This window comes from Amblyomma maculatum, chromosome 5 (assembly GCF_055883805.1).
Source record: "Amblyomma maculatum isolate TAMU_Amacu chromosome 5, ASM5588380v1, whole genome shotgun sequence".
Taxonomy (NCBI): domain Eukaryota; kingdom Metazoa; phylum Arthropoda; class Arachnida; order Ixodida; family Ixodidae; genus Amblyomma; species Amblyomma maculatum.
In genome coordinates this window covers 81257195-81545552 of record NC_139348.1, presented here as the reverse complement: position 1 = coordinate 81545552, position 288358 = coordinate 81257195, and the positions used below count along the sequence as shown (strand labels likewise).

Below are 288358 nucleotides of genomic sequence, written 5' to 3'. Positions count from 1 at the left end.
GGACGCCGACGATAAGAAATCCCACCCCAAGACCATGAGATGAACGCACGTGGGGAGCACCATAAATTCAATATGATGCCGCTGGTTATCTATGAGGACACGAGCTGAGCATTGGCCGGTGGGTTTCATAAGAGTTAAATTACCTCCAAGAAGTGGCGGACCGATGTATGGCGTTAGAACTTTGCGCAGATGAGAACACAGAGAGAAATTCATGACGGAATAAGCGGCGCCGGTGTCGATAAGGGCCTCAACGTACAATCCTTTAACAATCACTACTAACATATTCGACAGTCGCCCAGGAGGAATTGTAGATTTCGAACTCGAAGCAGCTTTCCCTCCAAAAACTGCTTTGGTTAGTTTTCCGTTATAGGTTGGAAGGGTTGCGAGGCAGGACGAAGCGGTGACGTGCGGCGAAAAGGCGAAGGGGATCGGCGTCGGGAAGGACGCGAGGGCCGTGAAACATCGGTGGAATTCGGACGAGAGGAAGAACGCCGGTAAACGTCTGAGTAGGGCAGTGTAAAATCATCAGGCTTGCGCACGCGGGCACGTTCAAAGGGAGCATAACCCCGTTGTTCGTCTTGCTGGCGGCGGCGACGGACACGGGCAATGTGGCCACGTATACCACAATAGTAGCACACAGGGCGGGAGGGGCGCCAGGCTGTAACAGGACGGTGCACTGTAGAATATGGTGCCATGGCAGCGACGTGACCGCACTCGGGTGCCGAACAAGTCGGGGAAGGCGGGGTGGGTTGACGTGAAGTAATCTCGGCATATGTTGGCAAGGGATGTTGGGAGGCGATGGGAGGCGGCGAGGGAGGTTGGGAGGGAATGGGAGGTGGGGCAGGTGCCACAGTGCAGTTGAAATTCGTCAGTTTATCTTTGATGATGCTGCGCAAATTCACCGTTGCTGGCGGAAGAGTTGGAGATACTGTAGAGGGGTTGGTGAGGCCGTAGAGCTCCTCTCGGATCATGGTGCGCATTAGGGACCGCAAATTTCCATCTATGAGGGAGCCACCATCGCTGGGGTCTTGCACGAGGCGGCACGACTGTAGCTGGTCCAGACGTTGGCATGTGGATGTGATGTCAGACACGGAAGACGGATTTTTAACCACGAAGGCATTGAAATCAGCAGTGTTGATGCCCTTAATTAAGTGGCGAACGCGCTCAGATTCAGGCATTAGCAGCGTCGACACTGCGACACAGGGCCAGAACGTCCTCGTTATACGATGTATAAGACTCGCCGGGCTGCTGGAGACGAGCTTCAAGTTTTTTCTTTGTCTGCTCTGAGCGACCAGTCGGAGTGCCGAAAATGTTCTTTATCTGGTCCGTGAATGTAGGCCAGTCAGCTATGTCATCCTCGTGATTGAGGAACCAGGTTTTAGCGACGTCAGCCAAGCAGAAGACGATGTTGAGCAGTTTATGAGCGTCATCCCAGCGGTTAAATGTACTGACCCTGTTGTAGTTGTCGAGCCAGTCGTCGACAACTTCACCGCCAGCAAAGATTTCGGGATCGCGCTGGCGGCTGGCGACAGTCCAGGCAGGGGCAGCAGCAGTAGGAGCAGGAGACGCCAGGGGTAAGCGAGCACCATTGCCCTCATCCATAGCACAGGGCCGTTGACGCAAGCGAAGGCCTGAAAACGGAGCTCCAGGGAGAACGGTAGGTGGGTCTAAAGCGAGAGGTGGGGAATACGAATCGCACCTCCGCCACTTGTGGGACAGCACTTGTACAAAACGTCTGTTCTATTCCAGAACCAGCTGGCACACAGCGCGCGACGCTCCGAGCAGCAGTCAGCAATGATGATGATGATGATGAATCTATACAGATGAAAGAGGTGAAAGTTCACGCGTAGCGCTCACAATATATATATGTGTATGTATATATATATATATATATATATATATATATATATATATATATATATATATATATATATATATATATATATATATATATATATATATATATAACAGATTACATTACTTAACAGATTACATTACTAATTTCTGTGATTATCCAAGTAAACATAAAAAAAAGACATGAATTACCATCCCCAACGCTTTCCTTGGCCTCGCCGACTGTTGGCTTCTTTCCTTCATGTATTATAACGAGCACCCTCATTTCCCCTTGATTGATCTGCTTGTAGCTTACAGGGGTCTCGGTTCTGGCAGTCTTGAAGCCATAGGTAGCGTAAGAGGGTTCTAGCACAGCTTTCGCCCTCGCTCTTGATCACGTTCTACGTGACGCAGGCGGTAACAAAGGACGTCCCACGTCCGCCGCTATGGCTGAGGGTGGCGCTGGTGAACACTCTCAAGGTTCGTATACAGACAACATAAATACCCAAGAAAGTAGCAGGGGGGACAGCGGCCGATGTAGCTCAGTTGGAAGAGCACCGGACGCGTTATTCGGAGGTCGTGGGTTCGGATCACACCATCGGCACGTTGTTTTTTCTTCTACTTTGTGTCTAATTATCTTCCCCTTAACAGATTACATTACTAATTTCTGTGATTATCCAAGTAAACATATAAAAAAGACATGAATTACCATCCCCAACGCTTTCCTTGGCCTCGCCGACTGTTGGCTTCTTTTCTTCATGTATTATAACGAGCACCCTCATTTCCCGTTGATTGATCTGCTTGTAGCTTACGGGGGTCTCGGTTCTGGCAGTCTTGAAGCCATAGGTAGCGTAAGAGGGTTCTAGCACGGCTTTCGCCCTCGCTCTTGATCACGTTCTACGTGACGCAGGCGGTAACAAAGGACGTCCCACGTCCGCCGCTATGGCTGAGGGTGGCGCTGGTGAACACTCTCAAGGTTCGTATACAGACAACATAAATACCCAAGAAAGTAGCAGGGGGGACAGCGGCCGATGTAGCTCAGTTGGAAGAGCACCGGACGCGTTATTCGGAGGTCGTGGGTTCGGATCCCACCATCGGCACGTTGTTTTTTCTTCTACTTTGTGTCTAATTATCTTCCCCTTAACAGATTACATTACTAATTTCTGTGATTATCCAAGTAAACATAAAAAAAAAGACATGAATTACCATCCCCAACGCTTTCCTTGGCCTCGCCGACTGTTGGCTTCTTTCCTTCATGTATTATAACGAGCACCCTCATTTCCCCTTGATTGATCTGCTTGTAGCTTACGGGGGTCTCGGTTCTGGCAGTCTTGAAGCCATAGGTAGCGTAAGAGGGTTCTAGCACAGCTTTCGCCCTCGCTCTTGATCACGTTCTACGTGACGCAGGCGGGAACAAAGGACGTCCCACGTCCGCCGCTATGGCTGAGGGTGGCGCTGGTGAACACTCTCAAGGTTCGTATGCAGACAACATAAATACCCAAGAAAGTAGCAGGGGGGACAGCGGCCGATGTAGCTCAGTTGGAAGAGCACCGGACGCGTTATTCGGAGATCGTGGGTTCGGATCCCACCATCGGCACGTTGTTTTTTTCTTCTACTTTTTTTTTTCTTCTACTTTGTGTCTAATTATCTTCCCCTTAACAGATTACATTACTAATTTCTGTGATTATCCAAGTAAACATAAAAAAAAGACATGAATTACCATCCCCAACGCTTTCCTTGGCCTCGCCGACTGTTGGCTTCTTTCCTTCATATATATATATATATATATATATATATATATATATATATATATATATATATATATATATATATATATATGTATGTTCAGTAGTGGTGGCAAGGCCGTTGCCACTAAAAGAAGACACAGGCTTGATGGTACTGAAATGAACTCTTTATTGGGCTGACTTGCGCCCGCAAAAGAACTAAGCAACTCTGCGGTGACGATAGCCACAAACGTGTTCGTCGATCGTAGAACAAAGAATGCCAGTCACACTCCTCAACGCTCAATTTAAAGACTACTCAGAACAATCTAGATAACATCGCAAACTGCTACTATCAAAATTGTAGGCACATAGGCAAGTGGTCGGAATCTTCGAGACAGATCTCGGCGCATCGTTCACGACAAAAAGATGTTAACGCGTCGTTTCGCGACAACGAGCATGAACAAACACGGGATACAGAATTGATACGCATGCCAGAATCACAGTGATAAGGCCGCATGCTGGCGGCTGTTAAAAAACAACAAGTAAAGTTTTGAAGTTTTCGCGGCATTACTCCCCCCTTAAAAACATCGCCTCGATGTTCCTAAATAAACAAAGTAACTTAAATAGAAGCATTAGAAAGTTTAAACACCACGGATTCTTTACCGCGCGTAATAAGGCTTCAGACGAACAACGTGGACGATTTCTCGGCGCACGCGTCGCCGTTGTGATGGTGTCGGACCGTCGGGAACGTCTTCATAGTCCAGTTATCCGATGCGGCGAAGGATTTTGTATGGCCCAAGGTATCGACGCAGCAGCTTTTCACTTCATCCACGGCGGCGAATTGCAGTCCAAACCCACACTTGGCCTCCTGGATTGTACTCTGTGTGGCGTCGTCGTAAGTTGTATCGTCGGGTGCCGGTGCGCTGTTGGTCTTTAATACGCAGCCGTACGAGTCGTCGGACTTCCTTTGCACGCTGCAGGTAGGCGGCGACGTCAAGGTTGTCCCCGTTGGTGACGTGTGGAAGCATTGCATCGAGCGTCGTCGTCGGTTCCCTGCCGTACACAAGCTTGAACGGGGTCGCTCTGGTCGTCGCCTGGACTGTCGTGTTATATGCGAAGATCACATACGGCAAGATGGCGTCCCAGGTCTTGCGTTCAGCGTCGACGTACATAGCGATCATGTACGCGATCGTTTTGTTCGGGTGCTCCGTAAGGCCATTTGTCTGGGGATGGTACGCAGTTGCTCGTCGATGGCTTGTATGACTGTATTCCAGGATGGCTTTCATCAACACTACCGTAAACGCCGTTCTCCTGTCCGTGATGAGCACTTCTGGGGCACCAAGCCGCACGAGATTTTGTTCGGCAAAAAATTTGGCAACTTCTGCCGCGGTACCATTGGGCAGTGCTTTTGCGTCGGCGTAACGGGTAAGGTAGACAGTGGCCACGATGATCTACTTGTTACCCATAGACAAAGCTAGAAAGGGGCCGAGCAGATCCATACCAATTTGTTGAAAGGGCAAGTCTGGGGGCGGAATCGGGTTTAGTAGTTCTGCTGGTCTGATAGGCGGCGTCTTGCGTTGTTGGCAGTCACGACATGTCTTCACGTAGTGGGCAACTTCAGCAGGCAGTCGCGGCCGGTAGTGCTTCTGAATTCGACGCAACGTGCGTGCAAATTCGAGATGGCCTGCTGTGGGCTCATCATGCAGCGCCTGCAGGATTTCCTGCCGGAGGGCTTTAGGCACTACACGAAGTTGCGCGGTCTTGTTGGGTAAGAAGTTCTTCACGAGGAGGCCATTGCTTAACGCGAACGATTATAAATGTCGCCTGTACACACCAGCAGGGGAAGCAGTCTTTCCTCCCAAGTAATCGGCTAGCGCTTTCAGCTCAGGGTCTGATAGCTGTTGTTCTGCGAAATTGCTGGCGCTTACCGGTCCCAAAAAGGCGTCGTCGTCATCGGCCTTCGGGGGAGCGTCGACGGGAGCGCGTGATAAGCAGTCTGCGTCGGAATGCTTCCGGCCACACTTAGAGACTACAGTCACATAAAATTCTTGAAGTCGTAGGCAAGGCGGCCGGAGGGATGTTTCAAATTAGCCAGCCAGCAGAGTGTGTGACCGTCGCCTACCACATTGAATGGTCGGCCGTATAGGTATGGACGAAACTTAAAAGTGGCCCAGATGGTCGCGAGGCACTCTTTTTCGGTCGTCGAGTAATTGACTTCGGCTTTTGAGAGGGACCTGCTGGCGTAGGCGATTACTTCCTCCTGGCCGCCAAATGTTGATGTACATGCTATCACAAGCTCTTAATTCCTCTGTTAACAAGTCCAGCTAATCTATACAACAGTATATGTCCTCAAATCAAAATATTGTTAACACATGCAGTTCTGTACCACCCAATATTAGTCCTATCCTCTAAATGTACTTTGTAATATATAAAGCCGTCGTTATGTTTATAATGGCTTTTTCTTGTTTTGTTGTGTTTTGTCCGCTGCTGTATTGCACTGTAAGCGGGGTGCTAGCCTTTGTCAAGCCGTCGCAGGCTTTTTGCTAGCACCCTGCAGCATCACGAGTACTGTATAATCAGTGTTGATGCTAAATAATATTATTTGTATTTGTATTTGTATTTGTCCGGCACTCTTCTGGACGAGAATGGCTCTTAGGCCCACACTGCTCGCGTCGGTGTGAATTTCGGTCTCGGCGTTTTCATCAAAGTGGTCATGAACGGGAGGGAAATTGCAGGTGGCGCTTGAGTTCGTCAAAGGCTTCTTCTTGCGGCGCTTCCGATTTAAAAGGTACGTCAGCCTTTGTAAGCTGCGTCAACGGTTCGGCGATGGCGAAAAGTTTCTGTCAGATCGTCGATAATAAGTGCTCGACCCAAGAAATCGGCGCACAGCTTTCTTGTCGACAGGCGGTGGGAATTGTGTGATTGTAGCTGTTTTGTCGGAGTCTGGGGGATCACCATCCTTACTAACGGTGTGACCTAGGGACCGCAGTTCTTCGTAGGTGAAGGGGCACTTCTCTGCTTTTAGCGTTTGTCCCGATGATTTGATGCCAGCACTGTCTGCAGTCGTTTTAGATGGTCTTCAAAGTTTAACGAGAAGACAACGTCGTCCACATATACCAAACAAATTTGCCACTTCAAGGCTGTCAGGGCTGGGTCGATTACTCGTTGAAACGTGGCTGGTGCGGAACAGAGGCCAAATGGCATCACCTTGAAATCAAAAAGGCCGTCCGCTGTGGTGAATGCGGTCCTTTCGCGATCTATTTCGTCGACCTCGATTTGCCAATATCCGCTCTTCAGGTCCATCGATGAGAAGCACCTTGCATTGCAGAGCCGATCGAGTGTCGTCGATGCGGGGAAGCGGGTATATGTTCTTAGTTATGCTATTCAAGTGGCGGTAATCAACGCACAAGCGAAGTGTGCCGTTATCTTCACCAAAACGACTAGTGCCCCCTAGGGGCTGTTCGGTGGCTGGATTACGCCATCACGCAGCATTTCCTAATCTTGATCGCGTATGGCCTGGCGTTCTCGCTGCGATACACGATAAGGGCTTTGGCGCAGAGGTCGGGCGTGTTCGTCCGTTATAATGCGGGGCTTCGTCAGTGGTGTTTGTCGTACCTTCTATGGTGACGACAAGCACTCCCTGTAGCTTCGAAGACTGAGAATCTGGACTTTCCTCCTTTGAGTCAATGCCGGGTTGATGTCAAATATGGGCTGGCGGAAACGGTCCGGTGCGTCTTTAAGTGGTTGGTCGTGGAGGGCGAATACATCTTTGAGGTCCGCTAATTCGTCCAGAAAAGCGATCGTCGTGCCCATGTTCAGATGCCGGTATTCTTCGGTGAAGTATGTTACCAGCACCTGAGCTTGTCCTCTCTGAAATTTCGCGATGCCTCTTGCGATGCCGACACCTCGTTCCAAGTGGAATTGGATATTTACTTCGACGATGCCTTCAGCGGTTTTGATATCTGCGCTACCTACGCTGAATGTGACGCTTGATCGGGGCAGTACGGTCAATTTTCCGTCGAGAACGTTCAGAGCGACGTGTTGCGTCGAAGTCGTCGTAGCCGGTATGGCTTTGTCTGCAGAGAGCTTGATGTAGCTTGGATCGAAGGTCGATGATAGCCCTATGTTCATTAAGGAAGTCCACGCCTAAAATCACGTTTCGGGAGCACTGCTGCAAGACCACAAAGCTGGTGGGGTAGGTACGCCCATTTACGGTTATTCTTGCAGTGCATCGTCCCGATGGGGTAATCAGGTTGCCACCTGCGGTGCGAATCAGCCGGCCATCCCAAGTGGTGGTAACTTTCCTGAGCTTAGAGGTGGTGGTGGTAAACTCATTTATTGCGCCCAAAAACAGGGGACCAGTCAAAGAACCGGTTGCGCTGACTTAGAGGAGGTCGGCAGGGATAACGGTCCACTGATGACTGAATAGTCAGCTCCGGTGTCTACTAGGGCAGTGACTCTGCGGCCATCATAACTTCAAGGTCTCTTATTCGCATCCACGTATTGCACGTGGCACGTAGATAGTCAAAGTAGCCGAGGAGTTCTATACAGATCTCTACAGTAGCCAAAGTATTCAGGACCGTAATGAGTTTGGCGGTAGGAAAAAACAGTCAGACGTTCCACCGGTGACGAAGGACGAGGTCAAGAAAGCACTAGAAACTATGAAAAGGGGGAACTCAGCTGGAGAGGATCAGATAACTACAGATTTGCTGAAGGACGGGGGGGGATATCGTGCTAGAAAAACTGGCCACCCTGTATACGCAGTGCCTGGTGTCATCGACGGTACCGGAACCATGGAAGAATGCAAACAATATCCTCATTCACAAGAAAGGGGACTCTAAGGACCTTAAAAATTACAGACCAATCAGCTTACTGTCTGTTACGTATAAAGTATTTACTAAGGTAATCGCTAATAGAATCAGTACAACCTTAGACTGCAATCAAGCAAAGGATCAAGCAGGGTTTCGGAAACGGTACTCTACTATCGATCATATCCATACCATCAATCAGGTGATAGAAAAATGCTCGGAATATAACCAGCCCTTATACATAGCATTCATTGATTACGAAAAAGCATTTGACTCAGTTGAAACCTCGGCGGTGATGCAGGTATTGCGAAATCAGGGGGTAGACGAGCCGTACGTGAAAGTGCTGGAAGATATATATAGTGGGTTGTGTTGGGTTGTGGGGTTTAACGTCCCAAAGCAACTCAGGCTATGAGAGACGCCGTAGTGGAGGACTCCGGAAATTTCGACCACCTGGGGTTCTTTAACGTGCACTGACATCGCACAGCAAACGGGCGCCTTGCTTTTCGCCTCCATCGAAAAGCTGCCGCCGATATATATAGTGGCTGCACAGCAACCAAGGTTCTGCATAAAGAAAGTAACAAAATTTCCATAAAGAAAGGTGTTAGGCAAGGAGACACAATCTCCCCAGTACTATTCACAGCTTGTTTAGAGGAAGTATTCAGAGACTTGCAGTGGGAGGAGTTAGGGATAAGGGTAGATGGAGAATACCTCAGTAATCTGCGCTTTGCTGATGACATTGCCTTGCTAAGCAACTCGGGAGATGAACTGCAAATAATGATTGATGACCTAGAGAGGAAAAGTAGAAAGGTAGGCTTGAAAATCAATATGCAGATGACTAAGGTAATGTTCAACAGCCTCGGGAAGGAACAGCAGTTTACATTGGGTAGCGAAATACTGGAAGTAGTAGGCGAATATGTCTACTTAGGACAGGTAGTAACCGCAGATTCGGACCACGAAAAGGAAATAACGAGAAGAATACGATTGGGATGGAGGGCATTTGGCAATAACTCGCAGATTATGACTAGCAGCTTACCGGTATCGCTTAAGAGGAAAGTATACAACAGTTGCATCTTGCCTGTACTCACCTATGGGGCTGAAACGTGGAGGCTAACCAAGAGAGTTCTACTTAAGTTGAGGACAACCCAGAGGGCTATGGAACGAAAAATGTTAGGTGTAACATTAAGAGATAGAAAGCGTGCAGAGTGGGTCAGAGAAATAACTCAAGTTACCGACATTCTAGTAGAAATTAAGAAGAAATGGACATGGGCAGGACATGTAGTGCGAAGAGAGGGTAACCGATGGTCGCTGAGGATAACAAACTGGATTCCAAGGGAAGGAAAGCGTAGCAGGGGGCGGCAGAAAGTTAGGTGGGCGGATGAGATTAACACGTTCGCAGGGGTCAAGTGGATGCAGCTAGCACAGAACCGGGTTAAGTGGAGAAATAAGGGAGAGGCCTTCGCCCTGCAGTGGGTATAATAAGGCTGCTGCTGCTGCTGCTGCTGCTGCTGATGATGATGATGATGATGATGATTGCACGTGGGCTTTAGTGTCCGATCTCGGCTCCGCCGTTTCTTCATGTCATGGCCGGGGCATACCATTGTTACTTCGCTAGGCGGAGGCATCGGCTTGCACTCTGGACGTGTTGGCGTCGATGTCATCATGTGGAGCGGCAATGAAATGGCTGCATCATCGTTAGTGGTCGTCGGCGGCGGAGCATCTTCGTCTTTTCGCCCTTGAGCAACCTGACCTCCAACGGTTGCTGCCTTTAGTTTCACCTAAGGGGCTAGGAGACCGTCCTTGCAAGTAACCGCGGCCCGGCGACGCAAATCGGGCGTTGTACGGCGATGGGGAGCGTGATAGACGCCTTTGCGACGAGTGCTCTCCGCGGCGCAGGAAGTCGTTGATTTCCTGTGGTCGCTCGCCAGGACGGGTTCGTGGGGCGTCGACAGCGAAACTGCGGAGGCCGCTTGAACGGGCAGTGACAGAGGATGTGTCCTGCCTCACCATAATGGAAGCAGCGCGGTCAGTTGTTAGATGTCCTCCAGGTGTCGCATTTTCTGGCGCTTGGAGATCGTTGGTAGTCTTGGCGGGCGGGGGCCAAGGGGCGGTTTTTGGGGGCAGGATGGTAGCGACGAGGGCTTGGGAGGTCGCGTCGGCTTAGGAGGTCGCGTCGGTTGCAGGACAACGTAATGCAGCAACATAGTTCATCGCTGCTGATTCATGCACTGGAGCCGTCGGAGTCGTCGCTTTAGGAGCGCCCAGTGCCTGCTGTACTTTTTGACGTACGACGTTGTGATGGGGTTGTTGTGATGATGGCAGCAATCGGCGGAGCTCCTCTCCCGCGATCTCCCGGATGAGGTCCCGAAGATTCTTCCCGCTTGCAGATGCGCTGGGGTAGTGGCTTAAGTAGTTCTGTTGAAGTGGTCGCTCTTAGTGGCGCATCCGGGTGTCAAACGTCTTCTCGCTGGTAGACGCCTCCGTTTCAAATTCCGCCACAGTTTTTGGCGGATTTCGAACAAGACCTGCAAAAAGTGATTCTTTAAAGCCTCGCATTAAAAATTGTACTCTCTCACCTTCGGTCTTGTTAGGGTCGGCGCGGCGAAAGAAGCGCTTCATCTCCTCAATGTACGCCAGGACCGGCTCGTTAGGAAGTTGAAGTCTTGACTGAAGGAGAGCCTGCGCTCTTTCCGTTCGGACGACGCTTGAAAATGCAGTCAAAAATGCTTCCTTGAAAATCTCCCAATCCTTTATAGCTGCCTCATGATTTTTGAACAAAACTCACGCATGTCCTTGAAGAACAAAGTAGACTTGCCTGAGTTTCGCGGCCTCGTTCCAGCCATTGAATTCTGCAACACAGTCGAAAAGGTCCATCTAAAGGTCTTCCGCATCTTCACTGGGCAGTCCTTGGAAGATGGGGGGCTCTCGGGGCTGCACGAAGACGACTGGCGCTGTTGGCTGGGCCATCTCGAAAGTTGGTGCCTTCTGGAGTCGAACGGGGTCAGGCAGCATTGTTCCGGTTGTAAGCCTTGGAGTCGGTGGCTGGCTCGGTTACCCGTGTTAGATTTGGGTCGCGGCCCCTCGGTAGCGTTAGCCTGGCGGCTCCGTGGACGGCGGACGGCATCAACTGTCCCAGCAAAGGCGAGGCATCTTGTAACGAAACAACCTTTGCTACAACATCATGAAGGAACGGGCAGAGAAGCTGACCCGGAGAGAATACAGACGCTCTCACACAGTTGGTGTCTAGCGTCGCGTCAACGGCGCGTCAAAGTAGTCCCTGTCTCAACGGAGTCTGCCGCTGCTTTTTATAGGCTTGCAAGTTCACAGGGAAAGGGAAAGCCCTCACAGGAAATAGAGAGCCAAACGCGTTTGGACATGACGGGATGACTCAATCGCAGGTGGTCCGACCGCATCTCCTCCACCTCCTGCAGACGGGCGAGGGCGACGCACTCACCCTTCAAGCTCCGGATTTGGCCGGTATTTGCACACACACGCACGCACACACATTTGGTGCTGTTACGACCAAGCATCCGCATTTGCGCGCTCTATTGTTCGCCTGTGGGCATGGAAAAGTTTTGTGAATATGTGGTGATGGTCCATTGGCTCTAAGTGAGCCTGTTTCCAGGAATCCTGCTTTGTAAGCATGTTTTGCTTTGTGGACAACCTGCAAATGCCAAATTGGCCCTGTCAAGAGAACGTCTGGAAAAACACAAAGAAACGTCCCCCTGCGGGAAATAGCAGGAAGTGCTTTCTTTTGTTCACCCTTCCAGTCGAGAAGTGCTATCCTCCAGTGATGAATGCCTCCTATCCAAAGGAGACGACAGAGTGACATGTCCGCTGACGTGCAGGACAAGAGAAGAGCATGACTCATACGGCCATTAAGTGATTTCCCGGGAATGCAGGAAAGATTTGCAATTGTCGAAAAGGGACCATGTTGGGAGCCCTATGCGGCGCCACGTGCACTCGGGTTTCTGAGAAGTAAAACCCCCAGAACCAGCCTGTGGTTTCTTTGCTGAAGAATAGAAATGTACCTCCTCTCCTCGCCGTTCCCAAGCTTTCCCGCCAACAAGTGATCACGCCCAACGAATGAATGCCGGACCAGTCAGTGCTTCAGACCATCAGTGCAGTGATGTGTTCGATTGGATGCCGATACCTGAGGGGCGTGCCCTGGATTTGGTTGGTCAGCATCTTCAGAGAGGGGCTGGACATAGGGGGTTTTTAAGGACGCTGCAGAGCACGAAATGTCGCTCTGGGCCCTGGGTAAACGGCTCATCCAGTCGCTTCTCGCTATGAACTCTTAACGCTTGCCATTTTGCTGATGTACCCTTCTTTTTCATGTAAATATTCTTGTAAATACGTTTTCTCAAAGTGCCAGTAAACCTGCTTGTACATATTTTACCAACTTCGAAGATTCAGTCCTTCTTCAACCCGGAGTCTCTGCACGCTACCAAGTGAAGGCCGGGTCGCCATAGCCCCAGCGTCACGACAACTGGTGGCAGCGGTGGGATAAAGCCCCAACACTGGTGACCAGCGGTGGGATCTGAATCTACAAGCCACAACATCTGGTGATTGGAGGTGGATCTGAAGCTACAAGCCACAACACCTTGTGATCGGAGGTGGCATCTCAAGCAACAAGCAGGAGCAACAATCGGCCAACAAGAGGGCAGCTCGGAACATCGATCGCATGTGTGGGTGAGTGCTTGGCTTTTCTTCTGATGTGGACCAGGTTCTAGAACAGGGTTAGATTTTAGAACTGGTAAAGAGAGTGTGGAAACGCCTTTAGGTTTGGTAGTTTGCACTGTTGTTTTGGAAGTAGCCGACACTCGGAGCGATCATGGACCTACAAAAGCTGCAGAAACCGGAACTGTTGCAATTGTGTGAGGAATTGGGAATTGATACAAGTGGTTTGGCACGAAAACCTTTGATTATAAAGGCAATCACAGATTTGGGAGCCGATGATGAGGAGCTCAGTGAAGCATGGAACCTCATCGGTCAAAAAAAGGAACAGCTCAGACAGCAGAAGGAGCGGGAAAAAGAGCAGAAAGAGCGGGAAAAAGAGGAAAAGAGGCGTGAGCGTGAACTTGAGAGGGAAAAAGAGGAAAGGGAGCGCGAACGTGAGTGGGAAAAAGAGGAAAAGAAGCGTGAAAGAGAAGCAAAAAAGCTGGACCAAGAAATTGAGCTCCGGAAATTAGAACTAGAGTTGAGCAAGAGGTCGGGCAATTGTCCCCAGCTAGCGGTACCTCTTCTCAACAAGGAGGCAGATTTCAAGATGTCAAAGTACATGCAGCCATATGTGATATCAGGGGATATCGGTCTGTATCTGGCTAACTTTGAGCGAACCTGCGAAAAACTGTCCTTCCAGCGAGACACTTGGTCTCAGAGATTATTGACGGTTCTGCCCTGCGAGGCAGCGGAGGTTGTCGCGCGGCTAAGCAAGGAGGACGCGGACAACTACGAGAAGGTCAAAGCTTGCCTTCTGAGAAAGTATAGGCTTAGCGCCGAGGCGTTCAGACAACGTTTTCGGAAAGCTACTAAGTCCAGGGACGAGAGTTACCCTGAATTCCTGTACAATTTAAGAGTTAATTTGGGCGAGTGGCTAAAGAGCACAGATTCCTACAGTGATAGGGACGCTGTAGTCGAGCAAATTCTTTTGGAGCAGTTTTATAACTGCCTCCCAGAAAAAGAAAGAAATTGGTTACAGGACCGAGGCGAAATTAAGTCGGCAACTGAAGCTGCCGAACTTATTGAGGAGTATGCTTCGCGCCGACAATTCAGCAACCCAGCAGTGGATAGGCCCCGCAATCCCAAGTTCAGTATGAAAAACCGTCAGGAAAGGCACTTTGCTAGAGTTGGAAACGAAGAAATGAAGGTTTCTTCAGGCAAATTCCCTAGAAAGGACGGCAGTGAGAAAAGTGGGGAAGTGACCAACGTGCAGAACACAAAGAATAAGCTTGAGGCTAGGAAGCCGCTCACATGCTTTAGGTGTAATGAGCCGGGTCACATTGCCGTCAACTGCCGGAAAGAAAAGATTGCTTTCTCGTATGTCAGGGACTGCGATGAAAATATGCAGCTTTTAGAACCCTACCTGCATGACCTAGTAGTCAACGGGAAGCCTTGCAGGGTACTGCGCGATTCGGCCGCAACGATGGATGTTGTCCATCCGGCGTATGTATCGCCTTCCGACTATACAGGACAGTGTGCATGGATCCGACAGGTAGTTGAGGAACAGAGTGTGTGCTTGCCGATCGCGAACGTGGTCATCGAGGGCCCTTTCGGCGAATTAACAACCGAGGCTGCCGTTTCAGGAAAGCTTCCTAAGTGCTATCCGTATTTGTTCTCCAACAAATCGGACATGCTGCTGCGAAAGAGGGGCATCCTTTTCGGAGACAGAGTTGTGCAAGCCTTAACACGTTCAAAGGCGCGAGAACTAGCTACACTGCTCATTCCAGAAAAATCCACAGCGGAGGAAACGGCAGTTAAAACAGTGGTAAATGCGGAAGATAGCAGGTCAGAAAACTTTGAGAGCGAGGCATCTCAGATATGTCAACTTGAAAGTGAGCTTGATGAGACGCGGAATGAGGACGTTCTTGAGAGTAACCTCTTGCCGCCAGTGTCTAGTAATCTCACGAGACTTTTAGGTGGAACTCGAGAGGACTTAGCTATGGAGCAAGCCAATGATCCCAAGATACAGGAGATAAGAGAGCGCCACCGCGCCACTAAGACAGCAAAGAACATTTCTTTTGAGATGAGAAAGGGAGTGCTGTATCGCTTATTCAAGGATAAGCGCGGAGTAGAGCGGGACCAATTAGTCGTTCCCCAAAAGTACCGCGGAGACTTACTGCGACTTTCCCATGGCAGCTCGTGGTCATGTCACCTTGGAATAAGGAAAACAAAGCAGAGGCTGTTGCAAGAATACTATTGGCCTGGATGTTTTAAGGACACGGAAAATTTTGTACGATCATGCGACACGTGCCAGCGGGTTGGAAAGGCGCAAGATAAGTGGAAAGCTCCGATGGTGTTAGTACCAATCATTACCGAGCCGTTTCACCGGTTAGTAATAGATGTAGTTGGGCCACTTCCTGTGACAGAGTCAGGGTACCGTTATATCCTCACTATGTTATGCCCAGCCACAAAGTTTCCAGAGGCTGTTCCGCTGCGCGAGGTGACGTCCGAGAGTGTAGTGGATTCGCTGCTGTCAGTGTTTGCACGAGTTGGATTCCCTTCCGAGGTCCAAAGTGATCAGGGTAGCGTTTTCACGAGTGTCCTCACCACCTCATTTCTCGAGCGATGCGGCATTAAGGTAGTGCATAGCTCGATCCATCATCCGCAGAGCAACAGCGTAGAAAGATGGCACTCTGTTCTCAAACGAGTCCTGAGGGGACTGTGCTATGAAAACAAGCGCGAATGGGATACCTGCCTGCCTGCAGCGCTTTTCGCTTTGCGGTCAGTGCCGCACGAATCCACTGGATTTAGCCCAGCCGAGTTGGTGTACGGAAGGTCACTGCGCTCACCTTTGCGAATGGTGCGCGAAGCCTGGGAGGGGCGCGGAGAAGACCCAACAGTAGTAGAATTCATTCTGAACCTCTTGAATCGCTTACATAACACTAAGGAACTCGTTGAGGCCAGCATGAAGTCAGCCCAGGCTCGTTCCAAGGTGTACTATGATAAGTCAGCCCGTCAAAGGACGTTTTGTATCGGGGACCAGGTGATGTTGCTGAGAAGTTCAAGGCAGAATAAGCTCGAAGTACAGTGGGAAGGACCGGCTGAAGTCGTTGCAAAGCTTTCTAACACTAACTACGCAGTGAAAATTCCCGGTAGGCGTAAAGAAGTGCGCATTTATCATTGCAATCTTATGAAGCCTTATGTGCAGAGGGAAGCCGTGGTAAATCTAACGTTAAACCTTCCCGAGGAGATGGGGGACAACTTGATTTGCCTCAGCGGAAAAGGAAGCAACGCTCAGGAGCTTCTCAAAAAGACGGAGCAGAGAGGAGAACTAAAGAAATCCCAGCTGTCCGATCTGGGCGAGATAATAACAGAGTTTGAGGCCTGCTTCGTGGACAGGCCAGGCAGAACTGATTTGACTGAGCACGATATTGAGCTGACTTCAGACGTGCCAGTGCGATCAAGGTGCTACCGATTTTCTCCAAGGCAAAGAGAAATTCTGGATAGGGAAGTAACTCGCATGCTGGAATTGGGAGTAATAAAACCCTCGGAAAGCGATTATGCTTCGCCTATGATCTTAGTAGAAGCTCCAGGTAAAGACCCTAGGCCTGTGGTAGACTACCGAAAGCTAAATTCTCTCACCAGGGATCAAGTGTATCCTATTCCGAATATTGAGGAGAGAGTAGAACAGGTCAGTAGAGCGGCATATGTGACTACGCTGGACCTTACTCGAGGATACTGGCAAGTACCGCTCACTGAACGCGCCAGCAGATACGCGGCTTTCGTCACTCCGACGGGCAGCTACCAGCCAACAATGATGAGTTTCGGGCTCAAAAATGCTCCATTTTGTTTTTCCCGACTCATGGATAGGGTTTTAAAGGGGTGTGAAACATTCGCGGTGCCTTATTTAGACGACATTGCGGTTTTTTCCGACTCATGGGCGGACCATATGGTACATCTAAGAGCTGTACTGAGCCTTTTGCGTCAAGCTGGACTAACCGTAAAGGCCGAGAAATGTTGCCTGGCAAGGGCGACCGTGGACTACTTGGGTCACAATGTAGGTCAAGGTTTCAGGAAACCCAGCGAGATTAAGATTTCTGCGGTAGCAGACTACCCGCGGCCGAGCACGAAGACGGAAATTCGAGCATTCCTGGGTCTGACTGGGTACTACAATCACTACATCCCTAACTATTCAGCTTTGGCTAGCCCTCTGACCGACGCTCTCCGCAAGACAGAACCGACAAATGTAGTCTGGGACGAACAAAAGGAAGCCTCCTTCGTAAACCTGAAGGCTGTGCTGATTAGCCGTCCGGTATTGCGAGCTCCAGACTATGACCGAGAATTCACGGTCCAGTGTGATGCCAGTGATCGAGGGTTAGGTGCTGTTCTCTGCCAGAGAGATGACGACGGTAATGAGCACCCCGTGCTCTACTTGAGCAGAAAACTGAGTTCTAGAGAGAGGGCTTATTGCGCGTCAGAGAAGGAATGCGCTTGCATTGTATGGGCCATTCAAAAATTGCAGTGCTATCTTGGAGGGGCCAAATTCACCGTAGAGACGGACCATTGTCCCCTGGCTTGGCTGCAAACTGCGACATCGAAGAACAGTCGCCTTCTTAGGTGGAGCTTGATTTTACAGCAGTACAATTTTGAAATAAGATACAAAAAGGGGAAGTTAAATGGGAATGCGGACGCGCTTAGCCGCTCTTTCTAAGCGGTCCGAGATGTTCCTCACCAGGTATCCAAATTGATAATCAGGTTTTTTTTTTTTTTTTTCGTGCGCTTGAATATAGATGACTATGTAAAGCAGCACGTTTGGTTTTCGAGGTTTACGTGGGTCCTGAACGTCTTGAGAGTGGGCTTTTCTCGAACAACAATGGCAGTTTTCTTTTGACCTGGTCTCTTCAGACGGGAGCCGAGTGCTTGCTTCGACATGTGGTTGAGTTTCAGATAGCTCAAGCAATTTGGCCTACAACAATCAAGACAACGCGACATGCAACAGCGAGCTTCAAGCGTTCACGTGCAGGCCATTAAGTCGTCTCTTCATGCAGCAGCTGCGGCTGCTGCCCTCCGAGTCTCTTCTGGCGGGGGAGGAGGCTGTTACGACCAAGCATCCGCATTTGCGCGCTCTATTGTTCGCCTGTGGGCATGGAAAAGTTTTGTGAATATGTGGTGATGGTCCATTGGCTCTAAGTGAGCCTGTTTCCAGGAATCCTGCTTTGTAAGCATGTTTTGCTTTGTGGACAACCTGCAAATGCCAAATTGGCCCTGTCAAGAGAACGTCTGGAAAAACACAAAGAAACGTCCCCCTGCGGGAAATAGCAGGAAGTGCTTTCTTTTGTTCACCCTTCCAGTCGAGAAGTGCTATCCTCCAGTGATGAATGCCTCCTATCCAAAGGAGACGACAGAGTGACATGTCCGCTGACGTGCAGGACAAGAGAAGAGCATGACTCATACGGCCATTAAGTGATTTCCCGGGAATGCAGGAAAGATTTGCAATTGTCGAAAAGGGACCATGTTGGGAGCCCTATGCGGCGCCACGTGCACTCGGGTTTCTGAGAAGTAAAACCCCCAGAACCAGCCTGTGGTTTCTTTGCTGAAGAATAGAAATGTACCTCCTCTCCTCGCCGTTCCCAAGCTTTCCCGCCAACAAGTGATCACGCCCAACGAATGAATGCCGGACCAGTCAGTGCTTCAGACCATCAGTGCAGTGATGTGTTCGATTGGATGCCGATACCTGAGGGGCGTGCCCTGGATTTGGTTGGTCAGCATCTTCAGAGAGGGGCTGGACATAGGGGGTTTTTAAGGACGCTGCAGAGCACGAAATGTCGCTCTGGGCCCTGGGTAAACGGCTCATCCAGTCGCTTCTCGCTATGAACTCTTAACGCTTGCCATTTTGCTGATGTACCCTTCTTTTTCATGTAAATATTCTTGTAAATACGTTTTCTCAAAGTGCCAGTAAACCTGCTTGTACATATTTTACCAACTTCGAAGATTCAGTCCTTCTTCAACCCGGAGTCTCTGCACGCTACCAAGTGAAGGCCGGGTCGCCATAGCCCCAGCGTCACGACAGTGCATGGCAGGATCACGTCGAGACTTGCCCGCGAGAGGAAGCGTTGGGCGGCCGATGAACAGCGCCGAAACGGCCGATCCGCTCGCGGTTCTGCCTGTTGCTATGCGGTGGCCGCGTCAGCTGTCACACTTGTCAGTGGAGAAACGTAAGAGACTGCCCCGCCGGGGAAGGGAGATACCGATCGGCAGGGGACTGCATTCGCTGTCCGGAGGGATCGGGATGTTGCTGCTAGCCGGGGTCGTTCGACTCTGCTTCTCTTGAGCCAGTCAGCCTGAAGAAGTCCTTGGCAAGTCCGAGTTTCCAAGGCACTCTGCAACTTGTCTTCAGGAGAGATTTCTGACAACCCACAACGTCACAACCACGCTAATAACTCAACCGTTCAGCCAGCAAGCGCGGCACAATCTTCACTAAGTTATGCCAGACTATTTCCCTCCTATGCCCCCGTCTATATTAAAGGGCAGCTCAGAAGCACTTGGAACGCGTCCACAAATTTGAAAATTGCGCTTTCAAAAACGCCACTTTCAAACAAAGATAATACAATACAATATGTTCAAAATCCTATGTCATGAATAAAAGCACCAACAAGTGAAAACTGAGGCTTCTTCTCACGTTATGGGTTCCGACTTAAGCCACCGGAGTTACCACAGAGATCACCCTTTTCACTGAAGCTTCGGCTGTCCGTTTCACGGAACAACCGTACCTTCCTGTTTCTGTGCAAAGAAACATCTGAGCATGAACCACTCACTTTTCGAAACAACCTATCCATCCCCTTACGCTTGGCGCACGAGTCATGCATTTTCTCGGCACGGGCGCATTTGTGCCTTTGGGATAGTCGCTTTCTTTTTCGCGATAGCTTCCACTTGCTCCATTCTTTCTCGCGCCTGCTTTTCCGCCTTTTTGTACTGCAGCAAGGGAACACAGGCTTTCTGCTTTCTTTTTGCAATCGTTTGAATTTGCTCTCCTTACGATGATAGCATTCTTTCTCCTGTCTGCCCTTCCGCGTTTTTCGGTGGCAGCACTTGAATACTAGCTTTCTACTTTTTTTCGGCGCGAGCTCTAGCAAGCGATCGGTAACCGGAGCTAGTAGGGCACCGGTGTCGGCAAAGTGGTCAAAGTGCGACGCCGCGTCTGCATCGCGGCCAGCAGCGCCGGACTCACTTTCAGTCAATTACGAACCACAACAACGGCTGACGTCAGTCGCGTCAGTCCCCCTTCGAGGCATTTGCCCTGGCGGCTAGCCACTCAGTGCGTCGCCTCGCTCAGAGCTAACCGGCGCACGATCAAGCTCTTTCGACAGCTGGGGCGCTTCGGATTGCGTGAGGGTCATGTGTGCCGCGTCCGCGTTCGCACTGGGGTTGCTTTCGCGAATACAACCTAGCGTGGTATTGGGGCACGAACGATTCTGACTCTGCTCTGGTCGCTCGCTGTCGCCTTCGCAAGTCTCGCTCTTTACAGCGTACGCGCACTCCTCGTCGGTCTGCCCTGGCTGATCACAACTCGCGGGCTGCGCCGTTTACCTGATTGGCAATTCACTTTTTTGCGTGCTCTGCTCTACGACACAGATGATTTCGGAAACCGAAATTTTGTCATTTCCTAGCTGGTTTCCATCTCCGCCACTCTCTACACCAGCTTCTGCTTCTGACTCGAGAGGCGGTTCAGTTACTACCAGTTCCCCACACTCATTTGATGGAACTGTATCTCCTACAGCTACTAGGGTCGGCATGCAGTTCACCTCGTTTAACGGCGTCACTTCGGACTTCTCGCCGATTAAGCCTGTGCTAACCGTCTCAGCTAGTGGCTCGACCAAGGTAACACGATGCTCTTCTGCTTGAGGCTCGCTACTGCGGTCACGTTGCTCGGCCGCTTCCCCAAGCTGTAGTTCACTCTCTGGTACCTTTGACTTTTCAGGCCCACTTATGTCTACAGCGTACGTGGTCTTAATCTCAGCGTGCTGCTCCTCACACTCCGGTGCAAGTTCGATTTGCTCCGGAACTTCTGCACTGTCTAGCCATTCGCCTACAGCGGCTTTCAACTGATACGCCAAATCAAAGTACGACTTGTAACAATTTTTCTCGCTCTCATATCCTTTCTGAAGATCATGAGGCGTTATCTGATATCGTATCAGCAACGACTCTTTTAGTTCATCGTAATTTTTTTCAAACGGTCGCCAACCAAGCACTTTTTTTCCTCCGACGCTTCACCGGAGGAAGAGCTACCAACTTCTGCGCCCAACTATCTCGCTCGAAGCGTTTACTTCTACAGACACTCTCGAAGTCTGTCAAATACACTGCCATATCCTCTGCAATGAGTACCGGTGGTGGACCGTCTCGCGGTATTGAACCGTTACAATGAATGGCATTAAAAGCTTTAATCTTTTCCACGCTCATTTCAGGTGCTGAAATCTCCAGCCGCATCAGTTTCCTTACGCGGGCGTCCTCTTTCTCGTGACGTTCCCTTCGTTCACGATCCTCTTTCTCGTGACGTTCACGTTCATCTTTCTCGTGATGTTTTCTACGTTCACGTTCCTCTTTCTCGTGACGTTCTCTACGTTCACGTTCCTCTTTCTCGTGACGTTCGTCAATGATCCCAAGGCATTCCAAAAGCTCGCTATCTTCAGCTTCCAACGCAAGAATAGCCTTTAACACTTCTGGTTTTCTGAGTTTGTCTGACAAATTCAGACCCAACTCCTCCGCAAGCTCCAGCAAATTCGGTTTGCGCAACGACTTAAAATCCAAATTCATGGCTGTTCCGAGTGCTGCCTTCTCTACTGCCCACTACTGCCTTGCTGCAATTAACCCAGCAACAACGACAACAAAATTACCAGCTCTGTTCTCTACTTAACAAAAGCCTGACGAAACTCAGTAGAAGAAAGTCCCGCACTTAACAAACCTCGCAGCCAAATATCCAACGCAATCGTTCCGCTGCAGGCAGCCAGTCATAACACAGAGCTCGTTGCACTGATTCCGGTTTTCCGCTGAGCTGCTTGTTTCACGGGTCACGCCTGGGACATCTCCGCTCTTCCCACCAGATGTTGCACCTCGGTCAGGCCTAGCTCGTTTCACCGACCACGGTCACGGCTTGGTCGTCCTCATCCCTCCGCTGTTCACCAGTTGTTGGACGACGGTATCGTCTGGCTCGTCCCTCCGACCACGGTTACGGCTTGGTCGTCCCACCGCTGCCTACCAGTTGTTAGGTTCTTTTTGCGCGCCCCTCGGTAGCGTTGGCCTGGCGGCTCCGTGGACGGCGGGCGGCATCAACGGTCCCAGCAAAGACGAGGCGTCTTCTACCGAAACGCCCTTTACTACAAAATCATGAAGGAACGGGCAGAGAAGCTGACCCGGAGATAATACAGATACTCTCACACAGCTGGTGTCTAGCGACGTGTCAACGGCGCGTCAAAGTAGTCTCTGTCGCAGCAGAGTCTGCCGCTGCTTTTTATAGGCTTGCCAGTTCACAGGGAAAGGGAAAGCCCTCACAGAAAATGGAGAGCCAAACACGTTTGGACACAATGGGATGACTCAATCGCAGGTGGTCCGACCGCATCTCCTCCACCTCTTGCTGACGGGCGAGGGCGACGCACTCTCCCTCAAGCTCCGGGCTTGGCCGGCGTTTGCACACACACGCACGCACACACATTTGGCGCGTGGCAGGATCACGTCGAGACTTGCTCGCGGGAGGAAGCGTTGGGCGGCTGATGAACGGCGCCGAAATGGACGATCCGCTCGCGGCTCTGCCTGTTGCTATGCGGTGGCCGCGTCAGCTGTCACACTTGTCGGTGGAGAAACGTAACACCCGTAGGCTGGTCCCCCAGGTTGACAAGAACAAGGCTGAGGTCTTCGCTTGAAAGATCAAGGGCAGCACCTCCACCAGATGTCACGTAGTCGTGACAAGGCCGTTGACACCAAAAGAAGACACAGGCTTGATGGTACTGAAATGAACTTTTTATTGAGCTGACTTGCGCCCGCAAAAGAACTAAGCAATTCGGCGGCGGCGATAGCAACAAAGTTGCTCGTCGATCGTCGAGCAAAGAATGCCCGTCACACTCGTCAACGCTAAATTTAAATGTTGCTCAGAACAACCTAGATAACATCGCAAACTGCTACTATCACAACCTGGAACATTGTAGAAACATACGCAAGTGTCGGAAACTTCGAGACAGATCTCGGCGCATCTTTCGCGACAAAGAAAGTGATAATGCGTAGTATCGCGACAACGAGCATTAACGACCAAGGGATACAGAATTGATACGCGTGCCAGAATCACAGTGCTAAGGCCGCATGCTGGCGGCTGTTAAAATACTGGCGGCACAGTATTCAAGTGGAAATTCTCTGTTGCCTGATGTGAAGAATGCAATGACGTTTCGCAGTTTCCAATCACTTGATACGTTACCTTTGTTATGAGATCGCACGCAAAGTAGTGAGAGGTATGTTGCGCAGAAGTGTCATGTATATAACAGCTTGGAAAATCATTTCTTCATTGCACGCTGAGGATTAGTGCTTAATGTGTTGGTAAACACAGACGATTCTATACACAGATAATGCGGTTGACAGCATTGGGGATATCGTATCAGTAGCTGCGACTGATATTGAGTGGCAGGTTCCTTAGGAAAACAGATTACACCGCAGTGCTTAATATACGGGCATATTCGACATCGCTGGAGTGTTATCCAAGTTCATCCGTGAGAGATAAAGTGCGTCATTCGAGAGTTTAGCACATGAAAAAACTTTAGTTGATTGTTGATTATTACATTTGGCAGGCGTGTTCCAAAAAAGCGCGTTTGATTGAAAATGCGTGTCTCAATCTCATAATACTTGTTCTATGCAATAGAAAAGTAGAATGTTGAGCCAGTTGGTCTCGAGACGTGACGAAGCACGCAGCTGATTAGGTGCCAAAGCACAGAAGACACACCCATACACACACGTATATATATATATATATATATATATATATATATATATATATATATACAGATCAATTAAGGGGAAATGAATGTGCTCGTTATAATACAGGAAGGAAAGAAGCCAACAGTCGCCTAAGCCGAGGAAAGCGTTGGGGATGGTACTTTATGCCATTTTTTTAATATTCTCTTGAATAATCACAGAAATGAGTAATGTAATCTGTTTAGGGGAAAGATAATTAAACACAAAGTAGAAGAAAAAACAACGTGCCGATGGTGGGAACCGAACCCACGACCTCCGAATAACGCGTCCGGTGCTCTACCAACTGAGCTACATCGGCCGCTGTCCCCCCTGCTACTTTCTTGGGTATTTATGTTGTCTGTATACGAACCTTGAGAGTGTTCACCAGCGCCACCCTCAGCCGTAGCGGCGGACGTGGAACGTCCTTTGTACCGCCAGCGTCACGTAGAACGTGATCAAGAGCGACGCCGAAAGCTGTGCTAGAACCCTCTTACGCTACCTATGGCTTCAAGACTGCCAGAACCGAGACCCCCGTAAGCTACAAGCAGATCAATTAAGGGGAAATGAGGGTGCTCGTTATAATACATGAAGGAAAGAAGCCAACAGTCGGCTAAGCCGAGGAAAGCGTTGGGGATGGTACTTTATGTCTTTTTTTTTTAAATATTCTCTTGAATAATCACAGAAATGAGTAATGTAATCTGTTTAGGGGAAAGATAATTAAACACAAAGTAAAAGAAATAACAACGTGCCGATGGTGGGAACCGAACCCACGACCTCCGAATAACGCGTCCGGTGCTCTACCAACTGAGCTACATCGGCCGCTGTCCCCCCTGCTACTTTCTTGGGTATTTATGTTGTCTGTATACGAACCTTGAGAGTGTTCTCCAGCGCCACCCTCAGCCGTAGCGGCGGACGTGGAACGTCCTTTATACCGCCAGCATCACGTAGAACGTGATCAAGAGCGACGGCGAAAGCTGTGCTAGAACCCTATTACGCTACCTATGGCTTCAAGACTGCCAGAACCGAGACCCCCGTAAGCTACAAGCAGATCAATTAAGGGGAAATGAGGGTGCTCGTTATAATACATGAAGGAAAGAAGTCAACAGTCGGCTAAGCCGAGGAAAGCGTTTGGGATGGTACTTTATGTCTTTTTTTTTAATATTCTCTTGAATAATCACAGAAATGAGTAATGTAATCTGTTTAGGGGAAAGATAATTAAACACAAAGTAGAAGAAAAAACAACGTGCCGATGGTGGGAACCGAACCCACGACCTCCGAATAACGCGTCCGGTGCTCTACCAACTGAGCTACATCGGCCGCTGTCCCCCCTGCTACTTTCTTGGGTATTTATGTTGTCTGTATACGAACCTTGAGAGTGTTCACCAGCGTCACCCTCAGCCGTAGCGACGGACGTGGAACGTCCTTTGTACCGCCAGCGTCACGTAGAACGTGGTCAAGAGCGACGGCGAAAGCTGTGCTAGAACCCTCTTACGCTACCTATGGCTTCAAGACTGCCAGAACCGAGACCCCCGTAAGCTACAAGCAGATCAATTAAGGGGAAATGAGGGTGCTCGTTATAATACATGAAGGAAAGAAGCCGACAGTCGGCTAAGCCGAGGAAAGCGTTGGGGATGGTACTTTATGTCTTTTTTTTTTAATATTCTCTTGAATAATCACAGAAATGAGTAATGTAATCTGTTTAGGGGAAAGATAATTAAACACAAAGTAGAAGAAAAAACAACGTGCCGATGATGGGAACCGAACCCACGACCTCCGAATAACGCGTCCGGTGCTCTACCAACTGAGCTACATCGGCCGCTGTCCCCCCTGCTACTTTCTTGGGTATTTATGTTGTCTGTATACGAACCTTGAGAGTGTTCACCAGCGCCACCCTCAGCCGTAGCGGCGGACGTGGAACGTCCTTTGTACCGCCAGCGTCACGTAGAACGTGATCAAGAGCGACGCCGAAAGCTGTGCTAGAACCCTCTTACGCTACCTATGGCTTCAAGACTGCCAGAACCGAGACCCCCGTAAGCTACAAGCAGATCAATTAAGGGGAAATGAGGGTGCTCGTTATAATACATGAAGGAAAGAAGCCAACAGCCGGCTAAGCCGAGGAAAGCGTTGGGGATGGTACTTTATGTCTTTTTTTTTAAATATTCTCTTGAATAATCACAGAAATGAGTAATGTAATCTGTTTAGGGGAAAGATAATTAAACACAAAGTAGAAGAAAAAACAACGTGCCGATGGTGGGAACCGAACCCACGACCTCCGAATAACGCGTCCGGTGCTCTACCAACTGAGCTACACCGGCCGCTGTCCCCCCTGCTACTTTCTTGGGTATTTATGTTGTCTGTATACGAACCTTGAGAGTGTTCACCAGCGCCACCCTCAGCCGTAGCGGCGGACGTGGAACGTCCTTTATACCGCCAGCATCACGTAGAACGTGATCAAGAGCGACGGCGAAAGCTGTGCTAGAACCCTCTTACGCTACCTATGGCTTCAAGACTGCCAGAACCGAGACCCCCGTAAGCTACAAGCAGATCAATTAAGGGGTAATGAGGGTGCTCGTTATAATACATGAAGGAAAGAAGCCAACAGTCGGCTAAGCCGAGGAAAGCGTTGGGGATGGTACTTTATGTCTTTTTTTTAAATATTCTCTTGAATAATCACAGAAATGAGTAATGTAATCTGTTTAGGGGAAAGATAATTAAACACAAAGTAGAAGAAAAAACAACGTGCCGATGGTGGGAACCGAACCCACGACCTCCGAATAACGCGTCCGGTGCTCTACCAACTGAGCTACATCGGCCGCTGTCCCCCCTGCTACTTTCTTGGGTATGTATGTTGTCTGTATACGAACCTTGAGAGTGTTCACCAGCGTAACCCTCAGCCGTAGCGGCGGACGTGGAACGTCCTTTGTACCGCCAGCGTATACACGTAGAACGTGATCAAGAGCGACGGCGAAAGCTGTGCTAGAACCCTCTTACGCTACCTATGGCTTCAAGACTGCCAGAACCGAGACCCCCGTAAGCTACAAGCAGATCAATTAAGGGGAAATGAGGGTGCTCGTTATAATACATGAAGGAAAGAAGCCAACAGTCGGCTAAGCCGAGGAAAGCGTTGGGGATGGGACTTTGTCTTTTTTTTTAAATATTCTCTTGAATAATCACAGAAATGAGTAATGTAATCTGTTTAGGGGAAAGATAATTAAACACAAAGTAGAAGAAAAAACAACGTGCCGATGGTGGGAACCGAACCCACGACCTCCGAATAACGCGTCCGGTGCTCTACCAACTGAGCTACATCGGCCGCGGTCCCCCCTGCTACTTTCTTGGGTATTTATGTTGTCTGTATACGAACCTTGAGAGTGTTTACCAGCGCCACCCTCAGCCGTAGCGGCGGACGTGGAACGTCCTTTGTACCGCCAGCGTCACGTAGAACGTGATCAAGAGCGACGGCGAAAGCTGTGCTAGAACCCTCTTACGCTACCTATGGCTTCAAGACTGCCAGAACCGAGACCCCCGTAAGCTACAAGCAGATCAATTAAGGGGAAATGAGGGTGCTCGTTATAATACATGAAGGAAAGAAGCCAACAGTCGGCTAAGCCGAGGAAAGCGTTGGGGATGGTACTTTATTTTTTTTTAAATATTCTCTTGAATAATCCCAGAAACGAGTAATGTAATCTGTTTAAGGGAAAGATAATTAAACACAAAGTAGAAGAAAAAACAACGTGCCGATGGTGGGAACCGAACCCACGACCTCCGAATAACGCGTCCGGTGCTCTACCAACTGAGCTACATCGGCCGCTGTCCCCCCTGCTACTTTCTTGGGTATTTATGTTGTCTGTATACGAACCTTGAGAGTGTTCACCAGCGCCACCCTCAGCCGTAGCGGCGGACGTGAAACGTCCTTTGTACCGCCAGCGTCACGTAGAACGTGATCAAGAGCGACGGCGAAAGCTGTGCTAGAACCCTCTTACGCTACCTATGGCTTCAAGACTGCCAGAACCGAGACCCCCGTAAGCTACAAGCAGATCAATTAAGGGGAAATGAGGGTGCTCTTTATAATATATGAAGGAAAGAAGCCAACAGTCGGCTAAGCCGAGGAAAGCGTTGGGGATGGTACTTTATTATTTTTTTTAATATTCTCTTGAATAATCACAGAAACGAGTAATGTAATCTGTTTAAGGGAAAGATAATTAAACACAAAGTAGAAGAGAAAACAACGTGCCGATGGTGGGAACCGAACCCACGACCTCCGAATAACGCGTCCGGTGCTCTACCAACTGAGCTACATCGGCCGCTGTCCCCCCTGCTACTTTCTTGGGTATTTATGTTGTCTGTATACGAACCTTGAGAGTGTTCACCAACGCCACCCTCAGCCGTAGCGGCGGACGTGGAACGTCCTTTGTACCGCCAGCGTCACGTAGAACGAAATCAAGAGCGACGGCGAAAGCTGTGCTAGAACCCTCTTACGCTACCTATGGCTTCAAGACTGCCAGAACCGAGACCCTCGTAAGCTACAAGCAGATCAATTAAGGGGAAATGAAGGTGCCCGTTATAATACATGAAGGAAAGAAGCCAACAGTCGGCTAAGCCGAGGAAAGCGTTGGGGATGGTACTTTATGTCTTTTTTTTTAAATATTCTCTTGAATAATCACAGAAATGAGTAATGTAATCTGTTTAGGGGAAAGATAATTAAACACAAAGTAGAAGAAAAAACAACGTGCCGATGGTGAGAACCGAACGCACGACCTCCGAATAACGCGTCCGGTGCTCTACCAACTGAGTTTTATTCGTATACAGACAACATAAATACCCAAGAAAGTAGCAGGGGGGACAGCGGCCGATGTAGCTCAGTTGGTAGAGCACCGGACGCGTTATTCGGAGGCCGTGGGTTCGGTTCCCACCATCGGCACGTTGTTTTTTCTTCTACTTTGTGTTTAATTATCTTTCCCCTAAACAGATTACATTACTCATTTCTGTGATTATTTAAGAGAATATTTAAAAAAAAAAGACATAAAGTACCATCCCCAACGCTTTCCTCGGCTTAGCCGACTGTTGGCTTCTTTCCTTCATATATATATATATACATACATACACGTAGAATAGACCGTAACGTGACGCGCACATCCTTCCTTTTGGTGATTCGAGAATCTTCGTACTTGTCTATGCTTGTGTATGCCTTATGTGCATTTGGTCTGTTCAGCTGCGCATTTCATCACGTGTGTTCTATGCGTATGCATTTGGCTTAGGCTTCGCTGGCCAGAGCAAGCATCTCTTTTATTTTCAAGCTTACTAATTACTTTAATAACCATATCTTTATTACGATCTACACGAAACATTCTAGTGGGATAAAATTCGGTTGCTACTTTTGCCAGTTTAGCTTTGAAATTCAGTTAGTTATCTTGAACAGACCGATCATGAAAGGCCTTTTAAGAAACTGAAAAAAGGCAATCAGATGGTTATTTACAGCTTCGTAATTACCTCCGTTTTACGAGCTTATAGTTTTCTAGTAGGGTTGGCTGAGCCCCGCGGCAAAGGTGAAAGATGTTGCAATGCATTATGGTCGCTAATTGTGTAGAGAAAGGTTAGGCATGAGAGACTTTCAGAATAATTAGCTTTTGTCAAGTCGATAATATTATACTATATTGACATGTGACGCATTGTGGTTCTGTTAATAACTGGGTCAGATTAAATTTAAACAAAAATCGATTAAGTCCTTTGTTTTGCTCTCAGTCGGCGCAATGTTTGTCTGATTAAATTCCGCCAATTTGAAATCTCCAAAGGGAAGGATGCGCACTTTAAGGTATTTAATATTAATTTGATTTAGTTAATCAATAAGGGCACATGCGAATTCCGATTGTGTTTAAAGATTGATTGCTTAATAATTGCTTATTAATGGTTATTATATGTGACAGTTGTGTTGTGAATATTTGAATAATTACTAATTAATGCCACGCACCCGGTAAAATCAGCCACACAACTGTAAACGTTGAACAACTGCGAAGATACAAGGACCGCGATCTCGTCGCTGCCAAGCACGATTCACAGAATAAATGCGCTGGCAGAATATGAGAGTAGTCGCTCACTTTACTCGTAGCATCATTCATCGCTACCCGCGCCACAGTCGCGTAGCAGAATGCAGCACTCAGGCTTTCACATTTCATCACTTTAGTCGGCAAACTGTCCTCGAATCTTTTCTTTTTTCTGCATGTCGTGCCCATGGCCACTTCTTGATTTCGACTAGAATGTCAGTAACTCGACTACTTTCTCTGACCGAATCAGCGCGCTTACTATCTCTTAACGTTACCACTACCATTTTTTATCCATAACCCACTGCGTTGTCCTCAACGTAAGTGTACAAACATAATATAAGATGTGCTTCAAATTCACTAATTAGCCTAATGTAAGATAGCGTGAAGAAGTATCATGACTACCCGTGCAACTAAATAAAGAAAGGTTACCTCCTACTGTGCTCAGAGGCTTAAGTTACGTAAAATATTTATGGCGTTTGCCCTACAGCTGTTTTGCTCCATTTTTGATGCTGCTTGAAGAAACGTCGAAACATTCCTTCGTAAGCATTCAACCAGATATGTGGAACATCATTCCCTAGCTGTTTTAAGCTGCGTTACCACATTATCGCGTTTCGCTGGCTGCCATCATGCATATTATGTCGTGAAGCTCTTCCCGATTCATTTTTGAGGGGCATCATACTAATAGATAAACAGCGGGCATGGCAAGTTCCTAAAGTGTGAGCATAAGCAATGCTTAACTTTTAATATCGGTTATGTGACAAGCTGCAGTCAGCCACGTTCAAGCTGTAGTCAAAACGCAGAGGACGGTAAAGCACCTGGGGTTGTTATAATGTACCATCACATAGCACGGCATCGGGGTGTTGTTGATACTCGCGTGAATTGGAACACGACTCTGGCAGCCAGAATTCAGACTCGCCAGCAAATCTTTCTCTTGACCGCAGATAAAATGATCTCGTTCACACGTTAAAAGCATATAATTTGGGTCTTGCAACGCATGCTAAAGATGTCTGCGTTTTCTGACACGCCACCGATCCTTGTGTTAGAAGTTGCGAGACTTAAAAAGCACAAACATTTTCTTTTACAGGACAATAATGTTTCTCAGGGAAAGAGCTTCTTTACAAGGCTATTTGTAAGAAGGCCAGCCATTGTTGCTGGTATCCTCCCCATTTCGCAGAGATGAGAACGAACGCTAAAGATCTGCGCTGCGGCTCTGACGCCAAACAATGTCAAAAACAGATTTATTTTGCCGCCTTTTCTGCGCACCCTGCAATGAATATCAGAAATAATATTTGGGGACAAGTTACTATGAGCTGAAGGGCTAATTTTTGAGTTTGTGAATGGGCGTGAATATAAAGGCCTGGGGAGGTCACACATAAAATGTATAAAATGTGGCTCACGTTTCATTCTTTCCGGTATACCCTTTTGAAGCTCCGACGGAATTCCGTAATGTTCAGATGGTGTCAGGTTTTTGGCAGTTTTATTCCACCGATCACAAACAAAGGAGTAAAAATTGTCACAAGGTTTAATGCTCCAGTCGAGAGATTCGTTGATAAGTTTTGCTGCAAACAAAAGTTAAAATATTGTAAAAAAAAACTCGCACTCTCTATTTGGGCCATGCACGGGGACGTGGAAACAATATTTTTACAATCAACCGATTGAAAAGCGTAAACGTTTTTTTTTTTTTCTGCTATGTGACAAAAATCCTTCAAGGAGCTTCTGTTCTCGGTCTGCTTGACGGTAGAACATCTTCTAAACTCTGCGCTGTTTCTGTGTTAATTACCCTGCGTCATGATAGAAATACTGCGCAGCTTCGTTATTAAACACCAGTAGTCAAAATAGAAAGACATTCTTGGTGTGGGCTAGTCGGTGGTTCATCTTAAGTAGAAACAGCGCAAAACAAAAAACAGGGACAGAAGAGGAACACACAGACGACTGGACTGGCTCTGACTAACTATTGACATCTTAGTGAAAATGGCCGAGATTGAAGTACAGACATGCCATCAGATGACCAAGTAAATAATGTATCGGCACTAGAATATTCAACCCACCCAAATCTTTATCAGGGAAGGCATAAACAAGCATACATCCCGATAATCACGGGAAGGCACGCGCAGCTACAAAAGAAATCCAAACGATTCGTTGAAAAGAAAAGCAAAAATTCATATGAAATCAAACGTTGACACAAGGAAAGAACACCTAACGAGGGAACAGAACTCCAGGACCAGCATCAACAGCATAGGAAGTTATTAAGTGTAGCAAAAGCAGAGTCAACCGAGCATAAGCGTAGCAAAAGCAGGGTCAAACGAGTAAAAACAAAACAACGAAATAACACCCGAGCAGAACCCTGCTACAACAGTAAAAGTTTAAACTTGGCAAGAGCAGTGTCCTTGAAGTAAAAAATGAAAGCAATCCAATCAGCGAGGAGAAACCTAAATGTACACAGGTAAACAGGTAAATGTAAACAGGGCTAGCCAATGCTACTGTCCAGAAACCTAATTTCGATGGTCTGCTTCCGCACCAGTCACCACCACTGGATAAGAGCTAGGCCTAGATAACTTCTCTGTTGCGTTGGTCCCTCACTCTGGCCCACTCGGACTCACCAAACAGAGGCTCGCACTTGAAGTCACAGTCCTATTCGCAGTCATTTGAGCAAAAACATTTCCTGTATTATGTAGGGGTCCCCCATATGCCCGCCCATGTTTCCAGTCCCACATCGTCCATGCTCCACTAAACGTTCAATTACGCATCTACAAGCTGCCCTTTGTAAGAACTAGCACATAGAAGCGGAATATGGTACACAACTCTCGTAGTACATTTGACGGATTGCATCGAATGTTTACGCAATCTTGACGCTATTTTTCCTTAGTCATTATGTTGCAGATGATATACAGCTTGCGCCACACAAAACACAATAGATTGATCTTGTACCTGCTGACTATATTCTTGAGGTTTTGAGAGACCTTGTTGTATTAGAGTGGGATGCATTACCCACTTCGTCATGTGATCCTGTCTGTTTTAAAGCTCTGCCATTTTCAATAAAATTTCAGTTGTTAGTCAGTGCCAGTCCTATCGTTTGCGTGTTCCTCTTCCTTCCCGTTTTATTTGGCGCTTCTTCTACTCTACTTACGTCAAAATACAAGTCGCGCGGTGCTTTTTGTTATATACCTTCAGTAAAACTACATATCATGCTCGTTTTTCTTGTATCTAAGAAGTGTTTTCGAGCAACCTAAAATATGCACTCTTATTGTTCGAGTAGGCTAAGAGAAGTTGCTTCATCAATAAATTTAAGATTCAAATTTACTGGGAAGAAAGCAAGTCCGAAATATAAAATTACATCATAATAGAGAATACGGATGGATAACTCTGTGCGGATAACATGTGACGACAGATATTATTAAAAAGCATTGTAACAATAAGTAATTGTCTTCTGTTATCACAAACGTCGCTATATGAACTTCACGAAGAGGTAGTCAAATATTCTCCGTCACGCCGTCAAGCACCACACTTTGCCCTACGAGACGGTCTTCTCTACCGCCGCAGTTATATGCCTGATGGTCGACGGTGGCTTCTCGCCATTCCCCGCCATTTACGACAAGAAATTTGCGCCTCTTTCCATGCCGACCCTCAGTGTGCCCATCCTGGTGTAGTCAAGACGTTTCAGAGAATTTCTCAACGCTACTATTGGCGCGGCATGTACGGCTATATTCGCAAATACGTCCGCTCCTGCATCGCCTGTCAGCGCCGCAAGTCACCCACACCTCGTGCTTCTGGCCCCTTACAACCACTTCCATGCCCGTCCCGCCCTTTTGACCGCGTTGGCGTTGACCTTTACGGGCCACTTCCCTGCACGGTCTCTGGGAACCGGTGGATTATCGTCGGCATCGACCACCTCACCCGGTATGCCGAGACCGCCGCTTTACCCGCCGCTACTGCCCGTGAAGTTGCCCTGTTCTTGCTACATTTTGTTCTTCGCCACGGCGCGCCGCGAGAGCTGCTGAGTGACCGAGGACGCGTCTTCCTTTCCAACGTCGTTGAAGCTCTACTGGCCGATTGTCGCATCATACATCGGACCACAACAGCCTACCACCCTCAAACTAACGGGCTGACTGAGCGCTTCAATCGTACTCTTGGAGATATGCTCACAATGTACGTTGCCACTGATCAGACCAACTGGGACGCTGTTCTTCCTTTCGTGACGTACGCATACAATACCGCCACGCAGTCAACCACTGGATTTAGCCCTTTCTTCCTGCTTTATGGGCATGAGGCATCGTCCACGATGGACACTATTTTACCATATCGTCCTGACTCCTCCGAGTGGACTCTCCTTTCAGACGTTGCCAAACATGCGGAAGAATGCTGCCAGTTAGCCCGGAGTTTAACATCGGAATCGCAAGGCCGCCAAAAGTATCGTCACGACAAAGGTCAGACGCCACACGTTTTTCCTACAGGATCCCTTGTTTGGCTCTGGGTTCCTGGCACCCCACCGGGATTGTCATCAAAATTTCGAACCGAGTACCACGGCCCCTACTGCATTGTCCGCCAAACCTCCCCTGTGAATTACATCGTGGAGCCACTCACTCCCTCTTCGGACATGCGTCATCGTGGCCGCGAAACTGTGCACGTGAGCCGCCTCAAAACATACTACGATCCGCTCCTCTTGCCCTCACCCTAAGTCGCCAGGATGGCTCCTCTTCGCTCAGGGGAAATTGTAGTGAACTCTGCGAATATATTATGAAGACGAGGATGAACTAGGCGAGGATATCACAAAGACGAGGAGAAGAACGACAAAGTGCCGCTGCGCTGCGCGAGCTCGCTTGTGGAAGGCCTAGACTGGCTGTGCTCTTGTGTGGTTCTTTGTGCAACTTGGAGAGGGCTATTATCCCTGTTAAAGGACAGTAAACACCCCCTTTCACTATGTACAAATTTAACCCTGCCATTTTAACAGATTTCACCATGTAACATTGTTCTTTCGCCCCTTGTACAACTGCCGTTTCTTACAATTCTTTTGTGCTATACAACTACCTTCGCTTGCTTCAATATTGTATTGCAAATAGTTCCCATGTCCATTTCTTCTTTTTGTCTTCCAACTATATAATACAAGGAGTTGATACCGCAGCACTGGTCACCCGTTTCTTGATTGACAGCTGCCTGGCAGCAGTGATAACTTCCACTGAGAATCGGTGAGATGAAAAAGGCGTTGCAATACGTTACTTTTAAAGAAAGTTTGTTCATTCATAAAAACAGGTATTACATAAATCCTACAGAAGGAGGTCCCAAAGCTCAACGCTGTATAGGGACCTCCTAGAGATGAATGTGTAAACGTATGAACAACATCTTTGGTACGACAAACGCAGTCGAAAGAGGCAAAACCGGAGAACACAATATAGTAAAGAAAAAACAGTAAGAATGAATACAAGTTCAATAATTTCATGTGCGGCTGGTATTAAATAAATCTTCCAACGAACATATGAAAACACTTATGAATGGAATATGAGCAAACTGGTATACAAAGTGAAAAACTTGTTTGGAAGTTGGGTTACACTATTGCGATAAAACAGATAACAGTTCTTGTTTAAGACAGGACAGAGATGGGAATTGCTTGACACGAGTTGGGAGGTTATTTCAAATTTGTAAAGAAGCAAAAAGAGTCTTGTGTTTGCCGTAGTTTGTTCGAACGGCTGGTAATAAAAAAATTATTGTCCTTAGCAAATCTTGTTTGATTATTATTGGTGAGGGCCTCACTGTTGATTACAATTGAGGGTATGGTGTTTTGACAGCTTTATAAAGTAGGATTGCGAGACTAGCGGTAATCACTGAAGCGGTCAGCAAAATGTTGTGATCGTGAAGAAGCAATAGCGCATTGCTGCTGTATGTTATTTACGTATGGCCTGATTGTGAAGATGTTGCAGTTAATATAAATGTGATGGGTAAGTGTTTTAATGACTATGAATGAATGCGTAGAGAAGAGCTATTAAAGTGTTACGTCTGAAAAAGGGACGGGCTTTTAGTAGTGTTGTGATGCCAAAACCACATTGTTGTTTCCAGTTGGAAATGTGATTATTGTTTTTAAGGTCAGCGTCCAGAGTAACGCCAAGAAAGGTCCAATGTTCTGAAAGTTCAATGAAATGGGAATTAAAAGAAAGTAATGGGATGAGTGCGGGAGCCTTGCGATTGGCGCTGAATATCATGTAGGCTCTCTTAGAAGGGTTGATGTGCAAGAAGTTACGATGACAAGAGGTTAATCTATTACTGAGATCAGCAGTGAGCTTAGGTTTACAGAGCATTGTTCAGGACAAAGTTGACTCGAGGGGGGAAGGCTACTAGCCATACGCAACTGTTCTCTCGCAGCGCCATCCGGGGAGGCTACGTCGCGTCCCCTCCTCATGAGCGGTATTGCACTCGACAGGCGATCGCGACGGTCTCTTTCTACAGTTGGGAGCGCTGCTGCTTATAGAGGCCAGGAAATCGATGCCACTAAATTATCAGATCTAGAGGCAGCACTCTGCTTGTCGACTGGTTCAAATTGAGAGCCCGCTGATCACACACTACAAATCGGCTGCGGCGCGAGGAGGTTCTTTCGCCAGGAGATCACCGCCAGGCTGCCTGGGAATGAGCTGGCATGCCTTAAAACGATGCTGGCCGATGCTTCCTTGAACGTGACACAGCGTCAAGGCGCAGGATCGAGAATTCTAAATGGACGTCACAGGAATAAGTTTTGGGTTCCCATTGAGCAACATTCTGGCGGTTCCTTCGGGCCCATTATTATGCTCCGAGAAGACAAATTGCCTCCAGGTGTCCCAAATGCTGGGACGTTGTCGTTAGCTTGGTTCTCCCAAGTTCATGTTCACTGTCCGGGCATAAAGTAAATTCACGTGTCTGGCGATCCCTTCGCCAGGACCGAACATCTGTTCACAGCTTTACCTCCAAGACACCTTAAACAGATCCACTAAGGTCGCTCCAATGCTCTTGCTTCTCCTTTAGACAGGGTTGGTCTTTGCGCAGCTTCCAAACCCACTGTCTACAGGTAAAAATCAACACGAGCAAGTACTATTGTCGCCTATGAGACACCAGACATTATAACTCAATTTAGCTTGACTAAATGAATGTCCCCTTTTTGTTCCTACTGGTTTAAAAGACATGTGAAGGGCAGAGTACATAAGGTTCAAATAACAATTGTCTAAATTAACAATAACAGGAACAATTAACAATCAACAATATTATTCAAATCAGTCCACTTGAAGTTACTTCGTAACAAACAAACTAAAAGCTAGATTTGCAAAGTGCATGCCCGTGCTATTCTTTTGCAGCCCTGGCTCTTTGTTTCTTTTTGTTGTTTTTGAAATTTCTCTGTGCGCCAGTACAGACAACCAGCACTTGCTGCTTTGCTAAGATACCTGTCCTTGCCTTCAGTATTTGCGCACAAGTCATGTTTTTCTGCATCCGGGAACACTTCTGCCATTGAGGCCGCCGCGTCTTTAACTTTCCCTATAATTTAAGCCTCATCTTATTTCGAGGACAGCATTTTTTCTATCTTTCAGGCAGCAATACTTTGTTGCTCGCTTCCTTCTTTTGACAGCTGGCGGAGCTGGTTTGCACTAGGCCAAAGACTCGATTTTCTCAAAGAATTGTTAGCATTTTCAATAGATGCACTTTAAGGATGCTTATTAAGCTTTGCCTGGTTGGCTCAAGTCTAAACTCTTCATCAATGCTCCAATCACACTTTCGTGCTTAAGTTTCTTGGCTGGAATTAAGTAGATAACGTTGCTGTCGTTTTTCTGATCTGCACACTGCCAACCAGCGGCTTGCATCCCACAAGCACTGTATTTTCGACTGATGTCAACCCTCTCATACAGTTCATCCAGCTCTCTAATTTCCTTTTCAACTTCGGCCAGCTCATGCCAGCTAGATAGAGGCAACCGAATCACACGTAGCGCTCGCGTCTCCCAAGTTAACCGGCACTTCAACCGTGGCCAAAATCTACTAGGTTCTCTACTTTATCTCTGTCGATGACAAACGTTCGCAGAATATCTCGCGGCCTCGAACCGCTACACTAAATATGCAGGGTTAAAACTTCAGACCTTTACAAACTCAAGACATTTACACTCTATCTATCTATCTATCTATCTATCTATCTATCTATCTATCTATCTATCTATCTATCTATCTATCTATCTATCTATCTATCTATCTATCTATCTATCTATCTATCTATCTATCTATCTATCTATCTATCTATCTATCTATCTATCTATCTATCTATCTATCTATCTATCTATCTATCTATCTATCTATCTATCTATCTATCTATCTATCTATCTATCTATCTATCTATCTATCTATCAATCTATCTATCTATCAATCTATCTATCTATCTATCTATCTATCTATCTATCTATCTATCTATCTATCTATCTATCTATCTATCTATCTATCTATCTATCTATCTATCTATCTATCTATCTATCTATCTATCTATCTATCTATCTATCTATCTATCTATCTATCTATTGCTGTCTGTCTGTCTGTCTGTCTGTCTGTCTGTCTGTCTGTCTGTCTGTCTGTCTGTCTGTCTGTCTGTCTGTCTGTCTGTCTGTCTGTCTGTCTGTCTGTCTGTCTATCTATCTATCTATCTATCTATCTATCTATCTATCTATCTATCTATCTATCTATCTATCTATCTATCTATCTATCTATCTATCTATCTATCTATCTATCTATCTATCTATCTATCTATCTATCTATCTATCTATCTATCTATCTATCTATATATCTATCTATCTATCTATCTATCTATCTATCTATCTATCTATCTATCTATCTATCTATCTCTATAAATATCTCTGTCTTTCTGTCTTTCACATCATCAGCACCATCAGCTGGACTATATCCACAGCAGGGCGAAGGCCTCTCCGTTTTCCCTCCAACTAACCCGGTGCTGTGCTCGCTGCATGCACTTGAACCCGACGAATTTCTTAATCTATCCACTAACCTATTTTTCTGCTGCCCCTTTGTAGGCACACCTTCCCTGCAAACCAATTGGTTACTCTATTCGAGAGACACATCCTGCCCGTGCACATTTCTCCTTAATTTCGACTAGAATGTCAGTACCTTGAGTTATTTTTCTGACCCACTTTGCACACTACCAATCCCTTATAGTTACACCTACTATTTTCTATTCCATGGCCCTCTACGTCGTGCTCATCTTGAGTAGAACCCTGTTCGTTAGCCCCTATGTTTTCAGCCCCATAGAGCAGTACCGGTAGGATGTAAATGTTAAACTTCGCTCTTGAGTAATACCGGTAAGCTCTTAGTCGCGATGTTTGAGTCCCTTTCAAATAGGCTTCATCCCAATCTTGTTCTCCTAGTTATTTCCATTTCCTGTTGCGGATCTTCGGTTACTACTCGCCCTAAGCAGACTCATTCGTCTACCACTTCCAATGCTTTGCTACTTATTTTAAACTGCAGTTACATTCCAATGCTGTTCATCTTTACCTTAGTCTTCTGCATATTATTCTTTAGGCCTACATTTGTGTTATCCTTTCTAGATGACTCATCATTAGTAGCAGTTGGTCCCCTGAGTGTCTCAACAATGCAGTGTCATCAAGGAATAGCAGATATTGAGATGTTCTCCATCGAACCTGATGCCTAACTACTCCCATGCCACGTCTTTATTTCACTCTCTACGCAAGCTGCACACAATACTGGGGAGATCGTGTTTCCTTGCCTAACACATCTGTTAATTGGACATTTATCACATTGTCTATGTTGAACTATGCTTGCTGCGCTGCCATGTAGATATCTTCTTTTCCTTTCACATATGGCTTACCTATACCCTGATCTCGCCATGCCTGCATCACCGCTGATGTTTCGACCGAGTCAAATGCTTTATTGTGGTCCCTGCATGCTATGTATAAGGGCTGGTTATATTGCGAGTACTTTTCTACCTGGTTTATAGTGTGTATATGATCAATGGTGGAGTACCCTTTCCGAAATACTGTTTGATCCTTTGGTAGGTTTAATTCTAAGGTTGTCTTGATTCTATTAGCGATTACCTTAGTAAATACCTCATCGTACCAGACAGTAAGCTGATTGGTCTGCAGTATTTGAGGTCCTTAGAGTCCCCTTTTTTATGAATGAGGATAATGTTTGCATTCTTCTATGGTTCCGGTACCGTCGATGACACCAGGCACTGCGTATAAAAGGTGGCCAGTTTTTCTAACACGATATCCCCCCCGTCCTTTTGCAAATCTGTAGTTATCTGATCCTGTCCAGCTGATTTCCCCCTTTTCATAGTTTCTAATGCTTTCTTGACTTAGTCCTTCTATGGAGCTTATCATAGGAGGTTGCGGCCAATTACTGCACCAGGGTGGCCAACTCCTGTTCTGGTGAGGGAGTGCGTAACGTACATTGTACGTAACGGATACTAATCTGACTGGTCAGGTAATTTTGAAGTCCTTAGCGTCCCCGGTTTTAGGAATTAAGATACTTATAGTGTGCTTCCATTATTCCGGTACTTTCGGTGTCATCTGGCATTGCAGAGGGTGGCCAGTTGTTGAAGCACGATATTCCATCCGCCGTAGACAAATCTGTTGTTACCTAATCCACCCAACCTGATTCTCCTTTTCATAGCTTTCAATGTTCTCTCAACGTCGCCCTTCGTTACTAGCGGAAAATCTGATGCAATTTCATTCTTGGTCTGACTTTTTAGAGGTCCGTATAGAACTCCTCGGCTGTCTTGATTATCTTGTTCATGACAGTAATGACATTGCCCGCCTTGTGCCTCAGTGCCCACATCTGATTTTTGCCTATGCCTAATGTCATCTTCAGCGCTTCCAGACTACGATCATTCTTCAGAGCATGCTAAACTTTCCTTATGTTATACCTCTTTATGTCAGCCACCTTGCGCCGATTGATAAGTTTTGATATCATCATCATAATCATCATCATCAGCCTGACTATACCCACTGCAGGGCGAAGGCCTCTCCCATATTTCTCCTCTTAACCCGGCCCTGTGCTAGCTGCATCCACTTGACCCCCGCGAACTTCTTAACCTCATCCGCCCCCCTAATTTTCTGCCGCCCCCTGCTACGCTTTCCTTCTCTTGGAATTCAGCTTGTTACCCTAAGCGACCATCGGTTATCCTCTCTTCGCACTGCATGTCCTGCCCATGCCTATTTCTTCTTAATTTCCACTAGAATGTCGGTAACTTGAGTTATTTCTCTGACCCACTCTGCACGCTTCCTATCTCTTAATGTTACCCCTACCATATTTCGTTCCATAGCCCTCTGGGTTGTTCTAGACTTAAGTAGAACTCTCTTAGTTAGCCTCCACGTTTCAGCCCCATAGATGAGTACAGGTAAGATGCAACTGCTGTATACTTTCCTCTTGAGCGATACCAGTAAGCTGCTAGTCATAATCTGCGAGTGCTTGCCAAATGCGCTCATCCCAATCTTATTTCATGGTTTCATGGTGCCAAATGCGCTCCATCCCATGCTATTTCCTTTTCATGGTCCGGATCTGCGGTTACTACCTGTCCTAAGTAGAGATAATCGCCTACTACTTCCAGTACTTCGCTACCTAATGTAAACTGCTGTTCCTTCCCGAGGCTGTTGAATAGTACCTTAGTCTTCTGAATATTGATTTTCAAGCCTACGTCTCTTTTTTTTCTGTCTAGGTCATAAATCAATATTTGCAGTTCATCCCCCGAGTTGCTTAGCAAGGCAATTTCATCAGCAATTCACAGATTACTGAGGTATTCTCCATCTACCCTTATCCCATTCCAAGTTTCTGAATACTGCGAGAAGGTTACGAACACCATTTCGCGGGGTAGACTGTTCGAAATGGGCGTTCATCAGCGATGTTTTGTGGGGCTATATGCCCAAAGCATTTGTTTCCTTTTCACAACGCTAGAACTGTGAAGGCTATTCCTAACAGCGGGCTACACATATGCAATTGCATTAGGATGGAATGGGAAAATGTTAACTGTCATAAACTAGCTTACCACCTAGTAGCCAACATGATTCGACAGTTCTCCCGTGTTCATCAGAGTTGCATATAAAATATTGGAGAGGCCGTTTTGATATCTCAAATGCGCTACATATAAAACGTTTTGTAGTCCACCTGCGGGTCTCTTATACGCCTGTCGAAAGTGAAGCATGTCGTTCATAAATGCCCGGCCGCGGTGACGGGGTGGTTAAGCTGCTGGACTACTGCACCTCTTTACCCGGTTTGGAACCCGACACTTGACGGCTGCCTTTCGATGGAGCTCAAATGAAGAGGCGGCGGTGTTCTGCGCGATGTGAGCGCGCGTTAAATATCTCCAAGTCACCTCCGCTACTATGGCTTATCTCTCTTTCCACTTGCACTCCCACTTTCCTCCTCTTCCGTGCGGCCCGGTTCAGGCGTCTACATAAAGAAGTATGGCAGACAGCGCATTTCTCTTCAACATTATGTACAGCGCGAAAAACGAAGACAGTGGAAAAAACACGCGCTGTACAAATGTTGACCGTTCATCAACACGCCCAGTTTTCGGTTCTGCATTTCTCTTCTTTTAAACTAAATATCATTGTTAATATTAATGCACCAAAACGAATACACTTCAATAATAAAACCACGGTCTTCACTAGTTTGTTAAGAGAAGTTTCGAATATATGAATAAAAAATAAGTACTTTACCTCGTTCTCGACACTTCTCACTGCTGCACACGAGATAGCTGCCGGAATCTTTGCTGTCGGTTGTGAGCATCAGTGTATCTAGGGCATAAGTGAATGAAACAAATAGCGAAACGTTGCTGAGATTATTTTATCAAGGCTTCATGGAGGAACTCATGTCTGCGGTAAAAAATGATAACTGCGTACACCTCTTTTGGCATTTTATTTATGCGTCAGTTTACATCTAATATTTAAAGAAACCATGAATATGGCCGCCAGTGCTATAACTTAATGATAGGTTTGTTTTCACCGAGCATACGACATATTTGACGCACGAAAGCAGAATTCTTTTCACTGCTTTCGCGCGTCTGGTATTTACCCATAATTATGCTTAGAGTTAACAGGGCTTCATTTTTCAGTATGGTTGTTTAACTCCAAAACACTATTGGTGTTCAAATTTATTAGCATTGGTCAAAGCACTCTTTGTTATAGACCATCCCAACGAAATGTTATATGCCTGGAGTTACACTATATTGAATACGGTTACAAAGGCCGCCGTTTCATCCCAAAAACTTCCAGAGCATAATTTATTGATACATTCCGACTAACGTCGCTGACAATCATGGTTGAAATACCTTGTTCATTGTTTGTAACTTCGCCTCTTGCCATGCAATGCAGTGACAATATCGCAAATGCAGCCAATATTTTCTTCATTTTGCTTGACTTGACCCAGCTGCAGCGGTTCTGTATATTTCCTGGAAAGAAAAACCATCAAAAATACAATCGAACCATAAATACCACTTCCATTTCAAAGAAGGTAAATCACTCAGCATATTAGGTTGCAAGAATGCTGACACGGGGATAAAATGATGTGATTTATTGCGGCTAAGAGTCCGCAAAATGACAAAATAAGATTATAGTCTTTATGACGGGAACAGAGAACAAAAGATCAAATTATTCTAACCAGCTTCAGTCTTCGAAGGTTACTACTACTTTTCTCGATAGCTCTGCTAGAAAACTAGCAAAGCATTCCAGGCGCAAGCCTTCAGTTAGATATAATTTCGAGGGAACCTAGAGGAGTATGGCACAAACACCCAGTGCCTAAAATATGCCCAGCCGAATTTCAGAACGAACCGCTTTAACACGTTGTTATACATAAGGACAGGCAGGAGTACAAATAAAGTGTTTGTTATTTTTACAACAGTACCCTAACACTTCACACCACAGATTATCAGTGGCACGCATACTTTGTGTCCAGTATTCGGCATTTCAGACCTACCTTTTCCGTTACTGTCCAAGATATTAATTATTCTTTGTAATTCGTCCCCTCAATAACTTACATAGGCTATGTTATTACGAATCGCAGAGCACTCAAGAATTATTCAAGCCTCATACCCAACTGCTCCAATTCCAAGTCTCTGACTACTTCCTCTAAGAGAGCAGTGAATATACTAGCGGGCTGATGCTTCCATGTGTAATGCCTTTCTTTAAGTGAATTTTATTACTTTCGTCATGGAAAACTACGGTATCTGCGCAGCTATTGTACATTTCTTCCAATACTGTAACATGTAGCTGATTTGCACCCTTATTTCGCAATGCCTGCCGGACTGCTGATGCTTGGTTGAGTTATTAGCATTCTTGCAATCCAACGAATTCATAATATAGTGCCTGGTTATATTCTAAGCCTTTTTCAGCTAACTGAATGTGAGTATGAAAATGATCAATGCTAGAAAACCCTTTACAAAAATTACAAGGGTTCAACGCTGCTGAACCAAATATTGAGTGAAAGCATTAGCTGCGAGCCACCGAGCGTTCTTCTTCTCTTTTTCTTCTTCAGCCCTCATATAAAGCCCCGTTTTAAACAACCCATATGAACGTGCCTTAGTGGACTATACGGGTAATATGAATGCCAGGGTCCTAGCAGATTGATTCTGACATAACCGTCCCATGAGAAACGAGAGACCCAAGTTTGCAGCTCCTGCCAGCCCGTATGTCACGTGGGGTGTGACATCACAGCGTCACGTGGGTAGGACGTAACTGCGGCCCGGTCACGCGAAGTCTTGAAAGTGCGAGTAGCATTGCTTCTGCAATAAAATCAGCTTGACCGTTTGCTTGATAGAAGTCTAAGGTTGCACTGATTCATACTGCAATTGTCGGAGCTCCGTAGAGGTTAGGACCGGCTCCGAGGGTGTTGAGGTTTGAACTGATACGTTCATAAAGGAAGGAAACAACTGAGGAGAGGCCGCGACGTCACTTTTCGAGACGCCGGCCCGCGACCGGAAAATGCTGTGCCACCACCTACACATGGGGCAGCTTTTCCCCTCGCACTCCTCTGTGGGCGCTTCCCTGTCTGAGCGCTTCTCTGGCTACTCCGCCCTATCGACTCGGACGCCGAAATCCATGCTGCCCCGTAGCAACGCGGACGCTGTTGCTATTTCCCCATATGTAGGCTAAAAAAAAGCGTGTGACCTCCTACATGTTTTTCGCAATGCATCTGGGATACATGGGGCTTCTCCTCAGTTGTTTTCTTTCCTCCATGGATGCGTTTTATTTGCGCTGCCGCGCCTTGTGGCGACTTCTTTATTGTCCGGCACCTGCCATGGCTTCCAACCGAGTTTGGGGCGAGGACCGCTGCACGATCATATTTGTAAATACCTCTAAATAACTATTAAAAGCTTATTGCTCTGTATATTTTGTTTTCATTACCGTCCCCTTTTTGTGGTTAAACAAATTTAGAAGTTTTCCCAAGATTCCTATGCTCTTGATGTAATGAGGTATTGCGTATGCAATATGGTTAGCTTTTCAAGCATGATATCCCCGCGTTTCATCTAGATATGTGGTTACTGATACTCTTCATGTTCAACAGGCTGGAAAAGGTACAGCAGTTTACAATAAGTACTGAGGCGCTGTAAGAGGTAGGTGAATATTTCCCTCTTGGATAAATAGTAACCGCTGATCAAGACCAAGAAGGGGAGCTAAGAGAATGGGACTGGGAATGGAGCGCATTTGAGTATTCTCAGATCATGACTAGCACCATACCGGTATCACTCCAGAGGAAAACATATAACAGTTGCATGTTACCGATACTCACATATGGGCAGAAAGGGGGGGGGGGGGGGGGATGGCTAACAAAATGGGATTTACTTAACGTGAGGACAACGCTGAGATTTTTTGAACAGAAAATGGTTGATGTATCGTGAAGAGATGTGAAGTGGGCTGAGTGGGTCAAAGAACGAATTCGAGTTCTTAACATTCTAGTGCAAAATGAAGAAGAAAAAATGGACATGGATGGTGCATGTAGTTCGAAGAGAGTTTAACTGATTATTACTAAGGGTAACAAGCCCGATCTTAAGGGAAGGAAGCCGTAGAAGGTGGAGGAAGAAAATTAATTAGGCATGCAGATGAGGTTAAAACTCTCCAAGATTCAAGGGTATGTTTCAAGCACAGGACCGGTTTAATGGGACGATTATCAAAGAGGCATTGGGCCTCCAGTGTGGCCAGTCCGGCTGATGGTGATGATGAAGGTGACATTCTCAGAGGTAAGACGTAGGCCTAATCTTAAGCAAAGTGGCTTGTTGGGCAAGTCGGTTTGAGATTGTGTTAAAACAGCGCTAGAAACACGGACAGATAGAAAGACAAACACACAATGCGCTGAACTGACAACTGATGTTCTATTCATTAAGCATGTCTTATATACTCAGAGAGTGACACAAAGTGGACAACCAGTTCCGTCGCGTGATAGAAAACGGCATATTTTTCCTTCCATAAAAGCCGTTTCCTTCGCATGCAGTATTAGGGAATCGCTGATTAAGCATGTTTTTTTACCGTCTGCTATGTTTACTGCTTCAACAATTTCTCTGCCTGTTTGGTCTAGGTTTCGGCCTATTACTTCCGTCGTTTGGAAGCATGGTTCTGACTTGCAGTCTTGGCAATTATGAACAAGATTCCAGTCCATTTTCCGCTCTAAATTGTTCTTGTAGTGTTTAACCCTACACGGTCCGCATTAACCTGCAACTATGAGCACTAATCCTTTATTCTAATAGACATTGTCAAAATCAAAACAGCTGAAGAATACCTTACCCAGAAGGGAAACCGCGCGATGTGCAAGGAACTCTACTCTAGTTTGCGCTAGCAGTGTATTCCATTATATATATTTCTCTCTGGCCAGGTTGACGTCGCGATAGCAATTTTCACTGCAACTTTCTAAGAAATCTCTGGAGTCTTTCTGCATGCAGCGGCAACAACAGGAAGGAGAAAAGCCCTATAAATGGCATCAATATGTCATTCTTAATTTGCAGATGCGGCGCCATGTCGCCTCTGTTGTCACGTGGTGTGGGCTTCTTGGGCTGTGGCCTTTGACACGGTATCAAAATGATGGGCAACCTCTGCACTTCGGAAGATGTTCTAACTACTTTAAAGCACTGCAAACAGACTCACTGTAGCACTGCGCCTTGCACAGTACTTTTGCAATATTAGGAAACAATTTCTGGGTGTGACTTCAAATACAATCCTGGTACAGTGCACGGTAATACATCATTTAATATGATGTTGATGGGTGCTTCTCCCAATAACGTATGAAAACGAAATGCTGCAAACGTGACAATCGCGCTCATGTTTCTTCTTTATAAAGGTCACATGCCTTTTTACACGGCTGCACAGTAAGGGCAATTGAAAAAAATAAAATTTCTTCTTTTAGCAGACTGAATAAGTAAGCTGGGATTTTTTTTTTAAACGCGAATGTGTTCATCTCTTCAATAAACTCCTAGAATGTCATTGGATTTGCTTTATTTGCAATGTGAGAGAAATGACGAAGTTGGTTCTTCTCTACAAGCTTAAAAATAAAAATTGTTTATTAACATTCCCTGTGTATCAGTCAGTACCATTCTAACCATTCTAATTAAACATATCATCCAATCTCCCCTGGTTATATTCTTGAATTGTAATGCTTTCGGCAGCATCCACCACTGATGCTGTATATTATTTTGGAGCAGAATTATAATCACAGTATTTGAGAAAACATGAGTCGCATGCTTCAGCACGGGTCTAGAAAAACTTGCGTATTTTCAGAGATTTCAAAGGCTTCCATAAAGTTAAAATGCTAATTTGCTTATCCTCGGAGTTCTTATCACAGACTCCACTTTACTTCCATGGCTACTGTTTCGTTAAAGAGAAAATGTTAACATGTGGCGTGCCGCCAAAGTCAATTCATAAGCCGCTTTTCTTTCAAATTATGTTTGTATGCCATGTCAACTTCAGAACTTCTATTACTATTCTGCTGAAGCCTATGCTAAACATTTCCGAAATAAATAAATATGAAATCCTAAAGGTACAGCTCGGCCCGGCCTATCATGTCATGACGCGATAGCGTTTCCTCGTGCATTTGCATATACTCGGCATTACATGAGAACTAGTTGCTTCTTATTCCCTCCCCCCCCCTACCCCCTCTTATGAGCAAAGCAATTTGGAAGCTCCTCCGAACATTTTCATATCATGTGGTCTCTTTAGATTACCGCAACGAAATAAGATCAGAGCTTGCCCAGGTAAAAATTAAACCGGCTACACCTTCCAGAGCCATGCCCGTAGTCTTTCGCTCACCAGGCCGCCGCCTCATTTTCTGCGTAACATTTCCATTGTCGCTATAGTGTTCAGCTGCATTCCTACAGTTCAACATTACCAAAATGTTGTATTTGTATAACGTGGGGAACATAATGCAGCATGTTAGCAAGTGCTACCACTTTGGCATTTTTGCCTCTACGTGGCGTATTAAAAGCACCTCTCTTAACTTCCACGTTACTTCAGTGTGAAAAAGAAAAGACGAGCACCAAGGAAGGGAAACAAACACGACCCAGACCATGGCTGTTTCCCTTCCTTGGTGCTCCTCTTTTTTTCGCGCTGCTTTGATGTGGAAGAAAAGTAACAGCTTCGAAAATACGCCGTCTCAATTATTCTGCATCACCCGTTATCATAGCACAAACCAAACGGCGATCAAGAGCGCGACTACATGCCGCGTTTTCCACTGTATTCACCGTTCAATACATGAGTGAGGCGTATTGTAGCAATGTACCCGTGCAAAAGAATGGCGAAAATGCTCAAGCTCAGCTCAAGCAGATGAGACCAGCGCGACTGGCGTGGCAATCCAAAGAACAACGGAGAAACGTCGACACAAGTCCCCAGTGCGTAAGATGTTTCGGGGGGATGCGTTTGAGCTCTACATCAACGAAAAGGGGTAAAACAAAACTTAGTTGTACGTTTTCCACGCTAGAAGAGGACTAGCATGTGTATCCAGACGTAGCAGCCGCGCTACAGCCATGTTGAATCTTGTTAAAGTTTGCAGTTAAGACTGCCTGTGCGCTGTCTTAAGCTGCATCTTAATTGTAGACGTGACCGCGGGCACACTGAACGTTATGTGCAAGCGTATTAAGCCGTAGAAAATCTAAGATAAGTACGTTGGCCAAAGGGACATCTGGAGCCAACTGAGGCAGACTAAATGTGCGCACAAAGTCTACGAACGAGCTGTGCACTGACGACGTTTTGCTGCAAGGTTTTGCTGCAAATTAGTTAGGTGCGATGTGGCAACGCCATATCTGCTTGGCTTGACTACCATAAACGCGTTTTTTTACCAGCGTGCCTTTCTTGTGTTTTTATCCCAGTCAACAATGTGCGCATCGGCGGCTTGATAAAATAACTTAAACTACACTAAGGTCGTCGTCATGTTATGGTATGGCGTCAAAGTAGAGATATGGTCACTCAGTGTGTTTTTTTGATCGGCGTGGTGTGCTTTTGTTCGGGTTCTCTCGTTCGTTGAATGCTTGTGGAGCCTTAGTAATGCCTGCTTCCCCTTGAAGATCTTTACCTAAATCTCGAACGTGTTTTCAGGGACAGGCCATATTCCTGCGAGTAGGAGCTGCAGGGGTGATCCTGTTAGGCTGGATCGGCATCTCTTAACCGAGCTGCTTCAAACCGACATTATCACCTGACTCATCGTAGTCATGCGTTAACCTCACATGCCAGGTGCTTCTGGCGTTGACATTATTTGCTACCGCTGACTTCCCCGTAAAGAAGGAGAGCCCGTCAGCGTGCACGAATCGACGGCAAGCCGGCAAGAAGTAGAAAGAAGTGCTTTGCTTGCCGTAAGAAGAGTTGCCCTGAAACTGAAACAGAACGCCGCAGCCCGGGTGTGGTAAGAGCCGTCGTCATCGTTTTTCCATTCAGTCTTTTGTGATCGTTCTTGAACAGCAGAGTCACGACAGGAAGAAATGGTAGAAGGGCTACTAAATCGTATCGTATCGTAGGGTTGGTACCTCATTTGGCGGTCGTTTGGATGCATAGGGCCCATAGCAGACGTTCGCGACAACGAAGCAACATATTGAGGAATGTTGATTTCTTCCGCTGCATACGGTCATAAGCGTTTAATGTCTTGATTGAACTCCAAGGTCAGGCGCACAGTACCAACTGCACACCTAGACGGGGTATGGATCACACGGGCTCTACGAAAACGCTTACTGCACTATAGCATCAGCGTGGAACTTAATCCCAGTTTTGCGCCGCCACATGATTGCCTGCTGCCCTGTGTGATTAATATGGGCACCAGAAGTGACATGCGCTTCCTTCCTGCTTTGCAGCTGGACATCACAGGATGAGATGCTGGGCTGCATGAGCGAGTTCTGTGCTGCTGGAGGGTTCCTGGGATTGTGGGCGCCATCGACGCCACTCACGTCAATTTCCTTGCCCCTGAGCTGTGCGAGTAGTGTACGTATCATTAGTCATTCCTACCACTCCAACTTTGTGCAGTTTTCGGGGGACAGCAAATGCGGAATGCTCGACGTGGTCGCAAAAATGGCTAGTTGACACGTACGACACGCGGGCGCTCACCAACAGCGATCTCGACAAGCGTTTAGATTCAGCCGCTTACACCGGCATCCTGCTCGGAGAGAGTGGCTATCCCGCGCCGACCGTGGGTCAAGATTGCGGACAAGCCCGTCAAAAGGCAATACAAAGCAGCTCCGGCACTTACAGAGCAGTGATTGGAAGGTTGGCGCACAAAACATTATAAATATAGGATTGCATAGAATCCCGGACACTGACCGGTTTCACGTGTCCTTGTAGTAGCTGCGTAGTACATTTGCAAGCTTTGCTGATCGAAAATGTATACTGAAAGAAGTTAACTTTGATGTCACATTTTTTTTTGCTAAATATTAATATTGCAGGCAAACAACATTGGCCAAAACAAACGGGGGAGCTTTTCTGCAAGCTAGTTATGAGATGTTGTCAAGTTACTTTTATTGAAGACTACACATATCAATATTTACTCAGTAATTAAACGTCTACAAAAAAATGAGATTGTTTCGACGGGGGTTTGACGTCGGAGCGCTGCACAGGTATAGATGGCAGAGAACTTAGCTGGTGAACGAATGCGGGTCCGGGCACGGGCACGAGAGTCTCCTCGTCTTTCTCAACTTCCTTTTTCATTTCTTCATCTGTGTTTTCCTCGTCTTCGGGATTGCTACATTTCCCCCCGGGACAGGCGTAGCCTCCCTGGGCGAGGGAGTTTGTCCTTCCTAAGGCATTGGCACGGCTTCATCCGGGCAACATGAGCGAGTTCCGTTGTTGCTGAGGGACGACCACTTACGGTCATGCATGCGATTTCGCAATTCAGGTCACTGACGCGGTCGAGGACAACGTAAGGGCCAGCGTAATGCGCCAACATTTTCTGGGCTAAACCACGTTTTCGTTCAGTTCAGTTCAGGCGTTCAGTCGTGTCCGACTCTTCGTGACCCTATGGACCATGTCACGCCACGCTTTCCGGTCTCTCACTATCTTCTTAACATCACATAGCTTCATCTGCAATGCCTCGAGAATGCCATCTAACCATCGCGTTCGCTGCCTACCCCTTCTCCGGCGACCCTCAACCTTTCCCAACATCAAATCTTTCTCCAGCGACTTCTCTCTTCTCATCAGATGACCAAAGTAGCTGAGCTTTAACTTTAGAATTTGACCCTCCAATGAGCAGTCAGGGTTTATGGTCGACAATATCGACTGATTTGATCTTCTGGCAGTCCAAGGAACTCTTAAGAGTCTTCGCCAGCACCACAATTCAAACGCGTCAATTCTTCGGCGGTCAGCCTTTTTCACAGTCCAACTCTCGCATCCATACATCACAACTGGAAAGACTATAGCACGGGTTATACGGATCTTGGTTGGCAGACTAATGTCTCTGCACTTTACTAGGCGGTCAAGGCTAACCATTGCTCTCTTTCCCAGAAGCAGGCGTCTCCTAATTTCATGGCTGCAGTCTCCTTCCGAGGTAATCTTGGCGCCCAAGAACAGAAAATCTGTCACAGCTTCCACTTCTTGTTCATTGATGCTCCAGGACTTGATAGGGCAAGACGCCATGATCTTCGTCTTTTTAATGCTCAGTTTAAGCCCAAACTTCTCACTCTCTTCTTGTACGCGCATCAGAAGTCTCTTGAGTTCCACTTCACTTTCTGCCATTAAAGTGGTATCATCCGCATATCTAAGGTTGTTGATACGTTTTCCAGCAATCTTCACTCCAGCTGAAGACTCGTCCAGACCGGCCTTCCTCATGATGCACTCTGCATATAGGTTAAATAGGCAGGGCGACAGTATGCAGCCTTGCCTCACCCCTTTCTCAATTGGAAACCAATCAGTAAGACCATGCCCAGTTCTGACTGTGGCCTCTTGCCCTTCATAAAGGTTCCTGAGGAGACAGATGAGGTGAATTGGAACTCCCATCTCTCGGAGAGCTTGCCACAATCTGCTGTGATCTACGCAGTCAAACGCTTTCGCATAATCAATAAAGCAGAAGTAAATGGGTTTCCGGAACTCTCTTGCTTTTTCCATGATCCAGCGTTTTCGTAGAGGTCGCCAAAGCCACACTAAGTCTCCAGGTGCGTAAGACACATGGCGATGCGGTCTGTCTGTCTTACCGAGCTTTGGAACGCTCTTGCGAAGGCAGAATCCGCAAACGGGCGAGACGGCAAACTTCTTCGGCCCGACAAAAAGTTTCGGTGATGCAAGGTTCATCATGGACGGAATAGGGAACACTCGTGTCGAGGGAACACCGAGGATCACGGGCATAAAGAAGAAAAAAAGGGGTGTAGCCGGTCGTCTCACGCTTTGGAGTGTTGAAGGCAGAAGTTATAAACGGCAGTATTGTATCCCAGTTCTTGTGGTCTGATGCAATGTACTACATAGAGAGCATGTTGACGAGTGTGCTGTTGGTGCGCTCCGTCAAACCGTTGGTTTGAGGGTGGTATGGTGTAGAGTGTCGAAAATGTGACGAGCATAAACGGAGAAGCTATTCCATGATATCTGCCGTAAACTGCCGACCTCGATCACTGATTATCATTCAGGGGAGGTTCATGGCGCAGGATGACGGAACGGAGTAAGAACATGGACACGTGGTGAGCGGTGGCTGAAGGAAGAGTGGCCGTTTCGCAGTAGCGGATGAGATAGTCGGCACAAACCACGATCCAACGATTTCCATCGGAAGATTTCAGGAAAGGACCCGTAAGGTCGATTCCCATTTTCTCAAAGGCACCATGTGGTGGAGTCACAGGATGCAGCAGGCCCTGTGGCATGGATGTAGGACATTTATTTCGTTGGCATTCAGTGCAGCTCACCACATATCGCTCAGTCGTCTGGCGCATCTTCGGCCAATAAAGCCGGTCACGGGCACGGTGGAGGGTTCGTGCAGAGCCCAGGTGACCGGAAGTGGGGTCGTCGTGCATTGCACGGAGGATGCACGAGTGGTAACTCTCGGGAACCACAAGTATCAATATTGTCACAGAAGCCAGTGAAACTAGTTCAGCAGGTTTACTTACAACTAAGTAAAAGTACCGCAAGATCAGGCACGGAACCGACTGGCGGGCGAGCACCGAGAGCGAAGAAGACGAGCGCGTGCCAGTCTCCCGAGCTCGCCACATGGCGGCGCCAGTAAGATAACATTGCGGCATTGCCCCTCCCGGTGGGAAAGGCATCGTCCCGATGCCGAGTGGCGAGGTTGAGGATAACCATGGTCGGCGAGGATGCGCGTTTACATCAAGTAGTTAAAGGAAGCAAAGAAAAAAAACACATGTAGCTTGACCTAGCGGGAGTAGAAGGGCTTCATCCTGGCGACATGTACGACTTCCGATTGCGCTTGTCGTCGGGATGAGTGAACAGTTCCTTGCGGGGTCACTTCGTAGCTGACGTTGCTGAGTTTGCGTTGTACTTCGTACGGGTCGAAGTAGCGGCGCAGAAGCTTCTCGGAGCGACCCCGCTGGCGAACAGGTGTCCACACCCAAACCTGATCGCCAGGGTTTTAAATTACCTCCCTGTGACGAAGGTTATACCGTCGAGCATCTTTAACTTGCTGTGTCCGGACTCTCAGTCTAGCCAGCTGGCGAGCGGCCTCGGCATGCTGGACGAATTGGTCGGCACCGGCAATCGATGGGTGGGCAACATGTGGCAGTAGCATTGCGTCCATCATGGTGACAGCTTCGCGACCGTACACCAAACGAAACGGTGTAAAGCGGGTCGTTTCCTGGACTGCGGTGTTACAAGCAAATGTTGCATACGGTAGTATCTGGTCCTAGTTCTTATGATCTTCGTCGACGTACATAGAAAGCATATCGGCGATGGTCTTATTGAGTCGCACAGTAAGGCCATTCGTCTGAGGGTGGTAATCTGTTGTTGTGCGATGACAAGTGCCACTGAGTCGCATCACTTCCTGTGTTAGAGCTGAAGTAAATGCCGTGCCTCTGTCAGTTAAAACGATCGCAGGGGCACCATGACGAAGGACTAGATTAAAGATGAAAAAGTTCGCAGTATCAGTAGACGTGCCGCTGGGAAGAGCTTTCGTCTCACAATAGTGAGTTTAGATAATCTGTGGCGACTATAATGTACCTGTTGCCCAATGATGACGTAGGAAATGGCCCGAGCAAGTCCATACCGACTTGGTGAAAAGGTACTCGCGGAGGAACAATAGGCTGCAGCAGGCCGGCCGGCTAGACAGGTGGAATCTTCCGACGTTGGCAATCACGGCACGTCCTAACATAGCGCTGAACCATAGCGGCAAGATTGGGCCAGTAGTACTTTTGTCGTACTCGTGCCAAGGTTCGCGAAAAACCGAGATGTCCGGCAGAAAGCTCGTCGTGGCTTGCCTGCAAGACGTCGGTACGGAGCGGCGTTGGGACAACCAGCAGATACTGAACGTCTGTGGAAGCGTAGTTTTTCTTGTAGAGGACGCCGTCACGCAAGCAGAACGGCGACAGGCCACGCGTGAAAAGGCGAGGCGGCGATGAGGCGATTCCTTCGAGGTAATCGATGAGGGGCCGCAGTTCGGTGTCGTCTCGCTGCTGTTGAGCGAGATCTGGCGTCGAGAGAGCGCCGAGAAAGACGGAGTCATCTGTTTCACTTGAAGAACACGGGATAGGGTCTCGGGATAGGCAGTCAGCGTCACTGTGCTTCTTGCCGGACTTGTACACAATAGTAACATCGATCTCCTGTAAGCGGAGACACCAGCGGGCTAACCTGCCTGAAGGATCTTTAAGATTCGCTAACCAACAGAGTGAGTGGTGGTCGCTGACCACTCTAAACGGCCGTCCATACAAATACGGCCGAAATTTTGTTACCGCCCACACAACTGCAAGGCACTAGAAGTAGAATAATTTGCTTCGGAACGAGACAGGGTGCGGCTGGCGTAAGCAATCACCCGCTCAACGCCTTCTTGCCACTGAACGAGAACTGCACCGAGGCCAACGTTACTGGCGTCGGTATGCAATTCTGTGTCGGCCTCCTCGTCGAAGTGGCCAAGTACGGGCGTTGTTTGAAGGCGCTTGCGAAGCTCCTCGAAGGCCCTTTGCTGCTCGTCGGCCCAGATGAAAGTCTGGTCGTCCTTTGTTAGACGAGTAAATGGCTCCGCTATTCTGGAGAAGTCGTGTACAAATCTCCTGTAATATGCACAGAGGCCCAAAAACCGACGTACGGAACTTTTATCAGTGGGGGTCGGGAAAGCAGCTACGGCAGCCGTCTTTTCTTGATCAGGGCTAATTCCCTCAGCACTCACGACGTGACCCAGGAGCTTGAGCTGTTGGAATGCAAAGTGGCATTTTTCTGGTTTTAATAAGAGTCCGGCCCCGCGGATGGCATTTAGCACGGCCGTCAATCGTTTGAGGTGCTCTTCGTAGGTCGCAGAGAAAATGACAACGTCGTCAAGGTAGACGAGGCACGTTTGCCATTTCAGGCCGGCTAGGACAGTGTCCATCATTCTTTGAAAGGTTGCGGGAGCGGAACACAAATCGAATGGAAGCACCTTAAATTCGTACAGTCCGTCAGGAGTAATGAATGCGGTCTTCTCTCGATCACGTTCGTCGACTTCGATCTGCCAGTACCCGCTGCGTACATCGAGCGATGAAAAGTATCGGGCGTGGCGAAGTCGGTCGAAGGAGTCATCAATTCGAGGCAATGGGTAGACGTCCTTTTGCGTAATTTTGTTAAGCCTGCTATAGTCGACGCAGAATCTGAGTGCTCCGTCCTTTTTAGCGACCAGCACAACTGGTGACGCCCATGGGCTTGTGGACGGCTGGATCACATCATCGCGGAGCATTTGATCAACTTGCACCCGAATAGCCTCTCGTTCTTTCGGCGATACTCGGTAGGGGTGTTGGCGGATAGGGCGCTCGGTGGGATCAACTATAATTCGATGTTTGGTTACTGACGTCTGTTTCACTTTGGAAGTGACGGAAAAGCAGTCACGGTAAGTGTCCAGAATTGCTTGAAGGTGGCGTTTCTGGGTAAGAGACAAAGCAGGATTCACGTCTGTTCGAACAGTATGTCCATTGCTCTCGGGAGGGTTTCGTTGGCCAGCGAAAGGGCGCAATGGGCGGATGGCGCACTGACTTCGTCAAAATAAGCGATAGCTGTACCTTGCGGTAAATGGCGGTATTCGGCACTAAAGTTTGTTAAAAGCAGTTCAGTTCGTTTACTTTTCAAGGCGAAGACCCCCCGAGCAACGCAGACTTGTAGGCTCAACAATAAATTCACGTTCGTTTCCGCGAGGCCTTGAAAGGCGGGGGGGTTGTCGCACTGCACTGTAACAAACATGCTTGTGCGTGGAGGTAGAGTGACATGGTCGTCGCACACTCGGAAAACTGGCCTGTCTGTGTAGTCATCGCTGTGCTGTCTGTACTTGTCGGAAATTGCTCGGTGAGTGGAAAACGTCACCATGAAGTCACGGAGGTTGATGATTGCGTCGTTTTCTCTAAGAAAATCAACGCCGAGAATCAGGTCCTTGGAGCACTCTGCTAGCACAACAAAGCAACACGAGAAAGTTACGTGGTGAATCTCGACGCGAGCGGTGCACACTCCGAGCGGCGTTACCACATGCCCTCCGGCTCTCCTTATCGGGGCTCCGTGCCAAGGAGTCAGGACTTTTCGCAGAATGGTAGCAAGGCCATGAATCATAACGCAAAAATCAGCGCCGGTATCTACAAGGGCAGTCGTGTTGTGGTTATCAACGACGATCGGTATCTTGGCGGAATGTAGCTCACCGTCGACAAAGTGCGGCGTGTCAGGGATGGTCGGGCTGACGGGTCGTTCGTTGCATCGAATTACGGTGTCGAAGGTAAGCTTCTGTGAACGTCGGGAGGTCGTCGGACTCGTTGGTCGTGCGGTGCGTCGATTGGGGGCGTCGGAGGAAAGCTTCGGCGATCGTCGAAAAGTGTTCAGACTGTTCGTCGGAGCGAAGGGTCGGAGGTCGGTCTGTGTGATCGAATCGGTGAGCGGAGGATGTTGGTCGTAGTGTGCATCGATGGCGGCCCTACCCCCGAGGGTCGCCGTCTTCAGTTTTCCCAGTGCGGGCTTGGGGACTGCCTGAGGAAAGAACGGCGGCTGGTGGAAAACTGTCTCGGCGGTGGTGACCTGGACTGGCGTCGCTGGAGGGACGCAGGTGGGACGTGGTCGCTGAGGTATTGGTCGATGTCCCGAGGTCGTTCGCCATAGCGCGGCCGAGGGGCATCCGGGGAAAATCCGCGCAAACCCATCCGACGGTACGGGCAGTGGCGCAGAACGTGACCGGCTTCGCCGCAGTGAAAGCACAAAGGCAGATTGTTCGGCGTGCGCCACGCGTTTGCTTTGCGAACGGGTGGTAGAGGTTCAGGCACACCAGTCGAAACTGGATATTGCGGCGGAGGACGTGCGGGAGGAGCAGGGTTGCAGGGTGCCAATTGTTCAGGCGCAGGGATACGCAACACGTCGCTGTACGTCATGATCTGTGGTGCAGGCGGCTGGGGTGGCGGTACTGATGGCACTGCTTGGCGAAGCTCTTAGCGCACCATTTCCGAGATGCCCCCAACACGAGGATGTTGTTTGAGAGAGGGCAGCTCTTGCAGCTCTTCGCGCACGATGCTTCGGATAAGTTCGCGAAGGGCTTCCCTGTCGTTTCCGGCCATTGGCAAGCGGAAGTCTATGGCAGCGATGTTTGCTGAGCGATAAAAATGTAGAAATCACTGATTCAAGGCACGCTTGATGCTTGTTGCTTCTTTCGTAAAATCAGCAACAGTGCGTGGAGGGTCACGTACAAGGCCAACGAACAACTGCTCATTGACGCCTTGCATAAGGTAGCGCACCTTCTTTACCTCCGACATGGAGGGATCCGCCCGGTTGAAAAGGCGATTCATTTCTTCCACAAACATGGCGACGCTTTCATTAGGCCGCTGTGCTCGGGACTGTAGAGCGAGTTCGGCCATCTCTTTTCTTGCATCGTTGCTGAATGTTGCGAGCAGCTGCCGCCGGAAATCCTGCCAGGTGAAAATTGTAGCCTCATGGTTTTCGATCCACATCTTGGCGGAGTCTTCTAGTGCGAAATAAACATTCTGCAATTTTCGCTCCTCGTCCCACGCATTAAATACAGCGACCCAGTCGTAGCTGGTCAGCCAGTCCTCAACGTCTTCGACCTTGTCGCCATGAAATGGTTTGGGCATACGTGGAGTATGGCAGATCAGCTGCTGGGCACTCACGGGAAGCTGAGTGGTCTGAATTGCCGCTGTAGTCATCGTGGTTCTTGGTGGGGAAACAAGAGGACCACACTCGGGTGCTAAGCCTCTCAAGCGACGGCTTGTCTTGTGCACAGGTGTCGTGTCCACGGTGTGTAGATGGGCGTAGGGGGCAGCCAGAGGCTCTTCGTACGTGGGATCTGCCCAGAAGCTCCACCAAAAATATCACAGAAGCCAGTGAAACTGGTTCAGCAGGTTTACTTACAACTAAGTAAAAGTACCCGCAAGATCAGGCACGGAACCGACTGGCGGGCGAGCACCGAGAGCGAAGAAGACGAGCGCGTGCCAGTCTCCCGAGCTCGCCACATGGCGGCGCCAGTAAGATAGCATTGCGGCAATATTGTGCCGGTGCTGTAATAAGTCTTTTTGTACAGAAGGCCATCACGGAGACAGAATGGGCTGGGAGCTGTGGAATCACGCGTAGCCGCAAGCAGTGGCTCGAGGCTTATGTCGGTCTCTTGCGCAGTCTGTAGAGCCGAGGCTACAGGAAACTCGGGAACAACGGAGGAGATGTAGTGATCGAAGTCAGCAGAGTCACATTCGGTTGTGGGAAGGGGGAGACGTGATAGGCAGTCTGCGTCGGCGTGTTTGCAACCACTCTTGTACGAGACAGTGAAGTCGTATTGCTGCAGACGAAGGGCCCAGCGTGCCAGACGACCAGATAGATCTCGAAGGTTGACAAGCCAACACAGGGCATGATGGTCCCTCACAACCGTGAAATGGCGTCCATATAGGTAGCGCCAAAACCGCTGAACACCGAAAACTACAGCGAGGCACTCTTGCTCAGTAACAGTGTAGTTACCCGCAGGTTTGCTGAGGGAACGGCTTGCATACGCAATTACATGCTCTCCGGTTGCCGAACGTTGCACAAGCACAGCATCAACATCAATCCCACTTGCATCAGTGTGCACTTCCGTCGGAGCGGAGGGGTTAAAGTGCCGTAGTATGGGATGTGACGTGAGCAGAAACTTTAGCTGGTGGAAAGACGCGTCACAATCTGAGGTCCAGTCGAAAGGGGCGTGCTTTTGTAAAAGGGACGTCAGAGGGTAGCGACGTCGGCAAACCTTGGGATGAATCGTCTAAAGTAGGAACACAGCCCCAGAAAATTGTGGAGCTCCTTTTGGTTCTGGGGTCTTTCAAATGCGGCAACTGTTCCAGCCTTCTGTGGATCTGGCCGAGCTCCATCGCGGTCGACGAGATGCCCGAGTACCAGCGCTTGACTTTCACCAAAACGGCACTTTTTGGAATTCAGGACAGGGCCAGCCTTCTGTAGACAATCTAAAACAACAGCGAGTCGCGTGTTATGTTCAGTAAAAGTCCGGCCAAAAATAACAACATCGTCTAAATAGCACATGCAGATTTCCAACTTGAGGCCACGAAGTATTATTTCCATAAATCTTTCAAAAGTGGCCGGCGCATTACATAGGCCGAAGGGCATCACATTGAATTCAAATAGGCCGTCCGGAGTAACAAATGCAGTTTTTTCCTTGTCAGCAGGGTCCATCGGAATCTGCCAATACCCCGATCGCAAATCAACTGAAGAGAAATAAGACGCGGAGAAAAGGCAATCTATGGCATCGTCGATGCGCGGGAGAGGATACATATCCTTTTTATTGACGGAGTTGAGGCGACGGTAGTCGATGCAGAACCTCCATGTTCCGTCCTTTTTTTTTTTACCAATATCACGGGAGCAGCCCAAGGACTGGAGGACTTCTGAATTACGCCCCTACTCAACATGTCTTTAACTTGCTCGGTGATCACCTTGTGCTCTGACGGCGACACGCGGTACGGCTTTTGGCGCATCGGATGGGCAGATCCTGTGTTAATCCTTTGGCGTGCGCGCGACAGCGGAAAACGTCGAGAGCCGTCGGATTGCGCGATATCAAAGACGGACATGTGCTGGGACAATACGTTCTTCAACATCTGTCGTTGTGAGGTGTTCGACGATGCGCTGATCATCGCAAGAAGCTTCAGCAGGTGAGTTAGTGGCGGGGTTATCAAAGGAAGAAGTAAGGAGAGTCACATTATTCGGGAGAGCTGCGCTACATGAAGCTAGTTTAGAGCCCGCTGGAAAAACAACCGGTTCCGGAGAGCAATTTATCGTCCACAGTCCGGTACGGCCCTCTTTCACGCAAACCAAACAATGCGGCACTAATACATTTTTCTTCACGCACTGTAAATAAAGAGGCGCCACAGTAACCTCAAAAGCGTCATTATTAGGGCGGGAGCAGGACACCTGAACGCACACTGCAGAATGTGGCGGTACGACGATTTCATCACAGACACACAAAACATCTTCATAACTTGATGTCTCTTCTAAAAGTTCACGAGGAAGAGAACCACTAACACTTAGCTCTCCAGTTCGACAATCAACTTTAGCGCCGCACATAAGCAAGACGTCAGTTCCCAAGATTACATCGTGAGTTGATCCGGGCATTACTGCAAATACAGCGGGAATTACTGTACCCCCAACGAAACTTGAACGCTGCATACCCCAACCGGAAACAATAACTCTCCACTTACTCCATAAAAATTAGCAGTTTTGTCCCAAACAAGCATAACTCTGTTCTTCAAAAGGTTCTTAAAATCTAAACTCATTACCGAGACAGTAGCACCAGTGTCTACAAACACCATCGTAGGTAAACCATCAAAAAGCACATTAACTTTTTCTTTAACAAGAACACAGACGGAGGAATATAAGGTAGTAGCGCACATCGTCCAGCGACCTCACCTTCATTGACCGCGCTGGCTAGTTTTCCTGCGTTGGTGGTGGAGATTGGTGCCGTTGTGACGGGGAACGGTGCACACGAAATGACGGAGGCGGTGTCACACTACGGTCAGATGCTGAAGAATGGCTGCGGAGTCCTTCGTTTTGAAAACGGCCCCTTCGGTATGGATGTTCGGGCCGATAGCTGGCGATATAGGGCTGGACGTAGTGCCGGTTCGATGCCGACAGAGGACTCCTGGACTGTGCGCGTCGATTGCAGTAGCGGGAAATGTGACCCGCGACACCACACTGGTAGCACACAGGCATAGGCCGACCAAACAGCTGCGCTTCAGTGGACTATTGCGAGGTAGGACGCGACGGATATTGAAATGTAGGTTCCGGGTCGACGTAGCTTTCCCGCGGTAGGCGCGGTGTACGGTTTCAGTAGGACCGAGTGTCTCTGCGCTGATGAGAGAATTGCCGGTAAATCTGGTTGGGCCTTAGTCGCGGGGTGTCCAGGTGTTCTCGGAAGGCGTAGTGGGTGTCATTGGCTGGTAGTTGTGGTGGGTGTCATTGGCTAGACGTTGGTGGGCACGTATGTGCATAGGCTTGGAAAAGCGTATACTCCATCGGTGAAGCCAGAGGGCGGCCGGGCAAGCAGCTCACGTCGGGAAATTTCATCCCTTACGATTTCACGAATGACGCACAGGAGACTTGGGGATGGAGATTCTTCGACGCTGGCCATGATAGTGACAATATTATTTTAATTTCGGACATGATACAGTTTCGCAAATTAAAGGTATTGAAAAATGTTTCCATTTATTTAGTGTACAATAGTATTTACTGCATTGTATTGCACTGGATCCGTTTACAGGTTTGTGATGGCGTGGAAGGACAAATGCTAACTGTATACATTTCATCTAGAGCAGATTCACGGGGCTGTCAATTCATAAACTGCAGGTTTACTTACAGCGGCCATGGCTTCATTCGAAATCCATAATATTGGCGTGGCAATTTATTTTCATTACTGTACGTTATATTAAGATTGACTGCAGTAACTTGCGTTGTGCGCGCCACTAGCTTTTTGTTGGACACTAGGGCAGCTGAAACACTGCTGAATTCCCTCCATGATCAGCATCACATGTCACTGGACCAAGCTTTGCTCAGCATTATCACGTGCTATAAACTCCACAACGCGGCCGAGGAGTACACGTGCAGTATAGGCAAGCACACGAAGAGGAAGACAAAGTGTCTGTACATCCCAGTTGAAAAAACTACTGAAACTTGTCAAAAATACGACAAACAATTGAGTAGTTCTGTCGTAAACGTCACATTTTTCTGTTGAAATTTACCTGTAGTACTTTTCTGTAGTTCTGTAGTTTTTCTTCAGTATATGTCTATTGTCTAGTTCTGTAGCACTTTTCTGTTGTGACTATATAAATTTCTGATGTTAATATAGAACACACTGTTGTCACAAGAGGTTCGCCATCAAAAACCGCACAAAAATTCTGCCATAACCACAGAAAATTTTCTGCAGTTTTTTCCGACTTGAATGCATATCCTCACCGGGGTTATATATTTACGGTGCGCAAACGTCTGGTGCATCATAATTTCTCCTGTTATATCTAAATATACGCGAACTAAATTATGCCAGTTCTCAGTTCAGTTAGTTCAGTCGTTCAGTTCTGTCCGACTCTTCGTGACCCTATGGACCAGGTCACGCCACGCTTTCCGGTCTTTCACTAACTTCCTAACATCACATAACTTCATCTGCAGCGCCTCGAGGATGCCATCTAACCATCGCGTTTGATGCCTACCACTTCTCCGGTGACTCTCCGCATTTCCCAACCTCAAACATTTCTCCAGCAACTCCTGTCTTCTCATGGGATGACCAAAGGAGCTCAACTTTAACTTTAGAATTTGACCCTCCAATGAGCAGCCAGGTTTTATGGTAGACAATATCGACTGATTTGATCTTCTGGCAGTCCAAGGAACTCTCAAGAGTCGCCGCCAGCACCGCAACTCAAACACGTCAATTCAAAAATAAATTGCGAGTACCTGCGCTAAGCATCACAAGTAAGTTGCCATCAACTTTCAGCGATAACGCCTGTATTATTAACAATGCTTCATTGCAAACACAGTTGCAACAAACGCAGAAAATACGTAGTACCAACCGAAAACTGTCTTATTATATGCAGGTGCAACATTGACCAGAATTTTGCTTAACCTTGTATCGGAATCCTTATAGCCTCTTCCTGCACTCCTCGCTCACCCTGATTCAAATCATGTGCATGTTTTGGAGTGTACAGTTTTTATGTCACCTAAGCTTTTCTGCACTGAACTCTTGCAAGTGATTCGAAATTATTCTTTGACCCGTTTCAGAACAACACCTATAACCATTACAAACGGTTTGCTATTCATTTTCTGCTACTCATTCTGTGGTGTGACCTGCTGAACAAATATTTGCATGGCTGGTGTGTGTGTGTTTAAGGCATCTACAACTGTAATTTTGTAGTTTTGTGAAGTTTATTGTCATGGAGGAAAAAAAAAGATGTAGGGGAAAGACAGACGTGTGTATAATGAAAGAAGTTAAAGTGCTATGCCGAACGGGACCAAACATGACTTCCCACGTGTGGCGCAGTCCCGTCCTGTGTGAATGCTGGAGTCACCTCGTGAGAATTTGGTGGCGATTAGCATGTATGTCCTAAATAGCAACTCATTAACCCGAGGCTCATCGAAGTCTACGTCTTGCCGGCCTACCGCCACAAGTGCCCGAGGTGTCGCTAGGTGGATATGCCCCCCTTAGGGCTACACCCAGTGGTTCCTAGCTGCATTACCCAGAGCCTCGCTCCTTCGCTGCAGCAGCTACTGATGATGTGAACGAATGGCTCACTCACTGCCAACGCGTGAGCTGCTATAACAAGTGGGACAATAATGATCAACTGACGAATACCGTTTACTCGTATACGGATACGGCCCTCATACGGTATGAGAACCCCGAGGATACCGTGACATTATAGCCTTATTTGCTGGAATAACTAAAAAAGTGTTTTGTTTTTTCCTCGGCGATAAAGAGGGCTTAGCAGATATGGGCTCATAAGCTCAACTTCCCGATGAGACGTGTACTCAGTGTATTGAGGCTGTACCGAAGTTCTGTAAGGTCGCCTCGGCTCGAATGTCTGACGAAGACGAACTCGGACATTTACTAAGGACTTCGTTAAGGACACCTACACGTTCTTTATCAGTAAGAAAAGCCTGAACACAGTCGCTGATGACGTACGGCATTGCCGAACATTTGAGAACTTGTCCGAATAACACCAGAGTTCGGTCGCTTGGACACAATGGCGCCAGTTGCTGCATTCGAAGCATCTTCCAAAGCCACTGATCTTGCCTCCACTGTTCACTAGATAATTAGAGAATTGTCCCGATCCAAGGTAATCCCTTGTGATCACACGTTCACATCTATGCAGTAATCGGGAGAGTCGTTTCCCAATAACGCAGCAAATTTTGGTGCGCAGCACACTTCTAACAATTCTCCACCACACAAAGTTCCGAGGTCGCTCAAGCCGCTAAGATACTACAAGCGGCCACCGCCAGTTCATGACCAGACCGCACGGCATGATGCCTTTTCAATAGATTCCGGCACCGACCAACGCTACCAGACACGGACCTTTGAACGCTCCGGTGATGAATTATAGCAAGGACCCCTGATAGTGCGCCTATTGCTTGCTTCTCGGGCTGGTATCCAGGCCATACCGCAAGGCTCTGCCACTGCCATCGACCTTATCGCTACAGGCCATCAATATTCCCACTGCGACCAATTTACCAGGGTGCGTCTACTTTGATTGCATACTCATCTCCTTCAACAGAACTTCGACACACCACCCTTTGTAATTTATCCCGAAGTCGGATCGGAGTGTCACACCTCCTGCAATGCTTCGCACGTGACACCTCGTCGCAGGTCCTCACCAACTGGTCCGGGAAACTAACCACAGCGACCGATGGAGTTGAGGCCGCTGGAGTTTCGCTGTACTTAGATATTCCTCTTCCTGTCTCGATGCTTAAGAACAAGTTTGTGTGGTCTTTAATCGCGCGTCTATATTAGCTCTCGTGGATTCCTGTGCAAGTGTTCGTGTTATTAGTAGAGATTTTAATGTCGCTCATACGCAAATGAATATTCAATTGGGATGAAACTTCAATGTTTTGTGGCATGAGGGACGAGCCATTGCGTCTTCTGGGAGCGTATAAGCTTCAGGCTGAATTTAGTGAACGCATTTATCAAGCGGAATTCGTTGCTATACCTACTTCTAACCATGATGTAATTTTAGGTATGTATGTATGTATGTATGTATGTATGTATGTATGTATGTATGTATGTATGTATGTATGTATGTATGTATGTATGTATGTATGTATGTATGTATGTATGTATGTATGTATGTATGTATGTATGTATGTATGTATGTATGTATGTATGTATGTATGTATGTATGTATGTATGTATGTATGTATGTATGTATGTATGTATGTATGTATGTATGTATGTATGTATGTATAACTTTATTGAGATGCAGGTCGAAAGCATCGTGACACTGGCCAAGCGTCGACTTGGGGTTATGCCCTACTCTCCATTACCTCATTTTGGCTCGTTTGCGGTGGGTTATGAGGCTTGTGCTTTTCGAGCGCACACCGAGCCTGCTAGATGGCCCATAATTGAACGTCCTTGTATGTACATTGCCCAGCACTTTGAAGTTCCGGCGGGTATGTCTTGGTTGCAGCTTCGGACCTGGCACAGTCCCACATGATCCCAGGCAGCACACCAACATCGCACCAACCCCGGCCCAACGTCGACAAAAATTGGTACCAACATTGGCGTAACACTGGTTTTTTGAGAAATTACTACTTTTTTATATATTGGTCCGGCTTATATGCCAGCATTGCACCTGTCTTGGCACTGCCAACATAGGCTATCAGCTGGCCGTGCCCCTTGTGTCACGTATTGGCATGCCACTAGTATTCATTGGCACATTTTGCTTTGGCAATAAACCGGCCGTGCCGCTAGTATCACATATTGGTATTTATTGGCATGCAACAGGTATTCAACGGCACACGTGGCACTGGCACTGCCACTGTTAAGCCACCTTTAGCCATGCAGTTATTTCACCCTTGCCCTTACTGCTGCCATTTGCTTAACTGTCACTCTGACAATTCTGGCTTTCTTATGCAGTCATTTCCCAATACCACCTTGCATGTCATCTCCCTAAGGAGCCATAAAAATCATGCAATTAAATGAGGCAAGCAAAATATTTTCCGAAAACATTTTATTGAGAGCTCATATACGTGTACATGCCACAAGGACATCAGAGGGCCAAAATGCAGTGCGGGAGGCATTCGGTACAGGGCTAATATGGGAGTGGCTAGTAGGTGTAATTGGAAACAGGGCACTAAACAGCACATGACCAGGTAGTGCAGGTAGAGGCGATGGGGTGCAGTGTGCATTGCTCATGATGGGAGGGGCTGGACATGTTGAGCTGGGTTGATGCACTGTAGCTTTCGTAGTGCAAGAGGTGTTGCAGGAATAGGAGGCTGAACATGGGTGCATTCCAGGGCAGTGTCCACCATGAATGGAAAATGGCAGTGGACTGTGTTGAGCATGATAGTTGGCAGTGAAGGATCAATGGATCAAGTGGTGAGGTTGAGGGGGCGGTGGAAGCGCATGGCCCAGGTAGTAAGCTGGGCACCCCGCAGGAAACGACCATTCAGGAACAGTTTGTTGAGGAGATTGGCCCGTGGGCGTTACAAATGACATCTGCACAGAAGACAAGCATATATCACCATAAGATTTAAACTCACCTTCTCAACACTTATTCAAACACATATTTGAAGTCTGGGTGCTCTATACGATTGAGTACAAAATACAGAACCCTGCTATAGTAAAGCCTGATATAGTAAAGTGAAACTGAAGTCCCAGTTCATCTTCCATAGGCAACTGTACATTTTCCCCCTTTATAGTGAAGATGTTTTTGGTAAAAAACGGTTAAAGTGCTCCTGGCCATGGCGACGACTCCCGCGCACTACCTAGAGTCGCGAGGCCAAGACTTTTTGTATTTGAAAGCAGAACAATAACCCCGAGTGTTCGTTTAGGTGGCTTTACTACTAGCCGTAGCAGCAGTTAGAAGAAGCCTACTTCACAGAAGCCTTGGAGCCGTGAGGGAAAGCGCGCAGCACGAAGAAGAAAAAAGTAAAGCTGTCTACAAACATAGCAAGGAGGCGGCGTGTTCCATTCAGAAAGTAAAGGAGTAAACGTGCAGCACAAAATAGGGAAGGGAAAGAAATGGGTCAACATTCACTGCAATGTGTAGTACAAATCATGAGGCAGTGGTGGCAGAAAGTGGAGGTGCAGCGAGTAAGGTCTTACAGCACTTGAGTGCCATGCGAATTTATCATTTATTGCCTTTTAAAAGACTGAAAGAGCAAAAACAGACACCATGTTCATGCAAGGCTTTAGTTTTTACATGAAATCGAACTTGGTTGCATTCGTAATCACGTCTTCATGCTTCAGAGGTACTTCCACAAGATGTAGAGAAATTTTATAATGAAAAAATCACACAAAGAGATGATAAAAGCGAGATGGAAGGTATTTAGGTTTTTTTTTCATTAGGCAACAAGACGTGTTCAGTAAGTGCCTATTTAACTACTAGACAGCACTTTCAAGACCATGTCATCACAGACCACTGAGGCAGTAAAGACCATAATATAGTAAATATTTTCCCTGGCCTCAGTGGCTTTACTATAAAGGGGTTCTACTGTATATATTGAAGGCCTATTGCCGCACATTCTTCTTTTATAGCACTTTGCGACAGGTTTATGGGCCTGCTAGGGCATGCAGCATCTTGTAACGCAGGGATAATAAACATATATGCAAAATAATATCCATTCCAGATACAAAAGAAAGATATTTGGAAGAAAAAACCTGCTTCCGGCAAACCGATAACTTCAGGTGGATGCTTAGTGTTCATATAGAATTACAGTTCCTGAAAATATGACGGTTCAATCTCCAGAACGTTCAATTTTTAAGAACTTCCTAAACATTCCTGCAAAAGACAATATGGATTACTAGGCATGCAAAACTGGATAATAAAGAACACATTAAATAATATTTTTCTGGAGTACACCAGTTACAGGCACGAATACATTACTGCGGCCAGAATGAAGAAATAATTGCCCTGACAGAATCAATCAAGCTATCTTCAATCAGCTGAGAGAGATGTGTACATCGCAGATATTCTCTAGGCTGCGCACGCATATAATATTCGCAAGATAACCGTACCATTTCAAGTTCCAGCTTTTTAGTTTTCACAGCTTTATTGCTTGCTGCATTCTACTATAAACAATTGCCTTACTTGTAATGTACCAAGGAATAGTTTTCATACAGTGCTCATTATAAATTAAAGACACCAGAACAACATGCACACAAACAGGAAAAGAAGAACGGGACAGAGCGCCATTCAAAACTGATTTATCGTGCAGAATAAAGTACATATATATCTCACTGCCGGCATATGCGCAAGGACCCCATTCAGCATCATGTAGTTTAAGATAAGATATGTTCAAGAAGCCCATGCCTCATCCCATAGCCTCTTTCTCTGAGAAATCATACTTGAACATAGCTTATCTTAAACTACAAGATGCTGAATGTGATGTAGCTGAATGTGTTCCTTGCGCATGTGCCGGCAGTGAGATATATATGTACTTTGTTCTGCACAATAAATCAGTTGTGAGTGGAACTCTGTCCCGTTCTTTTCTTGTGTGCGTGCATTGTTTCGGCGCCTTCAGTTTATAATAAATAAACACGAACAAGCCCAACAAGAAGTTCTAGTAATCATACAGTGCATGCTTGTTCAGCTAAAATTATTACAGTCAGCCTGCAATGAGCAGTTGAGCAAGTACTAGAAATTTACTTTGCATAGGCAGGAAAATGTTATGCTAGATCTGAGTACAATGATATCGTACTTCCTTATCAGCTAGCAGCCTACCAGGTATGCATTTTCCCTCACCACAGCTAATCATATGGCCATACCTTCGGCAACCTTCCACGTGCAAGATTATATTCAGTTAGGCGAACCTGGGTGATTTTATGTCTAGGTACCAGGTGTGGTGCTCGGGCATCTGATTTCTTCAAACCAATTCATAGTAGTTGTTGGTATAGAGAATAGTAATCTGCCTGAATATCTGAGGCCAAATATTATTTCATTGCTTAAGCACACCTTAAGATACAATGCATGATGTGACTTTGGGATCATAAAAAAACGATACATCTAGCATGACAGTGATTTTTCACTTTCACCCTATCACAAGTTCCTTGAAAAACCAGTTTAATCCTGAGCTGAAAAGTTGTTTCGCACACATTTTATATTTCAGTATCTATAAAATGTTGATATTTTGTGAATATATTTCAAAATCAAAATTTCTTAACAGCCTCACAAATTACTTTTTTTTTTCAAAAATGGACAATATTTTGTACTCAAATTAAAAATAAGATTGTTCCTGGAGAAATAGTATTGTTTGCAGAACAAAACAGCACAGACGCAAAAAAAACACACATATCGCTCAAATTTAATGTGCAATACACGAACTGAGAGTTCACCTAAAATTACAAGTACAATATCCTTGTATACATGGACTCGACAGCACCGGGTTGAATCAGCGTTGAGTAAGCAAGGTCATCATTCTCGACACGGCTGATGTCTACATAAACTCGCTTTCTAGTGAGTAAGTATCGTAGCAGAGCGTAGCATAGAGATTCAAAGTTATTGTGCAAGTTCTTACTCGTATTTGATCCCATTGACTTTTACTATCGAGAGCTTCGATTATTTTTTATCGTTGATGAGCGCTAAAAAGCATTCATTTCGAGTGACGCTCGTCGCCGCTCCAGAGGCTTTTTCCTATCCCAGAATTCCCCATAACTATACTCCCTGACTGGACAGCGTCCACATGCATAACTAGACTCCCTGACTGGACTGCGTCTACATGCCTTTAGATAAGCGGGTCAAGCGAATTAACCTACCCCCTGAAATCAAGTTAACGCGACCCACTCCGCCGCCTATTTTACTCGACCCGACTGTGTATACATGAACCCCACAACTGATTTTTCACTCGACAGACGTACTCTACGCAATTCTGCCGAGTTCATGTATACAGGGGTGGAACGCAAGTGTAACAAGTAACAATGCAGCTAAGAATCCAATCTTCTTTCTTCTGGCTCATTCAGTTTTCTAAAAAAATATCTTGTCTGACAAAGGAGGATATTTGGAGTTAGGCAGCTAAGCAACACAAGATCCATATGCTTGCTCTAACGCATGACTCCTCAGTGCACTTACAGTTGCAATTTGCTTGGTCATGTGGCAGTTCACTAAACCGTCTGACTAGATATGACAATAAAAAAAAAACATCGGGGGATCATTTCTAGTTTTATTAAGACGTGCAAAAGCTTTTTTGTTGTTGACATAGCATTCAGAGACTGCAGGAGTTTTGCAGTTTTATACGTCTTATTTCGTTTGGCAGTTGCAAGGGGATGTAGAAAATGAAATATGAGTAAGGAATATAAGGGGTGACAACATCCCGAAATGAAACTAATGGACCAATGACGCACACTGCGTATCTTAAATGGCGTCACTGGTAACATCAAACACAGAAAATCGTCCTTGAGTATGACAAATTTGAAGCCCAGGAGGGGAGTTGGTTGTGAGCAGGTATTTAGAAAAGGGCAGCCCCCCTGAGAGGTAGGCGGCAAGATCACTACCACCCATTATGGGGAAAGCCCTGGCAAGCATGCAGGCAAAGGTGCACATATATAAGAGCAATAAATGCACAAGGAATGCACGCCAGAATGAGCTGCTGCACTAATAATTTCCTTTTGTCTTTCAGCCCACCCCTCCTGCACTGTAAGCAAGCCTGCTCTGTTTTCCGAACACAGAAGCATATGCAAAAACAAACAATGTTCTCTAAAATTTACAAAATTTCAATGAGTAATGCATGATGATCTTTCTGCAAATGTCTTGCTCGAGGGTTACAGAATAAATTCATTGCAGCTGCGAATAAAGCGAGTTGGGAGCTAATGGCGAATCTCAATGGCTTGGGGAAAAAATTATTTAAAATTGCCACTTTGAGCAAAGTAAATAGCCTGGTTCAGATAACAGTAATATTACATCTACATGGCTGAGGCCAGTGTAGGCAACCAGAAATGTACAAGCAGTCCGTAACTGCATGTCTGTATGAACAAATACATACAGTGCAGGCAGCAGTAATGAAGGGATAGTGGAAGGCAAATAACCTGAGCAATACTGAATGGCTTTCTTCTCTGCAACCTCAATACAGGCTTCCTGCAAATTCTTGTAATGCAAGCATAATCAAGTATGCTAAATATTCCATCACTTAAAGCACCTGCACTCCCGTGTTACGCAAATGACAACTACTTCTTAAGTTCACAAGCTATGTCTGTTATTGTGCTATTACACCACAGGTTCACTCAATCATGCCTCAACTTGAAATAGTCACATACTGTTGAAATAAAGCAATGAAATATAGCATCAGCTATTAACGCACTGCCAGGAACATGAAGGATATTATTTTCTGCATACTGGTGCGCAAGACTTCTGAACAAGTAAGCCTTGAGCTAAAAAGCCAGAAAAAATCATATAGCATGCAATCATATAGCAAAACGCCAGCAGAACATTTAAAGCCTTTATATAATGCAAAACAAAGGCAATGTGTCATACCTACCGAGGCAATGTTTCCTTACACACAGCATGTTTTATGGCAAGGCTCCCACAGTTGTTGACAGGTTTCCAGCACCAAAATGTTGATGATGTTGTCTGCCTCACATTCAGGCAGCACCCCTTTGATGGCAGATGATTGCTTGTGCAAAAGCAGTGCGATGATACAAGTGGAGCAGCTGGACTGCGGGCGTTATAGAGCAAAGAGCCCTAAATGCAAGAAAAGAAAGTCTCCATTAAATCGATGCCTCTAAAGCATGATAACAGCATACCACGGCTCTTCTCTGTTTAGTTGATCTATAATTTCAATTGAAAGCTGCCTCAAAAAATGGACTAATTGCAACTCTATGTTACACATGGTATAACATAGCTGTGCCAGGGCGGTGGGGCGATCAGTTAGCATAACGACCGGAAAATGCATACTGATGTTTCATGCAGTCTTGATGCTGGAGCAAAGTTTCATGGTGCGAAGAACAAAATTAAAAGCAGGCACGGGCGCCAAACGTGTGCTACACAACCGACGCGACTAGAGGTGTGCACGGGCATAAATTTTGAGCCCGACCCGGGCCTCATGCCACAAACCCGAACCCGGCCTGGAACTGAAATTGCCTGAGCCCACCCAGCGCTCACACTGAAGGCTCCGGCCCTGCTGGACATGCTATAACAGACCAGTTGCAAAACCTACAAGTCGGTTTCCCTGTGAGGCAGGAATTCGTGCACAGTGGCGACAGAACCTGATTCAGGGATAATAGTTAGGTGCAGTACATGCATCTACCACAGTCCACGCTGCTTGGGATGCAGTTCCCCACGCACAGGCCATTGTCAGAGAAAGGTTTTTGGGCATTCTTAACGCTGGAATAAAGGGGGGCGCACTGTCACCCTAGGGGTGAAGAAAGAAAATTTAGAAAAGGGACACCAACCGGAGAGGGTAATAGTGGGGCGACAATGCGCACGCGAATAATACTGTGACCAATGGGCAAGAGGTGCGGGAATTACCCTACCCGTCAGGCGATGTGCTAGCACTGTGCCCAACTATTAGCCCAAAGTCTATTCCGCCATTGTGCAGGAATGTCTGCCGCACCGGGAAGCTGACGTGTAGGTTTTGCAACTGAAGCAACGATACAGAAAGAAAAAAAAATAGGCGACAATCCCTGGCGATGCATCGCGCGACGACGACGCCAACGCCTGTCGCTGCCGCTGGTGCACATCGCACAGAGCGAAGGACCTCAGCGACACAGACGCGTTTTCAGCCTTGCTTTGTTAGCGCCGCCTCCTCGTTTGGTAAATGAGTACAGTTACGCTATATCCAGTTTCTTGCACTAAACAGCAACACTGATGAAATTTCTTGAAAAGCGACGAGCCCCCCCCCCCCCCCCCGAAAAAAAAATGGTCCCAGCACAGCGGGGTGCTACTATACTGCAATGCAGACATGATTTAAAGCAGTGGCGTTTTTCTGCAACTTTCGAAAATTAGCAATATCTAGCCACACTAGCATTTTTTGTTTTGCAATACTACCCTACCAAGCTTTTACTAAACCGTCTCGATGCGCTCATATATGCACGGATCAGACAAAATGAGCGTCTGCAGGATTTTCGCTCATACCGGACTAGGGAAACAAACTTTGCATGCAAAAAAAAAAGAAACAACTAAGGTGAGTACCCCGAAGCCTTTTGCGATTGGCTGCCTCGCGAGCTGGTTCCAGCATCACGAGCGATTTTCTAAAAACCCAGAACCGGGGCGACAGCAGTTCAGTTCAGGCGTTCAGTCGTGTCCGACTCTTCGTGACCCTATGGACCATGTCACGCCACGCTTTCCGGTCTCTCACTATCTTCTTAACATCACATAGCTTCATCTGCAATGCCTCAAGAATGCCATCTAACCATCGCGTTCGCTGCCTACCCCTTCTCCGGCGACCCTCAACCTTTCCCAACATCAAATCTTTCTCCAGCGACTCCGCTCTTCTCATCAGATGACCAAAGTAGCTGAGCTTTAACTTTAGAATTTGACCCTCCAATGAGCAGTCAGGGTTTATGGTCGACAATATCGACTGATTCGATCTTCTGGCAGTCCAAGGAGCTCTTAAGAGTCTTCGCCAGCACCACAATTCAAACGCGTCAATTCTTCGGCGGTCAGCCGTTTTCACAGTCCAACTCTCGCATCCATACATCACAACTGGAAAGACCATAGCACGGGTTATACGGATCTTGGTTGGCAGACTAATGTCTCTGCTCTTTACTAGGCGGTCAAGGCTAACCATTGCTCTCTTTCCCAGAAGCAGGCGTCTCCTAATTTCATGGCTGCAGTCTCCTTCCGAGGTAATCTTGGCGCCCAAGAACAGAAAATCTGTCACAGCTTCCACTTCTTGTCCATTGATGCTCCAGGACTTGATAGGGCAAGACGCCATGATCTTCGTCTTTTTAATGTTCAGTTTAAGCCCAAACTTCTCACTCTCTTCTTGTACGCGCATCAGAAGTCTCTTGAGATCCAATTCACTTTCTGCCATTAAAGTGGTATCATCCGCATATCTAAGGTTATTGATGCGTTTTCCAGCGATCTTCACTCCAGCTGAAGACTCGTCCAGACCGGCCTTCCTCATGATGCACTCTGCATACAGGTTAAATAGGCAGGGCGACGGTATGCAGCCTTGCCTCACCCCTTTCTCAATCGGAAACCAATCAGTAAGACCATGCCCAGTTCTGACTGTGGCCTCTTCCCCTTCATAAAGGTTCCTGAGGAGACAGATGAGGTGAATTGGAACTCCCATCTCTTGGAGAGCTTGCCACAATCTGCTGTGATCTAGGCAGTCAAACGCTTTCGCATAATCAATAAAGCAGAAGTAAATGGGTTTCTGGAACTCTCTTGCTTTTTCCATGATCCAGCGAAGGTTGGCAATTTGGTCTCTAGTTCCTCTGCCCTTGCGAAACCCAGCTTGCACGTCCGGAAGCTCCCGATCCACATACTGCTGCAGCCTGCCTTGCAGGATTTTTAACATCACCTTGCTGGCATGCGAAATAAGCGCGATCGTGCGGTAGTTGGAACAATCTTTGGCACTGCCTTTCTTTGGAATGGGGATGTAAACTGACCTCCTCCAATCCTGTGGCCACTGCAGGGTTGTCCAAATCTTTTGACATAATGTATGCAGTGTGTTAACAGCGTCGTGGTTCAGGTTTTGAAGCAACTCAGCTGGAATACCATCAATTCCGCTAGCTTTGTTCTTAGCAAGGCTGGCTAAGGCCCATTCAACTTCACTCTTCAGGATGCCCGGCTCGAGATCAGTAATCACAACCTTCCTATGTTGGGTTTGCACATCCGGGTCCTTCTTGTACAGTTCTTCTGTGTATTCCTGCCACCTCTTCTTTATCTTTGAGGCTTCAGTGAGGTCCTTGCCTCGTTTGTCCTTTATCACGCCCAGCTTAGCACAGAAGCTTCCTTTGATATCTTTGATTGTCTTATACAGAGCTCTTGTGTTCCTTAATTGGCTGTTGTCCTCAACTGCTTGACACTGTATGTTCAAGAAGGCATTCTTATCTCTCCTTGCTATTTTCTGAAAATCCGCATCCGGCGACAGCGCCGAGCGGCAATGATTTAGCGGTCCTCAGCGCACTGTGAATCGTGCTGCCGCGCGACTCATGCGGTTAGCGTTTGGTTAGCGTTTTATCTCACCAGACACGAGAAAATATGCTTTTGCCCGGACTCCGCTGACTCCGCCCGAGGTCACCCGAGGAAACCCGAGCGGCCGAGCGACGCAACGGCTATACGCCGTTCCAGCCACTGTAACGCCGTGAATATCCGAAGTTGGCTATTAGGGCTACGATGCCACGCAGTTGTTTACTTTAGAAAATCAGTACTCTGCAAAACAGTAACGGTTTAACTTGAAATAAGCTGCAAAATGATCGGCATCAAGTCGCGCACACTTGAGAACCACTTTTGAAAAGTTAACAACATAAGAAATATGCTAAAAGACAAATCTCCCTAGCACATGGCTTACGCAGCCTGCAGCAACAATGAAATGTAAGACAACGCTTGTAATTTAAAAAATGCTCAATCTAAGAGGCTAATATTTTGCTCCAATATACACAAACGCTTTATGAAATCTTAATGAAAAAGTTTGAAAACTTACATGGAATATTTCTTGAAGAAAGAAGCATTTTCCGTGCGCGGTGCCACCGAACGTCGAGCCGAGCGAATGAGTGGCCGTTGGATGGACGAATGAACGGAGCGCCCTCTTTGAAACAAAATACAACTGTCGCCGTCATGCCGGCTAAGCGATTGTCGCGTCATCCTTCGAGCTTTTTAGTAATCGCCTTTTCAGCAGCAGCAGCAGCATAGATGCGCTCTGCTGCTGCTCATCTATGTAGGGTTCTGTGCCAGCAGCGAAGCGCGTCGTCGCCCTGGAGAGGCGCCTAGCTGTTTTGTTTCTAACACCCAAACCTGTTCAAGTTGTATTTTGTGAATGCTATGTTCTACTACGAATAGTTTGCGCACTTTTAGCATACCAACGAAAATTCTTTCATACAATAATGCTCAATCGAGTGAAATATTTCAATCACCTTGAAATGAGGATTTGAAGCAAGTTTGTTGAAAATTATTGAGCTAAGCATCTCAGCACCACGACTTGCCACCTCTTTATAAGCTAGTTGCATACGATGCTTACATTTTTTCTCATATATCCGCACCGTCATCATCATTTTATCTCATAGATTAGTCGTTTGTTGGCCCGATTCATTAGGCGCTTGTTTCTTTCCCACAGTTTAGTTTCTTGCGTATATTTTATTGGCCAAGAAAATGCGGTAAAAGCACATTTCTCTATGCAATCTGTTATGAGAGCCCGGAAATGTTTGAAAGAAGTCTCCAGTCTGTTGGCGTCCGTGTTTTTATTACTGCGCAATCCGCCTTTTGCGCGAGTTTTCTGCGCATGCGCGAAGTCGTAGCGGCGACCGATGGAAACACATTGAGAGGCGTCGACGGCGTTTTTCGGCGCCGCCAGTGCACGGGGGCTGGCGGCACCGGGCGGCACGGTGGCCGTCACAGGTTTGGCAAAGCGATGCCAACCACATCTGCCGCGTACGGTTGCCACTCTCTGAGCGCGCCAAGATGCAAGACGCGGTTTTTCAGGTTTCCTTCGCCGAGCCGCGGCCAACAACGACGTGAAGCTACAATTAGGGCCACCAAGCGTCAAGATGTGAATGGCCGACCTTAGCTACCTACTGCGTACTCTCGACTGTGCGAAAAACACTTCGTTACAGGTATGTATGCATCTAAAGGAAATGTGCATAATGAAAAGTATCTACCGGAGTTTGCACCAAGCCTGTAACCCACCAGTGATAGCCTCAATGAGCATTTGTTTGGCGCGTCTGATGGCGATGTATTTTGTCGTTTGTTTTCTTTATGTGCGAAGGGGCCGGGTAGCGCAGATATCACAGGTGCCTGTGTGCGCTAGACCGTAATATTTAGCAAGTTTTATCGCGACTGCCGCCTGACTAAAAAGAAAAGAAAAATTGGGCGTTTGTTGTGATGCACCGCCGTTCGCGAGCCGAGTGGTTGAGCTGGTCATGAGGCTCGGGAACGGCAGTGCATTAAAACGCCGTATTTTTTTTCTTGTTAGGCAGTCACGATAAAACATGCTAAATATTACGGCCTATAGCGCACAGAGCCGCCTGTGATAGCTAAGTTACCTAGCCCTTTCGCACATAAAGAAAAGAAAGGACAAAATACATCGCCTTCAGGCCCCGGCGCAACTAAAGCAATCACGCACCGAAAAAATCCTCATTGCAGCTATCCCTGGTGCGCTACAGCCTGGGTGAAAACTCCAGTAGGTACTCTTCATCATGCATATTTCGTTTAGATGCATACATACCTGTAGTATCTGTGTTTTTGCCGCTCGGAGCATATGACGCACTTGACACTCTTGCACAACGCACAGTATTTTTTTTTTAAATTAAAGGCTCGCCTTCGTGCACGCCAAAGCATCTGGATTTTGTTCCTTTGGTGTACGCAATCAGATGCACTTCGTTAGGGAGCTTGATAATCGTCGTCTACGTCCAACCGTTTGCAACGGCAAGGAAACCGCCCGGCACAATAAATGAGTCTCCTGGAGGGTTCATGCTCGTTCACTTGCAGAGTGGATCGCTCTGGACGTAGAGCAGGGTTGGTTCCTGACCGAGATGCGCATCCGATATGTAGGAGATTCACATGTGTCACCAAGTTGTTGATTCCGCAGAAATCGCGGCGGAGGCAGAAATGAACGTTGGAGATCCTTTCACAACAGAATGACCGTTCTCTGCGCACCGAGAACCTTTTCACCACTGCGACCACATCCGTTCTGACTCCTGAAGCCAGAAACCGGCTAGAGCTCTGAATCATCCATTGCCAGAAAAATGCAGCGCGTTTCCTGCAGGTGTGCATTCCGACCGGGACAATGCCCTTTTCACGGGGTGTGTATATATGCCTCTCTGCCGATCTTCGTGGATGAAATCCTATAGCTGCACGGTTGTAGATGACGCGAGGAGGAAGCGACGCCCATTGCACCATGCCGGCGCCGCGGTGACCGCATTGTACTCGGTAACTCGAGATGTGCGCCTCTCAAAGTCACAGGAGACGATTCCACCTAGCTCTGCAGCATCAACAAACCCCTGGCTGCTTTGCCCTTTGAGATCCCTCTCTCTCTCTCTCTCTCTCTCTCTGCCCCCACGCTCTCCTGTCTGCCGAAAACCTGCACGCTGAGAGCGTCTCATTCTGTCACGTCGAACACGGCCCGCGCTACACGCTCTTACAATACGAAGATAGTATATGCGTACGTGCGTTATGAGTGGATTGTGAAAACGCTCTACCTTCCCCCATACTGCGCGAACATGATATGCTGCAATCACTGTCACTACTTTCCGCTCCGAGGCCAAAAAAGGGGGGAAGCTGTCGCTTTCTACCAGCGTTGGCGTGGCCATTTCGTATGGTGCGCTTTCGCGTCGTCTGCTACACTGCCGCTCAATGTGCGCGCATGCAACCTCGGACCTTGCTCGCATCGCATGCGGTGAGAGAGTGCGACCCGGGGAACGACAGGAGTGCGAAGTGCGCGAGGATGGGATTGAGCGGTGCGTCAGCACGGAGAGTAGGCGGTGGAAAACTGTGCGAACGAGCGTGTGCGAAACAAAGATGTGTCATTGTAACCCAGTTGTTAATATACCCATTGTACCTTTTCGTATTTTATTTGTGTTTCCAGTCTTTTCTTTCACATTTTTTTTTTCGTTTTAATGCGAACAAGTCAGTTTACATGTGGGTAATCTTCTCTCCACACACAATATTTGTAAAAAAAAAAAACTCCCTTCCCCGCGCACGCCTGTAACTGTTCCACCACGAAGCTAGTTAGAGAATAATAAGCTTTGATACCGAATTAAGCTTAATTGTAAAACAACGACTGCTTTATTTAGTTTTTGAACTCTACAGTTATTCCTTCTTGCCATTTGTAGCCCAAGCATTGTAGTGCAGTGAACGGCGACGGAATCGCGAAATTGGGGGTGTGAATAAAAGCGGAGAAACGTTACAGACTTTTTTTTCGCACTTGTGCAAAAAAAAAATAATCCAGAAATTCCAAAATTATGCTATCAATGCCCTTGCATGGCGTCCAATCAAATGTTGTTCTGCTGAGCTGCCGTTCTTGTATACTGGCTGCTACACGAAGCTATTTTGATTTCCTATAAAATTCAGTGTGACAAAGCCCCACGCGGATATATTTCGCGTTTCAAGTTCTTGTGAAATGTGGAAGCCGGCCCGTCGCCGTGCCGCGGGCGACTCTAGCTGACTCTGCGATCATTTTTGCCACTGCAGTGATTTGAATATTCGCCGCTTGTTTAGCAAGTAGCTGGCGTACTCGTTTGCCGAATGAGTGTTTCAAGGTAATCATAGAGCATTTACCAGTACCGTATGTGTGCGATATTCCATCAGTGATTAATGCGCCATGGTCATTGCAGTCGTATTTTTGATTATACACGTATGGAATGGTCTACTCTCGCAAAGCCTAGGACGTAAGTTACGCTAGCTCTACGTATGTCAAATAGGTATATGAAAGAAATAGAGCCTTAAAGTATAGCGGCTGACGCATTGCGTCGTAAATTCCCGCCCGGGCGGTGGCCGTGTGCACCTTGAACCACACGCGTCAGGGCCAGCGTCTTGGATTGCATCGCGCAGCGTGTAACCCGACAACTCCACCTGCAGAGCGCATCCACTAGGGCAAGTCGGCGCCGCTGTTGCTGGCGCCGTGCCTCCATGTTTTTCTTCCTTTGTTTGTGATGTTTTCAATGCACCTAGCAAGCAGCGAACAGAGCGTTCGTATTTCGGCGCGAGTCAGTGTCATCAGTGGACTGGAACAGAAGTGCGCGGTGTGTTGTCAACAAGGGCGGACGCTTGAGAAAAAAACAAATGTGCGAAAAAGTGCGATGAAGAAAAGTGAAACTGTAACCCAGTTATTTGTTCCAGCATAACCTTAATATTATTTATACTGAGGTTGTACGTGCAGTGTTTTCTCTCCATTTATTTTTCTAATACTTCCCTTCTTAGAGCGACAACGAAGCAGGAAGCGTCGATACGATTTGCCATATGTGGGAACGTCCATGCATGTGCGGACCGACGTTTAATTTACCGCTCAATAACCCAGCTTTAATTTAGATCACCATTGTTAAATCGTTTAAGCTAAAGTATGTGCTGCGATGCTTCGTATTCGTATAGCTTAAACGGCCTAGTGTATTTTTAAAGTTTATTTCGATGGAAGCGCGCTCGCCATAGTCGATCTGAGTCACGTACGAGCCTTAATATGCTGATGCTTATCGATCATTTTTTGCATCGCACTGCATGCGTGTCCTGCGGTAATCGTCTGTTTGAAGCCACTGTTGTTAAACCTAATACACTCGGGGGCAAAGAAATTTGCTACAACTTTTGGAATTCTCTTCACCCAGAGCAGCAGGAATCGCCACGCGAGCAGCTATGAAAGAACCTAGACCATTGCCGAAGAGAATACAAAAAATAGCAACCATTGCCTACGCACGATATATGACATGTCGTTTTGGTTCTTTCTAATCTACCGGTCGGCGTGGAGCTATTTATCGCCGCCGCCGCCCTGACGGACCAGCAAACGGTGGTGAACTTATTGATATTTGACGCCGTTGACCAATTTTCGGTCTCATCCAAATTCGTCACAGTATACATGTGGATTGATTACAGTGCCAGCTTAAGTCAATGAAGACCTAGTGTAAAAGAACATGGTGTAATCCCGAGCAACATCAACAACAGCTAGGTGGGATTAAAGCAGACGCGACTGAAACCAGCACCGCGGAACTTCACAAGACTATTTAGACACAAGATTTCCGAAGTATTTAAAATCGCAAAGGTAACTTGAAAACATCGATTATAACAGCACAGTTAACGACTCCAAGTATTAAATGAGCCTGCCAACCGCAAAAGCACGCTAATGCGGTTTCCCACGGAATATTTCCACCAGATGCTAATTTGCATCTAATATTGACCAGTAGGTGAAATAGACAAGACAATGTTGACTGAAGTGTGTGCTAATGCATTTGGCGGGACATGGTAACAGAACTGACAGTATTGTCTAGCATATGGCATATATTAGCCAACGTCAGTGGAGTAATGGCTAACGCTGTTCGATATAGCCATCCTTATGAAAGGGCAATGCCAATACTGTTGATATGTAAGGTATGCCAGTGTATATCTGACATTGGCGGGCCATTGTAACAGAGCTCACATTATTGTCCAGCATATGTCGAATATTGGCCAACATCAGTGGACTGATGGCTAATGCTGTCCGTTATAGCCATACTTATCTCATGGCAGCGCCAACACCGGTGATACGCCGGATATACAGGCCCATCATTGCCCTCCTCGCATAATGGTACCACCAATATTGTCAGAGCATCGAATTTGACGGGCCAATGTTGTTATCATTAAAAATAGGTACGAGCAATATTGGTTACCAATGGAATCCTCGGGGCCAGTGTTGGACGTGTTATAGAATGGCACAACCAATACCAGCCATAAGATGGCAGCGCTGGGCCTACATAGGGCTGATCTCTGCCAACTTACTGGCAATATTGGCCCGGGCTCTTGTGCTGCCTGGGATGTGTCATCGGCCCGCCGGACCCACTTGCATACACTGCATATATCACTTGTGTAGATGTCTGGGTGGAGGCCGTGTAGCTCTGCCATGGCTAAGAGTGATCCGGTTTGTATTTGCCTTAGGATGACCGCCTCCTCCCGACTAAGTGCCGTGTGGGATGGCGGCATTGTCTGTCGAGCTAGGCGGTAACGCTTAGTCACTTCCTCGTCATTGGTCATTCGGTCCTTTGTTTAGAACCACCACTCAAAACGGTCACTTTCGGCGGCACGGAAGGCAAGCGCTTGCACAGCCGGATGGGCCATCTCATTGTGATTTGGTAGAGATGCACAATCTCTCGCGTGCGCCGAGATCCACTTGATGCGGATAGTGTTGCCGCGGTCTTGGAGCTGAAGCTTACTGATAATGGCGGACGCCGGCGCGCACACTCACCCCTTAGCAAAGTTGCACACAGGGTTCCTCTTGTCAATGAACATGGTGCAACACTCAGTCTCCAAGATCGCCAGAGCGATGGCAGCCGCCTAGGGGTCTATGTCTTCCGTGCATCGCACGCTCGCTGTCGTTGTCTTATTGCCGGTAGCCGCCGCCACAGCCACTGCCACGAATCCTTCTCGCTGGTATTCTGCTGCGTCCACGTACCGGGCGTGCGGGTCCTGGGCGTGGTATTCGACGAGGACTTTGGCCCCCGCCTGCAGCCGGTCTTGGTTGTACTCAGGGTTTACTTTCTTGGGGTGGACTCCACGTGGATGTAAGGCCCACGCCTCATAGCTGATCTCGCACAATTGCCGACTGGGAACTCGGGGATTCTAACCCAGAGACGTCAGTATACTGCTGTCCTTCTTGGTGGTACAGAGGCACTCTATAGACTTTTTGAAGCTCTGTGGAGCGCTGATCGACTGCGTAACTGCCGAGTTTTATTTTCAGCGTATGCGTGTGTCCAGCCTCATGGATAGTGGATGGATGCCAGGAAGGTGTTTTGTGTATCTCAAGAGATTATCGCGCCATCCGGGCTGTAGTTTGTGTTCCGGCGTTCGCTGCCCTTGCCAATGGTGAAATGATCAGAGCGCTAGTGGAACCAGTGCAGTCGACCTGCCTAAAATGCACTGTTATAGTGCGGCACTGTGTGGTTGATGGCAGCGCGTTGTTATGGACACTGAGTTCATCATCTCAATCTGTTCTTGGAAAGAGGCCTAAAGCTTGTTTTATGTGAACCCGATACGATTCTACCTGTGGTGTTGGACGCGGCTGCCACTGCTGAATCCGTTCCAGCGTCCAGCGCTGACCTTACAGTTCTTTGCATGATCAACAAAACGCGGAGCACCACTCAGTGCCACTTACTTGAAGACATTCTTCTGCAGTACTCGGCTATCTTCTACTTCTGCCAGCCGCATCTACCACCCTCTAATCCAAAGTCTTATACCCGCCACATTATATATGCTGGTTCGTCTCGCCCTATTCCTCAAAAACCGTCCCCTTTGTCACTGTCGGATCGCAGAGTAATCCACGAGCAAATCTCAGATACTTGAGGAAGGTCACTCAAGAGTCGTCCAGTCCTTTCGCTGCTCCTTGCCACGTGGCGATTTTGCGTGGACTACCGCCGTTTAAATATCATCCCCAAAATGATTGTACACCTTTGTCCCCGCATTGACGACGCCATAGACTGCCTCCCCGGCGCTTTTTATTTTTCCTGCATAGATCTGCGATCAATTGCATCCAGTGCATCCGGCATACAAAACAACACGGCATTTGTAACGCCGGCTGAACTATTTGAATTTAATGTGATACCTTTGGGCTTTGCAATGCGCCCGCGAAGTTTGAGATATTTATGCAGACAACACTGAGTGCATGATGTCGGACATCTCTGTGCTGTAATAATTACGTTGTAAGTTTTGGTAAAACGTTTAACGAGCATGACGACCGCTTATCACGCGTATGAGAATAATTACATAACGCCGGACTATTCCTGATTTCTAAGAAGTGCTTCTTTGGTGAGAGTCAGCTTTGATGCTGGGCCTTCACATTGGTGAGCAAGGTATAAGACGAGACTCGCAAAAAAATGTCCGTTGTGGAGTCAGTTCACGCACCACGGACAGTTAAAGCGGTGCGTAGTGTTTTGCGAATATGTTCCTATTTCCGGCGTTTTATTTACAGCCTTGTGGACATCACCTACTCCTTGACGTGCCTTCTTCAGAAAGAAGCTTCGTTTGAATGAACTACCGAGTGCGATGCCCCATTCCGCCTGCTGAAGATTCTATTGACCTCAGATTCTGTTCCCTTGGCTTTCAAACCAACAACACCAATATATGTTTTTAACGTTGCTAGTGGTGCTGGCATCGACCCTCGTACGGTTCAGCGCCGAGATTATGCTACTTCATTTGCGAGCCGCTCCCTCAGCAAGCTAGAGCGCAACTAAACCGTAACAGAACAAGAATACCTTGCTGTAACCTTCGCTGCGATCATATTTGATTGGTGACCATTCATGATTGTGACTGACGATCACTACCTGCGCCGGGACGTCAATCTTCGAGCTCCATACGGTCGCCTCGCCCACTGTGGCGTTCGCCTACAGGATTATAACTTCAACGTTATCTACATAAACGGGCGCCGTCACGCCGACATAGACTTCTTTGCGAGTGCCGCCGCCATCAACAGATTGTGACAGTGACAATTTCGACCGCTACATTTCCGCCATCGGATGGATGGATGGAATATAGGACCGTCCCTTTTGAAGCTGGGTGGTAGCAGTAGCTATCATGCTCATTTTTCTCCCTATATCTTAATTATCGATTTACAATGGTTACCCAAACAATCATTCTATTTATTTAATTTTTGTTCCTACATTACTAACATTATGTCACTTCTCTGCTTTTAAGCCACCAATCTTCCAGCCGTTTTTTTGCTAGTTTCCACGGCCGGTTTATTCACGCGGGCACAGTTATCTCTAAACCCCAGAGCTTCAGGAACAGTGATTGCGCCTGCATTAACTTCCGGATGGATACCATTAGATTCGAGTATAATATGGTCAATTGTTTCAGTGGAGTTTCCACATGTAGCACATGCGTCATCTCCATTGTTAAATTTCTTTTTGTAGCTGCGTGTTTTAAGGCACCCTGATCTAGCTTCAAAACGTAGGGCACTGCCTCTTGAGTTATCAAAGAAATCTTCCTTCCTCATCTGCAATTTCCACTTTCGGTATAATTCCACACTCTGTTTCTTTTCCATCGAATTTATCCAATTTTTACCTTCTGTGGTTTTCACCTGTTGCTTAATGCTCTTTATTTCTCCGTCCTTGTGGCTACCATACTTACTAGTTAGTTTCCTAGTTCTTTTGCTCCATTTTGAGTCAACGCTTTTTAAGTACAGGTATATAAATACTTTAGCTGCCCATCTGTTACTGTCCAATTTCCTCAGGCGTTCCTCATATAATATTTTACTCTGAGCTTTCCGTACTTCGAAAGATGCCCAGCGCATATCTCCCTGTCCCGCATTATATGTAGTTTTGCCGTGGACACCTAGTGCTAATCGTTCAACGGATCTCTGATTTATTTCTAATGTCGATTGTACCTCTGATTTTAGGCACAAAACCGCCTTTCCGAAAGTAAGTCCGGGCACCATAATTCTTTTCCAAATACCCCTCAAAACCTCATACCTATTGTATCCCCACAATGCCTTATGTTTCATTATCCCGGCATTCCTTCGCCCTTTGGCCTTAAGTGATTGTTCATGCTTGCCAGTGTTTGCCAATCCTTCGTTTACCCATACCCCCAGATATTTATATTCTGCTACTCTAGGTATTTCATGGCCTTGTATTTTAAGACCCTGATCAGTTGAGCCGTTGAAAGTCATCAGACACGATTTAACTGCGCTGAAACTGAAACCTAGAGCATCCCCTTCGTCTCCGCAATACTTAACTAGAGTATGCATTTCTTCCAGACTCTCAGCTAGCAGCACAATATCGTCTGCATATATCAAACCGGGGAGGCGCTGCTCTACCACGTTTCCGCCTAATCTATATGACAGGTTAACACCTAGGTTACTGTCTTGTATCTTCCGTTCCAGGTTTATCATATAAAGCATGAACAGCACAGCACAGATAGAGGACAGCCTTGTCTTAATCCTTTGCATACTTTGACATCCTCCGTACTTCTTATCCCTTCCCACGTAATTTCTACTTTGTTATCCCGGTATATTTCCTGTAGGAACTCTATTATCTCATAACCGATACCTTCTTTTAATATGTTCCACAGGAGTTCCCTGCTTACATTGTCGTACGCCCCGTTTATGTCCAGGAAGGTCAAATACAAAGGTCTATTTTCCGCTCTAGATATTTCGATGCCTTGGGTAAGCACGTACAGGCTATCATCTAAGCGCCTATCATTTCTAAAGCCGTTCTGAAGTTCTCCGAGTATCTTGTTACTTTCAACCCATGCTTGCACCTTTAATTTCACCGCCTACATGGCTGTGAAACTTTCCTAACGTTGAGGTAGTTAAGAGCGAGCTGCGCAAAGATCCTGCTCTACAGCCTCTAGTTGTCTCCGCACGCAAGCAGGGAGTTAAATGCTATTTCCACATTCATGATGGCTTTTTTTCTATAAAGAACCTTTTTCCTGCGCGCCCACAATACGTGCTTTCTTGTTCCAAAGGCTCTGTGCTCCTCTATTTTCGTGTGATGCATACCGACACCATATCCGGGCATCAGCGATTACCTTGCATACTCCGTAGGCCTCAAGAGCGGTTGTACTGGCCGAGAATGCATTCCACGACAGTTATTACGTTGCCAGCTGCGCGCAGTGCCCTACAGCGCCCACTAAACGCCCCGCACTACCCGGTCTAATTCACTATGTGGAGCCTCCCAGTAGTCCGTTCGAACAGGTAGGAATTTATCTGCTTGGACCTTTCCCCAATTCTCCAAACTGCAATTGGTGGATAGTCATATGGGCAGCGTACTTAACTCGCCATTTTGAAACATCTGCTTCAGCACTGGCTACAGCGCATCATGTGTCACTATTGGTTCTGAACTCTGATCTCTTGTAGAATTGACCTACACAAGCAGTGATCAGTCATCGAAGCGGCCAATTCACTGCCGATTTATAAGCATGAGAACTCGGACACCATGTTGCCCTACGTCACATACGTTTTCGCTACTCAATAAAATTCCGGATACAGTCCGTTCTATTTCTTGTAGGCCCGCCCGCCGCACATAAACCCTCAACACAATCCTGCCGTTTTCTACCAGTGAAAATTTGGATGTCGCCGAGACACTCTCATTGGCTGAAGAACATCGTCGAATTGCCCGCTATCGATCGATTGCTTCGAAGAGCGTTTCAAGAACCGGTACGATGGCTGCGCCGGTATATTACCTACGCTCCGGGTGATATCAATTGGCTTTGGCGTCCAGTCCGGCGCCTCGGCTTGCGTCAAAAGCTAGTCACCCACTATGATGGCCCTTGTGTGGTCGTGGCCAGAATTAGCGACGCCACGTATGAAATTGCCCCGTCATCTCAACTGGTCGCACATCAGTCGCCTGAAGGCATGCCTCTAGGGAGAGCGCGGAATTTACCTGGGGTAATGTTCAGGGGTAATTGTCACGGAGCAACTTAGGCGAAGTAGTCGAAGGACTGAGGTGTAGGTGATGAAAAAAGTCGAAGTGGTATGAGGAACGGGACAAAGATCTCACTTCTCACGTAGGGCGCAACCCCGCCATGTGTGAAGGCCTAATTTACCTCGTAATAATGTGTTCGCTTGCTTGTATTATAATATTTCTTTACAATGTGTGCCTAAATATTCTCAACTGTACGCTGGAAGAAGAGGACGTGAAAATAAATTTGTTCGGTGTCGCGTTGGTGCTGGTCACATGCTTGCATTATTATACCACATCAAAAGCTACTCATCTCGCATATATGTATGTGGTTGCAATTTCTGCTTAACATTTGCACATGACTGAAATTCTGCATATGCATACACAAGAGCGAAAAGTCCATTATAAGCGTGAGATATTGTTGGAATTACAATCTTTTTTCATTAGGAATCTGCATGAAATTAGTGGGAGCAGTCATATCGTGGCAGAATGCAGTATGTGCATAAAATAAGCTTTTAAAGATTCAGACAAAAGCTCCTTTATATATATATATGAACGCTCTAGTTATTTAAGAGACCTGTAGAAATTGACAGAAACCGTTTGGATCACAGTATTGGTACGTGATGCACACTTGCGCGATTTTTGTCTGTGTCTGAAACGAAAGCGTAGTGAGACCGAAATTATCATTGGGTTTCATAAAGCGTAAAACAGCCCTGTCACGTTTTGAGGATACTTCCTAGCATTGTCCACGTGATCACAGTGAAGCGTGCAAGCACTCAAACTAAGATGAGTCAGAAAATTAACGGTATAATTGGTATTTTCACATCATTCTCAATTTGAAATTAACAACCTTTTGGAAGACGAATCGATTAACAAGCATATTTCAATCGTATTCGATATTTCGCACTGACCCTATTTAAAACGAAAGCAGCAAGTATTGTTTATACGTCAATACGTGCCCATTTTCAGTGCAGGAGTCTGGCAGATATAAGTTATCATTTCTGTTGTATCTAAGCACGTTTTTCTTTTAGTGCTACTGCTTTGCATATGTGTAAACCGCGCTGGTAATTAAGTGTGCTGGCAACGGTCCGAGCGATGGGCCCTGTGCCAGAAGTGGGTAAGCCATGTCGATGAAAGGATTTGAGGACGGCTCCAAAAATGTGGTGTGTACGAGAGTGACAGATAGGCGTCTTATAAATACAGAATCATATTGTATAGGAGCCTATAAGCCCGAGCACCTGGTAGTAACGTGTTTGCTGTCTTGAGCCGATCGCTGCCATGAACGCTATTCACGTTACAGCCCTTGTACACACAGGACCTGTCTCTTATAGAGTGGGATAGATCTGGGGCGCTTCTTTATTCCTACACACTATTGGGGGGGGGGGAGGGGGCGTATAAAGTCGTAGCAAGATTTTGCAACTTAGCAGACAGAAAATAAAGTTGCGGATGTGTATTCCGAATAACGCCAGTTACCCGAGCGTAAGGTGTATTAAGCACGACTACAAAGTGCACAGAAGCATTCACCGACTCGGACTGGCAGGCACTTCATTGAGAGTGGAACCGCGTAACCCGCAGCATGGCAACCTACTCAGCACATGTTAAAGAGCCCCGGCCGGTGGTCGAATTAAATTTAACGGCGAAGAAAAGATAAACACATAGACGACGAGAGCTTCGTCTCGTCTCTGTAAGGGTTGGTATCTTTTTGAGCCGTTCAATTTATTTAACAATGAACTGAAACCTAGTCATACAGCAAGTACTCAGGTGATCGAAACTTCCAGTGTCCGAAAGTACGGCAGCTCTAGAAATTTTGCTCCGTTCGTCCTATTTCTATCAGGGTCACTGATTCACCAATCGTGTGTTTTATCTTGACCCAAGAGCCTGGGATAAAGATGAAATACACGAATGATGGATTAGAGCATCGGGCCAAGAAAAAATGCACGGTTGATGAATGAGAGTCTCGGAGGAGCAGGAGGAGGAAAAACATTCATTCTATACTTCCTTATCTTCCTAAGTGGAGCCCTCTGTCCAGGGCTCCATGTGCCGCCTCAATCCTTCAGGCCCGCCAGAACAGCTGTCGCTGGTTTTGCGGGTTGTTGCGAATAAAACGGTCTCAGAAAAAATAAATACTCGTCAGACCATAAGTCCATGGGCCTCTGCAATCCTCTCGGCCCGCTCGATTAGCCGACGTTGTTTGGTCAGCTCCGTACGGGACAAGGCATCTTCCCAAGATTAGAGTGTGGCGTGAATATAGGTCAAGATAAAACGCGACCATAGTGTCTGGTCAAGATAAAAAGAGAGATATTGGTGGATCTCGCGTCTAGATAAAACGCGCGATTGCCCCGTCAGTGTGGCTTAATGTTTACTGCGGTCGACTAATGTTCCCAAGGATGCGGGATCGCATCCCGGCCGTGGCGTCCGCTTTTTGAAGAACGCAAAAAGCAAGGCGCACGTGTCCTGTGCTATGTCAATGTAGGGTAAAAAACCACGGGTTGTCGCAATTTCCGGAGTCCCCCCCCCCCCCCCCCCTATTGCTTCTCTCATAGCTTGAGTCGCTTTGGGACTTTTAATCCCTGAAACCAACCATAAAACACACGATTGGTGAATGAGCGACCCTGAGAGATAACGCGAAGGAGTCGAAATATTCTGAGCCTTCGAATACGTCGTCTTTTGGCTCAAGGTCAAATATAAGGTCACATTTGCGGCGAACGTACCTACAATGGTACTTGAAGGGTGAAGCGTGCTCTAAATGTTTGGGAGAGAAGTCTCAGCTTTTGATAGGTGTTACGTTTTTTGCAACAGAGTCAAAATGTAATCAGTGGATTCCTGTAAAATGTCTGAGTAGCGATGCACCCAGGGCTGTCGTCAGCATTATACTTCCCTTTGAGTACTGCTGTAATTAACGCTCCTTAGCAGCGTGTTACGTACACTGCCTGATACCCGCGGCCTGACTGCTTTTAAACACACACACGCGCGCGCACTCTAGCGTACTACGCTACCTACCCAGATGCATATTACAGCTGCCCTGTGAGGCATTTTGAAGTCATCAAAAAATGTGTGGTGGAAGGACGTGGCGCCTTCCTGTAGGCATTTGATGAGGGAGAAGAATTACCTAAACAAAGACGCTGTAATTAAACCAAATCCAACCATAAGACAAGCGTTTGAGAAAATCTACGCAGATTGACAGTTTAATTGTCAATGTAAGAATGTACATTCTGATTACCAAGGAAGCACGCACGACAGCAACGTTTTCTGCGGCTTGAGACATGGACGTCGCCTAATATATATCAGGACTTGGGCTCTGGTTTAGGCAGCAACGACCGCTGCACGCCTTAACGTGCGCTCACATCATGCGGCCGAACAAATTCGACATGCATGAAAATTCGAGAGCATTGGAGACGCTATACTCAGTTGTTTATCGCTAGAGTCCCAACGGGCCCTGGCCATTAGGCAATGGCGACGGCTTTCTTTAGCGGCCTCCTGGACTAGGCACTCCAAACATGCAAAGGCCATTTTAGGCCTGCGCACTCTTTTTTTTTCATTCAAATTTTTGACCCCCCTGTGCCGTGACAAATTGAAAGCGCTGTTGGTTGCCATGCCTCATTCCCTAGCAGGGGCCACGATGTCCCATGTGTGTACCCGCTGTCTTCAAAATAGGCATCCGCTGTCTCTATTTGTATGTTAAGACAGCCCTGAACAAGTCTGGTCTTAAACAAGTCTGGTCTGACTAAAGACATTACTGAGCTTCGCTCAGACTTTCGTGCAAGCGGGCACAGGTGTGGCGCTACAAAGCGGAAATTTTCTTTCCTTGTAGTGCGTTCGTTATAGTATTATAGTGCTCCTGGAAGTGTGAGAATGGACAGTACACAGTCGCACCTGTCGCATCGCATTCCTTTGCGCGCTTCCATTCCAAGTGTGGAATTGGCGGTACAGCGCAGCTGAGATCTGCTTCGCGCCCTCTAGGTCGTCATGGAGATGACAGGAACGCCAGACAAGCAGAACATATATCGCGGAATCTCTTGAACAGGGTACTAACTGCGGAAAGCGTACCTTTTATTACATCAAGGCTTTCTTGCAAGATAGGCAAGCACACATCAAGATTGGCGACACAAGGTCCGAGCCGATACCCATGGACCCAAAAGAGTGGTTCTTTCTCCATAGCTCTTCAACGTTGCCCTCATGCACCTGCCAGAACAACTTAAAGCCATAAAGGTAATCCGCCACGCCCTCTACGCGGATGACATAAACATATGGACAACGGAGGCCAAATTGGGATAGATGGAGGAGGCCCTCCAATAGGCTGCCACTACGATTCAAAAGTATGCAGAAGGAAGCGGACTGCGCTGTTCCCCGGACAAGTCGGAGCTCCTTGTCCTGCGCGGGAAGGGGGATACTGCACCGCTCAAAAGCTCGGTTCATGATACACGTATTCCTGAGGTGAGACAATGCGGGTTTGGGGGCCGCTAATTAACAAGGGTTGGAATGCAGCAGCCATCACCAAGGTCCGAACGGTGTGCGAACAGGTCATCCGTATGCTATCTCGGATCGCAACCAAGAAGAGCGGTATGGAAAAAAAAACTATACCCTTAGGCTAATACAGGCATTTATAATCTGCAGGGTAGTGTACGTGGCCCCGTTCCTTCGTATGAGTAAAAGCCGATCTAAACCACCTGGACGTTATCATTTGAACTGCTTATAAGAATGCGCTCGGGTTACCCATGAAAGCTTCTACGCAGCGTCTGCTACAACTGGGGGTGCACAATACGGCTGATGAACTGATTAGCGCCCATCTTTCAAGCCAGGTAATGAGACTGGCCGCACCCAAGACTGGTCGCAGGGTCATAAAAATTTTGAACATTTGCTTTCCACGAGAAGTGGCTGGAAGACAAGATATACCTCAAGAGTGGAAGAGAAAATTCCTTACGCTTCCGCTCCGCAAAAACATGCACCCTGAGCATCACCATGCTAGACAAGTGGCGAGAAGCAAGATGATGATCTAATGGTACTCAAGAGAAAAAGGAGTCTTCTTCGTGGTCGCTGCGGGTCCTGTAGCAGGGATATCAACAATATCAGTGGTCCACCAGATGTAGGTAGTGGGCGGGCTTTCAGTTCGTAACGGGGATATGCAGGCTATGGAGGAAGTTGCGATAGCCCTAGCCGCAACGCACTCCGCATCGAAATACATAGTTATAGATTCCCTAGGCAGCTTATAGAAACTATATGCGTGGAAGAATAGAAGAACTAGCCGGCACAATTCTGAGTCAATGGAGAACTTCAGCTGCACAGAAGGAGCTAATATGGGCACCAGGTCACCAGGGAGTTAAATGAAACCAGTGCGCACACGCTTCGGGCCGAGCTTCTCTCCTCCGGAATCCTTATACGTCCTCCCTTGCTGATTTAGGCTCCCCTTCTCCGTTAACAACATGTGCAGAGATATTACAGCATTTGCGCCTCGAAAGGAAGACATTCCCGAAGCCCGCTAAGTGTCTTAGTAAATCAAAAGCGTGTAACCTTCGAAGGTTACAAACTATGCCATTGAATAATCCAGCAACACTTCACGCCAATGAGCCCAAATCCTTTTCGGCGCAGTGCAGATTTTGTGGCCAGAAGGCAAACTTATACCATATGGTATGGGTTTGTAAACAAAATACCAGTATTGATATAATAAATCAGCCAACGTGGGAAGGCTGGGAGGCTTCCCTGTCCAGTTTGCACCTCGAGGAACAACGAGCCCTCGTCGAAAGAGCACGGGCAGCGGCTTCTACCCACGATGTCCCGGACTAGGGACCCGACCAGCCAATCTAAGCCAATGTCAATAAATGTTTTCATCATTATCATTTTACAAGATCTCGCGCATACGACTATTTGACCATGAGACAAAAAAAATATTTCGCCTGAAAATTTCTATACCACATTTTTTATTACCTTACACTACTCAGTGGATAGGAGTTGTTCTATACCACTGGGTATGTTCTGGCCTTCTGATCCCAAATGTTCGGCGGTCGCACTATACTTTAGTTCTCTTTGCGACAATGGTAATGCGACCATATACAGACGGAGAATTTACCAGCTAAAAACAAGCCGTAAACAGGAGATAATACCTGATCATCTGATTGGCTTGCTTTTGCGTTTTGCTCTTATGTTTTCGTTTCTTTCTTGATATTCATCTTCTGTACAAAGGTTTAACGTTATCCGTCATTAAGCATTGAATATGTTCATTCTGACAGAACATCAAAAAAAGTTATCCGGCCCAAGCGCTTTCCATCTAAAAATTATGTTAAGATCTCCCTCTCTTGTCTGACTGTCATAAACTCTGCAGGACTAAGGTCTGAGAGCCATCCCGCTTCCGAGAGGTTATGGTCGCAAACGATGTAAAACGAGGAGAACTTCTGGGTTCACCACCAAGCTCTCAGGGCGTATATTTTCGGTGAGTGTTTATGTCGAAAAAACTAGTTCTGTCTATGTAAAGTAATTGCGCCTGAAATAAGGGATGCTGCAAGCAACCTGGTATGTCATGAAAATGAGCCTGTGTTTTATTTCGTGAGCTCCATTCGAGTTTTTGTTATCACAACGTGGCCGATGTTGGGTGTAAAAGTAATATTGAGATTGAACATAGCAACCTGAAAATATAGAATCCTGACTCGAAACCCAATCTAAAATGAGAATATGTTATTTTAACTTTATTGCGATATTCCAAAAGTCGGCGTAATAATATTCGTTCGTTTCGTGTTAGCACATTAGGCAAGGACTGGCTCTTGAAATAAAGTTAGGATTGTTCAGTTCAATGTATTCATATATGCATGGTAAATAGTTTCCTCCAATTACTTCGGTTTAAGAGCCCTGCCTTATTTACGGGATATTTTATGCAAAATCGGAGCCTGAGTTTAAAGTTTTAAAGAAACTACTTCGAGAGAATCGCCATTTTTCAGACGCGGTAATAAATTGTTTCAATGCTAGCTCATTATAAAGGCGCGAATAACGTTCCTTATTTGAATTTCATATCATTTCTAATACTTTGCAAAACATTAGCTATACCCAGGCGCAGTGGCTTGCATATAATTTATTGTGCCCTTGGACAAACTTCGCAGTTAAATTTCAAGGTCAAGCTTGAACTTCGAAGCTCATTGCAAGAAACGTTTTGGCTTTTGAGACCCTATGACCCGCGGTGAAACATTATATAAACACATTTATAGCTTTGTATAGATTGTGCTTAGATATTAAGACGATCAGGATATGTCAAGTGTATAAGGACTAAATAAAATATGAGCCTACAGATAAGTAGAAATCTGTACGGGCTCGTTGTGACATTGTATACATGACGTGAAACTTATATCGATCATATATTCAAATAGAATTTTGGAAAGCCTGATATTATAAATTTTAAATCATCATAAATAAGTGTCATCGAAGCTCTATTTTCTCCACCGTTGACACTTATAATTTTGGGAAACGTTTTGAAAAGCTTGTCATTGTGACATTATTAAAATGAGCCTTAAAATTTGTGGGCATTTCTCTGATTTCCCCACCGAAGTGGAAGCTGCATGATGATTGCGTTTTGTGTCTATATCTGTGTTCTATTTGCTTCGGTCAATTCTTTTGCCCAACCATACAAAGAAGCGCCACGAAACTACATAAAATAACGTGCCAGTCTGGTAAATGACTTCATCTGGGATTTATGCACAACTAAATTTGTTGACTTATTACACCGCTTTAAAAAGGACTGTTTTGTATCGAACAGGCGATCATGCTGTGTCTTAGCTTTTCGTGGCCGAAATTACTGGGATGATCAGCAGAGAATACTCATTAAACCCAGTCATCAACCGACTGAAAGAAATACAGAACGACTTTAAGTGTGATGAAGAATACAGCGATAGAATAGGCGACCGGGTTTCAAACCTCACAGCTGCAAAGTGTCTTTATTTCACCTTTCGGAATGAGCAATATCTCAGTTCAGTGAAATGTTGGCATCGCTAATTATCGGCATGAATTTATCAAATCTTTCTGAATTTTAAGTAAGAATTTCTGTAAGGTACAGTACTCGTTAAGGCCGGCATTTATCTTCCCGTAATCCGAGTTCCCATGTGGCTTGGAGGTGGAGTGCCTTGTATGCAGCATAATTACCTCATACGTAGCCACAACCACCGGAGCTCTGCTCCTAAGCTGGAGGTCATGTAGGACTTCAAATACTTCAAAATGTTGCCAGAACTACCCTCTATGGGTAGTTCGTAGTTCGGTATGGAAGACTGTCATACAAGGGCTCATAAATATATGTATATGGCTTCCTTAAGAGAGCTCGAATAAGCTTTTTTGGACGAGAGCGTGAGCGTCTTTTCTTGAAAGGTACGTAGGGAGCGTGGCGGTGTATTATATGTGCGAGGCATAACGCTATACTACATAAGCGAGGTATGTTAATTGCAAATCCCTTGGCAATGTGAATTTCCCCAAAAAGCACATTGCTTTCTAAAAGACAGTTTTTATTTAAACTGCATCTTGAAGCGAAGATGAGCTTTTGCGTGTTGTAAGAGGTTTGTTGCATTGGTGAATGATTTGTTCTGTTTTTCTGATCGGAAAGCATATTTTGAATATAGAGCTGCGGAATTTTTTACTGCAAACATTCGCAGGAATTGACATTTAAGAAAAAAATATTTCTCCATCGTGAATCAAACCGTTTTCCTCCAATCTACGTCGAGCGTGGAAACCGCTACCGCAAACAGGGCGTTTTTAAACATGGTATTTATTACACAGCAAATATGAATACATGCATGAGCTATTTACAGAGATTTTATTAATCGCCACAAATCAAACCTGGAAGCACACAGTAACAGCATTAGATGCGAGGTAAGGCAGAGCACTTTAGCAAGTGAGAGTGCCACTGACGCCCAAAACACTTCCCTGAATTGCACAATCATTAGTTAGAAATGAGATTCCTTCAAAACACCCGATTCACGCTTTGATTAATCACCTACTTTACCAAAAAATATGTTGTTCATAAGAAAATGATCGTCAAGCGTGAGAATACTACCGATTACAATGATGACTGAGATAACGTAATGATATTAATATCAATATAATGATGCTGTAGTTAGTTATAATGATTGGAGTAGCGATGCAGTTATGGTGGATCTCGTTGATGAAAATTATTTGTAGCAATAGTAATGATGATTGCCAGGCAGTTAAAAAAACTGCGCTGAAAAGCGGTTTCCGCCATTCCCCTCTTAAGACGACGAGTGCAGTCCTGAAATTTTAAACTACCTCAGTGCACTTGTATGGTACAAACAGCACTTGTATTTGAATAATTCATCTACTGCTGATGAGAGTTATAACCGCTTAGGCGCCTTATGGTTTCATATGGCTAGCCAACAGTAGTCTTTTAGATGCCATCACTAGATGTTTATTTCAATCCATCATCAGCCAAAATTTGCTCATGGGAAATGATGTAATTACCTGAGCAAATTATTTGCATTTTTTTTCTTTTCGCTTTCGAACATGCAAGTTTTGTTGTAATGTTCTCTCTTGCTCTTCTGGTCTGAGTTGCTGTTTGTTCTCCACAAATGCTTGTACACACAGTGTGAATGTTACAATCGTCTTTCGAAAGTTTTTAATTTGTATCTATGCTTCCGAAATTCTACACATCATTCAATGCCCCTCGGTAATCACGACCGGGGAAAGGTGGTTCGTAAAATCACAGAGTTACAATCGAGACCTCGATAAGAAATGTAACGCTATGCAGAAGGTAGCCCAAACATCACCAAGCCAGTTCGTAGTCAGAATGTTGTCGACGAATTCATATAGCCAAATGTGAATATTTAATGAACATTATCTCCACTCTACAGCGTGCGCAACACAGTTCTCTAAGCCATTTTATCTTTCAATTTCTTACCATGGAGATAGTTTTTAGACAGTCTTAACTGGAGAAACAACAGGACTCCATAGAGTAGAAAATGCATTCTACTACGCTCCAAAAGGCAAAGCCGCAATGATTGAGCCTATAATAAAATTGCTGGTGAAATAGTCTCCGGTTGAAAATTCTCACATTTTATACACGCCTGCCTCCAGCACCTAGAGTGACTTTCCATCTGTACGAAGAGTTCCTTGGCAGACGCCAATTCAAGGCTGAACAGATGGGGCTGACTGCCACAATAAGCTGATGCACTACGATGCGGTAATGTAACGAGAAGATCCCTTTACATAATTTCACAGTTGATTTGTATTCCCCCACAGGCCCTTGAAATAGGTATTTAAGTTGAACAACGATACGCGCTGGCTCTCATTCGTGCCCTGATCCCTTGAGTTCGAAATTTGACAAGATAATCGACAGTTAAAACTGGTAACGCGATAAGCCTTTTAACCACTATTCGCCTTGAACTCTCTCAGACTAGGTTTGTCAACACAAACTCTCCTTCTTTGATTTCGCCACGGGTAATATGCTACATAAATTACCATAGGCAGTAGTTTATCCTGTCTAAGCAACGATATATAGAACACGTTAGTATACTATAGCAAACGAATATAGTACAGGTTCATGAATGGAAAATATTTATTCCTTCATAAAGCAAGACTGACGGCGACCTGGATAGCCTATTTGATGGCCCTGGCCGGGACGACCGGGTCTGAGATGGCCGCCATAGCCTTCCACTTAACAACAGAAGGGTCGACCATCGCATATCTACCGGTGGCGGCGATATGCGTCACTTCCTAAGACATCGTCATATGTTGCCAGATCCTGGTACCAACTGCACTCCGGCTGAATCTTCTTCGGATATACTTTGCTGAATACGCAAAGACCTAGTATGGAATCTTCGCCAGAAGGATTCCTGTGCTTAACTATCAGCTTATCCGGAGGCGGAGAAATCCTCTGCTCAACTCTGTAATGATTTGTAATGAGAAAAGACACCAGCTCTACTCTCGTGGATCTCACCAGAACCACCGCCTCACCTTCTCAGCTCTGCTGACGAAACATCGGGCATACGTCTGAGCAACCTCTTTCAAAAGGTTCTCAGAGGGTAACGGCATCCAGGTAATTTCCACTCACCTAGGTCCTGTTTCCGTTACCTCATTAAGCGTTTGTGCCGCTGTACCAGATATTCTGTCCATCGCCAAATTTCTGATAGCTCTTTTTGAGCCGCTAAAACACAGGTAAGCGTTAGTATTATATATAGTCAAGGCTGCCTGCTCTGTACTTTCTGAGGAGTGCATCCTTATAAATCACAACTTCCCAACTTCAAGTACATCGTTGTCTTTATACTGTTTGATGTAACGTAGATGGCCCCGTTGCGGTTTCCATACTTAGCATGTAAGGCTCTGGTTCTTGCCTTCTGGCGGCTCTCATAATGTACGGGAGGCATATGCATGAGCAAATGATTCGTGCACAAGCCTTGAATAATTTGCCGCCTTATCTGAACTTTCGTGTTTTAGTCTGGATCTTATCCAATAATCTTGTCCAATGTGTCCTTTCTTGGATTTTTTTTCGAAAGCCTACAGACTTTCATCACCTGGTGTGCTTCCCCTACTTGTGTCAGGGTGTTCTGGAATATTAATTCCAGCAGGCATTCGATAGATGTATTGCTAGGAAACTCAAAGGCCGCGTTATAAACCTGCTGAGTCATAGTGTTCACCTTGTCTTTCCCCGTCGCGTCCATATCGATATAAAGCGACGCATAAATTATTTTATGATCACGAGCCTCTGTACCAGCTGAAGTAACACCCTTTCCCGCTCCCTCCTCTTACGATTCGCGATTCTCTTAATGTGCCTCATAGTACTCTTACCACACTCTTAAGCTTTCCTACTGCATCCTTATTCTTGTTAGTCCGCAAATACATACACAGGAGCCTGATCGTTTGAACCTAAGCTACCGGCACACCCCTGCACATTTACTTCTAACGGTGATAGCTGCACATAGTGCCTGTTGTATCCCGTTTGGCTAAACTCTTACAACAAAAAACTCGGGCTTGGTCTAAGAGCATGCAGCCCTGTCTCTCATGCTAGATCCACCGCAATATCTATTGGTCGTTGCAACATATCCGCGATTTATCCGTCGCTACCCTTGGCGACCCAAAGCGTAGCGCTGTCCACGTTAAATGCGTGTTTAAATCCGATATTTCCTCCAGTATCGGCGGTATCTTGATGAAGGCTAAATTAAAGAGTAACGGCGATAATTTCGACCCCTGCGGTGCCCTCTCCCTCGTTTCGAAAAGGAAGGGATCCGATATCAATTCTCCGAATGCAATGAAATTTATGAAATGCAATATTTATGAATGCAATATATGAAATTTCTCCCCCCCCCCCACTTCCGGCACTATGTCATATAGGTATTTCAATATTGCTTAATGGGCAACATTGTAAACAGTCATATTTACGGCAACCCCATATAGCCCTGGTTCTTGTGCTGCAGCCGCAATCAACGAAATTATTTTGCAGCTGCATCATGACGCCCTGCATTAAAAACAATTGGCCATAAAGCCAATTACCTTCGCCATTGTCAACTGTTTGTCCTGCGCATATAAGCCTGAAGCCCGTTGATGACAACGTGCTCCACCAACGTTCCCCGCAGGAAGTGAGCGAGATGAGCCGCAGATTCTCAATACGTAGGTTCTTCCCCGCCTTAGAAAAAAAACGTAATCCCAGCGTGTTTCCACTCTGTGGGTATATTCCCGGGCCCTAATACTTGATAGTCAGGTCCGTGACAGCGTCGATCAATTTGAAGTGCAAATTTCGCAGCAGTTTCTTGGTAACCCCGTCGGGACCCGCTGCAGTAGTACACTCTAAGAAAAAAAAAGGCTAAAAGGGGTAGTAGGTTAGTCGTTTTGAGGACCAACTGGTTTGCCCCAACCATTGATCCTATTGGGGACCAACTGCAAGACGATAAGCACATAGTGTTTTTAAAGCTGCAGTGAAAAGCGACTCGCACGTGGAGTCGAGCTGGTGGTCGAACCCCCCACGCGCCGAGGCCAAGGAGCGAGCGCTGTGGTTTTTTTTCCTTTTCTCCCCTCTTCTTGGGCGTGGGCGCACGCGAGGCTTGGTTTGTTTAGTCCCTTCGTCCCGAGGCGTCGCCCAGAAGCGAACGGCAGACGTATCCAATTATCAGCCCGGAACAACAGCGGCACGCTTCTGCGAGCCACTTTACGGCCAGCTCGTCGAACGATGTCCCGCCGTGGCGCCAAGCATGGGTGCAGGGAGACGCCGTTAATGAAGCTTTTTGCACTGCCACAAGCGCTCACTAAATGTCCTGCAGAAGGCGACAATAGGCGCGCCCCTTGGCCCTCCCAAGTAGGCAATCAGCCCAGCGGCCTCCCGCTGTGTCGCGATACATTGGGTCCGAGCAACGGCGACTGTACACTCCTCTGGGACAGTGCCGCCCCCCCCCTTTTTTTCCTCGAACGGGACGGCTGGATGGCCTAGTCTCCAGATCCCCCGCGGCATTTCTTGCGCCAACTGCAAGGTCGCGTCGCAAACACGCTGAGGAGGGGAGGCCAAGACAGGCGCCGTGTGAGAGGGTTTGGGGACCAGCGAGTGGGGAGAATGTGTGTTTTGAATGTTTTATTTTTATTTGGCGTAATTAAGGACCTGGGTCCAAGATTATTCCTAACCCACGGGGGTTGTGGCATGTTTTTGAATAATTTGATTTGCTGCTTTATTTTCGGGGCGGATCACCTAAGGTAACCGCCCTCGGGTCTTTGTTGATGTTTGTCAACAAAAAGCGGTCCTCGGACCATGTTTGGCAGTCAAGATTGAGGCTCCGTGCTTAGTACGTATTTACACCCCCTAGGCTTTAACCGAAACGCTCGGTAGGAAAGTAAGGGCCTGTAAAGTGACTTCTCTGTGTGAGAGTCTTCATTTTCTTTTAAGTTACAGTTGTCTGTGTGACTTGTTGCTGTAACTTTGCCTATGTATACTATTTTGCTTCTGTAAATATATATCTCCTCCTGACCATCATCAGATCATCGTCATCTGCTTCTTCACTGCCGAATGACCACGTTTGGAGAGGCTTCAGCCCCTCCGAAGATTTGCGGAGAATGAGCTATTCATTACTTTGTCCAAAGGATGAACTGCAGGATTAGGAACGGTTGCTTCTTGCAGATGCTACCCAAGTGACTAACAGTTGAACAGTTGAGCCTCGAAATTGATCAGCACATGTGGCACTTTTCGGCCGGAGAAAAAAGGCATCGGATAAAGAGTAAAAGCTAAAAAGTAACGAAGCACCTCAACAAAACAAAGCGCTAAAAAAAGAAAAAAACAACCAAAACTAGAAAAGAAAAGTCTGCACTGGTGCGCTTCAGTAGCTTGTTACGCTCACTACTCTGCCCCGCCGAACACTGGGATCCCTTAAAATATTTTTGCATATTATGGCATGATCGCACTTATAAGGTTGGGACTTCATGTTTCGAAGTGCACAGGCCATTGCCGCCGCTCTAACAATTACAACTTCTTGACTATTGGAGCTTGCTGCCTGGTCTCGCGAATTGCACTAATGTTCTGGATGCCTATGCGCACTATTCTATGCACTGGAATAATTTTACCACGTGGTGTTTGACATCGCTGGCACATTTACCAGAGCCGGCAGAAGAGCATTTTAGAGATGCTCTTCTACCGTAAGCGTAATTTTCGCTGAACAAAGATGTAGGACAAACCCTTCAAGGAAAAACGTTCGACCAAGCTTCAATATCGGCAAGCGCAGCAGCGACAACATTATTTTGCCGGTAACTAAATTTCATATGTATGTAAATATTTCGGGAAGCGTTGCGATGATCGAGCGCTCGGATGGTTTATACGCAGAGTGAGAAGGAGCGCAAAAGGTGGAAAAACACGCAAAATATTATTACGGGAAATATTAAGAGTACGGCAGTTGTCCACACCACTGAGGATGATCACAGCACAGCACTCGCACAGCACAGCACTCGTCTGCGTCTTCTTCTTCTTCTGGGAGTCTGTCGCTCTTCTTTTTCGTCAGCACGGCGAGCGAAAACCGCTCAGTAACATTACCCCCCCCCCCCCCCCCCTCGGGAAAAGCACAGTCCCGGTGCGTTCTACGTTTGTGAAACAGAACGTGCATAATAAGGCTTCAGGCGGGACACATGCACTATTTCAGAGGATGGCGCTCTGGACGAGGATTTCGGAGGCACAGATTCAACTTCGTATGTGACGTCTGTCCTGGGGCGCCAAACTCGGTAAGGGCCTGTATAGCGGGGCAAAAGTTTTTCACACAAGCCCACGCGACGGCAAGGGAGCCACAGCAAGACGAGTGACCCAGGAGGGTAGTGGACATCGCGGTGGATACTGTCCTACCGGAGCTTTTGAGAGTCTTGGGATGCAGAGAGCCTGGCATGAGCTATCCGGCGGGCATCATGAGCGCGGGCTACGGCCTCACTGGAGTAAGTACTGGTGGCGTCTGCCGCGGGTAGTGACCCAAGCAGCACACCAGCATTGGTCCAACAATGGTTCATCACTGGAAAATAATGGCATCAATATTGGACTGATATTGGCATTTGGGCATTTTACTACATTCTCCATTCTTGGCCCATCTTTCGTTCCATGGTTGGTCCAGTGTTCAACCAAGCTGGAGCCACCAATGTAGGCACAATATTAGACTTTCCATTCATGCACCATGATTCTTGCCAATACTGTCCAGCATTATACCATCATTGTATTACCAATATTTGTTTAATCCCAGCTATTCCATTGATGGCCCATTGTCAATGCTAATATCATACCAATGGTTAGCCATTGCAGGTGCACTGGCTACTCCATTCATGCCGCATATTGTCGATACCAATATTCATCCAATGGTTTATGGGTACACCGGCTACTGCATTCATGTATCATTGATGATGTCAAGATTACACATTTTGTGGCACTGCCTGTGCCGGCCATAAAATGCAGCCGTTTTCATTCAAGCCATATTCGTGACAGCACATCGAACTTGCTGGGACAAAAATTGCCTCTCAAATAGGAGTGGCCATAATAATTCAAATTGTCGCTCATGAGCAACCAGTAGATATTCACAAAACAAGGGCATGGTTCACAAAAAGATAATATTTATTGCAATTGTTACTAGACGGCAGTTGTTACTAGCCAGCGCTGAAGGCACACAGCCGCAGCTGGAGGGGCAGTGGCAGGCAGAGTGGCAGCAGGGGCGTGCAGGGCAGTGGCAGGGTTGGGCAGGGCAGGGCGTGCTCTCGGGAAGTGGAAGGGGCCAGGGAGCTGGAGGGCACACTCATAGGCGTAGTGAGGGGGCTGACCCTGCAATTGCATTCACAGGTGACATGTCTGGTTCGCCAGGGGAGGTTTCAGCATAACGCCTTTTTCTTCCACCCCCTCTGTCACAGGAACCAGGCAGCCACCTGCGAATAAATGCGTGTGCCTCCAAATCGTCCACCGCAACTTTTTCGCAAATGGCACCTGCACAAAAACAACGAGAAAACAAAATTTACAACACTATTACGAGGCATATAAAATCGCGCGCATTATTTTAGGAAGATGTAAAAAATTCCAGGATTCATGTACCGAAATTCATGGTCAATGAGAAACACTATACTGATGAGTTCCAGATTAGTTTCAGCTGCCTTGGGTATATTAGGATGAAAGACGCACATACATGGCATAGCATGTGCCCTGTTGCATTTTGATCGCCTCCACAGCAATACGGCTGAGACAGCCAGTGTTTCATCCCACACTAGGAATTAGTGCTTGATTGTCGGCTGTCTCCGCATATGACTGGCGCGCTAGTTTTTTGCCGCTCCTACGCTTTCTGCGATGTGAAAAAAGTTTATACTAAATACCGTTACCAAGAGAATGTTCGGTGACCATTTGCATCCTTTGAAATGTCAAGATATAATATACACAAGCGATCTAAGCCCACGACTGCTGCACTGGCCGCTGGTTAGCTGATATACGCTTTTGACTGGTTTTGTGGGTAGCTCACCTAAACGGGAGCTCACGTAAACGGGTAGCTCACAGGTGCATCATTTTTACACATATACTGCTTGTTCAAGCAAATTTGATCCAAGGGATAAAAAAAAAAAACATTTCGGAGGCAGGCAAAGGAAACCAGATACATATTGCTGGAAGCTACCTTGAGCGCCACAGAAAAGGTTTTGTTTGGAATCCTTAATTGACATTATTTACCTAAATTACTGATGAATGACTTACACAATAAATGGTGTTGCTACTTTGAAGGGTACCGGCACAAACCACGTTTGATTATTTGTGATGAAGAACCCTCACGTCTGCATTTTGAACGCCAGATACAATAGGAAACCGCGAAAATAAGAAATCAGATTCCCGGACAATACAATTGAGGACTTGGCTTGGCTCGACAGCCCTGTGTAGCGTTAGACCTACAAGTTGCCTATGGTTTCTTCGTCCGCGCCAGCCCATCGTCCAACAAGATTGTATTTGTATTTTACAGCTGAAAAATACTGTTAAACTCATTTGTATCCTTACCGCTTTGTAGTCATTATCCGCATTGCAAAGTTCGGCGCGCTCATTGTATCTCGAGCCTTCGTGTGCGCCAAAGGGCCGACGCGAAGCAACCATCGCCAGCATATCACCCTTACTCATGCATGGGGCTAGCAATCATAGCGGCAGGTTGTTTTGTCCGCTCAAAATCATGTTGTGAGCAGCACAATTGAGGTGCGCGAATGGGCTGCTAACAGTTTCGTTATCTACATAACCCGGAATGTATCTGCAGCTGGAAAAAAAGGTACACATGAGGTTTCTAACCGCAAAAATTGAAACAGGGGTTTCCGAACGTGCTCACCGACTCTAAGTCCTACTTATTGTCTAAAGTGAATATTTAGTACTTGAAGCGAATAACCTCACTTCCCTACGTACAAAATAAAAATTTTCTGCGCTGTCCTAAGTGGCTGCCAGCAATGCGCCACCGGTTTCCATCGTCTGTTTCTAGTGGTTTATTTATAACCCTTGGCTCAAGCTATGGGGCGCAGCAGGTGTAATGTAGCTTGAATAAAACCTGCAAGGGATCATATATATTGGTAGATTTGTAAGGTTTACAGATTTCACTTACAAATTCTACAGGAATCGCGTCACTGCGGTCTTTCTTTAATACACGTAATAGCACTATATTCGTGGCTAAAATAAGGTACTCAACGCATTAATTCAGCTTACCAAGTGCAGCTTTAACAGAAAGTGAGGGCCGGCGACACCTGAGGTGTGCCTAGCTTTCAAATTTTCTTAGATGGTACAACCGTTCGAAATATGGAATATTAAAAAAAGCCCTTGATATTGGCTTTCTCACAGCGTATTATGGCTGCCTTAGATAAGAAAAATAATCGAGGTCCCATGGCCATCTTTCGTTTCCAATGAAATTTTTATATGTGGTGGGCGGATATCTAGACACAAAAGAATTAACCTCTGTTTTTCAAGATACGCGTAGTTTCCTCGAAAAACAAAATTGTATGGTATATCTCTAGAGGTAGAAAACACTGTTTTTGCCATTTCAAAATGTTGCAAGTTTGGATGCCATGATTTTGTCATCTACTATTTTTTACTCACTAAATATATGAAGGTTTTACATTTACAAACACTATTAGAAACCTGTTTTGTTTTTGCAGTTGAGTTATTAAAAAATCGCAAACTTTGCTTCAGGAGCGATACGCTGCAAAAATATTTATTTTTAACCTTATGTACTGGCATATGATGCATTAGGTTGGTTGCACTAAATGTTTTTTCACTTCCTGACGCATGTTCTTAATTCCAGGCAGTATCTGGAGCTCCAGACCATTAGGTGTGTTCTCCACAACGCATCAAAATTGTTCAAAATTCGAAAACAGCAGTAAAGGGCAAATTTGCTGCAATTAAAAAAGATCATCTTCGATTTTCATTCAAATCCCTCTCAAAAATCTTCAGTACCTCAAAAATATCACGGACTAAAAAGTGTTGCGTTATACTGTTTAAAAATATAACATTAAATATTAAACCGAGCGCTTGTGCTGATAATGGCCAAACTCAGCCTGCATTCTTGCACGATCCAATAATATCTTGGCACAGAAACTATTTCTCTACATTATCTAGGTTCCATTCTTTATTTCTGAAAAAATTTGAAGCTCTAGATTTGTGTGTGTTTCTGCATATTATTTTGAAATTGGACAAAAGTAAGAAAATGGTAAAATAAGGAAAACTGATTAGAATTGAAGAAACGGCCGCAACATCAATTTTTATCAAAATCTGTGGAAACAATGTAAAGTACTTTGTTAATTTGAGTCAGTAAATATATTGAATTCTGCAAAATGTAATATTAGAAATATAAAAATGCTTGTTTTTGTTCTATAGATGTGCTTATATGGCTCCCCTTTATGGAGTAGGCATGAAAACTTCAATTTAGTATTTGCTGAATTTAGTTACATTTTACCTTAAGTAAAATTTAAAACCTTGTCAGCGCTTATAACCCTTTTTCTGCTTCTGGGACAAATACTTATTATAGCTTAAAATGGTATTAATTCACTATTTCTGTCAATTTCATGGCAGAACGCAAGTGAAGGCTGAACTTTTTCTCTGTCCTGGATTCTTTTTTATTGCTAGGTGCAATAGTATTCAATCTAGTTTATTAATATATTATTCCATTTCTCAGCTTTGACCACCACTAACAATACTATATTTTTGAAGATGATTTTTCAATGTGTAATCTTTATAATTACAATCATAAGCAAATCGCTTTCCAGAATAATACTTTTGCTGGCATTACAGAGAACACACATAGCAGCTTAGAGCTCCAAATTCTGCCTTAAATTAACAATATGACCTGCGTAATAAACACAAAATGTTTTAGTGCAAACAACGCAACGCGTCACGCCAGTATGTAAAGTTGAACATTAATATTTTTGTAGCGCGTTGTTCGTGAAGCAAAGTTTGCGATTTTTTACTAAATCAACTGCATCACTGAAACGCACTTCTAATACTTCTTATACAAGTAAACGTTACCCAAATGCGGTGAGTAAAAAACAGTGGATGACAAAATTTTACGCAACCAGCCAGCCTCCAAACGTGCAACTTTTTGAAATGACGAAAACGGCGTTTTCCAGCTTTAGTGATAGGCGTTTTTTTTTTCGAGAATACTACGCCGCATCTGGCAAACCTATGGGTCATTCCTTTGTGTCGAGACATTCGCCCACGACATTTGAAAATTTAATTGAAAAAAAAAATGGTCATGGCACCACGATTACTGTTCCTGTCCGAAGACATCCATATTTGTTTTCATTTCCTTTCTGCAAACAGGCTGGTTTAGCCAATGCGGTGAATAAAAATATCATCGCATATATTAAAGATTTTCGCGCTTTGCGTTATACCTAAAGCTACCTATATTGTCACAACTGTCATATATATTTGCAGCTGAAACAACATCACAAAAGGAATTCGATTGCAAATTGTTCGCTAGTTAAATAGACGTACGAGATGACACACGTATACTTTGTAGAATACAATTTAGGAAAGAGCAGATACAAACTACAGGCGAATAATGCTATGATATGGAGCATATGTATTACTCCGGTTAACAGTAAAAAAAATCAACTTTTAACATATTAATATTTTCGGCAAACTATTGCATGCTCACATAGGAACACAATTAATGAGCTCATCCACGCATCTAATGTCTATGGGCATTAGATGTGTGGATGACATCGTTTTATTCCAATTCGTGCGTCACTCAAAATAATTGAACGAGAAAAAAAGTTAATGTCTACACAATTTTCAGTGATTATACCACAAAATATACTAAGGTGCTTTATATATGTCACATCACCTAGCAAGTGAAATGGGATAACAGAAGTAATCAGACTCTAACCCTGATCAGCATTTCGCTTTTGCGCCATCTTTGTAAGTTTTTAGGCAGGCTTTTCCACTGATTATCCTCTTCTTTATACCCCTGCCACCCACAAGACACAAATCTTCTGGGGGTACCGAACTGTTGGTTTTCGCACCAGTGATACAACTTAATCGATCCATTTATACATATAAAACACTCTCGATGGGCACCTAAAAAAAATGAAAGCATGTATGTGTAGGCGAAATGATTCACCGGCGATTTAATAATATGATTTGAACAATAACATCAAAGGATCACGCTCGAAGTAACAAAAAAGTGGTGGAGAGATAGGAATTGAAGCAATGAAAGGCGGTTGCTTTCTGCAAAATTCCAATAGCAAGAGTTCCACCGTCTATAAGAATAGGCAATAAAAATAAGGCATATTTAAAGGTGCATGGATGAGTTACAGTGATGCAGTGCTACCTTTTTTTAGGCAGGCTTTTCCGCTGATTTTCCTCTTCTTTATTGCCCTTCCAACCACAGGACACATATCTTCTGGTGGTTGTCGGTTTTCGCACCAGAGGTACATCTCACTCGATCCATTTCTACGTAGAAAACGCTCCCGATGCACATCTAAAAAAATGAAAGCATGTATGTGCAGGCTAAAACATTCACACATGATTTGAACAATGAAATCAAATGATCACACCCAGAGCAACAAGAAAGTGGTGGAGAGATAGAAATTGAAGCAATGAAAGACGGTTGCTTACTGAACAAAGCCTATAGCAAGAGGTCCTGCGTCTATAAGAATAGGCACAAAAATTAAGGCACGTTTATAGGTGCATGCAGCAGTTAAAGCGATGCAGTGTTACCTTTCTTTTTCACTGCAGTGATTGGTATAAATATTACAGCAATTGCTAGGCATCTCAGGTAACCCCATTGAAAACTTCATCCAAGGTACCGAGGAGCAGTGGCGTGTTATTTGCAGCTGTTAACGGAAAGACAGGCTATCCTATGAGTGCATGCGCATTTCCTCCTTTTTGTACCTTGCATAAAAGCGACTGAACAGTGAGTGTTGTAAGAGGTGCAGCGTCCCTAGGAATGGGGAACAAAATTAAGTTTTAGTAAACAGAGGTACAAAAAGAAGCAAATATGCCTGCAATAATACCATGATGGCCTACCTTTTGATCAACAGCTGTAAACAACCTGTCACTGCCAGTCGGTTCTTTATATAGGCTTATCAATGCCAGAGCTTAAAGCTAAGACCAATATGAGTAATATTTATTGCGGTCACGGCCGTAAACAATTCTAGCGGAACACTCCATTACTGTAACTATTCAACCGTCCATTTATACATATCGTTCATTAAAGAACCATGCACATGATAATAAGTTGCTCTTTTCTACTCCCAAATGATTTCCTATAGAATTAGAATACGTGGATCGCTGCTTCGGTTTCAACATTCTTGCACGATGGCTATGGCGTGCACTTCATGCATACGGTACGGTACGTGAGGTGCAAAGAGCTGTAATTGCCGAACAGGCGGACCTGACGGCCTGCCCCATTTCGCCTGAAAGTGCGCGCCGTGATCGAGCGCTTCGCGAGCAATATATTTTGGACGATATGGTTGCCTCGTACCGGCCGTCAATGTTTTGTACAATGTGTCCCGCGTGCACGTTATTTACTTTGCAGTGACAGGGACGCAGTGCACACACGGCTTATGTGCCTTTTTGCTTGTATTGTTATTTTCCCCCGCCTTCAAAGCGCGTCTGCGAAATCGCTCTCCTATTGTCGCCGCTTTCTGATAACGCTCTCACCTGAAGGCGCGTGCTCAGAAGGGGGGCGTCGATTAAGAAAATTTTGAAAAGGGGCTCACTTGCGCTGTTCACGGCTTTCAATTCCTCAATATGATATTAACCATTCTAAAAGTGGAGGTTCATTATGACTTAATTATAGCCTAATCATCAAGCGGCATCACGCACATAATGTCCGCCCCACTGTAAAATTCGCTTGCACAGACGGCACGAACAGTTTTCAAAACTTCGTCTGTACATCTGAAAACAAAAATTGCCCTTAACTCTTAACAAAATCCAAAAACTGTGTGAACATGGCTTCCTGCGCGCAGAAGAGAGGCTGTCCAAAATATATCTACAAAGCCGGGTGCATAGTATCTGGTTACTAATTGATTGCGGCGCGCTGCACAGTCAAAAAACTGCGCAAATGGCTGCCTGCAGTGTTCTGTCACGCGTTGGTGGCACACACACCTGTTACGCACGGCTCCTCTATTTTCGGCGCAAATGCTATTCATATCGCAGCCAGCAAATAAGTTCACGCACTTGCTTGCATGTAACCCGGACGAAAATTCGCTTAGTTCTTGAAGTCATGCTTCGCGCAGTTGTTTCGAGGAGAATACGGAAAGAGAACATTTGGGACTGGTAGGAGATTATATAGAACCAATTATGAAGCAATGGCATGCTGCAAAGATATATACTCACGATCTAAGATGACGGCGTTAACTGAGTCCGATAATGCCGATGGTATCCCGCCGTTGCTGTAATCCGTACTCCGGCGACATTTCACAGCTCTACTATTCACAGATATGTAGCAAGCACAAACCGGAGCACATGGACATGTATAGGCGCAAGAAAATTATGCACAGCACAATGAAAAAGAAAATTAATGAGGGAAAAAATTAAAGAAAGGTTTAAGAAGCTGTCACAAGTCTTGTAGCGTCTTCAACAAGCTCTGAAATGAACGCTTCGGGAGGAGGCCGCACAGCAGCGCAGCTGGGGATGCTTTCTGCTGTGTCTTGCACGTAGACGCGTAGGCGAGGGGGAACAACGAACCGCTCAACTAGGGGCCGATTCCCGCCGCGGTGTTGTGTTCGCAAGGGCTGCGCGTGGGAACGAAGGACTAACGACCCTCTCAACATTCCATTCCTCCTTTACCCAGCCCTCTTCTGCTTGCACCGGGCAGCCGTGACTTCGGACGCTGCCGATGAGCGGCCGCCAGCGCGCACCGCTCGAGTCGAGTTCTAATAAATAGTTTTGTTTTGTGTGTTCGCAAACGCATTGTTTCTTCAAGCCAACCACGGACATAACATTTTCTAAAAAGATAGAAAGCCTCCCCATCTACCATCCACATTCTTGCGTAAATCCATACAGTTGGTGCATCGACAAATGCGCGCGTCCCCTCCCTTTCGCCACCTATGATCGAACAAAGGAATGTCGTTCGACCTTTTATAATCACTTCAAAATGTTATATATTGTTTGATGACTGATTAATAATGTCAAAGAGGCGGAGTTCCGAGCTTCTCTTCTATTCTGGCCAACTTTGGTTATAGATTATACAAATTATACTCAAGTTAGCTAGCTGAAAATTATCTGACTAAATATATACATATTTTTATTTGTATTCAGTTAATGTTCGCTTTTCGGGTATGAGTAGATGTTTTTATAAAAATTCTCAACATCGGCCCAGGAAACGAAAATTTTTCTAATTTGCAAGCCATAATTTCAGAAAAGGTTCATGGTAGAGCAGCAATAATTCCACAGTATGTTCTCAGCATAATTATCCGCAAACAGCTAAAGCTCATATTTTTATGACGTTTGGATACAGAGATACGATCGCGCTAATTTACAGAAAACAGCGCACATTGAAAATTTTTAGGAAAAAAAAAACAGTTTTCACATTGTTTAAACTTGTTACACCTAATCAACACTACCTCTAGCTTTCAAAACCATTAAAACACCTTGCATAATTTTGTTGCGCAAGTAATTATGGCCATTTCGATAAAGCCTTTGTCCAATTATAGCGCACTGCGCTGTTCTGAACATTCTACGGAATTTGTGAATTGTTCAAGGTTTTTAAATTTTAGCATATAATTTTGCAACAGGGAGAAATATATTTACAAAAGAGGATTAAAGATATATACATTGAGGAACAGCCAAGGAGCCAGGCTACGAGGGCCCCCATTCGACGCACTTCTTTTTCTTAATCTTCCACAAACGAGCGCGCCACTTCGTCCTCATCATTCTCCAGCTGTAACAATATTTCTTCGCTCATGTTTTGTCTCGACTTCGCAAATAGACGGTGACAGACACAGCAATGAATGATTCAGGATCAATTTTGTGCACGTCGAGGTCCTGATGCGCTGTGGCATCAGGCAACACACAAACGTTTTTCGTAATCACCTTTACCTTAACGCGGATTGCAGAAAAAGACGATAACGTTCAATAAGCAAGCAACATATTCCAAATCATTTTAGTAGAATGAAAGAATTGGAAAGGGCATGGAAAACTGGCTCATTAAAACAGTGTTTCTGGCTGCATTCGTTTTTTTCGAATGACTCGACAGCGCACATTATTTTCATAACTGTACAGTTTTTTTTATTCCTTTGCCACGCGCCTAGCGCGGTTGGAATGGTTAAACTCTAAACTAATAGGCGGAACAAACTATTTTTGTTGTTTATTGGCGATATATATGTTGTGCACCATATAAATGTACCGGGCCTTCATGCTCGCAGTCTGCACGAAAAACTGTCATTTTTTTTTTACCACCGTGTGAATGCCCAAAACTAAAATGGTAACCTCGCGAGTCTTACGGCTTTTCATTTTTCAGTGATTGCGTCTAGAAAGTACACACATCGTATTCGGTCCTTTTTCCAGGTAAACAGACGATGCTGCGCGTAGTTCCTTATGGATAATACAAAAACACTAGAACAAAAACATCGCTGAGAAAATGGTCATTTGTTCCTTCAACTTGAGGCAACGTTTTCCTTCTCGGCAATGAAAAAGCTACCTTCTAATCGCTAATTAAATGTGACATGAACATGCTATGGCAACACGATTTCGTTTGTATGCGCGTTCTCACTGACAACTGGATTTGTACTATAGGTTAAGTATGGATGCAGGGATGTAATCGGCGTCCAATACAGGCATATTGGGTCATGAGTGCTAACCGGTCTGGGGTATACATATGTGGTCGCGCGGTCGTGCTATCATCAGATATAATTGTGCGACAAACGTATGCGCCTGCGACGAAATCTGCATGCATGCCAATAGGCTAAAACCGTAAACACATATAGCTGACCCCCAAAGGTGCGCCGCATATGAGCGCACCGAAAAGACGAATCCAGACAGTTGCAGCGGTACGTGTTTGAATGCGTTATAGTAATTGTCGTCCCGTGAGGTCCGAACGATCGGCTGAAATGTTGTCGGAACTAAATGCCGCGGTTTGGCGTCCAGCGCACGTGTATTCAACCATAAAAATGGAGAATTCGTTTTGATTGAATGGTCAACGGAAAATATTCACTTCGGCAGCCCATTAAAGCTGCGTTTTTAGGATGGCAATGACAATTGCGAGATCAGGGGACAAAGGGGTTCATCGTGGGCAGTTTTCATACAGGGATAGCTAATACTGGATAAACGCAAGACAAATTGCAATGGTCCATTACAGCCAGTTTAAAAAAACGGAACGGTCAACGTCGGAAGAACACAGGACACCTTGGTTCATTGTAGCCAGTTTTAAAAACTGAACGGGCAATGCCGGAAGAACACTGGACAACATGGTACATTGTAGCCAGATTTAAAAAAGGAACGGCCAACGACGGCGGAACACAGGACAACTTGGTCCATTGTAGCCATCTTTAAAAAACTGAACATCCAATACTGGAAGAACAGATGATAACATTGTCCATTGTAGCCATCATTAAAAAACTGAACTTCCAATACTGGAAGAACACAGGACAACTTGGTCCATTGTAGCCGGTTTTAAAAAACGGAAAACCCAACAACGGAGGAACGCAGGACAGCTTGGCCCATTATAGCCAGTTATAAAACCCGGTGCGACCATTATTAGAGGAACAACGGCAATCTCGGTCCAATATAAACATTCTGTACGGACGGCAGTGCCAATATCGGGAGCTCACTGTAAATCTTGGCCCACGCTAGCCAGTGCTAGCTATTGGCAGCGCCAACGCTGGGAGAGCATTGGCTAGTCTGAGCCATTGTTGGACATAGTGTTGACTGGCATATCCTATGCTGGGAGCATGCTGGTTAGGCTGGCCCAATGTAGGGCCACTATTTGCCGTCGTACTTACAACATTGGCCCAATGCCTTGTGCTGCCTGGGGAGGTGTCGAAGAGCAGTAACGGGTGGCGGCCAATTAACAGATAAAATGGGGAGTATCCAGCAGTAGAATGGACAGATGAATTGTAGGCGAATGTCACAAAGGGTAGATGAACGTCCCAATCCCACTGGTCGTCAGACACATGCATGGACAGCATGTCTGTGAGGGTACGGTTAGGCGTTCCGTGAGGCCATTGGTCTGGCTGTGATAGGCTGTGGTGAATTTGTGACGGACGGAGCACGAACGGAGAATTTCGTCAACCACTCACGACAGACAGCAGCGGCCACGGTCAGTTAGTAGTTCACGAGGGGCACCATGATGTAGAATCCCTTTTTCTAGGAGGAAGTCAGCAACGTCTGTGGCGCAGCTGGTCGGGATGGCTCTGGTAATAGCATACCGCGTAGCATAATCGGTGGCGACGGCGATCCATTTGTTCCCTGAGGCGGAAACTGGAAAGGGCTCAAGAAGGTCAACACCTACGCAGGAAAACGGGCCAGTGGGTTTGGGGATCGGCTGCAAATGGCCTGAAGGTAGAATTGTGGGCTTCTTTCGAAGCTGACACAATTCACATGCGGCAATGTATTGCTGGACGGAGCGGTAGAGCCCCGGCCAGTAGAGGCGTCGGCGCAGGCTGTCGTATGTGCGAGAGACACCCAGGTGACCAGCTGTTGGAGCATCATGAAACTGGTCATGGATGGTGGAACGCAGATGTTGAGGAACGACGAGCAAAAGGTCTGCGCCGTCTGGTCGCATATTGGGTCGGTATAGGGTGTTCTCGTGGAGTACATATAAGGCAAGAGATGGGTCAGGTCGGTCGCAGGTCAGACGGAGGATAATAGAATGGAGCGAAGGATCTAAGTGGTGTTCGTCGGCAATGTTAGAAAAGGCCTACACAGACAAGACACATGCGTCATCGTCAGAGTCAGTAGGACTAGGGGAGTCGACGGGATGACGGGACAAGCAGTCTGCATCTTGGTGCAGCCGGCCGGACTTGTACATGACGGAAAATGTATACTCTGGTAATCGAAGCGCCCAGAGCCCTAAACGGCCTGTAGGATCTTAGAGGGAGGAAAGCCAACACAAGGTATGATGGTCTGCTATAACAGTAAAATGCCGGTCAAACAATTAAGGGCAGAATTTTTTAATAGCCCAAACAAGTGCCAGGCACTCTCGCTATGTGATAGAGTAATTTTGTTCGGACGTAGATAAGAGGCGGCTGGCATACGCAATCACCCTTGTGTGGCCGTGTTGTCGCTGGGCAAGTATAGCTCCAATGCCATGGCCACTTGCGTCGGTGCGGAGTTCAGTATTGGCAGATGGGTTGAAATGGGCCAAGACGGGTGGATTTGTGAGAGCAGCAATAAGTTCCGAGAAAGCTGCCCCAGGAGAATGAAACGTCTTTCTTTAGGAGATTAGTGAGAGGACGAGCTAGCGCTGCGAAATTCGGGACGAATCGTCGGAAATAAGCACATAGGCCAACAAAGCTTCGAACATCGCTGGATGAACGGGGAGTGGGAATATCTCTGACGGCACGAATCTTGTCGGGGTCAGGCTGAACGCCGGCAGCATTAATCAAGTGAGCAAGGACTTTGATTTGTCGGTGACCAAAGCTGCACTTTTTGGAGTTTAGTTGTAGTCCCGCGCGGCGAAAAAGCGCTAGGATTGTAGAAAGACGACGAAGATGGCTTTCAAATGTAGACGAGAAAACTATTACATCGTCAAGATAACACAAACAAGTGGTCCACTTGAAGCCTCGGAGCAAATTGAGTCTATCATACGTTCGAAGGTTGCTGGGGGATTGCAAAGGCCAAAAGGCATGACTTTGAATTGATAAAGGCCGTCAGGGGTTATGAACGCTTTTTCACGGTCTCTCTCGTCGACAGAGATCTGCCAGTAGCCGGAACGAAGGTCGATGGACGAAAAGTAGCTGGCTCCGTGCAAAGTATCAAGCGCGTCGTCTATACGCGGAAGAGGATACACATCTGTTCTGGTTATCTTATTTAAATGAGGATAGTCAACGCAGAATCTCCAACTGTTATCTTTCTTTTTACCAACACAACAGGGGATGCCCAGGGGCTATTGGAAGGCTCAATTATGCCGTTCGCCAATATTTTGTCGAGCTCTGTCTGGATGACGCGTCGCTCGGCAAGCGAAACACAATAGGGCCGCCTGTCACCGATGTCAATGCGGCAACTGACAACTGTGGTTTGACCCAATGGGCGGGTACCGAAGTCAAAAACGTCACTGTAGGTGAGCAAAAGCTGTTTTAACTCTGCGGCGAATTCAGGCTGGAGATCAGCTGCAATCATGCTTTTAACAGGATCAGGGCGCGATATAGAGGACGAGGGAGGTGTTGCAGGGACGGCATTTGGAGTATCGGTAGTCAAAGCTGAAATGGCACAATCGGTCATCGGCGACCGCTCTGCTAGTAAAATTCCCTCGGGCAGAACTTGAGTTGATAAGCTGAAGTTAAGGACCGCGAGAGTGGTACGGTTCTGGGAGATATGCACAATCAGATGAGGAAGGGTGACGTGAAGCTGCAAGATGACATTAGTAATAGGACACGCGAGATAGTCGCCGTTTGGGACGGGTAGGAATGGTGACATAAGGATGTAGACGGCAGCTTTGGGAGGAAGGCGGCAGAACTGTGCTGATCGAAGGCGGGGTGAGCAAGAGGGGCTTCAGAGCAGAGCGGAAGGTCCAAGCGTAGTAGGCCGGGAGAGCAGTCAATGAGGGCAGAGTGGGCTGTTAAAAAGTCAATGCCAAAATAACATCGTGGGGGCATTCTTGGAGGACGGTGAACAACACTGTAGCATGACGACCACCAATGGCAACTCGCGCTGGGCACATGCCAACTACGGCAGCAGGGCTTCCATTGGCGACGGCGAGACGGCTGGAGTAAGGACTTTTTTGAGGAGACGGCGAAATGAGGAGCTGAGAACGGACAGTTGGGCGCCGGTATCAATGAGAGCAGAAACGTGAAGACCATCCACGAGGACGTCGATGCGATTATTTTGTAGGGCAGGGGTCAGCAGAGGTTTTACAGTCCGGGTCACAAATGCAGCGTCACCTCCTGGAGCTGCATTGGCTAGTTTTCCGGTATGTGGCTGGAATAGGACGGGGACAAACGGCGGCGAGGAAGAGGAGAGCGCGAGCGTCGGGTCTGCGGGGATGGTGAACGGTTGGCAGCACGAGCAGGGACATCGGGGTCAACAGTGGTCTGGTCGGGGCGAGGTGAGATGAGGTATAGCGAGGGGCATAGTCTCCGCGGCGGTCGACGTAGGTGAATTGACGAGATAGCGCGAACCAACGGCTAGGGCAGTGACGGGAAATGTGGCCAACGCGGGAACAAGTAAAGCAGATGGGACGATTGTCATGGGTACGCTACTCATTCGGTTTGCGGTATCGATATCGGGGCGAGAAACCGGCGGTGGGTGAGGCAGCTGCAATTACTGGAAAGGCAGGTCCTGAATCCACGGTGTCGGTGCGGCACGTAGAAGGAAGACCCATATTGGCAACCTCTTGGCGAACAGCCTGAATGAGTGATGTTGTAGCCACGGTGTTGTCGGGGGTATGCGAGAGTGAAGCTGCAGGAGTCATTACCTCGAGCTCTTGGCGGACGATGCGGGTCAAAGTAGTGTCATTAGTTGGCGGTCGAGGAGGCGGAAGATAGACACAGGAAGAGCTGGCAGCCGTGTTCGGTACCCGGTCGAAACGATGAGATATGCGCCTCTGTTTCGCTTGTTCGAAACGTCGGCACACTTGTAGTACAGAGGCCACGGTGGAACAATCCCTGCATAAAAGGAGGTTTAAAGCATCGTCGGCAATGCCTTTTACTATGTGGCTGACTTTATCGTCTTCAGGCATGGCGTGGTCGACTTTGCGGCACAGGGATAGGACGTCCTGTATATAAGTGATGTCAGACTGTAGATGTTTGCGCGTGAGAAGCGAGCGCCTTTTTGGCGGCAAGGTGACGGCCAATGGGCTTTTCGAAGAGGTCGTGGAGCTTCTGCTTACAGATATCCCAAGATGTGAGGTCCTCTTCATGTGTCTTAGACAACACCCGCGCTGTCCCAGTCAAGTAAAAGATAATATTAGCAAGCATAAGTGTGGGATCCCACCTGTTGTGCTTGCTGCCTCGTTCCTATAGGGCTAGCCAGTCGTCGACATCAACGTCGTCGGTCCCACAGAATGTTCCGGAGTCACGGGGATGGGCCATGACGAAAGCAGGTGCGGCGGCGGTAGATGTAGCGGCGTCAGTAGTCATAGTGGTGATAATGATGCGTCGGCCGCGGCGGAGATCCAGCTTGTGACGGGGATCGAAAGATTCACCTCCACCAAGATATGTTACCGGAAATATTCACAGTGCGGCAGTTGTCCACACCACTGAGGATGATCACAGTACAGCACTCGCACAGCACAGCACTCGTCTGCGTCTTCTTCTGGGAGTCTGTCGCACTTCTTTTTCGTCAACACGGCCGGCGAATACCGCTCAGTAACAATATTATGGAAAACAAGCGCTGTATGTTGTTTTTTTTTCTCTCATGGGCCTATCGCTCTTCAAATTACTCTCGTCCTCGTTTTATTTATTTTTTTCTGCTGTTTATACTCGGCCGTGGTGCAGACTACGCTTGTTAATGCATTGGCCTTGTTTGGAGCCTGCGATTGATTCCGCATTAAACATTTTGGCTGTAATCATTCTATTACAGTGCCCTCAAGATCAACTGTGAAGCTTGGTATACGGTAGCTCACAATATTCAATTCCAGTTTTAGTTGTAAGTTAATCGCCAGTGTGTCATGATATATAAGAGGCGAGCCGATCATGGTCTCTCTCGAAATGCTCGAAACTACCTATCGAAACATTTAAACTCTAGAAAAAAAATACTCCCTTTATTTTCTTGCAGGTTCGCAGCAACTTCGTAGCAAAAAAGTGCTTACTTCAACCATATTCTTCATATGCGCATTATTCCTCGCCTCCCAGTTTCAGGACTTCCGACTATTTCCAAACCGATACTGGCACCAGTGCGGCCCCAGCGCACATACAGCACTTCTCCCTGTGCATCGCGGATGGCAGCGACACACCCATCGTCAAAAAGATAATTTCAGCACGTACTATGCAATTCAAGCAACATGTTGTGCACGTTTTTTCCATCCAGCCAGAAACACATTATCTGCCCCTGAAATGCGCGACGAGAGAGGCGGGAAGGGAAGCCAGGAATCAAGTGAACAGTTCACCTTCCCGTTCCTCCTCTTTCTAGTATTTTTCAAGCCAGGACTAAATATTATTCCTCCAAATTTGCACACGGCAAATTCTCGCCGCTGTTGCTCTCCTCGCAGAGTAACGCCCTGATTTGAGGACCAAAGTGGACGTTACTCCCAACTTCTGCCGTTTTTTTCTTTCTTAGATTGTACTATTGCCCTATTGTGAGCGATAGCTCCGGCATTATCAAGTCCACATCTAATTCTAGGTTTTCCTCCACTGTGTTATCCGGCAAACAATCACCCGACCCGCAGTTTTTGTGACGACTCTGAGTTCCTTTTTAAAGTCCCCAATATACCTTAATGTTGATTCAATAATTTAGTCATTTTCTCATTTTGCGCCGACGTGGTTGCTGTCAGATGTAAAGGATACTTTAATAGCTGTCATGTTATTTGCATTCGAATTTTGCACTCACCTCATCACAAATCTGTCCCTGCTTACATTGCAAGAGCGACGCATGCGCTTATATTTTTCGTTCTACTTTGGCATTCCTCCGACAGCCGACACCATTATGCTCGTGCTGATTCCATCTCCTCAAACACTCGCATGGGCTTCCCATATGTTTAAAACTATAGACTCCGACGTAATGCCTTCCTTCTCTATCGGAACCTTTTCGGTAGTACATGCCAGATCCTGCTTGAGTGCCTCAAGCCAGGCTTCAATGTCGTCTGTTTTCCCGTTACCCGTGTACTCCATGACTTTACGAGATGTGTCCCAATTTACGCTTCAATACCTCATCGCATTGTTGTTGTGCTTCCCAGTATTGAACACATTATGATTCTTTCTTTTTATTTCGCTTTTAGAGACTGCGCCTAGATAAGCTTCACTAAATCAGCCGCTTTCCTCTTTTTCTCGGCATTTCAGACTTCTGCGATATTATTAGGGTCTGTAGTGCAATGTTCGTAGAGACAGACACAAAGAAGACGGTATCCGGAATGCACCGTGCGGTAAATATTTGATAGAAGCATTGACAACGAAGACAACGACATCAGAACCCAGCTTGGAATGATGTAAGTTTTCAAATATAGCTGTTGGCTTTTCGAAAGAGTGCAGTCTCTTCATTTTTGCAAAACGCTAGATACTGCTTCGTATTAGTACGTAAATGCTACAAACTGTGTCTGTGCTCAAACTTTTCGTTGATATTATTGAATATCGAGCAAACAGGAAACGTGGCTCCGAGGTTCGCACAGAATATTGAAATCCACTTCAGCATTTCTTACGAATACATCATGGCTAACAGCCTTTATAAAATATTTCTATGCCTGAATGGAAGCCTATCGTGATATTCATCGATATTTGAAAACACAGGTCTCAAATCTAAAACTGGGTGATCCATCAATAGCAGGCCGCAGATCTATTTTAGGTGGATACAGTCCGTGGAATCTATGTATTTTATTAATTATGGCTTCGCTAGTAGATGTCGCAAATGCTCAGTGGTCTCGGCTAAACGTGCAGGAGGTCCATCGAGTTTTTGCCGTCTACAGTGTGGTTTCTACATGGGGAGGCGCGGCCAGACGGATTCCTTCAGGCGTCAAGTGGGAGGTATCAAGATTAGGATCTTTCCTTGCGGCAACATGTAGATGGTCTTTGCCTGACAACAAACATCCCTTTTTGCTCATTACGTTCCTAAAAGATTATATTCTTTGGAGTACATTGGAAAATGTTGTAACTGGAGTAGAATATTGATGCAAAGAATCTCTGGTTCCATGAAAGAAACGTATACATTGTTAGATTTTTAATTGGAAGGATTTTATTTCTTTAATAACGTAGCTTCGGAAGGGAAGCATTCTGTAGACAATTACGTAATATTTTACTTCATGCGTGCATGCACACGGCCCTATGACCTCTAGTGGGGTAATTAATATTATGTCATCCATCCTGAACTTGGCATCTGCACGTTTTTCATTCAAATTCCATGTCTCAATTTTTGATTTGGAAGGATGTAGTTCTTTTTTACTTTATGATAGCAAATACCAAGTGTCAGAGTTTTTTTAAGTCAGAAATAAATATCATGTTTGTCCGCTTCCGTGATATTTATGTTTACCGGATCTCAAAATAAATTTTATCGAGGATTTGAATTTACGATATGGCCCATAGAGAAACAAAGTGATGGCTGCCTAGACACATTGCCTAGTTCCCGTGTACTACTGCGCTTAAATTTATTTACTCTTCGCAATAATTAGTTCACGTTAAAAATTTATCCTCGTCATTGTCGTGACACTGGGGCTAAGTCGACCCGGCCTTCACTTGGTAGCATGCAGAGTCTCCGGGTTGATGAAGGATTGAATCTTCGAAGTTGGTAAAATGTATACAAGCAGGTTTAATGGCACTGTAAGAAAACTTATTTACGTGAAAGAAAAGGGTATATCAGCAAAATAGCAGTGTTAAGAGTTCATATCGAGAAGCGTCTGGATGAGCCGTTTACCCAGGGCTCAGAGCCTCATTTCGTGCTCTGCAACGTCCTTAAAACCCCCTATGTCCAGCCCCTCTCTGAAGATGTTCACCAACCAGTTCCAGGGCACGCCCCTCAGATATCGGCATCCAATCGAACACATCACTGCACTGATGGTCTGATGCACTGACTGGCCCGGTATTGTTTCGTCGGGCGTGGTCACTTGTTGGCGGATAGAGCTTGGGAACGGCGAGGAGGTACATTTCTATGCTTCTGCAAAGATCCGATATGGTGGTTCCGGCAAATGGATTTTCTTCTCAGAAACCCAAGTGTAAGTGCCACGAATACTGCTCCCAGCATTGTCCCTTTCCGGCAATTGCAGCTCTTTTCTGCATTCCCGGGAAATCCTCTAATGGCCGTATTCGTCATGCTCCTTTCTTCTCCTGTACGTCAGCGGACATGTCATTCCGATCGTTTCCTTTGGACAATAGGCATTCCTCACCTAACAATAGCGCCTCTCGACGGGAAGGGTGAACAGTTGAACAAAAGCACTTCCGGCTATTTCCCACAGGGCGACATTTCTTTGTATTTTTCTTGAGGTTCCCTTGACAGGACCAATTTGGCAGTTGCAGGGTCTCGACAAAGCAAAGCAGGCTCACACAAAAAGATTCATGGAAACAGGCTCACTTAGAGCCCTTGCACCAACAGCACACATATCCATACCATGCCCACAGGCGAACAACAGGGCGCGCAAGGCCGGACCATGCACGGTCACAACAGCCTCCTCCCCCGCCAGAAGAGTCACGGATGGCAGCAGCCGCAGCTGCTGCATGAAGAGACGACTTAATGGCCTGCACATGAATGCTTGAAGCTCGCTGTCGCTTGTAGAGTTGTCTTGGTTGTCGTAGGCCAAACTGCTTGAGCTGTCTCTGAAACTCAACCACATGTCTAAGCAAGAACTAGGCTCCGGTCTGAAGAGACCAGGTCAAAAGAAAACTGCCATCGTTGTCCGAGAAAAGCCCACACTCAAGACGCTCAGGACCCACGTATGCCTAGAAAACCAAACGTGCTGCTTTACATCGTCACATATATACAAGCGCACGAAAAAAAAAAGAACCTGAGTATCAATTTGGATACATGGTGAGGAGCACCTCGGACCGCTTAGAAACAGCGGCTAAGCGCGTCCGCATTCCCATTTAAGTTCCCCTTTTTGTATCTTATTTCAGTATTGTACTGCTGTAAAATCAAGCTGCACCTCGGAAGGCGACTGTTCTTCGATGTCGCAGATTGCAGCCAAGCCAGGGACAATGGTCCGTCTCTATGTTGAATTTCGCCCCTCCAAGATAGCACTGCAATTTTTGAATGGCCCATACAATGCAAGCCCACTCTTTCTCTGACGCGCAATAAGCCCTTTCTCTAGAATTCAGTTTTCTGCTCAGGTAGAGCACGGGGTGCTCATTACCATCGTCATCTCTCTGGCAGAGAACAGCACCTAGCCCTCGATCACTGGCATCACACTGGACCGTGAATTCTCGGTCATAGTCTGGAGCTCGCAATACCGGACGGCTAATCAGCACAGCCTTCAGGTTTAAGAAGGAGGCTTCCTTTTGTTCCTCCCAGACTACATTTGTCACTAACCGGTGAAACGGCTCGGTAATGATTGCTACTAAAACTATCGGAGCTTTCCAATTATCTTGCGCCTTTCCAACCCGCTGGCACGTGTCGCATGACCGTACAGATTTTTCCGTGTCCTTAAAACATTCAGGCCAATAGTATTCTTGCAGCAGCCTCTGCTTTGTTTTCCTTATTCCAAGGTGACATGACCACGAGCTGCCATGGGAAAGTCGCAGTAAGTCTTCGCGGTACTTTTGGGGAACGACTAATTGGTCCCGCTCTACTTCGTGCTTATCCTTGATTAAGCGATACAGCACTTCCTATCTCATCTCGAAAGAAATATTCTTTGCTGTCTTAGTGGCGCGGTGGCGCTGCCTTATCTGCTGTATCTTGGGATCATTGGCTTGCTCCATAGCTAAGTCCTCTCGGGTTCCACTTAGAAGTCTCGTGAGATTACTAGACACTGGCGGCAAGAGGTTACTCTCAAGAACGTCCTCATTCCGCGTCGCATCAAGCTCACTTTCAAGTTGACTTATCTGAGATGCCTCGCTCTCAAAATTTTCTGACACGCAGTCTTCCGCATCGACCACTGTTGTACCTGTCGTTTCCTCCGCTGTGGAATTTTCTTGAGTGAGCAGTGTAGCTAGTTCTTACGCCTTCGAACGTGTTAATGCTTGCACAGCTCTCTCTCCGAAAAGGATGCCCCTCTTTCGCAGCAACATGTCCGATTTGTTGGAAAACAAATACGGATAGCACTTAGGAAGCTTTCCTGAAACGGCAGCCTCGGTTGTTAACTCGCCCCAAAGGGCCCTCGATGACCACGTTCGCGATTGGCAAGCACACGCTCTGTTCCTCCACTACCTGGCGGATCCATGCACACTGTCCTGTATAGTCGGAAGGCGACACATACGCCGGATGGACAACATCCATCGTTGCGGCCGAATCGCGCAGTACCTTGCAAGGCCTCCCGTTGACTACTAGGTCATGCATGTAGGGTTCCAAAAGCCTCATGTTTTCATCGCAGTCACTGAAAGACGAGAAAGCAATCTTTTCTTTCCGGCAGTTGACGGCAATGTGACCCTGCTCATTACACCTAAAGCATGTGAGCGGCTTCCTAGCACCATGCTTGTTCTTTGTGTTCTGCGCGTTGGTCACTTCCTCACTTTTCTCACCGCCGTCCTTTCTAGGGAGTTTGCATGAAGAAGCCTTCCTTTCTTCGTTTGCAACTCTAGCAAAGTGCCTTTTCTGACGGTTATTCCCACTCAACTTGGGATTGCGGGGCCTATACACTGCTGAATTGCTGAATTGTCGGCGCGAAGCATACTCCTCAATGAGTTCGGCAGCTTCAGTTGCCGACTTAATGTCGCCTCGGTCCTGTAACCAATTTCTTTCTTTTTCTGGGAGGCAGTTATAAAACTGCTCCAAAAGAATTCGCTCGACTACAGCGTCCCTATCACTGTATGAATCTGTGCTCTATAGCCACTCGCCCAAATTGACTCTTAAATTGTACAGGAATTCAGGGTAACTCTCGTCCCTGGACTTAGTAGCGTTCCGAAACCGTTGTCTGAACGCCTCGGCGCTAAGCCTATACTTTCTCAGAAGGCAAGCCTTGACCTTCTCGTAGTTGTCCACGAGCTCCTTGCTTAGCCGCGCGACAACCTCCGTTGCCTCGCAGGGCAGAACCGTCAATAATCTCTGAGACCAAGTGTCTCGCTGGAAGGACAGTTTTTCGCAGGTTCGATCAAAGTTAGCCAGATACAGACCGATCTCCCCTGATATCACATATGGCTTCATGTACTTTGACATCTTGAAATCTGCCTCCTTGTTGAGAAGAGGTACCGCTAGCTGGGGACAATTGCCCGACCTCTTGCTAAACTCTACTTCTAATTTCCGGAGCTCAATTTCTTGCTCCAGCCTTTTTTGCTTCTCTCTCAATTTAACGCTCACGCCTTTTCCTCTTTTTCCCGCTCTTTCTGCTGTCTGAGCTGCTCCTCCTTTTTTTGTCCGATGAGGTTCCATGCTTCACTGAGCTCCTCATCATCGGTTCCCAAATCAGTGATTGTCTTTATAATCAAGGGTTTTCGTGCTAACCCCTTTTATCAATTCTCAATTCCTCACACAATAGCAACAGTTCCGGTTTCTGCAGCTTTTGTAGGTCCATGATCGCTCCGAGTGTAGGCTACTTCCAAAAGAACTGTGCAAACTATCAAACCTAAAGGCGTTTCAACACTCTTTACCAGTTCTAAAATCTAACCCTGCTCTAGAACCTGGTACACATCAGAAGAAAAGCCAAGCACTCACCCACACATGCGATCGATGTTCCGAGCTGCTCTCTTGTTGGCCAATTGTTGCTCCTGCTTGTTGCTTGAGGTGCCACCTCAGATCACCAGATGTTGTGGCTTGTAGATTCTGATCCACCTCCAATCACCAAATGTTGCGGCTTGTAGATTCAGATCCCAACGATGGTCACCAGTTGTCGTGACGCTGGGACTAAGTCGACCCGCCCTTCACTTGGTAGCGTGCAGAGACTCCGGGTTGAAGAAGGACTGAATCTTCGAAGTTGGTAAAATATATACAAGCAGGTTTATTGGCACTTTGAGAAAACTTATTTACATGATAAAAAGGGTATATCAGCAAAATGGCAAGCGTTAAGAGTTCATAGCGAGAAGCGTCTGGATGAGCCGTTTACCCAGGGCTCAGAGCCCCATTTCATGCTCTGCAACGTCCTTAAAACCTCCTATGTCCAGCCCCTCTCTGAAGATTCTGACCAACCAATTCCAGGGCACGCCCCTCAGATATCGGCATCCAATCGAACACATCACTGCACTGATGGTCTGATGCACTGACTGGTCCGGTATTGTTTCGTCGGGCGTATCACTTGTTGGCGGGTAGAGCTTGGGAACGGCGAGGAGGTACATTTCTATTCTTGTGCAAAGATCCGATATGGTGGTTCCGGCAAGTGGATTTCCTTCTCAGAAACCCAAGTGTAAGTGCGCGCCACGAATACTGCTCCCAGCATTGTCCCTTTCCGGCAATTGCAGCTCTTTTTTGCATTCCCGGGAAATCCTCTAATGGCCGTATTCGTCATGCTCCTTTTTTCTCCTGTAAGTCAGCGGACGTGTCATTCCGATCGTCTCCTTTGGACAATAGGCATTCCTCACTAGTCAATAGCGCCTCTCGACGGGAAGGGTGACGAGTTGAACAAAAGCACTTCCGGCTATTTCCCACAGGGCGACATTTCTTTGTATTTTTCTTGAGGTTCCCTTGACAGGGCCAATTTGGCAGTTTCAGGGTCTCGACAAAGCAAAGCAGGCTCACATAAAAAGATTCATGGAAACAGGCTCTCTAAGAGCACTTGCACCAACAGCACATATCCATACCATGCCCATAGGCGAACAACAGGGCGCGCAAGCGCGGACCGTGCACGGTCACAACATCATCAGGAAGAAAGTGAGCACAGAAGTTGATGATAACCTTGCCAAAAGACTAAATATATGCCCCTGGGTATCGGCTACGTGAAGTTTGCTTTTCAAGGGCCTTAGGAATACAACACAAAGTACAAAACCTAATTCCCTCCGAACAACATTTCAGTATACCAAAATTCTTCCGCGGATAAAAATAGTTCTTTTTGCAGCGCTTCCCCTTGCAAATGCTGGCTGTGAAATGAGCAAAACATAGGATGTCGAATATTCAGCACGATAGGTTTCATTCAGATATAGCATATATACCTACGTATCCGGTAACGTTTAAAATCGTAGGGCATTTGACTTCAAAAATTACATTTAAAGAGCATTAAATATCGCAAACTATACCTAGCAAATACCCAGTAGTTCTATTTTCCTTACTTACCTAGGTACATCCTTTTAAGTGTCTGCTTACATATAGTTGTGATGCCATTTGTATGTAAAACTTTGTATGCTTAGCTTCCCTGTGAGGGCATACTGCTGCAAACTCTAGTAAAGCGAATTTAAGCATTTTTAGTGCAACATTGAGGATAACACGGCAGCCTACATCCACCATTCCTCTCCTAGCCAAATCGCAATACACACTCTGGCCTTCGTGGTAGACCAGACGTGAAGATGGTGTTTTACGTTCCCTTTTTTCTCGCTCAAATCGCGTGCACGCTATCCCATTTTCAGGAGATATTTTCGCTGCAGTCTAGTTTTGCGTTGTACGTGGGACAGCACACTTACTTAAAGTAATCCGCATGGAACGTGCTAGTGAGATGCTCATTGGAGACGTGGAGTTTGTTGGCTGACTCCAGCACAGGCGCGGTCGGTATGAATACCAAGAAATGCAATAGAACAGATATTTGAATAAACTGAACTTGCAACCAAAATTAAGGCGTTAAAGTAAAAAAAATCCCTGGACGGACGCTTAAGTGACGTGTTTATGCTACATAAGATAGCGTTAATGGCTCTTGCCTACGTGCCCTTTCACGGATCCTTCTTCGCGGATATGATCTTGACTCCTGGCATAATATCAAGTCCTTCAAATTGTACGCCTGATATCTCGTTTATAGCAATTAGCATGAAGTCATAAGTTTCCAAGTTTTGAGAAAGACCACTAGACATACAAAAAAACAAAGCACTGTCTCAATCAAGCCATGTGATTGGCCTGCACAAATTAAAAACGCTTTTCTTGCTAATCTCTCAAGGTCGTTGAAAGACTCGATCCCATCTTACACATATATCCCGAGTTCAAAGCTCAGGATGTCGCATGAAGATATCGCAGACGTCACTAAAACAAAAATATTCCAGAGCCAGGATCGTGATTTCAGCTTAAGGCGCCGACAACGTCACGTTTCTGCAAAACATAGGTTTTCACACGTCAAATTTAATTGAAAATCTGGGCAATCGTTTGCACTTACCCAGTCAATCATTCGACCTTTTAAAGCCAACTCGTTGAGTAACGATCAGCCATTGTGTTTTAAACAAAATAGCTTGAAGAGAAAAGCACCATTTAAATATTTTTGCCGCGAAGTTAGCATAAGAGGTTGGTCGAGAAGAGTGATGCCATTATAATTGTTTTTAAACATTTTCAAACTACGCTTGATGCGAAGCAAAAACTCTTCGATCAGAATTTGAAACATACGTTGATTTACTTGACGAAATCCCACCATCTTTTTTTATTATTTTTGCAAAACAATAATTACCAGTATTGAAATCAAGCCAAAAGAAACTAAAATGTTATACATGAAATCACTGTGTAGAGCATATAAAATAAAAACATATAGGCAGGCAACAAATGCTGGGATGAAGGGAAAAATCAATTTTATTCAATGATTACGTAAACTTAAATCGAGAGGTTTTACCCGAAACAGGAACAACATAAATATTCAAGGTATGCAGCAAACAATAGAGATATTTATTTCGGTGCCCAAATGTCTAATAACTTATAACGGAATGGGCGCCAACTTTCCGCAAAGCGACAAGGGTGCTTCCGTCCTCTCCATTTCGCTCTTGTGTTTTTATTTACACATGCCCCAATTTTTCTTAAGTGTACCACTGCAAAACCACTCCAACAAGAAGTAGTTCTCAGATCCAGTAATGGCAAGGGAAGTATGCGTCATTTTGAATTTGATACGCCGCATTTATTTATGCTCCATACATTTACCAGATAAAAAATTTGAAGGACACTTAAGCTTCGCCTTCAAGAGTGGAACGCGATAGCGTTATTGCACCTCGTCGAGAAAACTTATTAAACGCAAGGGTATTGGGGCATCCTCGCACCGGTACCCGCGCGACCCGAAGGGGAGAAGCGGGTGAGCGAAGATAGTGATCCAAAGAAAGGAAAGACGCTTGATTCTACAACCCGTGAGGGTGCACGGCGAAACGTCAGGGGTGAGTGGCGCGCCACGTGTCGGGGCAAGATGGCTCTGCATGTGCGCAGAGCGCAGAAGAAATGTAGCGGAAACGTACTTCGCTACTCGTGTAACTGCGACTTCTGTAAGTAACATGCTCATAATTACCGATATACACCGCAGTACAACGTTCTACGGCACGTTTCTAAGGCAACACCGCATTCCCTAGAAGCACTTTTGTACCGGTTTCAAGCATCGAACTCGTGGCTGAGTGGTAGCGTCTCCGTCTCACACTGCGGAGACCCTAGTTCGATTTCCACCCAGCCCATCTTGGAAGTTGCTTTTTATCATGTTTATTTACGAAGTGCATGCCGGGATTTATCGCTCACGGCCAACGCCGCCGACGACACCGTCTTTTCTGCCACGCGAGCTCCTTAACGGTACCGCGTTAAAATCTGCTTGGCCCATTTACAAAGCTAGTTGGGGCTTATAATCATATATTCCACGCAAATATACTTAAGTACTAAGATAAAATTGACAGCTATAATAGTGAAACAAGAAAAAAAAGGAAACAATGGATATATTTCTTCATTAGCAAAAGAAAATATTTTCGCAGAGTTGTTAGTTTCGGTATAGAATCACATTTAGCGGAATACTATTGCATATTTGTTGAAAATTAGAACTACGAGTCGTTGACAAAATTCGTACAGCCTCACATGAAGATTAAAAACATGATTATTTTTATTCCTCGTATCACGTGCAGAAGGAAAAGGAGCTAGACCGGGGTAATTGTTCCAAATAATGTTATTCAACTTTATAGTCACCTTTATCAAAAATAAATTCAAACATGGAAGTACTTTCTATTCTCGACAGTGTGGATGGCGTGCCAGGCTCAATTGAAAGATGCGAAAATGCGTAAGTCACATTTGTGGAGACAGATAAAAAGCTCTAAATATGTATATAGATCAAAAACCCACATAGATATGACCAGTTTCTAGCCTTGGTACGCGCGGCTCCTGCAGGGGTCGACAAATGAATTGCAGCGGGGGTCAGCCAGCGCTTGATGCCCCTTTATGTGACCCGGTGCTCTGCCGCATAACTACGCCGCTCCGAGGAGAAGCCTCACCTTCGGTCAAGCTAAAAACACCTAGACATCCCGGCGCTTGTGCAGGGCCCTTCTCTCCCGTCGCATCGCGGCGGTTTCGAGGCTGGAGGCTCGCTCGCTATTCGACATCTTGGGCGGACGGCAAGGGCGGCATCCGGGTTACACAAATCAAATGCCAATAGTCTCGGGGCCCGTAAAAGAAGGCGCTGCCGTTTAAGCGGCGCGCGCTCAACATTGATTAAGCAGTACCGCTTATCGACTGACGCCTTCCGTCGACGGTTCAGGAATGCAGGTATAAAACCTTCTGGGTCTTTTCCGGAGTTTGCTTACATTCTGAATGCAAATTTGATGAACTCGCTCAGACTCTGAGGTGTATGATGACCTTGATAATGTATCAGAGAAATCTGTCTAGAATACATTTCCAAGTCTGAATTCAGTTCAGTTCAGTAGTTCAGTCGTGTCCGACTCTTCGTGACCCTATGGACTATGTCACGCCACGCTTTCCAGTCTCTTACTTTCTTCCTAACATCACATAACTAAGTCTGAATTAGGAAATGCGAATGTAGGCGAAAGACAGACCCGAAACAAAATCGTTGAAATGCACCGCCGAGTTCGTAGAATAGTTTCAGGCCGAGTGCGACGCGGGAAAAGAGGTTGCGGTCGGTTGAAAGTCCTAGAGGGATTTCGTGAGGCGCCCATCGTAGAACGAGAACTGAGTACCCGCTAAGTCTGCAAAGAAAAAACAAGCGAGGATGACTACAAGAACGGTGAAGCCGTACGAAACCACGTTGACATAAGAAAAGAAGGGAAAGGAGGGTGCGAAATCTTTTGAGAAGTGGAAACGACAATCTGTCTACACTGTCGCGAAAGGCTGTCACAGGAAAAGGTAGCTTTTTCGCTCGACCCTTTCGATGCGGAAAATATGAGCCGTCTGGAGCCGTACCTGCGCGAACTGACCAAGAAATAGAAACAGCGTCATTTTCTTCGCGGCTCTTCTGCCATGACAAATTTTATGCACCGTGCACTTGTTTCACCTCAAGATGTCACCGGCGAGTGCATGCGACTCGGACAGGTGGCGCGAGAGGACACCATTTGTGTGCTAGTCACATGTCACAACTGAGGGTCCGTTTGGCGTATTTTACACACAGGAGGTTGAGTCAATGACCTTGTTAGAGCAGTTGCAGCAGGAGAAAAGGAGGGTGAGCTATGGGGACCGCTGAGTGCACGCACTTCCGCTTTGGAAAGCCCGTGATATCCAGGACCAGTGGAAACATTCGAGGCTGAAGAGCATGCTGTTGCCAAAGAAATGCTCGCATACACACTGGCACAACCGCTTTCGAGAATGGATTGCCTTTTGTCTCATCAATTGAAGAAATCGCGGACTAGTCAGAACGTTCATTTTTAGATTCGGACCATGCTTCCTGGGAACTAAATGCTCACTCAGACCCAGCGGCAGCAGCTCTCAAGAATAAGACGCCTTCTGTCTCGCCGAGTGAATAGAGTTAGAGATTTGAAACCTCTCTGTTGCCTTCCCAATCGAACCGCTTCTCGAGGTCACGAAGATATGAGACTCTACGATATGTGAGTCATCGTGCTCGTGAAGAAATTGAGAGAAACAACACTCTACTAAACGAGCGCGCGGGAGCACCCTACCGGCCAGTGAATGCAGCCACAATACGTCCTTTTGAATAGGAAGCGCAAAGAAGCCGGCTTTGAAGGCGAAATGGGAGTGTAAAAGTCAGCGCTTTAACATTGAAGAGGGGAAGCATGTCACCTGGCCTTCACCATTCAGGGTAGTTTTTATATGCCATGTAGTGGTCGAGACACCTAGATTCTAAGAAAAAAAGAGGGTAAAAGGAAAGACCTTTTGGGGAGGCAAGAAATTACCGCATATCCAGTGACTCCATTCGAGAAAAATCTTAACGACCCTCCACCGGTAGGAAAAGCGTCCCTGCGACTGCGTAGAAAATTGCCGCGTTGCCTCCTTCAAGGTGGTCAGATGACAGCCCTTCAGGGATTCAGCATGGAGTAAAAAGATTGTCCCCTGTTAATCACACTGACCCTTTAGAATATCGCCACGTTGCTGCATTCAGGGTGGACAGCTGGAAACTTCAGGAGTTCAGCAGGACGCCAATTGTTACAGCGAAATAATCCTAATTTAGGAGTCACAGCGTGTGTTGTGCGCCGCACGACTTCCATGAAAGTGCTAGGTGGTTCCTGTTTGTGGCGCCCTGCTAGTGCTCTTGGAAGTACCTTGAAGCAATGGTCACACTGTCCGTCCTAACTAGGCCACTTTTGTGAGCTGTATCTGAGTTAATTGTGTATCTGTCATGCAACTTGAACATAAACATTCTTCTAGAAAGACTAGGTTCTGAAAAGGTGACAGCTGTATTCAACTTCAAAGTTCAATACATAAAAAAGCACTACGAATGAGCAATCCACAAGTACTCTAACATTTAAAACATTAGTTGGAGTCCACAGCAGATTCCTCTGGCTGCTTAAGCTGAATAAAAATTACGAGGGACTTTAGTGACTAAAGTAGTTAAAGGTGAAAGCATGAGTTCCGCATTCTGCTGCGCAACTGGCAGAGATTAGTAATTAATTAGGCTGTATGGCTATTCATTAGTCCATATAATTGAATACTAAATTAGGCATTAGGTAGGCAATTACTTATTTATTCATAATTTATTAAATATTGGAGAACCAGTTTATTCAAATATTAGTAAATATTTATTCAATTAGCCGGTGATGAGTAATTGATCATTGATTGCCATATTGGCATATATAAGGCATGCATTCGCGCATGCTGTGGTAAAAACTCTGAAAGACGTATACGAAATCCTCGCTGAACACCAGCCAAACATATTTTGTCTGCAAGAAATGCATTTGAAACCAAGTCACTTGCTTGTCGAAACATCTCACTTAACACAGACTTAGAGGCAGTGGCAATACAAGCCTTAATATTCGGTAACATAACAGCAGTATGTTTGCTGTATATTCCGCCAGATTATGGATATGTAGGAAAAATTTTGAAACGCTGATAGACCAACTTCCAGAACCATGGCTGCTGTTCGGAGACTTTATTGTCCACCGCCCATTATGGGGATGTACAAGAACGGACTTCCGAAGTGCACAAATTGAAAAGTTCTTGTTGTCCTCAGGATCATGTTTGCTCCACTCAAAAGAGCTAACATACTACAGCTCAGCTCATAATACGTACACAGCCTTTGATTTAGCTATTGGCTCCGCAATACTCTTGGCAGCTACAGAGTGGGTTGTTATTGACAATCTATATGGGAGCCACCATCTTCCAATCTCTGAGGTACACAGGCAATAAAAATGCAAATATGTCTAGTCCCAGGAAATGTAAAGAATATGTGGCCAACTGGTACATGTTCAGGGAACACTCAGTTTTGCACTGTTCATCAGTTACTGCCTTAGGCGTTTACGAATCTCAACTCTTCATCGCGCTGCAAATGATAGATGCTGCAGAACAATACATTCCACTAACATCTAGTAAGCCACGAAACAAACGAAGACCCTGTTTAAATGCCGAATGTAAGACTGCCCGTAAAACACAAAACAGCGCATGGTCGAAGTTACGCCGATGCCCCACAGCTGAAAACTTAATAGGCTTTAAGCGCGCAAAGGCAAATGGCAGGCCTGTTCGACGCATCTCCAAGCGAGAAAATTGGTCCACATTTCTTTCTTCTGTGAACTCTTATTCTGATGCACACAAAGTATACAACACGATAAGAGCACTCAAAGGATATAGCACTCTCCTAACGCCCCTTGCCAGTACCAGTGGTGACTCTCTTGAACATCAAGCAGACACACTAGGGCAACACTTTGAATACATATTCAGCTCAGCGCGCTATACAGATTCATTTTTGCGGCACAAGGTAACTGAGAAGAGGAAGCCTATACATGATAAAAGACCATGCAGAGAAAGAACAATTGTCCTTTCACCATGGAGGAGATTAGGATTGCACTAGGTACATCAGTGAACACAGCACCAGGTCCTGACAGGATCACATATGAGATGCTCAGGCACTGCCATGTGGACACGCTTGAAACTACTCTGCCTGTATAAAAAATTATGGGCCATAGGACGCTTTCCTAAAGCATGAAAGGAAGCGATCATTATCCCGATATTAATATACCAGAAAAGAGCCCACTCTTGCTGCTAGTTATCGGCCTATAGCTCTAACCAGCTCTCTATGCAAGCTTTTAGAAAAAATGAAAAATCGTCGCCTTCTACATTTCCTTGAATACAGTGGTCTTCTTCATCAAAACCAAGCTGGATTCAGAGCTGGTCGTTCAATACCTCACCAGCTGATTGCATTGGAGTCTTATGCAAGGAATGCTTTTGTACACAAAACATGCTTTATCTGTCTTTTTTGATCTTGAAAAAGCATATAATACCGCTTGGCGCTATGGTATCATCCACGACCTCTTCTCTCTTAGCATCCCAGGGAATATGCTGAATACAATACGAAGTTATTTGTCTGAACGAGCCTTCAAAGTTCGTGTTGGTAATGCATACTCAAAACAGTACATAGAGAATATAGAGAAAAACGGTTTCTCTCAAGTTGGTGTGGCAGCTGCACACTTGCAATAGTCAAAATAAACTCTCTAAAAAGCGTGCTGCCAAAAACCATTTCTTGTTCTGTATATGTTGATTACGCCCAGATAAGCTTATTATCTTGCAACTTGGCCATCTGTGAACGATAGATACAGCGAGTTGTTAACAAAGTGTCAAGGTGGGCTGATGGCAATGGGTTTAAATTGAACTCTGAAAAGAGAATTTCTGTACTTTTCTCTAAGCAGCAGGGCATCTGACCTAGCTGACTCCAACATTACACTGAATGGTCAGAGCCTTGCCTTTAAAAAAAGAACATATTACGGACCCAAATTCTTTTAAGACTGCCATATGTAATCTAATTTATAGATGGTAGTCAATTGTTTTTGTTCGTTTTCGGTGACATTGTTGACTGTCGGAAATGTTTTTTTTTTCTTTTTGTCTCACCTGTTTTTCCGCTTTTTTTTGCGCTAATCCTTTTTTTTTAACACTTTTCGCCGTGTTATTGTTTCTCCTATGTTGTTTTATGCTGCACTGTACCCCGTACCAATGTATCTTTCCCACTCCCCTCTTTAATGCCTTCGGGCCCTGAGGGTATATAAATAAATAAATAAATAAATAAATTTCTTACCTTAGTTGCTCATGAAAAACTTTCCTTCATTACCCACATAAAACAATTGAGACTGAAATGTCTCGAAGTAATGAATCTGCTAAAAATTCTGTCTCACCGGTCTTGGGGCACAGATCGCGATGCCTTCTGAGCCTTCTGAATTTTGTAGTTTTAACACGCATTGACTATGGCTCGATGGTACATGGGTAAGCATCATCCTTTGCTCTAAAATTGCTAGATCCAGTGCACCACCTCGGCCTTCGCCTCGCCATGGTGGTTTTCGAACTGGCCAAATTACAAGCCTCTATATCGAGGCGAAAAGATGGTCACTGCAACGAAGAAGAAAATTCACTTGTGTAACTTATGCCGCGAAGGTACTATGTCAACTGGATCATCGATGTCGCCGGCTCCTTCTTGACACAACTAGTGCAGAACTTTTCTCAAGAAAACCATCACTAAAGCCACAATATTCAGTCATATTTGGCACGCATATTGAACATCTGGACGTTCTGGTTACCAGTCTTCATACAACTTCCATGAAAGACTTAATACCTCTTTGGGAAATACACGCTGTTAATTGTGATCTATCGTTCCTTGAAGTCGGGAAACATGCGTCCCCTACTGCCATACAGCAGCACTTCATGCCACTTCAGGCGAAGTACACTTGTGATGAATATTACACTGATGCTTCAAATTCTGCTCAAGTCTAGTCACATGGCCCACAGTTTTCGCAGTCAAAAGCACTAAACAGACATACAAGTATATTTATTGCTGAATACCACGGCAACCTACTAGCTGTGAGACACATTATAGAAAAGGAAATTGGTCATCTTCCCAGACTCCCTAAGTGTTTTACGTCCCTATCCTTTCGCAAGTGGCACAATAAGAACCCAGTCCTGAATTCTCTTTATAACACGCTTATTCCTACCCATAAACTAGAACTTAAAATTACAGTGTGTTGGGTGCCAGACCACCGTGGTATACCAGGTAACGGGTAGCTGATAGGCTGGCTGTATCAGCTGCCCTTCGAAACACTACAGACATTGACAAGATAACATATCAGGACCTCGAGCCATACATCAAAAACATGATTCGACAGCAATGGCACGAGGAGTGGGACACAGCAATTGAGAATAAATTACATGCAATAAAACCAAGGATAGGCAGGTGCACTACAGAAAAACGAAACAGATTAAAAGAAGTAGCTCTGTGCGGGCTGAGAATAGGTCACACATATACAACACATTCATACATTTTAACAAACTCTCCTCAACCGCATTGTTTGAGATGTGGTGACCAGCTAACAGTGATCCGTCTTTTAATTGAATCTCCTAGACTTGAAAAACAAATAACACATCATTTTCCCGAATACACAAGAAACAAATACACACACATCCGTCTATCTTTCTTGGTGTTGATCCATTTATATAGAGATTTTAATATTTAAATAAAGTAGGCTTTTTATATGGAATTAATTATCAACGTTGGCGTCAGCCTGTTTTCTTTTACTTAGATAGCTTTCTTTTAAAGAAATTGTTGCTGAGGCAGCTTAGCTTTTTACATGTCAGTTCAGTTCCGACTTTTCGTGACACTATGGACCGTATCACGCCATGCTTTACGGTCTGTCACTATTTTCCTAACATCACATAACTTCATCTGCAGCGCCTAGAAGATGCCATCTAACCACCGCGTTCGCTGCCTACCCCTCCTCCGGTAACCATCAACCTTTCCTAACATAAAAGTTTTCTCCAGCGACTTCTCTCGTCTTATCAGATGACCAAAGTAGCTAAGCTTTCACTTTAGAATTTGACCATCCAATGAGCAGTCAGGGTTTATGGTCGCCCATATAGACTATTTGATCTCCTAGCAGTCCAAGGAACTTTTAAGAGTCTTCGCCAACAGCACAATTCAAAGGCGTCAATTCTTCGGCGGTCAGCATTTTTCATTGTCCAAATCTCGCATCCATACATCACAACTGGAAATACTATAGCACGAGTTATACGGATCTTGGTTGGCAGTCTGATGTCTCTGCTCTTAACTAGGCGGTCAATGCTAGCCATGGCTCTCTTTCCTAAAAGCAGGCGTCTCCTAATTTCATGGCTGCAGTCACCTTCCGGGGTAACCTTGGAGCCCAAGAAGAGAAAATCTGTCACAGCTGCCACTTCTTGTCCCTTGATTCTCTAGGACTTGATAGTGCAAGATGCCATTATCTGTCTTTTCAATGTTCAGTTTAAGCCCAAACTTCTCACTTTCTTCTTGTACGCGTATCAGGAGTCTCTTGAGTCTCCCTTCACTTTCTGCCATTAAAGTGGTATCTCCCACTTAAAAATTAAGAGCAGACACGTACATGTCGGCTTTTAATTTTTATTCAGACCACTATACACCACTGTTGTTAGATTATCCACTGCGAAAGAACATTTACAGCCTATACACCCCTGTTTTTAAGTACATCAAAAACATCACACCTCGGATGTTTTATTGACTTCAGTTGACACTTCACCTCGCGTTTGGCGCTCTTTGGCCTAAGATGCCCTTGCGCCAGAATATCAGTCCATCATCATCATTGTCGTCCATGAAGAGCTTCGCCTGCTGCTTACCACCACCACCTCAACAGAGCCAAGTAGCAATTATTACGGACATCGTGCGTAAATAGGTACAGCAGGCACTATGTAGGCCAACAAAGACAGCCGCTCCTGAGCAACAATCAGCCGTTAGATAAGTGGGCGTGCTATGTAGTTCGCCTCCTGGACGTGTGACGCCAAGCCCCCGTCGCTTCTATTCTGGTTCCGAACGCCGCCCCTTGGCCCCCGCCCAAGCCTACGAGCAACGCCGAAGGCCTTCCTGCTTTCCTGATTCATCTCTCACAACAATGCAAATACGCATTCTTAGACGCATACAACTAAATACACTTCTTACTCCAGCCCGATCGTTTCTATGCCGAATCAGACATTTCCGCGCATGCCCAAATTGTTCCGAACAATATGCAAACTTATAAACATTGCATGTTTTCATGTCCTGTCGCAATTCAATCACCCCACTTTCCCCACCCTCGTCCCTCAACTTGGCAGGCTTGGTTAGCATCTGACCAGCTGAAAGATCAGTTGGCCTTGGTTACCCTGTTCAGGACATTCTTGACGCATAGCAATGCGTTAAATAAAGTTGTTTCCTCCTCCTCCTCCTCCTTAGCAGTGCACTTACAGGCGCGTCGGACTGCGCGGCTTCGCTATCGACGCCCCATGACCCTGTCTTGGCGAACGACCTCTACAAATCGAGAACTGCTTGCGGAGGGCATAGTCACCAAGCCATCGGTGCCACTCTAGATCGCCGTAGAGCGCCCGTACAATCATACGGCTATACCAATATCACCTAAACCCCGTATACCCTTCCTCTTCGGGAAAATTGGGCTTCTACAAATTTCTCATAAAGTCAACTTAATGTTAGGGCGCACTTTAGACCAGTGAAGTGCGATGAGGCTGAAGTCTTCCACCTTCACCCACCTTCACCTTCACCACTCCCACCTTCCTTCCTTCCCTTACGAGCCGTGTCACGTATCTGCGAAGTGTAACAGATACTGCGCCTTTTCTCTCCTCGCAACCAATTTTAAACTCCTCTGAATTTTGCTTTACTGCGTCTGCTTCTATATGCTGTGTGGTGCGGAGTTCGATGAAGCGTCAAATGGTAGGTGCTGTTCAGGCGCCTTTATTGGAAAGCCGGTGGGGCCAGCTTCGTATGTGGGGATCGCATGTGAGCAATCGGTCATCGTCGGATGTGGTGTTATGGCCGGATGTGATGTCAAGATCCCGCCAGCATCTTTTATTAGGCATTACCGAATTTGGCCTCATGATGGCGCCACATCCAGCATAATGTCATATTCGGTTATGACCGACGACGTCACCAAGAGATGACGTCACAGTCGGTCACGAATGTTAATGTCACTATCAGTATCATCAACTGTAACTGTCTTCATCAGGAACGACCACTGTCATTGTCATAATTACTATGATCATCATGTCTAACTGTCACTGTCACTAACTACCGCTAGCTATTATTATCGGTCACAATTTACCACTAACGTTCTTCACAGACAGCTTTAGAGGTAACTAGAACCCGGTGGAATCTGGAACTATTCAGCGGAATCTCGCGAAAAAGTCTGATATTTCGCGTGGACGCACGCACACATCGACGGACGTACTCATGATTCTATAAAAGATTTCGCTTTATATAATGTCGATATGGTTAAGGGAACACGTTCTCAGTGTTTTCTAACATAGAACCGAGACAGTAAAATCAGCTGTTACTTTGCAAATTTGAAGCGATTACTACCAAACCAGCTCATCTTAAAATTATAAAATGCGACAGCATTTGTGTTTGATTTGTGTTTGGGTGTATCTATTTTTTTAACTTTATAATACAACTCGTATAAATATTGAAGGAGAATGCTGCAGCATGTTTAAAATAAAATGTAAATTGATTACTGCTCAGTGTCTCTCGTAGCCTGAGTCGGTTTGGGACGGTAAGCCCCACAAACCCAAAACGCTTATATCGCAAACTTTCACTGACATGGCAAATGCTGCTTCAAGACTAAAGCATAACTGGTGTTAACAGTGCTAAAATAACTAATGTAGTTATGCACCATTTCATACATATAAGTCAAAGTTGCCATAGGTACGGAAGAAGTACCCCCTACAAAGAACAAACAACATGCTTCACTCCGCCTCAAGCTGCGGTGGAACCTCCCGAGGAACTCTCAAGCCTAGATACAGCCTTTGTTGTGCATGCGGGAATTTAGTATTATGAAGCACGTTCCATGATGCCTGATTACGCCGTTGCATGTGTAAATAGCATTTTGTGTGATATTGTTGGTATTGCTTTGGTGAAATGCGATGTTTCAAAGCAAAGCAAGAAAGAAAAAAAGCGTCGTTACTCAATAACGGTAAGAGCGGGCATGTTTGTCCGTTTTGCTAGAGGCAGAGGTACGACTCTCAACCTGGTTTATTTTGTTTTTAATGATTACTAGATAGAAAGTCAAAATGGAAGCTTTACATAGCAGCTCCATAGTTCATTGAACTGGAAGTGGTGCTTGGAAAAACAAGGGCGTGTGTACTAGTGAAAGTAGAGATTTGGCGTTCATCATACACGACGGAAATCGAATTTTATTGAGTATGAATCTACCATATTTCACAATGCGAGAACAGCATGTGTTCACCCTGCTCGGTTGTTCGTGTGGGATTTTGTTCAGCCAAATAATGTTTTTCCTTTACCTCGCAATTATTCGAGCGCTGAAACCGAACATCTGACTTGCAAGTGAAAGAATTGTACTCCAGGTGTTCAATTTTTCCCGTCCTCTCCAATACATCATCCCTCATAGCCTAAGTCACTTCGAGACAAACTTATAAATCCGAATATAAACTGTCAGAATTTTTCTTTTGTCCGCTAAATAAGCGTGCACAATTTCATGCGTATCAGCATGCTCTATTAGTCTTCGGCAGTGTTCTCTTCCCATGCATTCATTGCAGATGTTGTTATACACTGAAATATTTGTTCATATACCTCCAAATACAATGCTGAAACTAGTTCTTTTCTTGTCTTTCTGTTGCCTTCAGTCATTCGTAAAGGAGGCTGTAGGCCCGAATAGACCTGCAAATAAGAGTGCTACCTAGCCACCAGCCTTGCCTACATATTTTTTTCGAATATGCTATAATAAATAACATTTATATTTTTTTCTCCCGTATTATTTTTCCTAGGTTACTTCGTATCCTTTAAACAGCCTGCAGCTTACGACAGTGGTGAAGTTCTTCTTTGACGCCGATAAAGTTCAAAATGTAGTTATGACAGTTGCAGTCTCCTTTGTATTAGTAAGCGTCAGTTTGTTAGAAGTACTATTTCTACCCTCGCTGTCCCTACTTAGTCCAAAGCGTCATATAGGATTGCCGAGTTAATACAACTGTCAATAATATCTATGGTATTCCTACTAACCTCTTTTCCACGATTTCCGCAGCTTCACGGGTCCTCCAGAAAGTAATGTATATCAACCACGAAAAAATGTGCCTCGTACTCCTTCAAGTCCTGCGTACCCGCACAAGAGGCTGGTAACTGATCAACATAAAACGTTTTACGATTTAGCGTGGTTTTGCTCGTAGTGACAGTTCCGTGGGCCAGAATTTCGGCTTTCACTTCAATTAGGGGCCATATCAACTGACTAGCTTTAATAGATAATACGAATGTTCAAACCTTCCTTGCTAATATCTAGTAGTTGTAGTAGTAGTAGTAGTAGTAGAAGTAATAGTAGCTTTAGTAAAAGTAGTATTAGTATAAATAGCAATTGTAGTAATTATCAAAAGCAGCATCTACTAAATCGTTGAGGATGTAATAGATTGCGTAACCCATATAGCTTCCACATGACTCGTGTTTTGGCAGACTGCCAACTTCTTGTCTAGCTTCTTCTTCTTGTCTAGCTTGAGGGTGATAGTAGTGGAGACAAATATGATATAATTAGTGACAATGATAACAATTCAGTTCAGTTCAGTCGTTCACTCGTGTCCGACTCTTCGTGACCCTATGGACCATGTCACGCCACGCTTTCCAGTCTCTCACTATCTTCCTAACATCACATAACTTCATCTGCACTGCCTCGAGGATGCAATATAACAATCGCGTTCGCTGCCTACCCTTCTCCGGCGACCCTCAACCTTTCCCAACATCAAATCTTTCTCCAGCTACTCCTCTCTTCTCATCAGATGACTAAAGTAGCTGAGCTTAAACTTTAGAATTTAACCCTCCAATGAGCAGTCAGGGTTTATGGTGGACAATATCGACTGATTTGATCTTCTGGTAGTCAAAGGAACTCTCGAGAGTCTTCATCAGCACCACAATTCAAACACGTCAATTCTTCGGCGGTCAGCCTTTTTCACAGTCCAACTCTCGCATCCATACATCACAACTGGAAAGACCATAGCACGAGAGCTACGGATCTTGATTGGCTTACTAATGTCTCTGCTCTTTACTAGGCGGTCAAGGCTAACCATTGCTCTCTTTCCCAAAAGTAGGCGTCTCCTAATTTCATGGCTGCAGTCTCCTTCCGAAGTAATCTTGGATCCCAAGAACAGAAAATCTGTCACAGCTTCCACTTCTTGTCCATTGGTGCTCCAGGACTTGATAGGGCAAGACGCCATGATCATTGTCTTTTTAATGTTCAGTGTAATCCCAAACTTCTCACTCTCTTCTTGTACGCGCATCAGAAGTCCCTTGAGTTCCACTTCACCTTCTGCCATTAAAGTGGTATCATTCGCATATCTAAGGTTGTTGATACGTTTTCCAGCAATCTTCACTCCAGCTTAAGACTCGTCCAGAACGGCCTTCCTCATGATGCACTATGCATATAGGTTAAATAGGCAGGGCGACAGTATGCAGCCTTGCCTCACTCCTTTCTCGACCGGAAACCAAGCAGTAAGACCATGCCCAGATCTGACTGTGGTTGGTTGGTTCATAGAAAGGGAAAGACACAGTATCTGTCACACTTGCTCTGTGGACACCTGAACCGCGCCGTAAGGGAAGGGATGAAGGTGGGAGTGAAAGTGGATAGAGAGAAAGGGGAGCCGTAGTGGAGGGCTACCTCGTAATTTCGACCACCTGGGGATGTTTAACGTGCGCTGACATCGCACAGCACACGGATGTCACTTCGTTTCGCCTCCATCGAAACGCAGCCGCCGTGGTCGGGTTCGAACCCGGGAACTCCGTCACAGTAGTCGGGCGTCTTACCATCTGACTGTAGCCTCTTGCCCTTCATACATGTTCCTGAGGAGACAGATGAGGTGAATCGGAACTCCCATCTCTTGGAGAGCTTGCCACAATCTCCTGTGATCTACGCAGTCAAACGCTTTCGCATAATCAATAATGCAGAAGTAGATGGGTTTCTGGAATTCTCTTGCTTTTTCCATGATCCAGCGAAGGTTTGCAATTTGGTCTCTAGTTCCCCTGCCCTTGCGAAACCCAGCTTGCACGTCCGGAAGCTCCCGATCCACATACTGCTGCAGCCTACCTTTGAGGATTTTCAACATCACCTTGCAGCATGCGAAATAAGCGCGATTGTGCGGTAGTTGGAACAATCTTTGGCACTGCCTTTCTTTGGAATGGGGATGTAAACTAACCTCCTCCAATCTATGTGACGAATCGATTTCAAAAATTAGATGATAACAATTAGCGTTGTATTGGAGTTGCGGTTAGTCAAATTATAATGGTGTAGAAGCGATGGAAATGACGGTGCGCAGGTCTTTCGCTCTTGAGCATATTTGTGGGTTATCTTGTAATGTGGTCCTGTCATTTTAGGGAATTTACGCTGTCGGCTTTTAATTAGAAATATAGGTTCATTTCATATGCCGGCACCGCACGGTATGAACACTGTTGGCAACCATGACAGCATTGTCGTCCATTTTTGTGGTCACTTGGATGCCACCCGGAGACGCTGTCCGCTTGTGGCATGTCGAGTTCACTTGAAGTGGATTCACATGACAGACGGAATTGCGAAGCGCTCTTACAACCCAGGATGACGTAACTACAGAGTACTAGAACATTCTAGCATACTCTAGATATAACACTTACGTACGTGATTTCCATTGCTTTGCTTCGGTCCGTGAGCAGCGTTATCACAGTTCAGATTGTTCATGAGATACACAATTTATTTATTTTTATATTTGAATTGTGGGTAGCATTCCAGCCATCCCTCCGGGTGCCCAAGCATGAAAACGTAACTCACATTGCGAAGGAAGGAAAAAGAAAAAAACGTCATCAAGGAACTGTACTGCCCAACGAGCAAGACATAGACCACGGTGCAGCACATGCTGAATCGGAACGAATTCGCGATTGAGGTCACCACCACTTCAGACAACCCATACATGTCCTTCGTCTATTTATAGTAACCAACTGTCGAGCTCAATTTGGTCGAGGATTTAGCAACGTTGGAATCAATATTAATATATAGCAGCTTGTGCATAGCGTTCCCTGGCGTGGCGTGAAACAATTATTTCGTTTTCCATAGCAGGCATGTGCGAGAAAAAAGGAGGCAAGCTTGCGAAAGGCGTTGAAATGCTCATATACCTCAAGTTAGTTTCTCTTAACCCGAGGCTTCGGCGGCAACGGCACCCACTGAAAACCTGAAGCAAGGCCTGAAATCTCAAGTATACGTCTGATTGGCAAGCAGGCATTGTAGGTAAGAACAATGCCAGCAACTTTCATACATGCCCAACATTCCACTCGAAAACATTTCGCCCGCGGTAGTAATTTTAAATAAACGGTCCTGCAAATACACATTGCAGTCATACAGTTATTGCGAAATCAGGGTGTAGGCGGGCAGTATGTGAAAATTCTCGCACATATCTATAGCGGCTGTGCAAAAACCACAGTTCTTCGTAAAGAAACATCAAAAATGCAAAAAGAAAGGTGTTAGTCAATGAAACACGATCTCCCGAGTAATATTCACATAATTGTTTAGATGAAGTATTAGGAGACTGGAATGGGATTAGTCAAGAATAAGGGTTGATGAAGAGCATGTTGAGCTCATCAACGCGACATACCACAATGCCGGCTTCTGGACTGGCGCCTACTCGTCGAGAGCGCAGCTGCGGTGCTTGCACTTTAGAGCCGGCCCGCGGTGCGTGACTTTGCGTTCATTTCCCGTGATCCTGGATCGCGGAATGCCTGGCTGGCGCGGATTTCAAGTCGCCGACGCAACGCCGTCATCAAGACGACTCCGGATGTCCGCGCGTCTGCAAGGCGAGCAGCAGTATTCCGGACCGCAGATCATCCACGATGGGTGGAGGTGTGTGTGTGGGTGTGTGGTGTGTGCGCGCTGTGCTCTTGTGTAAAAGAGCAGCGGATGCCAGGGCCCTCATTCCCACGGGCCTCGGGCTGTCCAGCAAGGACGTGCGGGACCACGGCTACGGATTTGAACTTCATGGAATGTGCACGCGTGACGTTGTGCGTACAGCACTACGGGTGTGAGGAGGAACTATATGCTAGAGCCTACTGGCCCCGCCCAGAGAGTTTACTACGTCTCTATTGGCTTATGATCTTTGTTTAGCGAGCCTATTTAACCAGGTGTCAGGGGTGACTTTGGGGAGAAGAGACCAGTTGTAATAGACATGCTGTAAACTTGGTTCGACTCCGAGTAGTTCTCCAAGGTGCTCAGCAGGTACACCTCAACAGACCGCCGGTCAGCGCAACCGAGCACGGCGGGTGAGAGAACCCTTTCGAATGTCAGCCGCTGAACAGACCGTCGCCCTCAGGACGAGCACGGCGGGTGACAGCTTTGAGAGCTGCTTCGAAACATAACTGAGTACCTATGTAATCTGTTATTCGCTGTTGACATTGCCTTGCAAGATAACAGAGGGGAATTGCAATTAACAATTGAAGACCATTAAAACAAAAAAGTTGCCGTAAATATTTGTATGCAAACGTCTAAGTTAATGTTCAACAGCCTCGGGAATAGCCGCTAACAACGGGTAGCGAAGCACGGAAAGGGGTAGGTGAATATGTATATTTATGATAAGTAGTATCTGCAAACCCAGCAATGAATTGCTTGTAGAATAAGATAAGGATGAAGCGCATTTGGCTGGTACTCGTAGTTTACGATTGGCAGTTTGCCGGTGCCTCTAACGAGAAAACTATACAAGGGTTGCATTTTATCCGTACTCACTTAGGGGGGCACGAAAGCAGAGGTTAAATAAAAACGTTTCTATTCGCCGCGAGATCGACCTAGAGGTGGCGCCACCGTCACTCCGGTATTGTGGATCGGCAGCCGGCGGCTCTCGAAGAAATGCACGCTGCGTAGGTCTGCTTCCGAATGAATGAAAGAATGAATGAATGAAAAACTTTATTTACACAAAGGGAATTCTCCCGGCGTTGGTTGGGCCCTCAGTCCAGGGCCCCAGTGGCCTTTGCCGTCTTGCACGCCATGTCAATCTTCTTCTGCTTCCGAGTTTACGGCGGGTTTGTTGGTGATGAAAACGTGTCTTCTGCAGTATTTCTGAATATCCAAGGATTTCGCCAATGCAGCAGAAGAGCGGATTTTAGGAAAACAAAGCACGCAGCCACTAGTCTTCATGATTTACTTTTCACGTCTCTTGCGCTGTACCGCGCTCACGCGCCTATATGCTTGGGCCTGCCTAATGACAGGTTTGTTTTTCTTATCGACTTTTAAACAGTTTGAGCGTGTCTCATGCGAGTGAGACCGGCGAATTTAGTGTCAAGCCCACGCAGATAAAAGGTTCGTGCTCTGACCTGCAGTAATTTAGATTGAATCAAGAAAGCTTGGTTCATTACATCGTACTTTACTCGAGGATTACGCAGGTTAAATGTAGCATTGGCAGCGCACTGCATGGTGAGTTGCTTTAGACTGAGTGCACATCAACTCTGGCCCAGATAACCACGCACAAGTATTCCCCAAAAATGAGATCACGCCGACCCTATACAGAAAACCTCGCCACACTGGAAAGCTGATTGTTCACGTGTACAGCACTGAGTGGATTGAATTTGCCGAAGTGCTTCTTGCGGCCACTGTCACATAATGTGATAGTGTATTAATGCATGCACCACTAACTGTAAATGATTTCCTGAAACCGAGAAAAGTATAATAATTTCTGATGTGTGTGATGTTAATATGTAACGATAAATTAGTAGTGTAATTATTTTGTTTTGCAATGCGAATAAATTTCCCCCTGTGAGAGAACTTTTACACACTTGACAGAATTTACAATAATCAGCGATTAATTTTCAGTAACGTTAAAGCGCAAGCTACGAATTACTCGCTGCGAAGACATCGTTATAAACTGCGCATGGGCACCGTCACGTTCTGGGAAGCAATTTTACAGGCTGAAAATTTCTTTATCACTAATTATTTAGCAGTGACTAAATCTTATGCGAAGTAAAATATTAGGGTTGCTTCCAAAACAGATGCCGGATATAAAACTATTCCGAAAGAAATGGAGGCCATCTTATTACGCGACTATAAAAATGTATTCATTCCCGCACTAAACACTGATATTCAAGCCCGCATGAAGCTGTTTTACTCCCCCTGTCAGAAATGACGAGTTTTGTCGGAAGACAGCACCTGGACGAAAAGGGATTATAATGATTATAATAGGCTACCAGTAAAGTACGTTGATCTAGGTGTATTATGTAATATTTAGGGTAACAATTAGGTGCAGGGAATATGTTTCCCAAACATTCGAGCATTTCTCTGAAGCAAAATGTGCTCACTAAAACTTTTACGGATACACAGAAGCCTTCAACAACAAAAAAAAAGAAAAGAAAAGAAATGCTTATTGGCCCGGGTTTAACGCATGAAAGCGGCATCGGCTATGACGGATGATTGCAGAGGCTGGTTTTGGTGTCGTTTTTTTTCATTATTAACACCACATTTACCACGTGAGATTGTTTACTGTGCAGTCAAATCCCACAGCAGGGGAACGCCTTTCGAAACGGTTGTGATTGAATCCGCCGTCCTCGAAATCAGCAGTCGAGCGCCCTTACCATTCAGACACAGCGACAGAGGTTTAAAAACAAAAAGCAAAAAAAAAGTACTCACGCAACTCTATCGTGCATACAGACGGCATAGTAGGCATAGAGTGGTGTGATCAAACTGCATTCTGCTATATAAAGCAGTCTGCGATGGCATATGTTTTAGTAGCTGCGGTATTCCAAACAGAAATGGGAATATGCGATTTCTGAGCGTTTGCAATAACATTTGTTGACGGCAACGCCGGCGGTAACGACAATACCACTTCGTTTGAGATATTGCATGTCAAAGCATCTCAAGCGCCGTAGACCGCGATGGATGATGTCCTTATCCAAGCATGACATGCTCGATACGGACAAGTATATTTTTTTAATGAAGCGTGGGGCTATAGACTGTTCATATTTATTTTGCAAGAGGCATATAGGTAAGCAAAAGCTCACAGCAGCTGTGAAACAAACAAAAACACTCCTGTACACGCCGCATGCCCGCGCGTAAATAACTGCGGGCTGGCACGCGACGCGAAAACGCATCCACACTGAGTAGGTTTCGCCGCTGAGCCGCAAGGTAGCGACTCTGCTCGATCTCGAGGCCAATTCCTAATTTGAGAAAACGCAGAGAGCAATGGAACGGGAACTTGTGGGTGTAAAGTTCAAGTTCTAGATTATATGAGGTTCTAGTGGTAATCAACAACAAATGGGCATGGTCCGGACATGTACTGGGAGCGAGTTTCCGGTCTCTCAACAATAGGTTCCTCTGAGTAGCGTCACCTGGCATCTGATAGCGGAAAAATCGTAAAAATGAGTATCAGCGCATTTAAAGCCTGTCGTACTCGTTGCTTCAGTGGCGCAATTGTTACCTTCGACGCCTTTTGGAATATGCTTCCTACCAGGCGCAGAACCAGGTGAATTGCTTTGCGAACTATTATTGTCGCTCTTTATGCACAGCCTTGCGCACGTGAATAGATGTAAGACATGAACGTATTATTGTACATCCTGCTTATCAGCGTTCCATTGAAAGCATCATCTACACACAGGAAGTGCTCAGGCAGCAAGATTCTCAAACTGAGTGGCTATCAGTACTCGCCAAACTAAAATCATTTATATCATTCTATCATCGTGCAGTAGCCAGAAAGTGATTGTTCCTTTTATTGTCGTGTAAATGTATTTTGTGTTTGTTCGTTCTGCTAAAACGGTAATAAAAACAGAGAGCTTCAGTGGCGCAATGGAATGGCTCTACTTAGGTGAGCACTAAGCGAATAAAACATCTCTTCGAACCGGTGAGTGTAACGTTTTGATTTTTTTAAAATCGCAATGTTAAAATAAGATACTAAGATTTTTCTGGGGGGGCGGGGGGGGCTGTTTCCCTTTAGGTTTCATTATGTGATGTTTTTAATTCTTAATACTACAAAACCAGACGTGAACAGCGCCACGAAGTGACGGCATGACGCCAGTAATACTATTTCACTTACCTTCACCGTAATCATTTCCTGCCAGAAGTGAGTGTGTGTTACCTTTAGGTTGCGTTCAGGGACACTTCTCGGTAACAATCGCCGTCTAACCCGTTCAGTGGCAACCAGTGAGGATAAAGGAGTTGCTGGACCCTACTGTTGAGGAGACGGAATTACACGTACTGGGAAGAGAGGATAACCGACGGTAGCTATGGGTAACAAATTGCATTCCAAGGTAAGTAAATCATAGAAGGGCGCACAAGAATGCTAGATGGATGATCTGACGACATTGCGCAGGGGTCTATGGATGCAGCGAGAACAGGACCAGGTTAATTAGAGTTGTATGGAAGATGTCTTCGCCCTGCAGTAGGTAGTGGGGCTGATGATGAGGCTTCAAAAATATTTCAGTCTCAAAGACAGAGCGCGGAAAGAATTTTTTTCCACTACTTCAATTTTCTGCAGAGTGCTGGCAAAGTTGCCGAAGGACGCATTTCGAACTAAAGACACAAAAATAGGAATGACATATCAGTTGTCTGATAGACAGGAATTGTAGACTGAGCGTGTCAGTATACATGCCGGTATGCAAGAGGGAGTGCGGGAAGGAACTGATTTTTGCGCCGGGTCTGTGCAAAGAGAAATATTGAATATTGAAGAATTATAAAAAAAAAAATATTGATTTCGAAGCGTTTTTCCTACGATGGGCGGTAAGGATAGGAATTTTGGACAGAGTATATCAGCTAGGTTGGGAGCACAAACTGTTGCTGCGACTGAATTCCGCACACGCTCGAGAAGTAACAGATAAACTTGCCTGGTCTAGGGACGAGAGCACTTTACTATCGCCGAAGCCTATCACACTGTGTAAAGCTGCAACACATTGTAGTGCTGTGCTGTAAACAATCGTCTTTACAAATTCCATTTCCAGTGCAATCTCGCGCTCTTCAGTGAACATCGTTGTCTTCATGAAGTGCCTCTTGCGCCACTCACTCTGTTATCCAGGTAGGTTAATGCATCAAACATTGTGCGAGAGTAGCGTTGGGTGAATCCACCAAGAAGTAAAACTCTTAATATATTGGCAGGTTTCGCACATGCTAATGCAAGTAGACCCATGTGATGTTTTTGCGGTAGAGGGAAGCAGCGCATCTTTGGAAACCGCGGCGTCGTCCGAAGCACCGGCAAAATAAGCTTCCACCTTTCAAAGATACATCTGGCCAACTCATAATCAGCTTCAACAAAACCTCCCTTCAAGCCTTTTTTTCATGACAGCAAAGAAGAACATGGCAAACGCTGCCGAGACCTCACCAAACATTTGAGAGGAGACCACACTGCAGACTGCACCTCACATCCAGTTCTAATTTGAAGAACCAGACAGATACCAGCAGAAGCTCGCGCACACCTAGATATCGTATGAGGTTGAAATATTTACCGGGAAGTCTGTAACTGCAAATCTGAGACATGTAAATATAACTGCTAGCTCATATCTACCAGGTCCTCAATAATAACCAATTTTTTTTATTTGTATATATTATGTGAAACGAATAAAGTAATTTAAGGTTTCAGTTGGACTTATGTAGCAGCTACGTTAGCGTTGAGAAGCACTTCGGCCTGATTATGACATACCACTAGACTGGCGAAACAGCGTTTTTTTTTTGTAACGACGTGTGTTCAATCTATAGTACAATAGGGAGAGCAGCTCTAACCCATTCCATATACTTTATTCCTTAAAAACGCGGACATGACACACAGTATCTACTAAGATGTCACAATCGCTTCCATCTGTATATACAGCGACGCCACGGAAATATTTCTGCTCTATGGCCATTGATTTAGATATCAGCCGCTCGCAATTTAACGTGATGTGCCTAATTGTCACATTGGATGGAGAAACACAGTGTTTCTCGAAGATGCGATTCAATATCAAACGCAAATGTGTTCACTCGCCTGGTATTCACTTGGCATTCGGGTTGCTAACATTGCGTAATGTCTGTGTTCTAGCCGATTCTAAAATATTTTGCTAAATTCCTGAAATGTTGAGAACAAACCAATTTGTGTCTATATGTTCGGTCGTTGTTGAAACAGCTAAAAAGCCTGTCAATCCGAACTAAAGCAGTCACTCTGCTGGCGGCGAAACGAAGAAATCTGCTCGAAGTGTGTACAAAGCCAGATTTACAATATATATATATATATATATATATATATATATATATATATATATATATATATATATATGCAGAGTAAGAAATATATTACCATGTTCGCCAAAGCGCGAAAATATGGCTACAAACGCGACTTTATCCAACATGTTTCCAGTTAGGTAACTAGTGAAGCGATACTGAATAACTACAACAGTGCGGCAAAATATTATTTCGGTGCAAGCCGGCCTCAATGGCGTATATGGAAAGACTCATTATTGAACGTTTGGCATCACATTAGAGTGGCCGTCAAGCTCTACATTTAGGGTTATGAAGCGACAGCTTTAATTCGTCACGTTTAAGAGTTCTTGTTGGTCCTTCTTGGCATACATCGACGTGGCTAATTCACAGATCTCTGATCTGTCGAACGTTTATCTGTTGTTTTACATTTACTCTTTAGCCTACAGTTTTTGTGAAAGGTCTCTCGACAACGATATAAATGACCGCTGACCCAATACTTTCGAACGTGACTGAATTGTGTAAAGAAGGCATATGTAACTGATAATGCAAGAGATGTGGAGGCTAGCTCTGATGTCAACCTTCAGCATGAAAGGAAAGGTTCTACTTGACCGCTTCTGCTGAACCGGCCATGGCATGTGGTTTCATGATGTGAGACACCCTGCTACCAATCGAGGTCGGTCATGCCAGCCACCAGCTACAACCTGCCGAAGACAAAACCGTGGTCGTTCGCTCATAACGTCGCTTTGCGACGCCGACAACGCGGACGCCTGTTATTCTACAGAGCGGTGCTTTTAGCCCTGTCTCGGTAAAACAAAATACGCTGAGCTGCTAGCAATTGAAAGGCGCCAAACCGGAGGCTCCTTGCAGAGAAATCGTTTCTGAATATAACACTTTTCAGATGCCAAATTCTGCATGGAGAGAATACGTTTGCCTGCAGCTTCATTTGAGCGCCCGGCTTCTTGTACCTAACTCGGAGGCTGTTGAAACTCTCCTAATGCATAATATTGTTGCGGGCCGGCAAGCCAATTAAATCAGGAGAACTGAGGACAGGGAGAAGATGTTCGATGACCGTGAGAATACGTTTACTGAAAAGTTGCGGGCCTAGTGCGAGCGCGTCTGCCCGCGCCACTGCCCACTTCTTTCTCCTTCCTGGTCCGTAACAACATACCTGGGTCTACGTTCTAAGTTTGAGTCGATATTCATAAATGTCGTTATCTATTTGACCTAAAGCTACTTGATTGATGGAAACGCCGGAAAGAAAAGGGGCTACCACTTCTCCTTTGGCGTTCGCGCAAATAAGTTGACTAGAGGTCTCAGAGGGAATGACAAGTGTCACAATGACAAAAATAGGAATGCGGATCCGAAGCATGAACTCGAGCTCGGCCGACAAATAGCGCAGCATCGACTGCTAGGCAAAAAGAGGTAGGCCGATCTTTGCTGCCGCGTTAGGACCGGGTTTGGTTTTGTACGTGGCCGTTAGTTTTCTGCTGACCGGTTGCCGCTTGCCAAGAAGCATCGGACCAGCGTCATGGCCCAACTAACATTAACGATCCAGCAGCAAAATAAAGAAAGGTCATTTCGCGTTTTCTCCTCTGCCATTCACTGTTACAGATTGTACTCAGTTTATAAATAGGATGTGTGAGTAACTAAAAGCATATGACAATTTTGTAGCGAAAGCTACACTACGCCATCCTCGAGCTTTTCGCCGGTACCTGAGTGCCTGAAAAAGCGGAAGTTTGGGCTTCACCTTTCACGTGGGAGGGTGACATAACAAGCAGCCTAACATGTCATTTCAAATCACTTTACCGCTATGCAACGCAGGAACGTTCACACGGCTTACTTAAAGCGGAGCTTTATATATGTCATTTTTATGTGTGATGTGCGTTATTGCCTAAAAGGTGCAGCTTAAGTGTGAGCCATGTATTTCAGCGAAAGCTGCATTACACTACCCTTAATCATTTCGCCCTTGCCTAGCAACCTGCTTCGCTAACTCGGGGTTCTCCATTCATGTTGGAGGGTGACATTAGAATCAGCTTGCTATCATGCTTGAAATCACGCAGTCCCTATGCCCAACTGGCACGCCCATAACTGGAAAGAAAGTAAGTTCTATATACAGCGCCAGTGAACTTTGATGCGTTCAACGGAATGCGGGTTGTGTTCGACGCAAACTTCGGTCGCCCGCAGCTAAATATTTCGCTCCATATTCGGTTCAGCAGCATTGTGCACCTATATTTTTTAAATTCACGCAGAATGAAAAAGGGTCTCATTATAACAGCTCAAGAAGAGTTATACCACTCAGGTTGCCATGCGATTCAAATCGCACTGAGATGAGTTTTCATTCTACTTTTATTACCTTGAGTAATTAAGAGGCATTCTATTCAGTTTTTTTTTTTTCAACAATTAGTTTTCGTGCTTCATTGTAACGGTTTATCACGAAATTAACAAATACCCTGCTTTGGAGGTGAGAAACATTGCAGAACAATTTAAAACCTAAAATTTCTACTTGTTGGTCTCGTTTTCTCACTTTTAGTCTGTTTAGCCCACTTGTGCATCATCGTGGGCACTACATCAAGTTAGTGGAGTACCTCTGCTAGCTATATGAATACAGCGACTTCCGCGCTGATCAAGCCACGTGCCGAGTGAGCCAATAACTAACATGCGCAAATGTTGTTAAAATTATAATTGAGAGTGCCAAATCACCTTGACATATATTAAAATAAATAATTGAACTATCCAACCCAAAACTAACTAATTAACATACTAAGAAAGGTGTTGGGCAAGGAGACACAATCTCCCCAGTAATATTCACAGCTTGTTTAGAAGAGGGATACTGTCTGGGCCAACAGTTTTTTTTTTTTTCGGATCAATGTTGAGTACAAGCGACAGGATTCCTTCTTCGGATAAAAAATGTCATGCACGGCGGGAAGCGTGGAATCTATTGGTCTTATACGTTTTGAGCCAATATTTCTGATGGATAAAACACAGTGAAAAATATTACATCTATTAGTAATATCCGAGCAATAAGTAACAACATCTTCAGAGTCAACAATCTAGTCAGTGTTTTCGTTCGATGAAGCAAGATGACCCCAAGAGCACTCTGGCGAACCTTTATTAAAGCTAGATAAAGTCTGAAAGTAACGATTTTCTTTTGCAGCCTGCAATTTCACTTTTAACATTTTTGAAAGTTGCGATACATCAGAGTGGTTTTGTATCTTGTTGCTCTTGTTGCGTTTTAGCTGTCCGTTTTATGAATAATTGTGCGCTTAACCCACGGGTTCTGTTCTTGAGCAATCTTCTGTCGTTTAGGAAGAAAGCTCTCCAAACAGTAATATAAAATCATTTTAAAGTGATTTCAAAGCGCGTTTATGTCAGTCGCCCAGCAAATTATACAATGACATTTCTAAATAATCTAATATGCTCACGTCCTCAGCTCTAGAAATGTCACGAGTAGGGATTGTCTCTTGTTCTTCGCATGCAGTGCCGCTTTTTCACACAGCAAAACAAGTTAAAACAAGTCCCCCATGGACAGAATTTTTACATCCACCAATCTTACTTTTTACGAATACGAGGTCTAACAACGATGCTTAGTTTGCTCCAGTCCTTGTTGCTTCTTGTACTAATTGTGCAAGATCTTTGCTGAACGTAATATTCATGAGGGCTTCGCAGTGTTTGCTGTTCGCAGTGGTGACTATTTATAGTGCATCCATTGTAAACCCGGTAGTTTGAAGACTCCCACAATAATTTGTCGTGCGTTTTCAGTGAGGTTACTACAGAGACCATGTATTAAATCTAGAAACTGAACTGGAGCATCCGGTGTGGAAACTGCTCCAATTATGCAGGGTGCACTACACAACTTATTCTTGCACCATGTACACTGGTGTCGGACTGCCATCTAAGGACACCACCTGGATATCTTCCTTAAAATGATGAAGACACCTCGACCTCACGCATCTCGATCTCTGTTAATAATTTTATATTTATTTGGTAGCAAATTATACAATGACATTTCTAAATAATCTAATATGCTCACGTCCTCAGCTCTAGAAATGTCACGAGTAGGGATTGTCTCTTGTTCTTCGCATGCAGTGCCGCTTTTTCACACAGCAAAACAAGTTAAAACAAGTCCCCCATGGACAGAATTTTTACATCCACCAATCTTACTTTTTACGAATACGAGGTCTAACAACGATGCTTAGTTTGCTCCAGTCCTTGTTGCTTCTTGTACTAATTGTGCAAGATCTTTGCTTAACGTAATATTCATGAGGGCTTCGCAGTGTTTGCTGTTCGCAGTGGTGACTATTTATAGTGCATCCATTGTAAACCCGGTAGTTTGAAGACTCCCACAATAATTTGTCGTGCGTTTTCAGTGAGGTTACTACAGAGACCATGTATTAAATCTAGAAACTGAACTGGAGCATCCGGTGTGGAAACTGCTCCAATTATGCAGGGTGCACTACACAACTTATTCTTGCACCATGTACACTGGTGTCGGACTGCCATCTAAGGACACCACCTGGATATCTTCCTTAAAATGATGAAGACACCTCCACCTCACGCATCTCGATCTCTGTTAATAATTTTATATTTATTTGGTATTATTTCGCAATCTCTTGTCGTAACCACATTTCAGTTAGTATTACATTGTCGGGGTTGAAATAAAAAAGGTGTTTTAATTCCAGTGCTTTATTTACTACACTACATGCTTTAACAGAAATCACGAGTACTGTTCGGGATTTATTGTTCCGAATGTCAGTCGTTTGCATCCTTCCTCTAACTTTATTGTGCACGATCTGTGGTCATCGAGGCATATTTTTTCTTGTCGGTGACAATCTTATCGTGTACTAGCCAACCTTTCGAACCGCTGTCTTTTTCTTGCTTTGCACATTCTTAGGTTTGTTCCTTTTTGTAAAGTAGTCGTCAGAAAGTCTTTCGAAACCGCTATGTTGGTACACTTTTGTTTCTTGAAGTTTTTCATGATCTCAAATTTTTGTAGTTAAAAATCGTATGATTATCGGTCGCGATCTGTTGTCACGCTTTCGGCCAAGCCTGTGGGTTTTTTCCACTGTTTTTCTTTTGCACCAAGTTTGTTATCAAAGACATCACAAAACACTTTTCCTTGATTTCGTCACTGGTTTCTTGGTAATTTTCGGGTATTCCAAAAATATTAAATTATTTCTGCAGTATAGATCTTTTGTTGTTTTGACTGTATTATGGTCTGAATTCCTTTCAGCGTTGGACCAAGGTCTTCTATTTTCGTTTCATACACTTTTCGCAGTCATATCATCTAGTTTGTTTGAAAAAGGTATTTGTTTTGCATTTTTTTTCCTAATATCTTCACGCACTTTATACTGTCCGGATAGCAGTTAATGCAGCATTGTATCGACATGGTTAGGTCCAGGATTCCCTCTAATATTTTCATCCAGCATAGGAGCGAAGATATACATTGCATAACATTCTGGATGCACCCCTTGGGGCAGGGTAGAACAATGAGAAACTTATCATCGCTTCCAAAGCATTTACCAAACCCACTAACCTGTAAGAACAGGACCTATGGTTGTGGCGCTTCCATCCGTAAAGTTTCGCCGTGCCCACAGGATGGCCTAATGAACACTGGCCTTATGCAGTCGGTGCGCTGGGTAGGCGTTGCCGCTGCGTTTGCCGTCGATGGTCCATGCGCATGGTACATTTGGTTGATATCAAGATGCCACTTTGATTCCGGCGTGCAGTAGTATGCGATGCTGTTGAAGTCCAGACCCGTGTTTGAAGCATGTAGTGATTATAGTGCATAGCACAGTAGCGCCTGCAACTACACCACGTAAGGTTGTTCCGACTTCATACGTAAAATTTCGACATGTATTCAGTTTCAGAATGGGCATTGTTTGCCTCTGGCCGAACATGAGCGATTCAAAGTGTCGTAGAACGAGGCTGACGAAATTCTTCCTATGAAGTAGCAAGTGTACTCAACTGGTAGTGCAATCATTTAGTTGGCCTTAAACACTTCCTGAGGCCTGTCTGCCTCGTTGTTCAGTAATTTAAGCAGAGATGAAGCCTTGAAGAAAAAGAAATGGGCATTGCAACGTCATACAATACCGGTTTGATTTAAAGAATTGTTCCTTCAAGTAACGAATGTGATTATTAAGAAATATAGACATAGCAGAGGAGGAACAGCAGTTATATGGGATCAGTTATATGAGAGTTGAGGAGGACAGGGCGGTCGCTTCTGGGGCTAAACATTGTGTTACAACAGAGGTATTTGATTTCTAGGGGCCTGGCTCAATTTTATGGTGACCAAGTTGGACAGAAAGGTCTTGAGTAAAAAGACATGTGGCCGTAGTTGTACCGCGAGGGGGCAACATCTTAGTTGACATGATCGAAATCGAGGCCTCTGCTTATTCTGGTAATTTTAGTTTAGAAACCTTGAGGTTAGGCGTTTAAAGGTCAACTACGCTTAGGTAGATCCCTGCTGACATATTAAAATGCACATCTGGATAAAAAAAAAACAATTAGGCACCGCCATGCAGTCCTGCTCTGTCGGAACATTTTAAGGGCGTTATGCACGCTTCGAAGCTTGAAAAATGCTGCGGACATTATTCCGACCGCTCAGCTACCTAGCTTCCCAAATGTGTCTTTCTAAGCGGTTAGGTCGTAGAGAACAGGAGAGCAAAGTTTGAAAATTCTCAAATTCTTTTTCGAAAGAATAAACACCGCTTTTTATCGACAGGCACGTCAAACTTCACCTAAGAGCTTTTTGAAGGTCTGTTATCAATTACTGTTAAACAAATTTTCCGACGGCTAGTAGATAAATAATAATACTAATAATAGGATAGTATAAGTTGATAATAAGATGAGAAAGGGCAAGGATACGATACTATTCCGGTTGTCTCTCCTGCACGTGGCAAGCTAATGAGGATAAAAGGGTGAGAAAGGACACTGAATTACAACATGTCACACAACTGCAGATTGTATGTGAAAATAAGTGATCCTTACTGTGCTCAGAAGGCACTGCTTGCTGCATTATGTCAGAACAAACGAGTGCGAAGACCGGTGCGGGCAAAAATGAATACAGCATGCTCTATTCTTCTAAACCTTTTACGCATTGCATGAATAAAATTGGAATGTCATAATATGTACGAACGGGTAGTAGACACCAGTGCCCTTTCACTTCAACAAATATTGTTTTCTTATTCCAGTGCGGAATCACGATTTTAATTTCAGCGGAAAATTTGCCCCGTTGACCTATGTCCGCCCCTGTATGCGTTTTATTTACGTTGGAAAGCTTTCTTTTATTCTGATCGTACTCTTCCGAAGTGCCCGTACTATTACAATCTCTATCGAAATTATAGAAGGTAATCTTTGAATTTTTGTCAAACGCTTAGAAAGCATGCTTAATATTATTTCGTCTTCATATTTTTGCATGCTGTCTCCTGAAAGCAAGCACATTTACAGGCTGTGTTCAATTCAATCAGGAAATAGGTTTGAGCACAAATCAAAAAGAAGAACAAGCAATCTGTGCTCCTAAACTCGAGAAATCAAACCTTAAAGCAGTGTCAGTTTAGAAGGTAACAACATAACATACTAAATGTGTATACGTGGGCGCACCTAAAGCCTTAGGGCAGTCGTCAAGCATATTATTCTGGGTGCGTCTAACGTGAATGATTTCCAGATATTCGAATCTCAGTAACAATCTTATAATTATCGATTTGACGCAGTGATGGTAGCCTGGCACGAGTTATAATTCTGAAAAACTTGCCATCATTTTCAATGTAGTTTCAACCTCAAAAGTGTAATACATGCCTTAGAGTTGTCTGAAGTTGAGCGATGCAGAATTGCACATGCGTCAATAGTCTGGAGGGAACAAATTACATCGAAAAATATTTTTCTTTAACGAGAGACAATGGTTGACGTTCAGTGGTGAGCTGTTTGATTTCGTTCATTTTCATGTTCACGATGATTTGCCATGAGACGGACGCGACCTTTGAAGTAAAAGCTTTAGCAGCCACAGTGACTTCAAAGCAATCGGCGATGTTGCCATCTTCTGCACACCAAATATTAGGTGTCTGTCGGCAGCAGTACGAATCTAACAGGCACATGGAGAAAGGAAGAGATGCGGTCTATCAAAGGGGATAGTAGCTGGAATGTAATATCATCATCTGGTGCGTCTACGCACGTGTTTGTACAATCTCCGTCGCATTCAGAGGAGAGATCGTTTAAGGTGTTTTTTAACGCTAGAATAGGAAAACGCCGCACTCTGTCTTGATGTTGCGATAAGCGTGAAAGTTTCTCCACGAGTGAGCGGTGAACTAGAAGGGTGAAATGATTCGAAACTCCAACCGTTCGGCTGACCGCCACTCAGGCGTGGCCTCCTTCGCACGTTCTCTGTAGGCCCTGGTACTTATTTTGCGTGCGGTGGGCCCTCTACAATTATTACGCCTGATCAATGCGTGTCATGTTTTCTAAAATTGCGCGCTTTCTTGGAGTTTGTCTGGATGCCACCCGTAATGTAAAAGCAACCTCTGAAATCAGGTTCGACACCCCTCTCAGCACGGGACCAGTGAGTTACGCGCTGACAAGCGACCTTTCTGAGCGGATTACAGCGTGTGGGTGCTAGCATAAGCACGGGGCTGGCTGCCATCTGGCACTGAAGGAGCAATGTGAGGAGGCTGCAGTAGAATTCGCGGTAACATCCATGGTTTTGCATCATCACTAATAAACAGACTTGTATTTCTATACCGACGTTATTTACAACACGCTTTACGAAATTGTAATGAATATACAAGTACCTTACCATTTTATTAACGTGGCTTGTGTGAATCCCCCACGCGTTTCAAAACACACAGAGCAAGCATCAGTTACTGGATGCTGATTTTGTGCAGCAGCTAAGGCGAGTCCTTCATGCCAAAGTATTCTATTCGAATATGAATAAAGCTTTTGGCAACAGTGCATCTATTCTGCACTCCTTTACATTGATCCTCACGCCGTAAGCCTCTACAAGAAATTACTCATTTAATTCCACCCAAGCACAAGCGTACGCCTGCAAAGGAAAGCTATTCAACTTTCTCAGAAAAAAAAATCGTCCTGCTAGGGGGATCGAACACCAGACCACCGCTTCTCCGGGCCAGTCAGTCTACCAAATGAGCTTACAAGGATGGTCATCGATGGTAGGGAAAGACAAAATGATCAAAAGCTCATAGTGGGCACGGTGTTGGTCAAATATTTAGGGAAATTGCTCAAGGCAGAGTAGACTTCTAATAATGGAGTAAACACATCGAGATCCACTCAAGTGCAGTCGTGGATACAAAAAAAAAAGCTGTACAGCTTTCTGCGGAACTTCATTTATAAAAACCTCCGTCCTGGTGTGAGCGTCGAACCTGGAACGACCAGCTTTCTGCGGAAGTCTATGCTTCTCTACGTCTAAAGGTTTTTACACGCTGCTTCTGCAAAAGGGACGCTTGAATGCGGTTGTTAGGAGTTGATAAACATATCACCATTTGCATGCTAGGGACATACCTATGCACATGCCTTTTAGTATGGTACAGAGAAACAATGTGGCCGAGGTGAATGAGAGATAACATCCTGAAATCCTAAAAGTGTTTTACTGAAAGACTGCAGATTCTGCTACTTTGTAACAACTGTAAGCTGCATAATAGTTAAGGAGAAGTATTTATAGTAAACGTTTTTCAAATTGTTGAAAACGTGAATCATCTTTGACAAGAAGCTTAACAGCGAAAATTTATTGGTGGCCTCAGCACATATTTTTGCCGGACGTAGGGTGTCAATAGGATGCATTAGGGTGCAGAGCCTACTTGAAGATGGAGCCACCTCCTGCTGACTCGACACAAACCCAATCGTAAAAGTTAAGCGCGATTTTTTAAAAAAAACTTCTCACGAACATCTCAAGTTTCATCTTTCAGTCCCACAGACCCCTCTACCTCAGGTCGTTGAGCACTAAAAAAAGCTCGACTCCTCGCCTGTGTGGTCTTCCCAACGTGATATTCCAATGCGCCCCATTTTAACTACAGTCGTTTCCCGCTCCGCAGCTTATATTGTAGTCTTCATCTTATCATCTGACGTCTTGTGCGTTGTGGCTTGACGCAGACACGGAATATCGAATGTCCCTCTTCTGTGTTACTTCAAGTGTACAGCAGTGCTTTATACTCGGAGTGGTTTATGTAATACTAACATAAATGATATAATAAACACCAGCTTCTTGTATCCAACCTACTATATACAGACGACTCAAGCTCACTGATTTCGAAAATATTACACTTGCAAAATATTTCAATGGACTTAAATAAACAGTTTATAAACTGACGTTTCCAAATCAAAGCCATTTATTTGACTCCTGTACAATACATTATAGGTTTTGCACTCCTGCCCTCGCAATACTAGGTGGATTCCCTTTTCCGGGGACCCACTTGCAAACAACGCTGCCGGCGTCCATTGAATCAATGTCTTTGGATCAAGCAGGGCGTTCGTTGGATCAAGCAGGGTCCCTCCCAGACATCTCTAGTTGTATCAGGGTTTGGAGGAATAGATGGGTTTGACCGGCACGCCCAGATCATGTCGACATTGGTAGCCACCTCCCCACAATAGTAGCACGCGGTAGAAAAGGATATTTGGAATATTTAAGCACCTGTAAACACCAGTACAGTACTGGTGCAAATATCGATGAGGAGGCGCTCATCAGCATAATCCACTCACTTACAAGGGGCCGGGTATCACCTGTGCTCCTCCTTGTAGTAACCGGCGATCTCATTGAATGTAAGGGCCAGGTTGTCGGATTGGGAGTAGGCTTCCAACGACAGGGATGTAGCCCGGGGATAGGCTGCGCAGGCTGCCTGATCGGCCTATTTCATTGCCTTAAGTCCGCAGTGTCCGAGGGGCAAATGAGATTAGGCGGAGTTGGGTCTATGTATCTACTCCTAGATTGCAGTATTCGCTGGACAAACGGAGGAGCCCACTCTAGTCTATACAGGCCCCTCACGAATTGGTGAAGCTTTTTAGGTGGGAATGCTGAGAGTCAGAGCGAAAGCAATCTCCTCCGCAAGAGTTGTGCTGCAGGCTTTGAAATTTAGCTCGTTAACAGTGTGTTGTGTACGAACGCAGCCGTATATCACTCCGCGTGGTGTGGACCGACACCGTCCACATAATACACTTGTTGGTGACCGTAGCACCGCTCCAACGCATCCGAGTGCTCCTGTCGACGACCACTAGGTCTTTGTGCAGGTTCCCGGGAAGGGGTCGGACCCGCAGGGCATGTTTCCTGGGTATGGCACTCTCACCCTTTCCTCAACGTGGTATTTGGGTTTGACATGTGCTCGATCCAAAAGGGGGCGACCGGACTTGGTCGTAAGACGCATGTATTGGTTGAATAAGTTAAATTCGCGAAGCTCCTGGAAGAAATTCACCACAAACTGGGCTAGAACTCTCTGTCTGGAGGTGCTGAACTGGATGTCTAGAGCACGCTTGATGACTTCCCGGTGGATATGTTCCAATTCATCATTATTTTGTTTGCGCCTGTACAATTAGGCAGTCGAGTAGAGGATTCTACTCCGCCCGTCAACTGCAATGGCACCCTACGTCAACGGGGCCCTAGTACCTTCACTGGTAGCAGCGATGATGACGAGTAGATGATTCTATACTCATTAACACTGGTGGTTGGAAATCCGGTTGGCCATACGGACCCCCTGGCCTCCCACAATGCGAAGTTTGGCCAGGCTGGTGTTCGTACTGATTTGATGGTGTATGAACACTGCAATCAGGCAGATATCTTTGGCCTCCTGGAGCAGACCCAAGGGGAGTCCGATGCGAAGCTTAGTTTTGCCTGGAAGGGAGAGGCGGACATGCACAAATTCAGATTTATCTGGGGCTCTGAGGAGTCAAGAGTAGGTACCGTAGTCACCGACTACGCTTGCCGCTGCTTGTAGGAAGGCGTCCATGTTGGCCACGTTAACTTGCATGGCCCAGTTGCGATATCATCCACGTAAAGCGCGTGATCTATTCCGGGACGAGAAGCCAATTTGTGGGAACGATGAAGCATCGACAAATTGAGGAGGAGGGGAGACAAGATCGCAACTTGATGTGATCCCCCCGAGCCGGTGGTGTATGGCCCGTGTTCCGCATCCTATATGCGTAATCTTGTATGATTTGCAGGCTTGACTTTCTGTAACAATTGTCTTAATTAGTTCAATCTTTTGTTGCCACACTTAATTTCAGTGAGGTCATCAAGAATTACGTCGTGCTTCACACTGTCGGAATGCGTCTTTGAAATACAAACCCAGGACCACCTTGATGTGTGGACATTCGGCAGAGTCCAATACATTGTTGGGGAGCTGTCAAAGTATATCTTGTGCTGATTTTTGGGGACGGAAACCGAACATGCTGTCCGCGAAAAATGTAGTGTTTCCAGAAATTCTGAGGGTCTGCCACGCACCATTGTCTCCGTCAGCTTGCCGGCACAAGACGTAAGAGAGATGGGGCGAAAGTTCTCCACATCAATAGGTTTGTCGGTTTCGGGATGGAGGGCATAAAAGCCTATTTCCAATCTAGAGGAAGAAGAGTGTCTCCGTACCAAATACTATTGTTTTATTTGAAACCAAGTTATATGATCCGTCGGGAAGGTTGGCAAAAAGTTTACCGTATGCTTGTCGCGCCCTGGTGCAGTGCAATGCTTCATCTTGCTTAAGGCCGCCCGGAGATCCTGGAGCTAGAACGGAGCGTCCAGCTTCGTGTTGGCTTTGCTTGGATACGAATAGGAAACCGAACGGTGGTCCTTACAGGTGCACAGGTATCGGTTCCTGAGCATGTTCGCTATCTGTACTTGCGTTCACGTAAAATTGCCCATGACCCTATGTAAATGGCGTTGGGTTTCCATGCGTGTTTCAGCTGGATCGATGAGGGCGCGGAACAGCCGCCATGTATTGCACCCAGATATCTGCCGCACTGCCACGTTGCATCTGTATACCCAGTTAGTGTCGGATAGCTGAGTAACATATTCATCGCTTGATGTGTGTTTCAAGGTGCGCTTCTTGAGGTCTCTGTTATGGTACTGCTTTTCTTTTTTCATCTTTTTTTGAGGCTGGGGTGGGCCTCCCAAATTTGTAGAGGTGGCTGTGCAAGTGAGTTTGTGTTTTCATTAGCTGTATCTGCTTTTTGTGTTGTTTCAGTGGAGACGTGAATGATTTGTAGCGAGTGTAATATCCGACTGAAGAGGGGTCTACGATAGAGAGAGAGGTGTGGAAAGTTGTGCACTCTCGGACACAGGTACGTGATTGTATGTTTTCAGTGGACGCATGCAGCTGGTTGTGCTGATTGTATGGTGATCACTACCGAGAGTTTCCCCTGTTCAGCCAGTTGGTATGTTGTGCGTTGAGTGTAGATGCAAGACACGTCAAATGTCTCGTTGATCAAAATTCCGAGAAGTGTTTGATTGCCGGGGTCGGTGTGACGAGTAATTGGAAGTGTGTAAACAAGTAATGCAAGCTTTCTCCCACCGAAAATTAGAAGGTGGTCCCTTCCCCCGCCTGCAGAAGGCGTGTGAAAATTTCGCAGACAAACGTTGAGTTTCTAGACACTAAATGTTTAGTATGTGTATGGGTCAGTCAGAACACTTTAGGGGTAGTACCTACACCGTCGAGGAATGAGAAAAGTCGTGCTGTGGCGAGTACGACCTTCTGTGCATTACAGTGCTAGTGAACAAGTACACATGCTTGTGAGTTATGTTTCTTCCCATAAACATGTTAAGTTGCCCCCATTCCCATGTGGGATGTGTTGAAAGGTAGTGAAGTGAATTTACTTCACCGAGGGTAGTAACAGGGTTCATACACTTACAATTGGCCGTTCTTTTGGCGGGAGCGACACCCTCGCAGTCTGCCACAAAACAGCCGACTTTTCGCCAAGCGAAATCAAGACCATCTTGGAAAAGGGTCCCAAACACAGTTTTGAACCTCATATAAATAGATCAAGCCTGGTGGCAATGGTACGAAATGTAGGCCAACGTACCAACAACAAGGACAAGGATCGTGTCATGGCAGAGGGATTTGTATTTCTCGAAAACTCATTAAGTAATCTGGCTTCCAAGAAACCGCCGCTGGAAAGGATTGCCGATTTTATGAAAGCGTCCAACCTTATTGTTCTGAAGGCCCACAAAGAAGGCGGCTTTGTTGTCATGACAAATGGTGTCTTTAAGGAAAAGGCCATAGAAGTGATCGAGAAAAATTTCAGACCTGTTAACTTTAAAACTGCTAAGCAGAAACGTGCTGCACAAAAGCTACTTGCCCGGATGGACCTCAATTCATTGGCCAGTGCTGTCAAGGAGGCCAAGACAGGAAGCCTGGATATTTTCTTTTCAGGCAAGACGCACAAGCCTGCATGCCCCCTACGAGACATTGTGTCCGAAAGGGATACCTGGTAGAGAGCTGTCAGTGATTTTCTGCGACGCCACTTGGACAGAATAGCAGGCCGGGATCCCTACCATGTATATGGTTCAACAGAGGTGGTGCACGTCTTGGAAAAGGCGACTTCGCAGCCAGCACCTGGTTTTTCATTGACATAGAGGACCTTTTTTACCCTGTGCCTCATGAAGGCCTGTTTGCATCTGTTTTGAGAGCATTTGGAAGACTATGGGGAAGTCGGGTTTCAAAATGAAGTGGGGATCAAAATAGGGAACTTTTTAGACCTTTTACTGTTCGATCTGAATTCTACAGCTGTTTATTTTCAAGACAATTTTTTTGTGTGCAGAGGCAAGACATCTGCATTGGATCGTCAGTCGCTCCGGTCTTGTGCGAAATATTTCTGGCTTCTTTTGATCGGTGACTAGAATATTGCTTGTGCAACTCGGCAGTCACTCGACTATTTAGATGTGCAGATGACTATCTTGTGCTTCTTAATGTACCTGCCCACAGTGACGCTGATACCTTTATCGCGCAGACCCTGAGTTCTTTTAATTCTACCTTGACAGGATTGAAATGTATGCATGAATCAGTAGATAATGGTTGCCTTCAATTTCTAGACTTCAAACTTTCCTGTGCTAACACACACGTGTGTTGGATATATTAGCCTGGCTCAAAGAAGGCTCTTTTAGCTTATGATAGCTCCCACTCAAAGATAGTAAAGCGTAGCATAGTTTTACTTTGCTTAAGATCTGACTTAGATAAATCTTGCACGCACAAGATGGATTAAAGCTTCCAGTATCAGACTGGAAGAATCTTTCTGCAGGCTACCCTGTGTATATGGTCACCAGCGTGTCCGAAAGTCTTCTTCAAAAATCAAGAAGCCAGGCAACAAACGAGAGGCCGAAAAGAAACCTGTGCAGAATATTATTCCCTATCTGCACGGTCTCTCACATAATTTAAAAAAGTGGCGCCCAGGCACGGTGTCCAGCTAATCTTTTCAGCTCCCTGCAAGCTGGGAAGTATTTGTCCGATGGTGTGAGGAAAGCGTATTAAAGAGGCCTGTACTGTCAAGCATCAAAACATGTTCACCCATTGCACCGCCAAGGTGGTGTACAAGATTCCGTTGACCTGCGGCAAGGTTTATGTGGGACAGACGGAGAAATGTTTCAATGAGCGGGCTCTAAAGCACAATGTGACGATAAAGAACAAGACAGGAGGTAACCTTGCTATACATTGTAGCCGCTGTGAAAATTGCCGTCCCAAGTTTCAGGAAACCAAGTTTCTAGCCAAGGCCCAGGACAAGACAGAAAGCGAAGTTATTGACGCTTTTTACCTTCATCAAAGAAACGACAAGTGCATTAGCACGCCTTCTATAATCCTCCTTTTGAGAAGGATATGTGTAGTTCTTTTCACCGTTTTTTTTCTACGCTTTTTTTGTCAATGATTTTAGGCGTTTTTTACATTCTGCCGTCCACCTTTTGAATTTTATGCTTTTATCTTTGACCTCTCATGTCTTCTTCGGTTTTTTAAGCTCTTATGGTTGCTCGCCTTTATCATTTTCTTGTCTTTATCCATGCTACCTGCCTTTCACCCATGTGTTTTGCGTTGATTGAACTGGTTCAATCCCGCCTAGTTTTCTTTTTTCCTTTTTTTTTTGGTTTCCTGAGTTAGTGTGGTGGTTATCGCACATTCATGCAGACCAGAGATTATAAAAGAGTGCCTGGGTTCCTTTTCTCCTCATTAAATTTGGAAGTTGCGCTTCTGCCCTTTTGGGTCTTTCTTCCTTTTGGGTTTCTTCAGCGCTATAAAAATCAAGATCATGTACCAACTAACCCGTTAAAAAAAATTGATAAAAATCACACCACCGACAAGTTTTGGTTAGTGATACAAGAGAAAAGAAACTATTAGAGAGCGACGAGAATTGTGTGTCATGTCTGTCAAATTGCCTTAACGTTTTCGTGCGCTGCATCAGGTTTCAGGAAGTATAAATCAACTAGATTGTATGAATATTCCGCCAGTCTGCCCTAATAACATGCGAAACGGTTTTAGTGCTCAATTCAAAAGAAGCGGTTGAGTGGAATGACGCCAAGAAATGACACACATACTGTTGGCCTTGTTAGTTTTGGTGTAACCCAATAGAAAAACTTCGTAATACAGAACATTGCAAAGTCGCTATTGCAGCTTCCTTTCGAGCACAGCAAAGGGCTTGCGGAAGTGGTCAGCTCGCATATATTTGGTTGCGTGTGGTTCCTTTTTCTGCTCTTTGCTAAGCAACATTTTCTCAGGCAAAGAATACTTGCACTACTTAAATACCAAACAATTATAAAAAAATTGCACACATAGTTCACTTCTTTAGTCGTTTCTTTATTTTTTTGTCATCTTACAATTCTTCGTTTTTTCCCTTCAACAGGTAATTAGGTATGAAAAATAGTCCAGCAAATTTTAATTTTTTACAGTTTTAAGTCAGAACTACGGAGTTTTCTGATTACCTTTCGCAGTTTATTCTTTATCTTGCCAGGCGAAATCTGCCGTATATTTCAGTACTCATAAGGATGGTTTTATTATGTTACGTAAAAGGCTGCATTTCTGAATAACTACAACTTGCTACTGAATTCTACGCAATATTTCGGCATGAACAGCTAACACCACTGAAGGCGGATAGTCAATTGAAACTGCAACTCCAGGAGGTTAGGAGAACGACAGCGCTGCATTCGCATGTGGCGGTGAAGATGGCGGACCTCTAGAGACCCTGTTTTGAGAGACCTCAGCAATGTTTTGCTGGAGAAGCTAGTTGAGATGCAGAAGCTCTTGTAGCATTATTTGGCGAATAGTGGACGGGAGATCTAGTAGAGCATCGTCATCAAGGCTAACCACGGTATGCACGTTGGCCTGGCGCCCAAAGTTTGGCGCAATACATGTTTGTGGGTTTTGAAACGTGTGGATGTGTGTAATGACATCGGAGATAGTATTTAGGTTGTGTTTAGTGATTTGAATATGTAGATCTCATCCGTGATGAGCGTCAAAAGGGGACCGACTATGTATTCCTCGGGCATGTTTGAAATCATGCATTTGCATAATCTGAGGATCTGTTTCGTATAGGCGGTGCAAGTTTCACTTGGCAATTGAACGATTTTTTGCAAGGGTCTGCTCAGACCGATTTTTGCTTGGAATAAACTCGCCAGACACTGTTTTAACTCTTCGGCAAACCGTTACCAAGTCGCCAACTTTACCTCTAATTTACTCAAACCAAATCACCACTTTATGAGTCACAAAGAAAACAACATTTGTTAACATGGTGAGAGGGTCAGCCGGTTGTACCGACTAATCCTGTGATAATGAGGTAACCACTTGTCAGTGTTCTCACCCTCTCCTGCAAATGACTGTGGTTCCCGGTAAGGATGAGATGGAAAAAGGCTGGCGGGGGCAGGTCTATCACCAGTTTCAACTCCAGCGTCCGTCGGGGAGTGCACGGTTGGAGTTGGCTGCATGCTTCAAGATGGTCGGAAGAGGTGGCAGTAGAGCAAGGCGGTGAAGTGCCTCTTGCAGCGACGTTGGTAGTGAAAAAGGGGCCGAACCGATCTCTGTCCACCATTCGCATATACAGGCTTCAGTTTCCCTCAGTCTACAGCGACTTTTTATTGCACTCTAATTTTCTCGCAAAATCTCATTAGTGGCCCCGATAAATTTTTCGGGACTTCCGTTTATATTTGCGTATCTTAGCGTGGGATGTTCTACCTCCTTCCTCGCTACCTGTTTTTAAGGCGGCTGCCACACACTTTTCCCTGTCGGGCACCTCGCATCCGCTACTGGCTATCTGCTTACTAATGTGCCAAGCCTAGGCGAACCGAACAGTATTTCTTCCCGGAATTTAGCTGCTTGTTAAAACGGACAGCAGCGGTGTATTTTCTCTTACATGCCGAATCATATGCTGTTATTCTGAGTACCACACGAACGAGTTTTTAAAGCAATTCGGCACCAAAAGTAGCCACAAGCCTGACGTCGCCAACCTTCTCCATAACTTTAATAGTTAGAGCGCCCTTTATTATCAGCAATATTTCGATGTACAGGGTCGTCCACTTCTAGCTATAACAGGGGCACAGCTTTAAAAGCGACATTGCCTCCAGCGTGGGCTCATATCGAAGCAAAGCGACACAAACAGAGAAGGTCCCTGCGGTGGTGCTTCGGATGGCCTGCCTATTAGCTTTATTGCACGGCCGCGTAAGGCGCAATGAAGCTTTGAAAGCAGTGACCGTGTTCTAGCTAGAGGTGGACGAGGCTGTATTTGTCAATAGCACTCTCAGAATCACGTCACCGTATCTGAAGTGAACTTATTGCAGTGAGTGCTCCTTCTGTCCTTAGTGGCGCCACGCAGGGCTCGAAATCCACGGCAGTGCACCATGAGCTACGGACAGCCCCCGCGCGACAGCTATTACAAGCTTATGATTTCCTCTGCAGAACCGTTTTCACGCCTTTCACGAGAGTATTGACAGTAGCTGGTTTATTAGAGTGGAAGCGATTGTGATGTTTGGCATTTTCTGTCGGACTGTGGGCGGCTCCAAATGGTCAATGGTTGACCACGGGAGAACCCTTTAGTTCAAAATTGGGGCCTACTCTTTGGTAACACGAGGTTCGGACCGGTGACAAATGGTTTGGTGAATTATTCCACACAAACTGCTAGTAAAGTCGCGCTGTATCTCAAAATAACGGCTTGAGGGGCTAGATGGTGCTGCATCTTATTCAGAAATGTGGCGCAACAAACACTTTTTTTTTTAAATGTTTATCGTCTGCGAGGAATAAAGTGCCACTATCCCCTTGGCAAAGAAGAGGAAGATGAGATGTGCCTGAGTGTAGAAGAGGAAGAGTGGTGAAGAGGAAGTGTTTTCAGATTCCTATTACAGTTGGTAGTGTGCGCGTGTGTTGTGTATCTTCTCTTGTGTTTGTGTTTGTTGCGCCACATTTCTGAATAAGTCGCGCTGTATAATAGACAAGGGAGGAGTTCGACGACCTCTGATAATTTGAACCGTAACCGAGCTGTGGCTTCCTGGCCAGTACTGAAGAATTGTCAAATTCTCAACAGCCCGGCAATAAGAAGGCTAAACAATTGAACCGTGCCATAAGGGAATGTGGGAGGTAATAGCAATAAACAGAGTGGCACAGATATAATAGTGGAGGGCTCCAGGGTAATTTAAACAACCTGGGAATCTTCAACATGCGCTGGCATCACACAGCACACGGAGAGAGAGAGAGAGAGAGAAACAACTTTATTTGCCCCAGATGTCGTAATTAGGGCAGGTGGGTCGTGTCTGGCTCCCATGTGGGGGTGAAATCCTGGACTCACGAAATAAGTGCAAGTTGTGTGTTCTTGTGTGGCTTGATAAGGAGTTAGTGCCTGCTTTCCGCAGAGAGAGCTGGCAGAAAGGCCCTTTCGGGCGGGCTATTTCTCAACCCCAGAGGACCTACGAATGAGTGGCGGTTTCTGCGCCGTTGCAATTTGGATATGCGGGGTCGTATACCCCGTTAGCAATTAGTGATAGCCTGGAGTGACTAAGCATTGAGTGTGTCTGGAGTCTGCGGAGCAGGGTGGCTTGTGCTCAGTCGAGGTTGATGTGGCGAGGCGGGAAAAAGCGGCGCGTTTCTTTGTAGAAATTGATAATTTCGGTGAAAATCTTGGGGGCTTCAGCGCGTGCGTCCGGATGCGTGAGGGCGACCACCCGGATTTATATTCCTCGGGCAAGTTGGTAAGCCCCATCGTTTCCTGAGTTGCCCGCTTGGACGAGTACCCAGTCGGTTAATTTTGTGGTCGGCAGTGCAGCCGTGCAGGAGGCGTGCAGCAGGGAGGCAGATGTAGCTTGCCGAGAAATTTAGAATTGCTCTTTTTGAGTCACTGAAAACTGTACGCGTACGCGCACCCAATCGGAAAAAAAGTACAGAAACTTCTCTGTTGTTACAACAAAAGTTCTATGCGGTTTTTGATGGGAAACCTGTTGTAACAACAGAACGTTCTGTAGTAACATCAAAAATTTCTGTAGTTACAAAATAAAAGTGCTACAGAACTACAGACAACAGAAATTTACTACAGCAAAACTACAGAGCTACACAAATATCTGATGTTTACGACAGAGCTACAGAATATTTTATCGTATCTCTGACTCGGTTCTGTAGTTTTTTCGACTGGGCGGGTCAGTGATGGCCAGCGTAATCGCTGTTTCCTCCGCTACGATGGGAAAGGAGGCGCCCACCGTGGCGGCGGAGATAAGGGTAGATTGCGGCGTTGTAGCACAGGCCACATTGAATAATCCAGGTGAAGCAGCACTTATGGAGCAGAAGAAATAGCCTCCGGCGAGCGCCAGTAGAAAGAAGGCGAGCGCTGCCTGGGTTAATAATATCAACTGGTCCGTCAATCCGGTTGCTCCGGTGCGCCAAGCCCACTGCAAGCGCAGCGGATGATCGGCATCGAAAAGCCGCCCCTTTGTTGGTAACATTGGTATTGATGATCGTGGTGCTCTTCTCTCCACCGCGTAGTCTACAGTGTTGGGCAGTCCACTACGCAGCCGGCACACGTCAGCAGTGTTGAATATTCCTGGTGAAGTAGCAACTCGGTAAAGACCTTGAGCGTTTGTGTCATCAGGTCGCTGATGTGCGGAAGTACTATTTGGGGAATGTTCAGAACCTTAAGCAGCGCACTATTGGTGTTCAGTGTGGTTTCCTACAGCTTTACTCACAATACTTGGCTATTAAGTACGTATTAGTTGTTTCTAAATATGTCTGATATTTCTACTTTGTGGTCAGCAGTTGTGTCATAGAAGTCTTCACCTAAGCGGTGAAACTTTTGTTAGAGTGGTTAAGCTAGGTTCTTGATGATATATTTTGCTAAAACAATGCTTTAACAAAATGTCTCCCTTTTCTTGGTGATAAATCTTGGGTCTACTTTTTTGTAGGCGAAGCTAACAAGTCTACAAATTATTACGTCCTGTGATGGCTCGGCATCTTTCTTATTTGTTATTTAGTCTGGATATGTGGATATAACTCCTTATTCACGGCTACATAAATTTTAAAAGAGCATAATGCAAAAGCTTTTCCGGCCATTTCAGTATAAAACAGCAGCATTGGCTCAAAAAATCTTAATTTATTCAGAGTATAATATTTCACAGCCTGCTAGGAATTCAGGATGATAAAACCTCCCAATGCTTAAACTAGAAGAAACTTAACATTGAATGGAAGCAGAAAAACGATTTGCTTCCCTTTCGAAAATATTGGGCGCTCTGCCACCAGCGGTAAAACTTTCATGAATCTACACTTTATGTCTTGGTCTCTTGCTCTTTTGTGTAGCACTCATCACTGGCACGATTCTGTTTAGGTTTTTGAGCGAAGACTTTCTTAGGGAACCTAAATACACGTCTATACTGTGCTAAAGAGCAAACGTTTATAGACGGCGTAAAATAGACCAAGCATAAAGAGCTGGTAGCACCAAGCGTAGGCTTACATCCAGAATCATCCCCTGCGACGAATAATGCTTACTACCCAATAAAAGTAACAGGGTGAGTAAGTATAGTATAGGGCAATTACATGTTGTGCCCAACGTGTTACACCATAACACTTTTTTTTCTTTAAACAAGAACCGTAAGCAGCGTCGGACAGAAATTGATTTTAATTGGGCCGTTATAGCACTGTTATGCGGCCTTGGAGCGAATATCTAAAGCCCGCTGTGGCAGCGGACGAAATCTTGGTACGTTTTACCAAGAGACGCGCGAGTAAAATACCAGCAATCTGCTGCTGCAGGGTGCTGGTATTTTGGGATCTAGAGTAATCATACCACAGCTCTGCAAAAACAATGGCAGGTGGAACAGCCTGCGGGTTGCTCATGGCATATACACTCAAAGTAGAGTGTCGCACGGCCGCCGATATCTGCCATCGAAATGAGACTAGCAGCTATTTTTTTATTTAGCGCGGCTGGAACATACGCTCGATGTTAGCGCTCTAGTAGACGTCTATTAACTCGTCGTATCGCCGCTCGGTTCCCTGAATAGGACTTGTCGTTGGTGTTTAAGCATTTTGTTACTTCCATTCGGATGATTTTATATCTCCTGAGAGCTGAGCTAACCACAAATCTTGCAATAGCGGCATTGAAAATCACTATTCTTGAAAAAAAAATTGTTTGATTATTTTTCTCTCAGAACAAAAAGCCACCGACATAAACCACAATTAGTATATATCTGCGAATGTGAGACACCTTGGTGCAGTGACATGTACTTTAACGCGCCTACCCTATATCGCTAATCTAATTGTGAAGACAATCTGCCGGCATCACATCGTTATCGCTTATGTTTCGCAAACTTGTGGCAATATCCGTCGTCGAACTTTCTTAACCTTCTTGACGACAAAGTCACCATTTCGTTCTCTGCGCGCTTGTACTCCTATTATCCATGCTACCTAGTCCTTAAGGTAGCATGTAGCTATTATCCTATTATCCATGCTACCTTGTCCTCAAGGTAGCCAATAGGCATAAATACAACCACAAAAATATGATCCGCAATGGGAAGGAGCATTCGTGTTTTATTATATTAATTCACCTTTCTAATCGGAATTACAGAGGTTCGATAGACGAAGCTCGTACGAACTTTGACTATAGCCACTGGAAGATATTGTATTTCTTTACCTACAATTGAATTCACCAAAATGTGCATGTTTCATTTTTTGGCTTATACAGTTTTTTGTCGGCTGTGCAGTTGAATGCTTTGGCGAAGGCTTCAGTGTTTTGCAGAGGTAGATTTACTCTGAAATAGAAATAAATATTGAATTCATTGTGTAAACGTTTATCTACAGGTGAGAAGTTTGGTCAATCAGTAGCAAAATGCATTGGAAATAAACCACAGCTCTCAATTCTTTTTAACTACCCACGTAAACCGTAAAAAGTTGCTCCAAAGCTATTGACCACTGGTCTTATCAGAATGTATATGCTGATTTAAAATGCGAAAAATTATCGTACGGAAGCACGGAAAGACGGTTCACGCCGTATATCTAGAAAGACCAGACTGTTCATAGAAGTGTATCGTAAAAAAAACGCCAAGGTTATTCCTGCTTTCCTTTTCTCTTTTCTCGTCCTGCAAAATTCTTGCTACATATCATGCCACTTTTTCGGCGGCAAATTTAATTCAGTGGAGTTAAATGCTCGATACCTCGATACATCGAGCATCGGAGAATTGTCGGCATTATGGCCATTGTCAGCGTTGGATCTGTCAGTGAAAAATTACTGGTGTCTCTCCAGCAGGAGTCTTTCGGCCTGTTATATGACAGCTGACTGTTATGGGGTTGTATCCCGAGACCCTCTGGAACCGCCGATTAGTCAATCGCGGCAAACTCGCTTCGCTACAGACATTTAGGCAGGCGAAGCCGGAATTATTGAACCCTGTATGTCCCTGTGTCCAGATTTAAACAACCTTTCCACAAGCCACGCAAGCACACTTCTAGAACTTGGTTTATGCTGGGCTGTGTAGCTACGTTGGGTGGTCCTCAACACATATGGCTCACTGAAGACAGTAAGTTAATTCATATATGGGAGATAACATAGACAAAAATTAGCAGGCTAGTCATGTACGATAGTAGCAGCATAGCGAAAATTTGTGAACGAGGTTCAGCATGGTAAGCTCTCAGCTAGGCACCATTAACGCTCGTACGTGATATGCTTAAACGCGGAGCTTAAGTGAATGACCCCACTTGCAAAAGAGATTCTCGACACGCAATCGCACTGACTAATAGTTTCCGTTACAATTTCATTATGCGAAATACACTAGCATAACTTTTACAAACTTGAAGGGCCGATTAAGAAAACGACATACAGACGGGTGTGAAGGGTATTTTCATACCCGAATAGAAACCAAATATGAGAACATATGCCCTTTTTATAATATATATTTTCTTCCTATAGCCAAGCAATAGTAATATTGCTGGATCTCCTCAATCCAAATACCTGGAGAGGCACTTTAATAGGTCTGAAATAAAAAAAATTAATCGGTCTCTAAGAATAATATATAGGTGTTTTTTTCCGACTGCCGCAAGTATATGCCTTGGTCTGACAAAAAGATTATATGAACTCAGTGAGCCAATTTGTCCAATTTGATGGCCATGAGAAATAGCGAATAAAGGTAAGCATTTTGGTATATATTTCTGAGGAAAATTAATAATGGATCCCTTTCGGAGGAATTCAATAGACAACACTGATATAGAGGAAAAGTTTATACGTGATCAAAATAGTTTTATAATCAGGTAAGCTCAAATTGGTTACTTAAAAACGAGTGGTGGCACTTCCATTATTTTATCATCACGGACACCGCCTGTAAGAGGTATTCTTTAATGAATGCGCTTTTCATTAATACCGAAGTTGACCCCCATTAATCCGCACTTACCTATAATGGGGCGGGCTATGGCCAGTCATTGTGGTCTGCACCCAAAGCACACTGTCATCAGTGGTCTTGCCACACATTGCCTGAGCAGAAGGAGAAAGTTTTCAACCATTGAATTATTTTCATTAGTCGCGTTCCAAAATTGCGAAATCACTTACCATTCCCCTTGTTATGAACAAGAGCGCCAACCCTGAAAACTTCTCAAGGCCTTCCAGCCGAGTGTCTGTATTTTCGCATTCCTCACGAAGCAGTTTCATGTATGCCTGAAAAAATGTGTTTAGGGAAGTTCGAAAGTCCATCCAACATCCAACGCACTAGTTAATAGCACGTCCCTAAAATTGGTATTAAGCAACTAGAAGCAACCGACACCAGCATCCGTGCTTTCGCGTTACTCCAATGCAGATTCTGCAGTGATCTCTAAATTTTATCCCTAATCCTAGCTGTCATGTAATGTGTGGCTGATGTCTATTTACCACAAGAAGTGGAAATACAAGGCGCCTAAATTATTGCGCTGTACGAAATTTCGTCAGTGGTGGCGAGATAGCACACCTAGGTCGGTGTCTAAGAACCTCTTAATGGCTCCGGCATAACGATCGTTTTTGTTACCGGCGAACGTGTTCTGAATTTTGCAGCCGCACACTTTAGTGCTGTCTGGCGCAAATTTCGACTAACTAGACAACGCCACAAGCTTGCATAACCATTTGCCAGAGTGTCTACCCTCTTATTGATATCTCGTGGCCTTGTAATATCACACTGTGCCAATAAATCAGCGACCGAACTTACAATATATCAACTTTCACCCGATAACACATGCCAAACCGGTTTCGAAATTACTTGATTGGTCATTGAGTTATGTGACCAGGAAACGAGCTGATAGGTTGCCGAGGTGCTAGTATACAGGAATGCATTTACCTCTGGGCGACTAATACGTTTCTGTTGAATACGTAAAAATGTTCCCATAAACCAGAGCTTTTGTGACAGACAGTGGGCATGCTTGGTTAATCTCTTAATGTGCACAATAATATTCATCATTTACGATACCATCTAGCGCTACTCACCACTTATAAGAATGCAGCGCTCAGCAACGCGCATCGAACCACCAAAATGTGCACGTTGCCAGTAGCCACATAAAACGTGACGCCCTAATCGAGGACCAGCAGTTGCCTGCCAATAAAGAAACCCGTCTCTATCTAAACAACTTGCCGCAGTGCTTGAGTTTACTTTTGTTTTTTTTTTCTATAGCTACTTAAGAAGATCTTTATGTTAACATGCATTACGTGGTGTATGACTCACATATCACGGGTTATCGCTCGTGATTTATGTTTCCTATAAAGAATGTTCTGATTTTCTTTCCTGAATGTTCTGGAAAAGGCATGGCCACCTCACCCGAGGCACGTAGAAACAGTGTGGGGGGCCGTTTACAATATGGAAGCGGAACGGAGAAGTAGCTATAATTTTTATATGTAATTCGAAGAATTTATTTAGGCTTCTGACAGATTTTGATCAAGGATGCACGTCACAAGTCAGTTGTCTGTTCAAGAACGTCCCTACTAACTTTGGTGTTATGTTTCTAAACCTTCAGTGTCCTCTATGTAGTGGCCTTTATACATTCAGTAGAAACGCCTTGTGAGCGATCAACAGCGGTGAACCGTTAGTAAGAGACTTCCAGGATCGACTTTTAAAAAACAATACAAATCCATTTTTGCTTATACGCTAGGCAAAGGGCTCCATTGGACAATTTGAAATAAAAATGTTTCTTTGAATAATTTTACCGTGCTCGTTTCTGATCGATAGGCGCATGAATAAAGTAAAATTGAAAATTCCACCAAAAACGTATGTGAAATGACGGAAAATGACGAAGATCACTCGGCCTGAGAAAGTATCCTTATTTAGCCTAGCTGCCGTCTGGCCATACTTCTTATTCCTTACAGGCTGTCACAAAGGTCGAACTCTCCTTGTTAGATCATGTTCTACGTGCAACTAACGATAATACAGGAATTGCAACGGCCCTCGCCAAAGACGGGGGTAGCCGTCTGGAACAGTTTCAAGGATAGTTTCACGCAACATAAAAAGTTAAGTAAAAGCCTGAGCAGCCATCGCCTTAGCTAAATCCTTAGAGTACCAGACATGAACTTTGGAGACGGAAGGTTCCGTTCCACAGGGGCTGTAATTGCTTTATATTGTGCTATCGAACAGGTTATATTATTACGTGGCGATGACGTTGCCGAATACAACCAGATAAGAAACCACTGTTCCGATGAAAGAAATTCTTTAATGGGTTGACGTGCGCCCCAGAAAGAATTAGGCTGGTCAGCGGTGGCGGCCGCAGCAAGCGTACTCGTAAGGCGCTGATCTAGGAACACTTGTAGCCCTCATCAGCGTTAAATTTAATTTACGCGATTAGACATGTAGAAAAAGCTTCCGAAAGGGACTAGAAGAACCTGCAACAATGTGGAAGCAGATGAGAGTGACTACAATCATACAAAATACTTCTCGACAAATTTCGTTTAGGGAAGAAAATGATGAATCTACGGACGGTGACCTTGCGCAGCATTGCCTGTATCATTTTGCGCGTTACTAGCAAAGTGAGAAGGTAGCATGCCTGCGGCTGTTCGCGGCAAAAAATAAAAATAATACTCCATGCTTAAAGACGTCGCCGTGACGTTTACAATATAAGACTAACAATTGTGAGCATACACCTGATATATTTAAATACCAAGTGCCTTTAGCGTACTTAATGGTGCTTAACACGAACAACGTGCACAATTTATGAGCACTCCGGGTGCGTTGAGATACTTTTGCAAAGGAGTGAGTTCGAATACTAGTTGTCCGACTTGGCAAATGATTTCTGAAGCGCGCAAGTAGCCACGCGACAGATCAGCTCTCAGTCAGCGACAGTGTCTGAACGCCCAAACTCAGTTTCAGTCTCCCGGCTTGTATTCTATGCCCCGTCACCCTAAGTTGTAGCATCAGTTGTTAGTGTGCTACTGGTCCCTAACTGCTCAACCATGAGAGAGTCGCCGTGCTTTGTCTGCTTGGAGAACGCAGGCGGCGACGTAGACGGTGTTCATGTACGTCATGCGCGGTAGATTTGCGTCGAGCGTGGTCGTTGGCTCCCTGCCATACAAAAGTTGGTATGGGGTCTGCTTGATGGCGGTATTATTGGCGAAGATGACTTAGGGCAAGATTGAATCCGATGTCTTATGTTCGGCGTCTACGTATATGGCTAGCCTGCCTGTGATCGTCTTCTTCAGACGCTCGGTGAGATCATTCGGCTGTGGATGGCAGGCAGCCATCCCTTGGTGGCTTGCATCACTGTAGTACAAGATGGCTTGCAGACGCTGCATCGTACAAGCTGTTCTCTGACCATATTTAGCACTTCAGGGCCGCCATGCTGCAGAAAAATACGTTTGTCAAAAATTTGGCTAATCTGCGGTGCCATTGGGTAGGGCGTTTGCATCACCGCAGCGGATCGTGTAGTCTGTGGGCCCAATAATCCACCTGTTACCCGTTGATGATGTTGGAAAGGGGCTGATGTAATCTATCCGAATTTTTGGGAGGGGTTGGTCGGGACGGTATGGGGATGAATAGCCCTCTAGGCTGTGCGAGTCGTACGGAGCTGGCACTTACGATAGGTGTTCCCATAATGAATTGCATCGGCAGCCAAATGTGGCCAATAACAATTCACCTGGATACAGTGCAATATTAATTCAAGCCCACAGATGCCCAGCTCCCGGTTAATTTGGCAAATCCGGCCAAATGTCTCTTACGTGATTTTTTGGCCAGAATAAAACGCTCGGTCAAGTTGGAAGACGCTACCTCATAAGGACGTAAATGGAACACATCTGACTCCCAGACCAGAAAGAGAGGAGAATAATTCTTGTCTTTCATGCAATCGACTAGACTTTACAACTTAGGGCCCGAGCGCGGCTTTTGTGCTTAACTTATTGAGCTTACCGGTACTCTCGTCTTCATGCAGTGCGACATATTTAGGGAGCTCATGCCGTTTCGAAACTGTTGCTTAACCACGTCACAAATATTCCTATCGTTCCAAGGCTTTGTATATTGTTGGCAAAAAGGTGAATATGTTCGCTCTTGATATGCAGTAATGTTTGTTTTCTTTTCTGTTCTGTTGAGTTGCCCTTTGTGTATTACACCATTGTTGTGATGCTAAATGGCCTCAGGGACAAATAAATTTGATTTAAAGTAAATCATTGGCACCCTGCATAGCTCCAAAGAATGAATTTTGGTGAATTGTGCTGATAACGAAGACTCTTTAGAGTTCCCCGGACCTCCGGAGGATCAAATACGTCGACACAGGCGACAATAAACCCTGTCTGCGCATAGGAGGTCGAATTCTTAAGTTCAGTCTCAGCTACATTGATCGTCTGATGCGAAGAAAGGAGTTACTGTGGAAAGTTTTGATGGCAGGAAATTCTTAGGGACGCCAGAGAAAGGGTAGGCAGCAATATGATGGTTTTAGATGGCATCCCTGAAGCATTTCAGATGACTTTGGTTGATATTTGAGATATAATGGAGGCCCGGAAAGCTTGGCGTGATATGGTTTTCAAGTAGGAGTCTTGTTTGGGCTAGTCGGTACATCACGGTGTGACGGACGAGGAAAAAGAAAGTACACAAATTATAGGGAGGCGCTAGGGCTTTGAGTTGTGTGCTTTCTTTGTCGTAGTCCGTCACGCCATATTATGTGTGATATGGTTTATAGCTGATCTGAAGTGAATTTCTTTATATTTTAAAAGATATAAATGCGAACTTTTTAATTGCTCATTTTGCGGTCAAGCTGACAAAAAACGCATCGTGAACTTCCAAATTAAGTGCCATTTTCAAATCTAGTAGGTTGTACCGTGCTCATTGTAAACAGGTGTATAAAACATGAATGCTTTCAACTGTTTTTCTCGAGCAATAATGATTATTAAGAATTTCAAACAGTATTCTTTTGATTGCGGTAGTGTGGTTTATTGCCCCAATGCTCTACAGGCTATTAACAATGCAGTAGATAGAGCTTTCGAAATCAGCGACAAACCTTCAATATGCACTGCAGCCGTGCAGTACAAGGGTGTCTAGCGTTTCATTACCATCGGAAGGCAGCGCCGCGGTCGCTATTTAACCGGGTACTCCAATTCACTAGCCGAGAACCCTACCTAGCCACTGAGCGGCTGCGGTGGAATGCAAACATAATTTGGCGTGAGTACTTACCGATAAAGTAAGCGAAAGCCCACTAGTGTCAGCAATGTCTGAATCTACACGTCGTTTCGAAACGGCTTCAAATTGCGTTTGGTAATGTTTTGTTGCTTCCTGGAACAAACATTTAGCAACTACCGTCAAGATCCTCCTATTAACACAAGGAAAAACGCAGTAGCATAGTCATATAGTAGGCAGAACCAACCACTTGAACGCATTGTCGTGAAGGGTTGCCTCAGCAGTAAAATTACACATATTTGGGGGACAAGAGTATGACTAAAACTGCAAATGAATTATGTTTTAGGACAGGAGGCAATATGCATAATATGCAATTCTGGACTGCAATCTATGTGATGTGGCAAAAATAATTCGACTAAATACCTTTGAATTGCAACTTTCACAAGGCGACAGGCGGCAACTAGAATAATTGCAAAAGGTGATGAGCTCATGGATCCTTGAGCGGCATCCTTGCGCGGCAAAGCAGTCCTATAAGAGCCTTTACTCAATAAGTTTTAGCATTGGTAGAAAATGCTGTCAATAGCCAGGCCAGAGAACCGAATTTCAATGTAGCCTACTCGCACACATGTAAGAGTTGTTTAAGCAGTATCTGTGGTGGAAAAGGACTGGTGGCTCTATTGCTAATTAGAATAATGCTCTGAATCATAGGTTTGGTTTAATTAAAGTGTTTTACATCCCAAAGCGACTTTGTTTATAAGGCTTCCGGAAGTTTTGACCGCTTGTGTTTTTGCAACTTGAATAGGAACCTCACGTACAGAAACCACGCACCTTAAGGTGGAAAATATTGGTTCTATTTGATCAGAAAACTACTCCTTGCCCTCGGCCTCTCTTCGATTGGTTGGAGAACATTTTACGGCGTGCACACAATAAAGTTGCGTTCCACAATATCAGGCGATGTCCCAAAAAAGTGTAAAGCAACTGACGACAACATTATTTATGTTTACGCATTATTTGAGGTCAGGAGATGTGCGTTTTTGTTGGAGTCGTTTGAAGTGGCATCGTCTGTGTGGAATAAAAACTGGCGGCGCCATTCTTTAGTGCGTCTCTAACGAGATGGAAGCGGCGGTGACTACCTAGAACCGATGGGCATGCTGAACAATTCAGGTGCCGCTAGCTACTGAGGAAGGAAACTGTGCAGCGACTTTAAGGCGACCCAGCTGAAAACTTCAGTAGGTTTCCCCAAAACCGCTGTTCGGTAGATCGTAAAGAGTGCATGTTGCGTTTTATTTCGCTTGGAAAAATAGCTTTGCAGTGAGCGGAAGACGAAGCTTACCACGAGTGCTTGCGTTCAGCACTTCACGCCAGCAATCGCTCATGTTGGCGAGCAATTGAGATCCACTTCCGAAGGACGCCGGGGAAGAAGGCTTTGAAGGAACGCTACGTCCAACATAGCCGCAATCTTAGAGTGATAGGTCCAAAGAAGGGAAAATTGTTGTATTGTAGAGGCTACTATATGCCATTATTACCATTGTTGAAACTTTGTGCCATCTCCGGACACGTGCAGAAATTTGCTTAATATTGGTGTTTCTGCGCACTGTCGGAACCCAGGTGTGCGAGGCTGAATGCGAATTTTTTCAGCGATGTTCAGCAGTCGGGCATCGCGCACGACGCCTTCGTCCAGAAATTTTGAACTCATTGACTGATCGCATTTAGCAACCTTACTTCCAGGCAAAGGAACCTTACACAACATTTGTCGCAAGCAATCTCACTCAACTACGTCCATCGAAGAGCGCAATTATTACGAAGTCTAACAGCCGTAGGCTAACCCTATGCTGGCATGATGGTTTTCCCTAGCAGAACGAGCTGGTTCCGGAACACATTGTTGTCCTCTTTTAATGAGGCTACTATTACTGAAAAGCGATATTTTTGTGTGGATTTGAAGCTGTTTACTATATTCCTTTATTGCGTTAAAATCAAACTCTATTGTTATACATATGTGTTCTACTAACTTCGTACAAAATTATTTTCTCTAAAATGATCTCATTTTACGGGTCTTCCTTAACAAAAAAGCAGGCCACAATATTTGGGCGTCCTTTTTGCTATCTCTTTGGTCCTTTTTGTAAAACATCACTTCTTAACATCACAATAACGTTCATGTTGTCGAAGTCTCATGTGCAATTTTGACGTCGTTGCCGGTGGAGCGGAAGCGGTTTTGACATCCTTAAAAATTCTCCCCTAGCTTTTCCCCTTCATTACAAACGGCCCTAAGGTCGCGATTCACATCCTTGTGTTTAGCAGTCAGCGCCATAAGCCCAAATTCATCGCATTGGTGTACTATAGGTAAGTAGGAAATGGACAATAAGAAACTGCAGGAGAGGCTGAGTGCAGCGAAACAACGCAGTGAAAAAGATCTTACAGTTACACGAATGTATAAATATGTGAAATAATTGAAATGAAAATCATGAGATATACTTATTCTAAAGTTTTCCTAATTCTCAATGTGAGAGTAGAGATTGTAACAATATCTAACATCTTTAGGTAAGGGAAGTTTCCATCAATTATTCGTTTCCTTCCTCACTATTATTAACAACCTGTCGCTACATCAGGTATCCTCAGTACCTTTTCTATATCCACACGCCTTACAGATCACCGTAGTCTGGTTCACCACTTCTCGTGCTTTGCTCAAATTGACAGATTCGAAAATTTGTTTCCTCAGAGAGCGGAACTCCCTGACAAAGTAATTGACAATGCACGTAATGCTGCGTATATCACTTTACCTTTTGTTTTCGGCTTTTTCCCTTCAATCAACAGTGGGTATTAATGAAGCTGTCATGCTTTGATCTAAAATGTAGTCTGCAGTAGGCAACAAAAAATAAAACACCAAGTACAGTGTGTGTACTTGCAACTCGGTTACTATTGCAGAGCGAAACGAAGAAAGGTAACTAGCGGTAATTTTGCAGAAACTGGGATAAGACGGAGTGTTTTTGAAGGTTATGTTTTTTTCGAGTTTTAACTTGATTTGGAAGTGATAATCTAGAAGTGCTTGTCTGTTCAGTTCAGTCGTTCAGTTGCGTCCGACTCTTCGTGACCCTTTGGACCATATCACGCTACGCCGTCTCATCTCCCACTATCTTCCTAACATCACATAACTTCATCTGCCGCGCCCCGAGGGTGCCATCTAACAACCGCGTTCACTGCCTACCCCGTCTCCGGTGACCCTCAACCTTTCCTAGCATCAAAGTTTTCTCCAGCGACTCCTCTCTTCTCATCAGATGACCAAATTAGCTGAGCTTTAACTTAAACATTTGCCCTCCAATGAACAGTCAGGGTTTATGGTCGACAGTATACACTGATTTGGTCTTCTGGCATTCCCAGGAACTCTCAAGAGTCCCCGCCAACACCACAATTCAAACGCGTCAATTCTTCGGCGGTCAGCCTTCTTCACAGTCTGACTTTCGCATCCATACATCACCACTGGAAAGACCATAGCACAAGTTATACGGATCATGGTTGGTAGTCTGATGTCTCTGCTCCTTATAGGCGGTCAAGGGTAAGCATTGCGTTCTTTCTCAGAAGCAGGCGTCTCCTAATTTGATGGCTGCAGTTTCCTTCCGGGGTAATCTTGGAGCCCAAGAAGAGAAAATCTGTCACAGCTTCCACTTCTTGTCCATTGATGCTCCAGGACTTGATAGGGCAAGACGCCACGATCTTTGTCTTTTTAATTTTCAGGTGAAGCCCAAACTTCTCACCATCTTCTCGCACGCGCGTCAGAAGTCTGTTCAGTTCCACTTCACTTTTTGCAATTAAAGTGGTGTCATCCGTATACCTGAGGTTGTTGCATTTGTTTTCAAGCAATCTTTCCTCCAGCTGGAGGCTCGCCCAGACCGGCCTTCCTCATGTGCACTCAGCATGCAGGTTAAATAGGCAGGGCGACAGTAAGCAGCTTTGTCTCCCTTCTTTCTCAATTGGGAACCAGTCAGTAAGGCCATGCTCTGTTCTTACTGTAGTCTCTTGTCCTTCATACAAGTTCCTGAGGAGACAGATGAGACTAATTGGAATTCCAATCTCTTGGAGAGCTTGCCACAATCTGTTGTGGTCTACGCAGTCAAACGCTTTCGCATATTCAATAAAGCAGAAGTAGATGGGTTTCTGGAACTCTTGCCTACTAATCGATAGCATTCAAGGTACGAGGCTCTATTCTCGGCTCTGTACCTCATAGCTGCTAGTAGGCTTGTCCAGTATCCAAAGTATCGATCTCCGCTTTTACGCCACAATCTGATGAAAACGTCGTCTGTAGTGGGCATTGAGGACACGGCCTTCAATACGGCAGTGTTCACGATGCGGAACCTTAACTCAGGACGGAATCGCGCCAGACGAGCGAAGTCAGATACGGGTCCGTTCAGCAGAGCCACTTCAACTTCTTTCTCCGCTGACAACCTGTACTTCCTCTTCGTCGTCTTCGTTACTCCGTAGTACTCTCCCCCTGCGCTGCCGAAGCCCACTGGGAGAGTTATGCTATTTCTTGAAATCAGCATGCTTCAGGCGAGCGACGTGTGAGAGTTCAGGGCCGGCTTGCACGATAAAGTTGGAGCTAAGTCCAGACTTAAACGGTCCAGACTTAAACAAGCCGCACGCTTCGGTTCGGCTCGTGTTCACCAGAGTGACTTCCCTGAACGCCCTCAGCAACCACTTGGGGCATTTATCCTCGTAACACAATCTTAACCCGCAAAAAGCAATGGCACGGATTTTACACAGTGCAATATTGACCGAATGTTTACATCTTACCGCCAGGACAGGGCCAGCGCATCCCTGTATTTTCCTAATTTCTCGACTTAGTTACCGGGCGTCCTTGTGTCTTAACTAAGACGGCCTAGAGTCGTAATCGCACAAGCGACTTATTCAAGTCAGGACTGAAGCTCAGTCTTGATTTCAGTCTTAAGCGGCCATGCTAGCGGCCTAATCCTTTAGACTCCAGTTAAGTCTGGACTTAGCTAAGACAGTCTTAAGATCGTTTCGTGCAAGCGGGCCCAGGTTTTGTGGAACGGCAACCAGTTGAGGTAACGCGTGCAAGTTCATACATGATGTCACTTATTCTGGCCACGATGAAATAAGGGCTATAATAGTGGGCCAATAGCTTTTGATGCAAGCCGCGGAGCCGTATTGGACGCCAAAACCAGACCATATCACCCGGAGCATAGATAACATGCCGGCGGCTGCCATCGTAGCGGTCCTTGGAATGATTATGTGATGCAATCGATGGTACGCGGGCAATCCGACGAGCTTCTTCAGCAAACCAAGGACAGGATCTCGGTGACATTCAGATTTTCACTGGGAGAAAATGGAAGGATTGGTTCGAGGGTATAGCGCGGCGGACGAGGTACAAAATGTAGAATGTCCTGTAATTTCAGGAGTTGTGGTATTGAAAGCGTTGGAGACGTAGGGCAGTATGGTTATCCAGATCTTATAGTCAGAATCCACATACATGCAAGCTTGTTGATTAGTGTCCAAAGAACGTTATTGAACAGTTTGCTGCCAGCGAAAATCAATAACGGTAATTGCGAAAGACAAAATTTAGTCAAGGCTGCCCCAAGGGGATATAACGGAGGGGACGAGCGAATGAGAAGACTGTAGCCCAACACCGCAACGTGCTTCCCGTAATCGCTGCTCTCATTCTCAATAAAAAAGTTTGCGTTAACTTGCACATGTTGTGGGCATGTCGGAAGAATCGCTCCCTTCTATTTTCAGCTAGAAATTCATGGCAGGCGGCCCTATCCAAATGTTCATAGCAGTTTTTTGAAAACAATGTATTCCAAGGGGCGCGGCTGGTGTCTTTATGTGGAATCCCGGTACGGGATGCCCCTCGTGTAACAGCAATTTTTAGTTTGCAAACTGCCACAATTATATAAAACTTTTTCACAGCCACCAAATTTCCTTTCATTTGTTATAAGAAACATACATATCACGAAAAGGCGAAATATCTAATCAACAGTTCACCTCTATTGTTTATGCGATGCGACCTATTATGCGACTGTTTTGGTTCTCACCTTTATGAGTAAAATATCATGGGCCACCCATCCAGTCGAAAACCACGGATTATCAATTTCTAAAAGCTGACTTGATTTGGCGAAGCTCTTCATACTCTTTCTTACATGTTGAGAAACGTGCATAGGTAACTTCAAATATTTTAGGGATTCAAAGTATTCGCACGGCTTGAAGCAACCCTTGATATCACAGGCAGTATCGCTTCGATCGTCTTTTACATGATCGTTTTCACGGTTTGGGTTTCCTATCGGAGTTCCCTTGCGTTTTAAAACAGTCTCCTTGTTCATTTAGGTAACTTAGAATCAGACGCCATATAAGACATAGCCTTGAGCATAAAAAAAGCCACCAAGTCGAAAAGGTAGAAGACTTTCGAGAGTGAACCGGTGCGGGGATTCCCTGTGAAAACTATCGAAGCTGAGAGTAATATATATTGCCCTTAAGAGCGATGATTATTGAACGCTCGCAGAGTAAGGTATATGGAGGTCCTGCTTTCTTCTCCGCTTGGCGCGGCTGCACAAACAAAACATCAGCCTCACAGCAACCTAAACTTTCAGAGGCGTTTTTAAAGGCCTACGCGCTCGTTGTTGTGTCCGCTTCGACATTTATTAGCCCCTGAGATATTCGTGACGCGCATCGTCTTTCCCTCCTCGGCACCTCCATATTTCCTTGGTTACTTGACGACGGCGGGCCAGTGGCTGGTCTCCGATACTACCTTCTTTGTAGGTCCAAAAGAGGTGGCAGTATGAAAGTCTGACTGGTTTGGACTCGGGAATTATATGAAAAATTCTCCAGCACGCGAATGATGCAGAGGGAGAAGGAAGCCAATTAGGAATGCTCTAAACACAAGATAAGAGCTGCACCAGGTGATACTTGATGGTCGCCAGGATCAGGCACACGGCGGAGGCTGATAAAAACCTTTGATAGTAAAGTTCCAGAATTGACGCCAATTAGCGTGCCGCAGGCCACGCATACCTTTTGGCAACTCCTCCTCATTCAAGGGCCTAGGAGTGAATGCCAGGGTATTGTCTGGACCTCAGCATATCCGGCACGTCATTAGGTCAGGCAGGAGCAGATAACTAAGCATTCTTTATGGCAATATGTATGAATTTTGATTAGTAGTTTGAATGGGCGCTGCCTGTCTGCAGTCGTCTGCACATCACCTGTCATTCTTTATTCAGTGATTTATGGTATGATGCGGGTGGTCTCGTTATTTAATGTGCATTGAGTTCGTGGTTGGTTAGGTGTGGATAACCGCAGGGTTATGATTTCTGGCTTTGGGGCACCGCTCGGCCGGCTGATTGCCCACCTTATTTGGGGGAAGCCTGATATTTCTGTTACCCCGCATGATCTTGGGCTTATATGAGTTCGACAATTCTGAATAGTTGAGATTAACTAATATCTGCGAGTATTAGTGGAGGCATTGATTATTTATTGTTTGGCTAGTTAGTTAAACATGATATCAATAACTTCGTAAGTGAAAAGAAGGGGCGGTATCGGAGACTTTCTTTAACAAAGTCGCTGATCGCCATTTGGAGTCGCTTATTATTTCAGTTGCATGAATAAAGGCGATCACCGCAATGATAGCGCTTTGTCCGCTGCTGGCGGCTCGAGTTGAAAACCGTCTCCTCCATCACCTATCTTGCTGACACACGCAGGTGCCTATCTCAATTCGACGCATAAAAGAGAGGGAATAACGTAAATCACAAACTGCCAAAAAACATTCCTAGAACACTGTGAAATGTAGACTGCAGAAATGCGAAAGCCTGAACGCTGTTGGTGCACATGGTGCATCACGTGTGCTCTCATAATCAGTATCAACTTAATGCACCCTCTTTATCATTGCTAATGAAATCATTGCCAATATCCCTACCTGCAGCACCATTGCCATTCCTACTATTATCATCACTGTGAAAAGGAGAATAATCGTGTGTATTTTACGATTCCAGGAGTGGCGCAGTTGGTTAGTGCACTCGGCTGGCGATCCGAGGGGTGGAGATTTGATTCCTGGTGGAGACAGGATTTATTTATTTGTTATCAGTGCCATCCTTAAAATTCTAAAGAACGAACTACCCAATAATCCTTGATGAGGTCCCGCACGACAGGATTATGGTGCTTGGCCTCAGCAGCATTTCGAATAGGAGTATGGCATTTAGGCACGCAGAAGAAAATCTACGATATGTCAGGAACAACTTCATCGAAATTGTAGCATTTCTCAGAGATGTTCCCAGTAGTCGGCCTGAGCAACCGCAATGGGTGGATGTGGTCGATGGAATACTCAACATGAAAATCTTTAATATAGTTTTTCAACCAAAGGCAGGCTAACGAACTCTGCAATGCTATGATCTAGAGATTCAGCGTAGGCAGGTAACTCAGGCAAGAGCGGCAGCCCAGGCCTCTGGGGTCTTGAAAAGAAGACTGCACTCACTGGCCCCCCCCCCCCCCCTTTTTTTTTTCTTTTTTCCTTTCTCTTTTCTTTTTCTTTTTGAAATAAAGTTTTCTCTCTCTCTCTCTAACGAATTATATGCCTGTATGTACTTTGTTGATTGGTAATAAAAAAAATACAAATCCCGAGCGTGACGAAGTTAGTTAAAGTGATTAGCTAGGGACCCGAGGCATGTAGATTCAATTCCGGGTGCAGACAGGATTTATTTAATATTTTTAACTATAACCTCACTCTAGACAAGGATACTTGTTGTGTGCCTTTCATGATACTAGGCAGGCGCAGTTGACTAATGTGCTCGGCTTGGGATACGAGGGATGGAGCTGCGATTCGCGGTGGAGATCGGATTTTTATTTTTCTGATGACGCTAGATTCGGTTTCGGATGATGACGTCATTTGATTCACAGCTATAGTACAGCCGAACGAACGAAAGCCGACCGTATGAGCATTTAGGGCTTTGGCCTTAATAGAAAAAATCAACTCTTTTCATACTTACTGAGATTCTTATTAACTTTGAATCACGTTGGTCGAAGAGCTAAAGGCAATAGGCCTCCATCACGAAATTCTGCACAAATTTCCGAACAGAGTGGGCTAAATTGTTACTGCTTCGCACCTACATCCTTTTTAAAAAGAACGGGTTCCTGTCGTTTTTAAACAAATCATTGTAAAGTACACGGCATTTCCGACAGAATGTTAGTGTGGACGCAGACATTTTACTCGTAACATCGGATGGTTGCAGCTACTCCTCAAACATATTACATAGGCATCCTTTTCATCTGGAATCATCCGGTAATAGTTATCTTTTGCATTTAGAATGTGTTACGTTAACAATGCAGATTAATTTCTGTTTCTCACAAGAGGCAATTTAAGTCCGCCAAGTGACTCGCCCTGGAGATAACAAAGGGGGTAATACAAGCAGAGAGTTTCCACATCGTGCAGTAATCTATCGAAGATAAAATGGCCGATAACTTTTTATTTTTCGTTCTTTTACGAGTTTTTTCATTCTGTGTGTTATATTACGATATATTACCATGTTATGTAGGAAAAAAGACATTTTTAAATTGATTAAGAAAAACAGGATAGTATCTTATATCAAATGTCATTCCTAATTACCTACAGAGATCAATAATATCTATCAGAAAACTCACCTCTGCTGTCTCATTTTTGCCCTCTTCCCAATAGCTCTTTACGCTAGCTTGATATAATGTGTTGAACTCCTGAAAGAAAGGTCCCTTTTAATTCTATCCAAATTTAAAAAGAATTAATAATGCAATAATCAGCCACATCAGCACATCTGAAAATTGTGAAGTTCAATATACGGAAATGTGTAAGTATTCGTGTTGTATTAACCTGTGTAACTGTCACGAAGGGAGCCGAGACGTGTTACCCCCCATAACCAGATATTTTATATAAAGACCGTGAATGGAACCTGAATGACATTGATTGAACAAGTCACGTCATCAAGTCATAATTATTTCAACATCGCAGAGATGTTAGGGGCATAGCCAAAAAAGCCTAACAAAGGCTTGACGAGGGGCTACGCCCCCATAAAATCACTTGGCAACTTTGGTGCGATAGATAGCAATACAGATATACATTTCTTTGTCTTATTTTCTTTTTTTTACAGATACAGCAATACGGCAAAGCGACACTTCCAAATATTGATGAAACAAGGGCATACACGCAAAACAGAAGGCATGTTTATAGAAATACAGATTCAGTCAGTTCATAGAGGGTATGAAATCAGCATAGTGTAATTAATCTATTGTGTTTAACAGAAGTGGCAAGTTAAAATTAATGCTTTGTCGTCCGCAATTTGTTTGGGTTTGCGGAAGGATGAAATTATTTTTTTTACGCGTGTGATAGTTATGAGTTTTGTGCTCAAGCCTGTACATTTCTCTAAAGAAAAGGACTGGATTTATTGCTGAAGTACTGTAGCGACTTCATAGCGCTTTCATAATTTGGGCACAAGGGCCGCAAGACAGCCTATAGAAAAGTGCAATGCCTACAAATCTCCCTGCAACCCGGCTTATTTAACAATTGCTCATTTCTGCTTATGTACATCACTGCCTCAGCCATAATGAAATTAGAAATAAAAGATGTCAAAATGCTACATCTCCTTCATTAATGTGCAACGTACTTCCTAAATTACATAACTCTCGCATATGTTGGAATATAGCGTTCGATTGGTTTATCGTTCGATACAAAATCATTGACAATGCATGGAAGAAAACATTTGCTGTAAGATATCACATGTGTAATTGTAGCTTTGTGAACATTTCTGGTCTTATGGGGCGATGATATTTTATTTATTTTAGTGCAATATTATTTGTTAAAAGTGGCGATGGGAGGTATGTATAAAAAACATTTTGTACAAGCATTGTTGATAATACAGCAAAATGAAGATTGAGGGCACGATAGAAACTCGACTTCGGGTAACCGCTGAGCCTAGGACAACGACTGCTTTGTAAGAAATGTTGTGCTCTTTTTTCCTACATTTATTGGGCCCAGCGTTAGTTCGAGTGCTCTGCTTCATGAGGCGAATCTGAAACCCAAGATGTATAAGGGAGGAATCAACATTTGACCATCAAAAGAAACCTCTTGGAAGGGCTAGGAACTCAGTGGTTTGTCGTAGGTTTGTCGTAAAGCACTATATGTATATGTATGACGGTAGCCGAGCACACCCGGTATTGAACTGCAACTCTGTCAATCTGTGCGTTTCATGCGGCTGTCTTCTAAAACTCTTCAGCATACGCAATAGATCGAAACACCTAGCAATCATATCGGCTTCTTATGATACATTAAGAGCTCCAAACGTCTTATAAGGAGTCAGCACTAATCTTATCAGTAATCGATGGCGCTGAGTTTCGTGCAGGCTGTCCTGGAACTACTGACATGAAACCAAAATCGAAAATAGCATTTGACTAGCTTGAATACTCGAATTCAATTTTTGTTTATCATCAACAATAAGCCAAAACAATCAGATGGAAGTCTTGAATCAGAATGTCCAATGCTAGAAATTTTCATCGCTCATGAGGGGTGTGCATAGTACTTGTGGACGAATTCCATGGACACATTTTGTAGAATGGATCTGTGCGCATGATTTAATAATCGAAATTGTGGACAGCGCATGACCAACATGACCTGTTAGAATGAAAACGATTACCTGGATTGGATTCGAACCCGCGCTTTGGGTATATAGATTAGCTACACTAGCCAGGCCTGGGAGCATTATACAAGCTCCGCAGCTTCGTTTCTATACTGCATGCAGAAACGTGCTAAGGAGAGAGACTAAAACGTCTCATGCACTTAATCACCGGGCTACAAAATGCAAGCCCGCTTTAACCCAGCTATGCCTCACTACCACTCATGTCCAAATTCCGTGACGCACACGCAAGCGTAGCGATGCGGTAGCCGGGAAGGCGGCTCCTTCAGGGCAGGTTATACAACTTTCAAAAGCCCCTTTCTCTTTGAACACAGACTGATGATTGAGGAGATTCAGCATGGCGGCTCCTCATGTATACCCTTTACACAAATTAAATACAAAAAATATAAGGGCATCGCAAAGCATATCACAATTCTTTATCAGTACGTAGCCAGAGTGAAGTCGGGAACTAAGTTTAGAAAATAAAAGGTTGCCGTCCGTGGAATTCCTGTTACAGGTCTGAATAGTAAAACTCACAATACTTGCAAATAAAGTGCTTGAGTGAATGTATGTGGAAAAAGTGTCCTAAAATTAACACGTGTGGAAATACCTTACTGCGCCACGTCCCACAAGCCGCTTTTGGCATAGACGGGCCCGTTGAGATTTGTAACAAAATATGATGGCAATAAAGTATCTATATTATTATTGCCTAATTACATGTGTAACCAAAACTGAGAGACTTGGATATGTTATACATGTCGTACAGCAAGCTCCCGTTCAGGTTCTTTTCGTCTTCTCGATAATGAGTCAATCGAATGGGTTGGTTTGTGGGGTTTAACGTCCCAGTCAATCAAATGGGCATATGCATAGTCATACTAAATGGGAAAATTAAAAGGCATCAAGGAAACCCTGTCGTATCTTCCAGCCCTAACTGCGAACGTGGATTCCCTTCCTCGTCTAAAAGCAGATTTTACGAAACTGTCGAAAACTGTTGGAGATGTAAAAGAATCTGTGGACTTCTTCTCAAATAAATACGATTCTGTGCCTGCGGAGCGGAATTAGTGCAAAACAAGTAAGGTTAAGAAGGAAGCTCAAACCAATGCCCTTTCGGTAATAGTTCGCAAGCAAGCTAAAGATTTGGAGCGTCTCAGGTCTGTACAAAATGAATTTCAGCAATACAACCGCAATACCAACACGGCAATTCAGAGTCCGCCGCAAAATCAAAAGGAAGCCTTGAAAAAGATACTAAACATCTGGCTGTAAAAATATATCTGGCAGCTTCTCTGATAAGAAGGTACTTGCTGTTTACCATCTTGGAAGCAAAACATTGGTTGTGGTCTTCCTCTGGTTAACCCTAGTTAAATTATGAAAGCAACGGCGAAAGATTCTTTTGTCTGATACATTATTGCCTATTGTGCCCTATCAGTGCAAGGTACTACCTTACTGTGGACCTTTAACATCCTCAATTAAGGGTATGAGCGAGAGCGTAAGCTACCGGCCCAAATATGAAATCAAGCTTCAACCAAACCGAATGGATGTGCGTGCGTGTTGTTGGGGTAACGTGAATGCTAACGGTTCTGGCAGGCTTATTCTGATATCACCCTCCCGTATGAAAGGAGCGACCTGAGCTGGCAGCTGCAGCCTGTGGCATAGGGGTAATTTGACTCAAATGTCATGGCAGAATGATTTTTTTAAGAAAAGACCGTAGCAACGGCTCTTCCCGGCGCAGCTACCTCTTCACGACGTAGCTGTGGTACCCGCGGCCTCGATTTGGCTGTCTGTAATTCCACAGCAATGATTCATAATCGTTTCGACAAACTGGCATCCAAAGAAAAATTGTTTTCCTTTCGGGGGAAGCTACAGCCATTCACGATGATTTTGGTGAATTATTAGGCTTTTTGTCAATGGGAGCCTCACTAAGCTGAGCAAGAAACTTCTCTGGCAAGCTAGGGTCAAGGCAAAAGAAAAATCCTACAAATTCGTCTGGATAAAGGGAAGCATGGTATTGGTGACGAAGAATGAATCTTCATCCCTCATTCGAATCATCAAACTTGAAGATGTTGAAAAATTGTGTAGCGCTATGGGAAACACTTGTTCTGTGCTACCAGATTTGATAGGTCTATTCGTTTTATTGATTTTGTCAGAGAAGCTTTACAGTTCTGCATGTGAATATCAGACGAAACCATAAATACTGAGATGAATTTAAAATGCTTGTCGTTTCAATAATTATGGCTGTTGACCGTGTTTTTCTCACCGAAATCAATAATACTAGCGTCTTACAGCTCGCACATGCTGGCGCGACAATTGCGAAGTCGCGGTTGCATTGCTATTTTTGCGAAAGAAAAAATACAATGTAGGCACGCCATTTTTTTATCCTATGAGGAACGCTTAGCTATTTCAGTAGGTCATGAATTTGTCTGTTTTCATAACTAGCCTTCTATCGCTTCCGACGACCTGTGTAAATGGCTTTTTAATAGAGCCAGAAGTCCTTCAGTGGTTTAATTCTGTCAGTGAATTATATCTAGTCGGTGACTTGATCATTAAGATTTTATATCCAGCGATGGAACAGTTGCGACTACGCAGCTCTGTTATCTTCAAACAGCATAAAAAATAAAGAAAGTCTTCCAATTTCTTTCAAAAAAATGTCTTCCAGTTTTTCTGCATAGCACTCGGTCTTTACCATGCTGTTCCTCTCCAGTAGAGTATGTCCCTTCAATTAAATGCATGGTTGTGTTCTTTGAATCCAGCATGTCTTCGGAGACTCATATGGGATATTTTTCTAATCGACTTAAGAGTGCTGCTTGGTTGCTTTATCACTGCGCAAGCATAGTTCCCTTTCCATTGAAAAAAAAAGTTGTGCATGCACTTGCTTACGGTGTACATTGTTATGTGATCACAGCATTTGCTTTTTGTCCTCGTCTTGGGCGTAACCGCGTTGATCCGCTTTTGAAACGTTTTCTTAAGAGTATCGTACAATTTGTTCATTGGCCTCATGGGACAACATTTTTAAAGAACCTTATTTTCTGAATTTTTTATTTTTTTTAACATGCAGTTGTACTGCGACATTTTTGGCAATCTGATCTTAAAGCTGACCATTTTCCGCAGCGTATCTGCCTTACGCATCTCGTTTTTCTCTTCACCAATTATGAACTAGATGCGGCGAGGCAAGACGTTCCGTGCATGTGCCGAAAGTGTTCAATGACTACCCGGATGAACGTTTCTCCTACAGTTATATCAATGTTGAAAAACCTATTTCGTTTGATTTCAACCTTAGCGCCTGGTTTTTCATTGACAGGTGTGTCTAATAGGAATATTTAATTGTCGGGAATACCTGTTCTTTCACGTTAATTGTCGTGAGTGTCCATTCTTTACCTTAACCTACCATAAGCCGAGAACCCTGTCTATGCTACTGCACTTTTTTTTGTATTTTAAATAGTACAATAAAATCTAATGGGTTGCAACGCCAAATTTCCGGGCACAGTTCTAAAAACAGCTTGTAGCTTAGACGAGCCTGTTGTGTTTTGTACTAAAATATGATAGCAAAAACAATTTTGGCATTGTTCCTTTTCAATAGTAATTTAGTGCTCAAGTATTAAGGGCGCTGGCGGAAAATATTGAGGTTAGTAAATATTTTCTGCCAAATTCCAGCCGGAAAACCTAGAGAAATCTTTTTGTTTTTGCGACGCAGTTTGTATAGTTTTGGACGGGAAACCGCTTGTTGAAGCAGAAATCATCAACATCAGTAACATCATTTTTTTCTGTAGTACCGACAAAAACGTACTAGAGAAGCACACACAACACAAATCTAGTTAAAAAAAGTAGTACAAAATTAACAAAAACTCTTACATTTACAACATGCCTGCAGAACGTATATTGGTACTTTTGACACGGTTGTCTAGTTTTTGAAATGGGATTCAGAACAATCTCTGCTCCAAGGGATAGTTTGGTCATTGGTGCCACTTAAAATTTATATGTTTAAAATACCCTAAATGCGTAGCACTATATATTCCCCAGACGGTAGAATATGTTTACTGCAAACCATAAATTTTCAAAAGGGATCTTTAGCTTCGTCATCAGTTATGTGAACTGATGCAAAAAAGTGCAATAAGAAAGTGATGTTATATAAATATTAAGTAGCGGAAACATGTGGGAGGCACTCAATAAACAATTGCAGAATTTTGTACGAGGAATTTAGCTTAAGATCGTAATGCCAGTGAGGTTGACAAAAAAGCATAGGTCTTTGTACCTATTTGCTTCTCACGTTTTGCGAAACCGACAGCGTCTCCACAAACAGTCTACCCGATAGCTAAGAAGGTATCATCAGTGACTTCTCAAATAAAGACAATAACGGGCATTTAATGACAAAATATCGATTGATTAGACAGCATCATAGAACGCTGAAGGGGCCATGTACTCACAGGCTCCATTTCTTTCTTATACTGCTGGAGGAAACACTCCGATTTGGACTCGCACATAGCATTATCATTGCCAAACAGGCCACATGCGTTGCCACCTTTGGGGCTTCTGCAGTCACCTAAGAAGGTTAGAGAGTAGTGTTAATATTATCTGCCCCTAATAGAACGTTGTTTTTCCTGGCTCTTGAATGTAAACAGCAAAAAAAAAATGACAGGATAGTTCACGCTTATGTTTAAATAGCCAAACATTTGGTGTTATGATCACAGCTTATCCAAGGAGAAACAAATAACACTGGGCTACAGTTCCTTCAAATGCAAGAAGCAGTCGTTACCACTTCAATTTCAAGTAAGAAAAAAGGAACATAAATTATTAATAATATACCCAGTCGAAAAAAACTACAGAACCTTGTCAAAAATACGACAAAACATCCTGTAGTTATGTCGTAACCATCAGATTTTTCTGTCGTTCTGTAGTACTTTTCTGTATTTCTGTAGTCTTTCTGTAGTAAATTTCTGTTGTCTGTAATTCTGTAGTACTTTTCTGTTGTAACTACAGAAATTTCTGATGTTACTACAGAATGTTCTGTTGTAACAACAGGTTTCCCGTCAAAAACCGCACAGAAATTCTGTCGTAACATCAGAAAATTTTCTGTATTTTTTTCCGACTGGAATATGATAGAGCCTAATTTGAGGAACGTATGAGTGCCCTTGGCCGTTGAAGATCCCGAAGCTTTTGGCAGCTGCCGAGTGTATGCTCTCGTAGCAGCAAGGTCGCCTTGTACGGGGCTTAGAAGTTATCATCCATTTGAAGCCAGATGTAAAAATTTAGTAAATTTATCAGCATGCGTTTCATTGAAGGGCGCCTTGGTGTTGGGGACTAAATTATGGCCTATCGCTTCCCTGAGCGACCCCCAGCTGAAAAACAACGTAAGGGACGAATGCTGGCACTCCTGTTGAAGCATTAAGAAGCTCAATGCAAATTCTCTTTTCAACCCCGTTTCTGCCTTAATCTGGCGGCAAACGCTCAATCTACTGTTCACGCGCTTGTCTTCGCCCTTCTAAAGCCAACATAATATTGTAGCTTCCATTAAAGGATTGACGAACTTCCGAGGGAAACCAGAAGCTTCTGAAAAAAAATGGTCTAAGTGGTCAGCTTTTTAGATAGATTCAAAATCGAGACAAAACTGCGTGTGTCAAATGAAATCGCCAAAATTGGCTGAATACACATGATGTGTTGCCTTGCAATTCTTTGTAGTGCATTGCTGATTGGCCCAAACATTTCCTCCTGGATATCAGTTTAAGAATATAAATTCTGCTTTACAATATATCGATTCTATACCCTATACAATCGTCGTTTTATATACGCAGTAATTATTCTATGAACTTTAACGTGGTAAGTTTGCCACCAAGGAAGGGTATGGACAAGCATAATGTGCATTCTTTCTCTACATGAAGTAAATGTTCAAGAATGTTGATAAAAAAAGGGCGCTCTAATCTCTCTATCGCCCATTTAAACAACATTTTACCTTCCGCACATTCCAAAAAAAAATATGTACCAGCCACGTATAGTTTACCGTAATGCAGGTTTTTAGGGCATTAGAAATAGCAAGATATTTTGGACATTTTATATTCCATAATTTATGGCATGATTACGTTTTTGTGGAGGTATTAACTTGGAAGCCTAGAAACATCCGCATTAGAAAAAAAAGTATAGAACTTGAGAAAAACAAGTGTGAGATCCAAAATCTGCTACAAATGATAACATCAGAATGCAATGTTTTGATGAGAATGTGCAATTGCCGAATTTTTTTTTAATTAGCAGTGTGATGCTCAGGAACAGTTGAAGCAGCTGTAAAGGCGAGCAATGAAGAATTTGTCAAATTGCTGTTTTCGACCGCAATATACATTACATTCACTACCCGAGGAATATTGCAGCAATAGTTTTAGACATCTGTGGCTAGCAAATTATCTCATATGTTCTACCATCTCTGTTAAATTATCTTCGAAAAAATAAAATTGATAATGAAAGGGTAATAAGAAACAATACATTTATTTTTATGTCAGAAATGTAATTATGCTGTGCTGTTTTCTTTCATTCTTTTATATTTTCTGCATTTCATGTAGCGTTCATTTGGATTGTATTCATTGATCCGGCATATTTTCCACTTTTTGCGGTTATGAGTTTTGCCGCAGACTGAATTATGTAGGTTAGTAAAGACGATCTCGAATTATGTAGGTTAATAAACAGAAGCCAATCAGCAATACATTACGACAAACACTGAGAAAAAAGCCGTCGTTTTTCTTTCTCCAGCTAAGTCCACTCCACAGCTCCTCCCTCACAAATCTACAGCTCACCTTAATTGACAGGATAGAGCACATATATGTAGAGCGATCGGGTATAGCTTCTTGTTTGAAATGCCCAAAAAGAACCCTAACTTCTAACAAGCTTTGAATTTTCACACAGTAAACAAACTACCCTTACCTATTTCCCACTTTATGCTGGTATTTGTAAAGCAAGTTCTCTACCAGATCTGCTGCTAAAAAATGCTGCGAAATTAAATTATACGTCTGGCTTCTTCTTATGAAGGCGCATTCTTAGCTGCTTAACCACTTCCATCCGCAAATAAAAATTTCCAGGTCTGAATATATATATATATATATATATATATATATATATATATATATATATATATATATATATATATATATATATATATATATACACAGTGCTGTGCACACGACCACGTCCTAAGGGCTGTCGATGAAGAATGACCTTCTGGGTTCTAGTTTGTGACACACAGAAATAAAGCAGGCAACTTATGACAACATATATTGAGAAGAGCAGATATTATTTTCCATATACTTACTATGCCATCAATCATACCGCATCAACCACCTAACAAAACCTAATGGCACCTGCACACACAAAGGCTCCAAAGCCAGGTCGTAGGGCGTAACAACACAGCACCAGGTCCCATGTTGGCTATTGAACAAGATGCTAAATGTCTTAAATCTACGCCAATGCGCGCCAGCACTGCACAAATCGATAAACAAGAGAGAAATGACAGAAATCATAGATGACTGAACCGCGAAAAGCAAGGACGATAGACACAATTCAAAAGTTTCTTTCTCAACTATGCCTTAAGGCCGCTCCGAGGGTAACGCGCATTTCCAGAGGAAATTTTTCTGCCTTGATATTTTAGCTTTTAGAAAAAGGCCGTCAACGTGTAGACTTCGTCCTCTGTCGGTTCGCCACAGCTCGGATGAAAAAAGGCACGACAATATGGAAAGACCTAATGAATTCAGTGAATTATTCGGCGCCGCGTCAGCAAGAACATTTTCTCTGCTTCGTCGAGTGCAATTTGCAAACGTAAGGCAGCTGCTATGCTTCTTATTGGCAATAAATGGCAGATATGCCACCTCGTACTCGACTAGTAACCAATATGCTTTAGTGATTTAAAAATAAACCCGAATGAGTACATGCACAGTCAAACGGTGTTGAGAGGTGTGGACAGCGAAACGGATGCCTCGGTTCATTAGAGTCAGTTGCAGGATCAATGTATTTGCTTCATTTCAAGGAGCTTTGCGGATATTCTGTTGAAGTTAAATGATATTGGCAATTTCTATTATTTGCTTGGCGGTACCGTGTGCAGAGCTTTCTTGAAAACAGAAACAATATGCGACCGCTCTAAATCTTGACCCTATGACACCAGGAACATGCACGCAAGTATGACACTCAATGCACATAAATGTTCTACAATATTTGTCTACCTGCTTCCGTAGATCCTCGCTTCAGTTTTGTTTCGAAAAGCTTGCTCATTTAAAAGCCAGCTCATCTAATTTCGAAACACCATACATATCCTTTCAACGCAAGCCAGCTGCATAACATGATACTGAATGCTGTCTATGCAGACATGAGCGACAGATTCCTTTAATGAAGCATTTTGTTCTTACGAGACGCTGACATTTATAAAACACGCAATGATTAATCGATGGTGCATATTACAACTTTGGACTGGATACTCAACATCACAGGAGGCATCATTCGCACCCTTATTGTAGAAGGTTAAGTGCTAGGTCAGAAGCACTCAAACTGAGTTCCACTTAATCTAGGGGTTCTGCAAGCTGTTTTTGTTGGTTCCTCAGGCTCCCTTTGGGCGTCACCTTATCAGATATCTCCATCTCAATTTTTTATATACTGAGCCTACTTCGTTCAAACCGAATTTAGAGCTTTACATTATCTTATCCTAGCTGGTATCTTAATTTGACCCTTCAGCGTAAGCACCTTGGCAATGTGTGAAGATGCCGCGCGCTGTCCTCTTATGCACGTTGTGACAATGTTTTTGACGGTTCACCTTAGCTTTTTTGACAATGTGTCAAGTTTCCCAAATTTTGGCCCCAGTTTATCAAGCATCTTTCTAAACAGTGTTCGAAAGGTTTCAAATGGGCACGTACTCATGTTATCCCATATTGACGCTCGCAAATTCTTGCACACGGCGACTGATAGCATAGGCTGCATCATTCGTTGCAGCAAGTCCCATTCCAGACGTCGACATAAGCAGTCAGATAGCAAGCCCAGTCTGAATATGTCAACCTTACAGTTAATGTCAGCTCAGGTGCCACAGCATCTTTGGCCTAAATCCCATAATAATACACTGGTTGCAATGTCACAAAATAATGCAAACGTTCAGTCAGAAGTTATCTTATCTGCCGCGTCTGATGTTCAGTGCCCTGCTCTAACATCAGAGGCCATCGCCGTACCTCGTCCTATGTGCTGCCAATACCACAACTCCGACAGTCGCCAGGGGAAACAAAATGCTAAAACAGCTTGTGCATTCAATGTTGGTAGAGCTTTCTATCATCAGCACGCAAAGTTTGAAGTACAGTTTTTGGACGCATTTGATTGGCGGCCCTGCAATAGCTCACAATGGCGCAGCAAACTAATACTACCTTGGTGTCGATGCACATGCGCTGCAGTGTAGTGATGCAGCGGATTGCCCGAGGCCAGGGTGATCATTTGGGAGACCTCCAACAGCGGACACAGAAGTACCGCTTTGTTGGGATTGTGGTCTGTGACGCTAACATCACTTGTACCTTTCGACTTTCAGGGTATGTTCTGCTATGGTCTTGAGAAGGAAATGAAACAAGCATAGCGTTTGTGTGTGTGCGCCGAGATATTGCGCTCTTCCTGCATGCTCTACATCCCCAAGAAGACGAATCCCTAAATTTGCTCTCAAAGAGGAGTCTTTCAGTGCGCTTCTATTCTGCAGAGATGGATCCGACTAGTCTTATCTTTCTTCAGCGATGTAATGTTGCGCAGCTCCTCATAATAACAGAGACGACTTTGGTGCTCAGGACGCTCAATGGGATAATTTCTTAATAAACAGCCGTATAACAGACTTGGCAAATTTTATGCATACGAAAGATCGCGTCAATATAAACGCGACTCACCTACGTTTGTACGTAGAACAACCTGCACTCGTTCTATGGATATGGCGTTTGCTTTCAGAAGCCTCCATCCCTTCCTTTCTCGATGCAGGGATGTGGAAACACATGGGAGTGATCATATAGCGCGGACGTGTGCATCAAGTGGTTCGCACCTACCACCTCGTCTCGGTTACGATACACAGAGTAAATCTGTGTATTGACATGATGACTTGTGAGTTTGTTTCCGGCTGTGCCAAAGAACCGTGGTGTAGTGGTCAAAAAGTTTGCGCTAAACCCCCGACCTCGGGTTCCATTCCGGCCGGGTTAATTCCGCTCTGATGATCCTTTTTTACCGTGAAGGTACTACAAGATATCACGGTAAGTCTATGTTTAGTCATACACACCGTGACTCCGTCCCTTTCTCAATTCTTTGCTGAACTTGAAACATCCGTCGTGAAGACTCGCGTATTGCTGACGATATACCGTTCTGAGTTTCATTTAAATAAACTTTTTGTTCGGAGAATGGCAATAGGGTTTTCTTGGCAAGAAATACTGGAGTGCCATTACCTTCTCCAGTGAATCACATTTTGTCAGAACTCTCTGCCGTGACCTGTCAATCTTGGGTAGCCCTACACAGCAGAGCTCACGTGACCGGTACATCTGGTTTCAGATCTATACCGGATCAAGATTTCCAGTTTCAGATGCATATCGGACATTTTCTGTCCGGTTTAATATATAATGCGCGCATGGTCGGTCCATTTAGACTTGTATACCGGACATATCTAGTCCAATATAAGCGTAAATGCCATACCTGACTGGTCTGCCCGATTCCAGCTTCATACCGGAAGCTCGAATCGGGCTTTCGGTGTGAAGCTCGGAACCTATTTAGGCTAGATACATTACCCGCCTCTGGTGCGACATTTAAACGGAATGCAGGAGCAGTAAACCTTTTTTTGGTGCGCTACAGAATGTTTCACTAGGGTTTGCAATAATAACTCCACTCTACCGGCCGAACATCAGGTAAGTCATATCGATATTTTATGGCTTAGAGGTTAGAATACTACAACTGTTGTCACCTTGTTTATGCATGTCATGAACCAGCTGGTGGGCGAAACTTGCCCCGAAGCCCCCGTAGTTCAAAGACCTGAAAAGAAACATAGGATGCTATTTATATCCCCGACGTAGTAATAAAACGAAAGTGACAAATGGATTGATAAATTGTCGTAAAATGTATCCGCATCTTGACATTATTTTTATGAATAGCTCGCTAGATTCTTTGAACGTCTTAAAGCACCAGTATTCAAATTTATCCGTATAACCCGTGCTATGGTCTTTCCGGTTGTGATGTATGGATGCGAGAGTTGGACTGTGAAAAAGGCTGACCGCCGAAGAATTGACGCGTTTGAATTGTGGTGCTGGCGAAGACTCTTAAGAGTTCCTTGGACTGCCAGACGATCAAATCAGTCGATATTGTCGACCATAAACCCTGACTGCTCATTGGAGGGTCAAATTCTAAAGTTAAAGCTCAGCTACTTTGGTCATCTGATGAGAAGAGGGGAGTCGCTGGAGAAAGATTTGATGTTGGGAAAGGTTGAGGGTCGCCGGGGAAGGGGTAGGCAGCGAACGCGATGGTTAAATGGCATTCTCGAGGCATTGCAGATGAAGCTATGTGATGTTAAGAAGATAGTGAGAGACCGGAAAGCGTGGCGTGACATGGTCCATAGGGTCACGAAGAGTCGGACACGATTGAACGCCTGAACTGAACTGATTCAAATTTACCTTGCTTTCAGAATAGTTTTAAGTCATTGAATATGCAGGTAGAGAGTGAAAAAGTCAATTTAGATTTCAGTACTTTCTACAACACTGAATCAGGTGAACCACCCCAAAACATGACACGATGCCTTATCTGCTTTCTTGACAACGTAAGGTATAATTATTAAGGTTAGCACGTCGTATGGTACGGCGCTGAGTACTGCTTAGAAGAGAACAAGGTCTCAGCTCGGGGTCTCGAGCTGTGACTAGAATAAGATTGCCCCTCACTGTCTTCGTACATTCCCAGCTAATTTGTCGTGCAAATAAACATATAACAGAAATTAAAAAAATACCGTATGGGTATTGTGTGCTCCTGTAAAGAGGAATGCATTGAAAAGCATTGTTCTGGAAGAATGCGTGAATTTTAATCAGTAACCTAACATTGGTTGTGTTTGAGCGTGAGCGCCACTGTTGCGCAGGAGGCCCTCGAACAAATTAGCTGCATACTTGTGCTGCTAGCCTCAAACCGCCAGAACAAAGCGAGAATGTGCATTAGAGTTGCTTAGATTGTATAGAATTTCGCAGAAAGCGCGTTTGTAAAGTGTCGTTAAAAAACTTGAAAGGAAGCAAGACACGTATGCCTTCACTCATTCTTGCCTGTAGAGCATTTTGTGTTTTCTATTCACATCATAGTCCCACCTTCTTCCTGTTTTTCACGGAAGTTAGAAAAAAGCATTGTGTGTCATGTTGGCCTCCTCATTGGTTGTTCGCCTCTGGTACTATTCGCATTTGAAAAAAGTGCTGAGGCACTTAAAATTCCTTAAGAGCAATAAGGCCAACGCCTTTGGGGCTGATTTTAGTGACATGTTTATTTGCCAGAACTGCGCCGATCACACATTGCCTCTTGGGTGCCGAATTCGAGGTGAGTAGCTACACTTGGCGGCGATAGAGCGCGCTCTTTGTGGCACTTCATCTTAATAGCTGGCAGTATATGGCGCGTGCCACACGGCCTCCTGGAGGCCGGGATGAAGGCGTCGTCTGTGCGCCACGGCGTTGCCGTAGAGACGGCAACGTAGTGAAACGTTATACAACGTTTCACGGCGTTACCGTCTGTTTTCCTCTTTCTTTGTCCTAGTACAGCTCATCATTTTCCAAATTTATTGTATTGTCAAAGGAATGCTGAATTTTGAAGTTTCTATTTTTTCTAGTGTGTCGTGCGCATGTTTAGTTTTCTGCAACGTGTTTCCTTCTTTTTTTCCATACTGTCATTGCATTATTTGTCAAATGTAGTGTATTGTACACTCTATTTGTTTTTATGCGGTTTCCCCCCTGCAACAATGCCTCAGTAGAGGAAGTGTAGGTATTCTGTATAAATAAATAAACGCTAGACTTGGGGAACTAAGATATGCTTCTCCCCAGGGTGTTAAACGCAGGCGCATTTTGTCTGCTGCAAAAAAAATTTTTGAAACTGCACTCAACAACGATCCCCGTCAACGCAGTACCTTCACGCCGAGTACATATTTGCGCTCCGGCCCGTGAATTATCGCCTGTGTAACACACCAAGTGTAACACACTGATTTATTCAATGACTTGATGATATGTTTTTTGGAACAATTTGCGTCGTACGTTAACGACGGACACCGAAATCACGCCGCATTGTATACTTTTTGGACGTTTAGAAGAACTGCGATGTGCCTTATGATATGTTTTGGGATGATGAGGCTTTTAAGGTTTCGGAACAGCCAAATGATGGATCGTCATGCTGAACCCCCACGCTCAATGAAGTCTCTATTTCGAGAGCAGTTTTCTTTGTGGTGGGGAGTGTATGCTGTCCTGGGAACGCTGCCCTTCGTTACCTTATCTCGATGCATGTGTGGACCTCTCTAAACATTTGTTATGATGGGGACTTACTAGCTTATAGCAGGCTTTAAATATTCAGCCCATGATTTGAGACACGAGTTATTTTGTTCCTCCTCATGAGAAGCTTTCCAACGCCGTAAAAAAAAATCCCGCCATGGCATTGTGGCATGGTTAACGGTGTCGGGTCGGGATCAGAGATAGGAGTTCAGTTCTCGGTAGAGGATGATTTTCCTTGTCAAAGGTTAAGTAGACCCCGTCAATATCATATGGAATCTCGCGAAGACGCAGATCTATGCTAACACTGATGAGCTTTTAAACGCTATAAGTCTTACCCCTTTCCGGTCATATGTTGTGCATCTCCCGGCAGCGGGTGTGATCACACGTGCGATCAGTTGTCGGGAAAAACGTGGCACAACTTTAGCCTACTATTTATCTAGTAACTAGGCATGCATGGAAAAGTATTTTTGAGAACGTGGTTTTCAGGCCCTGAATTCACGCAAACACTTGCAACGTGAGTTTTCTTTGGGAGGCGTGTTTCACGAAAGGTTGTGTAATGAATTTGTAGAAAGCGAAGATGAGTTTAGTTACGAAGGCAACTTTGTGACACCTTCGGCAGAAGAGTCAACCACAGGTTTCGACAGCAAACGTGAAGGAGAGGAAGCCTAGCCTACACCCAGAAGAGTATCGGGAAGGGTACCACACTTTAAAAATGTTCCGTTGAAGTCAGCGTAAATGCAAAAAATATTTTCAATACATGTTTCCAACCTAGACATTTGTGGTAGTCCCTTTCTTTGCGAGGGGCTGGAAGGTCCAAAAGATCGTAAATATGGAACATGGAAGGTTACAAACTACCTTTATTTTCTATTTGTTCAGGAGTCCAACAAGCGGTGACCAGGAGTTTCAAATAGCACATGGCCAGCCCCTCGGAACATGAAAATTCTTCAATGTGAAATTTAAAGACAAGTGTTTTGCTATATCCCAAGTAGCACACATTACGTGGCCCACCTGGGTCCCGTATGGGCAAGTTGGGCTTGGGTAACCCCAATAACCCCCATGAGGGCCCCTTTTAGGGATCAAGCGGGCAAGCCCAGTTTGGGCTTGCCCCTGCTTTTTCCATCTGGGCGTCATTTAGGCGCGGAAAGGGCTAGCTGATTACATATTCCCATATCTGGCCCTGAATCGTCCCACTTGGGAAATTTTACGGCCGATGCAAATAAAATTTTGGCTCTGTGTAGGAAAAGCCTGGGCTAATCTAATTGGGGCTGCCCACTCAAAAGCCGAATAGGTCCCGCATGGGCCGTGGCGGGGCTAAACGCGGGTATGCCCGCACATTGCCTACATGGGACCCTTGAGGGGCACTTGAGGGATGGTCAGACGAAAATGTGGAATTCATGCAGAAAATTCCTGGGCTGCCCCAAATAGGGCTGCCCACCAAAAACCTAGATAATTTCCGCATGGCCGTTAGCGGGGCAGGCAAGTACTCCTTCCCGCTTCTACCCGCATCGGTCTCTTGCGGGGCAATTTAGGGCAGATGCGATGCAAATGTGGGCCTAAAGCAAATAGATGACGGGCTAGTCTGATTGAGGCTACCCACGCAAAAACTGAATAGGTCCTACATGGTTTGCGGCTGGGCTGAAAAACGAGCACACCACCACGCTGCCCACACGTGTATTTCTTGGGGTACTTGCGGCAAAATGCAACGTATATTCGTAGCCCATACGGTAAAAATAAGCTCAGCCCAATTGGGGCGGCCTATGAAGGCCGCAGTGGGCCCCAAATTGGCCGTAGACGGGCATACCGCTCTGAAACGTCTCCACCCTATCTTTAAGGCACCAGTTTATTTATTTAAGTCATGTTATACCGGCCACTAATTGCCTCTTCTGGAGGTTTCACATAACTGTCCTAAGCATATCTATGCAATGAATAAAAACTATGTTTACTGTACAAACTACGTTAATTATGCAGTATCGACAGAAAATATGCAACAGTAACTGTTCCGCTTTACGATTATGTACTGACGACCTCCAAATGTTTCCTACGGCATTACTATTCTGCACGAAGCCCAGAAATAAATATTCAGACCAACATATTGGGGTGATGTGGGCCAGCCCACATTATTGTAGTGTTGGGAATAAATTTCTTTCATGTTACTGAGTGTAGCATACAAGCAAAAAAATAGTGCTTAATGTTTCACACTTGAGTATTGGAACTTGGGCAGCCTTGAAAATGTCCGATTCAACCCATGAGGGCAGCACGTGGGTCAGCCCGAAACAGACTGGCTTTCGCAAATCCCGCGCCTGTACAATTCAGGCATTGGAAGGATTAATCGAGTTAAAAATTAAAACCTTGATCAACGGGATGTCACTGCCTGCACAAACGTGGGACCCATTAATGGTTCTGGTGTGCTGCCCACATTCGTCTACCTGGGCTGAATGCGGGCAACCCTATCTGGGCTGAATACGGGCCGCCCCATTTGGGCTGCCCACACGGATGCAGTTTGGAACCGATCGCGGCGAAATTGGGCAACTCACGCGGGGCCCCTCTGGGTACGTTTTGCAAATCCCGCATGGGGCCCGTATGGGCTGCCCTCACAGGCCCACGCGGGCCCCCGCGTCATAGCCCACTTTGTGCTGCTTGGGTATGTAAATAATGGCCACTTCCAACACGCAGTTCTGTCATTCATCCTAAAGTGTGTTCTCTGCTTGAAGTGAATTAAAACAAGTCATGTTACAACGCTGTGTGGGTGCAGAGGTTAGCGCACTTGGTTGCTGTACCCAAGCGTGCGGGATCGTATCCCGACTCCAGCAACCGCTTTTCGATGGAGGAGAATAACAGGAATCCCTATGTTATGCGTTGTCAATGTAAGTTAAAGAACCCCAGGAGGGCAACATTGCTTCGCAGCCCTCTACTACGGTAACCCATATATAATCAGTCGCTTTAGGGCATTTAAGGCCATATTAGAAAATAAACCAGATTGGTCATGTCATTGGTGTTTCAAAACGCGGCGTAGCGTTGTCGTAATGTTCTGAACAACACAGAAGAAACACTTGCTGCTCAGCTGTATTCAACTGCACGAACTGTCGTAGAATAATTGACGCTTCATCGAACATTTCGCTCTGTTCATGAACTAAAGGCGATATTGAAGGAGCTGGAAATACCACATAAAAATGGGGTGCTGCAAGAGATTTTCAACGTTGTTCCCATCAGCGACAATCTAGTAGACAAAGCGCAGCCAGAATTTTAAACGCCGCTAGAATTACTGTTACTATCCTCACCCACCCATTTGACGCTTAAGTAATACAAACGCGGTAGCTGATGAATATGCAGCCGATGCTTCAAGTGTGAAACGTGATCACTACCGCTAGTCATCCAGAAAGTGTTGTCAGAGCAGTCGCAACGCGCGTAGAGCCCTACGAAAGATATGAACAAATCCAAGGCCAAGATCAAGCTCTTGGTGAAGAGGTGTATGTGAATTGCACCAAGAGGTCCTTATTAACGCCATGCAGGGAATGCTGTCGAGCCTGCTCACATCAGTGTGAAAAAATGCAAAGCAGATACAAGTCTCTGTATACTGAGTCGTAGATGCACTAGAGAAGCGCGCTCTGGATACGGAATATTTTAGAATACGGAACTTGCTCTTGGTACAAATATATCTTTCTGATGCAGCCATATTTTTACTGGACGTGTATTCTCTCTTTAATACATCTTTCCACGGGCCTTCACAGTAAAATGACCTGTACAATACAGTTGAAAACAGATTATCTAGAAAATCAGCATATGTTTTTTTTTCTTCATAGAATATAAATAATCAGTAGTGAACTGTTCGTGCAAAATGCGGAAGGCAACAATTTCGTGAAGGTAGAGAGCCACTCGGCCACACATGAAATCGCTAGTAGTGGCAATAAATTCATGAAGCACTTTCGCCAGTGAACTTGTATTACTGTACGCAAAAACTATCACTTTTGTAACGCAGGAAGAAGAACCTTGACCCATTCATCCTAATAAACAAATGAGAAAGGCCACATGCTCGATCACGAACTATATGAAAAAAGTTAGTGCGGCTGACCTTCTCCACAGCAGATCCCCCTATGAGCACATCAAACGCCCGCTGCATTCTCTGCAAATTTACATGAACAATACCTATAGAATATACCAAACCTTGCCAACAAAATAATTCCATAAAGTGGCGCGAGAAAAGGTCGAGAGGCCCGGCCCTTGCCAGTTTCCAGTTTTTCCGGTCATCTCTTTAGTTGCGTCATTCCAGTACTATGCAGCCTCCCATAATGCTCCAGCGGCACTACAAGGTTTACGTCGTAGGCGTTGCTGTCCACGTTATACAATCAAAGAGTTCGTGTTTCACATCCCATTTAAAACTTTTTATCTCAGACCCGTGAGTTTGCACGGTTAACAGGTTCTATCACACATTTTCGACCGTTAGATATGAGCTAAGTCTTCGGCGTAAGCCAGTAGCTTTACTTCTGCAGAGTGCGATTTAAATCATCTTAGTGTTGTTCGATGGACCACACTGACACAAAATAATTCCACATAAATTGCAAATAGTATGGGAGACGAAGGACACCCTTCTCTTACAGATTACTGCACTGGTACTATTTATCTGAGGGATTTAATTATTACCAGCCGTGTTGTGCAGTCTCGATAGGCCATCGATATTCCTTGTACTATTGTACTTCCAAGGTTTGTATGTTTTAGTAAGCTGAATAAGACTTCGTGTGACACCTTATCGAAGGTTTTTTGCCAAGTCAAATGGGAGCATGGCAACTTTGCGTTCCATCACAGTACTGTAAGTCCATTCTGGTTATATGCGTATTCCTAAAAATGGTTCGGCCTTTAAAATGCCATCCGTTTTATGCGGCCTGTGTGGTTTTAACAGTTTGCCCACTTTTCGCGAGCCCCTTTATAAATATTTTGTTGTCTGCATTCGTAAGAATGTTAGGCCTGTAAATTCTTACTGAAAGTGCTTGTATCAATCATTTCTCTTAGGAATCAATACATGACAGGTTTGAAAATACGGTGGGAACTGTCTATGACTGTATACCTCATTGAGCACTCGGTGAAAAATATGAACTAGCTCATTTGAAAAGGCCTTATAAAACACGGTAGCTAGACCATCCGGTCCCCGCTATTTGCTTTCCGGCAGTGCCTCGATAGCGGATTCAATTTCACGTATGCTTATATCTCCATCAATGCGACCTCTGACGTGATTTGTGATCCTTGGCATTTTAGATATAAATTCTGACACATACTCTGCTCACAGTAGTAACATTTGCTAGACAGGGCTCGATAATATTTCACAAAAGCATGCTCTATTAACTCTTGTTCTTCAGTCAACTCCTTAATTGTAGCGCATATGCTTATTATCATTTTTTGACGCATAACGTTTTTCGTCACTAAAAGCGCATTTGCTACGCGTTTCCCCGATCCATAAACTTTCATTAGCGCAGGCATAACCGAAGCGCATCTTTCATTGTTCACGGCTTCCTGTTCGCTTTTGATTCTTCTCATTCCGGCGGCCACTGTTACAGGCTCTGAATTTTCTGTGTTCATGAAAAATTCTAGCACGACCGATGAATGCTCTGCCTAAATGCGTCAATTTGTAGCGCTACTTTGCTTTTTCGCACTTTGTATGCTTTACTCGAGTGCGCTCGTCCTTCAAAGATTGCCCTGTAAACACGCTGAGCCTTTTTGTCAATCATCAGGAATAGCGAATATCATCCATCATTCAAACGTATGAGTAGTTTGCGTGTACATCTAAGGATATCCGAATATAGTATGTGCTGGTTATTTGCTCGTCGTCTTAAAGCGCGTTTGTCTTTCTAGTGAAGACATATCTTGTGCAACGCAGCAAGTAATAATGCATTTTTAGCATCACATGCTGCCAGCGGAACAACGGCGGCATAATTTCACTTTCCACTACGCCTTCTGCTTATGCGATTCCATAAATATGCATCGCTGTTGATATGCAGCTATCGATGAATATGTAGGCGGCCGGTAACGTGCTTTCAGTTATGTTCGAGCCCACTTGCTGTCTTCTTGTCGAAAGGCGAATTTATTCCTTACACATTTGCATTGCAGGTTGCTCGATCATCAGTTGCAGTTATGACGTGCAACGCAATATGAGAGGGCGGGAAGCGACTGTTTCTTGTAATTATCGTATATGCATGATTGGGCCCCCTCCCCCCCCCCTCACTCATAGATCGATAATAAAAATAAATTTTCCTTAGTGTTCCCTTTGTTGAAATATAAAAAAAAAACACTTTGTTGGTTTCAAATCTTGATCCAATTTAGCTGGGACATCGCACACGTATATTAAATTTCGCCTTTTCAACCTTGCATAAAATACTCCTGACGGTATAGAAGTACATCCAACTCTTGTATCATGGTACAAAGTACTTATTCACAACGACTAATATATATCCCATATGCAATATAAAATAGTTAAAGGATCACGCTAAGGAGAAACAGGACATACATATCTTGCGCGTCTGCTAACTGGTTCTGCATGCTTCTTTATGAGTCTTTTATGCCTCACGTCGGCTCCTTTATACTCGCACATGACCTATTAAAATTGCATATAGGTTTTTGAATAAGGTACCTTCAACAAAGTCAATTTTGTGCTTTTGCTTTCTTTTTTTATCAGCGGGATAGGGAAATTAAATCTCCGTTCGGGCTGGCTGTCGGGGCATGTCTATCGCTTAAATCTGGCTTTCCATGATACTGCAGGATGATCGGCAGCGGTTTTCAGGCTATGTTAACAGCGACGTCGGCCGCTCATTTCTAGACATTTCCGTTTTCATACAAGCTTCGTTTGTATGAAAACACATTTGGCAGTGCAAAGATAGCCTAGTACATAACCCCAGTCAAGTTGTATTCCAGAAGTCGCGCGCTCTCTTTAAACACGTTCTTTAAATTACTTTAGAAGAAAATAACTGGATCATTTTATCTTAGCCCCTCTATAACCTAATTAAGGGGCTTGGAGCTTAACCTGAATAATAAAGTTTTTGGATAATTCATCTGAAAGAATAATTGAACGTATGAAATATTATGTTCCCAGAAGCACTACATGACAGCAGACGATATGCCGCTGATTAAAATGTTCGCTGTACAAAATTTGGCAGTACTTAGTTCATAATGCACCACGCAGCAGAGGATGACCACAAATAGGAGGGGCACACACACACACACACACACACACACACACACACACACACACACACACACACACACACACACACACACACACACACACACACACACACACACACACACACACACACACACACACACACACACACACACACACACACACACACACACACACACACACACACACACACACACACACACACACACACACACACACACACACACACACACACACACACACACACACACACACACACACACACACACACACACACACACACACACACACACACACACACACACACACACACACACACACACACACACACACACACACACACACACACACACACACACACACACACACACACACACACACACACACACACACACACACACACACACACACACACACACACACACACACACACACACACACACACACACACACACACACACACACACACACACACACACACACACACACACACACACACACACACACACACACACACACACACACACACACACACACACACACACACACACACACACACACACACACACACACACACACACACACACACACACACACACACACACACACACACACACACACACACACACACACACACACACACACACACACACACACACACACACACACACACACACACACACACACACACACACACACACACACACACACACACACACACACACACACACACACACACACACACACACACACACACACACACACACACACACACACACACACACACACACACACACACACACACACACACACACACACACACACACACACACACACACACACACACACACACACACACACACACACACACACACACACACACACACACACACACACACACACACACACACACACACACACACACACACACACACACACACACACACACACACACACACACACACACACACACACACACACACACACACACACACAAGAAAAATGCTGCACTGACACATGATTAATTGAACACCAACATCCTATTCCCTCTCCAATTCTAAGCACACACACCACGTCTTCTTTGACGGTCCATCCAGTGATCTAAAAAGTCTCTCTTTCTTTGATAGGATAACAGAAGGCATGCTGACGCAATCATCAGCAGCTAAAGATATCTCCCAGGCTTCCAAATGCTCTATCGCTAATCTGTCCTTGTTCTTTCTCAAAAGTGCTACTTTGTTAAGTTCTGCTGAAGACATTTCTTTTTCTTATAAAGTGCTGTCTTTGCAGTGTAACGCAGGGCTAGTCCCGGACTTATCCAAAATCGTAGAGGCATGTTCTCTTATCTTAACTTTTATGCATCTTCCGGTGTGGCAAATGTATTTCTTGCCCCAGAACACGGGATTACGATAAACAATATCTTGGATGCACTTAGCATATTGTGTTCGATGCCCTGTTTTGCATCTTGATCTATTGCCGCCCCCCTTTACATGCGCACGCATTCTTCTAGGTTTTTGGCAGCCGTAGGAATTATATGAAAGCCTCACTTCTTCTCAATCTTCATCATGTTGGTGGTGGAGCCATGGATATTGGGCACCAATGAGCTCTTCTTCTTCATCATCAGATGTCCATTCTCTATCCTTTGTCGCTTATTTCGTGTCAACAAGCTTTTAGCTTTGTTATATATAATTTCATCAGGAAATAATATGCAACATATATATATATATATATATAGAGAGAGAGAGAGAGAGGCATGATGACTCCGTCATCTAGCCTTCTGTTGTCCTATCGAAGAAAAGGACTTTTTAGATCAGTCGGAGGGCCGTCAAAGAACAATAGGTGTGTGTGCTTAGAAGTGGAGAAGGAAGAGGATGTAGGTATCAAATAATCAGTTGTCTGTGCAGCATTGTCCTTGTTTATGTGGGTGTGTGTGGTTGTGTGCCTCTCCTCTTTGTGGCCACCTACTCGGCAGCGTGGTGCATCATGTCGTCTGACCATCTAGCTCGACCTTCTACTGTATTATCGTTCGTATGGTCATGTTATTGAAAATGCTCCGTATATTGTTTTGCGAAGCGTATGTAGCTCGTTCGGCCGAAGAACCGTCGGTATCGACGTTGCTTTTGCCGTACTCTAAACTGAAAATAAACGATATCGGATAAAGCACGCAGTTGATTGCGTGAAACCTTCTGACGCAACCGCACATTGAAGCGTTCAGTGTTGTTGTCATTACCGATTCGCTTCTAAACGCTTACGCGAGTTTGTAATATTCTGTCAACTTAGCCATGTCACTATCAACTGACGGGCATGCGCCTAGCTACCAATGGTAATGTTACATCAAAAATAATCACAGCACCCATGAGATAGCTCGAATGTCCCGCTACAAGAGCGATCGTGTGCCATCCTCTTCACAAGAGCAGATGCAGCTAATTAAGTTCGTACTTTGGTGGAGGAGATTACTACCTTCTCGATGAACTCAGGCCAGTTCCTCGCCCACTGGCCCACAGCAATGACTCCGTCTTCCCCGCGATAAAGATTTGTAAGAGTGGCCGTGGGGATCATCTGCGCTGAAGGCATTCCAGTCGCTGCGGTCTCTTGAGAGAGTCGGGCATGCTTGACAAGTCATGGCCTTCTATATTGCTTTGTCTAGTAACTTTCTTGGCGTCTCACCCCGCATTGTTCTGCATATTTAAATCCGCTCGTCCCCTTATTTGCCGAGAATTTCTTTTCCCGGTCGCTTTCCCGTCTGTCATTATGATTCTCATCTCTTGGTAATCTGATCCACGTTAGACATTCGTTCTGAAAATATTTGCCGTGCAAGCTTATTTGATCACTTTTAAATAGCCTTTTAATAATGATGTCAATTTGTGCTCTAAAGGAAAGGTTATGCTCGTGTGTCATTCAGCCACCTCTTGTAATGTAACAATAAGTGCAACTAAACATGCAATGCCTCAGATTATTTCCACCTATCCGCAGTTTGTTGGATCGAATGACATATCCAGGGCTCTCTTATTCACTGCGGTATTTTCTCATCGAACAGGCCTTTTGTCAGATTTGCCCTGAGTACGGTCTTCGAGCTCCTAAAAAGACGTGACAACTTTACATTTCCATGTTCAGTGCAACGCTAAACGGTGTGCCGCGAAGCATCAGATTGTCTAAGTGCTCTGCGCAGTGAACAAAATAACAGTAAACACTACTGGCACTATTAGGCGAACCGTATACGGTTTGTTTAGTTCAAAAGCTGTAGTCATAATAAAGTTTGGTTTCCGGATTCTCGGAAGTGCTCTGAGCACCAGAAGAAAATTTGGCTTCTATAGCGCACAGATAGGTAATAGGTAATTTTTTATTTATTTTTATTTATATACCCTAAAGACCCTTACAGGCATTACATAGGGGGCGAGGAGTCACATGAACAAAATTGGTTATAACAGGCACATAAGTAACAATTACACTTGAGGGTTAGAGAGGAGGAAAAGGAGAAAAAAAAAACAAGTCATTCAGGTTGCTATTTTTCCTTTTTTTTTATACAGTAGTTATATGACCTAAGCAATTTTACATGCTCTGAAGAAACGAGGTATGCGCGCGCTTAATACCAAGCAGTAGGCTGAAATCAACAAGAAATAACACAGCACTACACATCAAGGAAAACAAGTAATAAGCATTGCAAATTATTATTAAGAAAATTAAGTCAGTTTAACATTCAATTCTCTCCAAAGCCTTGAGGAATGAACTATTGTCAGGTATGGTAGCGTCATCTGCTGGCAAACTGTTCCACATTGAAATAGCAAGTAGCTGTGGTGAATATTTAAACATATTTGTGCGCGCATGTACGGGGTTGATTTTAAATGGATGGCCTACGCGAGCAGATATAAGGGGGGCAGGGCGGAGGAACGTTTTTCGAAAGTCTGATGAACCATGATATAGTTTGTGCATGAAAAATAGGCGGGCATTTCGTCGCCTAGTCTCAAGGGGCAATAAATTAAATCGTTGCTTGATACTGTTTACGCTAGTTGGGTAGGAATAATCCTGGGCAATAAACCTGGCTGCTTTACTCTGTAGAGATTCAATGGAGTTTGCTAAGTAAGCTTGATGAGGGTGCCAAATTATGGATGCATATTCAAGCTGAGACCTGACAAGTGTTGTATAGGCTAGGAGTTTCGTTTTTTCATTAGCTTGATAGAGAGTGCGTTTTAGAAAGCCTAATGTTCTAGCGGCCTTGTTGATAATGTGTTCAATGTGAGTATTTCAAGTAAGGTCAGAAGATAAATGTACTCCTAGGTATTTAATGGATGATACATGTTCAATGGCAACGTTTCCAATGAAATAGGTATGATGGACAACGCGTCGCCTTTTAGTAAACGTTTGAGCTTTAGTTTTGTCAGTATTTACTTGCATTAGCCACGTTTTACACTAGTCAGAAATAACTTTTAAGTCATCCTGTAAGATAATGTGGTCACGAGGGCTTTTAATGGGACGGTAAATGACACAATCGTCTGCAAACAAACGAATACTAGAGGGAATGTTATAATGTAGGTCATTTATGCACATGAGAAAGAGAATCGGTCCTAAGACAGAACCCTGAGGTACACCCGATTTCACTGAGACAGGAGCCGAGGCATTTTTGTTAATGATGACAGATTGAGAGCGATCAGTTAAAAAATCCTTGATCCAATCAATGACCCCAGGGGATAAATTCATTGCATTAAGTTTATGGATTAGGCGGAAGTGAGGAACGCGATCGAAGGCTTTAGCGAAATCAATAAAGATGACATCAATGGGATGAGTCGAATGAACAGAATGGTGAAGATCAGTGACCAACTCAAACAGCTGCGATTCACAGGAACGTCCACGTTGAAACCCGTGCTGATTAGAAAAGATGAGCTTAGAATTTACAAGGTACTCCATGATTTGAGATGCTATAATGTGCTCAAGGAGTTTACATGAAACGCAAGTGAGCGAAATAGGCCTGTAATTGTGAAGTGAATTTTTGTCTCCAGACTTAAAGACAGGAATGACATGACCAATTTTTCAATCCTTAGGCAATTTGCCCGTGTCAAGGGAGTACTGGAACAGCCTGCACAGCAGTGGTCCGGAGATGTGTTTGGTTAGTTTTAACAGTTTTGTTGAAATTCCATCGGGTCCGGGACTAGAGTTCGAAGGCAAACGGTCAATGGCACACTCTACCCCATGACAGGAAACAGTGATATCATTCATGGAGTGACCAACAGATTCCAGAATGCCCGTGTCGGAAAAAGACTCTTCGTCAGTAAAAATAGTACTAAAATATACATTGAATTCATTCGCCAAAAGAGTTTCCTCGATTGGCATGCCATCTATATCTAAACACGGGAGAGCGTTAGAAGAATTGGGTTTTACAACCTTCCAAAATTTCTTCGGATCATTCCGCATCATGTTAGCAATTTCATTATTAAAGAAAGCATCTTTAGCTTCTTTAGCTTTAATGGTTGGAATATGTGAGGCGCGGCCTGTAGCTAATGCTAGAACCATAATTCATGATTGATTATTGATGCTAAATTTTTAAAGAGAACCTGACTAAATAAACATAATACAGCTCAGAAATATTTAAAACAATTACCACAAAAATAAACATAAAGCAGCTTTGAAATATGTAAGAAATATAACATAGATAAATAAACAAAGCAGAGTTTTTAAGTTTTAGTAGCTCGTAGTTAAACATTTACATGATGTGAACGGACACACGTTACGCGTCTTCTCGGCGAAACTGAAGCATACTCGTATTTGACACTAGGCCTTTAACTCGTGAAGGCGAGCAGAGTAGAGCGTTGCCGGTGCTTATTGCCGCAATCGAATGCTGGTTCACCAATTTATACAGTAAGTCGATCGTTATAAAATGCAGAACATATTCATATTTTACATATCCGATTACTTTTGCAACCGTGCTGATAATGTTTTCCTACGATTTCTATCGCCTGTTTTAAAATTTTAGAACAAGTGTATGCGAAAAAGCAAAACTTGTCCAGGCCTATAAAGGCAGTTCCTCTGACAAGGTTTGCTTCAATACAATAACAAAAATTGCAGGTATAAAATCTGCTGTTCATTACTAGACACCTGGGTGGGCAGGTTTTTACATTTGTGGTAGAAGTTCTGCAAAATAAGCTAAAGAGTGAAGTATAAATTCGACCAAAAGAATTATTTTTCACATAATTTATGTTAAGCAAGATGCCACCGCTTAGCACATAAGCCAGCAGGTTTATAGTAATTATGCTGAAATTATAGCATTTCTGGTCCTAAGCTACGGCTTCCAATACCACTGATATTCCCAGCGCACACTTGAAGAATCAAGTAAGGAATGATTATTTTCTAAAATATCAGCTGCCTGATATATGCCGAAATATATTATAATAAGTATAAAAAATTTTTACTTCTACAATCTCAAGTACAGCATGGAAAAATCTCAGCCGTACACAGAAGCTTACCATGGAAGGCCCTTAGTATAGAAGGGCGGCTGGAAAAAATCAAGTGGGAACTCTGCAAGTTGATAGAGAGAAAGATAGCCTCGTTATAACGACAGGGTAAAATTGTAATTTGAGTGCTATGAATTTCATCAGATTCGAAATAAACAAGACCTCTGACTGAAAGAAATTAAAAATTCTCTTTAAAACAACAGTTCGTAGTATATATAGGCTCAATGACAACGTGAGAAGCAAGTTAAAATTAACAATGACCGTTCCAAATAGGGGAAGAGAAGGGAGTGTACGAAGCATTGCGTGCCTTTTGATTTTATGTTGCAAAATAATGACCAAACTAACATTAGAAATTATTGCACAAGGCTGATGACAGAGTCGTGAGTTTTGAGGTTGGCACTATTTTAAGAAAAGAAGCTTTCAATCTTCGCTTACATAAAGGAACAGTACTTACCCAAAAGATTCTTGCGACTGCAGTCATCGCAATCTGTAAGCCCTTTTTTGACGATATATCTGTGTTCAAGTGTAAGGGAGAGATCATTAAAAAATTAACACTGAACAATGATGAGCTAGGGCGAATAAAGGTATGGCCAAATTGAACGCTAAGTTACTTCTGGCTGAAATAGGAGATGTGTGAATCCCGCTAATTATAAAGCAATAAAAAAGGTCAGGCAGGAAGGGGCAGGGAACAAATGTAAGTTATTGACATTTATTCGACATCAAGAAGAAATGAGCATGACCAAAGTTTTTATTGAGAAAAAAAGTTAGAATATGGTCGTTACCTGCAGGAGAATGCATTCCAAGGAATGGCAAGTGTACAGAGGTTATTGAAAAGTTAATTGGGCGAATTTGACAAGGAGGTTTGCGAGGATCATATGTATGTAGCTAGCACATGAGCCAGCTAATTGGGGTACATGGAAAAGGCCTTTAGTATTTTGTTTCACTCGAGGTAAGAGGTAGATATTAGAGATTTTTTCAGTTTCGAGCAACCTTAGATATTAGCGTATTTACGGCTGCCGCAGATTTTAAGAGTGAGATTGTGAGACTCTTAGAAATAAAGTCCTGCAGCTTGACTTCCTGTCTTTTGGGTATAGGTAATAAAGCATAATCAAGCTACTAATGAAGCTGCCAGATTTATGCGATACGGTTGCGATCCCAGATAATCAGCTATCATAAAACATAACTTTCATGGATGATTCGTGCGCCATATTATAACAAATCGCGTCAAGGCGTGACACAGAATAATCACGTTGAAGTGCCCCTTGTTAATCTACGCAGATGGTAAAAATAAGGCTAGCGACAACGCTCCCGAGCGATATGGAAATTCGAAAGAGAAAATATACTTACAGCTTCCCTATATCAATTGCACATAGAATAAAAGAAGAGAAACAAGTGACATATAAAACGAGAAATACGAATAATCGATTGCCGTACGATAACAGTAAAGGAGTCGGTCCTGGGTTAAGTTTGTAGGCGTACTTTTGGATGCAGAACACGGCCTTTTTACGAGCAATTTATTGATAATCTTCACTCATTATTCTGAAAGATTCCTCTAAATATCACTCTTAAGTATTCAGTCATTAAACTTAGGTCACTCACATTGGATTCGGCGACTCTTGCTTAAAGAATTTCTTCAGCCGTTGATTACGTGAGTTGTACGATACATGCTCCAATAATTCTAGAAATGAACTATTCGGCAGAAAGTTGGGAACCTGCAATACAAAGGATTTTGATGTAGACATAAAACGTTACACTTCATGTCATGCTTTGCACTGTTAGTAAGGTTCATCCACGAAGGGAAAAAAATTCATGTCATTTTTGTAATGCTTTTAATTCGTAATGCTTTGACGGCGCATAGTGTTACAAAAAAGTGATGTTTCTATAACGATAAATATGTTTTGTGTTTTATACATTTTCGTAACGATTGGCGTGCCACTGTTACTAGCGCTACAAAACAGATGCAATGTGAATGATACGTCGATCGGAGAATGGCGCTTGAACAAAGCTTTTAACTAGGACAGCATCTCAGTTGCGGTAGTTTCAGGCCAGTCGTGCTTATGTGTCACTCTCATACGGCGAAGCAATTCTGGAAACGCAGTGTTTACGAGTGCAAATATTGCGTCTCGGAGCAATAAATAAGACTTACATTTATTCAGAGAATAGCTTCATTCTCCAATGTTTGTTAACACCAGTTGTTAGATTTCAATGGCTTTTCTTTGGCATTGCATTATGATCAAAATAAGTACAACTATAGATGAATGAAAACACAATCCTATCTCTATTCTTTTAGAGGAAGATATTCTCATGCCTTTTCGAAAAAGTGTGGTCTTCTAGTGACATTTAGAATTGGCATCAAGTAGGTACCCTCACAAGCCGTTATTATGCTTGAAAATTTGCAGGTTGAATTGGTATGTAAAAAAAGGACGTGTCACCAGTGAAGGAGGCTGTACTGATGCTAAAATATATACTAGTCAGGTAATGATGTCGAAGTAGAAAAAACTGCGAAAATCCAGGTCATAACCACGATAAATAATTGAGGGTTGCTGTACATGAGTGTGTGTGTAGAATCGGCAATGCGAAAAGTAAAGAGGCAGTATACTGTACTAATGGGCGACTTCAATGCCAAGGTAGGGAAAACGCAGGCAGGAGACAAGGCAGCAGGTGACTATGGCATTGGTTCTAGGAATAGCAGGGGGGAGTTACTAGTTGAGTTTGCAGAGCGCAATAACTTACGAAACATGAATACCTTCTTCAGCAAACGGAAGAACCGGAAATGGACATGGAAAAGTCCTAACGGAGAGACTAAACATGAAGTAGACTTCATAATGTGTTCAAATCCCCGCCATTATGCAAGATGAAGAGGCAATCGGGAAAGTGCGATGCAGTGACCACAGGAAGGTGAGGTCCCGAATTAGCCTAAATCTGAAGAAAGAACGTACAGATTAGTAAGAAAGAAACCCATCAACAAATTAGCGATGAGGGGGAGGGCAGAAGAGTTCAGGATCTCGCTACAGAATAGGTATTCAGCTGTAACTGAGGATGGCGACATTACACTAGAGGAAAAGGAACAATAATTTCAGAGATATTATGACTGAGTGCGCGGTAGAAGTAGGCGGTAGGATAGTTAGAGAGGATACCGGTAAGCTGTCTAAGGAGACGAAAGATTTGATTAAGAAACGGCAAAGTATGAAAGCTTCCAATCCAACAGACCAGATCGAATTGGCCGAGATATCAAAGCTAATCAATAAGCACAAGGTGGCCGATATAAGGAAGTATAACATGGAGAAAATTGAGCATGCTGTAAAGAACGGGGGAAGCCTTAAAGCGGTAAAGAAGAAATTGGGCATAGGCAAAAACCAGATGTATGCGATAAAGGACAAGGCGGGCAACGTCATCACTAATATGGACAAGATACTCAAAGTAGCCGAGGAGTTCTATACAGATCTCTACAGCAGCCAAAGTAGTCAGGACCGTAATGAGATTGGCGGTAGGGAAAAACAGTCAGACGTTCCACCAGTGACGAAGGACGAGGTCAAGAAAGCACTAGAAACTATGAAAAGGGGGAAATCAGCTGGAGAGGATCAGATAACTACAGATTTGCTGAAGGACGGGGGGGGGATATCGTGCTAGAAAAACTGGCCACCCTGTATACGCAGTGCCTGGTGTCATCGACGGTACCGGAAGCATGGAAGAATGCAAACATTATCCTCATTCACAAGAAAGGGGACTCTAAGGACCTTAAAAATTACAGACCAATCAGCTTACTGTCTGTTACGTATAAGGTATTTACAAAGGTAATCGCTAATAGAATCAGGACAACCTTAGACTGCAATCAAGCAAAGGATCAAGCAGGGTTTCGGAAACGGTACTCTACTATCGATCATATCCATACCATCAATCAGGTGATAGAAAAATGCGCGGAATATAACCAGCCCTTATACATAGCATTCATTGATTACGAAAAAGCATTTGACTCAGTTGAAACCTCAGCGGTGATGCAAGCATTGCGAAATCAGGGGGTAGACGAGCCGTACGTGAAAGTGCTGGAAGATATATATAGTGGCTGCACAGCAACCATAGTTCTGCATAAAGAAAGTAACAAAATTCCCATAAAGAAAGGTGTTAGGCAAGGAGACACAATCTCCCCAGTACTATTCACAGCTTGTTTAGAGGAAGTATTCAGAGACTTGGAATGGGAGCAGTTAGGGATAAGGCTAGATGGAGAATACCTCAGTAATCTGCGATTTGCTGATGACATTGCCTTGCTAAGCAACTCGGGAGATGAACTGCAAATAATGATTGATGACCTAGACAGGAAAAGTAGAAAGGTAGGCTTGAAAATCAATATGCAGAAGACTAAGGTAATGTTCAACAGCCTCGGGAAGGAACAGGAGTTTACAATAGGTAGCGAAATACTGGAAGTAGTAGGCGAATATATCTACTTAGGACAGGTAGTAACCGCAGATCCGGACCATGAAAAGGAAATAACAAGAAGAATAAGATTGGGATGGAGCGCATTTGGCAAGCACTCGCAGATTATGACTAGCAGCTTACCGGTATCGCTCAAGAGGAAAGTATACAACAGTTGCATCTTGCCTGTACTCACCTATGGGGCTGAAACGTGGAGGCTAACCAAGAGAATTCTACTTAAGTTGAGGACAACCCAGAGGGCTATGGAACGAAACATGGTAGGGGTAACATTAAGAGATAGAAAGCGTGCAGAGTGGGTCAGAGAAATAACTCAAGTTAACGACATTCTAGTGGAAATTAAGAAGAAGAAATGGACATGAGCAGGACATGTAGTGCGAAGAGAGTATAACCGATGGTCGCTGAGGGTAACAAACTGGATTCCAAGGGAAGGAAAGCGTAGCAGGGGGCGGCAGAAAGTTAGGTGGGCGGACGAGATTAAGAAGTTCGCAGGGGTCAAGTGGATGCAGCTAGCACAGAACCGGGTTAAGTGGAGAGATATGGGAGAGGCCTTCGCCCTGCAGTGGGTATATTCAGGCTGATGATGATGATGATGATGATGATGATGATGATGATGACTGAGTGCGCGGTAGAAGTAGGCGGTAGGATAGTTAGAGAGGATACCGGTAAGCTGTCTAAGGAGACGAAAGATTTGATTAAGAAACGCCACAGTATGAAAGCTTCCAATCCAACAGACCAGATCGAATTGGTCGAGATGTCAAAGCTAATCAATCAGCGCAAGGTGGCCGATATAAGGAAGTATAACATGGAGAAATTGAGCATGCTGTAAAGAACGGGGGAAGCCTTAAAGCGGTAAAGAAGAAATTGGGCATAGGCAAAAACCAGATACATGCGATAAGGGACAAGGCAGGCAAGGTCATCACTAATATGGACAAGATAGTCAAAGTAGCCGAGGAGTTCTATACAGATCTCTACAGTAGCCAAAGTAGTCAGGACCGTAATGAGATTGGCGGTAGGGAAAAACAGTCAGATGTTCCACCAGTGACGAAGGAAGAGGTCAAAAAAGCACTAGAAACAATGAAAAGGGGGAAATCAGCTGGAGAGGATCAGATAACTACAGATTTGCTGAAAGACGGGTGGGGGGGGGGGGGGGTGGTATCGTGCTAGAAAAACTGTACACCCTGTATACGCAGTGCCTGGTGTCATCGACAGTACCGGAGCCATGGAAGAATGCAAACATTATCCTCATTCATAAGAAAGGGGACTCTAAGGACCTTAAAAATGACAGACCAATCAGCTTTATATCTGTTACGTATAAGGTTTTTACTAAGTTAATCGCTAATAGACTCAGGATAACCTTAGACTGCAATCAAGCAAAGGATCAAGCAGGGTTTCGGAAACGGTACTCTACTATCGATCATATCCATACCATCAATCATGTGATAGAAAAATGCTCGGAATATAACCAGCCCTTATACATAGCATTCATTGATTATGAAAAAGCATTTGACTCAGTTGAAACCTCGGCGGTGATGCCGGCATTGCGAAATCAGGGGGTAGACGAGCCGTCCGTGAAAGTGCTGGAAGATATATATAGTGGCCGCACAGCAACCATAGTTCTGCATAAAGAAAGTAACAAAATTCCCATAAAGAAAGGTGTTTGGCAAGGAGACACAATCTCCTCAGTACTATTCACAGCTTGTTTAGAGGAAGTATTCAGAGACTTGGAATGGGAGCAGTTAGGGATAAGGGTAGATGGAGAATACCTCAGTAATCTGCGACTTGCTGATGACATTGCCTTGCTAAGCAACTCGGGAGATGAACTGCAAATAATGATTGATGACCTAGACAGGAAAAGTATAGAGGTAGGTGTGAAAATCAATATGCAAAAGACTAAGGTAATGTTCAACAGCCTCGGGAAGGAACAGCAGTTTACATTAGGTAGCGAAATACTGGAAGCAGTAGGCGAATATGTCCACTTAGGACGCGTAGTAACCGCAGATCCGGACGATGAAAAGGAAATAACAAGAAGAATAAGATTGGGATGCAGCGCATTTGGCAAGCACTCGTAGATTATGACTAGCAGCTTACCGGTATCGCTCAAGAGGAAAGTATACAACAGTTGCATCTTGCCTGTACTCACCTATGGGGCTGAAACGTGGAGGCTAACCAAGAGAGTTCTACTCAAGTTGAGGAGAACCCAGAGGGCTATGGAACGAAAAATGGTAGGGGTAACATTAAGAGATACAAAGCGTGCAGAGTGGGTCAGAGAAATAACTCAAGTTACCGACATTCTAGTGGAAATTAAGAAGAAGAAATGGACATGTGCAGGACATGTAGTGCGAAGAGAGGATAAGCGATGGTCACTGAGGGTAACAAACTGGATTCCAAGGGGAGGAAAGCGTAGCGGGGGGTGGCAGAAAGTTAGGTGGGCGGATGAAATTAAGAAGTTCGCAGGGGTCAAGTGGATGCAGCTAGCACAGAACCGGGTTAAGTGGAGAAATATGGAAGAGGCCTTCGGCCTGCAGTGGGTATAACCAGGCTGCTGCTGCTGCTGCTGCTGCTGCTGCTGCCGCCGCCGCCGCCGCCGCCGCCGCCGCCGCCACCGCCGCCACCGCCGCTGCTGCTGCTGCTGCCGCTGCTGCCGCTGCTGCTGCTGCTGCTGCTGTTGCTGATGATGATGACGATGATAATGATGATGACGATGGTGATGATGTTGTTGTTGTTGTTGATGATGATGATGTACATGAGTGTCTCATGTTAATAAATGCACAAGTAACTATAGAAAATCAATTTGCACACAGTTGATAGGTGAAAAGGCAGAGAAAAATAAAGAATATAAACCAGAAATTTTGCTTGTGAAAATTTCTTTACGCAAGAAACCTCGAAAAATGCGAATAAAGCAAAAATTACGGTTTCGACCGACCAGCTCGGATATACAAGGGGTCACCAAAATAGAGTATATAAATTATCAGCAGCTCCACCAGCCAATATGAGGTCACAGATGGGACAGTCCCGCCCCTGTCCCAGCTAGACATCTATTCGGTACCAGCTGCAACCGAAGCAACGCCGAAGACATTCATACCAGTCTCGTTTTATGCCTACCGTCTCTTTCACTTTATTTTGCTATATACAGAGGACCATCGTTTTCGTCGTCTTTGAATTCCGTGCCGTACCCATGCTCGGTTCGTTTTGTGTGCATGGGTAACGCGTGTTCCTCTCCTCACCATTTTTAGTCTCTTGCTCCCTTTACAGCGGTGACTTCTTCCTTACAGTGATCTTTTTTCAACTATCACCGTACTGCCATTGATTTTAATCTCCTTTCTGTTGGTATCCTCTATAAGGTAAAACCGTGGAAATAAATCTGATATATATTTTCGACTGGAGCCTTACGAGCAAGCTTTCATCAATCGCCAAGTGCACTGGACTGCTACTTTCTTGATTCCATTATTTCCGCCTTGCTTTCTAAATCCGAGGTCAGTATATGTAAATAGATGAAATCCCATGAAACGTATAAGATTTTCCTGGCTTTTTCTGAACTTTTGTTCACATCTAATAATGGCGAAAAAAACGATGGTGCTAATCTATCCGCCGCACCAGGGTGGCGCAGTGGTTACGGTGCTCGACTACTGTTCCCAAGGGCGCGGGATGGAATCTCGCCCTCGGCGGCCGCTTTCCAATGCAGTAGAAAAGCAAGGCGCCCGTGTACTGTGCAATGTCAGTGCACGTTAAAGAACCCAAGGTGGTCAAAATGTCCTGAGTTTTGCACTACGGCGTCTCGCATAGCCTGAGTAGCTTTGGGATGTTAAACCCTACAAGCCAAAGCAAACCAAACCTAATCTATCCTTTTATAAGCTAGCGTAACTCCTCCACGATGAATTTAAATTGGTCCCCTGCGCTGGTTTTATAGAGAAGGACACCTAAAAATAGAGGAATGTTATATGAGTTTTCTTCCTCCTCTGCCCAGTTATAGCCTGAAAATCTTCCATAAAACTACAGTTGTCTACACTGCAGAGTTAGATGTAGTTTTGTTGCCGACTACATGTGGATTTAGCCTCGCCAGTTCTGCCGGTAACTGCTGCACCCTAAAACATTTAAGTATGCATTATTTTCTGAAATTAAGGTTCATGCCCTAAATCACTCGCAATATATAAAATCATTACTATTGTCATCATGTGGATTACAGATTACAGTCTTCTAGGAAAACTATAGTAAGCGTGAAACCGCCTTTCAACAAATCTGCTTTCCGCACTGATAGAATATGTGCTGAAATAAACTATGGGACCATCCTATTTTGTTGGGAGAAGCAAAATGCACACTCCTTTGCGCAATGTACCCTGGAGAACTGATTATGTAATGTGCGATATCCCTGAACACAGCACGTGTAGAACACAGGGAAGATGTTTCTAGACCCGTTTTGTACTTCCATGCAAGAACGCAAGCAGAGCCTGTACGAATGCAATCTAGTAAAGTGCATAAGATTCTATTTATTTATTTGGACACGTACGGCTTGCAGGATGAACTCCAAAAAGATTTTAAAAACCTGAATTTCCACTTCTCTGAAAAGCATTTTATTATCCTGAGGAATTCTTCTTGATGGATGTTCTCAGTGATCTTTACGTGCTAGGCTGTCCACCCCTTCGCTGCTTATGACATCTATATTTCATAGGCTCCCAACGTAAACACATTGAAAAGCAAATGCTCTGTAGAGTATGCACCAAGCGCGGGGAAGTAACGGGCAAATCATCAGCAGGGAACCCGCATTCTAACCGGTTGTGCCAGACATGCCCGCACCTTTCATGAAGCTACCTGCGTCAATGGCAATGCCTTCGGTCATTCAGGAGGACACAACTTCAGTAACGCGTACAGGCCATAAATTATTCAAAGAAGGAATGTGAGAGAGAAACTCTCTCTGATATTTTTACTTATGGATATTGCATGGCTTCCATTGCCAAGGACGTCGGTTCATTTACCAGCCTCGATATTTTTCCATACCTTTGTCTAGGCGTCTGCGCCGTTTTTGTTTCGTAGTTTCAGTAAGGCTTCCTCAGTTTGTGCAAAGTAAAATTCGCTCCGCAAGACAGGGAATTATATGAGGATAAGCTGTCTATATAGTTGACAGTCCCTCGTGGAGTCTCAAGATGGTATATTGTAGAGCAGTCTGCAAATCTGAGCCTGAGTTTATAGTCATTCCCGTATGCCTTCCCAGCTGACACTAGGTATCTGAGCGGTTTCAATATAGTCGACTTCTTACAGTTGGTGGGCATTAAGCTAGTGTATATTTTATGTCTACCGTGTCCACGTTGATGTAGGTAAGGATGACGCTAGCATTCTTTCTATGGTCTGCTCGAGATCAGCAGGCTGTCAGTAGTCAAGTTGCTCGTGAGTTCGAGCACAATCTCGCCATCACGCATAGAGATCAGCGGCTGCCAGATCCTCACTTCTTGCCTTTGTGCTTTTCACTTAACGCTAAGCGCAGGCTTCTCCCATATTACTCCAATCAGCCCAGTCCTGTGCTAACCTATTCCACTTCACCCCTGCGAATGCCTTAATCTCATCCACCCACCTAACTTTCTGTCGCCTCCTGCTACGCTTTCCTTCCCATGGAACCCACTCTGTTACTCTAGGCGACCATCACTTTTCTCACAAATGCTGCGCTGCTTAGTTGTACACGGACAAGGGAACTGGACAAACGCTGAGGTTAAGCGCAATCTACCAACTGAAGTTTATTTCTTAGAAAAGGAAAAAGGAAACACAAGCACGCGACGTAATCTGAGGACCGTGAATACACATAATTCATAACAGTGCACTGTAACAGCAAGAACAACTAAGGAATAAAACCATGAAAAAGTGAAAAATAAACACCTTATCTAAGCCCGGGATGAAATCGAACTCCCCCCCCCCCCCCCCACGCGCATCTAACAGACACGCGCGGGTGGCCTCATGCAAGTCTTTTGTCTCCTTAAAATATCTATTTCCCGGCGGGAAAGAGCTACGGATGGAGCGCTACCGTAATCGCCTGCTTGGCCAGAAACCATCCGACAGGCCTCAATTACCTCACGCTTTTTCTTTTCTGTTGCCCGCGCCAGAATAACCATGTTTTGGAAATATTGGCTGCACTCGCGTTTCAGGCAATGGATCGCCAAGTTTTCTGCACCCTGCAGGGAACGACATTTCCTGCTCTGCTTCAAAAGCCTTTCATTCAGGCATCGCCCAGTTTGCCCCACGTACCACTTGCCGCAAGACAGAGGAATTTCGTAAACCACCCCCATTTTTAATTTTGTAAACCAACAAAAGGCGAAACATGCTTGACGCCACACGCACTTTTCACATCTGCAGATTCTTCCTGGTTAACTTTTTGCAGATCCCTCTAAACTTGAAAGGAGCTGAAAAAACAACCTTCACATCCAACCTCTGCCCAATCTTCTTCAGCCGGTGCGAGATGCCGTGCGCATAACGAAGGACCGCGAAAGGCTCGTTTCCATCACTTTGCTTTGGAGGCGAAAGCTCTTGGTGTATTCCTAAGTTCCTTAGGCAAGTTTCAGCAACGCCAATTAGAAGCCTTTAGGGGTATCCAGAAGTCCTAAGCCGGCCCATTTGAATAAGCAAGCTATCTTCCATTTTATGGGCACATGACTTAGTGACGGCCTGCTTCACGCAGGACAGCGCGATGCCTTTTACAAGCTTGGTGTACCCGGATGCAAAAGGAAGTATGCCCTTATGTCCTCTCGTTTTATAAAACCAACATGTGTGGTCACTTAAAAACAGCATACTGCTATCCAGAGATTGGAGCTGAGAATCTGAGGGGCATTCTGATGTGAACTGGAGCCCAGGATGTGCACGCGGGAATAGTGATATCTTCAGTTCTGGTCTCCGAGTAAAAATCATATGACAGGCAAATGAGAAAATCGTCGACATACCTAAATGACCCTGTAACACCCAACTCAGTTAGCTTCGGATGCAGCTTGCGGTTGCCTCTGGTCAAATACAAATCACTCAATATGGGCGCAGTACATAAGCCTATACAAATTCTATCCTTTTGGGAGAGACCCACACTCTCAAACACGACAAAACGTGACTGAAGGAAGGCTTTCAGTATGTTCAGAAACCTATCCACTGCAACACCACACTTGTTCTGAAAGACAACTACCCCGTAGGCATCAATACATTCTTCAACAGCTATAAGCACCTCCCTCTGCGGAATATTATAAAAGAGGTCCTTGACGTCCACTGAGAATCACAGCACCGGGCTAGACACACGCAGAAAAGAAACGAGGTCTCTCGAGTCCCTAAGGAACTTAGGAATACACCAAGAGCTTTCGCCTCCAAAGCAAAGTGATGAAAACAAGACTTTCGCGGTCCTTCCTTATGGGCACGGCATTTCGCACCGGCTGAAGAAGATTGGGCAGAGGTTTGATGTGAAGGTTGTTTTTTTCAGTTCCTTTAAAGTTTAAAGGGATCTGCAAAAAAGTTAACCAGGAAGAATCTGCAGATGAGAAAAGTGCGTGCGGCGTCAAGCATGTTTCGCCTTTTGTTCCATGCTCTAAGGGTGTGGTTTACAAAATTCCCTTCTCTTGCGGCAAGTGCTACGTGGGGCAAACTGGGCGATGCCTGAATGAAAGGCTTTTGGAGCAGAGCAGGAAATGTCGTTCCCTGCAGGGTGCAGAAAACTTGGCGAACCATTGCCTGAAACACGAGTGCAGTACTTATTTCCAAAACACAGTTATTTTGGTGCGGGCAACACAAAAGAAAAAGCGTGAGGTAATTGAGGCCTTTCGGATGGTTTCTGGCTAAGAAGGCGATTACGTTAGCGCTCCTTCCGTAGCTCTTTCCCGCCGCGAAATAGATATTTTGAGCAGAGACAAAAGGCTTGCATGAGGTCATCCGCGCGTGTCTCTTAGATGCGTGGGGGGGGGGGGGGGGGTTGAGTGCGATGTCATCCCGGGCATAGATAAGGTGTTTATTTTTCACATTTTCATGGTTTTATTCCTTAGTTGTTCTTGCTGTTACAGTACACTGTTATGATTTATGTGTATTCACGATCCTCAGATTAAGTCGCGTGCTTGTGTTTCCTTTTTCCTTTTCTAAGAAATAAAACTTCAGTTGGTAGATTGCGCTTAACCTCAGCGTTTGTCCAGTTCCCTTGTCCGTGTACAACTAAGCAGTACTGCATTTGTGAGAAGATGTTCCAACTAGCTCAATCTCAAGCACATCCGTTTTCCTCTCTTCGAACTACATGCCCTTCCCATGTGAATTTCTTCTTCTTGATTTCTACTAAAATGTCATTAACTCGAGTTATTTCTCTGACCCACACGGCACGCTTCCTATCTCTCAACGTTACACCTAGCATGGTGCGCTCCATTGCCTTCTGCGTTGTCTGCCACTTAAGTGGAAGCCTTTTCGGTAGCCTCCACGTTCTAGCCCCATAGGTGAATAAATAATATGCAGCTGTTATACACTCTCCTTTTGAGCTATACCGGTAAACTCGATCTTTGTCTCCTTGTTATTTCTCTTTCATGATCGCATTCATGTTAAATAGTCGTCACATATTTCATTTGCCCTATCCTAAAGATTTGTGCACGATACTATCTCTAAAATACGGAATCCAGTCAAACAGCGAATTAGAAGAGGAAATATATACGGTTATAGTATCGAGCCCCGCTCACAAGAAAGTTTAATGAAAATTGGCGAAATCATTGAATTCCTCAAGCAAAAATGTAATGATGACCCGAGGAAAAAGATATATTTTTTCTCGCAAGCATGAATATCAATGCGAGTGAAGAAAGTTCTCTCTTTTGTTAGGGGTACACCACGATTGAGGTGGTCCTTGTCAAAACGTTTTGTTTGCTGAGACTAATCTGCTTTAAATTCTTTACCGAGCGTGCATTTCCTTCCTTTTGGGCACACACGCATAATAATTCAGATTATATTTCATTCTTTGAAATCTAAAGCCCTCACATAAGGCAGCATATATGTCGCCTAAGCAGATATTCTATTCATTTTGTTCCCACTTACAGATAATGTCTAAATATTAGCTAATTACGCAATGTATTCCGCCCAACAGAAGCTTTACGTCAAGGAAGGCCATTTTTTTCTATGTAAAATTTCCAGCTGCTGTGTAGTTTCTTTAGGAGCGACATCGTGGCGTTGTATTTAATGAAAATGAAAAGCTCCTTAATTAAGTACGTATGTACTATAATGGAGGATGTAATTGCACATACAACCAAAACATTCATACATTGACATGTTGATCAAAATTATGTAGACTTACACTCTTGTCTGCTAGCTGTTCTGCTTAGCTCACTTGGCATAGCAACTGCCTTGAGCAGACAGCAGTAAGGGCTTGGAGCCCTATGACAAGAAAGTGTTTAGCTCATTAAATTCCTGATAAGCCTGTATAAGTTTCCTTAATGGTTGTATACTAGGTAGCATAGCCTAATCGCTCAAAATGCTCAGTAATTTATTATAGAACTTTCCATCGACGCAGCCGTTGTATATCAAGGACAGATCTTTATATTCTTCAATATTAATGCTTTGTAGTGTTGTCTAGAAAACCTGGTTGGCAAGGTTTAGAGACAAATTAAGCTGGCCTGGAATTGATTACTTTAGCATTGTAATTATCTTTGGCGAAATTGGAAGAACGTACAGTTGCTCAATAATGCATTTTCGCTTTCTGTTTAAATTTAGCAAGAAATACTGCGTTCAATGTTTATTACAACAATTGTGAATAAGTCGATTCAACTAGACGCTATGAAATCATTTAAATTAAATTTTCAGCACTGCCCAGAGCCTGCAACAGAAACTAATTTCAATAATTTCATGACCATAGTGAATGCAATATATTTATAGGCCTGAGGTAACTTATGTGCGTTGATAACCACGATGTGTTCAGGAAATAAATTCGTGGTTAACGCATGAGCTATGATATTGTAACGGGTATTGAGCCAAACGTCCAGGCAACGCCCTGAGCCTAGAAGACTGCCGAAGTCCGAGAGCGGTCCGAGCAGCGGTCTGAGCGCGGTTCCAGGCAACCAACTTCGTCGTCTACGCCAACTAGCAACCACTTCATCGTCTACGTCAACTAGCCACTGATTGTCTCCGCTTCGTCGTCGACTATAGTTTGTATCACTGCCCCCTCCTCTGTAGTATCGACTCGATGCGACGCGGTGCTACTAGGTGCTACTAGGAAGAAGTCAGCGAAAGGGTGCACTAAAGTGTCACAAGGACCCAGCGGCGTTGACGAAAAGTTCAGTCACGTACGATCATGATAGGGCTTCAGCCGAACCACGTGCACGACTTCAGGACACTGTGGCCTTCGGGATGGAGCTGAAGCTACGGGAACAACGGCGTAGGTGACTTCACTGATACGGCGAACAATCTCGTAAGGGCCGAAGTATCGGCGCAGTAATTATTCAGATAGGCCGCGATGACGAACAGGTGTCCAAACCCAGACGAGGTCGCCCGGCTCGTAAGTGACGATTCTTCGGCTGAGGTTATACCGAGCAGCGTCATTTGCCTGTTGTCGGTGGATTCTGAGGCGTGCTAGTTGCCGCGCTTCCTCAGCACGCTGATCAAAGATGTCGGCGTCAAGTTCGGCGTAAGAGCCGCAAGAAGGACTAACTGGCATCATGGCATCCAACGGCGTGCTCACTTGGCGACCGAAGACAAATTGGAACGGGGTCAGTCGCGTCGTCTCTTGAGTGGCGGTATTGTACGCGAAAGTTACATAGGGCAAAATTGCATCCCAGGTGCGGTGTTCTGCGTCCACATACATAGAAATCATGTCGGTGAGGGTGCGATTGAGGCGCTCCACCAGCCCGTTGGTCTGAGGGTGATACGCCGTCGCACGTCGATGGCTAGTGTGAGTCAGAGTCATGGCCAACCGGATTAGGCGAGCCGTAAAAGCTGTTCCACGGTCGGTGATTACCACGGCGGGGGCGCCATGACGTAGGACAATGTTATGAACGAAAAATTGAGCAACTTCGGCTGCAGTACCTTTAACAAGGGACGCGGTCTCTGCGTACCGTGTTAGGTAGTCTGTCGCGACGACTACCCAATGGTTGCCGGACGAGGACTTCGGAGAAGGACCGAGAAGATCCATGCCCACTTGATGGAAAGGGGTCTTCGGGGGAGCAATAGGCTGAAGAAATTTAGCGGGTTTCTATGGCAGAGACTTGCGACGTTGGCAGTCATGACATGAGCGTACATAAGCCCGCACCGATGGGAGTAACCTGTGCCAATGATACTTTTGACGAATTTGTGCAAGTGTACGGCTCACCCTCAGGTGGCCGGCGGTGTGTTCATCATGACAGGCACTCAATATATAGCCAATAATGCAAACACGGGGGCCAGTTGGTTGATCATTCTGTGGAATACTGCGCTACTTGATATACAGAGACATATGGAAGACGACACACGAATGAAGCACAAACTTCTCCTGTTTCCATTTGTCTCTGTATATCAAGTAGCGCAGTATTCCACAGAACTCAATACATCTCGGCGCAACTCGGAGGGCACAACAAGGAGAAACGTCTCTTCACTGTTAGCGAAATTTCGCCTGTAGAGCACGTTACCAAGCAGAGTGAACGTTTGAAGCCCACGATGAAAACCACGGGGAATACGGGCGTCGACGCCCTGCAGATAGTCGACGAGTGACGCTAACTCTGGGTCCATTCTCTGCAGCTGCGCCATTTGGGTTGTACTAATAGCCCCCAGAAAGGAACAATCATCGGCCGTTTCTTCTGGGCATATGGCGATGAGCGAGCGCGACAGACAGTCAGCATCCTGATGCTTCCGTCCTGATTTGTATACGACTGTTACGTCATACTCTTGTAGTCTAAGGCTCATCTAGCCAATCGTCCTGAGGGGTCTCTGAGGATCGCGAGCCAGCATAATGAATGCTGGTCGCTTATAACGCGGAAAGGTCGGCCGTAGAGGTATGGTCGGAACTTGGTGAGGGCCCATATTACCGCCAGACATTCTTTCTCAGTTGTTGAATAGTTGGTTTCGGAGCGGGTAAGTGTTCAGCTCGCGTAAGCGATGACCCGTTCAGCACCGTCTTGCCACTGAATTAGTACTGCACCAACCCCAACGTTGCTGGCATCAGTGTGAACGTCAGTTGCGGCGTTTTCGTCAAAATGGTCTAGTATCGAAGGATTCTGTAGGCGGCTGCGAAGCTCATGGAAAGCGGCCTCTTGTTCACTTCCCGACAGGAACGGCGTGTCATCTCGAATCAGTGTGGTTAGCGGTTCTGCGATGTGCGAAAAGTCTCGTACAAAGCGTCTGTAATAGGAGCACAAACCTAAAAACCGTCGAACCGCTTTCTTGTCAGTAGGGTGCGGAAAACCAAAAACGGCAGCTGTCTTTTCAGGGTCCGGCCGAACACCTTTTGCGCTGACCACGTGACCAAAGAAGCGAAGTTCCTCAAAGCCGAAGTGACATTTCTCCGGTTTGATTGTCAGATTGGCGTCTCGGAGAGCTTTTAACACAAGGCGTAACCTTTCTAGGTGTTGGTCGAAGGTGGTCGAAAATATGACGACGTCGTCCAGGTAAACCAAACACGACTGCCACTTCAAACCGGACAGAACGGTGTCCATCATGCGTTGGAACGTGGCCGGTGCCGACATTGTCCGAACGGTAGCACCTTAAACTCATACAAGCCATCGGGTGTCACGAAAGCCATCTTCTCCCGGTCTCTCTCATCTACTTCTATTTGCCAGTACCCACTTTTTAGGTCTAGCGACGAGAAGTATCGTGCATCTCACAGTCGATCGAGTGCGTCGTCTATGCGGGGAAGTGGGTAAACTTCCTTTTTAGTGACGAGATTAAGTTTTCTGTAATCGACACAGAACCTCAGAGTATTGTCCTTCTTTCTGACGAGAACAACCGGCGAAACCCACGGGCTTGTAGATGGCTGAATGACATTGTCGGAAAGCATTTCGGTGATCTGTCTCTGAATCGCTGCTCGTTCAGTTGGAGAAACGCGGTAGGGGCGTTGGCATACGGGGCGCGTGGTCTCGTCTGTTATTATACGGTGCTTGGCGACCGGAGTTCGGCCCACTTTGGAAGACGTTACGAAGCAGTCTGCAAAATCTGCCAAGACAGCCGAAAGAAGATCCTTCTGAGCCGGCAATAATTCGGTGTTTATTTCGACAGGTGGCAGAACGTGACGAGGTCCAGTGTCGTCTTGAAGGGCTTCTTCCACGGTGCACAAATGTGGACACTCCGCGACGTCTTGGAGGAAAAAGATTACCATGCCTTTGACGAGGTGCTGAAATTCTTTCGAAAAGTTGGTGAGCAGAACGGTAGTGCAGCCATCCCGTAGGTGGACGAGGCCTGGGGCAACAATGAGACCCCTCTCAAGCAGCAGCGGGATATGACCCTCCGCCATGCCCTCAAAGTCATGAAATAAGTCATACTGCACGCGCATTACGACCCTGCACCGTGGTGGCACCGTGACATCATCCTCCACAATACGCAGAGCATGGCTACAGTGATCGCGGGTGTCTAAGCGTGCCACTGCCTGTTTGGTCGAGAATGTGACTCGTGCCTCGTGTAGGTCGATGACAGCACCGTTTGCCTGCAGAAAGTCGAGCCCCAGAATCAAATCTTTCGAACATTCGTGCAAGACAACGAATTCCCCAACGTAGACGAAACCGCGGATGCCAATTCGGGCTGTGCACCTTCCGGCCGGGCTAATGAGGTGACCTCCAGCCGTGCGAATGCTAGGGCCCAACCATGGCGCCACAACTTTGCTCAATTCCTGGGCGAGGGCGTGGCTCATCACTGAATAGTCTGCACCGGTGTCAAGTAACGCGATCGTGTTAGCTCCGTCAAGTGTCACCCACAAATCAGTAGTAGCCCTTCGGATAATGTCGCTACCCTGCCCCCGTGAGGAATCAGCGTATCAGTGTATCGGCGGCGGAGGATCTTCAATTTTTCCGACAGCAGCGGCCCTGCCTCTGGAGACCGCTGGAATTAGTTTTCCTGGTGTGGACTTTGAGAACGCCGTTCAGTATAGCTGGCGTCTCTGTGAGGGCTTGGGGAATGGTACCGCTGCAGAGATGACGATCCTCTGCCATAGCCCCTGTATCTCCCAGGTCTCTGACGGGCCGATAGATGAGCTGCAATTTCGAGCGGCCGTTCGCCGTTCCGTGGACAGGGCGCATCGGGTCCGAAGCCGCGAAGTCCCACTCTGCGATACGGGCATGCATGGTAAAGGTGACCGGTCTCCCCGCAGTGGCAGCAGATTGGCCTGCGGTCCCGCGTGCGCCACACGTCCGACTTGCGAGGGCGTGTAACAGGCACCACAGCTTGAGCCGATACGTCATACGGACTGATGTGACTAACCACCGGTGTCGGGTCAATAGGACCACAGGCAGCTGCTTGACGTGCAACGAACGCGTATGTTCGTTTGTCGTCGACCCGTGGAGGCATGGTAGCGACAGGATCGTAGGCAGCTGCCTGAGGAACAACGGATGTGGGCGTGGGCATTTCATCGCCGCGCTGCAGTACGTTGGTGACCGGGAATTCACGAGCAGCCTGGCGTACTTCATCTCTGACGACTTCGGTCAGTGAGGTCACTGGCGCACTCTCAGACAGACGGAAACGTTGGAGTTCCTCTCGAACAACCGACCGAATGAGGTCACGTAAGGCGTCCGCACTGCTTCCATGGCACGACGAAAAAACATCTGGGGCCAGGCTGCTGACATCTCGGTTGTACTGCCGGGCCCGTTGTTGGAGCGTCGTTTCCATGGTCGTTGCTTCTGCGAGGAATTCAGCAACGGTACGCGGTGGACTGCGAACGAGGCCCGCGAACAGCTCCTGCTTAACTCCACGCATGAGGTGGCGAAGCTTCGTCTCCTCTTTCATATTGGGGTCTGCGCGCTGGAAAAGACGGGTCATGTCTTCACAGAACATGCGTACGCTTTCATTTGGCCGCTGGTTTCTGGACTGAAGTGCAGCTGCAGCTTTCTCGCGGCGATCGGCGTTGGGGAAGGCGGTCAGAAGTTCATGGCAAAATGCTTGCCAGGTGCTAAGGGCGCCCTCGTGGTTTTCTAACCACGTACGCGCAGACTCTTCTAGAGCGAAGTAAACATTATTGTGCTTTCGCTCGTCACTCCAGCCGTTGTACCGAGCCACTCGCTCGAAGGTAGCCAGCCAATCCTCAGCGTCTTCGAAGACGTCGCCGTGAAAAGATGGTGGTGTTCGCGGCGGGTGGCAAAGGATCGGAGCTGAGAGCCTGGGATCAGTGGCCATGTCGAGGTGGCTCGATAGTGGCGGCTGCGTGATCCTCGTAGGGGTGGAAAGGGGCCCAACCTCAGGCGACTGTCCGCAGAGGCGGCGACTCAGTCGCTGGTGGACCGGAGTCAGATCCGTCGTGAAGCGTGTAAACGTGGGAAAACGTACCCAGCGCACCCAACCAGACTGTAACGAGTATTGAGCCAAACGTCCAGGCAACGCCCTGAGCCTAGAAGACTGCCGAAGTCCGAGAGCGGTCCGAGCAGCGGTCTGAGCGCGGTTTCAGGCAACCAACTTCGTCGTCTACGCCAACTAGCAACCACTTCATCGTCTACGTCAACTAGCCACTGATTCTCTCCGCTTCGTCGTCGACTATAGTTTGTGTCAATATCATGAGCGCATTACGATTTCGACCATTGTCTATGTACTCAAATGAACCAGATTGGCACTAGACATTACCAGCACTTTATTTGTGTCAGTTAGCGAACCAATTCTTCTCTGCAACAGCCTGGTAATTTCACACTCTGGAAGAAATATTTGTGTCAGATTGTTTAATATATAAGGAGGATTGGGATATCATCTTAATTTTGAAATCAGATGTGGTATATCAAGCTTTTGATGAAGTGCCTTAAAGGTTAGGCCAGCCTCGAATTAGGCTCACGCTTAAAAAATGGATGGCATATAGATGTTGCCATATGCTCTCTTGTATTCACTCTATCACGCACAATGAAGTGTGCATACGTATACACGGCTTTCACAAACTGCTCTGGCCAAGGGCGGCCAGGCGCAGAGTCGGCGTTGACCACAGCCTTTATTAGGCGGGTCTGCCCGTGCAGGGTTCACGTCTTTCATGTGTTGGTGAATCAAAGGAATTTCAAGAGTGCAAAAAAATACAAAACATTTAATTATTAGCATGTAGAACAAAGTTAAGAATTGAACGAATAAGGGTAAGATACAAAGAGTAGGCAAAAAGTCAAGACGCGACAAATAGTGCGAACACAAAACCAATATTAATCAATCAGACAAATAAAGCATACAATCTGTGATGAGACCAAGATAGGACAAGAAACTAAAGTTATACGGACAGTCAGACACGGTGGAAAATGGCCGTCGACAGGGCGCTGCCTCGAAGGCGTCCAACTCGATACGAGAAGGGTCACGTACACCATGCCAGCACTTCAGCCCTTAGCGCGCCCCGCAGACGCACCACATTCCTTCTCACTCTGCGTGCCTCAGAATGACTGTGTCTGGTAAGTAGCCGTTATTAGAGAGTTTTAGTCCATCATCATCATCATCATCAGCCTGACTATACCCACTGCAGGGCGAAGGCCTCTCCCATATTTCTCCACTTAACCCGGTTCTGTGCTAGCTGCATCCACTTGACCCCTGCGAACTTCTTAATCTCATCCGCCCACCTAACTTTCTGCCGCCCCCTGCTGCGCTTTCCTTCCCTTGGAATCCAGTTTGTTACCCTAAGCGACCATCGGTTATCCTCTCTTCGCACTACATGTCCTGCCCATGTCCATTTCTTCTTCTTAATTTCCACTAGAATGTCGGTAACTTGAGTTATTTCTCTGACCCACTCTGCACGCTTCCTATCTCTTAATGTTACCCCTACCATTTTTCGTTCCATAGCCCTCTGGGTTGTCCTCAACTTAAGTAGAACTCTCTTGGTTAGCCTCCACGTTTCAGCGCCATAGGTGAGTACAGGTAAGATGCAACTGTTATATACTTTTCTCTTTAGCGATACCGGTAAGCTGCTAGACATAATCTGCGAGTGCCTGCCAAATGCGCTCCATCCCAATCTTATTCTTCTTGTTATTTCCTTTTCATGGTCCGGATCTGCGGTTACTACCTGTCCTAAGTAGACATATTCGCTTACTACTTCCAGTACTTCGCTACCTAATGTAAACTGCTGTTCCTTCCCGAGGCTGTTGAACATTACCTTAGTCTTCTGCATATTGATTTTCAAGCCTACCTTTCTACTTTTCCTGTCTAGGTCATCAATCATTATTTGTAGTTCATCTCCCGAGTTGCTTAGCAAGGCAATGTCATCAGCAAATCGCAGATTACTGAGGTATTCTCCATCTACCCTTATCCCTAACTGCTCCCATTCCAAGTCTCTGAATACTTCCTCTAAGCAAGCTGTGAATAGTACTGGGGAGATTGTGTCTCCTTGCCTAACACCTTTCTTTATGGGAATTTTGTTACTTTCTTTATGCAGAACTATGGTTGCTGTGCAGCCACTGTAGGTGAAACTGAAAGAGTAGCCCAACGAGTCTGTCCTTCTCTGCCGGTGATAGAGCGGGATTCACATCAGGGTCGAAGTTGGGCGTTTGGCTGGCAGACGTGTTGGTCTCAAGAACAAAGCAGCCGTGGGCTGCTTCTGCGACACCTTCAAAGTAAGCTACCGTGGTGCCTTTAGCGATGCGTTGCCGTTCGTTCCCGAAGTTCGTAATCAGTACGTGAGCTAGACCATTAGTCAGATGAACTATACCGCGTGCAACACAGACTCCATGACGTAACAGAAGCTCTATGTTCTGTTCGGCAACACCGGCAGCACAGGACTGATCGTCGCACCTGACTGCGACGAGAGCAGACGAACGCGGCGGCATGAATACATCCGCGTCAACGATGCGTAAAGGTGCGTGGCGTCTTTCTGAGTCAGCGGCCATCGTTTCAGGCGTCGAAAACGTTACAGTACGGCGAGGAACATTAATAATCGCCCCATGCTCACGTAAAAAGTCCATGCCGAGTATGAGATCCTTGCAGCAGTGTGGCAGGATAACAAAAACGGCTACAAAGGCTGAATCGGCGATGGTTACTCGGGCAGTGCATCGTCCGATCGGCGTCATAAGGTGACCGCCAGCAGTACGAATTTGCGGCCCCAGCCATTCAGTTTTCACCTTAGAGAGCCGATCTGCGAAATTTTTGCTTATTATTGAGAAGTCTGCTCCGGTGTCTACCAAAGCTGTTACTGGGTGTCCGTCGACGAGAACGGAAAGGTCGGCGCTAACAACTTGATCGGCTTGAGGTTGATTGGGAGTTTCGGATTCATGTGGCGGCGGCGGCATCCTAGTCACAGCATCGGACTGAGTCGTCACGGGGGGGCCTTCGGGATATCGGTTCCGTTCGTCAGCAACCTGCCCCCCTGAGGTCGCCGCCTTCAGTTTCCCCGGTGTGGGCTTGGCGACCGGCGCCTCGGCGCATCATTAAAATCACGGCGGCTAGGTGACGAGTAGCGCGCGGGAGAAGACTGTGTACGGTTGCCTGAAGGGGTTGCATGGGTTGCGAGGTACTCCTCGATTTCTGGAGGGCGTTCGCCGACCCGGGGACGCGGGGAATCCCGAGAAAAACCCCGAAGACCGAGCTCACGGTATGGACAACGACGGTACAAGTGGCCGGGTTCTCCACAGTGGTAGCACAGCGGCCGTTGGCGAGGAGTGCGCCAGACGTCTGCCTTCCGAACCGGTGGCTGCATGACGGGGCTCTGCTGGGGCGGTGGCTGGTAGGAAGGCTGGTAGTATAGTGGCTGAGGAGCGGACGGCTGTATGACGAGGCTCTGCTGGTATGGCGGCTGGAAGGACGGTTGGTAGAATGGTGGCTGCAAAGTGGGTGGCGGCTGTGCTTCGAATCGAAGCTGTTGCGCAGGAGGCACTGCAGGCCGACGAAGAGCCGCTGCGTAGTTCATAGAACGTGGCTCCGACGGTGACTCAGGCGGGGACAATGTCTGACGTATTTCTTCCCGCACGGCTTCGGTGACAGCCACGGCAGTCGGGTTAGGCGATCCAAGGTTGAACTTGAGGAGCTCCTCGCGAACTACCTCGCGGATCAGCTCACGCAGAGAGTGATCGTCAGTGGATCCGTTCAATGTGGCCACACTGCTGAAGGGCTGACCACAGGCAGACTCCGTGCGCCGGTATCTTTGCTGCAGGGCTCGCTCAATGAGGGTAGCTTCATTGATGAAGTCCGCGACGGTTTGAGGTGGACTCCGAACCAGACCAGCGAAGAGGGGTTCTTTTACGCCCTGCATCAGGTGGCGCAACTTCGCTGATTCCGTCATGTCGGGATCAGCCCGTCGGCAAAGACGCGTCACGTCCTCAGCGAACATGGCCACGCTCTCGTTTGGTAGTTGGACACGAGCTTCTAGGAGGCGGCGTGCGCGATCACGGCGGTCATGGCTGGAAAAAGTGTCCCGCAGCTGCTGGCGAAAGGAATCCCAGCTTTGAAGACTGGCTTCCCTATTCTCATACCATGTTTTGGCGCAGTCCTCAAGGGCGAAGTACACATTGTGCAGCTTCTGAGCAGGGCTCCACTGATTGAATTGCGCCACTCGCTCGAACTGGTCGATCCAGTCGTCGACATCTTCCCCAGTAGCGCCATGGAAACTGGGGGGCGTACGAGGCTGCTGAAGCAGCAACTGGTGCTGACTTGCCTGTGCCATTACAGAAGTCTCGAACTGCTGATCAGCTGGCGTCGGTTCAGGTAGAGGGGCAAATTCTGGCGCCAGACCTCGGAGGCGACGGCTGCAGCGATGAACGGGTGTCGACACGAGCGGAAGCCGGTTGGGACTCGATGAGCGGCTGCGAGAGGCCCGAGACATGTAATTCAAGGCCTCACCTCCACCAGTGTCACGTAGCCGTTTAGGCCCGTAACCAGAAGGTTGGTTTTAATAGGGGGGGTTGACCTAGAAGGCACAGAAGAGTAGGTCCAGAGAGAGCACTGAGAGACAGCAGCCGACTTCAGCTTCTTCTCGAACGCCACGAGACCACTTCTTCCAGTCCGCGCACGAGACTCGATGAGCTGCCGCCTAGCGGCTGCTGTTGCACACGCTACAATATCTTCCAGCACTTTCACGTACGGCTCGTCTACCCCCTGATTTCGCAGTGCCTGCATCACCGCCGAGGTTTCAACTGAGTCAAAGGCTTTTTCGTAATCAATGAATGCTATGTATAAGGGCTGGTTATATTCCGAGCATTTTTCTATCACCTGATTGATGGTATGGATATGATCGATAGTAGAGTACCGTTTCCGAAACCCTGCTTGATCCTTTGCTTGATTGAAGTCTAAGGTTGTCCTGATTCTATTAGCGATTACTTTAGTAAATACCTTATACGTAACAGACAGTAAGCTGATTGGTCTGTAATTTTTAAGGTCCTTAGAGTCCCCTTTCTTATGAATGAGGATAATGTTTGCATTCTTCCATGGTTCCGGTACCGTCGATGACACCAGGCACTGCGTATACAAGGTGGCCAGTTCTTCTAACACGATATCCCCCCCGTCCTTCAGCAAATCCGTAGTTATCTGATCCTCTCCAGCTGATTTCCCCCTTTTCATAGTTTCTAATGCTTTCTTGACCTCGTCCTTCGTCACTGGTGGAACGTCTGAATGTTTTTCCCTACCGCCAATCTCATTACGGTCCTGACTACTTTGGCTACTGTAGAGATTTGTATAGAATTCCTCGGCAACTTTGACTATCTTATCCATATTCGTGATGACGTTGCCCGCCTTGTCCCTTATCGCATACATCTGGTTTTTGCCTATGCCCAATTTCTTCTTTACCGCTTTAAGGCTTCCCCCGTTCTTTACAGCATGCTCAATTTTCTCCATGTTATACTTCCTTATATCGGCCACCTTGCGCTTATTGATTAGCTTTGATATCTCGGCCAATTCGATCCGGTCTGTTGGAGTGGAAGCTTTCATACTCTGGCGTTTCTTAATCAAATCTTTCGTCTCCTTAGACAGCTTACCGGTATCCTCTCTAACTATCCCACCGCCTACTTCTATCGCGCACTCAGTAATGATATTTCTGAAACTATTGTTCCTTGCCTCAAGGGTAATGTCGCCATCCTCAGTTAGAGCTGAATACCTATTCTGTAGCGAGATCCTGAACTCTTCTGCCTTCCCCCTCACCGCTAATTCGTTGATGGGTTTCTTTCTTACTAATCTGTTGCGTTCCTTCTTCAGATTTAGGCTAATTCGGGACCTCACCATCCTGTGGTCACTGCATCTCACTTTCCCGATTACCTCTACATCTTGCATAATGGCGGGGGTTGAACACATTATGAAGTCGATTTCATTTTTAGTCTCCCCGTTCGGACTTTTCCATGTCCATTTCCGGTTCTTTCGTTTGCTGAAGAAGGTATTCATGATTCGTAAGTTATTGCGCTCTGCAAACTCAACTAGTAACTCCCCCCTGCTATTCCTAGAACCAATGCCATAGTCACCGACTGCCTTGTCTCCTGCCTGCTTTTTCCCTACCTTGGCATTGAAGTCGCCCATTAGTACAGTATATTGCGTCTTTACTTTTCGCATTGCCGATTCTACATCTTCGTAGAAGCTTTCAACTGCCTGGTCATCATAACTACATGTAGGTGCATAGGCCTGTACAACCTTCAGTTTATACCGCTTATTAAGCCTAATTACGATGCCTGCCACCCTCTCATTAATACTATAGAATTCATCGATATTACCCGCTATATACTTATTGACAAGGAAACCTACTCCTAGTTCTCGCCTCTCCGGTAAGCCTCGATAACACAATACATGCCCATCCTTCAGTACAGTATATGCCTCATTCGACCTCCTAACCTCACTAAGTCCTATGACATCCCATTTCATACCTTCTAGTTCCTGTAAGAGCACTGCTAAACTAGCTTCACTAGCTAGGGTTCTAGCATTAAACGTTGCCAGGGTCAGTTTCCAATGGCGGCCTGTCCAGCGGAGCCAGGCTTTCTTAGCACCCCCTGCTGCGTCACAGGTCTGACCGCCGCCGTGGTCAGTTGTTCCGCAGCCGCTGGTGACTGAGGGCCGGGGTTTTGTGGAGCTTATCATGAGAGGTTGCGGCCAATTACTGCACCAGGGTGGCCAACTCCTGTTCTGGTGAGGGAGTGCGTTGCCGGAGGTGTTCACCGGCATCAGGTCGCACACCAAACCTGTTTATGCAATTCCATCGACACGCGGATTTTTTTTTTTTTTTTTTTTTTTTTTTTAATCCGGTGGAGAATTGCGCGGCACCGGGATTTGAACCCCGGTCCTCTTGCATGCGAGGCGGATGTTCTACCGCTACGCCACCGCTGCACTTTAGTACTGCGCAGTTTTAGTACTGCGTGCGTAAGCACACGCAGTATCATTGCGTACGTAGGCGGCCTTCGTGCTGCTACTGCGCATGCGTCTCATGCAGCACGATTCTTGCGTACTGCGTATATGCTGCTCGCGTACGCAGATATCCCTACCCTGTGTGCGTTCGCTAAACCGTCAACGTGTTTCACTCGTTGTCTATGAGAAAAGCTGGTAGAGAGCACTGTAAAGCTGGTGTACTTCGTCGCCAGGATCGCTAAAGCCTGAAGCAGTAAGTATCATGTTTTGCGTAGGCCTCCCATCTATAAACCAGCGCCGTGTTTATAAAGAGGGCGTCCGCGACGCCGCCACATACTGGGGGTGAAAGGTGGGCTTATCATCCATGAGAATATGTCGAAGCGAAAGGTTTCAAAGCCGTTTTATGTTTTTGCGAGACACATGTGCTGTTTTTTTTTTTACAAACATCGTTGGTCTGTAAATTCCGAAGTATTTGAAGTCCCTTTTTAAAAGGTCATGTAATTTTAGCGTCTAATCGAACATTCTTCTACTGTCGAAGTCATGATGTTTTGCGCATACACTTCGGCCTCTTTTACCAGTTTGATCTTCTTACTACACATAAACAAATACGAAATGACCTGAATATCTCGAACTGTTCTAGCCCTTGTAGATTGTTCTGTATTCCTTCGGTCATGTTTGCGGGTGGAACATTGGCTTGCTCTACTCTGCTTTCAAGCATAATGTCATAATGCCAAATAAATATCATCCAAAACACATTGTGTAAATTAGATGACCAAAACCTATTGTCACGTGCGTAAAAAAACTTCTCAGTGAAGGCAGTCATTTCAGAGTACCCAGTTGAATAAGAATACTGCTTCAGTCTATAGGAATAAAACACATGACATAACACGTATGTGGGAAAGTTATCCGGTGCAAAAACCTATTAGCTGTCATGCACTAATTTGAGGCAAAAAGGGTATGATGCACATAACGCCATTATTGCACGGTAATAGTGTTGCCTATTGTGCAGGCATGACTTTATAAACAAATGAAGCAGTGATGGCCTGGCTTTCACCGTCAGTGTCTAAGAGGTGTAGGCAAATAAACTCAGTATATTATACAAGTTAGAAATAAAATGCAACAGAGCATAAAAATCATTCATTCTGACTTGAACTAAATGATGAGCAAGATATTTCAACGTAGCTACCACGCATGAAGTAAGCAATAACTCGCATATGAAATACTCACTTCTGAATAAAGACTTTCAAGCACTGTGATGTTAAATAAATTGTCTGAATATCCAAACCATGTTTGTACCGCAGCCACCTATAAAACCGAAACATATGTTAGCATCAACTGATTCCCGATTGCATGAGGGTAAAACTTCAGCAGTGTATTACGATTCTTGTGCCTGGTTACATTATGACATTCAAAGAGAGATATGCTTGTGCCTACACTCTTACACGACTTGTTTTAAAGTTCAGCTTGCTCGACTGTCTCACAGGCATTACTTGCCACCTACATCTGATCTTACGGAAATATTGTGTTATTCACACTAAAAAGAAACATAATTCACGTTTGGTTATTCGAAGAACCTTCTGTTAAGTTGACATATATTAGGAGAATGTAAACACAGCAAAAAATATAGCGAGTACAAATGTTAGAAGACTCCAACGAGTTCGATTTCCATCGCGGCCATTTTCGTTCTCATTTCAGACTGCAGAGAAAAGCCATCAAAGACAAACTTCAGACGACGCCAATGTAAACACATTTTCAGAGAATTATGTTTTAGTTTGTCATTCCAAGCAAAAACGTTTCTATACGAAACTCTGAGTGTTATGTGCGATGTTAAATGACTGGCGGATGTCGCTCATTATTGTATATCATATATTCATTATATATGCCCACTCAATTGACATATAATTTTTTCGGTTCCACGTCTCCACCAGAAATCAAGAAAGCCATGTTTCGATTTCAATGTTCAGAATATATCATGAGAGCAAGCACGTTTCCATAAAGAATTCTGTGTATACTATTGCCCTCAGAATAACGGGGACAGGGTTTGTGGCATTCGCAGAATGATTTTGTTAATGCGAGTATTAGGATGACGAAAGCCACAAATCGGCCATTTAAGCAAAACTATTCATATAAGCAAGATGAAAGAAGAATATGTTACACATCTCAGCGAACTGGAGATCTACCAAGTGCGTAATCAACCTTCAGCACTACAACTAACGAAGTTTGGCCTTTCTGTAATGCAACCACTGAAATCTAATCAACGGTTTATGAACTAACTGTTCATAGCCTGCTATTGCCTAATTATATAATCGTCGTCATCGACAGCCAACAACCGACATAATCAATTTCTTATGGGCACATTGAGGGCAATAAAAGATAACCTCGAGATCTCCGCAATCAAACAAATAGGGTTGATGCTATTCGTTTTCAGATAAACTTTGTAACAATTTATAACAGGTAGTGTGGGATATTTAGGAAGATGGAATTTATATGAAAGCAAAAATAAGCATAAAATATATTTTCTCACCTTTTTGAGTATTGACTTTTTTGTGCTCTCGTTAATATTAGCCATATTATTAATTGATTCAACAAGAGTAGCATTAACCCTCCTTGCAATTTCTTTGACCTGAAAAAGAATTGCTCCTATCACCGTATGAGCTTCAAGACCCACAACATGAAAAGCCCGAGATGCAGGATTGCGATTTCGGAAGGAAAGGCAGGAGAAACACACTAAAGGTTATTTTAATTGACCCATCTTGGTACAGCAGTTGCTGTTTTCTGCCATCGTTTACTGCGGCAACGCTATTCTCTCGGGAGCAAGAGGCTCTCTTTCGGCATGCAGGTGGCAAAACTCGTCACAAGTACTGCGGGCTAAGCATTTGCTACAATGTATAAGGATCTTGAAATTATTACTTATTTCATTTGTCCTCAGGAACATCACAAAGCCATCTGCACATGAAACATGAAAGAACGCAACTTCAAGATTTCGGCTTGATTGGTAAAGGCAGAGGAAATGTCCTCAAGATGCATTGATCCAGACATTTTGTTTTTATAGCAAGTGAGGCCCAACCTTCCTTGCTTTATAGCCCCTTTATTATGGCCGCTTTTTGCTGCTACTGTCTTTCCCACATGGGCCGAAAGATGTGCGTCGTTCGGCGCGGAGCTGCTCATTGTATGCGACGACATTGAGCACACCTCAATCCTGGTTCCGAAAGGCCTACTATTCTTCACAGCCTATCAGAGGGCATACCTCAAATACGTTGAAGAGTAGACGACAGGGTGGAAAGAAAAAGTAGGCTGGAAGCCTTCATTCGTGATTTACAAACAATAATGTTGCAGTTCTTTAAGCGACCCGAGACGGCAGTCCAGAAGGACAGGGTCGAAGACAGAGCCGGGGCGTTAGGCGCAGGAGGCAGAAAACAGGAGCAGGAAGCAGGCACAGTAGATCGCGCTGTGTGTGCAGTCTTCTCAGCCTTATCGCCGATCTGCCCCATGCAGCCAGAAGCAACTATTGATATCACGAATAACAAAATACGCTTCTAAAAAGAGCCATTTTAAAACTTCAAATACAAAAGACTGCTACAATAATATGTGAAAACATTTTGAGTGAACGATATTGTACTGCCAATTCGTAAAGGTTACTTCATTAAATATAATGAGCTGCCCTCACACTCGGAAACTCATGAAACCTTTCTGAGGACGCTTTTCAGGTCACTTAAAAGTAAGAGAGGGACAGAATTAAAGGGCAAGTAATCCATAGGTGAGCATGACTTCCGCTGCAAACACTACATGATCGCTGGATTTGCAATTTAAAAGGATGGCGAAGTACTCCAAAAGAATGGCAATAAAGGTCCACTTACGCGCTTTCTTGACCCTCCCCTCGACGTGACGTTGAAATCCTCAGAACAATTCAACCTTTTACAACCAAAAATTTGATATCAGAAATTAAACTAAAATCGAGAAGCCTTAGTATGGGATGATACTTTGTTAGTAGATCAAATAAATAAGGAATGCATGGTTACAGACGACAAAAAGCCTCCAATTGAGACCTCACTGTTCTTTGCTAAACACCGAAACAAAAAAATAAAAGTAATGCTATCTAGGCCCCTTCAGATGTTTAATCTAGGCATTGTTTTATAACATAGTCCTTGCTAGATGAATAAGTGGGGAGTGGTTAAATGTTTCTCTCGCCGTAACAGGCTTTTAAAACACATAAAATCTAGTTGCTTAGGTAGACAATTTAATTCTGCATTGCGCTTGTCAAATAAATGAACGACAATGAATCCGTAAAATCCAAGCTCACAACTTCCGATGAAGATATGATAGCTTTTTTTACTGGCCACACAGCGCACGGCCGCATGTTGTCACTTTAGTCGGTGATACGCTGCCACCGTTTTCTGACGATTGCATTCTTCTTGTAGGAGACATTACTTTCCGTATTTAAACTAGAAGGCTGGATGCGTTCGGACGGAGCATTTTAGCTGTTTTACATGAGTTCAAACTTACGTTTGAAGAACAACTTCTGGACATTACACGCGGAAGCAAAACTGTGTGCCTGTTATATTATAACTATCAGAATGTTGTACATGAGGGTTACGTTTTGCATGGTGTTAGCAAAAATTAAGTTTAGTCACAATGCTTACCGTGTCGCTGTTAGTTCCTATAACGGATCGGATCCGGAAACGTTATGAGTGTTCTAGGATAATACTGTTAAAACCAGTTGCGGCTTAGAAGACGTATTTCAAGCCTGTGAGAAAAACTCTAGAAAGTACTGGACTTCAGTGACATTACTTGAAGAGTGCGCTGTCATCCCTGCTAAGTATACATGTTTCGTTTAAAGACAAACCAGGCCACACCAGGCGAACTAAAATCAGAGAAAGCCTGGAAGATATATGAGAATAAACAGAAGAGAATACCAGCTTGTGTATCTCGAAACTTGTAAACAGAACCTTTGAAATGCGCAAAAGCACGCAGTCCACACATAGTCAAAGTATTAACGGTAAGTCATTTGCTTGTTTTTGCCAGCTAAATACAATCGCAGTAACCCCAAATCAATTTTGAGCTGCCGAAAAAGCCCATAAGAGACAGGTAATCCGAGTGCCCTTCATAGCAGAATCAACATGTCTGGTAATATGCGCAAACCTTACTTTTTCAATATATATTGTCACGACTGAAGTCAGAGGGAGCCGTGAAAGTACACGTAGCCAAGGACCCGAGAATGAGGTCGGCTTGTCGTTTCGAACACAGAGTCACAGCGTCCAGCACCAGCGCGCCGCTCGTGCCAACCACCGCTTCGTTGTCGTCGGCACCAAACACGGCTGTCGCGCGGCGCTAGGCACGTGGCATTATTCCCCCCCCCCCCCCCCCCCGTGAAAGAAAACATCGTCCCGATGACAAGGTGAGAGGAGAAAAGAAAGAAAAAAAAATTAGGCGTGAGGTGAACTGTACAATGACGCAAGGTTTCACTTGCAGGGAACGCTCAGTCACGCGAAAAGTACGGCTTTAAGCGCACCACATGCACAATTTCAGGCCGCTGGCGTCGAACACTGACGGTCACAGTTCCATCTGGAATGACTTCGTAATTAACGTTGTTTAAGCGGCGCAGGACTTTATAGGGTCCGAAATAGCGGTGGAGTAGTTTCTCGCTCAAGCCTTTGTGACGCATGGGGGTCCACACCCACACTTGGTCCCCTGGTTCGTAGTGGGCCTCCCTGTGCCGAAGGTTATAGTGTCGAGCGTCGGTGGCATGCTGCTCCTTGATGTGCAAGCGGGCCAGCTGACGGGCTTGCTCGGCCTGTTCTGCGAAATGGGCGGCGTCGGGTTCGACCGCTTCTTCCCCGCACGGGAGCATCGCATCCAACATCGTGCGGGCCTCTCTGCCATATACGAGACGGAACGGCGTAAACTTCGTGGTTTCCTGCGGCGCCGTATTGTAGGCGAAGGTGACAATATTTTTAAAACCAGTATTTCTGTAAAGAGTATGCTGCTGGGCGAGTTGGTTATTCATTGTCAGAGAAAGTATGCAGATATATGTGTGTCCCGCTCTTTCTTGTCCGTCGTCTGCTAGCATTCTTTCTCTGACAATTTCTGTAAAATAAAATCTTGGATACTTTTCGTGACGGATAAATCCAGTGCGAAACGCTAACCCCCTGTATCATTACTAAAGATCAGGATATCAGAAACTTTCCAAATTAATCAATGGTGATAATGCAACTGGTGCATATGGATTCTCTACATCCTTACACAGAGCCTGTTCGCTAAATATATTTCAGCGTCTAACAATAATATTTTGAAAATACTCGCAGTAGGCGCCCATTATGAAAATTGAAAAAAAAAATGTTCATGTACAGCCAGTTTATGAAAACGCTTCAAACCCTCCTTAACCACGTCCAGGTCCATCTTATTGCGTTCCATTTGTTTGCGTTATGACGCGTTTAGGCACATGCTATTTAGTACCCCAAATTTATACGGGCGGTTACAAATTCTGCTTAATCAAAATATAAGGCACTCGCATTGCGTTTCATGTCATGTAACGTGTTTAAGCACATATATCGATGCTGTACACTTAGAATGAAATAGCGTAGATATGAACATGGGCGTATGCTCGAGCTCTGTGGCCATAGCCTGTTTCACAAACCTGGCTGGTCTCGCTATAATTGCAGCCTGCTGTTACACATCAGTTGAGTTCAATTGTATTGCAAAAATAAACCCCCAATTTACATTCCTCGCTCCCCACGAATACGGTTTACAGAAGTGTTGTAAGAAGCACTTGAAGAAGCATTTCACAGTTAACAGCACCGACACGTCGTAGCACTTTGTAGGGGCCGAAGTAGCGGCAAAGTAGTAGGTGTCCACACCCACATTATTTCCTGGGATTCTAGTCGACCTGTCGGTGGCGAAGGTTGTAGCCGTGGGCATTAGTGCCCTGCTATTGTCCAGTGTGCAAGCGGGCCAACTGACGCGTTGGGTGATCTCTTCGGTATCTGATGAGAGCTGGTCGTCCTGAGCGGGGCACGGCAGCATGACATCAAGCATGGTCTGGACTTGCCGTCCATACACGACGCGAAACGGAATAAACCGCGTAGTTTACTGGAGACCCGTATTGTACGCAAATGTTACGTACGGTAGCACATCATCCCAGGTCTTGTGCTGGGCATTCACATACATTGAGAGCATGTCCGCAATGGTCTTGTTTAACCGTTCAGTGAGCCCGTTGCTCTGTGGATGGTACACTGTGGCCTTGTGGTGGCCGGTGCAGCTCAGCTGAAATATCCGGTCGAGTAACTGAACTGTAAACGCCGTCCCTCTGTCAGTATAATAATGTACGAAGGGGCGCCGTGTCTCAAGACGACGTTCTGTTTACAGAACTGAATAACTTCTGAAGCTGTGTAACGGGGAATCGCCTTGGTCTCGACGTAGCGACTCCAATAGTCAGTAGCGACTATGATCCACTTGTTTCCGGCCAGCGACAGAGGAAAATGACCGAGGTCCATCCCTATTTGGTCGAACGGAGCTCGGGGTACCGGAACTGGCTTGAGAAACCCTGCTGGCTTACACGGTGGCGTCTTCCGGCGCTGGTACTCACGGCAGCTTATGATGCAGTGTTTGACATCGGCATATAGCCCGGCCCAGTAGTACATGTTTCGTGCTCTGGCAAGCGTCCAGAAAAAAACCCAAGTAGCCGGAAGTGGGCTCACCTTGGCATGCTAGGAGAATGTCGGCACGAAGATTGTCTGGAATCACCAGAAGATCAGATCTGCCCTGGCCCCTCGAATTCTTATAAAGAATACCCTGGCGCAAGCAGACAGAGACAAGACGTCGAGAAAAGTGCCGAGGTAGAAGTGTGGCGCTACCTTCAATGTGATGAATCAGAAGTTGGATGATCGTGTGTGCCCACTGCCGAGCCATTATGTCCGATGTGTGCAGGGTACCGAGAACGCCGCTGCCGTCATCACATTCTGGTCCTATAGTGTGGATTGGTACGCGTGATAGCGTGTCGGCGTCTTCGTGCTGACGGCCCGACTTGTACACGACGGTAATGTCGCATTCCTGGAGTCGCAAGCTTCAACGGACAAAACGTCCAGACAGGTTTCGTAAATTAGCCAGCCAGCAAAGGCAGTGAAGATCCGTTACAACGTTGAAGGGGCTGCCGTAGAGGTAAGGGCGAAACTTTTGGCCCACACAACAGCAATGCATTCTTTTTCTGTCGTCAAGTAATTGCGTTTCACATGACAGAGCGTGCGGCTAGCATAGGCTATAACTCTCTCAATGCCCTCTTGGTATTGCACAAGGACAGCGCCAAGACCGGTGTTGCTGGCGTCGGTGTGGAACTCAGTATACGCCTGTTGTCATAGTGAGCAAGAATGGGAGATGTCTGAAGGCGCTGGCGGAGCAACGAGAAAATCGCCGCTTGTTCTCTAGTCGAAACAAAGGAGGTGTCATTTCTCGTAAGGCTCGTCAATGAATCCGCAACGTGGGAAAAGTCAGAAATAAACCATCGATAATAAGCACATAGGCCCAAAAAATGCTGAACAGCTTTCTTTTCAGTAGGAGTAGGGAACCTCGTGACGGCGACGCTCTTGAAGGGATCGGGATGAACGCCGTCAGCGCTTACTACGTGACCCAGAAACTTCAGCTCTTTGTAACCGAAGTGGCATGACTGAGGCTTCAGCGTAAGGTCAGCCGAATGAAGTGCTCTGAGGACAGCTCGCAGGCGCAGGAGATGTTTAAAAGTTTCGGAAACGATAACACCATCCAGGTACACCAGGCAAAATGGTCACTTGAGGTCAGTGAGAACAGTGTCCATCATCCGTTGGCACGTTGCTGGCGCTGAGAACAATCCGAAAGGAAGCACTTTGAAATCATATAGGCCGTCGAGCGCAACAAAGGCGGTTTTTTCGCGGTCCCGTTCGTCCACGTTTTTTGCCAATAACCGCTCTTCAAATCAGTTGACGAAAAGGATTTAGTGTGCCACAGACTGTCCAAGGAATCATCAATTCTTGGCAACGGGTAGACATGCTCTTTGGTGACATAGTTCACTTGGCGATAATCGACACAGAATAGAAGTGTGCCGTGCCACTTTCTGATTAGAACGACGTGAGAAGACCACGGTCTTTGGGAAGGTTGAACAACACCATCTTCAAGCATCTCCTGCACTTGCGATTGGATAACTTTCCGTTCTTTGATAGAAACGCGTTAAGGCTGCTGGCCGATTGGGAGAGCTTCGTCATAAGTAATAATCCGGTGTTGCGTTGGGGGCCTTTAGCGAATTTTCGATGAAGACGTAAAGCACTGTTTAACCGCTAGTAGTTGCTCTCGAGCCGGGCGCTTGCCTTCGGACAGATTGTAGTTGATGTCTATGCCCGCGAAAAGTTGGTTGTCAGGAGCTTTCGGTGAATGATGGTCAGTTGCAGCTGCCGACCGAAATCGACTGCAATCAGCGGAAGCGATTGCAGTTCTAGGGGAAAGGTGCCGCTGTTCCGAAGAAAAACTGATGACAAGGATTGCAGACGGGCCACCACGAATCGTAAGTAGGCTACGAGTGACGCAAATGCCTTCAGGGAGAAGGAGGGACCGGTTAAGTTTAGCGCCTGCGTCGTCATCGGGATATTCGGTACAAGCGACGTCAACCAAAACACTGCTTTGTGGTGGAAGCGTGCCGCAGCCTGCTGAAATGCGAAGGGCGGCACTGCAGTGACTGGAGGTATTGAGTCCGGCAGCAGGTTCTGTTGAAAACGTGGCGATTTGGTGCCGGAGGTCAATAACTGCTTCACATTCCCGCAGAGAGTCGATACCGATGATCAGATCCCGAGAGCAGTCGCACAGCACGATGAAACTAACGACGAACGTGTACTGGCTTATCTCAACGCGAGCAGTGCACATACCCTTGGGCATAATAGGATGCCCACGGGTAGTTCTGAGGTGCACCCCATGCCAAGGGTTAATGTTTTTCAGGACCGTCGCTAACCATGCATTTAAAATACAGTAAGCGACACCTGTGTCCACTAACGCACTGACTCTGCAACCGTCGATCAACGCAGGAATGTCCAATGAACTACGGTTATGTTATTCGGGAGCGGGTGCCGTCCTTTCTTTCTCTAATCGTAGCTGCGGCAGTGGGAGGTCTTCAGCACAGCGCCTCCCAGCGACCTTGCCTCCGAAGGTCGCTGGTTTCAGTTTTTCCAACGAGGGCAACATAATCGACCTTGTGTCTCTCACGAGAGCTCGTTACGAGTCGGGAAGAGGGCCTCTGTAAGGGTGAGTGCGACTGTCTCTGCGGGCGGGCAGGAGTACATTGGTCCACAACGAAGTTTTCAATTTTCGGTAAGCGCTGACCTACACGGAGCCTCGAAGATTTCATGCGGAAACCCTGCAGGCCGAGGCGTCGATGAAACCAATTCTGATAAAGATGGCCCGGTTCTCCGCCGTGAAATCAGAGTGGCCTCCAGTTAAGTGTGCGCCATATGTCAGCCTTCAGAAAAGGTGTTCATTGATCCTCATAATACTGCATAGGCCGCACAGATGGGAGCGAGGTTGGAGGCGCGGCGTGAATGAGTGGCGGCTAAATGGGAGTGGGTGGCTGCGAAGCGGCAGCTGGACGCCTTGTAAGTCGGCGTACGTGGGACGGTGGTAGGCATCAGACAGATGTGGCGTGTCGATCGCAGGAGTAGGGAACGCCTATTAGGGAACGCCTGGAACGCCTATTGCCCTTCCTCGCGGACAAGAGCTGAGATTGAGCTGAGCGCAGGCTGCGATGAGCTACACACTTTCTGCAGCTCTTCATGCACAATCGCGCGAATGAGTTCACGCAGATCATCAGGGTGGTAACCGACCGGAGTAAATGATGCTGTGACGGAAGCAGCATGCATGGGCATGCACGGGCAGCAGCGTGCAATTCTGTTGAAGAACCTTTTCCATCGTTGCGACTCCGGTGAGGAAGGCAGCCACGGTCGTTGGTTGGTAGCGCGCGAGGCCCACGAAGAGCTGCTCCTTCAGTTCACGCATTAAGTGACGCAGTTTCTTCGCCTCGGGCATGGCTGGATCAGCTCTCCTAAAGAGCCGCGTCATGTCCTCGACATACATCTGTACGCCTCCGTTCGGAAGCTGGACGCGGGAGTGGATGGCACGCTCCGTTCTTTCGCGACGATCAACGCTGGTGTAGGCCTCCAGCAGGCGGCAGCGGAACTCTCACAATGATCTGTAGAAGAACGGCTGTTTGGGCGAGTTAGTGAACCATGATGGACAGTAATATACGTGCGCAAAACGACGAGACAAAGAGGAGAAGTGAACAACGACGGCGCAGAGACAAAGAGGAGAAGTGGACCTGCGCCGTCGTTGTCCACTTCTCCTCTTTGTCTCGTCGTTTTGCGCACGTATATTACTGTCTCGCAATGATATTAAAACGTCCTCGCGGTTTTCAAATCAGGTGCGCGCTCCATCCTAGAGGCTGAAATACACATTTCGCAGTTTCGCGGCGTCGTCCCACTGGTTGAAGGCGGCCACATGTTCGAAGTGAACGAACCAGTCCTCCATATCCTCGAAAAGGTCTTTGTGAAACGACTTGGGAACCCTCAGCGTCTGCAGGGTATAGTAGGCTGGCGTAGCACCGGCTGATTGCGTAGGAACAACAGCGGGTGTTCTCATGGCGGTCTCTGATGGTGCAAGTTCCGGAAGGAGTCCTTGGAGCATCCGGCTGAAGCGGTGTACCGGGGTGACATCGGCGCAGGGCTCGCGGAACGGCTGCCTGGAGGGGTTTCTTGCATGGGCTAGGTTTCACCCAGTACCTCCACCAAACTCTCATGTAGTTTTAAAAGAAAGTCACAAAGACCTCATAGAGGAACGGTCCAATACCTGGATCCAGGAGAGCACAGTCAGCAAGCGCCGCCGCAGAACGCTAGCATGAGTCCGACCGACGTCATTGCCTTTTCCGGAGAGCCGTGCGCCACCTGGCAACGTTAGGTGCCAATATACACACACATATATATATATATATATATATATATATATATATATATATATATATATATATATATATATATATATTAGCAACCTAACAGGCATTAAAAAACACTTTATTTCTTAGCGCTTTATTATAAATTAAACAGCAAAGGAGCCAGTTTTTGACAATGGCAGCCACTGCCAGTGACAAACTCTATAAATTTTAGCTTTTTCGTCTTAACTTTTGCGGCACCAGTCAGCTGCCATTTGAAAGTGTGTGCTTTCATTGAAGTTTAATTTTGAAATAAACGTTTTTGCCTGTCTTCAGTATTCTTTGGCATGATACTTTTATGTATAATGCACTGTTGTTTCCGCTGTTTGTTTACTTCATTGTTTCAATAAGTTTAATGCGCTATTTTGTTCTGCTCCCTCCATTTCGTGTAAACGTTTTCCAGCGCTCTTAAATTTACAATCGTACCCAATCCACTACTGTAATCCTTGGGTGGTGCAGGGTGGTGTATAAATAAACAAATATATCATTATATCACAAAAACCATAGTTTTTTGTGATATAACGATATATTTATAGTGATGATATAAAGGAGGTGTCAATCTGTTCTTATTACAACAAATATATCTTGTCCACTAAAATGTCTTCATCGTCTGGTTACTGAGAACCATTCGTTGAGACAGTAAGACACGCTCAATACCGACAAAAACTCCAAAATGATGTGTATTAACACCTTGTATTCTAGTACACTTAAAGCATTTGGTGTAAAATGACACACGAGTATATATTTGCGAAGTATACAAACATTGCATTTGAGTAATACATTGCAAACAAGAAAAAAAAAACGGCTCAACTGATAAAAGTATTTTTGTCAACAGTTTAACATTTTAAATTAAGGAGAAGCGCCAAGCTACAATACAGACTGCTTGTTCAGAAGTAATGAAAACCACATCTATGACGAAAACATAGCGATTCTAAATCTTTTACAACTCAAAATACATTAACAACTTGAGCTGTACAGAGTACATCTGCCGTGAAATCCCAGCCACCGACAACTTTCCTGGCAGCTTGCATTGCAGAAAACTGCTATGCTTGAATGGTTCTTGAGCAGTAATATTAAATTATCTATATTTTCTGTTCAAAAAATGCACGTTTTCAATAAAATCGTTTATATTATCTTGCATCAAAGTCCAGAAAGCAGTGTCCTTGAAATTTCGGGTTCTAAAACCTTAGGATAATATATACCTGTATTTCTGTATAATGATGCATGATTGCAGAAGTTGAAAGTCTAATTTTAGTGTGGTTTGTGCCGATTGCTCCTAATTTCTAGCGTTCTTATTTCTATATAAATTATATTATTTTGCAAGGCAATGATAGTCCAAACAAAACCTTTGCCAAGTCATACAGAGTAGTTTGAATTGTGACATATTCACACGTGTCGTTTGAAGTCTACAATAAAATGCGTGCATGTCACGTGTCGAGTTCAAGGTCGTTAAGTTGCATTGAAACATTTATGATCGACCAAACATTCATTTCGGTAATTTTTTCAAACTATGTGTTTGCTTTATCTAATAATGTTAATAGGCATCCACTACACGAAATTTATTTGCAACAAAACACTTTCTGTGAGCATTCAATGTATAGCCTTATACTAAAACATTGTTTCTGTAGAGACGATAATGAGGCATACAATAAAGCATGCGAGGTGTGCTTACCTTGAACGCTATATAAATGTAACTCTTCGGCATTTTCTGTGGTGCGTTCCCTCAATGCAACAATATCATTACAAATTGCACCAATACGATCAAGAACATGTATTTATTTGTGTATGCGCTCACAATAGGACCTAGAATGAGCTTGGGAACTGAACGTGCTCAACGTCCACGGGAAAACGTGATCAAATGGTTTACGTAGGGCTGTGATGAGTTTTGCCTACCTGTTGTTTGGCTTCAAGATCAAAGGTGTTTTCGGCATAAAGATAGGTGAAAGGCTCTGGTAATTCCCTTCGCACCAGTTCCAAGCACTCTCTCCATCGGCTGTCGTTGTTTATGACAAGTGCGTGTAGTGTCTGCCAACTATTTGTGAGGCCATATAAATGTTTAGCACCCGCATAGTTGTAGAGCACGTCCCTTTAAAAAGAAGCCATGAGCAATATTTACTTCTCAAGATATTTCCAAAAGCGTTCCTGCGAGGTAGTCACGCTGTTTCCATCTGAAAACTGCGTCCTTTTTTATAGGCGCAAAACATTGTAACTATTTTCCTTTCTTATACTGCTTTCGTCGCTTTTTAAGCTTTTAAAAATATTTTAGATTATCGTAGTTTTAAAATTCCGAGGAAAGGTTCAGAGGACACGCATTCAAATCCGACCGCATAAAGAAGAATTTTTAAGTGCGGTGTTCCCGAGTACGTAAATGTGCTCCTGTTTACGCAAGAAAAGTCGCCTTTGCAGAACGTAATTAGCTATTTGAATTATTGAGTATTGAGTTATCTTACAGTCATTTCTGAAGGAGGTCACGTGGCGTTCCGTGAGTATAATTACATAACATTGAAGCTTTAGGGTGGGAATTTGAGATGGCACGGAAAGTATCATGTTTTTATTTCAGACTAGCATGAATATGACACATTTTACATAATTGTTCAGTACCCCTCAATTACATTATTTTTTGAAGGCTAGGGGATCACATGCTAACGCAATGTAACATAACAGAATGTAATCAGCGGAACCAAACCTGGCTTATGAGGAAAAAAAAGGAGGTCAAGAAATGAGTATACAACTCTTGACATGATATCGAGGCAAAGGAAATGATTTTCAGCAGTAGCGTTGAAAATAATTTGAGTGGGCACACTTAGCTCCAAGCGAAGCATTGTGCGAAGAACTCTCAAAAGGAGATAAACCAGAGAGTGATGCTGTCAAATACTCTTATGACTAGTTTCGGGAAATTAATTTTGAAGAAATTAAAACAAGGCTCTCAAAAATAGAAGACAGGGCCTCATGGGGCTCTCTTAAACCTGAAGCTGATGACGTCCAGTATATTGCAGAAAACAGCGCATCTAAGATTTCTGATGATGTACATAGACTGGATGACTCTGAAGACCCCAATCGCCGTTGCAATCTCGTTTTCTTTAGTCTAATTGACGCTAACCGGGAAACATGGGCGGAATCAGAAAGCTAGTTATCGAACTTGGCAGCACTAACCTCAGTATTGAACTCGCAACGATAAATATCAAACGAGCCCATTGCCCTGGCCGTTACGATGCTGGCAGAAACAGACCAATAATAGTCAAATTCGCGAGTTTTAAAGTAAACAAGTAATCGCTAACGCAAAGAAGTCAAAAGGTACAAACTAACGCATTTCTGAAGATTATTCGCAAAAGGCCTAAATTATAACTATGCTCTTCATGACAATAAGATGATAATAGGCAACACCAGATATAGACTAGATCACGCAACAAAGCAGGTATATGTCCCTTAACGCGTAGCTACCACTGATCCCCCCATAACCTGGTTTCAAATTCTATTTCGTTTCTTTATACTAACAGAAGACATATTCAACCAAGCAGGGTGCATTAAGTATCCCTTATCGAAATGGCCGAGTGTAACGTAATCGCACTAACAGTAGCTTGGTTAATCAAATTCATACGCAGTAAAGCGAAGTGAAGAATATATTTCCTAACTGTGATGATTTCAGCTGTGATTGTGTCGGCAAAAGAGGCGGCGGCGTGTTAATTGCCGCCCACCGCAGCCTTCATTGCTACAGTTTAAACATTGATTCGCCCTTCGAAATATTATTCATATGCTCGAACGCGACATTTCTACGACAATAATCTGTGTTTGCTATCGTCCTCCCGATAGTGACACATCGTTCAATTCTTTATTTCACAGCGCACTTCACGCAATAATTATGGAACTTCCGCTTGCTTCTATCTTTATTATTGGGGATTTTAAATTCCCCGTAATAGGCTGGACTAACCCATCTAAGATATTGTCGAATTCTTCTAAATATAACTTTATCAACACATGCAAAACCTTCGCCTTAACGCAAATGATCTCCTCCCCCACTAGGTATACTACTCAATCATCTAATATATTTGACGTGATACTAACGTCACACCCCGAAAATCTATCATCACTTTCAAGTCTGGCAGGACTAAGCGACCATTCAGTAATCCATGCCAAGTTTTCCAGCAGCCTCTCCAAACCAAAACAAGTAACTAAAACAATCACACTTTATGATAAAGATGATTACACGAGTATTAACAAGGAGCTTGACGCATTCTGTAAACGAAGTAGACCATCGCACTCCCAGGACTTATTGCTTACTTTTCAAAAACAAAATACGTGACCTCACTGAGAAATGCGTCCCCACAATCACTATATCCGAGAGGCTGACATCACCATGGTTCAATAGCATATTAAAGTGCCTTCACAACAAGAAAAAAAGGCTTTTGCTATCAGCCCAAAAACACTAACAATCCTACAACATGGCAGAAATGTCATAAGGCTGAAAATGTATAACACACGTTTTCAGAGCCAACCAATTATTTTTCTCAACCACATTACCCAACATACCACGTAGCAATCTCCTTTCCTTTACTGTGGTGTTCGTCTGTCGCGCTGGTTTTCCATCCAATATGTTCCACCAACTCGCCCATTTAGCTATAGTGTTGATTAATCCCAACCCAAGCAATAGGCTAACACTTTGCGACGATGATAATAACCTGATAGAAGAAAATGAGCTTGCTGACGTTCTAAACCTAGCCTCGAACTCTGTTTTCATCCACGAACCTGATGGAGATCTACCAGATCTCCCTTCCTTTGATTTTCCCATAGTGCCTTATATAATGTTCCAGCCTAACGCTATCCTTAACATTATACTCTCTGAAACTAACGTCGTCAGCAGCTATTGATGCCATTAGCGCAAACATTTAAAGAACACAAAACAAACTACTAGAATCATACTGTCTCAAATTTTTGAGCAGTCTATTTTATCAGATGTTGTACCGAACGTGTGTAAAATGGGCAAAGTCATTTCGCTTGCAAAGCATGGTCCATCATATTTTCGCCATAATTACCGGTCCATATCAATGCCGAGCATTCCTTCAAAGTTAATGGAACATGTTACATTTCCCCATATTATGAAATTCCTTGAACCCGTAATTTTTTTTTTATCCTAGTCAACATGTTTTTCTAAAAGGCTGATCTTGCACACTCAATAAGCACTGTTCATTAACGACTTAAGTAGTAGTATTGAACTTAACATTCCCGTTGACGGAATTTTTTTTTCGATCTGAGTAAAGGCTTTCGACAAGGCTCCTGATAAACGGCTTTTCCTAAAAGTTTCACATCTAAGCCTTAACATTTATGTCTTTGCTTGAATTCAGAGCTTTCTTACTAACCGACAACAGTTCGTCATGGCTAATAAAAGTTCTTCTGTTGCGCCGGTTATATCTGGGGTGCCCCAGGGAACTGTCCTTGGTCGTCTTTCTTTCTTTATTTACTTAATTACCCATCAGCTAACCTTCGTTCTAATATTCGTATGTTTGCCAGTGACTGCGTTATTTACCGTCCTTTAATTAGCAGTTGACTCCAAAGTTCTTCAATTTGACATTGAATGTGTAACAAGCAGTTGTAAAATATGGCTGATGTCCTTAAGCACGACAAAAACACCTCTATTATCTTTTACTGACGTCACACTTTGTTATCTTCAAAATACTTTATCTCGAACTCAGAAAACACTTCCTTATCAATATACAAACATTTCGGCATTCATCTAACACGCGATCTTAACTGGTTACACCACATAACCGAGATTACTAGCAATGAAAGTCTGTGCTCGGATATTTCAGGCGAACACTTCGCTTAGCACCTCCATCAGTGAAATTCCTGGCTTACTTAATATTTGTCTGTCCAAAACTTGAATATGCGAGTGCTGTTGAAGCCCTCACAAAAGTAGCCGTACTAATTTTCTCGAAGAAATAGAAAATCGCGTGGCAAAGTTCATCCACTCGGCTTACATTTATGATGTAATTGGCAGTTAACTGAAACGCAATGTTAACCTTACTTAGCAATTCGTCCTAACATCGCAAAGCTGTCTTTTTCACAAGATTTATCATCCCCTCCTCAAGTTCATTGTCAGCACTGACTATCGCCCATCCAGTCGCACAAGTCCCGAGAAGACTGTCTATCCTCCACCCGTACGGACTTCTGCGCATCTGCCTTCATTTTTTGTTCGCCCCGCAAAAGACTGGAATGACTTGCGCAACACCGTCGTACTTCATGCCGACCCAACATCCTTCAGATCATCCATAGAGAGCTTTTGTACCAAAACCCACTCCCTCATGTTATACCCATTGAATGGGGCCTTTGAGGTATTATTAGGCAAATAAATAACAACGCCTGCACTCCCATGCCACGAAATGACATTTAAAACTCTATGGATATTTTGTATTGTTCTTCTGCAAAAATACGGCTCCTATCAATCAGTATTATGCTTCATGATATCTTGCTAAGCAGCCTAAAGCCACGGTCGTTGAGCCAAATCACTAGGTCAGATGCGGACGCAAATAAAATGGCTGAACTGCTCTAATTAGATATAACGCCTCTTCACTTACACCAATCCTCTCGGTTCTAAACAGACGGCGCGTGAAAATTATTCCAAAGCCGATTAGTGATCACATTGCACTTGCTCTCCACTGTCTAATGTACGGTAATCTTTCTTTCCTCGGTTTTACTCACTGCACGGTCCGCTTATATTGCTACTCTTAGAGTTCTACATGTTATGTATAGATAAAGTTTTCGGCACTACACCTGAGTTATTAACTTTCTTAAACGACTGCTTCTAACAAATGCACTGCGATAAGTTGAGACAGGCTGTTGAGGTATTCGTAATGAAACTACGGGTGCGAAATTTGAAAGGGTACACTGTTTTCGCCAGTGGTGCAATCATTAGATTATAGGACATGACTGAAACCGAAGTTCGCTACTGTATTGAGAAATTATTACCACCCTTCGTTCGCATTCGACGGCTGACGGCAAGTCATGACATAGCAAGTAAGTGAATTATGCCTAATATTTACCGTTTTACATATAAATAAGAAACCACGCTGTATAAATGAAGTAATACAGGGACAGGATAAGGTATGGTTGTTCTTAGGCGGATGTCCCTGGATAATTATTCCATTATTATAAGAAAAAACAATTCTCAATATTTTTCTACGCTTTCTAGGTACAACTATATCTGCCCAAATGCTCAATGTTACTTGTTAACTTAGAACGAAGGGCTCGTTGGTCTTGATAAGTAGACTGCGTATTTTTTCAGCGCACAATTGCAGACAGGACGAAAAAAGGAAACAGACAAGGGACGAACGCTGAAGGGATCAACGTTCGTGCCTTCTCTGTCTCCTTTTTTAACCCCGTCTGTAATTTTGCGCTAGAACATTATGCGCTCAATTTTATGCGCAAACTGATGTACAATGAAACTTCACTTGAGATGTAACAAACCCGGTATAAAAGCAAGACAGGAAGAAGAACGAGAAAAAGAAATTCCTAAAATGCAAAGAGGCGAGCATTTATTCGGTCCTCAAAACATTTTATGGAGAAAGAAAAAGGAATTTTAAGGAATAATTAAAAATAAATGTGAATAAAAATATTCACCCCCACAATGTGCAATAAGTTCGCAGTAATGTGTGCCAGCAAATGTTGTAAAGTTCTTTTCCATAGCCTGCACTCTAGGCACTGTACCTACACATAGGCGGCATTTACCCTTGAACTGTAATTGCGCAGGGTTTAGAAATGTTGTGGATTGAAAGGTTACTCATGCGTTCAATATTATTTCACTTGGAAAATATTAGTTCAGTGCGAGTTTTTATTGACTATGGCAAGCTGATGGGCATAATGCACCATCCAACCTTAGAGGCGCAGGAGGGCTCCTCCAGTGAATGTCCTTAACTTGCTCATTCTTCATCATAAGTTTATCTCGCAAGCAGAATATGTTGCAGTGTTTCGCTTTCGCCGTACGTGTGACGAATAGCATGTTCAGAATAACAGTTTGAGGGGGGAGTTGGTGCTGCAATAGTAACCAGAAATAGTGCAATAGTAACGCAATCGGGTAATGTATTGCGGATCGCAGTACAAATGACTATCAATAACGAATAAATTGCGGAGATTGTTTGGCAAATACTGAGGTGCTACTATAAGTGATTACAGCGATACAAGTGATCTTTCTTTACCACTGTTACTTTGCTGTTGCTCCCCTGTGCGACGCGCACGGCGCCTGCCAGCTCCGCTACTGACGGCGTCGTGCAAATCATGACATATTTTAATATGAGATGGGCTTTCTTTTATAGTGGCGTGAAAGTCTGTTTATTACAGCGTTAGCCCGTGCCGAAGCGCTGTCGATCGCTGAAGCTTCGAACTCAGCTGAGCCTAGTGCACGCCTAGGGCAGGAGGGAGAAACAGTTCGTCTCGCGGCGCGCCAGCAGGAGACGCCGTTGCCGAGAGCTCTGCACCTGTGCAGGCGTGCTGTTTGGGGCACGAGTATAGCAGGTAGTATTCATATGTACACCAGGTTCAAGTTGCGCGATTGCAGCGTGAAATAAAATGAGTAAATTCGGTTTCCCCTTTTCGGAGTCCACTCGGTGTGTCGGCGGTGCGCGCAAAGTAGAGTGAAGCTTTGCTCTTGAAAAATACGTGGACCGCAAAATAAGCGCCAGGTAAAGTAATTGCAGCACGCACCAACGTAGGCAGCGTAAAAGGCCAGTGTGTAAAGCGAATAGATACATTCCCAGCCGACGGCCGGACTCAAGCGGCGGCAGCGGTGGCACCGCCTCTCGAGTCCAGCACGGTGAGCGATCTTTTGTCGTTACTGTTCTTTGCTTTGCTTACTCCACGTGGCAGTTGTTTGGTGACGCCAATGTATTTACTTATGTACACATTTTCGTCACTATGATATCGGTGTTTATTGGTTTTGTAAACTGAGTATTGGCTGGCTTGTATTTAAAATGAAATTACAATATCTTCACGGTACCGAATTTGGGATTGCTTGTGAAGCATTTCTGTATAACCAGGGAATCAATCGTATTCATTGTTACGCTTCAAATATTGGTATCTATGTTCCTTAAAAGTTGGGCACTGAACAAGCCTATGAACTTTAGTGGGTGTTCAGGCATTAGCATCAAGCTTTCAAAATGTATTGCCAACTTACTTGGGCTTATACTGAATGCCCATGTTTACATAAAACAAAATGTACACTGTATCAACATGCGATGATCTCAGCAACCCTCAACATAGATTGTAAAATTTGGTACTTTCTTTCCAACAGCATGGCTACTCTGCCAATTTCGAACCGTCCAAGCAATCATTTATTGGGCTTCCTAGCATACACCACGCCTCAACGTTCAAAATAGAGTATTAATCATGGTTCCTATAATTTTTTTCAATGATAAAGGAGAGCAGCGCAGGCTAAACAAGGATGAGAAAGGGTCAACAAGACTCGTGCTGTCTTTATCGTGTTAGCCTAGCCTGCACTGTTCTACCTTGTGATGAACCAACTATCCCGAGATGTTCGATTCACTTAATGTTTTTTCTCTAAAGGATTGCCTTGCACGTTTCTTTCATCGCAATAGCAGCGGGACAGTTTCAGCTGTCAGGGTGAACTGGTCTCCATGCTTGTTACGCCACTCATCAGTAACCACAATGTGCACGTCACAAGGAATTCGATACAGTAACTTGGTGACAATTCTAGCGATGTCAACCCATCATTTACATATGTCTTTAATCCCGCTTATCATATTACCACAGGTAATGTATAGGCGTGTTCTTTTGCCAGTAGTCTCGTTTCGGTGTATGCCGTGACTTTGTTTTGAAACACTGAAACACTTGCATGTTGAGAGCAGCGACTTGCCGCGTTTAAGCGCAGTAATCGCCGGTGACTACATATTGGAGGATGTGGGAGATATCTTGCTAGGAAAACTCCTAATCCTGTATACGCAATGCCTGGTGTCATCGACGGCACCGGAAATATAATAGAACGCTAACGTTGCCTTAATTCATAAGAAAGAGTATTAGGAACTGGAAAAATTAGACCAATTATCTTACTACCAGTAACGTACAAGGTATTTACTAAGGTAATTGCTAACAAACTCACGAGAACCTTAGACTTCAATCAAGCAAATAATCATGCAGGTTTTTGGAAAAGGTACTCTACTATCGATCATATACACACCTCCCCGCGTGGGTGGCGCGGTAGTTACGGGGCTCGACTACTGTTCCCAAGGATGCGGCACCGAATGCCGAGCAGCTTTTCCATGAAGGCGAAAAATAAGGCGCCCGTGTGCCTTACCATGTCAGTGCCCGTTAAAGAATCCCAGGCGGTCGAAATTTCCGGAGTCCTTTACAAAGGAGTCCCCCATAGCAATAGTCACTCTGGGACGTTAAAACCCACAAACGACCAACCAAACCATAAACATACCATCAACCAGGGGATAGAAAAATGATCGGAACATTATCAGACCTTACACATAACTTTCATTGATTACGAAAAAAACTGACTCAGTAGAAACATCCCAATCGTGCAGGCATTGCGAAATCATGGTGTAGGCGAGCCATATGTGACTGCTGGAAGATATTTTAGTGTCTGCACAGTAACCATTGTTCAGCATAAAGAAAGTAACAAACTTCCCATAAAGAAATGTGTTTGGCAAGGAGACGTGATCTCCCCAGTAGTATTTACTGCTTACTAAAATGAAGTATTCAGAGATTTGGATTTAGAGCTGTTGGGTATAAATGTGGATGGAGAATGTCTCAGTAATCTGCGATTCGCTGATGATTATCGCCTCGCTAAGTAACTCGCGGGATTAATTGCAAAGAATGATTGATGACCTGGACTGGAGAAGCAAAACGGTAAGCCTGAAGTATGCATTAAGCTAAGATAATGTTTAACATCCTAGGAAAGGAAAAGCAGTTTGAAATTGGTAGAGAAGCACTCGAAGTCGTAGGTGAGTATGTCGTTGTAGGGCAGGTAGTAATCGAAGATCCGGATCATAAAAGAGAAATAACAAGTAGAAAACAATTGAGCTGGAGTGCATTTTGCAAATACTCGCAGATTATGACTAGAAGCTTAATGGCAACGCTTAAAAAGACGGTATACAACAGTTCTATCTAACCTGTACTCACCTATGGGACTGAAACTTGGAGGCTAACGAAAAGGCTTGTACTTAAAATGAGGACAACGCAGAGGGCTATTTAATGAAATAAAACGATATGTGTTACTTTAAGAGATTGAAAGCGAGCAGAGTGGGGCAGAGAACTCAAGTTAGTGTAGCGACGTTCTAGTGGAAATGAAGACGAAATGGACATGGGCAGGGTATGCAGTGTAAAGACAGTACAACCGATGCTCGCTAAGGGTAACAAATTGAACTCTAAGTGTGGCAGAGAGCAGCAGAGAGGCAGGTAGGCGGATGAAGGGCAAGAAGTTTGTAGTGGTCAAGTGGAGGCAACAAGCACACGAACGGGCTAATTGGAGTAATATGGAAGAGGCTTTTGCCCTGCAGTGTCTATAGTCAGACTGATATTGATGAATTCCGGATCGGAGTTCCGGAAGCTCCGAGTAGCCAACGATCTGCACGCCGTATCAATTTACTTATCTTCGATCTCTTGCAATTAAAAACTAAGACAATATTTTACAGTCGTTCAGATCGTATCCTAGTGAGACATAAAAACCATTGCATGAGCTATTGCTTGTAAGTTCCGATTTGCAAAATTTTTCTAGGCGATTCGTGATTCTAAAAAATTGATCTAATGCAGCAGCTGCTCCGTGCTTTTTAACATGTGTCGTTGTTTCTAGGCGCTCTTAAAAATCTCTTCACATTAGACTGTTCACATGGAAGATCATCCCAGCGCGTCTTTTTCAAATGGATTTAATGTAATCAACTGATGAAAGCTTTTCAGCCGTCTAAGGTCAAATTATTCAATCAATCAATTTTTACGACAGAGCGTCAGGGTCAATTGTCCCAGAAAAGCTGGTGTCGGCGTTGTTGTCATCCTTTGTAAAGCGAAAATCCCACAATGAATTAAAAAAAAAATTGTAACGCATCATCCGTGTGCGTGAAAAGATATTGCGTAAACAATGGTGGAATCCTCCAGGCTTTGAATTGAATGCAAACAGTGCGTTCCGCTGAGCGCATACTGGGACGTATCACAATTTTAAGAAGCGGTGTTCGAGCTTGCCGTTGACGTTCTCCTTTGGCAGGCTATAAAAGCAAATATATAAAAAATAAAGACAAAAACTTAGACAACTACTCTAGTGTATGTGAAACGCTAGCGCATCTAACCCTTAGTAGGGGAGCTTAAGTGACCCCCAATTTTTTTTAACTGTAGCTGAGTGCGATGTCAAAAGGCTGTACTTCGCCGATGTGTACCTCCTTCATCTATATTGGAGAATAGTAACCGCAGAGTTTAGATTCACGAGTTCCTAATTTAGATCCCTCGAATGCAGAAATAAAAGATAAAGATCGCAGTAACGCACATCGCAATCATCAAAGTGTTCTGTGCGCATGTATTTACCACTTATGTTGAGCATTATGAAACTGGCTATTCATTTACCATATAGACGATCCCTCGCATACCGGAATATATTCCTTATTTTCCCATACCAAGAATGATTTCATTCACTTTATGTGCAACAGAGCTTCGCGAAATTCGTTTATAATTTCACCCACATTATTGCTCCAAAATAATTGATTTTGAATGCGTATTTTGTCTCCCAAGTTTAAATGAGACACTGGACACAATTGATTGTTACTCCTTTTAAGCAACAGACGGGTTCCAAATTGTTTAGTGTCACACTTAAACTTTCTGAATGTGCAACAATTATAAAGTACAATGAGGCAAAATAGTTGAGATTTAATATTTCTGAAATGATAAAACACCAAAAACAAAATAACAAGCTGGGTGACATGAAAAAGGTATTGATCGTTATTCAACAGATTTTCTTCAGACAGAATACTTCCTACCTCAGTCTGACATCTCAAATAAAGGTTCTGGCGAATACAGCAGTTGCATGCAGTGAACAAAATTTCGACGTGCTAATGCAATTTTTTATGTTTTGCCCCCAACCAGAAATCGACAGATTTCTTGTCATGCTTTCCAGTTGTTTATCCTTCTTTTTCACCTCGAGTTAAGCACTGTCACTGTTTTTTACACAAGTAGCCTGAAGTTTTTCGACAAAAAACCTGCGGGATTACAACAAAAACTTACGGTGTCGTCCCATTTATGAGCGTTTGTAGTGTAATGAAGTAATCTGTGGGCAACATGAGCGTGCTATTTCTAGTGATGTTAATACCAGCCTTGGAGAGCCTTTCCTGCAGTGCAGACACGAGGGTAGCCTGCAAGAAAACGCGTGTTAAAGATATTTTTTTTTCTTGAAAATAGAGAATTTATATTTGCCTCAAAGTTCGCGTTACCATCGCCGCAAGTTCTTTTGGTAACATATGCTGGTCTTTATGATAAACTTCGGAAGCATGAGATGTTTGCTAGGCATGTTTTTTAGCACAACGAAAGCTACAAGGTAGGCATGCTTTTTTAGCAGAATCGTATGAAGCATACTTGCGCTCAGACGTGTTCACATTCCTGACAACTTGCTCAGTTGTAAAGCTAAAATTTTGCTTCTGATATAAATAAATATGGCTACGCTTCACAAACTAATTTATAATCACACCATATTCTTCTTTCAAGAAGAAAAACAATATTGTGTATTCAATTTAAGCTTCTAAGGCCTTAAATAATTATACATGATACATATACGGTTTCGGGGGTGGTATGATGGTGGAGTAATTTGGCTCTTGCGAAGAAAGGGGCACTTGCCGGGAATTTTTGTCATTAACTTCATCGGGCGAAACACACCGTTACCAAAGCACAGAGTGTTTTAAGGTTTGTTGTTGTCTTTTCTTATTAAATGTGTTGCTTGGTTCCTGGTTATAGCGAACCTACTTTCATTGCTTTCGTTAAGGGAAGATCCAGCGACTGGAGCTTGCCTATTGATTGCTAATAACTGAATCGGATGATGCCTGAGCGCATGCTGGCACTAGGATGGCGAGTTTTGAAAAGCTATACAAATACAGTATCATCCAAGCATTAAGGCGATTAAAGAACCATACACATTGAAAGCATCAGTTAAAATAGAATAATATCTTACGTTAGGAAACAGTTCTTCTAACCAGTGAATACTTTTATTTTCCAGCTTGTGGTACTCCATGTATCTCATTTCCTGCAAACAAGCGCCAGAATAACTACATGCCGCACGAAAAGCCCACCTAAACGCTCCGCAAAAAGCTAAAGTTTATCCTAGGTCAAAGCATAAATAGACGACTTGTCTGCTCCCTAGAAAGTACTATCTGTTACCATTTTAATCAAATTTATTTTCAATGTACAAGCATATTTCGAAAAAAAAAAACGGGTACCCACTAGTAAGAAGTATTCCCATGTTTCGAGTCAAACGGTTCGTCACTATTCTCAAAGAACGTTCTTTGCACAAAGACGCACGCAGAGTGCTTTTTTTTTCTATTTGTGTACGTTTTGCAGTAAACGTTGTTTAAACACGGAGTAAAAATTTGAGCAGGACAAAGTGTCTGCAACATTTGAAGCGAAATGAACGTTATCAACGGATGTGGACCTTATCACTTAATACCAAAAGATTGGGTACTACGTGCATCCTTATATTAACGGGGCGCGCCTTCTTCAGAAGGCGAATGAAATATTTGGGCTGATTTTTCTAATGTGGGCAATAACGAGAGCAGAGCTAATTGATCTGTGGAGAAATGAATATAATGAATTGGTCCAGGAAGACTGTCCTAGTCACTCTGTATTGTACCCGCTCTTTGCGGCTAACGTGATGAATGCGCAGTGAGTCTGTTGTGAATATCTTGCATTTCGTTCATGGGTCATGGCGTCATACAGCGGGTAGCGCAATTCAACGCGTATCGTTTATTGCTTCTCTCAGCTAAACCACAGAATCATTGCAGCTAAAACTTCGTAAGAAATGGCATTTGGGTGATATCATTTTAATGCCAAATTGGTCTGGGGCACTCGTCTGATTCGATCAGAAGTCGGACGTTCCCATTGTATGCGACGGAGGCCAAGCAATACAAGCCACTGCTCCAAATATGACACCGTTGGTGCCATCTGATGCTGTTTGCTACAACTTTGCACAGCAAAGGAGCGGTTTCGTTGAAGCCTTTCGCAAAGTACACAAGATGGCGAAACCGCTGCCATCGCTCAGGCAGCGGCTTGCTTCGCCCCCGCGGCATACGATAGGAACATTCAACATCTGCAGATAAAGTCAGGCATCTACACCAAAGAAATGTAGTATTACAAAATACTGTAAACCAAATACCATTTCTGTGCGGAATTTTTGCTACCAGGATTGAGTGCTTTAGCTCATCGAAGCATGCATGCAACTGTAAGTTACATGCAGTTACATGCATGTAAGACATGGATGTAACTGCACAATGCGCTGTACAGAGGAAATTTTTATCAACCAAGCAGCGTAGTTTTGTCCTTTTCGGCATGTTGTCATGACATTTTTTAGCTACCATTATTACTTTTCCACAATGCCCAGAGACAGTTTTGTTTGTTCATATTTCCATATGCACTTTGAGAAATAGTCGGCAGCATCGGCGCTTGTCATCGGCGTTGCTCTATTGTTGAGAGTAGAAGAGAAGGATGGGCGCGTATCCGCGGTGTCTGCACTGACATTGGCTACTTGCGCTCCCCTATTTCCTCTGCGACTAATTGTAGGAAGTGATGTAGAGATCATTGCAATTTTCCCCAGGTAATTAAAATCAGCTAATAAAATACATAAACAAGGGTAGATTCATTACTGCCACCCATAGGCAGCAACGTTCGTCCCGCAGTTGACACCCCTCCTCCCCTCTACAGGTGACGAGATATTCTTTGATATGGCAAAACCAATATGCTCTACCGCAACGTACTGCTGCCACGTTTGTCATTCACTCCCCGCACAAAAAGCTCTTACGCTCATGACCACTTTGAGATGCCGAATTCCGCTTAGATCAATCTGACAAAATTACAGCTTACAACGAATGAAACGGCCGCCGCAGTTTGTGGAATTTATAGTTTCGCTTCTAAACACTGCAAAAAAAAAACTGGTTCCAGAGCCATTATTCAATCTTTAACAAACTGGAAGGATTTTATAGGCAGCTCTGGAGTTATTTTGGCAGCCCCAAGTAAAAAGCAAAAGGAGGCTGACAGCCTCTTGAGTGTTGGATATTGAACCGCAGTGACAGCATCAGGAATTTATGCTCAAAGCATGCCCCAACTTAGTATGTGTGGTTACGTGACCGTGACCGATACGAAAAAGGTGCTTCATCACGCACTTCTTAAATAACTGCTGTTTGCGAATGCTGTACTTGACCACCTACCCCAAATAGATAAAGTAGTTATCAAACGGGTACTGTAGGAAGATGTCCTCCAGCATGACCGCACGCTTCAACAACGGTGGATAGATGAGTAGGAGTGCCGACCGGTGATGTTCACGCGGGCGTTTTTTTCATGACACGAAGCGGCGCCACCGTCGAAAGCCAGACTCTCGGAAGTGTTGTGGCGCACCGTCACCAGACACTACTGAAATCTACTCGCTGCGCTCTCGTCAAAAGCAACTGAGTCTATTGCGAACAAACGTGTTCAGGGAGTCAGGAAAGGATATGATATTATTACAGCAACCGAGGAGCCGAGTTTCAGCATGTTTTTCCGTTTATTATTTTACATGTGCGCAACTGCACATACTGCTGCGTTACTTCCTGTTCTTATTTCTTTCCGCGCCATCCGTAGACGAAATTAAAACAGGAGTCTAATTTGGTCGCGAATAAATGAAATGATTGAATCAGAATGCTTGGTTTCAAAAACGATATCTAGCTGAACCACAAAAACTGCAGTAAACGACACGCGTGCAATAATGTTTCAGAGATACCAAAGTCAAACAGTTACAAGTAAATGGGCCCATGCGTCGTGCAAAGCGCGCAATTCCACTTCGGATATCTTCATTTCGCACGTTCTCACAACCTTGCATCTGCGTTTACATGGATGGCTGCTCAGAGTTTACACGCGAAGTGCTCCTGGAGACTACCTTTACCCAGGCAGTCTTTTTTTGCTGCAAGTCAGAAATGCAGAAAATGTGGAACCTTCAATTAAGTCAGGTGTGAGGTAACGGTGGGGCAACCTCAAGTGAACGCCATCAGATGTATATGGGGATATTTAACATTCCACATTCACTTTTACTTTCAGCTACTACCATTCTCAGGCATTGCCTCATGCAGATACGGTTGTCCATTCCGCCAGCATTTCTTCGGCAGCAGCCTGTCGCATTTTTCTTTCGTTTAAAGAGCACCTTTCTTCACAGGGAGCAAGATTAAAGTAGCCAAAGTACCCAGGACCGTAATGATATTGGCGGTAGAAAAAAACAGTCAGATGTTCCACCAGGGACGAAGGACGAAATCAAGAAAGCTTTAGAAACTATGAAAAAGGAGAAATTAGCTGGAGATGATAAGATAACTACAGAATTGTTGAAGGACGGCGGGATATTGTGATATAAAAACTGGCCACCCTGTATACGCAGTGCCTGGTGTCATTCATGGTACCAGAACCATGGAAGAATGCAAACATTCCCGGAACCATGGAAGAATGTAAACAGAAAGGGGACGCTGCGGGCCCTAAAAATTACAGACCAATCAGCTTACTGTCTGCTACATAATCGCTAACAGAATCAGGACAACCTTACACTGCAATCAAGCAAAGGATAAAGCAGGTTTTCGGAAACAATACTCTATTATGGAATATATCCATACCATTAACCACGTGATCGAAAAATGTTCGGAGTACAACCAACCGTATAGCATTCATTGATTACGAAAAAGCATTTGACTCAGTAGAAACCTCGGCGGTGATACAGGCATGCGAACTCAGGGGGTAGACGAGCCATCCGAGAACGTACTGGAAGATATATATAGTGGCTGCCCAGCAACCATAGTTCTGCATAAAGAAACAAAATTTTCACAAAGAAAGGTGTTAGGCAAGGAGACACGATCTCCACCATACTATTCACAGCTTGCTTAGAGGAAGTATTCAGAGACTTGGATTGGGAGCAGTTAGGGATTAGAGTAGACGGAGAATACCTCAGCAATCTGTGATTTTCTGATGACATTGCCTTGCTAAGTAACTCGTGGGATGAACTGCAAATAACGATTGGTGACCTAGACAGGAAACGTAGAAAAATAGGCTTGAAAATCAAAATGCAGAAGACTAAGGTAATGTTCAACAGCCTCTCGAAGGAACAGCAGTTTACGTTAGGCAACGAAGCACTGGAAGTAGTAGGCGAATATGTCTACTTAGGACAGGTAGCAACCGCAGATCCGGACCATGAAAATGAAATAACATGAAGAATAAGATTGGGATGGAGAGCATTTGGCAAGCACTCACAGATTATGACTAGCAGCTTACCGGTATCGCTCAAGAAGAAAGTGTACAACAGTTGCATCTTACCTGTACTCACCTATTGGTCTGAAACGTGGAGGCTAACCAAGAAGGTTCTACTTAAGTTGAGGACAACGGAGAGCGCTATGGAACGAGACATGGTAGGGGTAACATTAAGAGATAGGTAGCGTGCAGATTGGGTCAGAGAAATAACTCAAGTTGCAGACATTCTAGTAGAAATCATTAAGTATAAATGGACATGCGCAGGACATGTAGTGCGAAGAAAGGATAACTGATGATGACATAGGGTAACAAACTAGATTCCAAGAGAAGAAAAGCGTAGGAGGGGCGGTAGAAAGTTAGATGGGCGGATGAGGTTAAGAACTTCTCAGGGGTCAAGTGGATGCAGCTAGCACAGTACCGGGTTAATTGGAGAAATATGGGAGAGGTCTTTGCCCTTCAGTTTGTATAGTCAGGCTGATAATAATGATGATGAAGCAAGATCATTGGCAGGACAGAAGGCATGGCATCTTTCAGCAGTCGTAGGTGTGACCAAGCGGGCAAACAACTTAGCTTTAAATTATATAGTCGAAGAACACTGTTAATCTATGAGACAGTTGCACACCCAATCGATGAACTGATCTCAGAAGATGGCAGTCGCACACAACAAATTGCGCTTGCAGCCTCTTGTCGACATGCTGAAGAGCAAGCTCTAACCTTTTGAAAGGTTCGGGATCTAGCAGCACAGCAAACAGCCAAACGCCAAAAGTTTGGTCCTTTTATTGTTGCCTCCTGGCGAGCTTTGTAGAATGGCGCGAAACAAGTTGTCTTTTTTATGTCTTCATTCCAAACACTCTTCGGAGAAGAGGCGCAGTGCCTGTTTTGCTACGACGCTTGCAGGCTTGCATGAGGATTGCTCTTTCTGCGCCGCCGCCGCATAAGTTAAGAAAACCTAATTTTATGATTTAATCTGGCAAGTAGACAAACAATATTCGTATATAAATACTGCCGTACAAATGCCATTTTGATGAAAAAATTTGGCTGTGAAGATTGAGAGGTGAAGTGGAGAAAAGAATTCTACGGCGCGCATGTAAACATGCAACGCGCTGTATGACCGACGTTGAGAAGACGGCAAAAATAGTAGTAAGGTTGAAAGTTGGGCGAATTGAATCTTCTTCATTTTGAAGGTAGCGCGAAAAACGAGGACCAAGAGTAGAAGGACACAACACGAGTGCTTTTTCACAACTAAACATTTTATAGAAAAACACTGAATAAATACCCATCTCACGAAGCTAAAACACAAGAAAACAAACGTGATACATATCAAGTTTCACATATCAAGACAAGGGAGTACGGGCGTAAGCGCACCGTCGATTGCTTTAACGCAAAAAGAATTAGCATATCTAGACCACACATGGAACGAATCTCTCCCGTCGCTTCCTTCTTCTTTTTTTGGTAACTATTGTTTGCTTTCGTGACTGTGAGGCTCTTTTCCTTTTGTTTTTACATCTTATCTTAGTTAGTAAACACCCCCACCAGCTGTATCATGCCCTACACTTTTTCTATACTTGATGCTATCACGTTTATTTTCTTGTGTTTAATTTTGTGGGATGGGTATTTATTACGTGTTTTTCAATAAAAAGTTTACTTGTGAAAAAGCGCTCCTGTTGTGTCCTTCTACTCTTGGTCTTCGTTTTCGCGCTACCTTCAAAATGAAGAAAGGTACATGTGTCACCTGCTTATTGTTACTCCTATTGTTATTAGGAGTCCGCAAAAGTATGAATTTCAGATGCTATTTCGTGCGCCTGTGTGGCCACAAACAGTGTTATTCAACAAAATTGAAGTAAGCAAACACGCAAAGGAATGCGGTAAGTAGCAGACAATACACCGACGAGCGCCGGGAGGAGAACAGCAGCGCCAGTTTTGTCGTAATGAGACGGAGCCGTACGGAACTACTTTGTACCATGCCAGTCGGCTCATCTAATCATCTAGCCACTGTTGTTCAACTCTAAGCAGTCTACAGCCTTTCCTGCGACGTGGAAGGAGTAATGATAATCTCTGTTACCACGTGTCGTTTGTTTGGAGACGTAACTTCGCACGAGGAACGTATTAAAATCCCGTCGCGTCTCCAACCTCGTCCGTGATGAGATTCGTCATTTTTGGGGCTCATCGCTGTGGCGTCAGTTTGTTCATGGCAAAACATAACTGTTCCAGAAAGTTACTTTTATATATTTCCACTTCTACCAAACATCTAGAAATGTCACATATCGATTAGTACATGTCGAGAAATGTGCAAATAAAACATATGTTGATACTCACCAACGCCAGATTGTCATCAAATTCAGCAATAGCGTCGATCAAAGTTGATACCTCTCCATCACTGATGTTTGGATTCATTGCCGTAATGGCAAGTTTGATGACATTTTTGCGCTTATCACCACTGTTTCTAATTGCCTCACTTTCTTTCCCCTGAAAATTCAAGGGCGCCCATAAGCATTTCACTGATGATCACTAAAGCATACCTCTTATGGTGAATAAGGGCATTTTTTATTTTGTAGTTTATTCTGATAATCATAATCCTAATTAGCCTATCTGATTCTCACCTGATCTCTTTTTTTTCTTTCGTGATAGCAGAGATAAGGCCAGATTCAGTTACCCGGCGGCTGAGATTTCCACATGTCCTTCATTTAAAAGTTTATCGGTGCAAGCTACAAATGTTTTCATTGCTGCATTTACTGTTTTTCTCCTTTCTTGAACATTAAATGAGGTTAAAGTTAAACACCTATCATTTTAAAATATCTTCAAACGATCAAACCATTCATGGAAGTTTTTTTAAACATTAGAGATCTTCAATCTTTTATTTAGCCTTATTTTAAAAAGATTTAAATCCTATTTCCAGAATTCATAAGCAGAATAGGCGTAAGTCAGTATTCTCGTTTTCATGCTCTAAACGCTACCACTTCAATAAAGCAAAACACAGTAGCCCTTTTTAAATATATTCGCCAGAGGGGTTCGAGTTGAGTGTACTCGGCCTAATCGATTTTACATGAACCCGCCCGACATGCACCCCGGCTATGGACGAGCGGCAATCTTGGCGGCATCTCGCGTGGATTCGAAAAACTAGCACAAGGTACTCGATTCTAAAGTCGGATACAGGTCAAGAAAAAAGCAGCATACAGCTATGAAAGGACACTCTTCCAACCAATAGCTGCCGAGCTATACCATGACGTCATGAACGTCCGCCGTACACCTACGAGTAGCGCATGAAACGTAGTTTCTTCGAATGAGTATGCACTGGCAAATAATTTCTAATGCTTCTTGACTTGCAGCAGACATACATGCCTTTCCTGAATTTGATCAATGGTCGTTTGTTCATTAGAATACAACCGGTAAAACGACGAATTGTAATGGCGAATTTCAGCACTGTCGAGTTTAGAAACCGCTTCTTTGTTCTGCTCATCACTACATCTCTTTTCCGCCATGGAGCCCTGCCAGGTGACACCGCTGGCGACACCGACGGCACAGTCAGCACAGTACCGAAGGACGGACGCGAAAACCAAGAAGCGGCCATATTGTTAAATGTTCGCGAGAATGTCTGCGCGGAAGACGTTTTTTTTTTTTTTTTTTTTCCGTGTATGCAGTCCCGTTACACATTTGGAGCGATGCCACTGGCTGGATGGGGTCTTTTGAAGGCTCTTTGCCGCTTTGTCTTGCCCTGTATCTGACTATAGTTTTTCTCCCCGCGCATCTCTAACGATTTCCGCACAGTTCTCCTTTCCCACTTTGCCCCTACTCAAGTCGATAGCGTTTGCATGCTGCCTGCAGCGGGTTCGGGTCAGTCAACCCATCCCCTGTGCTGACGTTGACTCAAATCGACCCCTCGACTTCTCTGTGTAACCCGACAGCGTTTAAATAAACCCTGTAACCGGTTTTCGAGCCGACAAATAAATTCAACTCGCTCCTCTACTGTCTATGTTAACCCCGCCTAATTTGCAAAATTAGGGGCATTAAAAACCTAATTTGAGCTTTAGATATCATGGAACTGGCACAAAATTCGAGAATTAGCTGGGCCGAGGGAGAAATGTAAAACAAAAGGTTAAAATAAAAGGCGGACAGAACTTCTATTTAGACTACTGCCGCGAAATTTATTGGCACTCACATTTCACCTGTGCCCTTAACAACACAGTTGCAGTCAATACAATTCGGTTGCCGTTTTATTCCATAGGTATCCGCAGTCATAAGCACGAGTAAGTGTGCTTGTTTGTGCATAACTCTCCCACTACGCCACTAAATCAATGGAAAAGCTAAAAAAACGTAAGCGGTAAAATGCGCTCCTATCTGTATACATGTTCGCAGGCTAAGAAGGGGAATTTTTTCCGCCCTTTCGATTAAAACATTTGCATTCCACTATTATGTTCACTTACTTGATGTACATTATTTCTGAGACTAAAGTCAAAGTATGGCAAAATTACAGCCTGCAAAATGACTCCTCCGAAATCTTCCGGTATTAGACAGGTGCTATTATCGGGAAGACACGGCCACTTTGGCAGTTGAGCACTTTGAAATATATAAGTCCCGCCGTCGCCTTTGTTAGTCTGATTTGGGAAATCTAGAAAAAAAAAAACGCACAAGAAAGACGGGAAGTAATATAATGCCATGAATTGTTTGTAATGAGTTTACATATGTGTATAACTTGATGTTTGAAATATGACTGAATCCGTGCAATAGATGTAATATTTTCCTGAACCCCAAAAGTTGACCTTATTAGATTTTTGACAACGTTGGCGCCTAACCTAATTTGACTATGGCCAACCGAAGGATGACTTCCTAAATTGTGTGAGCCACCCCAAATCTTTGGCCTCTTGGATCCTTGAAATTTGACATGATCAGCATTTGACTGAAATTTATATTCAAAATAATCCCAGTACGACCACTTAGGTACTGACCTCCAAGCATAGGTGGGTCACCCTCCACAATTTCGCGTCTTTTTTTGGCATTCTCCTCGTTTGACCAGTATTTGTTTCCAAGGTAAATTCAATATGCCTAACACAATTATCATTTGAAATTTACATGGGTCGTAGGCACATTTTCCCCCCTGAACCGGCAAACATTGGCTTCACCCTCATTCGTCCATTAGAAACTGCAACTGAATACCGGTACTGCGGAATAAAAGCACACCTAATAAATGAACTAGGCAAAGAATTCGCAGCGCTTTAATAAAGTGCAGTCTTGTAATTTTTTTACGATAAGCTTGTGCTGCTGCCGGCGAAACAGAATTTTTTAATGAAGATCTATCAAACCTACAGTGTAATTTGTGATATTTCAGCACTTTATATTTAACGGAACGTTGTATATAACACGGATGCCAAAAAATGTTTCTTACCAAGGCAGGAATTATATAACACTCTGACGTTCTCTACCACACCTTGGTCGAAGTCGTCAGATGTCGTGTTCTCAATAACACCTTGGGGAGAAAATAATTGTTTACGTATTAAAGACAGAGTAATCAACTCCAAATCAGTTTCTCAACATTTCGGTGTTCCAGAGCGAAATGGTAAGAATTTCTGCGCAGCCCTTTGTGGAAACCAAGAATTTAATGGACCTTTATTCTTCCGTAAGGTCTGATCATACCCAAAACGAGTCTGCTGTCTAGTGCAACAAGTAGAGACAAAAAATTAAAATACTCGGCTTTCGAATTGGATGTATCGAAAGGTAAAAATATGGCACCGTCAGTCGGGTATCGATCCTCTTTTCACGCTGCGTTCATCGCTCACTTGGTTCACAACCCAAAGCTACTCGCGTACCTGTCAGAGACGCTGCAAACGAGGGTTCTGAAAGCTCCGACTGGCTACGTTTCTCAACTGTGCACTGACATTGTTCAGTACACAAAAGCTTTCGTTTCCGTTCAATAAAAGGTAATTGCCGCGGCTGTGATCGTTCCTGTATCATTTACCCTAAGGGGACTAGCACAGAAACCATTTAACCACAGTGGCTGAAAAATCTACTCTAAAATATTAGTCCTCAAGTGAGTAAAATACAATATTTTTAATAAGCTCGACAGCGCTTACGATAAGTGCGCATTATAAGGGCCATAGTCACTGATCAAAATGTTTTAAGCTGGGGACATTCCATATATTTTAATGCGCTCTGTTGTTTCGCAATAGCAATTGTATGAAAAGAACTTCGTGAATTCAGTATTCATTTCGGTTGCGTCTTGCACCTTTGAAATGTAACAGACAACTTTGCATCTATAATAATTTTAGAAATATTCACCATCAAACGAATACAGATGAGCAATTTTATAATAAACATTTCGTAATGAATACAAGAGATTTAAAATTTTAGCTCTCACTGCTAAGAAAGAAAAAATATTAGGGCCCTGAAATATTATCAAAAACACGTAACGCAAAGACGAGAGGAAAGGTAGTGTTTCCTTATCTATATGTGGCCTAAGACTGATTGACAGGTGTGCCCAAATTACAGTATAAGCAAAGATTCTTAGCAGTAATAAATAATAGTTTGGTTACAAGTCGTATATTTCGAAATTTGCTAGAAAACGTCTCCGGGACTCCCAAACTGCCAATATTGAAAAGAAAACAAAAACTTGCGCACTAAATCAATAATGAGATAATGTAAATGTCATCGAGCATTTAACACTATTTGGTGACTAACCGAACTGTTGTTTTCAGCGCATACAGTTATTTCCTTCCACGTCAGCCTGCGAAGCAATTGCAGTTCATTTTCTTGGAAAACCACTGAACAGTGTAGCAAATGCTATAGTCTGAAGAACTCGTACAGCAAAAATATATAAAAAAAAAACATTACGTTATGTTAACTCTCAAGTTAGCCCCATAAATATATGCGACAATGTTAGGAGTTACTTCTGGTTACCGAAACGAAAGCTAATCACACATTTTCCTGACGCGATGCTGCACTTCAATGTACACGTTGGGTGGGCGGACTGGTCACAATGGCCCTCATGAACGAATGTTTTTTTCTAGTCGGAGATGGTAAAATACGGAAACGCAGGATTTGGATGTCGAACTTATCTTTCCAAAAGACATGGTTCGCGCAATTGTTGAAAATTTGCAGAAAAGAACCTCAACGAAATAGAGCCACGCGGCACTAATGCAAAGCCATACCACGGACAGAAAGAACAGGTGCCCGACTTCAGCAGTTTCTCACATGCATTTCCTATCATGTCCAAACTCCCCAATTGTTTCCTATCAGTCGAATATATAGGTATCATTACCTCCGAATAGAGCTCTCAAATATCAAATCTCTATTTGACAACCATCTAATATTGGATGCTCTTGAAATGCATCTTCTAGTCTAAAATAAGTTACAGTCCCAAGAACACGAATGGTGTAGACAGCGAAACAACACGATGGAAATGTTATGCGTGGTCCGGATTAGTCTTAGAGTGTTCAGTTCAGTTCAGTCGTTCAGTCGTGTCCGACTCTTCGTAACCCTATGAACCATGTCACGCCACGATTTCCGGTCTCTCATTATCTTCCTAACATCACATAACTTCATCTGCAGTGCCTCGAGGATGCCATCTAACCATCGCGTTCGCTGCCTACCCCTTTCCGGTGACCCTCAACCTTCCCCAACATCGAATCTTTTTCCAGCGACTCCTCTCTTGTCATCAGATGACCAAAGTAGCTGAGCTTTACCTTCAGAATTTGACCCTCCATTGAGCAGTAAAGGTTTACGGCCGACAATATCGACTGATTTCATCTTCTGGCAGTCCAAGGAACCTCAAGAGTCTTCGCCAGCACCAGAATTCAAACGCGTTAATTTTTCGGTGGTCAGCCTTTTTCACAGTCCAACTCTCGCATCCATACATCACAACTGGAAAGACCATAGCACGAGTTATCTTAGTTGGCGGACTATTATCTCTGCTCTTTACTACGCGGTCAAGGCTAACCATTGCACTCTTTCCCAGAAGCAGGCGTCTCCTAATTTCATGGCTGCAGTCTCCTTCCGAGGTAATCTTGGAGCCCAAGAAGAGAAAATCTGTCACAGCTTCCACTTCTTGTCCGTTGATGATCTAGGGCTTGATAGGGCAAGACGCCACGATCTTTGTCTTTTTAATGTTCAGATTAAGCCCAAACTTCTCAGTCTCTTGTACGCGCATCAGAAGTTTCTTGAGTTCCACTTCACTTTCTGCCATTAAAGTGGTATCATCCTCATATCTAAGGTTGTTGATACGTTTTCCAGCAATCTTCACTCCAGCTGACTCGCCCAGACCGGCCTTCCTCATGATGCCCTCTGCGTATAGGTTAAATAGGCAGGGCGACAGTATGCAGCCATGCCTCACTCCTTTCTCAATCGGAAACCAATCAGTAAGACCATGCCCAGTTCTGACTGTGGCCTCTTGCCCTTCATACAGGTTCCTGAGGAGACAAAAGAGGTGAATTGGAAATCCCATCTCTTGGAGAGCTTGCCACAAACAGCTGTGATCTACGCAGTCAAACGCTTTCGCATAATCAATAAAGCAGAAGTAGATGGGTTTCTGGAACTCTCTTGCTTTTTCTATGATCCAGCGAAGGTTGGCAATTTGGACTCTAGTTCCTCTGCCCTTGCCAAACCCAGCTTGCACGTCCGGAAGCTCCCAATCCACATACTGCTGCAGCCTACCTTGGAGGATTTTCAAGATCACCTTGCTCGCATGTAATTGCGCTATCGTGCGATAGTTGGACCAATCTTTGGCACTGCCTTTCTTTGGAATGGGGATGTAAACTAACCTCCTCCAATCCTGTGGCCACCGCAGGGTTGTTCAAATGTTCTGACATAATGTATGCAGACTGTTAACAGCGTCATGGTTGAGGTTTTGAAGAAACTCAGCTGGAATGCTATCAATTCCGCTAGCTTTGTTCTTAGCAAGGCTGCCTAAGGCCCTTTCAACTTCACTTTTAAGGATGCCCGGCTCGACATCAGTAATCGCAACCGCCTTATGTTGGGTTTGCACATTCGGGTCCTTCTTATACAGTTCTTCTGTGTATTCCTGCCACCTTTTCTTTATCTCGGAGGCTTCAGTGAGGTCCTTGCCTCGTTTGTCCTTAATCACGCCCAGCTTAGCACAGAAGATTCCTTTGATATCTTTGATTGTCTTATACAGAGCTCTTGTGTTCCTTAATTGGCTGTTGTCGTCAACTGCTTGGCACTGTATGTTCAGGAAAGCATTCTTATCTCTCCTTGCTATTTTCTGAAAATCCGCAGTGAGAACGTTGTATGTTTCTCTTTCCCCCATAACTTTTTCCATCCTCCTTTTCTCAGCTATTTGCAAAGCCTCTTCAGATAACCAGTTTGCTTTCTTGCATTTCTTTTGCTTTGGAACTACCTTAATAGCAACTTCTTGTATTATATCACGAACATCAGTCCACATCTCTTCGGCCTCTCTGTCTTCTAGATCTAATACTTGAAATCGATTCCTCACTTCCACTGCATATTCTAATGGAATTTGATCCAGATCATACCTGAAAGGCCTTCTAGTTTTCTGCGTTTTCCTCAATCGAAGCTTAATTTTGGCAACAAGAAGCTGATGATCGGTGCCACAATCGGCCCCTGGCCTTGTTTTTACTGCTTGTATAGCGCTTCTCCATCTCTGCCGCCAAAGAATATAATCGATTTGATTCCTGTACAGACCGTGCGGTGAAGTCCACGTGTACAGGCGCCTCTTGTGCTGTTTAAGATGGGTATTCGCTATGGTCAGGTTGTTTTCTTGACAAAACTCTACTAGCCTCTGCCCAGCTTCATTTGGCTCACCAAGACCGAACGTGCCTACAATTCCAGATATTTCTTCACTCCCGATATTAGCATTCCAGTCTCCTATGAGAAAAACGACGTCTGATGATGCGGTATGGTCTAAAATGCATTGTAGGTCCGCATAAAATCTCTCAACATCAGCTTCTTCAGCAGTAGTGGTCAGTGCATAGACTTGGATAACTGTTATGTGGAAAGGATGACCTTGGATCAGAAGTGAAATCAGTCGGTCGTTTTTGGGGTTGTACCCTAGCACTGGTTTGCCTATTCTTCTGTTTACTATGAAGGCGACCCCATTCCTTCTCTTGGATTCGTCCCCACAATAAAAGCCATAATGAGCGCCGGATTTATATTCTCCCATTGCGGTCTACTTGAGCTCGCTGATACCCAAGATATCAATGTTCAATCTGTCCATTTCTCGCTTGACGACATCCAGTTTACCTTGCGTCATAAATCTTACATT

General features: G+C 45.0%; 2 protein-coding genes and 1 long non-coding RNA gene across 8 annotated transcripts; 1 reads left to right on the top strand and 2 right to left on the bottom strand.

Annotated features, from left to right (window-relative positions):
• The first annotated feature begins 88521 nt into the window (after positions 1 to 88521).
• LOC146188593 (uncharacterized) lies at positions 88522 to 192839 on the top strand. 5 transcript variants are annotated; one of them, XR_014707233.1, is made up of 4 exons: positions 88522 to 88558; positions 120952 to 121097; positions 142192 to 142282; positions 192361 to 192839. It is a non-coding gene; the product is annotated as an uncharacterized LOC146188593 (long non-coding RNA). The 5 variants fall into 5 exon arrangements; XR_014707234.1 differs by lacking the exons at positions 88522 to 88558; positions 142192 to 142282 and adding exons at positions 96024 to 96279; positions 165468 to 165564; XR_014707232.1 differs by lacking the exon at positions 88522 to 88558 and adding an exon at positions 96024 to 96279.
• LOC146188592 (phosphate-regulating neutral endopeptidase PHEX-like) lies at positions 175228 to 221523 on the bottom strand. 2 transcript variants are annotated; one of them, XM_084603145.1, is made up of 9 exons: positions 221389 to 221523; positions 220947 to 220998; positions 204797 to 204864; positions 198297 to 198412; positions 191882 to 191950; positions 182309 to 182407; positions 177253 to 177357; positions 177098 to 177177; positions 175228 to 175468 (listed from the first exon to the last, which is right to left on the bottom strand). In XM_084603145.1, exons 3-9 carry the CDS (start codon positions 204807 to 204809, stop codon positions 175363 to 175365), a joined length of 588 nt encoding a protein of 195 aa, XP_084459271.1. In that variant the 5' UTR covers positions 204810 to 204864; positions 220947 to 220998; positions 221389 to 221523; the 3' UTR covers positions 175228 to 175362. The 2 variants fall into 2 exon arrangements, with proteins under 2 accessions (XP_084459271.1, XP_084459272.1); XM_084603146.1 differs by lacking the exon at positions 220947 to 220998.
• A 17816-nt stretch (positions 221524 to 239339) lies between these two features.
• LOC146188591 (uncharacterized) lies at positions 239340 to 245370 on the bottom strand. Its single transcript, XM_084605084.1, has 3 exons — positions 245092 to 245370; positions 239910 to 240641; positions 239340 to 239654 (listed from the first exon to the last, which is right to left on the bottom strand). The coding sequence occupies exons 1-3, from the start codon at positions 245203 to 245205 to the stop codon at positions 239340 to 239342; spliced, it is 1161 nt and encodes a 386-aa protein (XP_084461210.1). The 5' UTR covers positions 245206 to 245370.
• Between the last annotated feature and the right edge of the window lie 42988 nt (positions 245371 to 288358).

Excerpts from the sequence above, each read along its gene's own strand:
- LOC146188592 (XM_084603145.1), bottom strand. Across the intron at positions 191,951-198,296 it reads ATAAGAAAGAAATGGAGCCT|GAGTTCAACACATTATATCA; the intron begins GTGAGTACATGG and ends CCTTTCTTTCAG. Across the intron at positions 175,469-177,097 it reads CATAGCCCGCCCCATTATAG|AGTAAATCTACCTCTGCAAA; the intron begins GTAAGTGCGGAT and ends TTTCTATTTCAG.
- LOC146188591 (XM_084605084.1), bottom strand. The coding sequence starts at position 245,205 with ATGTCTCGGGCCTCTCGCAGCCGCTCATCGAGTCCCAACCGGCTTCCG. Across the intron at positions 240,642-245,091 it reads TGGCGCCAGAATTTGCCCCT|CCACTATCGAGCCACCTCGA; the intron begins CTACCTGAACCG and ends ATCACGCAGCCG. Across the intron at positions 239,655-239,909 it reads AAGTCGTCAGAGATGAAGTA|CCTCGCAAGTCGGACGTGTG; the intron begins CGCCAGGCTGCT and ends CCTGTTACACGC.